Raw genomic sequence first — 288,358 nt, 5'->3', positions numbered from 1 at the left:
ACCTTTATATCTGCTATTTCCACCATAAGGTATCTAATATTCATTATTAATATCAACTTAGTAATTTAGGGGGAACATTTATTTGTATACAACTTTAAAAGATAAGAGATATCTCAAGTACAGATAAAAAATATCGTTCATATATTAGCGTAGACGGAGTGACTAGGAGGAAAAATCTAATTCTTATTATATGGAGAAAATAATATAAATTATGGTGGTAAGGTCAAGTGGTATGATAAATATATGATTTGTCGAGAGTTTTAAAACAAATGACAGTCTATCCTTCCTCTTTAATTCTTAAAGCGTAATGTTGTCTTTATGTATTTACTACTTATATATAATATAATAGGTTCAAGTTATAGAAGTCACTTTTAGTTAGTGGGGGGGGGGGATCTTCGTTAGTGTTATGCATTTTCATCAGTATTTCTTAGTTATCTTAGTTATATGTGGGTTGTTATCAACTTTAACAATCCCGTCACCAGTGCCAAGAAGCTATCGAGGGCCAGGTGGTGCAGTGCACCAGGGCCCCAGAGAACAGGGGGCCATCTAGTCACCGCTTTGAAAAAAAAAAGAAATAAAATTCTTATAAGCAGGCTCGAGACTCAAGGCTCGAAATATTCTATATTGTCATATGCGTCGTTGTTTATGTATTCCCTTTTTCTAGGGATGATTCAAATCACTGTTTCCTATTCTTATTCCTATCAATAACTTTGAAGGCCAATCTAAGTTCAAACTACACGGAAAGAGGGAAGGAGGGTCCGATTATCTCCCTAAATAATAAATATGAGACAACATAACATACATTACTCTGATCCCAATGTAAGTAGCTAAAGCACTTGTGTTATGGAAATCAGAAGTAACGACGGTACCACAAACACCGACCCAAGACCCAAGACAACATAGACGCCTAATGATAATCTACATCGACTCGGCCGCGAATCGAACCCGGGACCTCAGAGTGGTGTACCCATGAAAACCGGTGTACACACCACTCGACCACGGATCTCGTCAAGGGCACCAGGGCCCTTTGTACCCCTAACTACGCCACTGCTCGTCACACTATATAGTCACACTTCCATTACATCAGTGCAGTGTCTTGCGACAGTCTTGTCTTGTCTATCGTATGTTTAGTCCTAATTAATGGTTGTGTCTAGTCACTCTCGTGAGATAACGAAGCAGATAAAACCATGAGATCATGAACAGATTTATTAACAGATATCCATTTGCTTTCTGTTTGTTGTTATAACTTCATCACTGAACCAGTTTTTGGTGGGGATAAAAAATATACTAAAAAAATTGCCGACTTAAAGCGCAGAATTGATATATTTTTATATAATTAATATATCATTACGTATAGTATAAAATAAAGTCGCAATTACTGTCCCTATATTAAAAAAAAAAAAAAAAAAAAAAAAAACAAAATATACTTTATTCAAGTGGGCTTTTACAAGCACTTTTGAATGGTCATTTAACCTTCACAGCTTCACTTAATTCAACAATTAAGTGAGGCTACCACCGGTTCGGAAAGTAGATTCTACCGAGAAGAACCGGCAAGAAACTCAGAAGTTACGCTTTTTCAACATTTAAAAAAAAATACAGTCATGTTAGTCAATACAATTATTTAAGTTAATATATCCTGCCTGGAAGTCAACAGGTATTAATTCCACGCTTTTTTATCATCTACAAAATCTTGTATCGAAAAATACGCCTTTTTTACCATCCCTATGTATGCTTAAATCTCTAAAACTACGCAACGGATATTGATGCGGTATTTTTTAATAGATAGAGTGATTCGAGAGTAAGTTTTTTGTATATACATGAACAATATAATAAAGAAGCTGATCATTTTAGAAATTTTATAATGTGATGTCCTATATAAAAAAAATCTGTGGTATATTTAGTATCATTATTGGACCTGTTCGAAGCCGGGGTCCTATAAATAAATTATGTATTGTATTTAGTACGTGCGAAGCCAGGTCGGGTCGCTAGGTATATTACAAACATATTAATTTATGATCGTAAGCTGCTGCTTTGATGGTTTAATCTGAGTATATTTAAGGCTAAAAAACAACTTGTACAAGATAAGGCCGACTACAGATTAAAAAAATCGTTCTTATTTTTTTTTTTTGTAAGCTTGACTCGTAAATACTTGTTTTCATTTTGATATAACAATATAATGCCTATGATTTACTTTATAGTTTAACTGTTAGCAAAATAGACACGTTTTATTACGGTAAAATTTAATTTAAAATTTAAACCTTTTTTATTACCAAACCGTCGTCAATTATTTTAGTGACGTCACATTGATAAAAACAGGTCGTCTACGATATATACGAACGGCATGCAACAGTTATAAATATTAGGCGTTTTTGCGGAAATAATGAATTACAAACGCTATCGTTTGTGTAGTGTCTAATTTTACAAATTCTATCATTAAAACTCCAGACATTTTAAATTCAATAGAATAAATTAATAATGCGCTTTTATGACTTAAAATCAAAATATTTATTTTTTTTATAATTTATTTTGCACTACCGAAAATACTCTATTAAATCCTATTATTTTAATTTTATTTACAAACCATTCATTATATAGACTTTAATGTTTTGTAATAAATCTAGCTAAGATTAATATTTTATTATTATTTATATTTTAGTGCTATTGGAGAGGCACATGTCCAGAAGTGGACGAAAAAAGGCTGATGATGATTATGATGAAAATTAATATTGTGAGTTTATGTTTAAAAAGAAACAATCATTACCTAGGTTTTATACATAACTAGGAGTCGCCCGCGGCATCGCATGCATGTAGGGTGTTAGTTGTCATTTGTTCGCCAAAAAAGTAGCCTATGTCCTTTCTCATAGTTCAAACTTGCCTCATACAAAATTTCATCAAATTCGCTTCAGAGGTTTGGCTGTGATAGAGCGACAGACTCAGAGTTACTTTTACATTTATAATATTTATAAAGATTATTACTTATTAAATGTGTATAAACTTTACAGCGTACATTTAAAATCTCTGTTAAAATACCTTGCATATAAAAATAGTAGTAATCATTTTTATCATTCTCCTGCCCTTATCCCAATTTTATTTGGGGTCGGCACAGCATGTCTTCTCCTTCCATGCTTCTCTCTCAGACGTCATCTCACAAGTAACATTCTTTCTAGCCATATCGTCTTTCACACAATCCATCCATCGTTTCCTTGGTCGTCCTCTACCTCTATATCCATCCACATCCATGCTCAAGGCAAGGCAAAATGGCAAAAAATAGTATTAATGTACGGTTTATTTACGAGTGTTTAAACATTTTACATAAACCCTAATATATCGTAATTACTATGTTAAATTCAGAAATGTGTCTTTAGGTATGATTATTAACACGTGGACGACACAAGTGTTCGAAGTTGTTAAAATTTATTGATAAAAACATGTGAAATGATATAAACTTATAGTACTAATACTAGCTGTGTTTAATTAATATTGTATTTTCACATGGATCAGTTGCAAAATATAATGTGTACTTGTCATTCGAGATTAGAGACAGGGTTGTCAGCGGCATAAATAATATATTTAGGAGACTCCTTTAACTATACAACTGGCTGGAAGGAATAGAATTAAAAAAAAAAACTAAAGCGCGCGAAACTGTATCAAGCCGTCATTTTCTTTTTGGACGCAAACAGTAAGGTCAATATTATACTCTTTGGTCAATATTGGCGCGACTTGTAATTTGTTAAAAGTGTTATTTGTGAATATTTTTAAATTTGGAGCTCAACTGAGTAAGTAATTTAATAAAATATTTATAAATTGGTGCTTTATTAATGTTAAGATTAATTCGAAGGAAATGTTTTTAATAATTTATTATTTCGTCATTTTCTTTATTCCATTTCACTTCTGTACACTAAATATAATATATAATATTAGACGTTACACACATTGCTTTTTCTGTATATTGTTTTAAAAAGGAATATAGTACGTATCTGTGTATTAATATTAATATAGTTCTTCTTAAATTTCTTTTGGTTAAACAAATGGATTTTAATAATTTAGCCATCTTGAAATTTGTAAAACTCCCTTTATACAGTGTATGTGTTGTTAGAAGTTTAGAAACATGAATACATAAATTAATTCCAATCTTAAGTTTTATTGCAAAACAAATATTTTTTGGTTTTAATTTGTGATGATGTTATACAATTTGTATGACGCATCATATTTTTATTATTTATAAATAATACAATAACTGTAAATCTCCGACTACACAGTCAATAAACCGTGTCGCATTTATAATATAAAAAAAATCTGCAAATATCTTTGAAATGAATATCAAGATTAAAAATATATTTAATTTATTTTGACGACTTCCGTGGTCGATTAGTGTGTACACCGGTTTTCATGGTTACGCCACTCCGAGGTCCCGGGTTCGATTCCCGGCCGAGTCGATGTAGATTATCATTAGTTTTCTGTTATCTTGGGTCTAGGTGTTTGTGGTACCGTCGTTACTTGTGTTTTTCCATAACGCAAGTGCTTTATCTACTTACATTGGGATAAGAGTAATCTATATGATATTGTCTCAAATTAATTACAAAACATGTAACTGATGAAGGAAACAAAACACAAAGAAATGACTCTTTATTTTGTCTTACGACTGACACGCAAAAAAAGAAAAATTTACTCTCACGTCAAACTGTATTTTTTTGTATTCTCCAATGATATTAATAAATATAATTTAAAAATACATGCAAACTCAATTTAAATATATATAATAAAACACATAACATGGTCATTGGCAACCCTAAGACACTGTGTTTTTGCTTTCATTTAAATCAGCGGCGAAAAAACTTACGACTGATCCGCAAAAAACGTGCTCTCTTTTAAATTAAGCACGTGGTAACATTACTCTGCTATTACAAGTAAAAAAAGAAACAATATTATGATGTCATTTCCGAAAACGGATAGTGAGTGTGATCTAATATTACAAGTTTGTGAACTTTTTGCGCGTATCACGTAATACGACTTGTATGTAGTGGGTATTACACACTATGAACTTTAATTCTAAGCATTACTTTTTAATTGTGTCGAATAACAGTTTACATTTATATTATAAAGCTAACAATTTCAAATGTCCAGGTCGGGTGTATAACAGTTGTGTTTTTCTATTCTTCCCGATTTTGTCGGTTTGTCATTGAATTTGGAAATAAGGAAAAGAGAGTATAATATACGCCAGTTATTGCGCACACATTTGTCTATGAATATAAAATAATCAATCGTTGTATTATTACTGTTAAAGATTTATAATAGTAATAATGTTATTCTTCATTTTGTTTTAAGATGCAAGATACGTTCTATATTTAAAAAAACAGCCTGTAAATGTTCTAAAGTTGGGTCCTCCCCAATTAAGGATATGGTTAAGAGCTAATTACACTACCATGGTTTCATGCGGGTTGGTTATTATGTGACAATTTGTTTTTTTTTATTGTATAGGTTAGCGGACGAGCATATGGGCCACCTGATGGTAAGTGGTCACCATCACCCATAGACAATGACGCTGTAAGAAATATTAACTATTCCTTACATCGTCAATGTGCCACCAACCTTGGGAACTAAGATTTTATGTCCCTTGTACCTGTAGTTACACTGTCTCACTCACCCTTCAAACCGGAACACAACAATACTGCGTACTGTTATTTGGCGGTAGAATATCTGGTGAGTGGGTGGTACCTACCCAGACGGGCTTGCACAATGTGTTGAAATAAAACCTGTACGTTCTTGATAATGTTTTCCTTAACCGATAACCAGATGAACTATGAAAATACATTACTTTGCCTTGGTTGGAACTCAATATCATTGGCGTGATAACTATAGGACTGTATACACTTTTTGAAAATAACCAGTAAATGTATTTTATTATTGCATTGAGGTTAATATAAACAGTATGCAATCAAAATCATCCTTTGCACATCTTTCGTCACGGTTTAACTAGACATTGTGTGATGTGGGCAGTCTCTGAATACAAATGTAATTAATTAGCACACCTTCATGAAGGCTTGGTACTTAATTCTATCAGGTTTTTAGAGTAATCTTAGTTAAACCAATTTTGTTGTTGAATGTGTGCATCTTGACCGATGATTTCGGGTTCAAACCCAGGTAAGCACCACTATATATATGTGCTTAATTTGTGTTGATAATTTATCTCGTGCTCGGCGGTGAAGGCAAAACATCGTGAGGAAACCTGCATGTGTCTAATTTCATCGGGATTCTGCCACATGTGCATTCCACCAACCCGCATTGGAACAGCGTGATGGAACATGTTCCAAACCCTTTCCTTAATGGAAGAGGACGCCTTATCTCAGTATTGGGAAATGTACAGGCTGTTACTTTACTTTACTTTAATACATTTAAAATTTATTTTCCACGAACATTTTTATATACATACATTTCTTACAAAAAGCGAATTTAACGCCATTCTATATAATGCCTTGATAGAATAAATTTTTTCAACATATTTACTATTGCAATCAACTTTTAGTTAGAAGTTTCTTTCTTGCTCCCAGTGGATTTTTCTATATAATATTATTATATTTACTTAAATATTGTTTAATCAGAGTAAATTAATTAACATAAGAATTAACAAAATTATTCGTTTTTTGTCCAGAGGATCGGAATTGCGATTCAACGGGGAAATGCTGCTAGCATTCTTGCCACCATTCCACGCGGTCAAGATTTATACAGTAACTAGTTTTAGTTCATATTTGTATATATTTAAACATTTAATGTTGTTAATTCTTAACTTAAATATAGGTACATACAAAAATTGTTTTTCATTTTTATTTAAACACTATTTTCTATATTGACCATGTTATATGATTATTATTACTATTGATATTGTATTATTTCCATCAATCTGCTGGAGAATGTACGTATGGCAAAATACCATTTAACGCGAGCAGGTGTCCTTAGTCCTTACTATGTTTTCATGCTGTACCCGAAATTAATTAAAATAATAAATTCAGCAAAAGGCAACTTAGCACAACTCAAGCGTTACCGAATTTGTTCCCGCAATTTTTGGTTAAGATAAACATCTTGTATTAATAAACAATACGTACGATTATAAAGTAAAAAAAAGTAAAGTAACAGCCTGTAAATTTCCCACTGCTGGGCTAATGGCCTCCTCTCCCATTAAGGAGAGGGCTTGGGACATATTCCACCACGCTGTTCTAATGCGGGTTGATGGAATGCACATGTGGCAGAATTTCAATTAAATTAGACAGATGCAGGTTTCCTCACGATGTTTTCCTTCACCGCCGAGCACGAGAGGAATTATCAACACAAATTAAGTACATATATATATTGGTGCTTACCTGGGTTTGAACCCGTTGTCATCGGTTAAGATGCACGTTTTCTAACCACTGGGCTCTCGGCTCTATAAATCTATTATTTGGATGAAAAAATTATGTGGATTGTTATGAAGCGCGCGAAATAATAAGTACCTACATGATGAAGTTGCTTTCTAAACGAAGTATCAAGTTCGCACCTTAATTTATTTTACAATTTTATAACCAATTTAAATTGTGGATCCTTCAATTTGTGTGTGAGCGTTTTAATAGTATTAAAAAATATAACATTTATCATTTTGTTGTTATTAATTAGTAATTGTTTTTATTATGCGTGCAACGTGCGTGCGTTTTTAATTAGGCCGAAAAAGTTAAACTTCTCACGAGCGTACACACTCTTTTTTTTACTATACCTAAATAATTAATGGAATACATACTATATACATACATTAGGTCGAATTCTATAAAGTTTTGAATAATGATTTTTAGAATTATAATCTTTTGTCCTTTTTTTCATCTTTTTAGTAGAAAATTAATCAACTTGGAAAAGCAAGGCAATTCAATATTTCTTATGACACTAGGGATTTGTTCCAACAACTCATTGAATAAAGGAAAACGAACACTATATTCACGTATAATCTTTTTTTGGTTTAAAAAATATTTATTTTCTTTTATATTTGTATTGCAAATGAAGAAGTTAGAATCGAGATGATGATAAACATTCCAAGTGTTTTTTTAATATTTAAATTACTGGACATTTTGGCTAAAAAGTTTATTTTATCTGTTTTGTAATTAAGACAGCGTTCGCTAATATGGTACTTATAAACTTAAGCTATATTGTTTTAAAAATGTCAAAATTCCATAACAAATTCTTTTTAAGATTTATTATATTAGTTAGAATATGCTTCGATTAAAATATGATCTCGAAAATGCTTTTGAGCTTGTTCTAATAATATAATAAAAGATCGATACGTATCCATTACAAAAGTCCATTAACAATACAAACCTACAAGTAAGTTTGCTTTAAAAGGTAAATCATAAATTATTAATCTATAATTGCGCTATGCGATTAAAATTTATTGGATGTCATATCGACTCATGCATGTCACAATATTTTTATTAGTTTTCCAGCAATTAATTCTTCACGGTATCCTTTTAAATTGAAATATATTACAATAACAAATAGTATTATAGTAATATGTATTTTAGATATAATATATAGGATTACATTTGTTGATAGTTTGAAAATGCTAAAGCTTAATTTTTTTTTTAATAAGTACGACTGCAAAGGCCTTTTTATATTCCACCTGTCAAAGGTAACATGACATTGACACTATTTTTTTTATTGTGAATGATTCAACAACCATGGGAATTAATACTTTAATCTTCAATACAGAGTATTACTGATTGTGATAATGAGTTTATATCTACTGTAGCGGACGTGAGCAAAGTTCTTCCATTATGTAGAAGAGTTATGGTATAAAACTTTGAAAGTAATAAATCGCATTGTAAAATTCATCGTAATAAATACACCAGTAGAATGTAATGTTTATTGTTGGTTTTACTTTCATAAAATATCATTGCCCTGAAGTTAACAAATTGAATTTACAATAATTTTTAATTATCGTTCCATGCGCGACTCTCTTTTGTTTTTTAATAATCCGCTTACGCGGGAAAACATCTTGTATTATTTTATACAGCCATACCAATGCGTTCCAAAATCGATAACATTGTTATGAAAACGGATATACTAAGAAAATATTAGTGTATTAAATATATAATTATAAAATGAATGTATTAGCATAAAGAAGGATTTCTAACAATCGTAAACATTTAATTACACGGGAAAGTGACAATAACTAAATCGTTTTAAGGATACACACAGCAAAATAAAGTAACAGCGTTAATCGATTTTTATCGGTCGATAAAATTTGAATTTAATATGACATGACATTTCATTCAATTTACTATGACATTTCATAAATATATATTTAAGATATTAACATTTTCGAGTATCAAATGTATGTGTGTGACTGTGTTCCACACGCTTCACTTATTTCCCGAGAAATGCTGTGTATGTATGTCTGTCGCTCTTTAACAGCCAAATCAATGAACCGAATTTGACATAGTCTATTTTTCTTGCCTAACATGACAATCGACGCCTTAAAACGCGAGCAAAGTCGTCAAATAGTATATAATAAAATAAAATGGCAATTTTATTTTTTATTATTATATGACATTTATGCTTATGACAGTTACACGGCGATAGTTGCTACATTACATTAGGTGGCAATTTGCTTGTCCGCCTACAGATTATAATAAAAAAAAAACCATAATTAAAAAAAAAAAGCAACTAAGTATATTCATGTATTACATCACATCGTCGTCATCGGTGAATTCTTCAAAACGTAATTAAAATTTATTACTTACCTTTGTTTTGTGCCACACAGAATTAAATCAAAGACATCAGTCCGAATTAAAAAATTAATTATATGTTTTATAAATTCGCCTTAACAAGGTCTATTGTGGAGTATGACTTCATTGAGCAAAAAGTGCTCGAGTGCGGTGGTACCAACGTTGATTGACGTGTCGTGTGGATCAAAGCGATCTCGCCGTGATAACGTATTAATTACATAAGCTCCTCTGGAATTGAGATGCCGACTGTATTACAATGGCCTAGTGGCTAGACTGTACAGTTATAGATCGTAACGAACTGAGTTGGAACCCAAGTCAATAAAAGTCATTGTGTGAAGAAATACCCAGTCCCTTCCAGTCCCAATATAACAACAAACATGGTTAATTTGCTGGCATTTGTTAAAGTGTTCCGCTGTCTGTTCGAAACTCATCACTGTGTCTTTGCGATATTTCATTTGAGCCGTTTCGGAAGAAATACCTTTCAAACAAAAAACAAATAAGCAAAGTTTATACTGTACTTATTGTGATAAAAATAATAAACATCCAAATTGAGCACCTTCTATTTCAAAGTCGGTCAAAAGGAGATATGAGAAGGATTCCACAAATAAAGTAAAAAGTATTTCTAAAATAATTTAAGTTACGTTTAAACTCCTACTTTCATGATCTCCGCGTTGAACATATTGAATTAACTATCACGCAATCAGGGTACGAAATATCAGTATAGGTAGAAAATCTTTAAATAGGTTACAAAACAAATTATTCCACACAAAACTTACCTAGATTAGTAATATAAGAACTACAGCTCTAATGCATGATCTTATGAAGATATTTCGGTACGCGTTTTATAATATATAAAACCTCCTTTAATAAATATTAATATGACTTGTAGCTTGTGATTTTAGGGTTATAAGATGACACAAACCATAACCGTTCTAGATTTTTAAGAAGCTCAAGTATATTGGCTCTTATAAGTACTTGGAATAGTATTACATTAAAATGTTTTTTCTAATAAATAACACCGACTTCAAAGTGATTACTAAAAAAGTAATAAAATAATTTGAATTAAACACGTATTTTCTAAATGGCGAAGCAATCGGCGAACATACATAAAATAAAAAGAAAAATATATACGCGTCGAATTGAGAACACTCCTTTTTTTGAAGTCGCTTAAAATATAAATCAGTCAGAATCTAGATTCTAGATTCTACCGAACAACTCACCAGTTCATCTCTTCCACAAATTAATTTATACAGGTATAACAATTAAACACTGCCTTAAAATCAACAAATACTAAATAATATAAATATTTATTAATTATTTATTAATACTGGTAACACAATTAGTAACGCATATTATATTAATACTAAACGACTTTATAATTAATAAATTATATATTCTTATATTATAATATTGGAATAAGAAATCAATTGTGAACTTTACATATAGCACTTTATTTATTAAAACCTTTATTACAGTAAGACACAACTTACATGTAGCATTGGCAAATTCAATAAAACCGATTACTGCCGATTTATACAACCAATAGAAATAGCTCTCTATCGCGCCATTCGACGCTAATCGTCGCTATAGATTCTCTCGTCAGACGTGTCAAATTGACGAATAAATTAGGTCATATGTTATTACAAGTTATTACGTTCGTGTTAAGATCATATTCACACAAGAAATAAATATTGTTAATTTGTGATAGCGTACTTAATTCGGAGGTGATCGGTTTTACGAATTTCGCCGATGCTTCATCTAAGTTGTGTCGTGCTATACCACCCTATCAGCTGTCATCGCACTGATCCAATAATTACTTTATTAACATGTCAATTTGATTGCTTGAATACTCGCTTCTGTTTGAAATACACCCTAGGGCCTGATAAGAAAATTGCACTGGCTTTGACAACTGATGTATATATTAAATTTATTCTAGGTAAAGGTAAATTGAGTTTCTATTTTTTTTATTAATTCTTAATGTGAATTCAGCTTTAAATATTGAATTCTACTCTTAATATTACGATAAGATATAAAACCTATCCCCGCCGTAATAGTTGCCAAGATTACTCCTGAATTCTCTTAATTTAGAGGCTTATGAAATAAGATCCTGTGATCCCGAAGAGACGATATGTGTACCGCTGATTTATAGTAGGTACTCCCGTGCTATGTGTTTCCTTCTAGAAATTTAAGACGCGATAATATTGGTCTGTTTACAGATTTATTAGAACTATAGTTCGCACCCATGTCCATTGTCATTACGTAAATTTGCAAAGTCATCGTCAGTATTTCTGTAGCTTAGATCTTTGTCGAACTTGAACTAGAAAGGCGTGCTCGACAAGTTGCAGAAACAATTCCTCCAACGGACACAGTGGTAAATCCGTGAGTAGCGTTTCTGCTACCTAAGAATTCCTCTATAGCTCGTATGTTATCTCATCCATCTTTGCCTGAATATAATCGCACTGTTGCTGTTTCCCTAAGTCCGCAGCTATGCTAATATGCTTTTAACTGTTAGACGTAGAGTGAAGACGTATAAACTCGAGACTTATTTTGAATAACGTGACTTGTACTGATATCATATCACCGTCTACAGAGAATTGCACGAAAAAAGAAAGAGTCACAGGACACTGTTAGATCTATCTGCCACTCCATCTAAACCTCAATTGTACCCAAATTTACACAAAGCCCTATTACCGAGTAGGATGATTCATTTCTAATAAATTACAATAAAATTCCCTTTTGTATATATAGCTTTATAGTTCTGGACTAGTTTTCTTTAAAAGGCAGCACAATAGATTTCTAAATACTGATGTATTTAGGGAACTGGCCTACTTTAGTCAAATACAAGCACTTTATAAATGTCCGTCAATCAAAATAAGTTCGTACAAACCAAACGCGCAGTAATAACACGTTACACCTGCGCTCGTCGTAAATAGCGCGTTCCTAGCTATGCGATACATTATGTATTTATCCGTAATAACTCAATATAATGTTATGTATTACATAACGAAGGTCTGACTCCTGCTTCTTTATACTTTTACAACAAAATCTACGATAACGAACATCATTAGTGACCATATACAACAAAACAACAACAACAGTATTTGTCTATAAATTTCCCACTGCTGGGTTAAGGCCTCATCTCCCTTTGAGGAGAAGGTTCAGAACATATTCCACCACGCTGTTCCAATGCGGGTTGACGGAATACACACGTGGCAGATTCTTTTGAAATTAGACACATGCAAGTTTCCTCACGATGTATTCCTTTACCGCCGAGCGCGAGATTAATTATGAATACAAATTAAGCACACGAATATACAGTGCTGTCTGTCTGGGTTTGAATCCGCGATCATCGGTTAACATACACGCGTTCTAATCACTGGGCCATCTCGGCTCATGGTCATGTACCAGTCTTATTATCAAATATTTGTGCATTCAATTTCAAACAGTATATATTGAAACATTTAATTGTGTAAGTGCAGCCGCATCTATTGTTTGAATAGCATAAATATTGTATGACACACAGTGTAAATATTCATCGGTGTTGAATTTTAAAGCAATTTTATAATTGCAACTAATTGAAATCATTTATGTGAGCCATAACATAACCCTATTTATTGTTTAAATTGAAATGAATCAGCAACTCGACGATAAAACAGACTGATTGACTCCTGTTTACATACAAATGTTACGGTTTTTTGTCATATAAAGATTGAACTATTGCGTCATAAAATACATTATGATATACTTTTTTCGTTCACGTTCCAAATGAGGTATAATCGGATGCAATAAAAGATAAAAATGCAAATAGTCGAGATGGTTCAGTGGTTACAGTATTCAAATGCTAACCGACGAATGCGGATTCAATTCCTGGAAAGCTTCTCTGTTTTTTTTTAAATTCACCTGGTGCTTTGTAATGAAGAATATCATCGTTTGACGACCTCAGTGGTCGACTGGTGTGTACACCGTTTTTCATGGGCCGCCACTCCGACGTCCCGGGTTCCCGGCCGAGTCCATATAGATTATCAAATATATAGTTTTCTATGTTGTCATGGGTCTCGGTGTTTGTGGTATCATCGTTACTTCTGATTTTCCATAACACAAGTGCTTTAGCTACTTACATTGGGATCAGAGTAATGTATGTGATGTTGTCTCATATTTATATTATATTATTATATATCGTGAGATAATCATCATGATTCATGATTAGGAAATCTGTCTCATGGATTCTTCCTGTCTTGAAGATAATCAAATGGAAAGAGGGTTTAACCCAGCATTTTGACATTAGCAGACTTTAAGTGAAATCTTGAGATGAGATGTTACGGCCACCATATAGCTTGCAGAGGATAAGGAGTGAATACTATTGCTGCTGATCTGGTCTCCCGCGCACAGTCAAGACGTTAAGTGCTTGATTGGAAATGAGATGATCGCCTCCGGGCTGTTTCAAATAACAAAAATATGTTTATTATTATGTATTGTAAATTGATAATATATAAAAAGAAAAAAAATAGATCCTTTAGAGTTTCCTTCGCCGGTTCTTCTCAGGTCTGAGGTATTATATTCCGAAGCGGTGGTAGATTTTCGACTATCAATAAGAAAGTGTAAATTTCCATTTTGAATAAAGGTTTTTGACTTTGACTTTGATTGATATGAATGAAGAAAACTTCATATCGATCTCACGATATGTGATTAAGGATTGAGTTTAGATCGAACAGCGTTCATTCTTATTCTCATAAAATTCTTCTTCCAATACCTTTGAATTGCAGGGTCTTTACATATACTATGTATTTGCGTAAACACTAATAATATTAGAGGTTTTTGTAGAGGAAATCATTTATCACTTCACTTAAATTTATCACTTTTCATCTATTAAGTCTAGATCCGGTTTTTTTTTCCTTTGACTACCAATAAATGAAAGTTCATTTTTTTTATTACGGTATAGGTTGCCGGACGAGCATATGGGCCACCTGATGGTAAGTAGTTACCATCACCCAATGACGCTGTAAGAAATATTAACTATTCCTTACATCGTCCATGTGCCACCAACCTTGGGAACTAAGATGTTATGTCCCTTGTGCCTGTAGTTACACTGGCTCACTCACCCTTCAAACCGGAACACAACAATACTGAGTACTGTTATTTGGCGGTAGAATAACTGATGAGTGGGTGGTACCTACCCAGACGGGCTTGCACAAAGCCCTACTACCAATATATGAACATCTAAATCAAAATATACTTTATTCAAGTAGGCTTTTACACGCATTTTGAATCATCATATTACGAAATAGTAAACGTATTGCTATCACCAATGTAATGTAAATTATATCGAGAATACGAGCAAGAAATTCATTAGTTATTCTTTTTCAATATTTAAAATACAAGGATTATCATCCACTAGCGGCCCATCCCGGCATCGCACGGGTAGAAATTAGTTCTTTTTCTCTTATTTTTAACAGTCATTTATATTTGCCTTGTTGCTTATTTCCGACATGCTTAACAATTGTCTTTCTATTTCAACTTATTTACTCAAAAACCTAGATAAATTATGTACCAAAATGTCCCTTTCCAATTCCTGTGTCTATTAGTGTAAGCCGAATGTAAATCCGTTCATTACTTTTGGAGTTTATCGCAAACATGCAGATAGACAGACGGAAGACTTTGTTTTAATATTTTGTTATATAATCTTGTGTATGAATAAGACCTTATTTATTATAATAACAAATTATTTTAATTTACGAATCGGTATAGCTAAAACGCAAACAATTAAGATATTTTACAAACTAAGCGTGTTCGAAGTAAAAAGCAGTCACATTAATCATAATCGACTACTTAGTATGCGATAGAGACATCGGTATCCCTCCCACTCGGGCAATTAGCCACCCGCGGCGCATGCGCAACGCCCGCTACACTCGCCATTCCTTCTTTTACTTTTACCTAGATTTTCCAAGGATTCTGTAATTATAAATATAAAACATATAGACAGAATTTATGACGTTATTTTATACGTTTAAAAATGGAATATAATATGTGTCATTTTTACACGAATCGATTTTAATCGATATGAAATTGATAAGATCGATTATTATCAAATCGAAGAAATAAAAATCGATTCAAATACAAAAAAACATAATTATGTTAGTTTATATTATATTTGTCGTTAATAAATATATTCTCCAACTAAAATCGAATCGATAATTGCGTTCGACAATTATAATTTAATTAATACGTAATGTAAATTATTATGTTTTATATAACAAAGTAAATGCTCTATCAAACGTCTATGTAAATGTGATTCAGGTGTATGAAATAAAGTAGTTCATTTAATCGACAATCTTAATACACTATGCATTAAACTATTTTCGTACCGAATTCTCAATATTCCTGCCAGCCACGCTATCCATCAGACAACAATGAACTAAACTTGCATGATGGCCGATAATTGAATATAAACATTGAGTCACGATCCAATTACATATAATACAATGTATCCATGTGTGAAAAACCTAATTTAGGGAACATTAGGATCCATATAGTTTTGTATATTGAGATGATAAAGTAAAGTAACAGCCTGTAAATTTCCCACTGCTGGGATAAGGCCTCCTCTTCCATTAAGGAGAAGGTTTGGAACATATTCCACCACGGTGTTCCAATGCGGGTTGGTGGAATGCACATGTGGCAGAATTTCGATGAAATTAGACATATGCAGGTTTCCTCACGATGGTTTTCTCCACGAGCACGAGATGAATTAGAAACACAAATTAAGCACATTTGTATATAGGAGTGCTTGCCTGGGTTTGAACTCGCAATCATCGGTTGAGCCACTGGGCCATCTCAGCTCTCACGATCAGATGATAAAGTTTTTGTACAATTGTTATCAAATTAGACAGCACAATATGTGCTCCTAGTTTTGTGTTATTGTAAGTGTATCTGACAATATGCTTTTAGAGCAGAGATTCAATGAAAAATAATATATTTACCTATTAATTTCTTTTTTTTTTAGTATTAAAATTTAGGTAATGTCACAAATTTCCGTTGAAGATTATTGTAATAGTAAATAAAATAAAGTAAATACTGTGTAATTTGCACAGATTATAATAAACGGGACGGTAACTATATGGTCTGTCTAAATGATACCTCACATAAACCTTTATTACATACAATTTTTTCTCTAAGCTTATTTATATACCTTTTTAAAATTTAATAATAAAATATGAAACTTAAAAAAGAGATGAATAATTATAAGTATTAATTCAATTCCACTACGTTATACCAAGCGAAGTTATACCTAGTGAAAATCCTATCTAACACCAGAAGAAAAATAAAGTACAATTCTGTATTTAAAAGCAAAGGGTCCACCCAATATAACAATAAGTCTTTAAAGGACCTAACGCAAACCTATTGATTGAAGTCACAGTTTTGCAACTCCTCAGAAGAATTAATTTGCTCAGATATATTTAATTTACTGAGTCACTCTCCACAAACTATTTAAGTAAACTTTTTAACACCACGATACCTACAGTATTAGCTATCAATTATTACATTAACATTTACTTGACACGTAAAAGTGTTCTAGTAGGGGTTTTATTCGTGATAACACAATCAACTAACAGATATATATTTATATCTTACATATAGTCGGCAATCGATGTGTATACTATATGTACTATGACTCATCGTGATTTCTATTGATCTCGATGCGCTACAGTTTATACTGATCGTTGGTACTATGTCCATTGTATATGTGTATATGTTTTTATAAATTTAGACAATTTTTTTTTTAATTAAGATCTTTTTTGCCGATTGCAGTAAAGGGAACTCGTCATATTAGGGTTGCCCTCGCTTTATTTTAATATTTTAATTAAATTCTTACACGTTTCTGTTATTTAATACATTATATATGACGAAAGCTTCCTCCCCTTTTTTATTTCATTGTTTTCTGCATTCGAAATCATCATTACATAGTATTAATCAAAGTCGCTCAGTGCTGTCTGTCCCTGTGTATGTAGATCTTTAAAATTACGCAACGGATTTTAATGCGGTATTTTTACCGGATAGAATGATTGGAGAGGAAGGTTTTTTGTGTATAATAGAAGGATAATATAAAAAATAAATACTGATAATTTTATTTGTGTATTTCATTATTAATTATTTGATTATTTGTCAATAATATTTGATGGCTGATTTACTTGTCAGAGCGGGTCACCCAGATTTGAGTTGTAAGTGTCATGGCAACGCCAACGAGCCAGTTATTATTTGACAAGCGTCTGGAATGCGATGGTGTCTTGGAAACTTTTGTTCAAATAGATTTTCAAATCAACCACCAAACCCAGCCGAACAGTTCGGCATCCTGTTCCGACGTTAAAGACGTTTTCGGTCTGTAATTGGGCACGTGCCTCATCGGACGTCATCCAACACAGTGAAATTTGGCAGCCGAGCACTCTTATCTGCGCTCGCTCGATTTACTGCTACTAATCTACCTTTTTAGGTTTATTCCCCACTCGGTGCGACGAATCGACCCCATTACTTCGATCACGCCCAGTTCATACTCCTCTGGTAAGTACATATAAGTGATACATATAAACATAGATTTATGAGTATATACAGGTGATACGCGTTTTGTACGTGTTGTATGTGTGTGTTATTTACACACACACGTGTACGAATTATAAGATTAATAATAATTATTTATACAAAGCTATATACCAGCTGCTTTGAGTCTCATCGACTTTGGATATTTTGTATATTATGTAATAATAATTATAAAAACCCTTTTAAATTATATTATAAATAAAAAAATGTGTTACCTTTTATACTCATGGGCGAAGATCGAATGAAATTTGAATTTCTTCGTTAATTTTAATTTCAATTAATTAAAACATATTTGTATATATTTAAGTATTTAATGTTATTAATTCTTATGTTAATAAAGATTATGTATCTTTTGCAATATTGTTAAAATAATTATTAATAAGCAAACATAAGTCAATTAATTAGATATTTAATGACATTTCTAACTTTTCCAGGTAATAAAGGAACAATGCAATTCGCTTTGAATTCCGAAGGGCTATAGCAACAACATCTACAGTTCGATTGCATTAGTCTTTCCCGACGACAGGCGGAAATGGGCAGGAGTGTTACACAACATCAATGAAGGAGACCTGCCATAAAACATTGTTTACAAACAGTATTACAATAGCACTTGAGTGATCCTATATTGCTATTTATTTGAACTCGCATCTCTAGAGATTTTGTGTATCTGGCGGACTTCCAGACGAGCTAGCCTTGAACAGCAAGGTTCTGATTCGAACGCTATCTCTAATCATTAATGAAATTCTAGATATCTGCTTTAAAGTTGATCTCGTATGTTAGTGCAATCCTTGATTATTCTATTTTTAAGTACGTAAGTGGTGTACGCTTTTCGTAGCATTAAAGTCAAGCTCGTGCTAAAAACGTTTCAATTCTATAGCGGTTTTCCTGTCCTGTGTGTGGTGTTTTATATTATGATTTGATGTCCAAGTAAATTAAGATTTTGGCGTTGTAGATTAATTTACTAAGACACGGTATCAGGTCTTACTTAGAATGACTGATGGCCTTATATATAGAACTTGTGCTTTTTAAGCAATGACTGTAAGGAATGATCCACGAATATTAGTATTTCTGTATTCTTAATTTATGTTTACAATTATTCGTATGTTCGTTTGTGGACGACAACAGCAAAATTGAAGTTAAAATTCGAAATCGAAATATACTTTATTCGAGTAGGTTTTTACAAGCACTTTTGGATCGTCAATAACTATATTAAGTGATCTTACCACCGTTTCGGAAAGTGGATTCCACCGAGAAGAATCGGCACGAAACTCAGTAGTTACTCTTTTTCAACATTTCAAGCGCAAGGAACCGTACTTGTCGGGCAAAATTCTGCCATATGTGTACTCGAGTCATGGTAGGAATATGATTTTATCTTATAATGCTGTTGACGAATTTCTATTTTTCTTATCGTCATAGTATAAGGAGTCGGATTACTTTTTAAATTATATTTTATATAGTCAAATAAAATTATCGCACTAATATATTATCCATGTACATTATACAATCTAAAGAAAAAAAGTAATGACATTTTAAATAAAGACAAATTAATAAATTATGTATACATAAGGAATATTGAGACAAATTGATATAAATAAGACATTTGTATCTAGAGTCCTTAAGAGGAAAACAAGACGGCTAATACAATATAAGTCAGAAACTGTTTGTTAGTTTATCCTTTAAAACTTCGATATGTGATATAATGTCAGTCATATTTTACATGATATTCCGTCCTGACTACGACTTCGACTACGATTAAATTTGATATTTGAAATAAGAATTTTATAGAACGACACAACTTAGATGTAGCATCGGAAAATGCAATGAAACCGATTACCAACCAATAGAAACAGCTCCCTATCGCGTCATTCGACGCTATTCGACGCTATAAATTCTCGTGTCAGTTCAACCCTGTTGCCGAGTCAAATTGACAATATATTATATGATATGTGTAAAGATCATATTCACGTAAGAAATAAATTTTGATAATTTGAGATAGCGTACTCAATTCGGATTTGATCGGTTTTACGAATTTTGCCGATGCTACATCTAAGTTGTGGCGTACAATATTTATTTCTCGATAGCAGCTTCACCTACAGGATTCAATTTAAACTATCAAGGGGGCCACTCAACAACAACAACAACCTATAAGTTTCCCACTGCTGCCTCCTCTTCCTTTGAGAAGAAGGTTTGGTTTATTCTACCACGCTGTTCAAATGCGGGTTGTTGTGGCGGAATTTCTATAAAATTAGGTATATGCAGGTTTCCTAACGATGTTTTCCTTCACCATCACAATCTGTCCATACTTTTTTTGTTACATACATTCGTTCAGAAGATATGTATGTATAAACAATTAATGTACTTTAAGTAAAAGTGGTCAATTTACGCAGACGAGTTAACAGCTAAATAGCCTTGTAAGGAATTATTGTACGAGTCTTCTTTACACATCATTGTATTTTTTAGTATTAGATGGTCACCACAATGAGCCAAGTGATCGCCACCGGCCAGTGGCGCTGTAAGAGATGTTAGCCATTTCTTTCATTGCCAATCTTTGGAAAGTAAGATAGTAAGCTCCTTGTGTCTATTGTGTCTATAGTTACACTGGCTCGACATCCCTAATCAGAACTCAACAATACTAAATTATATACTTAGTGTAGTTTTTTGACGGTAGAATATATAATGAGTAGGTGGTACCTCCTCAGAGCAGCTTACACAAAGCCCTACCACCAAGTATCAAAAACAGGCTATCCTGTCGATATAAACAGGCACGAAACCGCCGGTAAACTCTAGTTGCAATACGATTAAACCAGTTCCTCGAATAATACCAGGTCTTGCGTTCTATGCAAATAAATATCAATACACCATTTAATCCAGCTCCTATGTCTAATGGTTTGATAGACGTAAACTATCATTAAAATATTATCATAATCTTTACTTGCATATATAATAACATGTTTTGTAGTGCATTTATTGCTACATTATAAAATCGTTTCATTTTTTTAATTTGTCAATTAAATAATACTAAATTTTAGGTATTTTTAATGGTTATCTGCTGGTATGTCTGGTGTTAGATGGCAACAATATATGGATCGAAATAGTGCCGTTCGAATCGCTAAGCGGTATATAAACTCCTGTTGGTTTTATATTACAACTGCGACCCGCCCCGGCTCCGCACGTGAACAATACTGATAAAAGATAAAAAATGGTGACTAGAGTTATACCTAAGAGATAGATATATAATAACGCGGACTTTTTATAAAGTTGTATTATACTGTAGAACATTATTTTGATCTATTTCGTAGGGTTAAAACTGCGTTTGCAAGTTAAGCGCAAAAATGTCTTTATGTACATTTGGGGTTATAAATGGTTCGTCACCTTAAGATCTATTTTCGTGTGCGATAATCTGCTTTACCGATCGAGAATGACATATTGCGTCGCAATGATTTGATGTTTAGATTCAAAAAGTACTAAGAGCTTAAGCCTCGATAAAGGAATGAATTTAAAAAGTGACGAAGATTTTCTTTATTTGACTGTATATATACAACCTTTCTCTTGCATTAATCTAAAATCCGTTGCATAATTTCAAAGACCTAAGCGTACATAGGGACAGAGAGCGGAAAGCGACTTTGTTTTATACTATATAATGATAATGATTTTTATAGGTGTTGATAACGCATATATATCAATTCATAGCATTGAATCTGTGTGCATATCAAAGGTGAGAACTGTGTCAGTGTTTCAATTGCTTCCCTTGACATTACGCTCGCTTCTCCCAGACCTAAGAGTTCAGTGCTCAGCTAAGCGAGAATTCTGAATATTATCGCTGAATCAAACAGAATTTACATGTGTGTGCAACTTATGTATGTCTAAAATTCATATTATTATTATGATAAATTAAAAGCTTTCATTTAAAATAAATTAGCAACGATTAAAATTAGGTCTAAAACACGCTATAAATTTTTATATATTGTAAAATATAATGTAAACAAATTTTAAGGTTTAATATAATCCTAATACGTTAATTTTTAAGCTGTTTGTATTTAAACATAAGGAAAAGTACATATCACTTTTTTAATAAAATGGGTGGGCGGATATAACATCTTAGTTCCCAAGGTTGATGGCGCACTGTCGATGCAAGGTATATAGTTATATTTTTACACCACTTGATAGTTATTATGACGTAATATTAACAATGTACCTACGTAATGACTAATGACGGGATGAATTTTCTCACAGGAAATCCTTTTTGAAACCTAGGTGAGCACTTAGAGATTATTATTTCATTCATCTCTTAATCCGGTCAAATTTTAATGAAAGTTTTTACGTAATTTCCTATCTTTTTGATGTTAGATATAGGTATTTAAGTTTAAGGAAGGGTGAAACTTAAGATGTAACTTTGTACTGAAGTTCGTTTATTGTTGGAATATGCCAATTGACACATGTCTATTTGAATTTAAAAAAAAAAACGTAGGCTCATCTCTCTTGTTACATTCGCTCAGTGTGAAACAATTCCATGCATTAAATTGAACGTCATACTGTCATTTGTTATGCTAAACCGGCATAAGTAGGACCCTTCGTACTGGTTTAATGATACACGGACGCTTAACCAACTAAATAACATGTATAGTTAAAACGAGAATTGTTTAAATGAATTAATGCATAGTTCAAGACTAATTATGCACACTATAACTTAGTTGTAATCATTGTCTCGGCTACAAGTATAGTAAATTGTTTACATGTACTTTTGTGTATTCAATGAAATTCAATGTGAATTGTTTTGAAAGAGAATTGATTTCCTTTTAAAATAGTAATGTAAGATGTTGATTTTATAACGTTAGATTTCGGAGACTCAAATCGAAATAAACTTTATTCAAGTAGGCCTTCACAAGCACTTTTGAATCATCATTTTAAAATTAAGTGAAGCTACCACTGGTTCGGAAAGTAGACTCTACCGAGAAGAACCGGCAAGAAACTCAGTAGTTACTTTTTTTTAACATTTAGAAAGTAGAAAGTCATGTTAGTTAAATACAATTATTTAAATTAATATTAATTATAACTACAAGTTCCTTACTGTTTTAATAAAATACATTATGTACCGTGAAACCACCAGAGACCCCTACAACCACTGCAATGACCGTATATACAATCATATTTTTACTAAGATACATAACATATTAGGTAACATTCTGTTTTTTGTGACCGCGAAAGCCGCAGATCTGCATCTACTCGCTAAGTTAGTAATATGAGAGCATTGTAGTTTATTATCTAAAGTTAATGCTTTCTCATTTAAAAATACATTACTTTTGTAATATCTTGTTTGATTTATTTTTTATTTATTCTTTATAATTAGATTACAGTACATTGACAGCCTATAAATTTCCCACTGTTGGACTAAGCCCGTCTGAGTACATACCACCTATTCATCACATCTGCCGCCAAACAGCAGTACTCCGTATTGTTGTGTTCCGGAAGGTAGAGCGAGTCAGATCGTGCGGCGCGTTGGTGGGGGCCCCAGAGGCATTCCCTGGCAGAGCCGGGCGGAGAACTCGGGCTTCGTCAACGCTATGCTCGATAGCAAATCGTGATGGTCGGAGATGCGCGCCTTAAAAACGTTAGTTCGCAGGAGGCAGCGGGTTGTGGTTGCTTCTATGGACTCGATCCGCCGAAGAAGACCGGGGAAAAGGATACGACACTACACACACTTTCTCCTCCCATCTCAATAGGCGTCGCAGGGCGTCACAGTAGCATGCAAAGGCAATCCTGTGGCGCCCACTGAAGAGAGAGAGGAGAGGGTACCGCTGGTTATTTAATGGATATTCCGGTGTGCCGGAGCGCACTCGGCGTCCTAGGCACCGGTAAGCCCCACATACCCACCCACTTCATGGGAGAAACGCGTTTGCGTTTTTACAACGATAAATAATAAGAGTGAGTGAGACTGTGTAAATACAGGCAAGGGACACAAGATCTTAGTTTCCAAGGTAGTGTATTGGCAATGTACGGAATGGGTAATATTCCTGACAGTGCTATTATTAATGCGCTATGGCCATTCTTACCATACAAGTGGTAGATCTGCTTCTTTACCAAACTGTATCAGAAAAAGAAAGATATAATGATTACATATATTAAAATAATTAACACTAAAACTTTTGTCATATATTTTATAAATAAATATTTGTCTAATTGAGAATGCAAGACTGGCACTTACATAATTTAAAATAAAAACTAGTACGGAATAAACACATCGGTGATATAATTTCTTTATACGCCAAGCTCACGATTTATGGACATTACGCGCAATGAATAAGTGTTGCCACGCACACAGACACAACCATATACACAGACGCATTGAATATATTAAATCAACGTATAGTACACAGCTTATATGTAGCATCGGCAAAATTCGTAAAACCTATCACATTCGAATTAAGTACGCTCTCCGAAATTATCAACATTTATTTCTCTTGCGAATATGATCTTTACACGAACGTAATAACTTATAATATCATGTCCTAATATATTCAACAATTTGACACGTCGATTTTAATGCACTTGCTTTCTCGGTTTGAACTGACGCGAGAATCTATAGCGACGAATAGCGTCGAATGGCGCGATAGGGAGTGTAATTTCAGTAGTTCGGGATGGCCAAAATAATATTATCGTTTTACAATGATGCTCCAATCTCTCTATCTTTTGTTAGAATGCCCCGCTATCGTCCAATTGTTTTCTATTGACAGCTCAATCATATTTAAAATAAGAAATAGTGTCACATGCCAGTATTAAATGTTATGCCATATAAAATAATATTAATTACAGTTTAACAAAATATTGATCAATTAATTACAATAATAATTGTACATAATAAAGTCAATTCTATAGCCTCTGCTATATTCATAATATGCAATAATAATGTGATATAAATTAATATATAGAATCAAATGTCATAGCACCGTATTGAAGGCTAAGGCTACTCTCGTAAGAGGAGCTATTTCTATTGGTTGTATAAATCGGCACTAATCGGTTTTATTTGAATTTGCCGATGCTACATCTGAGTTGTGTCGTACTATAAGCTTTAGTTCGTATTCTTCGTTCGCACATTGTTTAATCGATTGAGTTGAAACTGTGTTATTGTTGGCACGTGTGTGAATGTTTTTTACATAATTCCATCGACCATAGTGATTTTGTCCTCCTGACCAACTTCTCTATAACGGCCAATCTAATGAGATTAACCAACAGCAAAGCATTATTGAACGCAACTGTGTGAGTGTGCAACACATATGCATTCTCTATTATATTACTCTCATAACCATAACGACAACACGACAGCATCGGAGAGAGATCCACGGAACAAAACTTTACAGATTGTACTAGTTACACAGCCAACTTCCAACATTGGAAGCCACAGTCCAAACATTGGACTGCTTCTAAGAATTTCTTAACAGAAAAATCCAATATCCTGAACTGAAGTTTGAGTCCAAGATCTCGAGATCTACATTAAAGCAGGCGTGCAAATCAAATCGTTTATATATTAACTAGCGACCCGCCCGGGCTTCGCACGGGTGCAATGCTGATTACTAAATAAATATATTACATATTTTTTTTATTTACAACATCACATTAGAAACTTCTAAAATTATCAGCGTTTTTTTACTATTTTGTCCATGTATTATATATCAAAAACGTTCCTCTCGAGTCACTCTATCTGTTAAAAAACCGCATCAAAATCCGTTGCGTAATTTTAAAGATCTACGCATACAGACAGAGAGCGGTAAGCGACTTTGTTTTATACTATGTAATGATAATGATAATGAAGAGACATGCTAGTAAACAAGCGCAAACTTAAGATATATTTTGTTTTATTGAATCGGTTGGCGGACGAGCATATCTGCCACCTGATGTTAAGTGGTCACCATCACCCATAGACAATGACGCTGTAAGAAATATTAACTATTCCTTACATATTAATGCGCCACCAACCTTGTGAACTAAGATGCTTTGTCTATTGTGCCTGTAGTTACACTGGCTCATTCACCCTTCAAACCCGAACATTTTTCCGTTCTCAACTGAGGACAAGTCGATAAAAAACTTCAGTGATTTTTTCGACCGACCTGAGATAACAGCCTAAAAATTTCCAGCTCTTCCTTTGCTCGGCTCGACATAAGCAATGAGCGTTCATTTATAACATATACAAATATAGAAGTAATCTTCACGTATTCATTCGCAGCTTAATAGGTTAGCAACGTCATTTTGCATGATTGTGACAGTTCTAATTAGTTACGAAGCGAGCACGACTATTACTTCATCAGGCCGTTCAGGACACAATATACGATTAATACTCACGTCATCATTCTAAGTTTGGTACTATTACAGTATTACCGGGGGTTTGCGTCACTTGTAATCGTTATTACGATCCCATTAAGACCACAAAGTGTTTTATTGCGGAAGGAAGAGGGAGTTAATGCAATAAAAGTGACAGCTCATAGGTATCCCATTGGGTGGGACATTCCAGGAGTTGTTTTACATATGTAAGATAACGATGTTCTAAATTCAAAACGTAAATAAACCACAATTAGGTAGTGCATGTGACCGGAAGATAAATACGACATTCATTTTAAGCTATATTTTAAAGAGATCGTTGTTGTTTCATTATCAAATGAATTCGAATTTTGAAATCGATTCGAAATTTGAAATCAAGTTTATTAGCTGTAGTTATCAGTTTGATTTCTTTTGAAAAAACGAACTTTTTTTTTACGGTATATGTTGGCGGACGAGCATATGGGCCACCTGATGGTAAGTGGTCACCCATAGACAATGACGATGTAAGAAATATTAACTATTCCTTACATCGTTAATGCGCCACCAACCTTGGGAACAAAGATATTATGTCCCTTGTGCTTGTAGTTACACTGGTTCACTCACCCTTCAAACCGGAACACAACAATACTGAGTACTGTTATTTGGCGTTAGAATAACTGATGAGTGGGTGGTACCTACTAAAAAACGTAATCGGTTAAAAATTTGTCCATCCGTCCATTCAAAAATAAACTATTAGTGGAATATATTGAGATATACGGCTTCTACAACTTATGGGTATAAAATGTAACTGTATCACAATTTTCAAGGAAATAGGTAAAATAATGATGATAATTCCACCGCAATGATCACACAGGTCATTATCAAAATATAAAATATTAATGTTAAACGTTCTCGCTAATTAATATTTGCGGTTAATTCTTTGCTATTTAAACCGGTACTTTTAAAGATATTACGAGGTATTTGAATAAACGCTTGAAAAAAAAGTATAGGCCAGCGATAGCATCTGATAACCACAACACAACAAGTGGATACCGATACTTAAATAAATAAATAATAATAAATAAATATGAGACAACATCACATACATTACTCTGATCCCAATGTAAGTAGCTAAAGCACTTGTGTTATGGAGAATCAGATGTAACGACGGCACCACAAACACCCGGACCCGAGACAACATAGAAAACTAATGATAATCTACATTGACTCTGCCGGGAATCGAACCCGGGACCTCGGAGTGGCGTACCCATGAAAACTGGTGTACACACCACTCGACCATGGACGTCGTCAATACTTCTAATAATATTAAGTTATTTAAAAACGGATCACCTTACATTTATTCGACTAGTAGTGGCCCGTGGATTCGCTTGCGTTTTAGGGTATTGTCATGTGTCGAACAAATAAAGTATCCTATATCCCTTCTTGTAGTTCAAGTTTTTTGGGTACCATATTTCATCAAATTCAGTTCGGCGGTTTGGTCGTGAAAGAACGACAGACAGACAGGCAGAGCTACTTCCACATATAAATGTGTAAAATATTAATATCGATTGTGCCTATCCAGGGTACCTATAAAGATGTTTACATAGCTAAGCTTTATCTTCTGCTATCACTTACAACAACAACCACAACAGCCTGTAAATTTCCCACTGATGGGCTAAGGCCTCTTCTCTCTTTAAGGAGAAGCTTCGGAACATATTTCACCGCGCTGTTCCAACGGTTGGTGGAATACACAAACATATGGCAGAGTTTCCATGAAATTAGACACATGCAGGTTTCCTCTCATTGTTTTCCTTCACCGCCGAGTACGAGATGAAAACAAATTAAGCACATGAATATTCAGTGGTGCTTGCCTGGGATTGACCACGCAATCATCGGTTATGATGCACGTATTCTGACCACTGGGCCATAAAGGCTCTCATCGTTTACCGTATATATCATCTCAGTTATCACTTAAAGTGAAGTGTGGAGTAAACTGAGTTTAGATGACTTTTTGTCAAACATATATAAATTATCTTTTGCTAACAGTAAGTGAGTTCATTTAAAGTCTAATAGAAGCTTCTGGAAACTTCTGGAACCTTCTCTTTCGTCGATATGAAATTGTTCATTACGATTTCTTTGTTCCGATCGATAAATTCTATGGCGACGGGAACATTTCTCGTATTAACCTAACTTGACCCGTGCTTAATTGCTTATCGTTGATCAATTATTACCGTTAGTTGTTTTGATACATCCTGGAGTCTCCGGGGGAATTAATAAATGAGACTAATGCTATATTGGTTCGCTTTCAAGATGTATTAAATTATAACATTTATTTTTAGTAATTGTAGTAAACCGAATTTTCTCTAATCATAAACACATTCGATTCTCTCATATATATTTCATATTCCTATTTAAAAACTTAAAACCTTTTTGGTCAAACTAGAATATATTTTTAATCAAATGAATTAGTACATAAGTTTCCTCCAATAAAAATTCGATCAAACAGTATCAACTAAATCTTCGACATATGCATATATCAAAACTATTTTAAACATAAATTAAGCATAAACGTCAAACCCGTATATTAAATCTTTTAATCAAAATTAAACTAACAACTCTAGAACAAAACAATAAAGAATGCCCGGCGCGTCGTTTATTAATAATTGCCAAACTTTAAAAAACAATACATTAGATCAACGATATCAAAAATCATCCGGAACAAATAATAATGGAGATAAAGGTGTGAAACATGCAATAAAAATTAATGAAAAATTTGTTTAACGATAGCCGTATCAGCATTTGTCTAGACTAGATGACCTCTAGTCTGTATTCGTGCTATAAAAAGGCAAAAGACGCAATTCTGTTCAAGACTTTATTTTATTTTTAGAAGCGTGTGAACAATGCGTCAATTAAACGGATACTCTTATAGGCACCAATTAATAGGCACGAATTTATATGCCATTAATTCTGATTCACGATTTAAATACATATCGTAAAAATTCAGATGTATCCGCAATAATTTCACCTAAAAATCCTACTCGTGACGTTTCGTGATAATCTTTAACAATAGCATATATTGTTTACTAAAATATAAGAATGTATGAGGAGAGCCGAGATGGCCCAGTGGTTAGAACACGTGAATCATAACCGATGATTTCGGGTTCAAACCCAGGCAAGCACCATTATATAAATATGTGCTTAATTTGTGTTTATAATTCATCTCGTGCTCAGCGGTGAAGGAAAACATCGTGAGGAAACCTGCATGTGTCTAATTTCATTGAAATTCTGCCACATGGGCATTCCACCAACCCGCATTGGAACAGCGTGGTGGAATATATACCTAGCCCTCTCCTTAATGAGAGAGGAAGCCATTAGCCCAGATGTGGGAAATTGACAGGCTGTTACTTTAAGAATGTATGCAAAATTTTAAGTCAATCGCTTTGATAAAAGTTGCTTTCAACAATTCAATTCAATAACATTTAAAATTTATATGATAAAAATATGGGACGATAAAGGAGCCATGAGTCACGGAATGGGCAATAGATTCGTCACGAGAACCCCATCCTACGGCGATTGGGTAACAGCCACTACAGAAGTTTTCTCAGGTGACATACTACATGGCCAGATTTCAGGAACCTGTGTCCTGAATGATAATCTTAGCAACCCACTTAAGTTAAAAAAAATAAAAATGTTTATTTATAAATAAATCTTCTCTAAGTGTATATAACTGAACTCTTTCTCTTCCTAAACTAAAATTTCGATACAAAAATATTTTGGTGAGTTCTAGGATGAGAGTATGACTAAACAAAATATTTGCTTGACTAAATCTGCACTGGCAACTCTTATACATATATAATAATAAGTAAATATAAAATAACCTTCTTTATTTACATAAGAATTACGAACATTAAGTCCTTAAATATACAAAAATGAATTAAAAACATTTACTGAATAAATCAAAACCTCGTGGAATGGTGGTAAGAATGCCAGCAGCTATTGTCCTAGTTGAATCGAAATTCCGATCCCCTAGGTGAAAAATTAATCAGCACTCTTGAGACCAGTGCAGGCATTAAAACAAGGTGCTTGCTATTCTTTTAATGAAACGAAATGAACTACTGCAGTGTCAAAAATACACATTAATAAGCATACATTTCTTTGAGCTCACATTATTATAACATATTATCATTATGATAAACCAAAAATAATAACTATTTAAATCGTTCATTACCGACAGTCATTTAATTATTTAGGGAATATTTAAAATTGTTATTAACTTGTGAATTGTCTAATGGATCAGGCCTATCAAGGTATAATAACTTAATAAAATATACTATTATTAGTAATTAAAATGTTTGTACATGCCAATACATACAAATATGATAATTTACTTAAAAGTTAATCTATGTTTGTTTTAATGACTCTGCAGTTATTGTAACGTCTGTGCAAATAAACACATGTTCATAAACCAATACTTTTTATTTCAGTCAGAAATGCCGCTTCGTTTTTCAAATATTATTGTGCATTGATGTTTATCAAGTGTTAAACATAGTAGACAAATCAGTACCTGTATAAATTCGAAATGATTCGTTTAAGCTGACCAGTCGTGGGATATTCAATAGGAAATTATTACATAATTTGTTTACAAAAGCATAGGATCAATAAAACCCTGACCAAAAAGATTATAATTTGTCTCCGAAACTAATATTATGTATCGAATGAGAACAGTCTACCTTCATCGAAGACAGATCAGAATTTGAAGACAAGGTTAATAAGCGTATGTGTGCTATTCTACTTATGAGCTTTATAACTTATAACAGATTAGGATGAGTCTTGATTATCTGTAAAACCGCTTAGTTAAAACTGATATAGCTTTTTAATGATACAGGCAAACTGTAGGGTAAATGAGCCACCTAGTGATAAGTTGTTAGCAAAACTTGGGACCAACAAGACCCGCCTTGAACTAAGATGTTAGGTCAATTATGCGTGTAGTTACATCCTTTAAACCGGAACATTAAAGTACTAAGTAGTGCTGTTAGGCGGTAGGATATGTGTTGAGTTTCTGGTACTACCAAGACAAGCTACTACAAAGTGAACTATAGGAACATATTCAAATGTAGTACACACAAACAAAATGAATTATATTCATGTCGAAATGTATAAAAAACAAGATTAAAAGTCTCCAACCGCAAAACATTTCTGCATAACGTCCCATACGTGTGCCCTCTACCTCTTAAATGTCTACAAAAACTACAAATAAATTTATAAATTATGCCATTTCTTGGAAGTGTTTAAGCGGTTGCAGCGCGAATTTATTATAAAGCGAAAAAAAATATATATATGGTATTTTTTTTTTGTCAATCCCATCACGTTTCTTTAATTGTTCGTTTCTTAAAAAAACCAAAACTTCGGTTAATCCTATAATGAAATGTGAGGCGCGACGCGCTATTCGGTCCCGGCTATTGTATGCCGGCTCTTTTTTATTCGGAATCGTGTGAATAATAAAGGATTTTATGTCATAAGTTGTTAGGGACTACCATTTGATTTATACGTCTGCTCGCATTAAACGCCTGCTGTTACCTGGCATTTGACGCTACCTTTATCCATAACAATTTCCAAGGTTTCGTTGCTGGATAGAAAAACCTTTCCACAATCGATTTTTCTAACCAATGGCATTCGTTAGCGTCATGTAACTCATCAACAACAATATTCCTTGAACTTAAATCATTCCATTATCATTTTATAAGTAACTATCGACCAATCCCTGCTTCCCAAGAGTTCAATACCGATTCTAAATATACTACAGAATGTCTTATAACGTTCATTGTTTTTCAGTCGTTATCAATGTTTCTTTACTAAATTGTCCATGTATTATATACAAAAACCTTCCTGTCGAATCACTCTATTAGAAAAAAACCGCATTAAAATCCGTTGTGTAATTTTAAAGATCTATGCATATATAAGGACAGACAGCGGTTAGCGACTTTGTTTTATACTATGTAATGATAATTAGTATTATCACAAAAGTTGAAGATCAGTGCTTCGTGATTCAATTTACGTTAAAATATTCCTATACCAAATAGACTTCTGAATGATATACGGAATACATCTTTAATCATTTCGGCTCCAGTTTGACGGTTTGGTTTTTTTCGACGGAGGCATTATGCGGGCGCTCCAATGGCGCCGGCAGACGTGGTACTTCGCTGATCAAAGCGATTGGGGCGATTAAACTTATTCAATTCACCATGTATATGTACAATCAGAGTGAGAAAACCTTCGACAGTTTTCAAATTCATTCCTTTATCGAATCGTATACACTTAGTACCTTTTGAAATCACTAAATCTATTTAGTTTTTTAGTTTTAAAACTGCATAGTAAATTAAACTTACACGTGTCTTATAATGACACTACGACGGGATATGTCCAATTCTCAATTGATAAAGAAGATTATCGCTAATACTGAGCACACGGAAATAGATCTTAAGGTGACGAACCTTTTCTTACCCTGACTTTAGAAAAATATTTTAAGAGCAATATTATAATTAGTAAGTTATTTAAAATAAGTTTTGACTTGGTTTTCTAAGCCATTCATTATCTTCTATCAATATAAGAGTAACAATGACAACTACCTACGTAATTGTCTAAAATGTACAATAATTTTTTTATGGTATAGTTTGGCGGACGAGCATATGGGCCACCTGATAAGTGGTCACTATCACCCATAGACAATGACGCTGTAAGAAATATTAACTATTCCTCACATCGGCAATGTGCCACCAACCTTGGGATCTAAGATGTTATGTCCCTTGTGCCTGTAGTTACACTGGCTAATAATGTACAATAAGAACACCGCGTTTCTTTTAAAGGATATTCAGGGACTTTTTAATTAAACACACTTTTTCTCTCTTTTTGTCCTCATTGATTTGACATTCGAAAGAAGAAGACGCAACATGTTAAACTAATCACCTTGTACAACATTTCAAATAAATCGAATCTATATTATTATTATAAATCTGAGTAACTCTGTCTGTCTGATGCTCTTACGACCAAACCGCTGATCCGAATTTGATGAAATTTGTTATGAAGCAAACTTGAGATCCAAGAAAGGACATAGGCTAACTTTTTTTCCTAACACATGACAACCAACATCAAAACGCAAGCGAAGCCGCGGGCGATTACTAGTTAATGATATGTATGATATGTATTCTAATACAAAGACGCTCATATAAATCCTTATCTATACAATACAAGCGAAATATACTTTTTGTTCCAGAAACGTTTAGTTTTGATTCGTTGCACTTAAATTCGACCTTGAAATCTTACTCTCATTACACCGAAACAAGTTCCAGCATCGAATTTATTTAACTAACGACAAAAAATAAGCGAAATAGTCGAAATCAATCTATTTTTATATTCTTCAGTACGGTGACTACAATTCCCTTTAATATTTGGAAACTACATACATAACTACTATAAATTTATTTACGAAAAAAAATTGTAAAGTAACAGTCTGTAAATTTTCCACTGCTGGGCTAAGGCCTCCTTTCCCATTAAGGAGAGGGTTTGGAACATATTCCACCACGCTGTTCCAATTTGGGTTGGTGGAACATGTGGCAGAATTTCTATGAAATTAGACACGATTCTTCACGATGTTTTCCTTCACCGAGTACGAGGTGAATTACAAACACAAATTAAGCACATATATAAAGTGGTGCTTGCCTGGGTTTCAACCCGAACACATCGGTTAAGATGCACGCGTCCTCTGCTCAAAATTATATATTGAGGATCTATTGACGTCTACCTAACCGATGTCGGTCACGTCGGCGAGATATTATAATGCGAAAATGCATTGCGTTATAGAGATTCTACATGTGATTGTGCACGTACATACTCTATTACTCCTTATTGTTAATTCGCGTAATATATTAAAGGGTTATAAGAAACATACAGGAAAAGATTTGTGCTTGGGATAATTCGTTATCGAATTCGACTTCTGTTCTGAAAGATAGTCAAATAGACTATTTCTTGCAAGATAACTCTAGTAATTTCTTATTGGCCAAGGAATCTCTAACTCTTATAAGTCAACTAGCTATGCCCGTGACCTTGTTCGCATTTGAATTTAACAAAAAGGAAATATTATTGTAGCTTAAGTTACTCCCTATTATATCAGTTATCTGCCAGTGAAAGTCCCGTCAAAATCGGTCTAGCCGTTCCAGAAATTAGCCGCAAGAAACAGACAGACAGACAGTCTAACGAAGCAGAACCATTACTAATGTAGTACTAGTAGCAAAAACATAATACACTTTATTCAAGTAGGCTTTTACAAGCACTTTTGAAACGTCATTAACAACTATATTAATTGAAGCTATTGCCAGTTCGGAATGTAGAACCTACCTAGAAGATCCCGCACGCAACTCAGTAGTTACTCTTTTTCAACATTTAAAACATACAAAGTCATGTTAGCCGTAGGTACTAATAGTATTAGTTGATATATTGTGACCAGTGATGCTAAATATACTATAAAATTTATTTATTTACGACATCACATTATAAAGTTGTAAAATTATCAGCGTTTCTTTACTATAGTGTCCATGTATTATATACAAAAACTTTCCTCTCGCATGACTTTATCTATTAAAAAAAACGCATCAAAATCCGTAATTTTAAAAATCTAAACATACACAGGTACATACAGCGGTAAGCGACTTTGTATTATATACGTACTATGTAATAATGATGATAATGATAAACGTACTTATTTATTCGTAATGTATAAAAATATACTACTAGGCCCTATGACTAGGGTTGACCCATGTTAAATTCCAATTATACATGCTTATTTCAAACACATCGCCGACCAGTTCACCGCGCGGCCTCATCTCACCTGTCATTCTTTTCATTCCCGCTCCCCGAATTCATTCGTCGTGAAGCATGTAGGTTTTAAATAACAAAGCGAATTTTTCAACTCAGAGTCATCCTATTCCGTTTTCTGAGTTATAAACGATAAAAAAATAAAATTTACACCTATATAATATTGATATGGATGATTAACATCTAGACGTCAAATACATTGATAAAGTAGGTCACAGTTCAAATATGGCAAACTTTTTTAGAACGATATTATTCGTGCTCAAAACCCTTACTAAATAACTATGTATATGGTATAGAAACACCATGCTATCTATGTTTTTGATCTCATTGATATCGTCTTAACTGTTTTCAATAGTAACTCAAAATATCATTGCGACAGTACTGTCGAAAACGAATTATTAAGTAATCATTTATATCCTGTATATTAGAGACTCTAATGATAAGATAAGCTGAGCTGAGATGACCCAGTGGTAAGAACGCGTCTATCTTAACCAATGATTGCGGGTTCATTCCCAGGCGAGAACCGCTGATTCATGTGCTTAATTTGTCTTTATAATTCATCTCGTGCTCAGTGGTGAAGGAAAACATCGTGATGAAACCTGCACGTGACAAATTTCATAGAAATTCTGCCACATGTGTATTCCACCAACCCGCATTGGATCAGCGTGGTGGATTATTGTCCACCTCAAAGGGAGATGAGGCCTTTAGTCCAGCAGTGGGAATTTTACAGGCTGTTGTTGTTGTTGTTGTAATGCTACTCATACATCCATATCTATTTATCGAAATATTTAAGACCCCAACAAACATATTGGAACTCTGAAAACTTATGTTTTACGATACTCACACATCCAAACCTATGTATTAGAATATTAACGAATCTAACACACATACTTGAACAAGACAAAACATTCCATTTTAGGCAGTCGTATAAAAGGAGAGAATTGGAATTATTCAATAATCTTCATTACCAAGACCGTAATACTAACTTCGATGCATTAGTTTGTATTAATCGATACATAAGTTCGTTGCTATCAAATATAGAATCACTTATCCATACAGCGATGTGACCTTGAATAAAAAACGTTTAAGATTCACAAAAGTACCTTGCAATGGTATCTTCTACCACACCAAATTTTCCTAATAAATTATTATTATTATACAGATAAGACGAACAACTAGGTACATAGTTTAAATATTATGATATTGGATGTCAAAGATTTATCCCGCTGGGATATGACGTCATTAAAATTCACTGCTTGTTTATTCCAATAAAAATGTAACTATTTGTTTTAATTATTTTCATCGAACTATTTGTTTATTACGCACTTACTCTGGTGCAAATAAATATATGGCAGGTTGGTACCTTCATTTACTCCCAAGATATACGACGAAAAAAATTATCAACGTTATTTTTCAAAAATTTAATTGTTGTCGTTGTAGTATTATTTAAATCACTGTAATAAATAAACTATTTTAAATATAAGATTAACCCAATCATAAATATTCGTGTATAGATTGTGTTATATTTTGTATACATAAACGATAAAATACTTTCTAAATGTTACAAAGTCTATGGTCCGGCGTTTATCGCTTGGTAACCCTACTCTCGACAATATATCGCCGCTGCGCAGGCGCCTGCCAGTCGCGCTTCACATTCGAATTGACGAATGACAATGCGCCCACGCTGATTAAACGACTTGTAGAGCGTTCGAAATGCAAGTGTATGATTTATTGCACATCTTTTTAATCCGAAAATAGAAAAAAAAAGTACTATATTATGAGCATCGAAGTATCGTTTTGTTATTACTGAGATTAACATTCGAATACGATTCTCGGTACCGGGTACCTATACATTTATTCACTATAAATATATTGACAAATATTTATCGTCTTTTTGGGGATTCAACAGTTATTACCTCGACACAGTAAGTATGGCTTAACATTTTCAATTTCTTACATACAACAACAACAATAATAGCCTGTAAATTTCCAACTATTGGACTAAGAACTCCTTTTAAGTTGTTTCGCGGGTCATGCGGGTTGGAATTTTATACATGGTTTTTTTTATAGCATATAGACACGATACGTACTAATGGGCAACCTGATTGTAACTAATTACCACAGCCCATGGACAGCACTGTAAGAAATATAAAGCGTTTCTTACATCGACAATGAGCTTAGGCTTACCTAGTTAACCAGTGTGACACTGGCTCACTCATTCTTACAATCGAAACACAACAATGCTATGTATTACACCAAGTAATAACGTCTTATTATAATAATAGTGTAAGCTTACACCACTATTATTAATAGTGTAAATACTCGTATGATCAGATAGATACCGCAGATATCAAATATTTTTTCGAAATAATGTCTAATGTGGGTCCATTTCATTCGTTCGCGGTCCGACGTAACCTCGTATGTTCGTCACGCTAATTATGTCCTCTTGAACGATTGAATGAATGAACCAAAACGTCCTATCTCAAATACACAGATATATCTATTAAAATGTGAAGACTATCTGGTTTACAGAGAAATCAAACACAAATCGAAATTACATTACATTCCTTTCTATATGTATATTTGTATCTTTTTTAATTACAGCTTTGCTTAGAACTATTTCAAAATCAATTAACTTAGTCTGGCTTCTCGCGTATTCAATTATAGGCCCTTGGAACTTGTAGTTTTATAATCTAACTGCACCGGGGTAGCAAGTAACTTAGTTGTGGTGTTCCACGGCATTTGAGGAAAAGGTTCGTTTCTCACCGGGCTACTCGAATGGAATTTGATTGGGATTAGACACATGCAGTTGTTATTCAGCTCTGCTATTTTGTACAGCATATATCACTGACACGCCATACAAAATACCAGAGAATTACAAATATCATAATTTTAAAGTTACTACAAAAATTGTTGTTATCTTTTTAACTTTAAATGGACTATGATGGTGTAGATAGATGTGACAGCTTACTACAAATAAACAAATAAATAAAAATATTATAAATGTAATTAAAAAAGTAATTCATGTTACACAACGAGTATGTTGGCATATAGGCACATATAGGCCAAATAAATAGATGACTAGGTTTTAAAAATATCAAATGAATCAACAAACTTTGTGCACGGTCGTTCTAAGAACTGCCGGCCTCTGTGTACTTTCTGAAGATATTTTATTATACGTAGGTAGTGCAGGGCCAAGAAACAAACTATACAGGGTGATAATAAATAAAATATCGATATTATTAAAAGGTTATCTGTACACATATTTATATTTACATACATCTATGTACTCACGAAGGCGCGCCCCACTACATTTAATTAATATTGGTGTGCTTTAGTATGAGTGAGTGACGCTCGTGATTATATGATGCCTCTGTGTGCGTGACGTGACTAAGACTAAAATTAGCATATTAGATTTAAAAAAAAATGTATATTAATTTAGATTCATTAAGTTTTTTTAATAAAAAACGTATTAATTTTATGTCAAGGACGTACATTCGTGGATAAATAGTTTCAAATTGTTTTACGTAGTGTATTACTATTTAATCAAATTAGATTTAAAAATGGCGGACAATAAAATCGCCTTTTATATAACAAATAGGCTATTTGACAATGCGAAAAATAAATTGTGAATTATTTTAATCGGTGTATATTATGAGTTTAAAATGGTTATTTACTAACGAAACTTGACACCACCACTACACCACAGATTAAAATACAGGAAAGTGACGTCACCGACCCCATTGCAACGCCATATTGTCCAAGTAGCGTTTTTGCGCGCTATTTAAATATGGAGTTTTTAATATGATATTTTTTGGCAAATATGTACTAGAACAAAAAATACAACTTTTACTGGGTTCCTTAACTTCTACTAAATAATATAAAATGGATTTTAAAAACCAGTCAAATAGCCTATTATAGTGTACCGTTAAAACATTCATATAGCTTCTAAATATATCTAAAAACGAAATCGTGATTCGTGAACACCTATATATCAGCTAGTGAAGTAGACGGCACGTCTCTTGGTCCCTTTGACGTTTTTTTTTCGAACTAAAGGTGGACAAGACGCATGAATGGAGTCTGATGAATGAAATTCCGATGTCGCCTAAGCGCCTCGGGATAAAAAACTCTTATATATTTCTATGCACTTCCTCCCTATAGTTTGGTTCTCTGTGAATTGTATTGCGCTATTTAAACGACAAAGCTCGTTACTTTAATATATATTTCATTGTTGTGTGTTATTATCATTTGTGTCGCGTACGTTTGCCGCGGGAATATATTTTTTATTAATTTCAATTAGAGACATAAATAAAGCTGATTATTCAATTGAAATAATATCCTTTTATAAATTCTTACGTTTTGACGGATGGATATTTTTGCAGAGTATAAATTACTAGCGATCGGCCCCGGCTTCGCACGGGTGCAACACTGATACTAGTACAGAATTTGTTTATTTACGATATCACATTAGAAACTTCTAAAATTGTCAGTGTTTCTTTACTATATTGTCCATGTATTATACACAAAACCTTCCTCTAGAATCACTCTATCTAAAAATACCGCATAAAAATCCGTTGCGTAGTTGTAAAGATCTAAGCATGCAAAGGGACATAGGGACAGAGAAAGCGATATGTTTTATACAATGTAGTGATAATTTCAATTAGAAACATAAATAAAGCTGATTATTCAATGGAAATTATATCGTTTTATAATTCTTATGTAAAACAGAGAATTATTCACTGTTTTGACGGCTGGATGTTTTTAAAGAGTCTAAATTAAGATTAATTCTCAGAATTTGTGTATTTTTATAAATATAATACGACAAAAAGTAAATGATGCCGCTGCTTCTGTGATCAGTTGCTGATAATCGTTTTTTATATTTAATTGCGTCTTTTTATTCATCTAATGATTACAAACTATATTGTAGTTTCCGTAAAACAAATAAAAAGTAAAAATATTTATTGTGAGTTATTTTTAGTAATTTATTTCATCTTTAATTAATTGCTTAATTTTTAAGTGGTTTCGTTGGTGGTTAATATAGCATTTTTACAACCAATATACCTACCTATTTATTACTAGTATTACTGTAGTACAAATACTAGTAATTCCAAAAAAAAAATTGTTTTTGATGTGATCTTTTTGAATTTAGTTTAACTGCAAGCTAATTAAATTAAAATGTATTTCTTGCTTTAACTTTAAATTTCAGAGCTTATAATATTCACAAAAATGATCTTCAGTTCTAAAATATTTTTTGGTAAACTGATTTTAACAATGAAGTTATGCTTATTTTTTTATGAAATGTTTTGCAAAGACACTTATACTATGGATATTGTGTTGTGTGTGCAATAATAGTATTATAGCAATATTAATTATTGTCAGTTGTTTCCATAACGTAGTATTTATATTCATCAAAGTCCTATACACTAATTAAGTTGTACACTTAATGACAATACTGTTAATAATATAAATTACACCAGTTGCGGTTTTACCAATTGGCTATGTAGGCTGGAGCCTAGGGTGGTAGATTTAGGCAAATTTGTTATTATCTTACAGAAACAAAAAAAAACTTATACTTATATGTATATACATTACGTCCGTAATCCGTATACTCGTCACTACATAGCGGGTTGGAAAAATAATCTACTAACAGACAGAAATATCACCTAGTTTATAATCATACTAATAACGGGAAAACCGATGTAATGAGGACGATAGAACACAAATCATAAATCTTGCAAAAAATAATAGGGGCGGCAAAAATTAAATTAATTAAAATAGCCTACTAGCCTACTAGCAGCAGATTTGTAAATCCGCCACTGTATTACATTTAATAGTTCCCTACAAATTTAAGTTCAAATATAGAACAAACATTTCAATTCAACGCATTTATTTCTAGGTTGCATTTAATTAATAATAATCCAATACCATCACTGATTTTATAATTGAAACATTGCAATTATAAAAACCCACTAAACATATAAACAATAATTACATACGAATAACTTATAGAGAACCTACACGTATAGTACGACACAACTTAGATGTAGCATCGGCAAAATTCGTAAAACCGATCATATCCGAATTGAGTACGCTAGCCCAAATTATCAATATTTATTTCTCATGTGAATATGATCTTTACACAAACGCAATAACTTGTAATATCATATGACCTAATATATTCGTCAATTTGGCTCGTCGACTTGGTTGAAATGCCGCTACAATCTATAACGACGAATAGCGTCGAATGGCGCGATGGGAACAGTTTCTATTATTTGTGTAAATCGGCATTAATCGGTTTTATTGAATTGCCGATGCTACATCTAAGTTGTGTCGTACCATACATATTTATGAGTATGTCACTCAAACATTACATAGAGGCGGCGAGATGAAACATAAAGGTTCTGTTATAAGTAAGAACGCATAGTTCGACACAGCTTAGAAGTAGCATCGGCAATTCAATAAAACCGATTACTGTCGATTTATACAACCAATAGAAATAGCTCCCTATCGCGCCATTTGATGTCGCTTTAGATTCCCGCGTCAGTTCAATCCGAGAAAGCATGTGCATTTAAATCGACATGTCAAATTGACGAATATATTAGGTCATATGATATTACAAGTTATTACGTTCGTGTAAAGATAATATTCACATAAGAAATAAATATTGATAATTTGAGATAGCGTGCTTAATTCGGATGTGATCGGTTTCACGAATTTTGCCGACGCTACACCTAAGTTGTGTCGTACTACAACAATTTTGTCATAGCAGCCGTATCTCAAGCAATTTATCATGAATGGTTTAACGATGGTTTGTTAAAAACGCGACTGAGTGTATAGTGCACCCACACAGCGCCCACACTTCGCAGAAGGCTCCGGATGCGTGTATATAGTTTCTATGGGCATTGTGGGAAGCACAAATGGGCGGAAACGTGTTGATTCGAGATTTGGTGCAAGCCATCTGCGCTGGCGCCTTAACGAAACATTGCTTTTGCGCCGGCGCCCAGCGATAGGTGAGAAAATATCTCCGACTTCCCTGTCACAGATTAAGCGTGAAATGATTTATTTACATCGTGCCTATCAGTTTCAATCATCTGTGAGGCATTCGTTTTTAACGAATTAAAAAATTAAAAATAAGTAAAAAGAAACTCATAACCATCAATCATATCTGTATGATATTTGTATTATTTATTAATTATTTACTTAGATTAGGTACATTAAATTTTATTACAACCATTAATATTATATAAGTTTATTTATTCTATTGATATTAGTAAAGTAGTCAAAATATATATATATGAAAGTAACCCAGTGTTTTTATAGTAATCATAGTTTAATATTGCGTTTACCTGATCCATCGGTCTATCGAGTACCCTATGGAGTTGCAGTTTAAGGTCAACATTGTTACATCGTCTTATATTAAACTCCGAAATAACTCCCACACTCCTTTGTAATAATTGGTCAGTTTTAAGACTCGTCGATTTGGTCGAATTTCAGTCAGAGCATTTTTGTTTAGTAAAAATTTTTTTCAAAAAAAAAAAACAGAATTCCATTTTTAATTTACACATAATTTTTCGGAATACTCTTTGTAAAACAGTTCTTAGGTGTTAACTTACTACAAACTCGTTTTGTGTTTAATATTAAGTTCTCACAGAATATTTTATCAGCTGTTACGCAATCATTTTAATAAGATTGATTTTAAAATAATTTCCTTCTTTGTATAATTCAACAATAATTCCTACACACCATGAACGATATAATAAAAAACTTTACCCAATAAATTAAAAACGGCCAGTCACAAATTTAGTCAAATAAAATTCGGAATTCATTTTAAACAAGTCATGATACTGTTTTATTATTTTTTATTACATATGTTTTTCTGATGCTTGTTAATTTTCTTCTTCAAAATTAAAAAAAAATTCTCGTGTAGTTTTATACATAATGTCGAATAGATCAATATCGATCTCTTATCATACCCAAAATAGTTTTATTTCACGGATAATAATTTCATTACTTTAAAAATACCAATTCCCATTTCACCCTTTCTTTCAAATCAGCTATTATCTTCACGTTATCAGTTAAAACCATCAAATGCATTATACATTGTTTATAGCCAGTTGCCAGTGTCGTTTCAATTGGTAAAGACTTTATGATCGGATTAGAACACATTGTTTATGGGCAAATAACCCTGCAGTAATACGAAACACGTGTGCGAGTTGTCGGTTCTGTGATTCTCGCTGATAGTAACGGTTCTGTGGTGGAGGCACGGTGCGTGACTCATCTCGTTCATTGAGTAGTGGTCCATTGAGGGGCGCTCACGCTCATTACCGCTTCGCCGGCCGGCCCTGCGCACACGCATAGCGCGTTGCTCGCGAGTCGCGGACCATTAATACACCGACGCACTGCCTACGACATGTTGCCTCTCATCTCTCGTTACAACGTGAGTTAAACCTACGACTTCCTCTCAAACGAAGCCTACATATTTTATATCAGTACGCGCTCGTAATATTTGCGTTTACTTACAAGTGTTTTTATTACAGATGGAGAGCTTTTCGAAATCGTGCGTCTGGCTTGTTGCAGCGGCGCTCTTGGCCGCTAGCGGTGTGAGTGCTGGCGTCGGAAGCAAAAGGCCTTTTACGCCGACCGATTCCATATTGGATATTATCGACACTGAGCAAGTCGAAAGGATACTCGCGGCGCGGAGGCGAACGGAGGAGGCGACGGCTTCGTCGACGTCGTACGTTCAGAGGAATGAGCTCGGCGAAGGTAGTTCCGAGACAATGGTCGTGTCCGCACCGGAGCAGGAGGATGCGACCGAAATACCCAAGGGAGCGGCGTTTCGAAACATACTGAAGTCTTCGAAAAACGCGTTACTCGTCACCAAAAAAGAATATCTGAAAGAGGACTGGTGCAAAACCGAACAGTTGATACAAAAAATTCGGGAGCCCGGATGTTTACAGGCGACAGTGATTAACAATTTCTGTTACGGACAGTGCAACTCGTTTTATATTCCGAAAGGACCGCGGCGCCGCGAAGGCAACGATGAACGACCTCCACCCGCGTTCAAATCGTGCTCGTTTTGTAAGCCAAAAAAGTTCACCTGGATCACTGTCACGCTCCGCTGCCCTGGACAGAATCCCCCTTTTAGACGCAAGCGCCTACAAAAAGTGAAACAGTGCAAGTGTCTTCCGGTGGGTGTCAACTGATGTTGACTCGTGACGGACCCTCCTCACAGAGGCGGACGATACGTCCAGCTCGATCCGAGTCGCATCCGAGGCGTGTGCTGACCAAGCGAGAGGTTGGAATGGGAGAGAACAAATATATGTGACGTGAGCGGGCTCGTAGTGACATTGTTACCTGATGTTTTGATTAGTGATTATCACTCGCTCATCGGGGCAACTATGGAGCGGACTGTTAAACATATTCGGAACGCGTGCTCTCATACGTCAATAGATATGACGTCATGCGATGCAGATATAACGTCTAATAACTTTGTAATAGAGCGGCTTCGACTGCAAGCGAGAGCTTTAATTGTCTATAGTGTGTCTGATTAGTTGGTCGCTGTTTGATAACTGTCGACTGGTGACCTTGCTATCGTTTCAAAACTTAGTTCGAACGTAACCACGGAAGAATCTGTGAATAACGCTTTATTACTTGAAAATCTAGTGCTATTCTGTAATCAACATCGAACTAGACGTTTCTGAACGTTCGATACGGAATAAATGTGATATTAGTTGTAGGCAAGTCTCTAGTTGTTACGTATTAGACGAACGAAACGTTTTCATGTTATTTATTATAACTATTTAATATTATCATTATATCATAGTTGATACCAAAATACGCTTATAATGTATATAATGTAATGATAAGTATTATTTCATCGTGATACAATAATAACGAGATACGTATATGAACAATTGACAGAGCAAATGTAATTTGTCAGACTTAAAGTTAATTCAAATGTTATGATCTCTATTTGCTCTCCAGTCGTATTTTGTTTATAAATAACAATTTAAATAATATATTGTCTTGTGTTATGTTTGACAAGTGTAAAATATATCTCGCGAGAGATATCAGTAATCAAACAACGCCCGTGCATTCTCACCTCCGTTGCCCTCTTTTGTAACGCACGAGAATTCGAACTCGTGTTCGAAATTTAAAATTTATGTAATTTTTTTCTTTTCATATTACAGATTCATTCGGCTATATTTGTTTTTTTTTTTTGTATAAAATTTGAATGAGTTTTTATACTATCATAGGAAATCAGATTACTTTTTTCTATTACCAGTAGAAGTAAAACTATTCGTACTTAGATATAACAAATATCTCATTTCTTTTAGTCAGTGCGAAGACTCGCAAGAACGAACTGAAAAAAGATTATGAAAATCATTAAATATTGATAAAAGATAAATATAATCGGACTATGAACTTAACAAATAAAAAGTAATAATGACGTAATAAGCAAATTGTCTAAACTTAACCGTAGGCGTCGTAAGTATCTTAGGTAAGTCTTACAGTGTGTGTTTGCCTTTAGAAAATATTCAGATTACTGTTGTGTAGATTATAACAATATTATGAATGAAGGCTCTCGCTATAATACCAACCTACTTTGATTCAACCTTGTAGAAATACATATGTTTTCGTTCACGAAACTACATGTAATTGAGTACATATATATTCCAATATTTACATACAGAGTGTAAACGAGCCTCTAACTTCTGCTAATGATAAAATTAAATTACACATGTCAACATTTACTGTAAAAAAAAATATGAAGTCCATTGCATCAGAATTAAGTATAGAAATATAATTTTATGTTAAGTAACGTTTTAGTTTTGAAAGTAATTTTATCTGTACATATTTCGTCACAGATAAAAAAACGCCTTATATTTTTTTTTGTGATAAATGTAATCAAATTAAAAATTTAATTCGTTTTAATGGAATAAGTGCGATTTAAAAGTAAATAAAGTATTTTAAAAAAGTCGTTATGTAATAAAACAACGAAAATAATAATAAATTTCTTGCCGATTCGTCAACACTTGCATTTTGATTATGTATGACGTCATAACCTGTTTCTTATGGTCTTACGGTTTTAAGCACGTCTAAACTTTTTGCTACAATTAATGTTATGTAAAGTTGTTTTGTTGTTTTCGGAAATAAATCATTTGTTCGCTTATTCTTGATTATGTTACATTATTTCTTATATGTCAGGATGTTTCGATATTTCAAAAATGATTATAAAATATATAATTTAATGATTATCGTGTAATCGACAATGAATATGTATATAGACTATTTCATGGCTGTATTATTATTGTTTTAAATAAAATTTGTGAGTGAGAATGGTTTTCTTTTTATTAATAAAAATAATATATTATAAATGTAAATATTTATCCATATTTCCTTGACTATGACTGGAGAATGAATTTACCGATTATATTCTTATATTTTTGTTTGCTAATACTCCGTAGAAGGTTATGGTGGAACAAGATTGGGAAATACTTTCTCAAAGCAAGGATCTGAATATTTACTATTGTTTATTTTAGCTCGATTTTAGTATTCATAGCTAGGACGGAACAACCTTTTCGGCACATCAAATATAATAAATATATAATCTGTAATTTTATGGGTGATCTTTATATTTCTAAGAAAACGACATCGCGTGACCAACAGGTAAACTTTAGTAACTTCAGTAACAACTGAAAAGTCCACGTTATTACGTAAAACTATCAAAAGTCAAATAAGTAGTTCCATAAGCATTATTAAATTACAATATTGCAATATAGTCACTATATGGATGAAAGATCTTTTGATGATATACCAAAGAACTGTGGCAGGGGGACTACCTGTATCGAATATGCTGTCACAGACTTTGCAGTGGGTATTATGGTGATCTACTAAACTTATTTTCTTTAACATGTTAGCATTCGTTTATAGTGCCTGAACTTACAATTTTCATACCTACTACATTTAGGTAATAATTTGTAACTGAAAATATAAACTGGTGTTCTAATTGGAATGATTTCCACGGATAGTTACAGTCTGTTATTGTCCCACAGCTGGGCCCTCTCTCCTTTTCTGGAAGTGTTTTGCATCTTACTTCACCACAATAGCTCAATAGAACTTCATTCACAGATTGCCACGGAGTTATTAATGTCCATAAAAACATATGTATTCTCTATTCCCCAACCTCTGACATATACATTTAATAGTCATATACATTTAAAACTATGTATCATGTATGAGAATAATTAACTAAATACCCAAGCTTTTTAAATAACGCAAACTTGATGATGCAAGTTTACAACTACTTTACTTCAGATATGTATACATTGTTGGTCAAAGTAAGCAAATATATTTATGTATTTACTGATGTAAGAATATTCCACATCACATCACATCATGAGCCTGATTTTGTCCACTGCTGGACATCCAAGTGCACGACGCTGTGGTCTTTCTCCGGCTACTCTCATCCAGCTCCTGCCTGCTATCTTGCGTAAATCGTCACTCCACCTTGCCTGAAGACGTCCTACACTACATTTGCCGAGACGCGGTCTCTACTTTAGTCCAAAAATTTTAAAATGATTCGATTCAGTTCTGAACCCATACAAGCCAATAAATACAGAAAAACATAGAACATAATATATATGTATCTAATCTTTTATTTTATGGTATAGGTTAGCGGACGAGCATATGGGTCACCTGATGGTAAGTGGTCACCATCATCCATAGACAAGGACGCTGTAAGAAATATTAACTATACCTTATACATCATCAATGTGCCACCAACCTTGGGAACTAAGATGTTATGTCCCCTGTGCCCGTAGTTACACTGATGATGTATTGACAAAGTTGGATAACAGTCGTATAGGTATTTATGTGTTAATACGAATATACCAGAAAAGGGATACAGCTGATGATTGTCTACTGCTGAACATACTACTCTTCCGAGATGGTGAACCTTACCTTGTAGGTCTCTGCCTTCAGCATTCCGACGAGTCTTTATTATACAATTATATTATAATAAATAAAAATAATATAATATAATAAGTATAACAAGAAACATCGAAGTTGCCAAAATTAGTCTTACAGTGCTTTTCTTATGGTCGGTGGTGAAAGAATACCAACAGGTGGCCCAATTGCTTAAGCACCAAACTGTTATTTAAAAAGAAACTGTACCAATTTTGTCATACGTATAGCATATACGTATGACAAAATTGGTACAGTTTTGGTAAAATGAACTATAATGCCAATAACATAGAACACTAATTAAGCTGTTATGGATGATGAAGATGTCTCATATTCAGGAACCAGCCCATCAGATTGGATATAATCCTGATACTACTATTTTGTAAGCAACACAAATTAAGTGCTTGAAAACTAGTCATCATAATCATCTAGTGCTGTGCGCATAGGAAAACGTTTACTTTAAATTGTCAGATAAAAATCTGTCTAGTCATAATTACAGGAACAACATGCACGTGACGTAAGCTTAAATTCTGAAGTCCCCTACAAGAGAAGATTTGGATGTTAAGTCTCCCTGTGCCTATGGGTGAGATATTTAAGTCCTCTATTTGCTTAGTGTTTCATTTAGTGCCGTTACGTAAACTTAAATCCTGAAGTCCTGAAGAGAAGATTTGGAACTTTACTGTGCTCTGAGGTATTTATGACCTCTCCTTTTTTGACTGAAGCTATATGTATGATGCATAAATGTTTCTTGATATCTTTGAATATACTAGCTGTACCCGTGACCTAGTGCGAGTTTGTTTTACCAAAAAATATTGTTGTAGCCTAAGTTACTCCTCATTGCATCAGCTATGCACCACTGAAAATCCTGTCAAAATAAGTCCAGCTGGTCCAGAGGTTAGCCGGAACAAACAAACAGAGATAATTGTAAATAATGTTATTTTGTTTTAAGTACCATGAATACATAAATATTCGACAGCATCACATACATTACTCTGACCCCAATGTAAGTAGCTAAAGCACTTGTGTTATGGTAAATCAGAAGACGGTACTACAAACACCCAGACCCGAACAACATAGAAAACTAATGAACCCGAGACTTCGCAGTAGCGAACCCATGAAAACCGGAATACACACTACTCGACCACGGAGGTCGTCAAATATCGTATGCAATTAGTACAAAATGGTTATTTTAACATTACAAACAGACACTCCAATTTATTATACGTATAGATTAATAAAACGTAAAAAGGATAAATGTCTTAAAAATGCGTAACATACCTTGTATGTATGCCGTTTTCGTATTATGTTGTAATTATTGACATAACAGTTTAGAAGAGAGAATGACGTCATTAATTCTAATTGTATGCCGGTCAGATAATATTGAAACTAGAATTAATTTATATTTAAATCAGCTTAGATCTGTATCAGTGTAAATTTATCACGGAGGGTTTATAGGGTGAATGTATTTTTAGTATTGATGATGACGTAAAGATAAACATGGCTGTAACTTAAAGTATGACTAAGTTATATGCTGTAACTAGTAAGTATTTTTTAGGGTATAGGTTGGCGGACCAACATATGGGCTATCTGATGTTAAGTAGTCACCATCACCCATAAACAATGACGCTGTAAGAAATATTAACTACTCCTTACATCGTCAATGTGCCACCAAATTTGGGAACTGAGATGTTATGTTCCTTGTGCCTGTAGTTACACTGGCTCACTCACACTTCAAACTGGAACACAACAATACTAAGTACTTTTATTTGGCGGTAGAATAACTGAGCTTGCACAAAACCCTACCACCAAGTAATAAAAATAATTTGATTTTGACAATAAGTTTAGTATACCATTTTTTTTAGGAAAGGATTTAATCTATTCGAGACGTTGGATGATATGATCATTCGTATTTATCATTATATTTATATGATTTGTTTTGGAAATTCTAGAGATTTTGCGAAAACAATGTGACTGTGCAGTGCAATAGACAAAGAACCCATTCGTTTAGCTCTTACTCTATACGGTAATATTAATCATACTCTTCTAATTCCTTAAAAATAGACGAAGTAAGTATTCTCAGATAGATACATCTAAATATTGAATATTTCTATTTAATAAATAGAAAATATAGAAAGATTCTTTTTCTTCTGAAAAATATCACCACCGCCCATAGTCATTGGTGCTTAATCACAAAATCAAAAACAAAATAAACTTTATTCAAGTGGGCTTTTACAAGCAGTTTTGAATCGACATTTAACAATTAAGTGAAGCTACCACCGGTTCGGAAAGTAGATTAAACCTAGAAGAACCGGCAAGAAACTCAGTAGTTACTCTTTTTCAACATTTAAAAAAATACGGTCATGTTAGTTCATACAATTATTTAAATTAATATATCCTGCCTGTAAGTCAATAGGTACATGTTACAAACCTTGGCAATTAAGATTTTATGTCCCTTGTGCATGTACTGGCTCACTTCAGAACGGAACCCAACAATACTAGGCATTGATGTCATCATCATCATCATCATCATCATCAGCCTGTAAATTCCCACTGCTGGGCTAAAGGCCTCCTCTCCCTTTGAGGAGAAGGTTTGGAACATATTTCACTGCGGGTTGGTGGAATACACATGTGGCAGAATTTCTATGAAATTTGTCACATGCAGGTTTCCTCAAGATGTTTTCCTTCACCGCTGAGCACAAGATGAATTATAAAGACAAATTAAGCACTTGAATCAGCGGTGCCTGGGATTGAACCCGCAATCATCGGTTAAGATGCACGCGTTCTAACCACTGTGCCATCTCGACTCATGGGTTGATGTACCTACCCAGATGTCAAATAAAACTCAAAATTACACCGAATATAGGATTTATTTGAATAGAAATAGGGCCAAGTGATTACCATTGCAACCTCATAACCAACATATATATATCACACGATTTCAATCTCTGTACATTCTTTTATGTCATATCACTTAATGATTTTCATATTAGGACAAATTGAACGAACGTCTTTATAAAAAACACTGTGACTACGTCATGCTGTGATCTCGATATTATATTTGATGTTAATACACAATGATTACAAATTAAAAAAAAAAAAACTTTAAAAGTTAACAATATTTTGAAACTTACGCTAAGTCTTAAGTAAACAATTGGACAACTACGTTTTATAAATAATACATGATTTAAGAGAGTTTCATGACATTTCATTCACTACATGACTGTTTTGATTAATCATTTACTTGAGATGGTAAATAGATAAATACACTAGCTTTCAACTGCCACTTCTCTCACTTCTGAGAGAGCGGGCAGGTATTAGTCAATGTACAAGCTATCTCAATTTTCAATTTCATCCATCCTTCAATCCTTCAGCAACCTACATTACTATTTATATTTTATATTATGACGAAATATCTAAAGTTAAACCTAGTTTAGTGACTTCCCTACGTTTATCCCGCGTATTATACCAGTATTCTCATACAACTCTATAAATACCCCACAATGGTTCCGTACTTATGAAACTCTCTATTCATTATATATTTTGTTTCAGGTCTGTGCGTTCGTTAATCAATTAATCGTTAAATATATATCAAGACATATCATATATTACGTTACGTTGGAAATGATCAGATATATATTTTGGTACTAAGTGGTCACCATCGCCCGTAAACATTGGCGATGTAAGAAATATTGGTAACCATTCCTTACATGCAATGCACCACCGATCTTGGGAGCTAAGATCTTCAGTCCCTTGTGCCTGTAATTAAACTGGCTCACTCAACCTTCAAACCGGAACACAACAAGTATTGCTGTGTAGCGGTAGAATATTCGATGAGTGGGTGGTACCTACCCAGTCGGACTTGCACAAAGCCCTACCACCAAGTTTCATTTGACCAATTTTATTTCTCAGCGACATATAATATCGTAGTTGTCCAATTCGATCGTATTAGTTAAATATTCCAATTTTAATATTTGTACAATTGGAATTCATGCATGTGTCTAATATATGTAATCTATGTGGTATCCTCTGCCGCTTTGAGTTAAAAAACGTCGAAATTATATCGAAAATTGCTCTATGAACATTGAAATTATACTAAAAACATATCTATATATTATATTCTATGTTACTGTACACACTACACTTTTATTTGATAGTTGTTTGTAACGTTTTTTCGCAAATTTACAATTTTTTCTTAATCTATCATTAAACTATTCATGTTAAATTTATTGAACATATCAGAATAACAAATATTCCCGTCTTAATTTTCGATTCAATTTTTACTTTGAATATTAAAGATCAGATATATTTGTAAGTAAAATACGCTAAATAAATGTCTACTAAAATTTGTTGTGTTATCATGATATAACTGAAGCGTGTTCTACCATTTGCCGCCTCTTTTCATTATCGAATGCTACAAATTTAATGCATATTTCTCTGATATACGTCATTTTTTTGTTTATTAATCTGTATAGACCAACAACTAATATACCTCTCTGTAGTAAGTTAGTAACTAACATAACATATACAATGATTTAAAAGCAATATCACATAAAATATATTAAATCATATCGTTTATACAAATATGAAAGAAAGTAGTTTAAGTTAATCTTTTGAAGTTATTTTTAATATGACAGAAACAGTGGCGGATTTACAAATCTGCCACTAGTAGGCTATTCAATTTTTGCCAGCCCTACTTTTTTGCAACATTTATGATTTGTGTTCTATCGTCCTTATTACATCGGTTTTCTCCCGTTATTAGTATGATTATAAACTAGGTGATATTTCAGTCAGTTACTAGATTAGTTTTCCAACCCGCTATGTTGTGACGAGTATATGAATTACGGACGTAATATGTATAGATAGATATAGTTATAAGTATTTTTTTTATGTTTCTCTAAGATAATAACAAATTTGGGCTAAATTTGCCGCCCCTCTAAATCTGCCGCCCTAGGCTCCAGCCTACTTAGCTTATTAGTAAATCCGCCATTGGACAGAGTCCATATTAGTTGTGGGCATGTACATTGTAACAATACATATTTTACTTTAGCCCTTTGGGTTATGCGAACTGGTGAGTAATCGCTATTAAAACTAAAGTTTTAGTACATTGTTCCAACGTTGTCACTTAGCCTACTCATTTCGAGGTTCGGAAAAAAATTATGTACAATTCCGTTTTGGTGGTCCGGACACACTCGAATTAAAGATACTTAGAAAATAATTACATCTAATCCTTAAAAGACACGTTTTACAAAACAATATCACAATCAAGCGACTTGCTTGTAAACCCGTGTTTAAATAAGGTGCTTAGTAGATTTTTTTTTTTATTTTTTTGTTTTTTTTTTTTATTATTTCCTTATATTAATGCACAAAATATTTAACTTATATGTACAATTTTGCACAGCTTCATCATTATTAACTACAGTAATGAGAGAATATGCTACGCATCACTTTTTATAACCTTGTCATAAGTTTTAATTATATTTACACAAATCATTCAATAACGACGAGGGATGAAAGATGATTTCGACAAAAATACAACTCTTATTTGAATTTAAATTTCGAAACAAATATAACGATTGATAAAATACTAATATGTTACCTACAAACGCCTTGTAATTAAAAACGTTTCGTTTTCGTTATCATGCGAAACCTACGAGAAATTATTTGTAACGCTGCGTACAGATCTGACAGTATAGTTTGACAACAATACATCTTAAACGAAAAATTCTACACGAATACAATTTTCAACCAAAAATACGTTAACAACTTAATATCTAATTTTTATATTAAACTTATATTCATTTTGAGAATCCCGATGAAAAAATGATCGGTTTGATAATCCAATTTTGTCCTAAGCATTTACTTTTCAAATTAAATTAAATTTTATAATCAACCAAAGAGTTTCCTTCACGGAGGTTATATATTGAAACGAAATAATAATTATCCGGTTACATATATGCTTTATGTCATAAGATTTTGAAATTCTTAATTTGAATTAATAATAATAATATGTTCTCAAGAGCAAGTTGTGCGTGTTTACGATTGGCTGAAATGAATTTATCTTAATCAATTTTCGTAATGAAAATCGTCTGATTAATATAAGAGACATACTTTTGATCGTTCAACCCTCGTAACTAAAAGATCTTTGGTATTGTAGCTTTAGGGTTTATAGGACATGTTAATCTAATCTTATAAATATAAATATTTTTTTATTTTATATTTTTTTATATGCAAAAATACAATCTGTTATGGCTTATTGCTCTATTTACGGAGCTTTTCTAAATTCTAATTCCAGCTTAGATGAGCCATTTAATTTGTATATACAATTAATAGCTAATGTTTTATATATAATGCGCCCATAGTAAGTATAATCAGCTTTCCACCGAGCCGCCTTGGAGCAGCATGGTGAAATAAGCTTTAATACTATCTAGCTAATCTTATCGAAACTAACCTTCTCATTGAAAGGAGAAGTTACTGTTAAATATTCTCTACATAATATGGCTTTGCATGATCACTTCATAATCCTTAAAATCTATTTTACCTACATCTACTATGGTTATTCATGACCATTTCATTTTTCTTAAAAACTAGTGTTACTACATTTTATGTCGCTTTTTGAGATCAATTCATATTTAATTAAAAACTAATTTTCCTACATTTAATATGGCTTTCCAAGACCACTTCATTTTTCTTAAAATCTAATTCTCCTACATATAATATGGCTTTTCATGACCACTTCATTTCTCTTAAAATCTAATTTCCCTACATCTAATATGGTTTTTCATGATCACTTCATATTCTCTTAATATCTAATTTCCCTACATTTAATATGGCTTTTCATGACCACTTCATTTTTCTTAAAATCTAATTTACATACTTGTTATTTAGCTTTTCAAGATCAATTCATTTTCCTTAAAACATACTTTAGTACGAAAGAAATTTGCTGTCATTTTGCAACAAAGAAAAGAAAATGGAAAAACCAATAAAAAATTTAGTAAATTAACCTCGGTAATAGTTAATTAAATCTAATTTATTAACAAGTAAATCGAGAAAATATAATATTTAAAGTGTGGCAACAAAATGACAATTATTTATCTTCTGGCAACTGTTGTTGTTGTAATCGATCGAGGTACTATGGTTAATTATTAAATACATTCTAATATTATACCAAATAGGTCAGCTTCTTTGTTATGTCGTCCAGATTTTATTTACATGATATTATTACCTAAATTATTATTAATAATAAGTGATGGTATGTGTATAGAAATTATTAATGGTTACTATATCGATTTATACCACGTTAGGCTGCCACCACCATATAACCTGGTTGTTAACTATCCCACAAAAAACTCGAGCGTGACGAACTTTTAAAGTATGAGGTACACATTTTCAATGAAGAAAAAAATCTATGACGTAATTAAAGATATATAAATCAAAAGTGACATTACATATTGAGACAAATGTCCATCAAAATTTTTTTTAATAATCTGTGCCTTTTTGCCACAAATAAAAGCCACAAGAAAAAAAATTAATTCTCGATTTTCCAAATAGTTTGACAGATGACATTTCGCCGCTATCTCATGAACTTATATGTTCTTTCTTGATATTAATTTTAAGGTCTATATTTTTTTAAATAAATTTCAGGAGTAATAATGTGTTAGAAATACGTCTTTATGCTAATACATTTATATTATAATTATATATTTAATAAAATCATATTTTCTTAGTGTATCCGTTTTCGTAAAAGTGTAATCGATTTTAGAAGTCATTGGTATGGCTGTATAAAATAATACAAGATGTTTTCCCGCGCAAACGGATTATTAAAAAAACAAAAGAGAGTCGCGCATGGAACGACATTTAAAAATTATTGTAAAATTCGATTTGTTAACTTCAGACAGTAATAGTTTATAAAAATAAAACCAACAATAAATAAATACTATACATTCTACAGGCGTATTAATTAATTGAGAGATAGAAAACGAATTAACTATAAAGTCAACTATGTCCATACTTCAGAAGAGTTCGGCGCGCTCAGAGTCCGATTCATACCTTACAATCTTGATCCTAAATTCACGTATCTCTTCTGCGGATGAATTCGTTACTGTTATTTGAAAATGACGTATATACAAATTAAAATCCAATTTAAAAGACTTTTTTAAATAAAAAAATAATAAGCAAAAGCATAATGGCTATTGATAAGGCTAGTACTAATAAGCAGTAGTTACTAATTAGAAAAAAGTGGAAATAAGGACTGGAAAAAATTGTCCATAATATTAAAATAAAAAAAAAATACATAAAATTTTAAACGATTACGACTAAATTTCTTCTTCTTCATAAATTTTTTTTTGTAAAAAAGACGATTCCACATGCGCCCTTTTCCATAACAGAAGCGTATTCTGTGTCAGCCTAAATCGTGCACTTAATAAATATATATTGTATATGATGTTTTGATTGATTGTGTTCTAATATTTATTTTAAATTGATTCAGATTAGAAGTGAATTTATCTGGGCTTATATATATAATAAATTAAATAATGGAATGGTGTCGATTTGTAAGAGATGTACTTATAATTATTGTTCATTATAAAATGTCGATTATTATTAAAGGTATTTTAGTCAAATATATCAATCAGTTTCAATCTAGGAACTAGGTGACTCTGATTATTTTTAATCTATTTTTCTTCCTCGATGGTATTATTTATTTTACCCGTAAAATATCTTATGTAACTATTTATTTAAATGATTTCCATTCGACTGTGTGCGAAAGAGTTAGTATAATTTTGAAAATGAATACGACTTTTTTTTAAATTAAGAATACAATAATCAAGTCAGTATAATCTATGCTAAAACTTAATCAAGAAGAATTTTTATGATTTAAAAAAAAAAATAATTAAATTTGATTTACTGAAAAGCGATATTTTTTTTAACTTTTTTCATTTTTAATTTTTTTTTTATCTTTTTATCATTTAATTAAAAAAATGTTATCATTAAGTTAGTCTAGCACTAAGCAGTTATTGTTTTGTTACAGTTTCTTATAACCATCATTATTATATGAGAACCGTATTATTAATATACTATAGAAATGTACGTGTGTCGTATTTGAATAGTACAAAAATATATTTCTTGTATGTTAAGTAAAAAATACATTTTCTTAAAACTGTATGTACATACTACTCTCTTATGCATTTATTCTTCGAAATGGTTATGCGCCACATAATCGTATCTTTATGTACATCTTAATTGTCTAACCCTTAATCATAAACGTTTCATAGCTATGTAGCTACATAATACCTTCTCTTCTAGCGAATGTTAAATCACTGATAACAGAAAGAGATAAATCCATGTGTATCTATTTCGCCACAAAACGTTTATAAAGTAAGGTGTGAAAATGTACAATTATATCCTATGACAATTCCTAAATTTCCATTTAATATATAGGATTAAAATTAAAAAAAAAAACGATATCTATGTTTAATTTTAATTATACATAGATATCGCGTTCTTTTTTACTTTTGAAAATTTAAATAATACTTTATCAAATTAATGTTTTTTTTTTTTAATTTTGTTTACTGCTTTCATATAAATGTGTTAAGAAAACAGTTTAAATAATAAAATTATTGCCAAGATAAAAAAAATATTTTAATTTATTTTATTTTTTTAAATTGATAGGCTTGAGTTTTAACAGAAATTTAGCAATTTATTTTCCTGAATATTTAATTAATTACTTATGACGTAACTTCTGCAGTTAGACTTTACTACTGAGAGCTTTTTACAGCAATTAAGGCCTGGATATTCGTTTCTAGACGAGCAGATTCTAAATCAGCTAACGCAATACTGTCCCAATTGTTTTGGCCTAATAGTTTTTGAGATCATATTGGTAACAACACAGAATACAATTGGAGCGAAAGTGATTTTCTATATACTCAATGGAAATTCAAAAAAGGTTAAGTAAATTAGCATATTCTTAAATTCTATACGACTAAAATATTTACATACTACATTTTGACTAGAACATACTGTCCTTATTCTTTTCACCTTTCGGCTACATTAAGCATTTAATGCTATTATATAACCTATAATTTAAATAGTTATTATGGGACAAATATCACATATACGACTACTCAAGAATATTTGGTATCGATCGAGACCAGACTCGTATTCGTTCGTACATATTCGTTAAACTATATATTTTTTTTGGTATTATATCATTTTAAGAGGAATGTCTACGAAAACGGTCATTACCCTGGCACCTTTGCGTCCTTTTTATATATATGTACAGTAATTTAAATCATGATTTGGGTAAAATCCTTATACATTCTGTACCGTGAATTATATATATTGATATACGAATAAATACAAAACGAAATAAATAACCATGATTGAGTGTAGAACAAATTTAAAAATGGAAGCTTTTCTTTTTTTTTGCTGGTTATAAATAAGGTTAATGAAATATTTGAATAAGTATTTATATATCGATCTAAGCCTATAAATTATGTTAAAAAAACAGGCGAAAATAAGATTGAGAGAAGCAAATTAGGACTAAAAAAGTAAATGGTAATTATGTCGAATTAATAATGAGTCACTTGGCGTTATATATTTACATATATTACACTATAACTATTTACTTAGTGTATTTATATATTGTTTGGTAAATACTAAGGAAGACTTTTTGAAATGTCAATTATTATAAAAAAATGTTGTGTAATTTTTGTCGATGCTTTTAATCAATGTATATTTGTGTCATTTTAGAAAAGATTTATTCACGGCGTTATGAATAAGAAATTAAAAATTAATACCTTAACGTATATAATGTAAATAAATTAGTTTATACCTGTCTTTGTTAAACTATATAAGATTATGAAAACAAAGTAATGATTTTCTTTTTAATTTAAACTAAAAGTTCAACTGAGATGGGAATAGTGTGCGAATGAAATGGCATGAAATCGTCCGCCATTTATAAATCTTTCCTTAATTGGCAAGCGTGATCTTAATTACAAGTACGTATAATTAAAAAACATCTCTATGTTTCTATGACGCATGTCTTAGAAAGGTTTTATGGACAACGATTGGATTATATTTAAAGAAAAAATAAGAGAAGTTAAAATTTTAAACTGAGCATTATTTCAAACATTATACATTATTTTATTTTCTGTAATAAAAGTATTTAATGTTATTTTATGACGTAATAGAATTCTATACCAATTTTTACCAATAATTACTTGTTCGATGTCAATGTCTTTAATATTAAATTATTCATTTAATTTTTTTAAATAAAATAATTTGAAAAACTAATAGTCATTTAAGTGATTTTAAATAAAAAAAAATATATTGAAAAAAAAGAATTATGGTATTGCTCAAAGCCATCTGACTATTAATTAGCTGAAAATAATGCTCTAGAGTCATAGAAATGCTTTTTAATAAACGTTTGATACTCGTAGGTCCTCGAAATCTTACTAGGCTATGAGGTTTATACGTTTTTCTATTGCTTATTATTTATCTTTATTTTAATTATCATAAATATCACGATTTCCTATTAGCTAAGGTAATTGAACTCCTTAATGTCCCATTACAATTTTCCCATTGCAATAAGATCTTCTCATAGTTTTCTTTTGCATAGAGCACAAGATGAAAGTTTAGCTTTATTTTCTATGAAAATTAAAAAATCATATAAGGTCTAACCCACACTATGTAAAGAAAGATAGATTTTAGTATAGTGTTTCCGTATTTTTTTTTTATTTAATATATAATAAATCACGACAAAGGTGTAATATGTGATGCCACTAAATAGCCTGAGCGTTGTATGGTGTATATATAGACCAAGAAACGATAACATTCGTCACCATTTTTGACCATATGAGACCTGAATAATAAGACATTAAGGAGTTTAACTATATATTATTATTTTTACGAATATCTTATTATTATTCCATCACTCATCGTTGACATTTTAACTTGTATCTAGTCGCTTACCTAATCACTTACGATACGCTGCGGTACTTAAAATATATTAATGATGTTGTGAGTCTGTAAAATTCTGACAAATATAAAAAAAAAAAAAAAACAAACAAAGAATTCATAATTGATTACTTTCTCGATCATAAATAATATAAGGAACAAGAGTATAGAACGATTCTATTTTCAAATTAGAACAATACAGATTATATGATGTATTGACGGATTGGCGAGTAGACTGAGTTCTGCAGCATTCGCGGTCAAAAAAATTAGATTATGTACCGATGTTGATACGGCTCGCTTAGTATATTTCAGCTACTTTCATAGTATAATGTCATACGGTATTGTGCTGTGGGGCAATGCAGCCGCTATCCATACCATATTTGTGCTATAGAAGAGGGCTATTCGCGCAATCTACAACCTAGGAGCTAAAGAATCGTTAAGGAATAAATTTAAAGAAATCAAGATATTGACTGTTGCTTCTCAATATATATTCTCTAATGTTATGTATGTACGAAAAAATATTAATGATTTCATGAGAAAATGTGATACTCATAACATTGGTACAAGGAACAAACACAAACTTGTTACTCCTGTTACTCGACTGCGTAGAGTCAGTAACTCCTTTGTGGGGCAATGTATACGGTTTTACAACAGGATCCCAGAAAGCGTTCAAAATGCCTCTGTTGCCAAATTAAAAAAAAATATTAAGGAACGCTTGTGTGCAAAAGGTTATTATACAATTAATGAGTTTATGATCGATAGCACACCTTGGGAATGATACGATCGCCTCCTGGCTATTTCATCTCATATTAAATTGTTTATTTATATAATACATAAGACAAACAAAAAAAAAAAAAACCCGCTGAGTTTCTTTCGCCGGTTCTTCTCAGGTCAGGGTATTTTCTTTCCGAACCGGTGGTAGTGTTTCAATTGACCATCAATAAGAAAGTGTAATGCTTCTATATTGAATAAAGATATTTGAGTTTGAGTTGAGTTTTGAGTATAAAAAAAGAAGACTTACTTTGTGAGGTGCATACAGTGGTGATGAAATGCATCAAAGCCTCAAATTAAAAATAGTTTAAACAGAATCTCACAGACCCAACAACAACCAATAAAACTAATAGTAACTTAATTTTTTTTTTTTTTTATAGACTTTGTCTTACTTTCTAAATCTTGTATAGCTATTACTTCAAATGTGCTCAAGCAATATATATTTTTTTATAAACGTGGCGTATTTAACGCCGCCATTTTAACTTCAGTAAAAATTTTCAATTTTAAAAACAATCACGGTTTATGATATTAAGTTGGTGCGCGACTTACGCGCAAAAATACGAATATGTGGACCCACCCCATAGGTTCATCAGCTCTTTTAACAACTTTTGATTTACTTAAAATATCGCAATTACTAAAAGAAAACCAAAGAAGCTTGATATTCTTCATAGTAATAAAGATATTGTTATGTTTATCCTCCTTATAATTTTAAATCATTAAATAATACTTTTTGAAAGTATTAATAAAAACTGTGCCGTAATTATCAAAATATTAAAAAACCATACGCTTTTGCCAACATATTCTGAATGAGTATCTTGTATATATATTGGCTAACATACTTACAACTTCTAACCATCACGGCTACGGTGAACCTATGTTTTCATAATATACATTTATAAGAGCGTATTCCGTCATCTTTAAGTAATGTACAACTTAGAACTACTTTAGTATATAATATGTACATATCAGTTATGTCTTGCGTGTGAGTGCCTCCTATATACTACATAGATCTTTAAAAAGTTATCCAATATCCTTAAGTAATGCCTGCCATTACCTTAAAGTATATAGTATATACTACAAAAATAATAACAATATAGTTCGAATATTAAAATTAATTGAAGTTAAATTTAAAAATGAATTATAAAAACAAATATTATCACGTTGTTCGTTTGAATTTGTAAACGTGAAAGTCGTGAAGTGATGCCTTACCTAAGGTCTTAAAAACAGAATCGTATCCAAACACAAGGACCTTCTCGTTTCAATATGAGATTGCAATGGTTATCAGAAAATGTTTACACAAATATATATCCTATCATCTTAAAGACACTTAGTAAAATCTAACACTGTGATGTAGAACTACTGCAAGATAAAAATTAATAAATGTGAACGTCGAATCCTTTTTTGGCTGCTATAGGTAGGCGTGCACCCAGTAGGTACGGGTTTTCCACCTAGAATTGTAATCGATACGTTAAAAATTTGAATTCTAATTTATCGAAAGACATTTTTTTTAATAGTAAACCTTTTTTTAATATTTCGAATGTTGCCATACCATAAAATTCACATGTACATTGTTTTTAGATTTTTTTTTAACGAAATATAAATTCAATATAATACGTTCGAAAACAAAAGCTTTTTGCGAGAACAAAATGGCGTCATAATATTGGATACGTAAACAATTAATCGGAATGTAGTGATAGACAACACGATTCCCTAAACTTTTAACTTAACTTAGGATTTGTACTAGTTTGATGATGAATCAATACTAACATCATCCTTGTACTTCTTGGCGACGAGGTTCTTGTGGTGGTCGGGGAACCGCATCTCGTATTCGGAAGGAGGCTCTGGGGGGCAGCTGAACATGTGCTCGCCATCACACATACACCTCTGCGACAGCTGGTACTCGCGGCTGAAGGCGGCCGTGTTCTCGAAGTCCGTGATGCACCCTTGTTCTTCTGTGGTTACAAATATGTCTAAGAATTTGACTAAATTGCCTTAAGGATATTATTTATACTACAGAACTTGTGTCTTGATTCTTTTGTAAATGTTTGTCTTGTACATTTATGTTTATATATACGGAATCGATTTGAAATTGTATATATTTTTTTTTACTTTTCTCAATAAGCTAGCGGCCCGTCCCGGCTTTTCACGGGTGGAAATAAGTTGTTTTTGTATTGTCATTCTATTTCAATTTATTTACACAAAAACCTTAATAAGTTATATACCTAAACATTCCTTATAAATGCCTCTGTCCATTAGTGAAAACCGAATGAAAATCCGCTAAGTTGATTTGGAGTTTATCGCGAACACAAGACAGACAGATGTGGCAGGAGAACTTTACTTTATATGTAGTTCTTAAAATAAAGTCTAAATTATGAACCAGAATTTATTAAAATCTGACCTCTTTTACACACATAAATAATTTGCAAATACGCTAACATTTATTTTTAATTTGATATCATTATAAATGTAAGTAAGTACGCTGTCGTAAATATAAATTCAAAAAATTAATTAATACAAAATATTTTTTGCGCATGATAAATTATGGATAAAAAGTTACATATTTTTTTTTAATATTGTAAAAAAATTTTAGAAACTTAGAATATTTAATTATGGTCGATTTCTATCTTAAGTTGGATTTGTAACTTTTTTGTCAAATACTTTCCCATGCATTTCTGATTTTGTGCTTCCGGTTACTTTTACTGTGAGTGTGTAGGTCAAACCTAGCCATTGAATCAAACATGATACCTCAAACACTCATTGACAATACCATTGACAGTGTTACCGTATGCAAAAACATTTATTTCTCGCGGTGTGTGTATTAGATATATATTTATATTTTCTTCATATAAAAAAGAACTACCTACTTAAAAATAATCTGAATATTACTTTTAATACATACGGCTCTCAATGTTTCCAATGCCTTTAAAAATTATTCTAAATCTAGAGCATATTATAGGAACCAAATATATAAAGCCTTATCTTACTATCACACATCAAATAAAAAATGCAATACACTGAATAAATTAATCGATCATGTATCAAAAGAAGTTCTAATGTCATATATGTTACCGGTATATCCAACAGGACAAGGATTAGGAGGGTTGCAATATGCTGGCAGGACCGCGTCGGTCTTGATCATCTGTCGGTTCGGAACCAAACCGGATGGACGCAGGCGCTGCTCACCCTCTCCCGCACCACCGGTTACGTACTGATGGCCCCATAACGAACTGAAATATAATTTAGAATCAGTTTCTTACAAACATATTTAAAAACTAGTTGTCGTTGCCATCCCGCTTTTTGAGGGGTTATTTGCAATGCGTTAGCCAAAAAGGTACCCTATGTCCGTTCTTAGAGTTCAAATTTCATCAAATTTGGTTCATTAGTTTGGTCATGAAAGAGCGACAGACAGACAGAGATACTTTCTCATTGAAATATTACAACATACAAGTATGTGCGAACTATATAATGTAATTTTAAGTTGTTATAATTTGCTATACATCTTAATCCTATGAACGATGTCACGTAGCACGTAGATAAGTATAACAGTGTCAATTTCTCAAATTGAACTGTAAGAGTCGAGATGGCCCAGTGGTTAGAACACGTGCATCTTAACCGATGATTGCGGGTTCAAACCCAGGCAAGCACCGCTGATTCATGTGCTTAATTTGTCTTTATAATTCATCTCGTGCTCAGAGGTCAAGGAAAACATCGTAAGGAAACCTGCATGTGACAATTTTCATAGAAATTCTGCCACATGTGTATTCCACCAACCCGCACTGGAACAGCGTGGTGGAATATGTTTCAAATCTTCTCCTCAAAGGGAGAGGAGGCCTTTAGCCCAGCAGTGGGAATTTACAGGCTGTTGTTGTTGTTGTTGTAACTGTAACTGAGAATATATGTGTGAGAAAACCCTAGTCAATGGTTGTATTTCTCTAATTTCATTGTCATCTTCGTATTCTGGTACTCTCAACGTTGAGTTCTAAAAGATCATATGTAATTCTTTTTTTCAATTACCTGTGCTGCAAATACTCTTGGTCGCGCAGGCTGGGGTTGGGGTTGCCGTCGATCAGAGAGTCGTAGTCCAGCTGCTCGTTCTCCAGCTCTTTGTTGGCCCTGGACATCAACGCGAGGTGCCTCTCGTTCGACGGAAAGTCGAGGTAGGTTGACGCTGCATCGTTTAGATCCTTGCCCATACGCTCGACTACTTCACGAAGCAAAGCTTCTGTTAGCATATGCTCCTGGAAACACGTCCATTCTTTAACTGACAATTATTTAGTTTTGGAAGAACTTTCAAAATCTCTCTTATTTATAACCATACGCAGGCGCCAAATATTATACGTCATTTCGTATATTTGTTTCCTATAAATGGGCAATCTAAGGCATTTTGTTTCATGTGTCAAACGTGTTGGTTTTTTTTAAATTATGGTATAGGTTGGCGGACGAGCATATGGTCCACCTGATGGTAAGTGAAGACAAGTAAGACAATGAAGCTGTAAGAAATATTAACTATTCCTTACACCGTCAATGTGACACCAACCTTGGGAACTAAGATGTTATGTCCCTTGTGCCTGTAGTTACACTGGCTCACTTACCCTTCAAACCGGAACACAACAATACTGAGTACTGTTATTTGGCGGTAGGATATCTGCTGAGTGAGTGGTCCTACCCAGACGGGAATGCACAAAGTCCTACCACCATGTAATATAGATTAGCGAGTTTAAACAAGAAACAAACTCGTGAGTTTTATATAATATTATCGTTTTAAATTCACAAACCTTTTCCCCAATAGAACCATGGGGGATAAACGCCATCGCCCCGACGATGCTTATGGCCATAACCAGAACTCCTTGGGGGCCCATTGCGTATCTAAAAGATAAATACGTGCAATCATTTTCATGAAACTGAACATAGTTGCGTTCATAAACCACTATATATATAAATTGTATGATATATGTTAATGTCGGTGAAAAATTTGTCATAGCTATTAACTTCGAGAAAATATTGTAGGGCAAGTTAGGGCAAGATTGGCAATAGGGTAAGAGTCGTGTCGATCGAATTTAGGGCTGATCGATCCCTTTTTATATGTTGTTTTTCTTGTCAATGGAAAGTGTTTTATTTATCTGTATTGCCTAAAGAACATAATTAGTCAAAAGCTCAAATCAAATGGAACTTCGATCGGAATGACCTTACTCAATTCCCGTACACTACTTTCTGACATATGACACTAATTTTCTTGTATTTTTATGTATGAAAAAAAATGTAATAAATATACAACATGTAATTTATCATAATACAGTAATTATGAAATCAATGACTGTAAAAACGTGGAATATTTAAAATTACTCATTGTTGCTACAAAAAAAAAGTCGATTGTTTTTTTTTTTATACGCTTGTCATTTTATGAGCGAAGATGCAAATCAATCAAGCCATACAACTTAACATGACATAACAATATTACGAAATGTTTTTGTTTATAAAAAAAAATCACTTGAGTCTATTGTATTGCGATCGTAGGCGTTACGATAAAGATCTTATGTAACATTTGGCGTTCTTTGTCGGCTCCTTTGATATATTTGCATTAATATTACAATTCCGAAATTTATTTATATAATTATATATCGATAAATCTATTAGCATAAGTCTATTGATAAGCTTAGACATATTTATAGACATTTGGCTGTGAATTTAATGCAACAAACAACTAGTTTAATTATAAAATGTCCTAAAATTAATTGCACGAACAATTTTTAGATTTTAATTTATTTGGACCTAATACTAATATCAAATCTAGTTAGAAGTTTCGGTAAGTAAGTCGTCCAGTTACAAAGACTAGGCAAAGAATGGTTGTATTCCATTAAAATAAGACTATGGAATTGGAATATTGTCATTTTCTAGTTTCAATAAAAAAAAAAAGACAAATCCAGATCTAAATCAAAAGTCAAACATCCAAACAACTAATTAATCAAACAGCAAAACATACAAAATTTAAATATACAAAAATCACAAACAACCAGACAACCAAACAACCAAACAACCAAACAACCAAACAACCAAACAACCAAACAACCAAACAACCAAACAACCAAACAACCAAACAACCAGACAACCAAACAACCAAACAACTAGATAACCAAACAACCAAACAACCAAACAACCAAACAACCAGACATCCAAACATTCAAAATGAGAAACAGCCAAACGTTCAAACATCCAGACATCGAAACATCACAAACTCCCAAATATCCATTAATAAAACAAAGAACTACCCAGAAATCAAACAGACTAACGGAAATCTGAACCTATCTAAAAAAACATCAATTAACACATCAGTTACATATCAATTAAACTTACTGACAACGGCTTCGGAATATAGATCCTTCCGAAAAAAAAAACTATATTCTACTACTTGAAAATCAGAAATCCTTACTTGACGGCAAAAAATACTTCTTTGTTTATAATCTATATATACATATGTTATATTATTCTTTATCTATAAAATCTATTCGTATATATAACATCTTTTAATGAATAATAAATCTTATTTATAAATACCTTTTAACATAATATTTTAATTTATTAATTATATATTAATCATAGAAGATTAAAAAAGTCAACAGTCTGTCCATATTAATGTATGTAACTCTTTAGCATAGAACATTACAATATTTTCCTATAATACTATAATATTTTTTTTGTTTAATGTAAATTTTTAATTGTCATTAATTTTGATACAAGTTATAATCAAATAATACCTAAGAATTAATAATAAAATAGCGAAATGGTGTTATAAAATCGCAATCGCGTCCGTTCAAACTGAGTTTGAGTGCATTGTAAAATTGTTAAAATGAATTAATCGGAAAAAACATTTACTAAATTCTTGAGGTGTAAGCATTCTTCATGAATGAATTTTGTGATAGAGACAAAACACTTTTTTTTAAAACCATAAAATTTCCATGTATTATTTTTATTACTTTAGAAGTGATCTAAAAATATATTACCATGCTCAATATTCATTAGTGTTATTGAAGATTCATAAAACACTCGAGTTTTACTTTCTTAGTAACGCGACAAGAAAAAAAAAACTTATAATATACGCCAAAATTAAGCTAATCTAGAGGTCCACATGTCGTGCAAATGTTCGCAACAGGTTGTCAACAACGGACCTCGCCTAAATAAATATATACAAAACATGTAAGGAGAGCTGAGATGGCCCAGTGGTTAGAACGCGTGCACCTTAACCGATGATTTCAGGTTCAAACCCAGGCAAGAACCACTATATATATGTGCTTAATTTGTGTTTATAATTCATCTCGTGCTCGGCGGTGAAGGTAAACATCGTGAGGAAACCTTCATGTGTCTAATTTCATCGAAATTCTGCCACATGTGCATTCCACCAACCAGCATTGGAATAGCGTAGTGGAAAATGTTCCAAAATCTTCTCCTCAAAGGGAGAGGAGGCCTTTAGCCCAGCAGTGGGAATTTACAGGCTGTTGTTGTTGTAAGTCATCAGCTTAATGTCAATTAAACGTACTGACAACGGTTTCGGAATATAGATTCTACCGAAAAAAAAACCATATTCTAATAAACCTAGGAGCCCTTATCCCAGCTGTAGGAAATTTACAGGCTGTTACTTTTACTTTTTTACTTTACAAAACATGTATTATAACGTATTAAATTTCTATAATTTTCAAAATAACTAAATATTCTGTTTGTTATATTCGTACAAATTGTAAAATATCTATGCACTTTAGAGACTGGGCAATCTCAAATCTCTCTTAAAACGTAAAACAAGTATCGGTAATGTAATTCTCTTGAATGAGGCTCTAGTGCGATAAAAGACCGGTTTGTGCGGTTCGAGCTAAATGATCGCAAAGTATTTCCATTCACTAGCGTTCATTCAAACTTTCTATGACCATAGAGTAGATTATTTCATACAAATATCTATTAATTAATTTGCCGCTGTTTTTTTTTCAGATGACTAGTTTCATACTAGTTCTTATACCAATATCGTATATAATTAGATTTCTAATTTCATATTAAAAGTGTTTCCTTTAATACATAATATCGGACTTAAATTTACCATTTATACTTTTGAATGAAAATCGTAATAGTGAATAGGACCAAACTTATTATTAATAAGATGTTAACTTTCGCGAATGCAGGGTTTATATTAATTACTGTATATACTATTACTGCGGATTCATCAAGACAAAATATCCGAATAATATCTACAGTTTGTGACAAGATTGTAATAAAATAAGCACTATTGTATATATATATAAAATATAGTGATGTTCTTTTAGTTTAAAAGCTCTATGTTTTGAATTATTCTCTGACGGGGGTACGCGGGGCGGGCACCTGCGCGGGCGCCGGCTGTGGGCGGACAGCGGCGCGTCCTCCGCCCGCGCAGCGCCTTCGCTGTCAACGATACATACTAATAGATATTCCCATCAATTTTTTTTATAGCCCACCGTTTTGTTTATATCTATTAGACTGTTGTTATTATAATAACTTCTCGTTAATGAAGAGAGCCTTTAGTATACTAAAGCTTTCATTTAAAAATTTTTACTTAGTTGTTTGAGGTTTGTTTTTAAAGAATTTAATTAACAAAAACGAAAACTACAAACAGAGACTAAACAGTAGTTTAAAAAGATATTTTGTAAAAATCAAGACTATTTCAAATACAAATACAATTAAAGCGTCGATACCTCTTTTTTAAAAATGGCGTATTAATTAATTTTTTTTTCCTAAAAGACATTTAAATGTGTATTTATCAATTAGATACAATTAAACAAATTAATCGATACAGCTATATATTAGCAATGGCTGTCCATAAATCGATAATTTGTGCAATAATGCATTACGCGCAGCTGCGCCGGTCAGCCTACGAATTATCTAGAATGGGGGTAGCTCGCCCTACCCTCGCCCTGCCCTGGAATCATCTCGAATGGGAGGTGGAGGGGCAGTTCATAAATCAATACTCAACGCATCGAGTTGCATGTATTATCACGAGAAAATAATTAAAAAAAAAAAAAATTTACCTAATTATTTATTTATATATTATTAATTATTAAAGGCTATTAAAATAAATATTTATTTGATACTTGTCGTAGATTAGGCATACTTAATTTTCAATTTATTTTTTTGTTTATGCTCTGAGGTCAGCTATATACATTATGTAAATGATCATTCGCAAAACAAATTTAGGACGATCATAAACTATTAAGTCCTTTGTCTCCGGAAAGACCTAAGTAAAGGTCAAAGCTGAAAGTAACGACGTCAATACTTCAGGGATGCAACGCGCAGGTCTTGCACCCATGATTTATCACAACATCATCGAATGCAACTCGATTGAAACTCGAACGGAAACAAAAAAGAAGAAAAACAATTCTACCTTTAATTATTTGTTCTTAAACTATTTTATCAAGTGACACAAGTTTGAATAGGTATTTGATCAAATTGACGACAATGGTAAGGCTCTAATGCGCAGACTCAACTTGTTGCATCACCATTCTCAGATCAAAAATAACATTTTTTTCCATACAAAATATAAGAAGAGCAGAAGGCAGCAGCGAGCGGGTTATATGCACGCAAATGAATATATATCACCGACATAGTAAATCACATAGCTCATGACAAATACAGGTACATATGTATAATAAAGCAACATATAAATAAAAAGTCTTACACCATCGAAAAGGCAGCGTGAATGCGTCATAGCCGTGACGTGGATGGGGCGACGCGTGCCAAGTGTCACCTTTGCGGGTGATGACGAAACAAAAATAAATAGCTCGTAAATAAATAGTTAACGCAAAAAATAATGTATAAAGAAGATAGTAAACATTTAACACTTACTTACACAGAGCAGAAATTGTGGTGTAGGAATAGAAAAAAGCGTCCATTTCATAATAATCAAAATCCGACTTACTTGTAGCCTGACCAAACTTGCTATTATTATGATCAACGCCACGGCAAGGTACATGCACTTGGTTTTGTCTGACTATCTTTTGGCCGGGACACTATTTTTCCTAGATATGTACTCACCGGTTCGGTTTCACCAGCGAAATGGGCTCCTGTTAACGTTTCCGGGGGATCGATAGAGGCGACGCATGCGCCCTAATCGAATCTACGCAGGTGTATTCTGAATTTAAGTTAACTCTGACATTTAAAATCCATTACTACGAGAAAGTTCCTATTGAATTAATTATGTTTCACTTTATATAACACTACATTTAACTAGTTATTATTGTAAAATAATAATTAATAATAAATATATTAAGAATTAGTTTAATAATAAGGTTGTACGATCGTTCCATTAGCAAGTATTACTCATAGATATTATTAATACCTTTTTTAATTTCCATAAAATAACAATTAGTAAACAAGTAATCAATCAACTAGCTGATTTGTTTAAATAATTATTTTCCTTATATAAATACTTCGATTACACTAAAATATATTGTATTTTAGTTTAATGAGAATCGCAAATGTTATGTGAAATGTATAAAATCATACAAGGATTTGAAGTAACACATATCACTCTTATAAATAAAGAGTTTTATTTCTTGGCAAAGAACGTAAAAATAAAAGGTTTCACTACACGTGGCTACCGGTTGCTTCAGATAGCATCGATAGAGACAAACGGAGAGGTTTCTTGGCACGATACTGATTTTATTAATGTTCATATTAAAAAAAAAACTTAAGTGTCAAAATTAGGTAAAGAAAATTAAAAAAGTTTAATATTATAATTATAACTCATTAAGAATCATTATATATTTTTTGCTTATTGTAAATTTATATATATTTTTATTTTGTAGCATAGTTTAACATAATATATATAACAAGTTTCCATTATAATGTTAGAGAGCGTTCAAACATTGATCATTTTCCCCCTGCCCTTTATCGACATTGTGAACTCAAGGGTACAAGGTCAAGGTGAAAATATTTTCCATTATCAATGGCGTCCGTGAAGAAACCAATTAATCGATAACTTATTCATGACTTTTAAAAAAGGAATACCATATTATAATACAGATATTTGTATCAATTATTACTCGAGGAGACACAAACCTATGCCTAGTTTTTTTTTTTTTAATAATAAATAAATCACTTCGTATTTATTTTGAGGAACACTGCCAAATTGTTAGCTTCGAACTTAGATCTGTATGAGATTTTTCGTATTAAAAGACTTTAATGATATGAAAAAGTTTTGTGATAATTGCTGTTATTTTTACCTCCTAACCTAACCTAACTCCCGTAGAACTCATTTTTCAATCACGGAAAGTTTTCTAAGCTATTATATGTGTAACAGATTCATCAGCTTTGCTATTTCATCAGTCTGTTCATCTTCCTTACAATTCACGACGTACGTTCGTTTTACATATTAAAAAAAAAAAACAAATAAACATCATACACCTACGAGTGTAATCAATCGAATCAATTTTAAACAGGGATAATTAGTTTTCGAATGAGTTTCAATAGTACAACCTGTATTACGAAAGTTATTTACAGTTCCAAACGCATCTGTCACGTGATACAGTACCAATATCTCAACGATACAGCCTCGATGTCACTCTGGCATCTCGTAGCATTTTCCTTTGTTCGTACTACAGGAACGCTGTTGAATTCGTTCACTGATAACGATCCTACATCGCTTCTACATCGTAGCGATATTGTAGCGATGGAACTGCGAAATCGATTTGATTTCGATGCATTTAATATTGCTGTTACTTTCTCGTTAATTGAAATTACGAATACACCTGTCTTCCTCACACGATCCTATTCCATCTACAAAAGAGACAGCAGATATTTGAGGGACGATGCACACAATTGGATGTTGCATCGGGCCCTGGATTTTATTGATTTCTCTAGGTAACTATTTTTAGGATGGTCACGAGTTTAAACAACGATATTCATCCAGATTCATTTATTAGCACTATTTCCACACTCATTTTATCCACTAATTCGTTTTTTACAATACATCCCGTATTTTATATCTAAATTTCGCCTCTCAATCTCATTATTTCCAAATTAATAATATAAATATCACCAAACATTGCCGCCGCATTCGATTTCTTGACATTCTCTTTCTTACTTGCCAATCGGCCAGTATTAATCGTGAAAAATTAAAATATTACATTACAACATATTCTAAAAATAGTCAATCGACATATTATTAACTAAATTATTCTAATAAATTATAGTTATACAATGTGTAACAAAAAATAACTCTAACACTATTTATATGTACTTTATCTATCACCGGTACCTTTCCACCTTGTTTTGCTATTCTTAGTTTCATATATAACGTCAGATTTCATATTTTTCCACACCACTTTTAAAGTGTATGTAATGAATGTTACCTAAAGTCTTGGTTTTCAAAGGGCAATTAGAGCGCTCGAAAAAATTCATACAACCGAGAATTTGTATTCCAAATTAAGAGTCTGATATAAATGGATGAGAAGGGCTGCAGTAGTAGAAGTATTGCAGCGTGGAACCTGAAATATCACAATCGTCAAGTAAACAAAATCGAATGTAAGACTTACCATACAAGAGAATGCTCAATAATCAGAACATCAAAACTCTTAAGAACCAATAGCAACAACAAACAACAACAGCCTGTAAATTTCCCACAGCTGGGCTAAGGCCTTTGAGGAGCTTTTGGAACATATTCCATCACGCTGTTCCAATAGGGGTCGGTGGTTCCAATACACATGTGGCAGAATTTCATTTCATATTCAGTGATGCTTGCTTGGGTTTGAACCCGCAATTATCTGTTAATCGCTGCGCCATCTCGGTTCAGTGCAGCACTACCGTCAACGATAATAATTTGCTACCAAACCAATATAATGAAAAATATAAGGTCCTCGAAACTCTTAAGAACTAATAAAACAAACCAAAAAGTCTCAGTATCAGTTACAGCAGCCTGACCTTCTCCCGACCCTTATTACTCTTAGAGCATTTACAATGTCTTATTTTTGTCGAAAATCAACATTCAAACAGCAAGTAATATTCTCAAATTACCATCATTTCCTATTAGTGCCAGCCCGCGGGTTTCGGAGGCCAGAGGATATGAAGAGGCCAGTTGTCACCCCTTACAGCGCATACGCAATTTCATAGTGATCGGTTAAGTAATTAGGATGGGGTGCACGGTGACGGATTTACCAATAGGCTAAGTTAGGACCCTAGGGCGGCAGATTTAGAGGGGCGGCAAATTTAGCCCAAATTTGTTATTATCGTACAGAAATAAATAAAAAAACTTATAATTATGTATACACATAACGTCGGTAATCCGTATACTACTACTATCACTACATAGCGGGTTGGAAAAACAATTTAGTAACTGACTGAAATATCACCTAGTTTATAATCATACTAATAAAGGAAAAAAACCGATATAATGAGGACGATAGAACACAAATCATAAATGATGCAAAAAAAAGTACTGCCTACTAGCTTACTAGCGGCAGATTTATAAATCCGCCACTGGGGGTGAGTTATAGCAACAGTTATCAAAACAAAATATACTTTACTAGCTTTTGCCCGCGACTTCGTTCGCGTGGACTTCAGCTTCGTCCCGTCTAGTCTAGTAATCGCTTAAAATCGCTTCGTAAATAAGCCATTATTTCTCGTACAAAGTAAAGGATAAAAAATGGTTATTGTGGGTTATTCCTAAGAGATAAACATATACCATCACGGACTTTTTTGTAGACCTTTTTAAGTTGTACAATACTGTAGTACATTGTTTTGATCTATTTTGTAGGATTCAGTCAGCGTTTGCAATGTAAGCGCAAAAAATGTGTTTTTTTACGACCTCACATTAGAAACCTCAAAAATTGTAGCCTATGTGTTATTCTGATGTATAAGCTATATTGTGGTAAAGTTTCATTCAAATCCATTCAGTAGTTTTTACGTGAAAGAGTAACAAACATCCATACATCCATACATACAAACTTTCGCCTTTATAATAGTAGGATTCAAGCAGGCAGTAGAATAAGTAGTAATGTAAATTCTATGGCGACGAACCGGCGAGAAACTCAGTAGATTCTCTTTTCCAACATTTTAAATACAAAGTTACGTTAATTAAATACATATACGAGTATAATAGATCCTACTTGGATGTCAACACGTATTAGCTCCATGCTTTTTTATAGACGGTCTTGTATTGAAAAAATGTTTTTTTAACAAGTGTTTTTTACAAATTATTTGAATTTAGGAATAGGCAATGTTAAAGATTTTTTCGATTATTACAGAAACGGACACCCAAGCAACCCAAAGAGGATTTATTGACTTTGCGGTGTCGGAAACTTAGCGCTGTAAGCTTATCTTTAAATTAGTACATAGAATGAATGTCACTGATTCTATCAGCCTGAAAAAAGTTACTATGAATAGGTATACATATTTTATTTGCTTATAACGTTTAACTGGTCCCAGTTTACATTAAGCCGCAGTATTTATTCTTTCGGTATACATTCTCTTTTCAAAAACAGTTATTTACACCATTTGGAATTAAAACAAATCATCATTCAAAATAAATTTTAATCGACTAGGGTCAATTCAGTACCTTTGTACCGTCATTTACAGAGTAAAATTATAAATACAGATTTTCCGGCATTCTTCTCATATAAATAAATACAATCAAAAATTAATAATTCTGTTCTGAATAAAAACGTCTCTAAACTCCATACTATTATAGTAAAACCACAACTATTTTAACCATGTATGATATTACCTCATATATAGCTTCACCCTTAATTAATAATTATTTTGTAAATGAATTGTTACTTGATAATAATATCAGTTAAACGCCATCTATAATTTATTATAAAAACTATATACTATTTGGGCTCAACGAATGAATAATTCAAATCCGTGAGTAAGTAGTACGGAAATTCAGTGAGAGATGGCGCTAGTTTCTGAGTTTATATTTTTGTATAATGACTGACATTATATATCTATCATAAAAGTAAATCTTAGCTTATGGAGAATGTTACTAGATGTGCCAAATCACTTGAATTTTTTTCTCAGTAAAGCCTGTATGTATACAAATACACTAGTTAAATACATAGTAGTTTTGATTTTATAAGCATTCAAAGTTTCGAATAAAATATTGAGTCTTTTTTTTATTTGTATATTAAAAATTTCACAAAAACGAATACAACCAATTTTTTTTTTATATCAATCGCCAAGGACACATTTTCATAAATTTGATATGATTTTTTTACCGTCAGGTCTGCCTAGATCGACGGTGCAGCGGCAAAACGACCGGGCGCACGCTTTATGATCCTCACCTCCCATACAAATTGACGCTGTAAAATATATGCACCAATGCACCTAGTCACACTGGCTCACTTACCCTTCAAATCGGAAAAAAACCAATAAACATTATTGGCATTTGGCGTTAGAATATCTAATGATTCTTCCCAGTCTGCCTTGCACAGGGCCCTTTCACTAAATGATTTAAAAAGGACAAAAGAAGGGTTATACAAATAAAATCATCTATACTGTAAGTAGAAAGCAAATCATTTATTATTTATATATTTATTTTGAAAGGTACACCATCAACTTATCACTAAACAGTTAAAATTATTGTTTTATGTATCTAACATTTAACATTATAGTAAGCGAAAACAACATAGATTTGTAATGAAATGTTCAAGACTATGAACAATATTATATTTCAGTTTGTAAAATTTTGTGTACATTTTAGGTATATATATATTACAACAGGGTAAGAACTAGCGCGCACTGGTAACTTTTGTCACGGTGACTGTTTCGTCACTCTTGTCAAGTCCGTGAATATGTACAGATGCAGACACAAATGTCACCCAATTGTCATGTCGTTAAGTGCGCGCACCTCCATACATATTCATGGACTTGACAAGAGTGACGAAACAGTCACCGTGACAAAAGTTACCAGTGCGCGCTAGTTCTTATGATCAAAGTATATAATATATTTTAATTTATTTTCTCGCACAAAATCTGACGTATATCGGATGTGTGGTACGCAATACAATGTCAGTTTTGAAAACGAGATCTGATTTTTTGGTCACTGGCTCCACGCGGAACTTCCTGAGTATGGCACACATCACAGTCTTCAACTCCATCATGGCAAACTTCTGGCCTAGAAGCATAACATATATAAGTTAAAGCTATCAAATATAAAACCTCATTTGCTTTTTCATAACAACGAAACATCTGTACATATAATACAATTTGGAGTGTCTGTTTGCTATATTAAAATAAACGATTTTAACGAAATACATATTTGTGGAACATATACCAAAATGTATATTTTTGTCTGTCTGTCTGTATTTCTGTTTCTTATCTCTAGAACGGATGGACTGATTTTGACGGGACTTTCCCTGATAGATAGCTAATGTAATAAGGAGTAACTTAGGCTACAACACCAACTATTTTGTCAAATGCAAATCTCGAGCACAGCTGATATAAATTAACAACGGATTATATAAAATTACATTTAGTAGAAATCCATTGACTATTTGGTAACTAGGCAAAAAAGTAAAGTAACAGCCTGTAAATTTCCCACTGCTGGGCAAGGCCTCCTCTCCCATTAAATAGAGGGTTTGGAACAAATCCACCACACTGTTCCAATGCGGGTTAGTGGAATGCACACGTGGCAGAATTACGATGAAATTAGACACATACAGGTTTCCTCACTATGTTTTCCTTCACCGCCAAGCACGAGTTGAATTATAAACTCAAATCAAGCACATATATATAGTGGTGCTTGACTGGGTTTGAATACGAAATCATCGGTTAAGATGCACGCGTTCAAACCACTGGGCCATCTCAGCTCATCTCTACCTAGGCCACATGTAGTACAAGTTTACCTATACAATTCCGGGGTCCTGCACTGAACGGTATGTAGGCGAAAGGATGTCTCTTTGCACAGTTCTCTGGGAGGAATCTCTCAGGAATAAAACGCTCGGGTTCCGGATACAGATCAGCTCGGCGATGCAAATCGTATATGTAGATCAAACAAGTCGTATTCGCGGGTACTGTGTAACCACCTGAAATAAAATTATGTTATTAATCATCTATTATTACCTTTATTAGTCAATTTTATTGTACAGATTGCCAGACAGAACCTGTGTTGGGGCTTTGCCTTAGCTACCCGATTTGAATCGTCAGTGAATCACCAATATTATTATTGGCAAAAGTGTCATAACATACAGGAAACTATAGTTAGTGCCGTATTGGTGCAATATAAATCAAAATATATTTTATTCAAGTAGGCTTATAAAAGCACTTTTGAATCGTCATTTTTTTATATTAAGTGAAGTGACCACCGGTTAGAAAACTATAAGAACCGGCAAGAGACTCAGTAGTTACTCTTTTTCAACATTTAAAAATACAGTCATGTTAGTTAAATACAATTATATATGTATGTAATTTATCCTGCATGGAAGTCTACAAGTATTAATTTCACGCTTTTTTATCGTCTGAAACTTGAAAGGATAAACTTATATCCTTAATGCGTATGCACATATAATGATTATCACAGATTTTATCAAAGTAATCAATGTTACAATGATTATTATAAACTAATGTCTACCTATGGATATGCATAACATGAAAACCCTTAGTCATTCCAATCAAATATCACGTTATCACTGTTTGATAATTAATACGCTGATAATTAATACGCTGATATAATTTCTTTATCTATGTCACCATCTATTGCTTGTGCATCGTTAAGCCATTTTGTTTTATAGATAGGGGAAGCGGACATTGGACCTGTTGGTCAATAGTCGTCACCATATCTCACAGACATCATTGGTATATATTGTGTATATAAGTACATGGCCAATGTGCTGCCAACCTTGGTACCAAATACATCACATGTCCGTGTAACACTGGTCCGCTCATTCTTCAAAACAAAATTGCAAAGTATTGCTGTTTGGCGGTAGGATATGTCAATATATCCCTTCACACTATTTCCACCCCAAGTAAGAGACTACCAAGACTTTTCTATGTATTCTTATTATGTAGTAGGTTTTTTCTCGATACAACGATAATGTGTGTAACTCTTGATTTTAATGAAAATTTATCCAATAGTATAAATATTAAAATATTAACAGCGTATATTTTTGAGCTCTATCATCGAATTTCATTAGAAATTAGGTCTTTATATGAACTGACGCAAAAAGCATTACATTTGGGATTTAACTTTTCCGAATAATTTTTTTTCCGAAGAACGTAATATATAGAAATGTAAATCTACCAAACCGCATATGGAACCATGGAAAACTGTGGTCAAGTTTTTTTTTATGATATAGTTTGGCGGACGAGCGTAAAGACCACCTGATAGTAAGTGGTCACCATCACCCATAGACAATAACGCTGTAAGAAATATTACAATACCTTACATCGTCATTGTGCCACCAACCTTGGGAACTAAGATGTCATGTCCCTTGTACCTGTAGTTACACTGGCTCACTCACCCTTCAAACCGGAACACAACAATACTCAGTAGGTACTGTTATTTGGCGGTAGTATAACTGATGAGTATAGATAGCCAGACGGGCTTGCACGCCCTACCACCAAGTAAAAAAGTAGTGGAATTCGTTTCTAAACTTTTTATAAAATGAGTATAATGAAAATCCAACTATGGAACATTTACATGCAGTACTTTAATCATTTTTTTTGCTAGACGTCAATACTGATACCAACACGGATATAATCTGAAGTGTTGTATGTTTAAACGACAACATGTATTTTGTTGATATTATATTTTAAATATGAGACAACATCACATACATTACTCTGATTCCAATGTAAGTATCTGAAGCACTTGTGATATGGAAATCAGAAGTAACGACAAACACCCAGACCCAAGACAACATAGAAAACTAATGGTAATCTACATCGACTCAGTTGGGAATCGAATCCGGGACCTCAGAGTGGCGTACCCATGAAAACCGGTGTACACACCACTCGATTATGGAGGTCGACAAAGAGAGATAATACTTATCCTAGGTAATAATTTGATCATTACCTAATACTGTTTCTTTTTGTACGTATCTAGCAATGAGAGGTGCACTCGGATACAGCCTCAGTGATTCCTTGATACAGCATTCTAGATACTTCATTTGGTTCAAATCCTCTGTTGTCACTGCCCGATCTGAATCACCAAAAATTTCAGAAATCTCCTCATAAATCTTGTCCTGAAAAATGGTCACTTTCTATTTTAAACTTGTTAGTTATTCGCGGTTTTGCTAGCGTAGAAAATATAATATATTTATAAATTAACCTAAAATATTACATTGGTATAAGATGTCTTTGTTTACAACACTTTTTTAGTCTATGTCCTTTCTCAGTCTCTAGACTAATTGTGTACCAAATTTCGTTTAAATCAGTTCAGTAGCTTTGGCGTGAAAGCGAGACAGACTTAGTGACACAGCTACTTTCGCATTTATAATATTATAGTATAGTATATATGTTTTAATATTTAAATTTCGATTATTTTATTCCATTTGACATTCGCCGTATGTTTTGTTATCTTATTTTTTTTTTTATAGAATAGGTCGGCGGACGAGCATAAGACAATGACGCTGTAATAAATATTAACTATTCCTTACATCGTCAATTCGCCGCCAACCTTGGGAACTAAGATGCTATGTCCCTTGTGCCTGTAGTTACCATAGTAATAGTGAGCCAGAGCTCACTCACCCTTCAAGCCGGAACACAAGAATACTGCGTACTGTTGTTTAGCGGTAGTATATCTGATGAGTGGGTGGTACCTACCCAGGCGAGCTTTCACAAAGCCCTACCACCAAGAGACTTTATACTCTGTCAACATTACTAGCCGACATTTAGTATAATAGTATGGATTAATGATAATATAATATTACAATTTATTGAATGGTTTTACTTACTTGGATTTCGGGCTCATTTGCTAAGGCCATTAACATGAAAGTCATGGCTGTAGCGGTGGTGTCGTGGCCCTGTATAAAAAAAAAATTATGTAATCTTGTGATCATCATTAAGGGCCATTAATTTATGACATAAGACGATCTAGGCGGTGGTCGATCATGTCTTATGGTTTCTTACAAGGGCATGAGAAGGAGTTTCGATAGTTCTTACGTGAGATCAAAAAAATGCACAGAGTAAAAAACATTATTTGAAAAAACGCGGGAAACCGTTCGATTGCCGAAGTTCGCTCGAATGCGTACCTTTAGAACCTTTGAAATAACAAATAAACATTTCCAAAAATTGTTACATTGCAATAAAATAAACCAAACATTTATTCATTTTTTTCTTTCAAATTATTTCGTAATAAGTCTTATACGAGAGGAGGGGGTCGCCCTATTTATTACTTTTTCTTATAAAAGGGGTGGAGAGGATAAAGACTAAAAAATAGTTACGTAATCAATAAATAGCCCCTAGCATGAGTTTGAAACAAAGGCAAGTATCATAATCCTTCCAAATTAAGGTGAACATCAAAAAATATTGTAAACTGATATTTTTTATACAATTTATATCCTTTGTGTATTTCTGTATCTGATCTTTATTTTATAGGGAAATACTTTCGAGATTTTAGCGTACAAAATAAGGCTATTTAATTCGAACGAATTTTGTCTATGTCCTTATTCGTTCTTACAGAATATGTCTTCAAGTTTGATTGATACTGTATTACTTCATCAACAGCCTGTAAATTCCCACTGCTGGGCTCAAGGCCTCCTCTCCCTTTTGAGGAGAAGGTTTGGAACATATTCCACCACGCTGTTCCAATGCGGGTTGGCGGAGTACACGTGTGGCAGAATTTCTATGAAATTTGTCACATGCAGGTTTCCTCACGATGTTTTCCTTCACCGCTGAGCACGAGATGAATTATAAAGAGAAATTAAGCACATGAATCAGCGGTGCTTGCCTGGGTTTGAACCCGCAATCATCGGTTAAGATGCACGCGTTCCAACCACTGGGCCAACTCGACTCACAATTAACAACACTGTATTACTTACCGCAAACATAAACGTGTCTACTTCCTCTATGGTGCCTTCGTGATCGATGAGACCGGACTTTTCATTTTTGAGGAGCAGATCCAACATTGCTAATTTCTCTTTACTGTCGCACTCAGCGTCGTTGTCGAATTGATTGAAGTTTTTCTCAGCCAAAAAGTTCCTCCTACTTTTTACAACACTATTGGTTAGGGTGTGTAAATGTTTCACTGCATTATTTTCCCGTCTTGCCAAGCCAGTTAGCTGGTAAATGGGCTCCAAGTGCAACCATGGTGCTACTAATCTTTGCGTGAAACAATCGCCTACGTCGTCTAATGATGAAAAGTATTTGGTCATCAACGATTGCATATTTTCATGTGTAGATCCCATTGCTGTTTCTAAAAGTTTGTCATAATATTTTAGAAACATAGTACGTCATAAAAACAATATTTAATCCTAAAACAGCAACACCAACAGCCTGTAAATTTCCCACTGCTGGGCTAAAGCTCCCTTTGAGGAGAAAGTTTGGAACATATTCCAACACGCTGTTCCAATTCGGTAATACACATGTGTCAGAATTTCTATGAAATTAGATATGCAAGTTTACTCACGATGTTTTCCATCACCGCCGAGCACGATGTATTAATCCTAATTCATTATAATTCAAAACTATATTTAGTTTTATTGTAATTGCAATACTAGCATAAGCCTTCAAATCTGATCAATCAATATTCAAAGACATTTCTTTTCGAAATGGCATACAATAACAATAATTTTAATAGTTAAGGGCCATGAGAAGTAGAAACGGTGTCTTTTTTTTTAGTCTCATTTTAAGAGCTGAGTCACTTAGGTGACTATGTTGCTCTGGTAGATTTCACAAACGGTGTCTTAATATTATGAAAACCTAAAATAAAAAGATACAAATATAACTATACCACACATGATACGTAGAGTCGCAGAGCTCATTAAAGACAGTAAGTTCGTTCTTTGCTTCTGAACTTCCTCCAGCAAGACCTTCTGGAAATGTTCAGCCTCTTCCTTAAACGTCACGAAATACTTTTGGAGAATGTTAAAATGAAACGCTTTGGTTAACATTTTCCTCCTTTGAAACCATTTTGCACCTAAAAATTTTAAGTAATAAAGTTTATATCTGTAATGAATTTACTTAATCTCAGATGTTTTTAAGTAGGTAATTAATATAGCATACCATTACTGACCAGTAGCCCCTCTCGAAGCCAGTTCGTGAGGTAGGTGTATGGATGTTCTTTGTAATTGTTTTCAGTTCCTGATAGAAGTTTCTAGAAATTCAAATCATAATAATTAATAATATAAAGCAAATAAATAAGAGTCTGTAGCTTATCTACAGATACCAGGCTCCAATGTTGCAAGCAAATCATGTAATGATTCCCCACCAGTTCACCCAAAATCAACCTCTTTTTTTATTTATTTGTTGCGTAAAAACTCTTTAAAATTTTTAACCTATTGTGTCGTTCACATTTACTTTCGTGAAATTATGTAATATTAATTTAGTTTATGTTGGTTTGTATCGTACTAAAATCCTTTAAATGTCAGTGCTGAGCCATTTTCTCTTACGGTCGTTATACCCAAACTATTAATTATCTGCATTTAGGCTTCCTATATAACAGTTTTTAAAAATGGAGCAGTTTCGACAAGACATTTGTAGATAACGTTGAAATATCGACGTTATCTTTATAAATAAAAATAAATAACCTGGTAAATATCCTGTTTCAATAACTGTAATAATAAAAATGACCATGTTAATTTAAAATCTTAAATGTCATATATGACTTTCTAGCACGAATACGCGGTTACTACGCAATTAATTATGGGAGGTCTGTGTTTCTTTGTTCAAACAATACATATGTAGGCCTATTTAATTTACCTCAATAGCCTGCGGGTTGCTGATGTTCACCATTCGTATATTTAATGAAAAATGTATCTGATTAATGTCACCATAGTGTTCGTGCAAGTGTCGTTGGAAAACGAACAGCTTTTCTGCAAAAAAAAAATACATTTTATGTTCAAGGAAGTCTTAGCCTTTATGTTTTGCAGAAGTTCTTTCGCTGTGGACACTGACATTCCATTATCAATTTACTTCTAATACATTTATATTTACCAAAAATGTGTTGTATTTACATGCTAAGTAATTAAATCTTTAAAATTCACGTAGATTACTACGTCTGTAACCGCGGGACCGACATATATATATATATATATATATATATATATATATACGAGGTTTGTTCAAAAGAAAAGGTGAATTTTGAAATTTCGCGGGCTGTATGTATTCAATCGTCGATTTTTTCTTTTTGTTATGTTGGTACATATATGGTTCTCAAATGTTGATATTATCAGCCATTTTGAATTTGTAGTTTTTTTTTGACAACTGATAAAGAAAAGGCGTTTTTGTATGTTCTTCGATTTTTTATTTTTGAACAAAATGGATCAAAGAATCTGTATTAAATTTTGCGTTAAAAATGAAATAAAGTGTTTCAACGCCTTTAAAATGTTGACTGTGGCATTCGGCGCGTCTACTTTATCTCAAAAAAGTGTTTATAAGTGGTATAACCGCTTTACAAACGGCCGAGAAGATTTTGAAGACGATGAGCGTCCTGGAGTTGCAATCACGTCAACAAGCGAAGAAAACATCGAAGCAGCAAAGAAAATAGTTTTAAAAAATCGTCGAGTCACTATAAGGGAAGTTGCAGAGGATGTTGGCATATCAATTGGCTCATGCCATACAATTTTTTCCAATATTTTGGGCATGAAACGTGTAGCAGCGAAGTTTGTTCCGAAATTGCTAAATTTTGAGCAAAAGCAACGACGCATTAGTATCGCTCAGGAGTTGTTGAATGATGTTAAAAACGATCCAGATTTGCTCAAAAGGGTCATAACTGGTGACGAAACCTGGGTGTATGGCTATGACGTCGAAACCAAGGCTCAATTATCCGAATGGAAGCGACCAGATGAACCGAGACCGAAAAAAGCACGTCAAGCTCGATCAAATGTGAAGGTTTTGCTCACTGTTTTCTTCGATTACAATGACGTCGTACATCATGAGTTCTTGCCAACAGGTCGTACGGTCAATAAAGAATATTACAAGGAGGTAATGCAACGTTTACGTGAAGCAATACGGCTCAAACGATCGGAATTGTGGAAAAACAAATCATGGATTCTGCATCACGATAATGCACCAGCTCACACAACAATGCTTGTTCGTGAATTTTTGGCTAAAAACAACACCATAATCATGCCTCAGCCACCTTATTCACCAGATTTGGCTCCCTGCGACTTCTTTCTATTCCCTAATCTAAAGAAAACAATGAAAGGAAAGCGTTTTGCCACTATTAACGAGGTAAAGTCGAAATCGAAGTACGAGCTAATGGCCATACCGAAAATCGCATTTCAGAAGTGCTTCGAAGATTGGAAGAAGCGCTGGTATAAGTGCTGTATATCTGGGGGGGATTACTTTGAAGGGGACAAAATTAATATTGACGAATAAATGAATACTTTTAAAAAAAAATCGAAATTCACCTTTCCTTTTGAACAAACCTCGTATATATATATATATAATATAGTGTATATATATAGTATAGTATATATATAGTATATATATATATATATATATATATATATATATATATATATATATATATATATATATATATATATATATTCTATCACCAAGCATATAGAAGTATTATTGCGTTTTGATTTGAGGAGCCAGTAGACATAATAGACATAAGCGACAAAATCGCTGTTCCCAAGGTTATCATTAGCGATGCAGTTACGTCACAGGTTCACACTGAACTATCAAATTTTTTTTAACATAAGAATTAATATCATAAAATGCTTAAATATATACGGATATGAAATAAAACTAGTTACTGTATAAATATTGACCGCGGAGAATGTTGGCAAGAATGCTAAAAAACGAACCAGCCCTCCTGTCACCAGTGGAGGCAATGAGGCGAGGTGTTATACTTTTGATGAAGCTTTTTGCACCACTACTCCAAGTGCCAAGCGTTTCGATAGAAATGATTATTATTATTATCAAATGATTTTATTGGCAAAATTTAATCTATTCTAAAAATATTTTATGTCTCTTATTATAAAAGAGTTGCCTGCTACTAGCCACGAATACTAAAAATATATTTATACAAGGTTATTGGTAATTCAATGTATACCCGTTAGGAGGTGATAAGGGTGACACTATTTGCAATAATTTAAACCCACATATGCATAGTGCAAAAATTAATCATCTTTGAGTTATCACGTTTTTAAGATTTTTTCAAAATTTGTCAAAAATGCAACTTCAAAAATTTATTTAAAAAAATTATCAATTTACATTAATGTACATAATAATGGTCAGTGGTGAGCACCTACCACTAGATAGCCCATCCGCCTACCTATCTCATAAAAAAGCATTATTAACGGTAGGCTCTATTGATAGTGTAGTGTATCATGATGAATCCAACGCCTTGGCAACTAACCACTAAATCACATAAATGAATATTTATACTATCAAGTATCTAGTCATCTGCTTACTCTTATCAATACAAATTACACATTCACGTCAAATTGCTTTAATCGTTATCGTATACTAGTAATATTAGAGATAAAAAACTAATTACAGAGTAAATGAAAATAAAAAAAAACTGTAATGGACAGTTAAATACCGGAAAACAATAATGATAGCTCATTTGCCATTGGTTGAAATATGCTTAGGTGATTCTAGTTACTGAGTATGTTTTTTTACACATTCAATAATGTACTAGTGGCTCTTGGATACTTCGCGTTTCTTTCAAATTTTTTTTAGGTTTCGAAACTAATGAAACCAGTCATTGCGTCATGTTTTGATTTCATTGTATAATAGAGGACGAGATGGCCCAGTGGTTAGAACGCGTGCATCTTAACCAATGATTGCGGGTTCAATCCCAGGCAAGCACCGCTGATTCATGTGCTTAATTTGTCTTTATAATTCATCTCGTGCTCAGCGGTGACGGAAAACATCGTGAGGAAGCCTGCATGTGACAAATTTCATAGAAATTCTGCCACATGTGTATTCCACCAACCCGCATTGGAACACCGTAGTGGAATATGTTCCAAAAAACCTTCTCCGGAGAAAAGGCCTTTAGCCCAGCTGTGGGAATTTACAGACTGTTGTTGTTGTTGTTGTATAATGTAAGCCAAATGTGTTAGCAAAATGATGAAACATTATTTAAATGGATTTTTTTTTAAATCGATGTCAGTTTCAGGGAGAATTGGAGTTTGTCGACATCACTTTACTTCAATTTTGTTTAGGTACTTTTTTCTTATACAGATATGGGACCAGTCTCTACCAAGCCAGTAACATATTTACGCTTTTTAAAATTATTTTTTTGTTAAATTTTAACAATTTAATTAATCGCAATAAAAAATCCTCTTTATTTCTTGCATATCTACAGCTGAAGTTATGAAGTGAGACAATAACCTTTTTTTCCCACAATCACTTGGACAAAAACAGAAGTTATTAATATACAAGATATGTAAGAAAAAAAGTTTTTTGACATTATTAACATTGCATTGCATTATATACCAATCATATCTATGTAAAATAAATCTGACTTACTTTTAAGCTAAGCCGTTTTTCAAAGCAACGGCGGATGCCAATTTAGTAAGAAAATGTTCGGCCTTAAGATCTATTTTCGCGTGCTCAGAATGAGCGATAATCTGCTTTACCGATCGAGAAACATCGGTAAAGTGAACATATTGCGTCGCAATGATTTGATGTTTAGATCCAAAAGGTACTAAGAGTTTAAGACTTGATAAAGGAATTAATTTTATAACTGACGAAGGTATTTTTACTCTGGCTGTACATCAGACAGGCATGCACCTATACTTATCAATTGATTTATTTAAAAACAATAATTCATCAATTTAAGCAAAACAACTTTGATGACATACGTGCAATGACTGTCTATTTTTTAAATATATTATTTACAATTTCATGCTCATTTCTTTTTAAAGGCTTAAATTGGTTATCTTGGAACTTCCGAATTTATATATACTAATAACGTTATATATTGTTTTTATACCGTTAATTTAGTACCGGCCATGGTATGGCCATAAAATAATACCTTGTGCCTCTAATTACACAGACAGCCTTCGAACTGTAATCAGCGGCGTAACTATCGTATGGCCAGGTGTGTGTACCAAGGCCCCGAAGTTCAGGGGGCCCTCTTAACCTTAAGCTTCTGAAGCTAGAAAATCACGGCCCTGCGCACAAGGTTTCTTATTTGGTATCTATAATTTTAAAGGGTAATTATTAGTTTAAGAGGGATGGGAAAAAGGGGGTGAGGGCCCGATTCTTTTTCTATGCACCGGGGCCCTTCCTCACCTAGCTACGCCACTGTCTGTAATGTTACATTACAATTAGTGTATAGTGCAATTAGTTGTAGAACAATTCATGAGCAGATCCACAGCCAACAACAAAATAAAGAGAGTTCTTCCACATAGGACTCTATGTAATCATTTCATATATAACAATTCCGTATTATATATTTAGGTATTATTATCATATTCAATACATATTATTAAACAAAGTCCCCGACCACGTCTGTCTGTCTATATGTTCGCAATAAGCTCTAAGAACTAGCGCGCACTGGTAACTTTTGTCACGGTGACTGTTTCGTCACTCTTGTCGAGTCCATGAATATGTATGGAGGTGCGCGCACATTACCACGTGACATTTGTGTCTGCACCTGTACATATTCACGGACTCGACAAGAGTGACGAAACAATCACCGTGACAAAAGTTACCAGTGCGCGCTAGTTCTAAAACTTCTGAATGAATTTTCATACGGTTTTTCCTAATAGACAGAGGCCTTCATAAGGAACGTTATATATAATAATATCATTTATTAAGGTGTTTGTGTAAATATGTTGATATAGAAATACAATTGTTAATCATTTCGGAAAAAAAGCAATAAAAAATACAACAACAACAACAGCCTGTAAATTCCCACAGCTGGGCTAAAGGCCTCCTCTCCCTTTGAGGAGATGGTTTGTAACATATTCCACCACGCTGTTCCAATGCGGGTTGGTGGAATACACATGTGGCAGAATTTCTATGAAATTTGTCACATGCAGGTTTCCTCACGATGTTTTTTTTCACCGCTGAGCACGAGATGAATTATAAAGACAAATTAAGCACATGAATCAGCGGTGCTTGCCTGGGTTTGAACCCGCAATCATCGGTTAAGATGCACGCGTTCTAAACACTGGGCCATGTCGACTCAAAAAATATATATATATATATATATATATACATAAAAGGTAAATATTTTAAAAAACTTATGTCCACCTGTGCCAAGCCGGGACGGGCCGCTAGTTATAACTATAGATATATATAACAGGTAAACATATATAGTAGGTCACTTCTTATACCATTCCTAAAAAATTTAAAACCGGCTTATTGTGTTATGCTATGACGACGCATCTTTTAGACTTCATAAATGTACGAAAAACAAATCAGACAATCACTGACATTTCAAGGTCGTATCATACGATTAGTTATGATTATATTTTCAAAAATAGATTAATTAATAAAATCGATTCTTTCTGTGATATTGTATTCGAACGACGCGTTAAATATAAAAGGTAAGATTTCATCGATAATTATTTTAAATTCAAATAATTCACGAAAATGACATAGCCTATACCCCTAGTTATATTTTTTTTGTAATTAAAGTTTTTTATATAAACCTTATGTTGTTCTAATCTCAAAATAATTCTGTTATTACCATAGATTAGTCATTATTATTGTAATTTAAAGTTTCTGTAATTTTGTTGTTGTTATTTAAAAATCATAAATATTTCATCAGTTATCTTACGTAGATATACAATCAAATAGAATTGCACTATCTTTGTGAATGTAATTATTTTTAGTATCAATTTAAGATATAGGTACAATATGACAATTGTGTTTTAAATACACAATTTCAATGCTTTAAAATTGAAGGTCATGACGATCTTATAAACATTGACTGTTTTGTTTGATAAAACAATTCAAATCAAATAATCAAACAGTATTCATAAGTATAACTAACTTATTATGAATATTTAATAATATTTTATTATATATTTACAAGTAACTGCAAATAATATATTAAAAATTTAATTTTTTTAGAACGTATCCAGGTTATGTAGAAAGCTTTACAGTCACTGTGAAAGGGTTATGTCGAAACCTTTACGTAAAATTACCTTAAGATATTTCGATCAATTTAACAAGAAAGAAGCATAAACTTTTAATCAATGATGTTTTAGTAAACAGATATTAACGCTAAAAAAGTGAAGACTAGAAAACGTCCTAATTGGGACGTTTGCCTTTAGTCGTTTTACGTAGTAATACGTTATAATACATCATAATTACGTAGTAATATGTTTTGTGTAATTAAAACATCTAGTTATCCCTTTTACTTATTGTTTTTATCAAGCTATCCTTTTTATTTTTAACGAAATGTAAAAATAAACTAAAATAAACGGTCCCCGGCACGGCACACTTTTTTCTGTTGTTTAGTATGGATATAACATATCTGTTTATTAGAATATCATTGCTTTTAATGAACAACTATAAAATTTACATACCTGGCTTTTTAAAGTAACTCAGTACATTCCCAAGTAAAGGCTGTGGTTTCGGTCCCGGTATTTTCCTGATAAGCCTCCCAGCTCTTCCGAATCGATAGTAAAGCTCTATCGATACAAGAATTAGTATAACCGGTAGTATAATAAAAAGCCACATTGTGGTATGATCTCGCTGATCCTACGATCAGCAATGACGAAACCGGCGATTTTTTCTTGTTTTTATTGTAAGAACAGATAATCAAAACGAATAACAAGGAGAGCACGCGTGCTTCACTGACGATATACTATCTGTGGTTGATACGCGCCTTATTTATTTTAAGTTGTCATTATTGCTAATAATGATAGTGTGATTTATGTGTACGTTACCGTACATGTAAATAATAAATATACTAATTATAAATAGCAATAATAACTGTTGAAAACTGATTTTTTTTTCTTTATTTTATATATGGACTTTTATACTAATGTACATGCCAGCCCCATCGTAATCTAATTACATTAATTCTAATATATATCTAATCTATAAATAAACTAATAAAATGTGACTTATGAATTTGAACAATGTTATAGACTCTTTAGATGTTGGTCTGGCAAGAATATCAACAAACATTCCAATGTCAAATTTATTCAAATTCATAAGTCTCATAATTGCTTCTCTTCCAGAAATCGTACACATTCACTTAATGTGTTGTACATCTTCAACAGTTTTGCAAATATCACAGTTGGGGGAGATAGAAACTTTCATCATAAATTTAAATTTATTTAAAGGCATGTGTCCGGACCTCAATCTGTGAGCAGTGACAATTAGTCTTCTAGATATTTTACTGTTAATGAACCAGGGTATATGTGGAGGTTCACTTTGTATTGTCTTGTACCATATTCCTTTTTCTAATGGTAAACTATGAAATTTGTAACGTTTACTGGTTATTATTAATCTATATCAATATAAAAAACGTGAAAGTAACTCTGTCTGTCTGTCGCTATTCACGACTAAACCGCTAAACCGAATTTGATTAAATTTGGTATGAAGCAAACTTGAAAGGAGAAATTACATAGGCTACTTTATTTGCCTAACACTTGACAAACAACACCCTAAAACGAGCGAAGCCGCATGCGACTACTAGTAATTTAAAACAGGCTTTAATAAAACAGTTATGGAGCGTGAAGATCTGCTGGTCACGGAGCTTTATACGAATTCTGACACATGCCAAAATTTACAGAACTAAAGTATAAACCAAATGGCGAGATTCTGAATTCTTTCAACTTTATTCAGTTGGTCCTCAAACAGATTAGGATAGCTTTCATATGCATGTATGCTAATAAAGCGGTACCAACATCAGTTAATTGTCTAACTTTTCTAACCGCGCAAGCAGCGGTGCTGAGTCTCCTTGTCAGAGACAATAAATGTGGATTCCATTTAAGTTATCACTATTGTTGAAAGTTAACTTGAAATTAAATATCTTTTCTTATTAGGTAAGGCGAAAAGAACGCATTTTATTTGTTTAACATTTAGAATTAAAAGAACCTAAAATTGACCCTTGCGGAATGCCCGTTCTGAATACTTCCATAAGACTAAATTCAATTAATAGATACCTGTTTAACTCTTTGATTCAACTATGATCAAGATCTTGAATATTATCACCGTAATGTTTTAGCTGGTACAAAATGCTTTCGGGATTTACTCAATCAAATGCCTTGGAGAAATTAAAAAACACGAAGAAATTCAATAGCGTGATTTCTCTCATGCATCATAACAATGTCAAAGTCTAATTATACATATGACACTAGACATCGCAACAGCAACAGCGTTTCCGTTGGCGTAAACGAGGACCCAGACTAGTGACGTCACGGAGGCGACTGTGATGTTGATAAATTCAATCAGAAATGAATCACACCCCAACCCTCTCCAAAGCTGAGTCTATTACTCAGCAATAGGGCCAACAGTACTACAACAAAAACGATACAAACAAACCCAGCAGCAGTTATTAAGAGATCCTTAGTAAAACCGAATTGTTCATAATGAAAAAAAGCATTTATATCAAATTGAAACAGATGTCACAGTTATTTTTTTTTTTGGACAGAAGTAAAGAAATAGGAAATGAAAGGCAACACAATTACAACACACATCTTTTTAATTACATAAACTGTTATATGCCAGCCAGTAGTATTGGCAAATAATACATTGTATAAGATTTTTTAAATAACACGTTACAATAAGGTGTAATTTATTTAAAACACTGTTATATTTACTTACGTATACATTATAATTACAAATGACAGTGAATACATTTAGCAGTAAGTTAGTATTTTATTATTTGCAGTGTCTAGTTAATACAGAACCGGATTTAAAGATCTGGGACCCAGAAGAGAGCAAAGGAATGGATGCCCTTGACCAACAGAGGCGTGGCGACCCTAATAATCATAATATCAATAAATTGGATTATTTTAATTTCAATCAGTAATTAAATAATTTATTTACTTATACCAATAGCTTTTATAACTTTTTTTATAATTAGAAACGTATTATTTGTTAACTCAAAAACAACGTAAATATAAAATATTATAAGAGCAATAAATAATTAAAAATAGCTAGCTTTACATGACAAGGCATGATCATATAAAAGTGAAGTATAACTAAATAATAATAATATAATTTTAAACAACTCCTATGCTAATGAAATTAGATTATAGGTTTGCCTCAAACATTCCAGGAAAAATATAATTTGTAAAATGTTAAAATATTAGTGTGTAAATTTTAGAACCAGTATTTTTGATCCACAGTGGCTGCTTGCTTCTGTACGAGAGTATTTATGGATATAAGTAGTGGGAATTATATTTATAGGCTATATAGACTTACTAATGTTATAGCTCATGACAGAATATTACCAACTAACTATATGAAGCCATTATGATTTCGTGTAAACTAAAAAAAGGAATACATTACACAATCATTGTTTTTATTGGTTCATTTCACTACGAAATTGTCATAGATTTAAGTACAGAAGCATTTATATTTTAATATGCAGCTGCTTATGTCTGGAAATTAAAGATTTGAAGTAATTCACTGCATCAATGGTAGCAATAATTGCTGAGAATAACACCAACTCGGAATGTAACATTAAGGAATCAAATTTCTGAGTACCATAAATTCAACTCATTTCAGAAGTAGAAAGATATAGAGACAGGATATCCTATCTCTATATATATAGGTATATTATAAGCAGCACCAGAAATAAGTAGCAAGCTTTCTTCTTCTTCTCCAAAATTTAGGCCATAAGTTATAAAAAAAAATATTGGAGGTGCTACTAAAATATAATTATACCCAAATTAAGACTCAACGTGGGGAATATCGGAAAAAGTTTTGCAATTAGAAAGTGGAAGTCGTGAAAAGCAATTCATTGGTGGAAGACGGAGAAAATTTTGCGGAATTATTAAATAACGAATTAATATACTATCTTTAAAAAGCCAGCGATTAATAACAAAAATATACTAAGTTATTAGATTTAACTGGGACTCTGAATTTTATCATTTATCTCGGCACTTGAAGAAATCATCTTTCAAGCATCATCTTACAATCGCTTACAATTTTCACACCACACCAAGGTACTGCAAGAACACTCCTGGTTTTGGTGACAAGTTTTCCTGATGTGGCTACATCACAGGACCTCTGTACAATGCAGTTGTCTTGTTTACGTTGTTGGATCAAATATATAGTTTTTTAATGGCCATACTAGAAGAACTAGTTGTATAGATGTGCCCAATAACGTAAAGCCATTCACGAAAGATTCATCATATTAGTTATTACCCAATTATAATAATAAAAATACTTCTACGCTTATACAAAGTCTTTAAAATCAAGCTATAGGATATACCACTGACTATTATGAGTTTTAGAGAAGGTGAAAAAAAAGACGCAGGTATACGTATGGGAATGAGAAGATTGACAGCATTTCTCACCCAAACCTGAGCTAAATACACGCTCAGATATCACAATCTTCTTTCACACCACATTTTTTTCAAATCCTGTTATCTATTAAAACACGCATTACATTAAAAACAAAACATTTCAAATACTTGTGCTTCAGTTGATTAGAGACTTTAATTAATTCAATACAAACTGTAAACAAAATTAAAAACAAATACGTTGCTACGTCATAGTCTATTATGTTTCGTTCGACGATCTCACAGAGAAAACACCGTTGATTTATATTAAATACTTAAACTAACACTGAAATGTCAAGTATCCTAGTCTCCGGCGGCTAGTGTCAGCGCGTTCGCTTGTCGTGCGAGTGCGGTCGCAGGCGTCGGCGCGCGAGGCACAGCGCGGCGGCGAGCGCGGCCAGTAGCAGCGCCGCCGCCGCCGAGCCCACCGCCACGCCGCGCAGCCGCGTGTACTCCGGCACGTGCAGCGCCGCGCCGCCCTGAGCGTTCGCGCACTGCACGCGAGCCCAGTAACTCGCACCCTCCTCCACTTCACTCACTGCCCAATGCCCATACACAATCATAAAAAAATTTAACGATGTATTTTTATACTTCTTATTCTTTTATTTGTACTGTGTCCTAATAAACATTTCTTTCTTTCTTTCTTTTCTTTCTTTCTTAAATTTTCGCGATTATTACACATTTAAATAAAACTAATTATAACGGATTTGAATCGCGTATATTAATTATTTTTTTAACATCCGGACGTTTCGAGCACTTTGCAGTGTTCGTGGTCACGGGTAGACTAAGATGACATTTCAAATAGACAAAAATTTCAAATAGAGTTTAATTACGGTTTTGTTGGTATACTATAGTAACAGTAACAGCCTGTAAATTTCCCACTGCTATTTTAAGGCCTCCTTTCCTATTAGGGAGAGGGTTTGGAACATATTCCACCACGCTGTTCCAATGTGAAATGCACATGTGACAGAATTTCGATGACATTAGACACATGCTGGTTACCTTACGGTGTTTTCCTTCACCGCTGAGCACGAGATGAATTACAAACACAAATTAAGCACATGAATGTTCATGGTGCTTGCATGGGTTTGAACTCGGAATATTCTGTTAAGATGCTCGCTTTCTAACCACTGGACCTTGTCAGCTCATATATTTGTATGTTATAACAAGAGGAGAAATCTTTATAAATATTTAGATAACTGACCGAGAACATAATCCTGTAGCGTGCTGACAGTGGCGAGGAGACGATGCATGGGCTCGCCAGCGTCGTACCAGCGCAACGTGCAACGTGCGCTTTCACTAGGTTCGCGACTCCACCGCACGAGGGCGCCTTCCTCGATAAGACGCACATTCACGGCCAGCTCCCCTGGCCCGCCTTCGCCAGCCACAGCGCCACTGGTTCCGATAAATACGCCCGTACTGGTCGCGCTTTCTGTGACCGCCGCGACAAATATGGTTTCGCTTTCGTCCTCCCGTAGTTCTTGATCTAGAAGCAAAGATTATCGTTTTAATCATAACTTCACGATGATTCAACCAAAGCCTCAATACGTTAATGTTCTGTTATTTTGATTAATTATTTGCAAAGTGGATTGAAATTAAAACTTGGATCAAAATAGTCTTTTATTAAAAATGGTTTGTAATGGTTAAAAACTAATATTTGTAATAAAATAACATAAGGTGTGAAGTTTCCTACTCCGAAGGAGTTCATATTTAATTGGCGGTTATGTATAGAAACTTTATGATGTAGTTTTCATAACACGCTGTGAGCGCGCATCTTAAAGAATCCCTTTCATCATATGTTCTTAACGCGCTAAAAGAAAATAACTTAAAAAAAATAATTATTGTAATGGCCAGGAAAAAATTAAAACATATTTTACCTAGCGTTCGCACGAAAATCGGTTTGCTAAAAAGCCCGTCGCCGATGTAGTCTTGTGACAGAACACGTAGCTCGTATTCGGTTGCGGGGCGCAGCCCCACCAGAGTGGCATCGGTGACGCCACGGGAAAGGATCTTCATGGTTCGCCATTCGCTTTCAGACCGCTCGCGGTACCATACGTTGTACTCCACATCGACACCATTGTGACCTGCGAATAATAAATTGACGAACAATTTAGATAAACATAATATAACAAATAGGACCAATTCAATAATCACAGGACCACGGATACTTAAATTTGGGTCAAAACACATCATAACAAAAAGTCAGAGATATCATAACTAACTAGCTGTGCCCGAGAATACGCGTTTAAATTTAACAAAAATAAAATATTATTGTAGCCTAAGTTACTCCTTATTATATTAGTTCTCTGCCAGTGAATGTCCCGTCGAAATCAGGTCAGCCGGTCAAAAATTATCCGGAACAAACAAACAGATAGTGAACGTTGCTGTATTAAAAAATAAATAGGTATTAAACTTATAAATATATATAAAGACAATGGAAAAAATCTCTACACTACCAAGGGCTCAATAAAAAATTACAGAACCCCACGTTTCAAATATCTAACATGAAACATATATAATCTCATGCAGTTGTGGTGGGTCAAACGAAATCCTCAGTGGTTAAATTGATGAAGAGGACACATTCGGGGAATAGATATACTATTCCCCGAATGTGTCCTTATTTCGGGACCTAGTATTGCACAATTGACACCCCATTATGAGAAAGACTGACGGAGTACCAACCTAATCACCCTAAAAATTTATAATCCCTCAAGAAAGGAAGAACATTCATGCACATAAAACTACTAAAATCGATCAATATAATATTTCTATTGATCATATATCATATAAAGGTAAACGTCTGACGAGACTTCAACGTTTAAATTAAAAAATGATCTATGTTTATTGTAGAAAACACAGGCCTAACTTTAACTTTTTTACATTTAGAGGTGTGATTTTGAGACTAAAAACCTTTCCATAAAACAATTTCCATAAAACAATTTCGTCATTTTTTGCATTGATTAATTAAACCAAGATTTGGTCGCGTGCAAGAATTGTAATAACTAAATGAAATGATTAACATGATCTGCAATAAACATATAAATAATACAAACCTGGCACCCAAGAGAGATGTATAGATTCAAAGGAAGCCAGAGCTGTGAGGTTGTAAGGGGCTCGAGGGGGCACGTTCTCGATCAGGAGTTCAGTCTCCACAGCGAGCTCGTCTGCCTCGTTGCTCACCGTACATATGTATACACCACGATCTTCTTCTTGCACGTCATTGATAGTTAAATTCCCTTCCATTAATGAGTATCTTCCTTCAGGTAGCTCACTGCCATCTTTCTGAAAAAATATAAATAGTAACATCATAATAACAGGCGATAACTTCGCTTAAAACTAATCGAGTACAAACAATTAATATAAAATGTACGAGACCTTTGCCCAACGGATGGACGGCAACGCGTAATATGGCTCTGTGGATACCGTGCAAGGCAGATTCACTGTAGCCCCGAGCCTTACAAGATACAAGGGTTGAGGGCGCGCTGCTAGAGCTGGTGGCCTTTGCACGCGTACCCGAACACCAGCCGAAGGACCCTCAGACCCTAACGAGTTATACGGCGTACAAGAATATAGCCCTTCATGAGATTCGTCAACCTGTGCCACAAATAAAAATATATATCATAAACACTTCATCTCGGTTGACTAACAATACATATATCTTCAAAACTCACGCGATTAAAAAGTAGACTTCCATTTCGGCTATAAAAAACGCCGAGTACATTGTACGGGTCAAATAAAAATCCATCCTTTTCCCAGCGCAAATTCGTCAATGGGGGATTAGCGCTGAAGTGACAGTCAAGACTAGCTGATTTTCCATATGGTAAGAACCTTTCTTTCGGTGAATAAACAACTTTTGCTTTATCTGTAAGCATGATTATTAAATTAATATCTCATCATTATCATCATCATCCTCCTGCCCTTTTCCCGATTTTATTTGGGGTCGGCGCAGCATGTCTTCTACTTCCATACTACTCTGTCAGACGTCATCTCACAAGTAACATTCTTTCTAACCTTAAATTAAATTAATATCTATTACATGAAATTAGTTAGAGATAATTGAATTAACCAACTAACACTGTACATCCAGGAATCCGCTAGCGCTCTGCATTTGACCATCAGGAGCGCTGATACGACATTCGTACTCGCCCAGGTCTGTGCTGATTGTATGCCGAAGAATTAAGCTACCATTGATCGCTAATTCCGAACGCAGAGCTAGCTCAGGCAAAGCTTCAAGAGGCATTCCCTCGCGATACCACTGCACGACCCATTCGGGACTCTTGGGAAGACATTCAAGCTCAGCACGCTCTCCTTCGAGAACGGTCACGTTCATTGGCGGTGTAACAATTAAATTACCACCTGGAACATATCGATATTTGTATAAAATACATAGTTCGTGAATATGACGACGTGAGCCGAGATGGCCCAGTGGTTAGAACACATGCATCTTAACAGATGATTTCAGGTTCAAACCCAGGCAAGCACCACTATATATGTGCTTAGTTTGTATTTATAATTCATCTCGTGCTCGGCGGTGAAGGAAAACATCGTGAGGAAACCTGCATGTGTCTAATTTCATTGAAATTCTGCCACATGTGCATTCCACCAACTCGCATTGGAACAGCGTGGTGGAATATGTTCCAAGCCCTGTCCTTAATGGGAGAGGAGGCCATTAGCCCAGCAGTGGGAAATTTACAGGCTGTTACTATGACGACGTCCGTGGTCGAGTAGTGTGTACACCGGTTTTCATGGGTACGCCACTCCGAGGTCCTGAGTTTAATTTCCAGTCGAATGGATGTAGAAAAAGGTCATTAGTTTTCTACGTTGTCTCGGGTCTGGGTATTTGTTACCACATATACCCAAAACTGGAAAATCAGAAGTAACGATGGGGTATAACACAAGTGCTTCAGTTACTTACATTGGGATCAGAGTAATGTATGTGATGTTGTCCAATATTTATTAATACTATTTATGTATATTTATGTCCTGCCTTTGGAAGTGCGCTTACCGTCGACGTCTAAGTAATAGAACGTGCCGTTGTTGCGCGCAGGTGGAGTGCGATTAGGGAAGGTGACGCGGCATCGGTAAAGACCGGCGTCGGTCTCGCGCACCGCACTCACGTTGACGGAGCCCCCGCCGAGCCCGTGCCCGCCCACGCGCCGCACTCGTCCCCCCCATCGGTCTGCCACTTGCGGCTCTCCTTCGCCGCTGTACCAAGAGAAGATAGTTTCGCCCTAAGGGAAAAACAATTTAACATTTGTAAAGGTTTAATTATAATCACTATTCGATTGCCCAAAGTAGTCTGTTGAGAAATGCTCGAGTTATGGGTTCATTATGAGCAGTGATTTTAAAAAAAAATTCAAAATCATTTTTGAATTTTTGGATTTTGAAAATCTTTTTCCATTGATGGTAGGGCTTTGTGCAAGCCCGTCTAGGTAGCTCCTACCCACACATCAGAGTCAAAGCGTAAAGTTGTAAGAAGCTTGAAGGGCAAGCCAGTGTAGCTATAGGCACATGGGACATAAAATATTAGTTTGCAAGACACATTGGCAATGCAAGGAATGCCTAATATTTATTATAGAGCCAAATTTTATGGGCGGGGAGAATGTGGCCCAGTACTCAAACCCACCTACATCATAAAAATCGGGTTAATATACTAATAAAATGTCATCCTTCTAACATCCTTCTTTGCTATTTCTCCAGTGTTATATAAATAAGATTGGCGCGCGGCAGCATAATTTACATCATGAGTCATAACACCAGCAGTATTCATGAATCAAGACATTATGTAAGACAATTTGACATGCGTTTGTATTTTTTGAAAATCGAATATAAAACTTGTAGATTAAAACGTAGTTAATATAAAGTTAGAATAAGTAAATTAAATTTATTGTTACTTAACACCTCTTTAATAATGATGGAAAAAAAGTGTTGTATCTGTGCCTATATTAAATATTTGTTTTTGATCGTGGCAATGTGTGCGTTTTAAGGGTAGTCAACTGTTAGACCATCATTACGATAGCATTACAGTGTACCCAAAAGGGCTTATTATTGCAGTAGAGATTAACCCATAACAACCCCCATAGTCTTACAAAACTTAAAAATTATAATTATAACAAAGAGGCAAATTACAAATTTTTATTATCATTACATATAAAACAAAGTATGTAAAATCAAAACTATGTATGCTTAGATATTTTAAATTACGCAACGGATTCGGATGCGGATTTAATATATAGGTAGATCAATACGAGAGGAAGGTTTTTGTATACAATACATGGACAATATAGTAAAGAAAGCAGAAATAAAATGTAGTATACTTATACCCTAGTAAGGTGATGAACAATTAAAATAAGTAGTCGATGAAAAAAATGTTAAAAAATCGACATTGGGCATACCAGTACTTATACACTAGCTCTCTACTCAACTAAAAAAAAGTAACATACTGTTGTGCCGATGTAACCTTTTTAATAGGTGAGGGTTTGACTTGGACAGCTGGTAACTTTTATGCTTGTTTAATAAGATTTAATTTGGTAAGCGTCGCATTGCTCACTTTATACCTAGTAGGTCATTTAAATTACTTCGTTTCCTGTCACTTCCCGCTGCCTCAAGCTTATTCGCTCGCCTAACAAGACTCTAATCTTCACCTTAATATCAAATTATACACGGAAATAATTCGAAATTATAAACGCCTTACGCGTTAAATGCGTAAATACTTCTATACCCAATACATATGTAGTTGTACTTTTTTCAAATTGTGCAAAAATACACATTTTTATACAGCGCATCAATTCTTGCTGTTGCAAATTATGGAAAAATCAATATAACGTCGGCAAAAATAGTTTCAATCGTTCTCAAAACATAGTCAACATGTAGGAGACTTGTTAATGAAGTCAGAAATAAAGACAGTCGTGTGGGGCGCATAACTGCGCAAGAGATTGACGAGGGTCTCATCGAGTACCTATCTCAGCAGCTCGACCTGTGGTCAGCAGCGCTCAAGTAGATAATTGTGCCCGCCCGCACCTCTCCGACGGCCGCCCGCGTCTACCCGCGCCACTCGCCTGGGAGCCGCGAACTACGTAATCATCTAATGCGAAGCAATAAGCCGTATGCAGGCGGCATGTCCTCAGGCCCCGCGACAATCGACTCCTACACGTTCTCTTAAATATGTTTTTACACTTTAGATAATTTGGGCTAGTTCGTGTCAAATTTTTGATGTCAGGAATTGATACAAATTGCACGAAAATAAATTCAAATATTACGTGTTTTGTATATTAGACAATAATATGAGAACTTCTGACGCAATATTGTTGTAAAGACTTTTAGTTTGGAGTTATTTTACATCACAAATATTCTCGGAACTCCATACCATTTTTCTTCAAATTTCGAATACTCAAGCATTTTAACTTGCTGAACACGAATTCGTTGAAAAAATTGGAGCAACTTAAACTTTCAAGGTCAAATTTAGAAAAAAATATCATATTTTTTGTTATTAATATTAATTATCGAGGCAGCTTGTCCTACAAAAAACGCAATGAGAAAATGGCCATTTTCTCCACAATCCGAAACCTGATCCACAATCTTGTCTGTTCTAGGGTTCTTTTGTAAAGCCGAAGACATGTCAGATGTTTGCAATCAAATAAAATTCAGAGCATACATTTAAGGCGAATAAAACTATACTTGATTATAAGACGAAATAAACGTTTTTAATTAAAGATAGATTTATAAAATGTATAAGTAAAAATGACATACTTTTTTGAATTTTTCTCGTGTTATAATTGTAATTTAAAAATAAAATCATTTAGATGATTACTAGCAATGCTGTTAACCTTATCCTTCAGGAGATTAGCGAGGCAGGTGGGTAATATGAAATAAGATCTGTAAAATAGTGTTATCTATTAGAGATTTGCGAAGAACAAAGGAAAATGAGCTGTACTATGATGTACGAAGCTGTGTTAGTGTGTAGCTGTGCAGTTCGAGGTTACGTGCTGTACCAGGTACACAATACATCGGCTTCTAAAAACATCATCTCCTGGTAGTCTAGTAGCTCTAGTTACATAGCCTTGGAGACATCCCTCACACACAGTCCTTGCTCATATCACGTGCACTCATGTCCTGCTTTTTATAAGAACAAATACCTTACCTAGCTTTTCACCATCAATGTGCTCAGCGAGGCTAGGAAATTAGAGTAATCCGTGGATTTTTTAAATCGTACAGCGTATGTAGTGGTTACGCAGCCTTATTGTTTTACTACAATATATGTACATTTAAGTACAGCCGTATATATGCCTATATTTATTGTTTACTCATTTATACCTTAAGTACGACACAAATTAAATGTAGCGTCGGCAAAATTCGTAAAACCGATTACTGGCGATTTACACAACCAATAGAAATAGCTTCATATCACGCCATTCGACGCTATTCGTCGCTATAGTTTCACGCAACAGTTCACACGAATTTTGCCGATGATTCACAAACGACTTTCAAAGTCAAAGTCAAAAATATTTATTCAGAATAGAAGTGTATTACACTTGCTTATTGACAGTCAAAAATCTACCACCGGTTCGTATTTTACCACGGACCTGAGAAGAATCGATGAAATAAACTCAGCGGGATCCATTTATTTTTTATCGGAAATTGCTACTGTTATTCAATCAGTACATAATTATTTAAATCTGCACATGTATATATGCACGTCTATATACGTGATTAAATAAGATACTTCTTATCTAATATATGATAAAGTATATAATATATAGAAAGTATATAGTATATAATTACGCATCGGCCTTTGTAATAATCGCTCGCTAATTTATAGTATGCACTACAATGATATTCTAATAAACAGATATGTTATATCCATACCATATGTTATATATGTTATACCATACATAAAAAAGAGTGCCGCGCCGGGGACCGTTTGTTTTAGTTTATTTTTACATTTCGTTAATAGTAAAGAGGATAGCTTGATAAAAACAATAAGTAAAAGGGATAACTAGATGTTTTAATTTCGCAAAACGTATTACTACGTAATTATGATGTATTATAACGTATTACTACGTAAAACGACTAAAGGCAAACGTCCCAATTAGGACGTTTTCTAGTCTTCACTTTTTGCGCGTTAATAACATATCTGCTTACTACAACATCATTGATGCACTACGTATTACGTGACAATGGCAAGCGGAACCAGGTGTGGTCACCCAGCACGCTCCTGTTCATTGGTTTGCAAGGACTTTTATATATACATATAATATAATTGGAGTGTCTGTTTGTAATAAAATAGCCGTTTTATACGATACTTAAGATATTTAAATGTTGAAAAACAGCAGCTACTGAGTTTCTTGCCGGTTATTCTTTGTAGAATCTACTTTCCGAACCGGTGGTTGCTTCACTTTGTTGACAATTGTAAAATGACGATTCAAAAGTGTCTGTAAAAGCCTACTTGAATAAAGTTTATTTTGATTTTGATTTTGACTTACTCAAGCAGCAGTAACTGATATAATAAGGAGTAACTTAGGCTACAATAACATTCTTTTTGTTAAATTCAAACGCATATAAGGTCGCGGGCCCAGCTAGTATAATATATTATATAAATAAAAATTTTAACAAAAAGAAAAACCGACTTCAAACAAAACACTATTTTAAAACAAATGAATATGCACGAAAAAGTAATAAAAATAATTGCGTATTCAACATATTTTTTAGAGTCTTCCTAAGTTAAATGAAATGAAAAATATTAGACTACTTAAAAGTCGATTAACGATTATATCATGTAGTTATAGTTATTGGTATATTTGGAGCCGGTGTCAGCCACGGTGCCCTTGCCCCAACAATCAAAAGAAAGAAGCGATACGAGCCCCTTGATTGATCCAGTATATTATTGTGTAAAAGGTAATTTGTAAAAAACATATTTGTTAAAGTATTCTCGTATTGTTTTTTGATAGATATACTGTAGGGTTTTATTGGCTGACACCGACTCCAAATATAACAATAATTATAACTACATGATATAATCGTTAATCGACTTTTAAGTAGTCTAATATTTTTCATTTCATTTAACTTAGGAAGACTCTAAAAAATATGTTGAATACGCAATTATTTTTATTACTTTTTCGTGCATATTCATTTGTTTTAAAATAGTGTTTTGTTTGAAGTCGGTTTTTCTTTTTGTTAAAATTTTTATTTATTTTTTGATTTTAAGTGAAGCTGATGTTGACTAACTAATTTTTTTTAATATGGATAGATTAAGCGTTCCGTTTATATGAGTCAGAAACTACTTCGAGGACAATTTCAAAGGAAACTTGCGAATAAAGCAAAAATAGACTTTCGAAAATGCGGATTTAATACGTCACGCGGCGTAAACTACAAGGATCCCTCGAAAGAGCTGTAATCGAACTCAGCAAAAAAACTTTGAAAAAGACCAACTATATTTCGTACATCATATGACATCACATCACATACCCAAATTTTGATTAAAGATAGTAAGAAATTCTGCCCCATATCGCACCCTAACTGCGAGCCGTATAGGAGTTCCATCACTACATAGTATAAAACAAAGTCGCTTTCTCTGTCCCTATATCGTTAAATCTACGCAACGGATTTTGATGCAGTTTTTTTTAAAAGATAGTAGGGGAAGGTTTGTGTATATAATACATGAACAATATAGTAAAGAAACACTGATAATTTTAGAAGTTTGCGATGTGATGTCGTATATAAACAAATTCTGTAGTATATTTAGTATCAGTATTGCACCCGTGCGAAGCCGGGGTGGGTAGCTAGTTGATTATAATATTCGACTATGATAATTACATAAACATAACCACATTACGGAAGGTGACTCAAATATCCAAATAACCTATAAATAAAAGATTCGACCGAGTATCGCTAACGTGCTCCTCAGAATTGTTCCGTTCCCTTCCGTTCCGTTACTTTGTCATGGATCCTGTGCTCAGAACCTTACCAAACTTTCACCAAATTACCCTTGAAGTATATATTTTATAATAAAAAAAGAATTATCAAAATTGGTTAACGTGATTTTCAGTTATTCACCTATTTGTCGCGCATATACGTAATGCAAATTTAAGACTTATGTCGTTTTCACATGGATACCATCATCGGAAAAAAAAAATAAAAAAATGGGACCCCACGGGAAGCACTACCTTTCAAACAAAAAAAAAATTATCAAAATCGGTCCACTCAGTGAAAAGTTATGAGGTAACAAACATAAAAAAAAAAAAAAAAAAAAAAAAAAAAAAAAAAAAATACAGACGAATTGATAACCTCCTCCTTTTTGAAGTCGGTTGAAAATATACATTTACATCAGACCGCTAGCTAACAAGCTGTGCCTGCGACTTCGGGCGCGTTATAATTTAACAAAAAAAAAAGTTTTATTTGTAGCCTGAGTTACTCCATACTGCATCAGCTTTTTGGTTGTGAAAGTCTCGCCAAAATCGGTCCAGCCGTTCCAGAGATATATTGGAACAAACAATAAGACAAAACGGTAAAAACGCTATTTTGGTATATGTACCGTGTGAGTATAAATATGCATTTAGTAAAATAGTGGTCTTTTAATATCACAAACAGACGCTTAAATTTTATAATATGTAATAGATATAAAGAGTCTTATTTTCGTTCTATACAAATTACCGAGACTAAACGAATACGTGTATCTTTACCGAGGTACGATTCATATGTTTAATTTATGTTTATAAGTGATTATGCGTCGATAAAGAAAAACGTCGTGAGAAAAAGTGTACCTAAATACCGAAAAAAAATTACATTTGAGTTGAGGAGGTTAACATATAAAAGGTCTTTGATCAAGTATTTTAAAGTATTCTTAAACCTTTTAAATATATTCAGGTTTATATAAATTTGCGTTTCATCGGAAGACTGTCATAATTGCAAAGAAAACGTCAACAATACTAAGGTTCAATGCCTTATTTAATTTTTTAATTAATTGCCTTCCTTAATAAAAACGTTAATAAAAAATATTATAATCATTATTTTCGATGTAATTAATATAAAAACGTTAATTAATTATTTTCCTCTTAATATACTTTAGTTTTTTACTTAAAAAGTTAAAAAAATATGTCGCGAGACAATGTTTTAATAAAATAAAATAAGCACACATAGCTTACTTACACATTTCGATATTTTATTATTACCTACTAAAATAAATATATTACCAATAAACTTATAATAAACTACTATAAATTCCTTTAGGTAACTCTTCTTTAAATTTGTAAGATTTTATTAATCTACTACTACTGTACAAAATGGACTCATATTTCATACCTAATACTTATGTTAGTATACATTATTAAGAAAATAATCTATGCCTAAAATATTGTGACATGGTGCTAAATTCCGTTCAGATTTCAAACCTCCGGGAATTTTCAAAAACGTATGACTTACAGTACGACACAACTTAGATGTACCATCGGTAAAATTCGTAAAACCGATCACATCCGAATTGAGTACGCTATCCCAAATTATCAATATTTATTACTCATGCGAATATGTACTTTGCACAAACGTAATAGGTAACTTGTAATATCATATGACTATATATATTCGTTAATTGGACACGTCGATTTACATGCACTTGCTTTCTCTGACGCGAGAATCTATAGCGACGAATAGCGTCGAATGGCGCGATAGGGAGCTATTTCCATTGGTTGTGTAAATCGGCAGTAATCGATTTTATTTTCATTCCATTTCATTTTCCGATGCTACATCTAATTTGTGTCGTACTATACGCTAGTAGATAATTGATAGAATTACTCTATTTATTTCACTTCAAAAGTCTGATTCGTGATAGAAATGTTTCAAAGAATTGAAATTCCCCAGCAGATGAATTGATAGATCTTGATATTTTAGTCGATCTGCGTGGACGCGTTTGAAGGACCGCACTCGAAACTCACCGCAGATCAAGTGAGATCTGAATATAATATTAGATATTGTTTTTAATGTTTATTGGATGCATGTATCGAAATGGCCTATCAACGGAATTTGGTTGACACAAAATTAGTATTAATTTAGTTTTATGAACATATGTAGTAATATTTTTACAATGCTCTTATAAAAAGGTTTTAGTTGAAATGTCATATTTTAAGGTTTTCGTCGAGATATACTGATTTACTATCTATTCCAAACACAAAAGGACAAAAACCTAGTAAAAACAATTGACGCGATATAATTGGTCGAACGCTTGAATAAACTATGATATTCGTTATAGATATGAAAAATAATGCGTTTTGAATGTTGACGAAACTGCCATCGGAATTAAAACTGAATTGCATATAAATAGCTAGGTGAAATAATGTTGTATAAGCTATAAAGATATATTTATTAACTGTTTAATAAAGCAGAATATATTTATATATATACTAAGGTATTTTTTATCTGTATTCCATCTTCGATTGGAATAGACAATATATAAATTGTAACTCAAATAAGAATATTGGCAATATTATACATTTATAATTTCTTACGATTATTTAAAAAAATTCAATCGGAAGATGAGACCTCTAAGTAACCACATTGCGGTCGAGAAGATAGAGGCCTTCGTCTATTTATGCTGCCCCATTATGACTAGTGAATAACAATAACGATTGTCTGATGCGACCTGCGCTACATACCGACGCTATTACGATAGTGCGGACAGTTCTATGGCCATAACCTGTGGCCGTAACAATGCACAATTTATAAAACGTTGGTGCGTTAATATGATCAATAAATAAAAAAAAAACAATTTTCTGTAAATACAAATGATTCGATTTATGAATTGAAAGATTTTTATTCGGTATTCAAAATAACTTGTTTCGCGGATTCGCTCGCGTTTTAAGGTTATGAAAAAAAAATTACATATGTTCTTCCTTTAAGCTTGCTTTATACAAAATATCATGAAATTCAATTCAATGGTTTGGCGTTCTAAGAACAACAGACTAACCGATAGTGTTGTTTACGCATTTTTAATATTATTATAAATATGATATTTTTAAAACTTATAAATATTTTTTACGATTCTTATCATGGTCAGATTTATATCGGACGTGTCACTCAAGATTCTAATCACGGGATAATCTCCGGACTTGTAATACCTACTACGGATGATGATCTAAGGGTATCTTAACATGTAACACCTCCGTACAACATCATCATTAGTTTCGCTGTGATAATAATGGTCATATTTACTCATGACCATAATGCAAGCTGCATCATCACTTAAGTCACTTCCTACAAGTCTTAAAATGGAAAAAAGTCTATTTCAGTTGCGATTTAGATTATTTTTGCCAAACCGATGATTGTGAATTCAAAAATCGAGAAAAGATAATAATTAAATAAATTTTTTTGTTTGTTGAGTATTTGAATTAAGAACCTTCTTAAAAAAGGAACAATTTAAACTGCCAAAAATTGAAGAATATATATAACCTACTTATATTTGTAATTAATAAATATTTTAACATATTATATATAATTTATAAAAATTACAATGGATTATTTAGTCATCACCATTAAAATATATTCATTGTGAATTTGTTGCCAGATTTGACAAATGTACAGTTGAATTTAAATAAAAGATTATAAAAGGGTGCGTCCACATCAATATACACGTATCAGCTTGATTCACACACTAACTTATATTGAATTTCATAAGTATATGCAACATATAAATTACAAGGCGTTTGTTTATATGTTACAGTTGTTATGTAAATTGTTTATAGTGAGATACTTCTTTCTTATAGCTTATATATTATTTCTATGATACAGCTTTCTTTGTCTGAAGTAAAAATTGACTTTTTAGAGTATCTTCAAGGATAATGAATTTATAAAAATTGATAATATTAGAAGTTTTTTTTTTTAAATTGACGTCTTAATCTGGAACAGTAATTTAGTCATTAAGATATGTATTCTAAACGAAATGGAAGTAAAAGAGCTGGGCGTCCTATATGAATAGAATGTTCCACCAAGTTGACAGAGGCCATTTAACACAACTGATTGTATTATATGTATATTTCTAATGCAATCATACTTAAAATATTGGAAAAAGGTAAGTTTTGTTTTTTTTTTTGTTTTTCCCGCAAGTCCTTTAAAAATATTAATTCGATTTCAATGATTTTTTCAATAATGACAGTTTATAGTTTAAATGTCCAATTGTTTTAGGTATGGCTTTTTATGACCGCGACTTCGGGGCAAAAATAAACTCTATCAATAAATAGGTATATTAACATATTCGTTTTTTTATATATGGAAAAAACATGATGAATGCAATTCCCTACACGATAAGACACTTACATCCTTATCCCACTGGAGATGATATGGTATTTCGTTTCCAAATGGAAAATCGAGGTGACAATTCATCACAGCATAACCACCCACACTAGCGCGTAGGCGCTCCGTCTCGAGCGGCAGCAGCGATCCGTACACATGCACCAGCGTCGTCAGCGCCACGAACTGCAAGCTCCACGCTCGTAGCCCGAGCCCGCCCATGCTCGCCGCACTGTATGGAACTCCGCGCAGGACAATGCGTTCACGACTGAACAGGAGCGTCGCGCGCGCCCAATTGACCGAAGCTAGGAGCGGCCTATTAGACTTAACCTCAGCAGATTACTGCACGAGTAATCTAATGAGTTTTCCGCACCTCCGCGGCTGTCGCGTGGACAAAGCGAAGCGCAACCGACAGGGAAAACCGTGGACGTCCGCCTTCGAATCCAGTTAGCACTGACTCTGCTTTACTTATTGTTTTTCACTCCATAAAACCACAGATTTAATCTTAAGAATATGATAATTTTTTGATTTCACGACCATATAAGTGCCTATAATTATGGCACATACGAACTTTAAATATATTATCTGCGGTAGCGCTTTCGATGGACTTGTGCTATATTTAGTTCAGTAAATCAGTGGGTATAATTACTGACACCAGGCATGTAACATTATGGTGATGTTATAAGAAAAGTTCCATATTTCTAAGTTTCTTAGTAGAAAGTGGTCCTAAAATAAGCTTATCCGACTGAATCCACTGACTTATATGGTAGTAATAACGTTATCTTTATTTAAGTCGGAATGGAGGTAGTATCAAAAACTGCTTTTAAGCCCATTTTCCAATATGGCGGCGTAATAATACTTGACAAATGATCTTTAGCAAAATTATTCTATTCGATAAGAGCATACTTTGCTTTAAAATCCCGGGTACTTTCCCTCTCACTTATTAACGCCAAATGTATGTATTTAAAATATATATTTTTTTATAAGGCTGTCACATTTTATTATTACATAGTATAAAACAACGTAAACAACGAAAGAGTATACCTTTCCCTATGTATCCTTAGATCTTTAAAATTATGCAACAGATTTTGTTGCAGTTTTTTTTAATACATTGTGTGATTCGAGAGGAAGGTTTTTGTACATAACACATGCACAATAGGGAAGATGCGATATTTTTATTTTGGTGTTTATTTTAAAGAACTTCATATAGGATAGATCACAAATATATTAAAAATCTAAAACACTATAATTTACTGCAATAGATGCAGTTTCAAAATGTCAATTTCAATTTTCGCGCGAAAACGGATCTATATTTCATATGACGTCACTGCTGTCTATCACTGGTCCACTGATCGTAATTGTCCTCACTGGCTTTCACACTTATGCATTATATATCGACCTTTGAGATACTTTTTTTTGTAAAAATATATAAACGGACTATCGATACTTCGAAAAAAATCATTGTTGACGTATGTTTTGCGTCAATTTGTTCATCTACTTTAATGTTTTTTTTTTAAAAAAAAAACGTGTTCTGGTCCTTGTTTTATATATTTTTTAACATAATAGTAAATTTTTATAGTAAAGTATAGTAAAGAAACACTGATAATTAAGGCATTCTCTACTTTATGTATTTTTAGAATCAGAAGTAGGAAGTAGGCTAACCTCAACAATTATCTTTAATTTACGATACCAGTAAATTTTTGTGGTAGACAAAAGAAAACATTTAATCTACAACGCAAATAACCATCAATAATCACACTACACAATAATAATCATAATGGCCATCCAAAATGTGTCAGCCGCAAATCTCCCGCCTTTTTTTTTTTTTAAGGGAAGTTGTGAGACTTGACGCAGATGTTGCTTGTTTATTCCAAAAGTATTTATTACCAATATTGCATCCGTGCGAATCCGGGTAGGGTAGCTAGTTTTAAGTAATGATGAATTACATCGTTTGTAGATGAGAGTTAATTTTTGGGTATAAATAAAAAACATTTTATTACAAAGATTATTTTATTACAGTTATATTAAATCATGTCTTTGTACAATACCATACATAACTAAATTACTATATATCTCTTAAAATATGTTAAAATCTTGGAATTTGCACTTAAATATTAAAAAAAAAAGGAAATCAGAAGATAATCATAATTTCTAATACATTTATTATTAATTATATGTAAAATGCAAGAGCAAAAAATATGTTCACACTTAGTCAATTTACGATAAGATACAGAAAAAAGAAAATAAAATTGTTCGACCAATCAGAAAAAATATTAAGTACAATTTTTAATATATACATTTCTATACATACATATCTTTGAAAATGGAATTTGTTAATTGTTTTTTTAATTAACTTCCCGAAGAGTAAATTGGAATGACTTGAAACTTGAATATAGAAATGCAAAGAATAGCAATAAGAATGAATGAATGAATGAATGAAAAGAAAATAAATGCATTAAATCATTTAAAAAATGCGGTATATTAAAAATTGTGTGATTAATGTTATCACATAAACAAAATTTAATTTGGAATGCAAGACAGTGATACCTGATTGTTAACAATTATTCTGACTAAGTGCAAAACATTCCACAATGCTCGTTTCAAGTGAGAACGCTCAACCTTGCATAATAAGGTGCACAAAGTTCTCGTAGTTGATGTTCCCCTGGGAGTCCTCTTGCCCCTGCAGGAGTTGCTCCACCTACAATAACATTAATTTAAATCTATTGTTTATGTTAGTGACTCAAGTATTAATTCAAGAGCAATAAAAAAATGAACAAAAATATAGAATATTTTTTTATCTGTTCACATCTATGTACATATTTATTCATCCATCAAAAGATAAGTAAATATCTACATAGATATTTAGTGATAGCAAATTTATTGCTATCGATTTAAGCAAAGTTAAGACGAACAATTTTTTATGTATATTCGTGATATTAAAAGAAATTATTTACCTCATCATCACTCAATTTCTCCCCGAGAGTGGATAAGAGATGGCGCAGCTCGGCAGATGAAATGAAACCGTTACCATCCTTATCAAAGTGACGCAGACCCTCAATAAAGTCATTAGCGGTGTCACCACTCCTAGCCTTGGAAATAGCCTGCAAAACAAATATCATTTCAATATTATTTTCACTAATTTTATCACATAAATATGGATAAAATAATGACAAAAATATAGGACTACATTGTTTTTTTCTTCTCCTTCTTTCTTTTTGTAATAATGACAATTATGTAAGAAGCCTCAATAACTATAGGCTTAAGTCACTATGGATTTGAAAGGCGCCAGTTTGAACCTGACCCCTTAATCTCTTGACCTGAATTAATCATAACAACCTCTGACACAACTTTTAATGGAAGGAAACCAAAAATATTCCTTGAAAGTCAGCAGATAATATTATTTTATTTTACTTCAACTGTTGTAAAGAGATTCAAGAAGAAGAGTTCAACTACATTTTCTTTGTATGCAATACATATATTCTTCAACTAATTAATAATAAATATATTGGGAACAGTCATTGTCTGTAATATATCCTGTCTAAGCATGCTAGGTATGAAATTTCCAGTTAGAAACATAAGCCAGTATCATAACCAGGTATCCAAAAATTATTTTTGTGGAACTATTTACATTTCACTACTTGTAAGTATTGGCTGAGACTTGGCATTACTTAGTATGTAGGGAACTTAAGTAGGTCAAAATTTTCTTTTACACATCATGTTACAAATTTAACTTAGTTGTATTATCCACCCAGTCTTTAAATAATATTATTTAATTCAATTATATATTTTTTTAAAGTAAATAAACAGGTTTCAATGTATTACTAATTAACCATAAAACATTAAGGCCAACCAGTCTTATCAATAATAATGGTATGACGAAATTTGTTGATTCATTAGCACTTTACCAATAATTTAGACCAAATTTAAGTAATTGAATAATCAATTATAAATAATTAACTAAATTACAATTATAAGAAATGTTTTTTAATAGTTTCACATGAACTATTACTATAATAACTATTCTATCAAATATTATAATTTTATATGATACTAATCAAATATTGTAATCATATTTCAGTATGGAATAAAAAATACTAATGTTATCATTGTTATCTTTACAAAAAATGTCCTGCATACATATGACGTAAGTCTAGTTGCAGCAATGTCATTTATTTCTACTTATGATAATGGTTCTATTACTTTTCTATTTTGTAAGTAAATTTGAAACAAAGTTGAATATTATGTAAATTATGAACACATACTTGATAAATGGGCAAGAAGACTTCAAAAGATATTCTCTCATCAGGTTTCAGGTGCAAGGTGCACTTCTTGACATCAGACTCAGTCGGGTTTTGCCCCAGGGCACGGAGTGCATCTCCTATTTGAGCCACATGGATTTTACCATCACCACGGGAGTCAAACAGTTGGAATGCCTCCTGAAACTCTAAAACATAATGATACCTATTATTATAAAGACTTCGATTTTACAATAAGATCATGCACATTGCATACCTTCCACTGAGGTAAGATTAAGCTTAGTAGGAGGCTCGTACATGAACATGTTGCACGGGTAGAGTAAGTAAGCAAACTGTGTAAAACGCACCGAATAGCCTCGGTCGAACATAAATGTTTTAAAATACACACCATATAAGGAAACTAGGGCGCTTGCAAAAGCCGACGCTTTTAGTGAGAACGTTGATTGACGTGAGTCATACGACACTCTTTGACGCTGTTCTTATGGTGATAAAGCTTTTCTTAAACGTTTAAATGTATAAAATATCAGTTATGGTACTATTTGAAACACAAAAGTTTAGAATTGTTTGCATGACTCACCTGCTAGTTGATCTTCGGAATATCCAGCCTGTAAGCAAATAAAAAAAGATTAGTAACTTAGTTATTATTTTTAACAAATAATAACGAATCAATTTTATAGTTTACCATTTTTTGATAAAAAATGTAATTTAATTGAATTAATATGTAAAAGTGGTTTAATTCCGCCTAGGTCAACTGTCATACAGATACGTAAACACATAAAATGTAAATGACGTAAGTATTAGGTTTGAAAACTTCAAAATTTTCTAATGCATGTTGTGATTAAAATGAAATTAATATTTTTTTTGCATAAAACGATCAATTTTGGTATTTATTACAATGTAATTAAAGGCTCAAAGTTATAAACTGTATAAATTATAGATTAGTTTAATGAAAATGTTTATTACTTCAAATTAACCAATGTTGCCAGTCATTTAGTAAAAGATAAAAATATTTATGTATTAGTAATTGATAAAACTTTAAAAAACAGCTGCCAATTAAAAATAGAAAGTTTTTTTCAATATTTATTTTTCATTACATAATCAAGCGAATCAATATTATATAACCATAAAATAAACCACTTCGTTGTTATTTTAAGGCGATTGTTTTATCTTCAATAAATGCTTTTAAAATTATAAAATATGTTAAATGAAACAAATTATTTGCGTTACATTTTAATTAGTGATTAAAATAATACGTATCATATTAATTGTTATTAACATTGTTAAAAATATTTTATATTTCCGAACGCTAGTAGCCATTGATCTTTTCATTCGAAAAAAAGCCGATTGAGCTCGTACGAAACGATGGCGCGGTCGGGTTGGTTGGCGATTGGTGAACGAATTGTAGAGGGAAGGAAAAAGAAAAATGGCAAAATGGTGTAGAAGTCGTTGAAAAGGTTAGTTACTTAATATTTCTTTTCAAATTGTTCAAGAAATTCAGTACGTAGTTTTCATTGTCTTAAATAAATATATATTTTTATTTTTCTACGGTGTAAGCGATTACCGTTATCGGGCGAGGTAGTCGACGGGGCGACGGCTGTGTTCGGCATAGGCTTTGTTCGCTAAACTCCACGTGCCTTCCGCCATTTAGAATAATTTTGGGGATTAAATACGATTACAATCTACAACATTTAATTATTATACGACGAGTACATCACGCCTCAAACAATTTCGCATACTTGTTACGATTTTCGTCACTTGTTAGACAAAATTGAATAGACATCGGCGAAGGGCAGCGTGGTCGTGCCGAATGGCTTTTGGTGCGTCACCGCCGTGTTGGATGTCTCGTGTTGCTGATAGTGCGTGATGTTACAGGCTCGGCGGAGCCATGGCTGCCGGCGGTGAATTCGTTGAGGGTTGGCTGGTGGCGCAAGTCCTCGGCGAGGGTGCATATGGAGAGTAAGTTACTTTATTATTATTGAGTCTATCCACAACTCATTTTTTTTATTTAAAACTCAAGAATACCAATTATTTTAACCGAAAATTACGCCTAACCTTTGTGTAGAATATAAAACTATTATTTAGCAAAAATCCTTCCTAAATTTATGAAACTCAAAATATATGTTCTGGTGGTTTTGAAATGCAACAGATAATATTTAAAATAATGTTAATATTAACTTTTTAAAAATCTATATATGTGAATGCCTAATGTAATACACATCAAATAAACTTATTTATCACTGAGTTTATTTATTTGACAACAGAATTGAATATGATTGAAAAGTAACTTAAATATTACACTGATAAACAATAAAGAAAAAATATACATTGATCAATAATGAACAAAATATTTTTAGAAATTCTATTGAGAAATTACTTAAAAATTTATTATTAAGAATTCAATTAAGAAATAATAATTTGTATTTAGAATAAATACTGAAATACTAGTGATGTTGGTAACTATAATTAAATTATATATAATTTGTTTCCAACTTTATTTTCTATATAGTTTAGGGTGCAATAATAATGTGGATAATCTATTCGTCTGATGGTAAATAACTACTTCATACTATAGTTGATAAAAACCAAATGTACCTTGAATTTTAACCCTATATATTTGGGTAATCTCGGATCTTCATTATAAATTAATATCAATCAAATAATTTTATGATCAGTATGCTAAATGCAACATGATAATTTTCATTATGCAAATAAAATTTTAATATAAACTTCCTTGATAATTAATTGATTATTTAATCAAACTTTTTTTTGCTCTAAATACTGACACTGCAACGCTATTCTAAACTTTCAAAACTAGCAATGGGGAGAGCTTTAAAAAAAAAAGACAAGTTTTTTAATGTAATATTAAAAAGTATTGATACCATTACATAACATTATTTTTATATGATAACAGATTGAAAATCAAACCAAACATAAGAATGATAATTAAGATATTTGTGATTTGAAGTTAAATTTGAGCCCAGTGTTTGTATAATGGTTTGAAAGAGTATTGAGAGCGTGAGGTGGTCGCCGGCGGCAGTCGATTGCTTTGGTCTAAGGCGGAACTAGATTGAGAGTGCAATTCGGATGAAAAAAGCGATTGTATTAGCGGCGGCGAGCGCGGCGCATCCTTGAAAGTTTATCCACCCCGCGCGGTCAGTGCCGCCGTCGTCGTCGTCGCCACCTTGTTTTTCTACTACATCTCTGTATTTTCGGCTTATATCTTTGCATAATAGCGCATTATAATAACACGAAACCTTTAAGATGTTACAGTCTCTTATAGAACATGATCACTTATATAATAATTTGATTAATCGAATTTTATTATTGTTTTTTTTTTATTATATTTGCACAGACATCACTTCAAATTTAGGAGGGAATTTTCTTTGGTATAAGTTTGTAAATAATAGCAAGCAAGATACTCTTACGAAATTTATAATTAAAATATAAAACATTTTCAAACGAAAAAAAAAGTGGTGCAGAGTAACTAAAGATTTTTTTTGTTTGTCACTGAGGTTACTACGATCTAGATATATCACAATACACCAGACTCAGTGAACTTAATGATATAATAAATCTTTAGACTGCATTTTATGATTAAGGGCTTTGATTACTACTTTAAATTGTCTTATTTATTGCTGCATCAACTAGTTAACGTTGTTAAGAGTATTGCTGTCATAAAAATAAAACATTTCATTGTATTGTAAGAGTTCAACTCTTACAAAAATACTTTTGATATTTTATACTATTTTATGCATTTCTAAATCAATTGCGTACATATAGAAAAAAATATCAAAATAATCTTGGTTTTTACTCAAAGGAGATAGATCCTTTTTATATTCCACGAAGCATGGTTTGTTTTATATAACAAAGTCTTATAAATATAGTTTTTAATACTTTTTAGGTATTTTAATAACATTTTCTTAAATTTTGGCTGGTTTGATAGATATTATTCAAAAATGATATTACTCGCTCTAATTAAAGTCATTGATAATACAATAAAAAGTAGTGTTCGATAAGAATGTTTATCGTTTAGGGTTCGGTTGCTGGTGCATTCGCGTTCGGGCGCGTGCGTCGCGCTGAAGGCCGTGCGCGCCGGGGAAGGAGGCGCGCGCGAGGCGGCGCTGCACCGCGCGCTGCGTCACCCGCACGTGTTGCGCTGTCTGGGCGAGCGTCGCCATGACCATCTGCATTATCTGTTCCTGGAGTACGCGCAGGGCGGCGAGCTTTTCGATCGCATCGAGCCCGACGCCGGCATGCCGCCCCAGGACGCGCGACGGTACTGGCGCCAGCTCGCCGCAGGTCTCCATTACCTGCACTCTCGAGGCGTGGCCCATCGTGACATCAAGCCTGAGAATCTCCTGCTCGATAATGACGACAATCTAAAAATATCCGATTTCGGAATGGCGACTCTCTTCAGGTGAGGTACGTTATAGTCGTAGAATGATCTAAAATTTTCAGCTAGTCTACCGTTTCAGCCAGTCTGGTTTCAAATGCTAAATTCGTAATATAATTCTAGACATAAAGAACAAAGCATTTCTTCTGACACGTGGTGGTCGCCGCATTCCCATTATGTGGTCTATTGCCTTAAATTATATGTCAAAATTAAAAATGCAATTTCGCATTTTTAGTATACACTTTTTTATATATTTATACGTATTTTATTTCAGCCGAAAGAAAGTTTAGAATTATTTTGTGACACTGATAAATTGACATAAATTTTCCTTTGTAACAATGAGTGTCTCGGCAGGCACGGGTCTCGCGAGCGTCTGCTGGCGCGCGTGTGCGGCACGGTGCCGTACGCCGCGCCCGAGGTGCTGCGCGCCGAGTCGCGGCCCTACCGCGCGCCGCCCGCCGACCTGTGGGCCGCAGCGCTCGTGCTACTCGCCATGCTCGCCGGGGGTCAGTGCTTCGTGTGCTCTAAACCTCGCTGCACGTGCTCGTGTACAGCACCGCTGTATTCATTGCATGCCTACATGACTAGGGCTTCTGACTTTCAAAAATGGTAAACGGACGAACTTTATTATCAATATACAATATTAATAAAGAAACTGAAAATGTAGCTTTGAAAGTTACACTGGGGAGTAGTCTTTAAAAAGTCCCGAATGCGCCATTAAATGCGAAACAAGTTTTTAGCACAATTCAAAAATATTTATGTCAAATTAAGATTGGAAGATTAGTAGCCCTACACATGACTAATAATCCGTTTGATAAGCATAATTTTGAATTTTTTTTCTTTGTGTACTAATTATGCCCTTATTATAGTGGTATTGCCTGCTATTTGTGATTGTTTTTCTGACTGTGAAATATTTGCTATTTAAGAAATTTACGAGTCATTTTTAAGCCGGTTTTGATGATAAAACTATTCATTGGACATACTCTGACTCTGCTATAGAAATAGTTCGCAGTCTCTTCGTGTTTATTTCACAGCATGTGACCAGATAGAACACTAACACGCACGTCGCGTTTCCGCCGGCGCGGCTCGTCTCTTTGGTATCCTAGCTGTAGGAGTTTCGTCGTGCCCTAAAGTTATGGTACCGAAGTTACGAGTCGCGCCACCAGCTACGAGATGTCGGACGCCAGCGCGCGCTCCGACGTCATACAGCGTACGAACCGCACACGATACGCCCCGACCGTCGGTGACCCTCGAGCTTTCGTTCAAGAAGAGGATGCATACGACGCTACTCTTGTAGCAAAATCATCTCACCCGCTTTATTTTGTTACAGAGTTGCCGTGGGAGCGAGCTAGTATGGAAGACCCGCGTTACGCTTTGTGGAGTGCATGGGCGGAGGCGGAGCGAGCAGATGCGGCTGTGCCCGGCGGCGTGTGGCGTAAACTGAGCGCCGGAGCCCTGGCGCTGCTGCGGCGAGCGCTCCGACCCGACGCCGCCCGGCGGCCCGCGCTCGAGTCGCTACTGGAGCACCGCTGGCTCACGCAGAGTGACATCGACCTCGCCCAGCCTCGCGGTAAGACACCTTTTTAGTGCAATCGCTCGTGATCGTCGGACAGGAGGAACCTTAACCAGAAGAGAGAAAACTGTCCGCGCGGTCGTGTCAGGTACTAGGTGACTCTGAGTGGAGTGGGTCTCAGAGACGCCTCGTGCCTCAACACGGGCGCGCGGCTCGACGACTTTCCCTCAGACGCCCCTCGCGGTTCTTTGGCGATTTAGCTCAATGACGTGTCTGTGAGCTCATAAAGCTAGATTACCAAAGCACTGCGTCGAGGCAAATATCGACAGAAGAATGTTTCTACTCAACAACACATCTTTTTAAAAAATATATTATTTTCTTGTATGTTTATGTGTGTATATTTCTGTATACAAATTAATTAGCCTATGTACTGTTGTGCTCGCAAAATAAACCACTTTATAATGCATAATTGTATGTTATGGAAGTGGTTTTTTAGGAATATTATTTAAAAAAAAAACGAAAGCTTTATAAAGCAAACTTTCTAGTGTGTTCAAACAATTTAGCCGTGTGCCGTAATAAGCACCAAACCTCTTAACAGGATGGAAGGTATTTGCCCAGCAGAGAGACATTTACCAGCTGTTCCGCTATAGGTATTTGTAGTTGCAAAGTTATCACTGGCAAATTAATTGAATCACACCAAACTGCATTTCTGAAACATTGTCTGCACAGTCTAAAGTCACATTGCATATTATTTCAAATAGCTTATATAACCTAGTCAAACGGTAAGTACAATAAGGAATGTGCTTAGATTTTAGATACCTGACATAAATCACCCATATTATGCTTCTAGCTAGTTTAGTTCTGTGTATATCTTGATCTTGTTTTGAATTGTTTTTGATTACAATTACTATTTAATAAATATCTATCGTTTGTGCAAAATGTTGAAATTTTAATAATAAATATTGAATGCAGAAGGAACCAAACGAGTGTGGAGCTCGCAGCCTCTAATGGCCGCAGAGGCGGGCGCGGGGGACCAAGATACACTGGTGCTGAGCGCCGCGGACATGGACGCGCTACTGAGCTACTCGCAACCCGCGCACGCCGACGACCTGCTGCTGTCCACGCCGCCCGACGCCACGCAGGGCACGCAGCCCGGCCTGCTGCAGCGTCTCGTGCGCCGCATGACGCGCGTCTGGATGCGCTGCGACGACACGGCCGCGCTCAAGGCGCTCACCGACCTGCTCGATGAGAAGCGCTACGTCTGGCGACGCGTGCATCCACGCATCGTGAGTTGCAGTCGTCGACTTATCCTTCATACTTATTAGTAGAAAATAGGGTTGCTGAGGATTCCTCTTCCGCTTCCTCATAATGCGAAAGTTCCGCAATGTTTTGGGTTCCTCAACCGATACCGCATCCTCGTAAATAAAAATTAATAATCCTCTTCCGCTATCGCTTCCTCAAAATTTAAGAGCAATTTATGAGGAATCTGGAGTTGTAGTGGACACATCACATGCCCCACAGCCACCGCTTCCACGTTTAGCAATAGAAGGGACGTGCGTGGTACTAAAGCTATGATTCTTTATTGTGTGTTTTGATAATATTTTAATTCTCTGCCGCTTCCTCATCCGCATCCTCTTTTTCGAAAAATATCTTCATCCTCATCCTCTAAATTTGCGTTTGACAAATCCTCTTCCTCCTCCTCTTCCTCATAATCACTTCCTCCTCCTCTTCCTCATAATCACTTCCTCCTCCTCTTCCTCATAATCACTTCCTCAACAACCCTAGTAGAAAAGGCTAGACTAAATATAAATTGTGTTGTTTCCAGTTGGCGATTGATTGTGGGGATGAAGTACGTATGCGCGCGTGGGCTTTGCGAGTGAGCCAGGAGGATAGCGAAGCGCGTTCGGTGTTAGAGTTTCGTCGGTCTCGCGGATGCGGGCTGGCGTTCAAGCGGCGCTATCTGGAGCTGCGACGCTCGCTGCAGCCGCTGTCCACGCCTCCGCCCCCCCGTGCCGACATGCTCTCCGCGCCACTGTTCGCCCTGGAACCCCTGGACACCGCCATGGACCTCTCATGACAACTGGATGGATTTCTTCCTCTTCTGCCGAGTGAATCCTTTCGATACGCTAGTTAGGAGAAATATCGAATCCTCCGCCTTAAATGTGATATTGAATAGATTTGAAAGTGTTGTTTGTTAAATATTAGCTTTAATTTGTTACTTTTGAGTGTCATGAGAATATGGAGTTTTTGTATTTCATAAATTAGTTGTAAGATAAATTAGTTGAAAGAAACGTTAATAATTTCATGTATACTTTTAATATAAAATCATTTTTTTTATAATACTGGTCTTATTTTCACCTTCTCCTGTGGAGTAAAATTTCCATTTCTTAGATAAATTTGTTCATGGCGAGCGTAGAATTTAGTACCAGCCATCCTAAGCTCGGATGAGTACAAACCTAATCCTAACGACTGCTTTTTTTACTTTTAGAAAATGAAAATTTCTACTTATTTTATTTATCGCATCTACAAGTGCCATATAAATAAGCAGCCTAAAGAGCTGTCTTCAGAATGACTAAAATGTGCCAGATCAGCTTTTAAATATTGCTAGAAGCTTCTATGCATTGCATTTTAGAAGCAAAAAAAATAGTTAAACTACTAACTGCTCAACAATAATATATTTGTTATTGTTCAATAATAATTTTAAAATACAGAGCTCTTATACGATTATCAAATTCCATATAATATGTATAGTAGGAAGTATTAACTTTACTTCTATGCTTATATTAAAGTTAGTGTCAAATGTGATCATGATTATTGGAAAATTTCAAATCAGTTACAAGAAACATTTGCCTGTAGTTACACTGACTCACCTTTCTAAACGAAATAATATGAATGGATGGCACCTATCAGCGTTGCCTGACTATCGATAGTTGATCTCGTAAACTATTCAGGATATCGATAGTATCGTTTTGATCAAAAGTATTGATAGCTCTCCGTGAGCAGTACTATTGATAGCGGCAACACTATCGATAGTATCGCTAGCTCTCTGTAGACAATACTGTTGGTAATTGCAATACTAATGCTACTATCGATAATATCGATAGCCAGCGATTTCTTGATAGTATTGCTTTTTAAATATAAGCAATATAGTTGTTGTATTTTTAAGAAAAAGAAGTAGAAAATAGAGAAACAGAAACAGTTCGAAAATACGTGCACAGACTGTGCTATCATATTAACAAATTCTTTTGAAAATATTCCGAGAAATGAGTATTTTTCGCACCTATTACATAAAGAATTGTAATACATTCAACCATGTATGCGGACAGATACGTACCTTTAAATTTTTCATTATTCCTTATTCTGTATAAAATGTTTTAATGATAAAAACAAATATTAGGGTAAATTTATTGAAATAAACACTATACTTGACCTACTAAACAATTTATCTTGAGAAAGTAATACTATCGGAAATTATTGGCTAACGATAGCACAAAACTATCGATACCATCGAAGTTAAAAGTAATGTTTTTTGCAAAACTCTCGATAGTATCGTTTACACATTCACTATCGATAGTCTATCGATAGTGGACTATCGATATGCAACACTAGTACCTATCCAGATAGGCTTGCTCAAAGCTCTACAGTGATAATCATAATTTTGCTTAGATAAATAAAGACATTAAAACTCTGACATATTTGACAGCCGTAACGTCCATGCCTATTTCTGAATCTACAAACATCTGATAGCAAAATAAAAAGTTATATCTTTACCTCCTAAAGTCTCTAAAAATAATTTTCTAAAACCCATTTTATTAAACGATAGACTGCATAGCTCGAGGTTCTAGTTTTAATACCATATGGTATTTTATAATCATAAAAAGGGTAACCCCTTTTTCATGTTCATCCTTTTTGATGATGTCATTTATATATCAAGGTCTTGGTATCACTATTGAGATATTAGTCATCAAAGAGGTATCCGACATAATCACTACTTACACATAGTCTTTGGCGTGGTACAGAAAATAATATTACATTCGATGGAATTGCATAACAACAACAGCCTGTATCCTTTGCTGGGCAAAGGCCTCTTCTCCCTTTGAGGAGAAGGTTTGGAACATATTCCACCATGCTGTTCCAATGCGGGTTGTTGGATTACACATGTGGCAGAACTTAAATTTAGACACATGTAGGTTTCCCTTCAACACCGTGCATGAGATGGATTTTATAAATAAATATGAGACAACATCACATACGTTACTCTGACCCCAATGTAAGTAGCTAAAGCACTTGTGTTATGGAAAATCAGAAGTAACGACGGTACCACAGACACCCAGACCCAAGAGAACATAGAATACTAATTATAATCTACATCGACTCGGCCGAAAATCGAACCCGGGACCTCGAAGTGGCGGACCCATGAAAAACAGTGTACTCACCACTCGACCACGGAGGTCGTCAAGGTCGTCATTTTAAACACAAATTATGCACATCAATATTCAGTGGTGCTTGCCTGGGTTTGAATCCGCAATCACCGGTTAAGATGTACGATGTCTAATGTCAATGTGATCTAACCACTGGGCCATCTCGGCTCGGAATTGCATATTCCATACAATAGGCATTAAAACATTTTTGTTGTTACGCCAATAAGGCCATTATCTATCGTTTTTATAAACACGTATTTTCCCTTAAGTTTTCGCGTGTTTGTTACAATTTGGCAGCGTTTTATTATTTAATTAAGTAGACTAATAAAAGTACTTTTGAATTTTATAAATTGTCACTAAAATACAAATATATTTTTATATATCCTGCCTAGTAATTATAAATACTAAATTCATGCTTTTTATCTTTAATAATCTTATATTGAGTACTTAATATGTCGCGTTAATCAAGATATAATACATTATACAAGATGGGCTGGTAAGTTTTTTAGGTCAAGTTAAAAATAGCTGTAAAATCTTATTATAAAAATGAATATCTTGCTCCATAAAGGATTAACTATGAAGTCGGAAACTAGGTTATAAGTTTACCTTTCCTCAATGTACAATGGTTGTTAGCGTTCCTTTCAAAAATAACTACAGCATTGTAAATATGAGTAATATTTTTGGAAACATATTTTGAAGCAACTGTAACAATACCAATTCTTTTAAAAATGTCCCTATGGGAGTTTCGTTATCCAGATTATAATTAGGCCGGACATTTCTTTTTTGCATGAAAATATTCTCTCTGTCAGTCAGAGACAACGTGAGGAATGTCGAATAACTTTCGACACATTATGAAAATGCGATGTTTTCCTTTACTGCTGAACATAATAACCACATGAAAATTTACTTTGACGTGTCCGGTTGAACCCACGATCTTAGATAAGAACAAAGTATCCTATTCAGAACGGCATTATTATATTGGTAGATAGACTGCCAAGTAATCCACCTGATGTTAAGCAATCACCATCCCCATAGATTTTAAGACTGTAAGAAATATTAACCTTACATTGCCATTGAAACACCAACCTCAGTACCAAAATATTTTATGACCATTGTGTCTGCACTGGCTCACTCACCCTTTAAACCGGAACATACAAATAAATGAGTGATCACTTCTCTGACGGGCATTTTTTTATTTTATCCGGGTGGGTCGAAGTGGAGTCCTAACGCGAAGACGACTAGTACGGACGGCAAGAATGATTTGCACTAGTAACCCTCGCCATGCCGGCCCGCAAGATGCCTCTTCACGCTTTGTTTGAAGGCACCCAGGTTATAAGAGGGGAACACGTGTGCTGGTAAAGAGTTCCATTATTTGGCGGTGCGACAAAGAAAAGAGTTACCAAATTTCTTTGTACGCGTTGGGATAGATATTTCACAGTAAGGCGGTGATATGATCGATCTTGCTCAGAGCACTTAATTATAATATTTATGTTAACACAAAAGGTCGTCGTGTTGAAATAAAACCATTTTATTTAATAAATTGCTTTATTAAAAACGTCTATCATCACTTGACAGTAATATCTAGACTAGTTTCTAAGTCGCAAACAATACTAATCTTACGAGTATACATTAAGTTAAACGTTGCTTAGTTCCTTACTGCAATATTGTCTAATAATCGAGTAACGTAAAGGGCACAGACTCAACAGCGAACTGCCGAGAAAAAAATATTTAGGATTGTATTTTGTTATAAAGTTAAATTATACAAAATTGTTTTTTTGAATAAATCGATACTGGTTTCTTAGAATATTTATTGCTCGTATACCTATTAGGATCAATATTGTGAGCAAATATAATACGTAATTACATATACACTTATGATTTACGTTGCGTTTACTTTATAATCACTCATATTTTAATAAAATTAACATACACAAAATCATCACATCGACTTGGCAAAACAAAATCTGTATTACTATTAAAATAAATAGGTAAAATTTTATCGATAAGAATTTTCTGTAAGGACTAATACCTTGGGCAGAATCCCAATAGGTATATGTACTTAAATATTTCAGTACTAATAAAAAAATGTATATCAATTAGGCCGATTTCTGAACGAAACAGCAACAATATTTATTTTTATTATATATTTTTTTAATCTATGTAAAACAATCATTGATTGGTTTATTATCTACAAGTTTTAAAAATTGCACGATTAAGATAAAACATCGGACAGCGAGCTTCAGAGCTCTGAATGTTTTAATAAAACGATGATATGTTGATTGCATTTAAATTTGTCGTCTATCCATTTTGGGGTAAAAGCAAAACTGTTCAGAGTTACGATACACCGATGTCGACCTAATTAGTTATATCCTACGTATCTTATTGCTAATGCGACTAGCGGCTACCGCGGGGCGGCGCGTTCGCTGCGGTATGTACAAGGCTACGAGCACGTTCACGGCTCGTGCGCTCACAACACAACATTGCACTACACCGTCGTCTGCGACGCGTCTCCTCTTCGTCTTCTGAGATTTGGTTCCGCTTACACTTAAAGAGTTTTAGCCTTTTCTAACAGCTCGTTGATGAATTTCTGAAAACAATAAATATATTTTATATTTTTGTGTCGTGTTTTTTTTTTACTATTAAAACTATATCTAAGAGGCCATGTCAGACAGCTGCTGACGGGAAACCATTGTGACGTGAATTGAATTAGATTGAAGGGTAAAAATTCGATGCCCTATAAGAACTTGGATGTCTGTAAATTGGGCTTATTTGATTTCGCTTTAAAAGAACTTTCCTCGCTGGCCGTTGCAATAGAAAATTATGACAGCATTTGCTCAGCGTTTTAATGTCTTTTTCAGCATAAAAAAATTAAAAAAAAAGTATCCGTTTAGCGTCGTAACTATTTCCTTTTTATCATCTATCTGACACAAGTATTTTTATTGACAATGGTACCCGTATTCAAAATTGAATAATATAAACAAGAAATACTTGGGCTTGTTTTTTATTCCCTCAAATATATTTTGCTTCTTTAATAATCGGCCTCTTTGTCCCTTGACAAATTCGTGCGTGACGAGATGTAGCCTTTTTATTCGCCAACACAAAGCATATTCACCGAAACCGTTCAATCAAGCATGGTCAACGATGTATATCCTCCTTTTAAGATCGATATATCATATATGTAGGCTCATATCATTGTTCAATAATAATTATACAATTAATATGATTTTATCTTTTAACACATTAACAGTTACAACTATTACGGCTATCTATAACCATCGGATTCGTAATGTTTGCATTTTTTAAATATGAATCAGCCCGTTTTTCTAATTGATATAGTTAGTTTGCGATACGAAATACAAATATAGATAAGAATAAATATTGTATCAATTAACGATACGAATATTTTGATTGTCATTAAATGTCAAATTACTTACATGAACATCTTTTTGTGGTTTCTTCGCATCCGCTAATAACGTCTGAAAAGAGATTTAAATAATTTAAAAATAACAGTCAAATAGTGGCATAACGAGGATAAGACAGAGAAACAATATTTTTATATATTTTATATTATAGTTATGTGTATATATATACCGTATATATGTGTATATGTGTATATATATATAAACATATTTGTAACCATTTATGAGCTGAGATGGCCCAATGGTTAGAACGCGCGCATCTTAACCGATGATTTCGGGTTCAAACCCACGCAAGCACCACTATATATATGTGCTTAATTTGTGTTTATAATTCATCTCGTGCTCGGCGGTGAAGGAAAACATCGTGAGGAAACCTGCATGTATCTAATTTCATCGAAATTCTGCATGTGCATTCCACCAACCCACATTAGAACAGCGTGGTGGAATATGTTCCAAAACCTCTCCTTAATGGAAGAAGAGGTCTTATCCCAGCAGTGGGGAATTTACAGGCTGTTACTTTTTTTATTTACTTTACCATTTATAATAAATCTAGAAAATTGGACGTAAGGGTTTTCCGTATATATAATGTAGGCAAGTATGTCATAGTCATATTAGGAGGGTGTTAAAGTATTTATAAATCTGCTGTTATGAAGCCTATTTAGGTCAAAATATTAAAGAAACATTGTTTATGAAAAAAACATAGTTAAGCTCTTATGGGTCAATACCCAAAGATCTATTCTTTGTGTATTATATTATATTAAGGTTTGTTGTATTTTTAGAAATATAATTATTAAAAAGAATTATGAATTTCTAATATTTATGAGTTGTTTTAACCTAAGGCACTACGCTAATAATTTCGAAATTCAATGACTTTTAAGTACTTAATTTTTATTTCCACATTTAAAATTTGCATGATTTGTTTTAACGCTTGAATATTTTACAGCGCCTATTTGAAATCATAAGTGTATGCGTATACATGCCCTACGCGTATATACACACATAATCGTACGTAGTAATACCGTTACAGAAGTGCCAAAATAAAAAAACACAGGTTTTTCGCAATGCGGCTAGCCTCATTGTTTTAAATTCAATTGTTATTTGGTATGTGAACTGTGTTGATCCTATTTGTGGCAACTAATACAAGGTAAGCCAGTGTAACTACAGGCACAAGGGACGTAACATCTTAGTTCCCAAGGTTGGTGGCACATTGACGATGTAAGGAATAGTTAACATTTCGTACAGCGTCATTGTCTATGGGCGATGGTGACCACTTACCATCAGATGGCCCATATGCTCGTCCGCCAATCTATACCATAAAAAAAGGTGAACCCATCTTTTGTGTTATGATTTTGTAGATATTTATCAGACCTCGAAGAATGTGCCACGTCCAAAATTATGAGGTACTTGTGACATCACTGATATAGGCCTAATCTTGTACACAAAATGTAAATAACTGATAATCAAATAACAAAATAACTTTATGTGATAATTGTAATTGTTATGAGATAAAACAAATACTTTGAGGTTTTAAAGTAGGTTTTATTGATAAAATTAGTGACAATGAACACTATTTTATATTAGCTTCGCGTGTAACTTTATATAGTTACTATGTAAACAAATCTAGGAAGTCGTAGTAACATACTTGTAAGGGTAATGGTTTAAAACAAAGCAAGAACTTGCATATTATGAAACGCGTGCATACAGAGGGTCTTAATTTATTTATTATCTTTGAAATTAACTGTAAGGCAAATCTGTTTTGAATCTGCGAAAATGAGACCAAGAAATCCATAACAGAAGTATTATTTGGTTTGGGGCCCTATCTATTTTATTGAATGTATCATGTTTATATACATTTAAAGACAAATGGGCCATCTGATGGTGAGTTATCACTACCCATATATACATATATGGGCCGTCATTTTATTTAACCAATCCCAAAACGACCAATGCGCCACCAATCTTGGGAACTGAGATGTTATTTACCTTATGCTTGTACACTGTTAAACTGGCTTACATACCCTTCAAGCTGGAGCACAAATACATGTATTGCTGTTTACCAGTAGAATACATATATGATGAGTATGTGTATCAGACTGGGTAGATTCTACGATGCCCTACTATGTCGAATAAAATTAAACCTTCACTAAATATTTTAAAGAATATATAAATCGATATATAAAGATCTCGAGCTGACCGATTAATGGAATTAGGTGGATAGTGGAAGTTTTCAATATCCTTTTGTTTTAAATTGGTATAATTACTTACGTGCAATAGGTTCTTGCATGCTTTTAGCGAATTACTGAACATTCCGTTCTGTTATCAGTAAGTTTATAGGGAAACTTAGGGCCCTAACAGCTTAAGTTGTTTAATTATTTTTATAATAAAACTGTAGTTTTAATTGTTACATTGTTTTTAACTAGTTTAAAAAGTAGTAATTCTCTATGGGACTATTAATGTCTTTGATTATGATGTAATGTATGTATGATGTATATAACGTGATAGAACGTCAGAAGCTATATGAGTAGGATATATGTGTATCTATGTAATAATAAATACATATATAGAGTACTAGCAACCCGCTCCGGCTTCGATCGGTACATCTAATATAAAATATACTACAGAATTTGTTTATTTACGACATCACATTACAAACTTCTAAAATTATCATTAAAAATGATTGTATTGTCCATGTATTACATACCTTTCTCTCAAATTAATCTATCTATTAAAACAAAACCTCATCAAAATCCGTTGCGTACTTTTGACGATCTAAGCACACATAGGGACAGTGGTAAGCAACTTTGTTTTATACTATGTAATAATTATGTATGTCAGTTCTAGCGTTGTAAAATTATTCTTATCTAAGGTACCCTTAGGGACTTGAATAAAACGTAACGACTATTGGTAATGGTCTCACGTTATCGATTGTGACTTGCGTTAAGCGATACCAAATCGATATAGGAAGTTATATAATTACCGTGAGGTGCCGCCGGCGCAGATCGTCGCTGTCCATATCCAGCAGTTCGTCAATGTCCACCTCTACCTCCTGAGAGGCCCCAGCTGGCGTCGTCTCCTGAGAACAAATTACCATGTTCTGATTAACTGCAAATATAACACCTCTTATTGTATCCACTGGTGACAGTTTGGTTAGTTTTTTGCCCAATCGGAATTGAGATTCAACGGGGAAATGCTGCTAGTTACTAGTTTTAATTCATATTTGTATATATTTAAGCATTTAATTTTATTTTTATGTTAATAAACCATACTAAAAATTAATATATAACGCAACATAATTATTGGCGTATTTGGTATATTGTGTAAATTATTTGGGTATAGTGTGCAAGCTTGTATTTGATATAAATGTGATATTAGCCGTATTTTTTTTCTTTTTTTTTTTTTTTTTTTTTTTTTTGTGGGTAGACTTACAAGTGTGTACATCTTCTCTATAAAGCTCGTAAACATAATTAATAATTTTATTTATTTTAAAAACTTTTATCACATGAATTAAAATTATAATAAAAGGCAATCACCACTCCTTTAATTTTCACTTTTATTTTGCACAAGAAAAACCTTATTTACAACAAACATGGACCAATCACTTAAAATGTCCTCTAACTTTGATGAAATAGTGAAAATGTTTGATTCTCGAATGAAGAACTACGAAGAGAGGCTGAAAAAACTTTCCCCGCCATCTGCTGCTCCCTCTATGGATTTGAAGTCATTGGCCAGTGAGTTTCTCGACTTCAAAGTCTTTGTTTGGAAGACTCTCACACTTATGAAATCACAAGTTGAGATGTTGACCCTTGGTCTTGAACGACACGAAGCTCACTTACGTAGAAAAGTCATCCTTATCCATGGTGTCCCTGAAGAAAAAAATGAAAAGCTTGACAACACTGTTCACAATATATTAACCGACCGATTAGAGTTGTCCGAGGTCAGACCTAGTGATTTGCAAGTGTGCCATCGCCTGGGAGTTCATCAAGGTAAACCGAGGCCTATTTTAGTCAGGTTTAACAACTATAACATGCGCCAACTTGTATGGAATTCTAAGACTTCACTCAAAGGGTCCGGCATTACTATATCAGAATTCCTTACGAAATCCAAACATCACGTTTTCATGGAAGCGCGAAAACATTTCGGCGTTAATAGCTGCTGGACTTCTGATAGCAAAATTATTATACTGCTCCCTGACAAGACGCGAAGAAAAATTGAAGTTATGTCCGATCTCCAAGATATTATTTCAAAGTTCTCTTCCTCTTCGAAGCAAGACTTGCCCGATCGTCCGGTTATCAAGAGTGCCGACAAGGAAAAGGAAAAGCCGCTCGTGAAATCTCCTAGAAAAATTAGGCGCAAACTGTAACTTAGGTATTGTTTTCATACAGCCACTATATAAAATATTTTAAATACTTTAACGTAAACGTACCTCTTCACTTTGGTCGGGTTACATCGTTTGGTTTTTTTTTTATGTCTTTCGTTGTAGGGTAACTAAACTTTTTTTGTAATTCCTTTGTGTAATAAGTTATTTGTTATTATTAATTTACTTTTTAAATTGCTCCTTCGTAATTTGCACTAGTCATTGTCATTGTACGTGACATACGATATGGGGATGTCACTGTTACACATGACAGTGACAGCGCATTTATAAAGCTTATTACAAAAAATGTTTTCTATGCTTATTAAGTTATCTACTTATGAGTGCAAAATGCATTTCTTATTTATTTATTTTTTTTTAATCTTGAGTGGTGTTATTGATATGTAAATTTTGTTGCATTTTTTTTTTAAATATAATAAAATAACGTAGTTCGTAAAATAAATTAAGTAAAGTAGATATAGTAACTTAGTCATTTTAAATTTATTTATTTCTTATTTTTTTAATATTTTATATATTATTTTATTTTATTTTTTATATTATATTATATATATTTTTTAATTTTTAATATGGATTATGCCGATCTACTCAACATTAGTTCAAATTCTTACTCTTCTTCTTGTGATGAATTTTTTAGTGCCGAAAGCGATGGTTCCCCTGACATTTTGTTACATGACCAATTAAACGCTATTTTTTCTCCTTTTCCTCTTAACCTTAATATCGTCCACATTAACGCTCAGAGTATCCCTGCACATCTCTCTGATATTTCAATGTCCTTCAGTAACAGTCAAGTAGACGCTATCTTGATTTCGGAATCATTCTTAAAACCTTCACTTCCCTCCGTTCAATTCTCCTTACCCGGCTACAAGTTAATAAGAAACGATAGAACGGGAAAGGGTGGGGGTGGGGTTGCTATCTATCTAAGAACGGGAATCCCATACACGATTGTACTGTCCTCTCCTAACCAATACTCCGAATCCGCTGAATTCCTTTTCCTTGAAATTATCCTTGGCCACTCCAAAGTACTCCTAGGTGTCCTGTATAGTCCCTCAATTCACATTGATTATTTCTCCTCCCTAGACAATATCCTAAACAACCTTTGTCCTTTGTACCAACATCTTCTATTGTTAGGAGATTTTAATACATGTTTAATAAAAAATGATTCTCGTTCGAATAAGCTTCTATCTATTCTGTCGTCCTTAAACTTACATTCCCTCCCTCTGTCTACTACACATCACTTTCCTAATACTACACCTTCTCTTCTCGACCTGATTATTGTTTCTCTTCCTGATCATGTTGCCACCCACGGTCAATTACCCTCCTGCTTCTCCTATCACGACCTCATATTTGTCTCCTATAATGTCCGCCATTCCAAACGAAAACCTTTATATACCTTTCGTCGTAGCTTCAATCAAATCGTCAATGACGAGCTAAAGCGTGATGCTGGTAACATCGACTGGACACCTATCTTAGACGAAGATTGCATTGAGAAGAAGGTCAGCCTCTTTAACACCAAATTGATGGACCTGTATGATTGCCATGCTCCTATTAAGCGAGTTAAGTTGAAGCACCGACCAGCTCCCTGGATCACTTCCGAAATAAAGGAAATGATGTCAAAGCGTGATAAAGCTAAAGCTCGCCTTAGAAAATGGTCGTCTGATGATAACTTGGACCGGTACAGGTTACTGCGAAACCGATGCAACAAATTATGTCGTGAAGCGAAGCGTAGATACATCCACGACACTATTCATAATTCTGACAGTAAACAGGTCTGGAATTTCCTAAAAACTTTCGGTGTTGGTAAAGTTCCCGTTTCTGGTGACAATTTAGTGGATCTCAATGCTTTAAATTCACATTTTTCTACATCCCCTATTGTTTTGGACGATGTAATTAAATCAAATACTATTTCGGACTTGTCCAAACATGTATTACCGCAATGTTCTTCTTTCTCTCTTCAGCCAGTTACCGAAGATGATGTAAAGAAACATGTATCATCGATTAAATCAGCTGCAGTTGGTAGTGATTCGATTTGTTCCAGAATGATTCTCCCTATTCTCTCTGAGCTCCTTCCTGTCCTGACGCATCTGTATAATTACTCCATATATACCTGCACTTTTCCGTCAGTATGGAAAAATGCTCACATTATCCCTCTACCTAAAATACCTAACCCTAGTTCTCCTTCACACTATAGACCAATTTCAATCCTCCCTTTCCTTTCTAAAGTTTTGGAACATATCATTCACGAACAGTTGGCGTTTTACCTCGTGTCTAATCGTCTCCTGAGCCCTTGGCAGTCTGGTTTTCGAGCTGGTCACAGCACGGTTACAGCGCTTCTAAAGGTTACGGAGGACATTCGATACGCTATGGAGAATCGTCAACTTACTGTAGTTGTATTGCTTGATTTTAGCAATGCATTTAACTCGGTAGATCATGATGTTCTTTTATGCGTTTTACGATCTTTAAACGTGTCATCCTCTGCGTGTATCTGGTTTGAATCATATCTTCGAGGACGCTCGCAGTGCATTCAGTTGGGTGAATTAAGCTCAAATTGGAGCGCGCTTAATTCGGGCGTTCCTCAAGGCAGTGTGCTATCCCCTCTTTTATTTTCTGTCTTCATTGATACTATATCAGCGGTAATTTCTTCTAAGTTTCACCTTTATGCAGATGATCTACAATTGTATCGCCACTTTAGTGTTGTGGATGTTACTACGGCTATTACTGGTATAAACGAAGACCTCAAACGGATTCACAATTGGGCTAACAGTTTTGGCCTTGTCGTGAATCCCGCAAAATCGCAGGCATTAATTGTTGGAAGTCGGTATATGCATAAATGTCTCTCTTTAAATAGCATTCCTCCTTTAGCATATAACGGCATACCAATCAATTATACCGAGCATGCCAAAAATTTGGGTCTTCTTTTCAGTAGTGACCTGTCCTGGTCCAAGCATATCAATGAGGTAAGTAAAAAGATTAATTTCTCCTTTCACTCCCTTAAACCTCTTCAATATTTCCTTCCTACAAAAACAAAAACTCTTCTTGTTCAATCTCTTTTGCTTCCTCTGATAGATTATGCTGATTCCTGTTTTCTTGACGCTACTGAAGAACTGCTTGATAAACTTGAGAGGCTACAAAATTTATGCATCCGCTTCATTTTTGGTCTACGCAAATTTGATCATGTCTCTAGATTCCGAGCTGAACTCAAGTGGCTTCCTATACGTCTTCGCAGGGATACTCACGTTCTATGTCTCCTTTATAATATACTTTTTAATCCCTTATATCCCAATTACCTTCGAGAACGTTTCAAGTTCTTGCATCCTCCTGGTTCTCCTTGCCGTCCTAATGTCCAGCTCCTACTACAAATCCCTTCTCATAATTCTAATTTTTACACCTCCGCTTTCACAGTGCATGCAGCGCGTTTGTGGAACGCTCTGCCGTGCACGATTCGCACTTCTAATTCAATTCACATTTTTAAAAAGAAGTTAAAAGAGCATTTCTTATCAGTCTCCTAATTTTGGCATATGTATTTATATGTATGTATATTATAAGCATTTATATATGTAAACTTTAATGTATTATATATATATTTCTCATTTTTAGTTAAGTATTTGTTTTAGTTTTATTTTGTAATTGTAAACTCTTGCCTGTCTACCTTTCACTGTTCTGTCTATTTTCACTCTTCTGGGTATGCTGGAAGAAATCTCTTATAGGGATAAGCATACCTTTTAAATTTTGCTTTCCTGTGACTTATATATTTGTATCTGTACTGTATCTGGCAAATTTTAATAAACTGTTAAATAAATAAATAAATAAATATACTTAGTGCCAGCTTTCCTTGTAAACGATCTTAAAGTACAGGTCAATACCCATAAAAACAGCCTGTAAATTTCCCACTGCTGGGCTAAGGCTTCCTCTTCCACTAAGGAGAGGGTTTGGAACATATTCCACCACGTTGTTCCCATGTGGCAGAATTTCGATGAAATTAGAAACATGCAGGGTTCCTTACGATGTTTTCCTTCACCGCCGAGGACGAGATAGATGTATAGTAATGCCTGATGGATTAATTCTAGCCACTAAATGTTTAATAGAAGCGTTAATATGTCAAAACACTGACCGGGGTCTCGTAGAGCTTCTGCAGCTCATCATACAGCCACATCTCGACGGCGAGACGTTTGCGGATCAGCGCCATCTGGTGGCTGCCGTATTTGGCTGTTAGGAATTTTTCACGTCTCTCTTTTACCTGAAAAAAAAAAGAAATGTCAATACAGAATTCAAGCGATGACCGATATTTAAATTTATTATATTTGCAAACCAGTTATAATATAAGATATAAGTTTGTGACGTGATACTTCGATTCAGGTCCTAATATTTTTTAAAACATTAATTTTTAAAACATAAAACATTAAGATACCAAGCAAATGTGATAACATCTGGGTAGGTGCCACCCACTCATCAGCTATTCTACCGCTAAACAACAGTGCTCAGTATTGTTGTGTTCCAGTTTGAAGGGTGAGTGAACCAGTGTAACTTGTGCCTGACAAGGGACATAACAACTTAGTTCCCAAGGTTGATGGCGCATCAACGATGTAAGGAATAGTTAATATTGCTTACAGAGTCATTGTCTATGGGTGATGGTGGCCACTTACCATCAGGTGGCACATACACTCGTCCGACAACTTATACAAAAAAAAAATTGTTTTTTCGTGATAATCTCTTTATGTTTTTTTTTATGGAAAATTACTATTACGATCTTTATATTGTTACTATGACATTCAAACATTTATGATTGTATTTATGTATGTATACATTATCAGTTATTTACTGCGAAGGCTTTGTGAAATTCTGGGTAGGTATTACCCACTCATCACATTTTCTACAACTAAAGAGCAATACTTAGTATTTTAGTATTCCAGTTTGAAGGATGAGTGAATTAATGTAACTATGGGCAAAAGTGACGTAACCTCTCAGCTCCCGAAGTCTGTGGCACATTGGTGCGATGTAAGGAATGGTCTATTGGCGGAAGTGAACACTTATTAAGATTATATAAAAGATATATTAAATATGAACTCATATAAACACACAACCTAATAATTAAAAACAAAACAAAAGACAATCATTTCCTCATTTTTTAAGGAGTTGACTAACTTTAAAGTTATCAGAATATTTTATCAAAAGACAAAAGGATGTTATCGAAAAGAATTTCAATCAACATTCAATATTTTTAGTACGCGTCTGCGTTTCATTTTACAAAGGGACGATTGAAAATCTCGCATCGCCTCTGAATTAAATAAACAAATCAAAGAATTGTTACGGAAATAAAATTATGAAAACAATACGCTTTGTTTTCATAATTCAACGTGTTATGGAAATTTTATTTAAAACTTGTACAGTTTTAAATGATATATTAGTATGTGTAAAGCCCATTACACAATGTAACAATTAAGGTATAGGAGATAAGGAATAAGGGACAAGATATACGGAATAGCGCAGCCACCAAAACACAATAGGCGATAGGCTACAATATTCAACCAATCACAGCGGTTGAATACCTACAGCTGGTCTGTGCACGAAGCACGAGTGTCAAAAACATAACCTAATTGTTATGACATTTCGTTGAAAAAATGCCCTGTGATTGGCTGGCTATAAGAAATAAGAATTAGTAAGCTGAAGTGGCAGTGGGCTGGTCATATTTGTCGCAGAACCGACCACCGTTGGGGACAACGCGTTCTAGAGTGGAGACTACGTCTCGGCAAACGTATAGTGTAGGACGTCCTCAGGCACGGTGGAGTGACGATTTACGAAAGGCGGCAAGCAGGAGCTGGATGCGGAGAATGACCACAGTGGCGTGCACTTGGAGAGGCCTATGTCCAGCAGTGGAAATTTTATTCTTATTTATTATTTAAGGAATAATACATTTTTGAATTATGCATTGATTAACGGTGCTGCCATCGCTAGATTCAGCTATTCCTTATTCCTTATTTTTTTCATTGTGTAATGGGCTTAAGGTGTAAGGCTTTCAGTTTATAAACCTTTTGCTATACTTGTTTCAAATAACGTGTGCTCAATAAAGTATTTGCACACTTTATTGATTTTTATATTCCGAATAAACATATTATAAGTTATCAGATACAAATCTGATAATTATATACTTTTAATCTGTTTTCAATAATTTTTTTAAGAATATATTTTACTTTTAATGTAAATACAATTACTTTTGTAATTTATTTTTGATGAGATTATTACTTATACTGATAATTAATGACAATGAACAAGTGAGTTTTAAATAATAAAAAAAAAAAAACATTTAAATAAATTTACCTTCAAATAACAGTTTTAAATATGGAAGAGGAATTGATTTCTCTTTTTTTGTACAAAAAACGACTTAAAGCCCGCTAAGGAGCAAAAAGCAATTATCTACAGCGATTACAGCGAGGAAAACGCCTTAAAACACTCGTAAGAACACAAGTACCTACTTATTTCACTTCAATGGAAGCAGTAGAAGTGACTCTACACAGCAGACGTTTACTTTGTAAACACAGGCAAATATATGGCTAGCTCTGGTGCTGGAAATCTGCGCCAAGATACAGACATCCCGTGCACGCATAGCCAGAGTCGGATTTAAGGGTGTGGAGGCCCCGGGGCCACAAAGCAGTGAGGGCCCTAGACAAACAGAAGCGTGAACACCCAAATAATTATATTATTATGAATCAATTAGTTTTTGTTTTTTTATTTCAATCAATAAGCTATGAATTGTTTCGTATTTGTATCGGTAACTTTTAAAATATTAAATAGTAACATTATTATAATTTGACTATATCTCAGTATTTGTTAACTTGCTGAAAACTGTGGCCCCCTCTCATGTGGAGGCCCCTTCTCATGTGGAGACCCCAGGGCAGTTGCCCCGGTTGCCCTCCCCTAAATATGGCCCTGCGCATAGCCACTTTTGAAATATATTCGAACCTTGGGTAAATAGATCAACAATAACATGTCATGAGCGATGTCACATCAAGTTAAGTGATGCTCACGGCATTTCTAATACCTTTTCGTCCCAGCCTTATAGTTAATGCTGCCCCCTACTGCCTATAAATTAAAAAAGTTGAATAATGTGAATAGTTTAAAAAGGCATTTTTTCTAGATAAGGTTTGAACTTGGCATCACTATTAGAGCAACTACTAAGAAAAGAGGTCCCCAACCAAATTTTACAGCTCTAGGTCTGGGTATATTATCTAACTCTTGGCAGTTTTTTTTAATTTAGGATTACGTCCTCATTAATTGATCAAATAGATTTTATTTTTAAACAGTATTTCCCACGTATCTTTTTTTCTAAGAAGCTAAGCCCTCCCACGTATAAGTTTCAAGTTACCTATTTTATACCGGTCTTCTGCTTCTATAAATTCCATTGAATATAACTACATGGATAACACGAAGGCAGGCGTCCTTTTCTTTAATTGCGATGTGTCAAATTGTGATATTTTAGAATCGGTAGTTAGTTGAAGGAAAAGTTCATGAACATTTTTGCTATATTACACGATCTAAATTTTCATCCAGTTTTGATTAAACTCCCGTGTTTACGAGAAAAACGCAATAACGTTCCCTTTGTCCTTCCATCAGACTAATTAATGTACAAAGAGTAAATGTATGTCATGTACAGTTTTCATTTGAAATTTAATGACTTGATTTTTTATTATTTATGTTTTATCGAAAAGGAGCAATCATTTTAAAAAAGGTTGGATTTAAAACGCTTGTTGCATTTTACACATGCACTATTTCTGGTGTTTTATGATAAAAGTGTACCTATTCTAGGTAACATGTACCATAGCAGTGTTAAAAAACAAATTTATTAAAAGTACTGTATTGATAACATCACCTAAATAGAATCACTATGAAGGTACTACTGTCAAAGGCTTGGAATTTACGACCTTTTGAAATAAAAGCATTTAAGTACGTGACTCTGATAACTTTTAGTAATGGTTATAGGAAATGATAAATATAGAGTACCTCGCCCTTATCACTGAAGTTGACGTGTAGTCCGGCTTTAGCGGGCGAGCGCTCGGTGGGCGAGAGCGCGGGGTGCGCGGCGTGGGGCGGGTGTGGGGGGTGCGCCCGCGCAGGAAACGCGCCCGTCGCCGCCGCAACGCCGCACTCCATGCCGCTGCCGCCGCCGCTGTTGCGGCTCTGAAACATTACATACCTATTACTAACTTATAATCAGTATTAATACATATAATTATGTTACTATCTCATTAAGCAAGCTTTTTTGTTATGTTATAGGGGGCAAACGAGCTTGAGGCTCATCTGATGGAAAGTGATCTGATCGCTTGCAGGTAATATAACATAACTGCAGGTAATCGTAAAATAAACACCATTCTAAACTACTTTGATTAACAACATTAAACACTACCATCGTTTCGGAAAGCAACCTTTAGCGAGAAGAAACGGCAAGAAACTCGCATAGTTGCTCTTTTCTAATAAATTGTTTTACAATGCTGTTATTTATAAGAACCAGAGCCTAACTCCGCTTTTTTTATAAAAAGTACACTTTTAAGTAATAATAAAAATTAATTTGTTAGTTTAGTCTGAATAATTTTTTTAAATTTTGTAAACAGTAAATTGATTATATTTCCCGGTTTCTTGTTATATATACTAACATGGTAATTTATTTTTAAAATTGACTACTTGTTTTGTCTTCTTACAAGTAATAAGAATTTACTTTGTTATATGGGAAGTTATATCATTTATACAAATTAGGAAAAAGAAAGGCTCAATGTTTGATCCCTGTGGAAGCCTCATATCAGAAGCGTCATATGTCATGCAACGATATGTATGTAAATGTGTATATTCTTAGTCAACAGGCGGATAGCATAATATGCAGGATTGGGCCGGATGCCAGATATTTCAATTTGTAAATAAAACGAATTTTTATGGAAATCAGCTATACTTAAAAAGTCTTTAACTATATTAAATTGTTGTATTAACATAAGCTATAATAGTTTTCAGTATAATAGAGCAATTACTTTCAAATATTTTTATTACGCTTCACTTAAAATTAACTAATTTTTATGAATATATAAATACTAGCGTTTCGTTTGAATCACATAAAATCAAAATATACTTTATTCAAATAGACTTTTACAAACACTTTTGAATCGTTGTTTAACAAACTAAGTAAAGCTACCACCGTTTCGGAATGCTATCGAATTTAACCGAGAAACTTTTCAAGAAACTTAATTGTAACGGTGCTCCAAAAAAATATATTTGTTTACTATTTTATTCAACCGAATACAACAAAACAATATTTAGAATAAGTTATCAAAATGCCAGTCTAGATTAGTCACACATATGTAAATCCCTAGATGATATAATGAATGGGCTTTAGAACTGATGATTGTGGAGACTGATCTTTAATAAACATTTTTTATTTTTTTTATTATTATTATTTATGCCATTTTATTAACCAGTCTTAAACCTTACACAATTCACGTAATATTCAAAGGTACGTTACGTAAGTTAAGCGTTAAAATAATGGCTTACGGACGGCTACATTTAAAATCAAATCAATCAAATCAAATCAAATCAATTTTATTCAAGTAAACTTCACAATGAAGCGTTTTTGAATCGTCAATAATCAAATACTACCACCGTTTCAGAAAGCAGCTTCTAGCGAGAAGAAACGGCAAGAAACTCGCATAGTTGCTCTTTTCAAATAAACACATTTACAATGCTGTTACTGACAGTAATTAGCGTCCTATGATGGAAGCCGAGCCTAACTCCAGGCGTTTCTTTCTAAAAAGTACTCTTTTAATGAATAGTATGATTTATTTATTAATTTAGTCTTAATAATATTTTTAAATTTTGAAAATGGTAAATTGATTATATTTTCCGGTATCTTATTATATATGCGTATACCATTGCCCAAAAACGTTCTATTTACCGTATGCAAACGGAAAAAAAAATTAAAAATTCGTAGGACTCTAACCCCTTGGCTATCAATGTACTCCTAACACAAGTAATAAGCTTAAAAGGAGGGGTAAATATGAATATTATTAATTCCTTAATTAATTAGGGGTTTGCTATTACTATTAAAAAAAAAACGAATTTTTTTATTGTACTCAATCCTAGCTTTTTAAAGAGTTTTTAAAACCATATTTTTTTTTGGTAGGCAATATTTTTCAGTACCATTTTTTTAGCTTTTTGCAATAATAATAGAATAATAAAAAAAGAATAAGGAGACCAAGTAGCCAGCACATTATGGCTTATTACATGCTTGCTACTGAATCATATTAATCAAATACTAATATTTTATTTCGTTTAGTACAATAGGACTACGTTAAATCTACTATGTTTGATAAAGCATTTCAAAAATTTGATTTTCCAGATAAAAAGTAACACAAAAAAATTAAAAAAAAAAATTTCAGCAATATTAACATTTCCTTACCATAAAATAAATATCATAATCATATTCTTTTATTTCCACAAAAAAGCTGTTAAACATTTTGGTGACGTCAAATTGATAAAAACAATAGTTGTGTTGCATACACATACGACTAGCACTCATTCAAGGCAAGTAGTTATTTGGCGTTATTTGAAAATAATGAAATACAATCGTCAGAGTAAGAAAACCATCGTCAGTTTTCAAATTCATTCCTTTATCAAGTCTTACACTCTTAGTCCCTTTTGAAACTAAGCACTAAACAGACAACTGCATATAAAATGACACTTACATAGTATAATAACTTGGTTCAAAATAGTGTAACATCTTTGGACTACGTCTAGTCTTATATCAGCATGAAACCTTTTTAATGGTGTAATTAGTCATTACAAATTCAAATTAGATATGATATCTTCTACTGAATTGTCAAAATATGTCTGTCAGTGTCATATATGCTCGATCGGTAAAGCAGATTATCGCTCATACTGAGCACACGAAAATAAATCTTAAGGTGACGAACATTTTCTTGCCCCAACTGTACGAACACTAGCATTAAAACTCCAGATAAGTTGTTTGTGTTCAAACTGCCAGGTGAGAATAAAATGACAGTTTTTGCCTGTCTGACATCACATCAAGGCGGCTCATGTTGTAAGGCACATAATATACAGATTAAAAATTACGACGATTAATTTTAATATAATAAATTAATAACCCAAATCAAAATATTCAAGTATATTTCTACATATATTTTAAATTTTAAAATTTAATTTTCATTAACGAAAATACCGTATTCTGATGTACAGCATTAAAATTAAGGACAAATAAAAAAAAGGCGGAACATATGTTGCGTTTTAATGAATTCTTACGATGACCTCTACCTAAAAATAAATTTTAATACATAAAAAAACATAATTTGTGTACATATATTTAAAATATAAAATAATTACACTATTAATTATGAAAATGGAAGACTGTCTATATTTTATCTTCGACAATCGAACATCTGAGTTCTAAAAAAAAAAACTCGATGTAATCTATAGATAATCTATGGATATGAAAATATACGTAAGTTATTACTGTGACGGTAACACAGGCTACCACGCGGTCTCTTCGAGAGTATCTACCCGACTATAAGTTTGTATGTAGTGGTGAGTGGTGCAAACGCGGCGGATGCACCTCCACGTTACGTAGCCTACACTAACGACCACTTACTGAGCTCGTACCGGCTCTTCACAACATGAGTATCGTACAAGTGTTTTAAAAAATTATACCATCTTCATTTGCTATTACAAAAATTAACGTAAGATTTTTCTGTTTCAAAACGAGTCTACTCAATCGCCTTTGTACCCAAGTATTATAGAGAAGTATCTACTATAAAATTACGCATTTTAAATTCTCTCCAGCGCGAAAGGTTTACGACACTTATTATACCCGAAATAGGTTATTTGACTGGTTTTTAAAATCCATTTTATATTATTTAGTAGAAATTAAAGAACCCAGTAAAAGTTGTGTTTTTTATTTCTAGTACATATTTGCCGAAAAATATCATATTAAAAATTCCATATTTAAATAGCGCGCAAAAACGCTACTTGGACAATATGGCGCTGCAATGGGGTCGGTGACGTCACTTTCCTGTATTGTCTGTGGTACATATAGTAGAAAAGCAAAATTTACAAGAAAGTGACTTCATCATAAGCCCAGGCCAATCAGGAGCGTTTTGTGTCACGTGACAAACGTTTGAAAATTTGCATTTTAATTTATAGATTTTTGAAAAAAATAAGTATTATTTTCAAACTTTGTTAGTAAATAGCCATTTTTAAACTCATAATATATACTGATTACAATAATTCACAATTTATTTTTCACAATTTCAAATAGCCTATTAGCTACTATGATGACTAATTGTATAATTTATACTAATATTATAAAAGCGAATGCAGCTCTGTCTGTTCAAGTGTTCGATTTACCATAGATTATATTTCGTATGGAGATGTTTTGATTATCGTCGAAATACATACGACTACTTTTAATTCACCCCTGTTTACAACTGAGGGTAACGATTAGTGAACCATACGTAGTTTAATAAACTTCGCACGGGTAACGCCAGTTCAACTAGTTAGTGTCTTATATATTCCTCTCTGTAAAATATAAGATGATTATGAAAACGGAACTGCGATGGCCCAGTGGTTAGAACGCGTGCATCTTAACCGATGATTTTAGGTTCAAACCCAGGCAAGCACAACTATATGTGTATATGCATAGGAAACCTGCATGTGTCTAATTTAATCGAAATTCTGCCACTTGGTGGAATGCACAATTCCACCAACTCGCATTGGAACAGCGTGGTGGAATATGTTCCAAACCCTCTCCTTAATGGAAGGGGAAGCCTTAGCCCAGCAGTGGGAAATTTACAGGCTTTTACTTTACTTTTATTTTATTTTCTAAAATATCTGCAATGTCTGCCCATATATCAATCTATATTATAACGTGTACAGGCAACTTTTAACATACGCAATCGTTGCCCGTGCTCCGCTAAGCGAAGCGTAGTCCAGGTTGAAAGAGATTTATTTTATTTGAATCTGGGATAGCTGCCAAGCGCCACTCCTCCGTAAGTGTCCACGACCTAAATTTTGAGCCCTGTGTGAGGACCGAGGATCCAATTCTGCGTGTTGTGTCTTTCTGAGGATGTGCGCTGTACGAGGCAGCTGTGCAGAGTATACCCCAACATATCACGTGGTTGTAAATTGTTTTCTATTAGCATATGATGTGATCATGTGTGCCGATTCTTCTCGGTATAATCTACTTTCCGAACCGGTGGTAGATTCACTTAATTGTTAAATGACGATTCAAAAGTGCTTGTAAAAAAGCCGACTCGAATAAAGTTTATTTTGATTTTGATACACAGGTAAGGGTGATATGCCCAGGATCACTATTATATTATAATCTAAACTAATATTATAAATGTGAAAGTAACTCTGTCTGTCTTTCGGTCTTTCATGACCACGAAACGACGATGAAATTTGGTACGAAGCAAACTTGAAGAAAGGTCATAGGCTACTATTTTGCCTAACACTTGACAACCAACGCCGTAAAAAGTCGGCGAAGTCGCGGGCGACTACTAGTATTCATATAATCATTCAACCTGCGTAAGTCGGAAACTGCCTCGTCGTTTTCGCGTCATCCATTATATTACCCTGACCTGCACCAACTGTATACCCACTAGCTACGGACGTAATGTAATTACTTACGGACCGACATTGCATAATTTAAAAATAAATTGCAATTTTGAAAATTACTTCATACTAGCAACTCGCCCTGGCTCGCGGTTGCAATATTGATACTGAATATAATACAGAATTTGTTTATTCGCGATATCACATTAGAAACTTTTAAAGTTGTGACTGTTTCTTTACTATATTTTCCGTGTATTATTTATAAAATCACTCTATCTCTCAAAAAAAAAACACATCAAAATCCGTTGTGTAATTTTCAAGATACATACGTACATAAAGACACACAGCGGTGAGCGACTTTATTTTATACTATGTAATAATGATAATTTAATTTCTTTTTGGTAATAACCGGTAATGATGATTATTTATCGATAAAAGTAATTAAGGCAAGCAGTATCAAGTACTTCTCTCGATTCTTTACTTGCCTGTTATTACATCATTTATGTTAGGGTTCCGTACCCAAAGGCTAAAATATGAATAGGGTCTCGCCCTATTATTGGTGTCAGCCGTGCGTCCGTCTGTCACTAGCAGCAGTACCTCATTTACCGTATTAGTTAGACAGTTAAAATGTTCACAGATGATTTATTTCTGCCGCCGCTAACAAATATCAAAAAGGGAATTAAATAAATATTTAAGGGTCGTTTCATTAATAGTACGAACTTAATAATATAAGATAAATATAAAATGAGAGTCTTTCATTTTTTTTTCTCACTGTGCTCTCAATGATACTGAAGTGAAATGTGTGTGAAATAACCAAGTATACATATGTTGGTACATATTCCGCGTTGAAAAATATACGATTACACTATGCTAAGCGTAAAAAATAAAATATTATTGTATAGCCTAAGTTACTCCTCATAATATTAGTTATCTGCCAGTGAAAGTCCCGTACATATGACTTGAGTCAAAAGAGGCTATTAATATTACAAACAGACACTCTAATTTTATCATATGTATAGATTAAACATGTTCGAGATTTTAACGAATAAAAACTTATTCGTTAGCAGCCGAATACCGAACATAAAATCAATATTCAGCCCATCCCTATTAAATATATTAGGTTGTTGACCGATGATGTTATGAAACTCTCATTGCAAACTACCTCGATACGCGTGCACAGGCAGACCTAGATGACAATCGCATTCGTACATTTATATAACACTAGTCGTCCGCACTACACTATCAGATTTTATATATTACTTGGTCTACGTCTGGTCTACGTCTCGGTAGGTACTACCCACTCATCAGTTATTGTACCGCCAAATAACAGTACGCAGTATTGTTTTGTTCCGGTTTGAAGGGTGAGTGAGCCAGTGTAACTACACGCACAAGGGACATAACATCTTAGTTCCCAAGGTTGGCGGCGCATTGACGATGTAAAACAGCGGTCGGCAACCCGCGGCCCGCGAACATCTTCCTTGCGGCCCGTGAATGTTATGTAAAAAAGTTGACAAATATATTAAACATACAAGAAATAGCATCTCAAATGCAACCTCAGATATCACACTAATATTTGTGTAAAGTCAGTTTCTTACTTAGGCCGTTTGAAGCTTTCAAACATATAAACACAATGTAAGTATTATGTGTACGAATTAAAGTCTGCGTCTATTAACAAATTTCAATAGATTTTTTTTCTATGGAATATGACTAATTAACACTAATTGTGCGTAGGTATATTGGGCTTCTTAGGTTAATATCATGACTGCGTAAGTCATGATGAGCTCCAACGCTATGGAAGATCTTCCGATGTTCAGTAAATAAAAAAAAACAAGCCGCCACACCTAACTCAAACTAAAAAGTGAAATAAGGCTCGGGGAACTTAGATGCCCGGCAGTTATGGCAGGTAATAGGTAAGAACGTCTTACCTCATACACAACAAAACTCATAAACAATAACCTAACCTATATGACATATTCCACTTTTAAAAATTAAAATATGTTCTTATCTGATAGCTATATCACTGGCTGAATAGCGGAAGAACACATTGTTATCGTAATGAGAAACAAAGGCTTAGCAATCATTAACCCTCTCGGACGCTGCAAAGTGGATACGATAACTATCGAACACAGCCGAGCGTGCTTCCTACGAACCGTGACCCCGTACGTCCCGCCCCTCCCCCTTTACACTCTAAAATCAAACCACTTATTAACATTAGTCCCACTTACACCACTAGTAAATTTCCCACTGCTGGGCTAAGGCCTTCTCTTCCATTAAGAAGAGGTTTGGAACGCTGTTCCAATGCGGGTTGTGAAATGCACATGTGACAGAATTTCGATGAAATTAGACATACGCAGGTTTCCTCACGATGTTTTCCTTCACCGCCGAGCACGAGATGAATTATAAACACAAATTAAGCACATATATATTATATGCTTGGCAGGGTATGAACCCGAAATCATCGATTAAGATGCACGCGTTCTAACCACTGGGCCATCTCAGCTCAACCTCCAACCTCTACTAGAAGCGTCAGTATAGTCAAGCTTCAATCGCTAACTTGCATCTACAGCGTAGATAAAGCGCGTTTGTTTCGGACTGCATCTTATAAAATATTAATTTTAAACGGGTGAGGCATTGCAGCGTGTCGTCTACTACGGCCGAAGTAAAGCGAGGATACACGAGTACTACTTGAAGGCAAGGGCAAAGGGTACGCGTTGCTAAGGGCAGCTTTATACGCCGTCACATATATAATCCATAATAAAATGTACTGAAACGAGCGTAAATTGCCCATCATTATACTTAATGAGTTATTTTTAGAAGCAGTGAATGAATGGACGAATGAATTTATGAATGAAGATAATTTCAGACGACAACTTGTACCCATACTATTGTTAAATACCAATTAAATAATATATAAGTAACTGAATCAAATCAACACAAATTTACTATAAAAACATATAAAATAACGCACAAATCAAAACAATTGACTGTGATATTAGTATACGATAAAGATATATTACATTCAAATAGCAGAGGTTCAATAGGGCAGAGTTAAAATGGGACCACATGGGAAGCACTACCTTACAAACAAAAAAAATATCAAAATCGGTCCACCCATTGAAAAGTTATGAGGTAACAAACATAAAAAAAAAAGAAAAAAATACAGACGAATTGATAACCTCCTCCTTTTTGAAGTCGGTTGATAAGAAAACATTAAAAATCATATTAGCTAAGTATGTAGCGATCTCTTCCAGACAGCCTTGTAGATTAAACCTAATAATATATTGAAGCAGACTTTACAGATACTTAAAAATAAATCAATCGAGGTGTTTGCTGATCAAATAGGAATATTTAAAAATAAATTATTTAAACTCGCTTGACTTTTCAAGTATCGTAATATGTTTAAGTGGTTAGTTATGGTTTTTAATTTCACATATTTCATTTATTATGTATTAGTTAAATCTAATGTTTTTACTTATCTATACATATAATAAAATTGGAGTGTATGTTTGCAATATTAAAATAGCCCGTTTTTACTCAATGCATATGTAATTATACACGGTACATAGGTACAAATTAAATATTTTTTTTTTACATTTTCTGTCTGTCTGTTTGTTCCGGCTAATCTCTGGAACGGCTGGACCGATTTTGGCGGGACTTTCTCTGGCAGATAACTTATATATAAGGGAGTAACTTAGACTACAATAACATTTTTTTTTGCTAAATTCAAACGCGTACAAGGTCGCAGGCACAGCTAGTTTCGAATATAACGAAAAGTTTATTTTTTACCTTTTCATATATGTTTTAAAATAGATGCCTCTAGATACGTTTATACGATGTGTGTTCTCAGCACCTGAGCCCTTGGTGGTTTAAACAAAATTACAAATAATAGATAAACATAAAGCAAAGTAAAGTAACAGCCTGTAAATTTCCCACTGCTGGGATAAGGCCTCCTCTTCCATTCCAGGAGACGGTTGGGAACATATTCCACCACGCTGTTCCAATGCGGGTTGGTGCAACACATGCAGGTTTCCTCACGATGTTTTCCTTCACCGCCGAGCACGAGATGAATTATAAACACAAATTAAAAACATATATATAGTGGTGCTTGCCTGGGTTTGAACCCGCAATCATCGGTTATGATGCAAGCGTTCTAACCACTGGGCCATCTCAGCTCTCATAGATAAACATATTTAAAGCATATTATTTACAGTACGACAGTAACATAATTAGCTAATTATGAAACGACCGAAACTTGGTAATGAATATAATAAAACAAAAGTTAAGATAAGGTTTAACTACAATTAAAACAGCTTAAGCTTTACTTCAAATCGAGCACAATAATCCGTTGTATATCTTTTAGAGGCGACAAGTTGTGCCACAGAGTTTGTAAACTTGCTCTTTAGACATGACAATTGGGTAATAGCGAGAACCATAACGGCGCAACGAGATGAAAACGATGAAAGCAAAGTGTAGGGTGACGAGTGCCTTTATTCAGAACAAAGCACTCGTCCCTAGGGTGACTAAACTTCGATGCAATATTTGACTAGACAGTGTAAGAACCGAAGTCAGACGAAGGCTATTAACCTCTTCAGTAAATAATATTTATTACTTTACATACATTCATTCCGTTGGAAACTTGTGTATACGAAATTTAATGTATCTATACTATACTAACTAACTGACTAACTAACTACATAGTATATAAATAAAATTTTAACAAAAAGAAAAACCGACTTCGAACAAAACAGTATTTTAAAACAAATTGAAATGCACTAAAAAGTAATAAAAATAATTGCATATTTAACATATTTTTGAGAGTCCTCCTAGGTAAAATGAAATGAAAAATATTAGACTACTTAAAAGTCGATTTACGATTATATAACGTAGTTATAGTTATTGTTATATTTGGAGCCGGTGTCAGCCACAGGCACACGCTTCAACAATCAAAAGAAAGAAGCGATACGAGCCTCTTGATTGACCCAGTATAATATCGTATAAAAGGTAATTTGTAAGAAACATTTCTTAAAGTATTCTCGTATTGTTTTTTGATAGGTATAGTATAGGGTTGGCTGACACCGACTCCAAATATAGCAATAATTATAACTACGTTATATAATCGTAAATCGACTTTTAAGTAGTCTAATATTTTTCATTTCATTTTACCTAGGAGGACTCTCAAAAATATGTTAAATATGCAATTGTTTTTATTACTTTTTAGTGCATTTTAATTTGTTTTAAAATACTGTTTTGTTTGAAGTCGGTTTTTCTTTTTGTTAAAATTTTATTTATTTTTTGATTTTAAGTGAAGCTGATGTAGACTAACATTTTTTTCTTAATATAGATAGATTAAGCGTGCCGTTTATATGAATCAGAAACTACTTCAGGGACAATTTCAAAAGAAACTTTCGAATAAAGCAAAAATAGACTTTCGAAAATGCGGCTTTAATACGTCATGCAGCGTAAACTACAAGGTACCACCCTCGAAAGAGCTGTAATCGACCTCAGTAAAAAAACTTTGCAAAAGAGCTATTCGTATGCTATGTCGTACATCATATGACATCACATCATATACACAAAATTTGATTAAAGACAGAAAGAATTCTGCCCCAAATCGCACCCTAACTGTAAGCCGTTTAGGAGTTCCGTCAATACATAGTATAAAACAAAGTCGCTTTCTCTGTCCCTATATCTTTAAAACTACGCAACGGATTTTGATGCGGATTTTTAATAGATAGTGTAATTCAAGGGGAAGGTTTGTGTATATAATAAATGAATAATATAGTAAAGAAACACTGACAATTTTAGAAGTTTGCAATGTGATGTCGTAAATAAACAAATTCTTTAGTATATTTAGTATGAGTATTGCACCCGTGAGAAGTCGGGGCGGGTCGCTAGTTGATTATAATATTCGATTATGACAATTACATGAACATAACCACGTTCCGGAAGGTGATTCAAATATCCAAGTAACCCATAAATAGAAGATTCGACCGAGTATTGCTAACGTGCTCCTCAGAATTGTTCCGTTCCCTCCCGTTCCCTTAATTTGTCATGGATCCTGTGCTCAGAACCTTACCAAACTTTCACCAAACTACCCTTACAGTATATCCTTTATAATAAAAAAAGAATCATCAAAATTGGTTAACGTGATTTTAAGTTATTCACCTATTTGTCGCGCATATACATAATGCAAATTTAAGACTTATGTCGTTTTCATACGGATACCATCATAGAAAAAAATTTAAAAAAAAATGGGACCCCACGGGAAGCACTACCTTTCAAACAAAAAAAAAAATATCAAAATCGGTCCACCCAGTAAAAAGTTATGAGGTAACAAACATAAAAAAAAAAAAAATAATAAAAAAAAATAAATAAAATACAGACGAATTGATAACCTCCTCCTTTTTGAAGTCGGTTGAAAACAAAATCGTTCTCTATGCTTATATCTCTATGTAGGCTTAAATCTTTAAAATGACACAACGTAGGTATTTTAATGTTTTTTTAATAGATGGAGTGATTCAAGAGGAAGGTTTTTGTAAAAGGAAGGTTTTTAAGGAGTCGAGATGGCCCAGTGGTTACAACGCGTGCATCTTAACCGATGATCGCGGGTTCAAACCCAGGCAAGCACCGCTGATTCATGTGCTTAATTTGTCTTTATAATTCATCTCGTGCTCAGCGGTGAAGGAAAACATCGTGAGGAAACCTGCATGTGACAAATTTCATAGAAATTCTGCCACATGTGTATTCCACCAACCCGCATTGGAACAGCGTGGTGGAATATGTTCCAAACCTTCTCCTCAAAGGGAGAGGAGGCTTTTAGCCCAGCAGTGGGAATTTACAGGCTGTTGTTGTTGTTGTTTTTGTAAATAATACTTGGACAATATAGTAAAGAAACACTGATAACTTTAGAAGTTCGCAATGTGATGTCGTAAATAAACAAAATTTGTTGTATATTTGTTATCAATATTCCAAGCGTGCGAAGCTGGGACCGGTCGCTAGTTGGATAATATAAGATCACATTAAAATAAAATAACTTCTTCGTTTATCTTTTTTTTTTATTTTGTAATTGGATTGATTGATTGGAGTTCATTTGATTGATTGATGTTCGTATTGAACCTCCATCAATCAGACCAATTAAAAACCGCTTTCAGATCTTAGTCACTCGGCTGGAAATGATGTTTCTTAACTCTATACTCCATTTATTTTATTCTACGAAGCACTTTACTACATTATCAGAAGCCAATGATAATTTTGTACTCAATATACATAATGGATTTTGATAAATTCGGCGAAAAACATAACTTTTGAGCTCTAAAATCTGAACTCAATAAAAAAGAGATGGTACAAGTCATACATACTAAAACGTATAATAACATATGACGATTTCTAAGAAAGACACATTTATATTTCTTATAATATAAATCGAAGATAACATCATAGCTATGGAATACATGTAAAAAATAAATGCAAATATATGAGCTTAAGCTATGTAAAAATAATTCTAAGAAGATCTGTATCAAGCGATTGCTAATCACCGCATATACTGTATACACCATCTCACTATAGAGCAGCTTTGTGGAATAAGCTAAAAAACCGCGTCAATCGGGAAGGAGCCCTTAGCCCAGCACAGGAAAATTTACAGGCCCTTAGCTTTTGTACTACAGTATGTTTTTCTTTTAAATAAAACTAGTTATAACGGGTAGACTACCCGTGACCACCAACGCTGTAAAGTGCTCGAAACGTCGGGATGTCCAAAATAATTAATATACGCGATTACAATCCGTTATAACTAGTTTTATTTAAATGTGTAATAATCGCGAAAATTTAAGACAACATTATGTTTTTCTTTTACATATTAACAATCACTGCCCTGCAAACCGTGTCTGTCTGAACGCAATAAACTCAAAAACTATCAAACAGATTTTCACACAGTTTTCAATGACAAGAGTGAATCCTGAGGAAGTTTTAGGTTTATAATTCAATAAGGTTCTAAGTTGATTGGCTAAAATATGACTATGATTGTTGAAGATGACGGATAAATTGTGCCAACTGGGAGCTCTACTGTACTCCACGTAAAATGATTGAGTTATGTGTACTACTATATAAACGAATTAAGAAGACCTCTAGACAATTCTTGTTAAGCCGAGACGGGAAGCTACTAAATATTGAAGTATATTAATATTCTTATTGACTTTCAGCTACGATAACCTATGTCAAAGACTAGGTATAGTATGACACAACTTAGATATAGCAGAGTCAAATTTTAAACTCACGACATCTGAATTTAGTGACTTCAAAATCATCAATCTTTATATATATGTTAAGCGAAAATGATCTTTACGCAACGGTAATACTTGATAATATAATATCCAAATACATTCGCCAAAATCGATTGATTGATTTTTTCTTTCTAGTTGTTGTGCTACATTTAAATTGTGTTGTACTATATTTGTGCATGGGAGAGTTCAACATAGGTGTGCACCCTCATCTATATAGTCATAGCCCCATGGGACGGCACTCAGACACGACGGCAGAGAGACCAGGTGCCAGGAACTTGACGTTGTTTACAAGGCACGTGATTGAAATTCTAGAAACTTCCTAGCTTCGGTTTATAAATGTTATAACACGAAAGACAAATAGTGATGCAACATAAGTAAACACAGATTCAAAAAAATCTAATACAAAGTTACGCTCGTGTGTCGTACCTAATTCACAATATGTTAAAACGTCGATATAATTAGTAAAATTATACAGCACTTTTGACGTTTTAAAAAATTGACGTTCCGTTTCATTTTTTAATCTGAGATCGAAATTAACATTCGTTTCACTCTAGACACAATAACTTGGCATTTCGTTCTAAAATAAATATAATGTTCCAAATAGTATGACCTGTGTTGCCTGCTATTTAAATACATTAATAAGATTTTATTTTTATCTATAATTATTATTATAAAGAGGTTTAATTAGTTAAATTAGTAAGGAAACTTCGAAACAAATGATCAAAATAAAAAATCTGCGTTAAATAGAATAATCATTCAAAATTGCTATCATTATAATTATATAATATTATTGTATATTTTAATAAATTGCATTTTTATTAAACCAAAGCGAGTCTACTACCATTTTATATTGTAGGTCGTCAATGTAGTTTACAATAAATTTTGTAATTTACGAGTGACAGTAAATGTCAACAACAGTCAATGACAGTAAGATTCAAGGACATATTGGAAAGCATAGCTGCTACAGTAAGCTGGCAAAGGCCGACAAACGTCCTGCCAATGGTCATTGAGGTCGGATGCTAATAATGACTGTACAGGTAAAGTAATGAAGAGACGAGTTACAACAAAGTTGATGGAAAAACAATATATATCTGACAATTTTTAAGTCGGAGTCTATGAACCTCTTACTTTTTTTTTAAATCTATATACATATATATAAATACCACCGACTGATTCGTTACAAGATCTCCAAATCTATTGATCTGATTTACCTGAAATTTAGCATAGTTACTTCTTTTGTGCCGTAATTTAAAGAATTTGTCTGGCTAAGTTTGACGACCTCCATGGTCGAGCGGTGTGTACACTGGTTTTCATGGGTACGCTACTCTGAGGTCCCGGGTTCGATTCCTGGCCGAGTCGATGTAGATTACAATTAGTTTTCTATGTTGTCTTGGGTCTGGGTGTTTGTAGTACCGTCGTTACGTCTGATTTCCATAACACAAGTGCTTCAGCTACTTACATTGGGATCAGAGTAATGTATGTGATGTTGTCTCATCTTTATTTAAGTTTCAAATTTAATGGGGTAACATTGAATTAGTACTAAGTCGAGACATCCAGCATGTATCGAAGGTTTTTCTCTCTCAGATGTATAGCGTAGAACACGTTAATATTTTTTATACTCACGACCAGTAACGCTTTCACACGGAGGCACGATTGCCTCTTGTGCCTAAAAATAACTGTTTGGATATAGAACTCAACAACGCGATAGTCACGTCCGTGTACCACGTGTTACATTTTGCGTTTTCGTTACGATAGATAAACAAACTGAATGCGCTTATAAGAAATGTGTATACAATAATTATTTTCGTGTTAATCAATGATGTTCTAGTAAACAGATATGTCATTAATGCGCAAAAAGTGAAGACTAGAAAACGTCCTAATTGGGACGTTTGCCTTTAGTAGTTTTCATCATAACTATGCCAGTAATACGTTATAATACACTACAATTATGTAGTAATACGTTTTGCGTAATTAAAAAATCTAGTTATCCCTTTTCCTAATGTTTTTATCGAGTTATCCTTTTTACTTGTAACGAAATGTAAAATAAACGGTCCCCGGCGCGGCACACTTTTTTCTGTTGTTTAGTATGGGTATAACGTATCTGTTTATTAGAATATCATTGGTGTTAATATTCTACATTATTATTATTAAAATTATGGTGCTGAATTATGAAATAACAATTGATTGATAACGATTAAAAGATATATTACTGACTATTTTTGACATTGTTTTTTTTTTTATAATTTGTGTATTATCCGCCATAAAAAAATTTGCAAATACAAACTCCTTTTTATCATCAACATAAAAAGTAAAATTGTGTACATTAACTAGGTACCCGTCCCGGCCTCGGTCGTTAAAATGAGGGTATACATAAAACGTTTGCGTCGTAATACATATAACTCATTTTTTTACGCCACACGCCAGTACTGTTCCAAGTTGGTATAATTTATCCGACATCCTTTACAGTCGTCGTATTCCAACCAATTTAAATAAAGCTTTAAAAAAATACAAAATTCACTTAAACCGTGAATAATTTCGTCCATAGTTTGAAACTGTATTAAAATACTTTCGGTAGTCGAAAGAAGTTCAAAGAAGCGTGAAAGAGGGGCTTTGTTTTAAGCCATGTGATATTTTATAATAAGATTTCGTTTTATGAATAGTCTGCGAAATCTTGTAGAAAGGAACTCATTGTCCCTAGAAGGACGTGTTTAATTTGCGTGGGAAACTTGGTATTCTAAGTTTACTTTCACCTGTCTTGTTTATAAAATAAACGTCGTTGATTCTATCCAAATATATATAATAGTTATATAATATTATTATAAGCAGATTGTGACGAAACTGTATTATTATTATAGGTTGTAATACTGGAACATGATTGGAGAGTTCGAAAATGGGAAAAAGAATTCTTAATATTAAATTAGTAAAATATATATTAATTTCGTTATTATCATAATTAGTCTACGCTTGAAAGTACTAAGGAAGAAATCATTAGCTTATGAAATAGATTGTTTAACCTAAATAGTCGGCTAATTTATAGAGATGAGCATAATGTTAAAGAAACTAAATCACGCAGCGTGAGAATAAGACTATGTAAATGGCAAAACATTGCAAAATATTAACTGTATTCCATTTTAGGATAAAACTTAGATGTAGCATCGGCAAAATTAGTAAAACCGATCACATCCGAATTAAGTACGCTATCCCAAATTATCAATATTTATTTCTTATGTGAATATGATCTTTACACAGACGTAATAACTTGTAATATCATATGACCTAATAATATATTCGTCATTTTGACACATATATTTGCTTTCTTGGGTTGAATTGACGCGAGAATCTATAGCGATTGATATCGTCGAACGGCGCGATTGGGAGCTATTTTTATTGGTTGTATAAATCGGCAGCAATCGGTTTTATTGGATTTGCTGATGCTACATCTAAGTTGTGTCGTACTATACTTGTTTTTAGTTGTCAGACATTGTATGATACCATACACTACGAGACTGCAAGCCGAATGTTTTTAGTCAATTTTGTATGTTGATATCGAATGGTTCTGTACACAATACGCACCCCTACTATTATAAGACAAGATATTGCAAAAAAACGTGCAATATAATACCGTGTGAACTCAATCTTAGTTACATAATAAGTGACGAAATACAGTTTACATATACAAAGATAAGATAAATTAACATATCTGTAATATATTCCGTTCTAGTGTACTGTACACGCTTTAGTAATCATCGCTTACAATGGATATAACAATGCCAATAAAACAATATATGATAGCAGTGTTATGTTCCAATGATGAAGGCACGTCAGCTATTCGTTCTGAGTGATAACTCTCTGATAACGTGGAATTCTTGCCCTGTGGAAATATGGATGCGAGGGCACGTACGTTGCACCTGTGTCTGGACATACAATCGTGCACTTTACGCCCTGTAGTTTATCATGTTGGCCACACACGATCGGCCAACTTTCAAATATGGCTCCAATAACAGCATGTAAATTTCCCACTCCGCCGGCCGACCGGCCTCTTCTCCTTTTGAGGAAAAGGTTTGGAACATATTCCATCACGCTGTCCCACTGCGGATTGGTGAGATTACGAGATGAATTATAAACACAAATTAAGCACATGAGTGGTGCTTGCTTGGGTTTGAATTCATCGTTTAGGATGCACAAGTTCTAACCAAAGCTCAATCTCGGCTCACTATTATTCCGATATGATTCCAATTAGTCCCAACTCACAATCGATCAAAGCACACTCTTTACACATCCACTCTAACTATGGATGGCGTTAGGTGCTTCACTATATTTGAAACTGACATGTCATCACGATCCAACATAGTCAAACATTCACAAACTATTCACATTACACGTGAGGGTTGGACAAATAATTGGTCTATTGGACGATCGTATATACCCAACATTCGTCTACGTCTAGAATTGCTGCTGTGGCGAATATCAGTCAGGAGATCATTGTCATCAAATCTACACGTTCAAAATTAAAACAGTTATTTGTTCTTATTAGATTCGTCAGAGTAAGTCATTAGACTTATCGACTGTATTCCCGTGTAAAGGGCGATGAACTCTACTTGAGTTTTAAAAAAGCTATTCATTAGTAATAGGATATATTTAACGTTATAAATGGGTACGTGCATTTATAAAGTATGTTGTTTTAATATATACAAAATGCGTTACGCACTGCGAACCTGATCATTGAGGGATTATAAAGCATAATTACTTATCGTAGTGAAATAACTGTCAATCATAAAAACCGTATTATCAATACAAATTTAGCTGTTAATCTTGATAACAGTATCTTAATTTAGAATAATATAATTCAGAAGTTGAAACCGGATATATTATAAACGTTTTAATTACATTCAGATATAATTGTGATAAGGGATTTTGTTATTAAAACAGTTACGGTATGAACATAGTACGACACAACTCAGATATAGCATCGGCAAATTCAATAAATCGGATTACTGCCGATTAATACAACCAATAGAAATAGCTTCCTATCGCACCATTCGACGCTATTCGTCGCTATATATTCTCCCGTCAGTTCAACCCGAGAAAACAAGCGCATGTAAATCGAAATCAAATTGAAAAAAGAATTCATTCGTATGATATTACAAGTTATAACGTTTGTGTAAAGATCATATTCATATAAGAAATAAATGTTGATAATTCGGGAAAGCGTTCTTAATTCGGATGTGATCGGTTTTACGAATTTTGCGGATGTTACATCCAAGTTGTGTCGTACTATATGTATAACTAGCTGTCGAAATAAGAGATCACGATTCACGACCAGCCTCAGAGTAGCGGACAAGAGTCGGCGGCGCGACGGGTAACTATCGACCGCTCCTCCACGCCGCGAGTCTGCGGCGGCACCTTGTAATGTTATTCATTATAATGACAATTTGTACAGATTTATCACGATGATGAATATTATGGTAAATTTATATATTATGAGTCGAAATGGCCCAGTGGTTAGAACGTGTGCATCTTAATCGATGATTGAGGGTTAAAACCCAGGCAAACACCGCTGATTCATGTGCTTAATTTGTCTTTATAATTCATCTCGTGCTCAGCGATGAAGGAAAACATCGTGAGGAAACCTGCATGTGACAAATTTCATAGAAATTCTGCCACATGTGTTTTCCACCAACCCGCATTGGAACAGCGTGGTGGAATATGTTCCATACCTTCTCCTCAAAAAGGGAGAGGAGGCCTTTAGCCCAGCAGTGGGAATTTACAGGCTGTTGTTGTACAGATTCATCACGATGATGAATATTATACCTTTTTTCATGTTAAAATGATACTTCAGGGTTGTATTGTATGTTTATTAAAAACATCCAACATCTACCACGAAACGTAAAAGGATCGTTAGAAAAAACAATAGGCTATTTGACTATAGCATTTAGTAGAGGTTAAGGAACCCAGTAAAAGTTGATTTTTTTATTTCTAGTACATATTTGCCGAAAAATATTAAAAATTCCATATTTAAATAACGCGCGAAAACGCTACTTGGACAATATGGCGCTGCAATGGGGTTGGTGACGTCACTTTGCTGTATTTTAATCTGTGGTACATATAGTAGAAAAGCAAAGTTTACAAGAAAATGTCTTCACCATAAGCCCGGCCAATCAGGAGCTATTTGTCACGTGACAAACGTTTGAAAAAAATGCATTTTTATTTATGGATTTTTGAATAAATTAAATATTATTTTCACCACTTTTAAACTCATAATATACACTGATTACAATAATTCACAATTTATATTTCGCATTGTCAAATAGCCTATGGCAATATGAAAATTTTTAATAACGGCAAGCATCTAACGGCAGAATATTAGCTTCACATGTATCGACGAAAAATATACATTACGTTAAAGTAAAGTAACTACAAGGTTTTTAGATCGATGACTGAATATTGCTTTTTTTAGATTAGTTTACTTCATGTATAAACAGCTAATTGTTATTAATGTGTTAGGACTTTAGGAGCTCGTCATACATATTCGTAGAAAAGTTCAAGGATGGGTATTTTATAAGATAAAGACGACTCGACATAGACGACGTTGAGTAAGAAGTGAAGTAGTATTTTTTTTTTAAATGTAAAGCATTGTGCAATTGTAGCCGAGTGTACCGCAGCGTACAAAGCGCGGCGGAGCGCATCGCGCGAACCCAACACAAGTAACACAACACATGAGTGCTCGCGACTTGCACTGAACACCTTACATTACTCTCTAACACATGCACGTTGTACTGTATTTAAATTATAAAATTTTAACAAAAAGAAAAACCGACTTCAATCAAAACACTGTTTTAAAACAAATGAATATGCACTAAAAAGTAATAAAAAAAATTGCGTATTCAACATATTTTTAAGAGTCCTCCTAAGTAAAATGAAATGAAAAATATTAGACTACTTAAAAGTCGATTAACGATTATATAACGTAGTTATAGTTATTGTTATATTTGGAGCCGGTGTCAGCCACGGTGCCCTTGCCCCATTGATCCAGTATATTATTGTATAAAAGGTAATTTGTAAAAAACATATTTGTGTTTTTTGATAGATATACTGTAGGGTTTTCTTGGACGAATTGATAACCTCCTCCTTTTTGAAGTCGGTTGAAAACTCATTCCATAGTTTAATTACTACCAAATAATCACTACATAGTATAAAACAAAGTCGCTTTCTCAGTCCCTATGTAACTTTGTATGATTAAATCTTTAAAACTACGCAACGGATTTTGATGAGTTTTTTTTGATAAATCGAGTAATTCGTGAGGAAGGTTTTTGTATTTAAAACATGGACAATATAGTAAAGAAACACTGATAATTTTAGAAGATTATAATGTGATGTAAATAAACCAATTCTTCAGTATATTTAGTGTCGCTAGTATAAATATATATCGTCCAATACAATCAGACGTCGAAATAACGTTAGTTTTATTATGAACAAATTCCGGTTTCTCTTGATATGAAAAATAACGTCATCGACAAAAGCGTAGGTGTTTCTTTAAAAATTATACCGATTTATATATAAAATTAATACGATAAATTAGGTATGCGTAATTAAAGGAAAAACACCGTATGTTTGTAAGAGGAACGCCTGCCGATAAGACGCTTTTGTATTTTGTACGGTGGCACAAAATAATTTTCTTAAATCACTCCAATGACTATAGTCGTAAGCCATTCGGCTTAAATAAAACGAAATTTCACCATTGACAAATAAACTTATTTCTCATACATAGATTGACAAAATTAGTCCAAGCAACTACGATAAATAAATTATAAAAATAAGCTAGAACGAAGTTTTACTACCAACATTAACATAATTTTATAATTTAGATCGGTCGATTGTCAAACTTTCACTAAAAACGGTAATGAGTCAACGTGACTTTCCTGTGTGAGATTTGAGAAGAGGTCAATGAAGGTCATGAGGATGATTATGTCCTACGTCCACATCACTGGCGACGGAACCGACAGCATCGACTCCAAGCATACTCTAACTGCGTTTCTGTACACTAGTGATATGTGTATCGGCGCTAGAACGCGTTGGTTATAATATAATTAACGGATACGCGTCATATCCCGAAATAGAGACGCGACTACAGCATCACGCATCTATATCAAAATTCTAAATAGTAAGGCCGTTCCATCGACAAATTTCTTAGTATTTTAAAATATTGAAAAAAATATATATTAGCGTTTCCTCTTCTATAATGTTGAGGATATTATAGCAAATTTCATGACTCACTATTAAATGAGCATTAAAAATAGATAACTAGTTTTTTTGTTTCTTTAAAAAAATATAGTTTCGATAAAACAAACTCAACGATGGTCGAGTTAATCAAGTCACTGTGCTCTGGTTCGCTGGCTCATCGTTGCAAGTATTCCAGTAATTATTATTATGCAATATCATATGAGAGTACTCTGTGTATGTATTATACATATGTGGCGCGTGACTACGTCCGCGCTAGCCGAAGCCCTATGTGTTCTTATTATTCTACTTTGTTAAGATTATATTGTGGATATTATAATATTATCAATTAATAACATGAAAAACACATTTTGTAATTAATTAAGATCCATATATTAAGAGGACATTATTATAATTGAGTGAATATTATAACGTAATAAACAATGTTTATTATTATAAATTCTTATCATACCTACATGACAATAGACGCTGGCAATTGATCTGATATGCAGGATAATTATTGCTATGACCACTAAAATTATCTAAATTGTAATCGTTTGCTTGTAGATAAATAAAACGTAATGCCAACATTACCATGTGCACTACCATCGACAAACACTAAGTTTACTCGTTTGCCTAATTGTAACAAAGCTTAAATTATACGGTTTTCTAAAATGTTATTATTTTTAAATTTGACCGAATCACTGATCTGCAATATAATACCAAATAGTTTGCGATATGTATATTGCGATGCTTAGATTAATATCGAAGCACTTGATAAGATAACTTCACTCAATATTTTAATATAATTTACATTAGAGTTTTAGGATAAATAATTTACTAAATAATAATCACGTTTCAGTTCTCTGAACTAATTTTGTCTTCTTGGTAACTTTTTATTTTGTGACGACGTCTCGGGTCATTATAGATGGGTTTTGAATGTTTGTTTAACGAAATGCCGTTTTGTTTATAATAATATAGTAACTGTTTTGTTATCTGGTATGGTGATAACTAAGTGAAAAGCAAAATAAGAATAGGTCTAGGTCATTAGCGTCCGAATAATATTCATAATTGCATGTTCACAAGGGTTTATCTCCACATCAATCATTATTTAATTACTTAGTTTCTTTAAAGAAATCGCAAACACAAGCAGCCGGCTGTGTTGTATCAGTAATTAGGCTAGCCGTGTCAAATTACCGTTAATAAGATAAGCTGTACCTACGTCCCGTGATAAAAAAATATAAGTATAATCAATTGTTAAATAAATTAAGTATAAGTAATCCGCGATTCATTTTCTATTTTGTAAAAGAATTTTATTAAAAATGTGCTTTTGTTCCGAATTAAAGTTATAACAATTGTATTAATTATGTATTTGGTAACTAAAGCTCTCGCAGCGGTCGGTAGCGGAGACGGGACCGTTAAGTGAATCTACGTCATGCGAAGAATCAGAAAAGAAGAATAAGACACTGAACAATCAAATCATACCGAGATCGTGTCGGAAGTGAGCGTCCCTCGGGAACACTGTAGTCTCTTGACAGGACGGCTTCGCTCCTCTGGATACTAATTCAAAACGAGTAGAATTCCTCCGCACACAGTTAGCATACTTGATACAATATAATCACTTTGTATTACGTACGTAACGAGCAACGCGCGGATTAAGACTGGCGCACAACGAGTTTACCGCGGTTGCGGAGTGCGGGACGTAGGCGGCTATCCGCGCATCGTGAACGCGCAGTGTCGAGTCGGGGGCTGGCCCGGTGGACGGCAGCCGTGATCCGGCCCGGGCACCCCACGCTCGCAGGTGAGTGCCCGGGTGGTGGTTGACAAGAGGAATGGCGCTTCAGGCTTCATAAACTGTCTGCATGTCTGAATTCATATTCAGCTTAACTATACTGAGGTTATTGGACGAATAGACTGTATGGATGACAGTATTGATTAAAATTAGTGATTAAAATTAATACACGACGTTTTATGATATGCTATAAATATTAAGAACCTCTTCTTCGCAAACATAAATAGAAAATTGTAGTAAAATCGCTTATTAGGAAAAAGATACAATCTATAGAAAGAGATTATTTTATTTTAATCTAATTAATTCACCTAATAAATGTAATGGTCTGATTAATATTAACAAAAATTATTCATAATTTATTGTTAAGAAAAAATATATATTTTTAGCATTTTGTTTATTTTATTTATATCTAATTTTAAGAAGAAGTTCCTTTGTTTTTTAGTCTATCTAAAATCGTATATAATGTCGTAGCAATCAACAAGATCGAAGTTCGTAGTGTCGTCATATATGTATATAACGAGTACGTTATCTATATTATGCATTTAAAAGATAAACTGAGATTGTCCAAGGTTATCGGAAGCTTGTAAGCTATGGTTGTCATTAGCTGTTTATTTATTTTTAAAAACAACAATAAATACATCTAGTTCAACAATAAAAGCAGCAGTTCATTCGTCGCATGCAATGATATTCTAATAAACAGATATGTTATATCCATACTAAACAACAGAAAAAAGTGTGCCGCGCCGGGGACCGTTTATTTTACATTTCGTTACAAGTAAAACGGACAACTTGATAAAAACAATATATAAAAGGGATAACTATATTTTTTAATTACGCAAAACGTATTACTACATAATTGTGATGTGTTCCAACGTATTACTGGCATAGCTATGATGAAAACTACTAAAGGCAAACGTCCCAATTAGGACGTTTTCTTGTCTTCACTTTTTGCGCGTTAATAACATATGTTTACTACAACATCATTGCCTATATACCTATCAATTTAGTTAGTAGCGTTATTGCACTAAGTAACGGCCGCATAGGGCCATCGGCTGTCATAGGGCCCTCAAATAAGTAGTGTAAATATATTTAAAAGGAAACATATTATGCTGTTCTAAATTTACAGATAAATTATTTTTATTTATTATTAAATCACTACGTTAGCTGTAAATTATTTTGTTTCTGTTTAAATATCTCGGGTTCCAAATATATTGGTAATATGTACTAAAAATTTTAATAATATCGTATCAAAATTTAAACAGCGATAAGTATGGATGGATAATTTAAATATTGAAACGTCTCTGCTACACGCGTGAAAAGGCCAAAAGTGACCTGGACTACCGCATTATCGAATTTATCGATATGTCATTACATTTACGCGCTGCGTTTTACCAATATTTGTAACCTCTATGATCATATCTGAATCCTGAACGAAATGTGGCAAAAGAATTAATTAGAATGATCCTGAAACCTAAAAGATTGAAGGGGATTTCAAACACGTATAAAAACGGAAAATTAAGTTACGACCTATTGGTATATTTCACACAATACAAAAAAAAAATGCTTATTTATTTTATTTATTATCAAGAATAAAAGACCACCACTCAATAAAATTCACACCTGGAGGCACTCAAATGCCCTTTCTGCTATTGTTCCTTACACTTGAACTATTTTTATATTTTGAATTGAAAACTATTAGAAGGCGGAGTCGTTTTCGAGGTGCGCCCATAGATTAGCCTATCTAAAGAACGTTAGAAATACAAATTTATTATTACAATACGACACTATACTAAAACATGAAATAATTAGATATCTACTTTTATCTTTATCATAGTAATTGTAATAAATTTTGTTGTATTTAAATCATAACTACGCAATCAACAAGCGAGCGAAACCGAGTTTAAAATATAAACAAAATAAGTGAGGACTGTGCTTTGACAAGAGTTAAGGCGGACGAGAGACGCTAAGCTTTTGTTTGTGGTCCATTGAGGCGGCGGCTTGAGGCGTCGCCGCCGTCGCGTCGGTCTCGGACTTGCGCTCCATACAATGACCTCTCACTAACTCATTCAATTAAGTTATTATTATTCTATTCTTCTACATCGATATAACGCTATTGTAGGGTCAAGTTATTAAGTAAAAACTACTTTAGGTAACAGTTGAGTTGGAGTTTACAAATTTAATTATAAAAATAATATAAATAGACATCTGTTAATAATACTTGCATGTAATTAAGACACAAAAATAGCTTTTATTTAACTTCTCTGCTCTGTCGAAGTCCTTTTATTAATGATATAATTAATTATATACATACGGCCTTATTTAAATACGGCCGCATGTGAAGACAATTTGAAAATATTAAGAAATAAGGAAAGATAAGACGCTCGACTTAATCTAAATTATGACAAGACTGAATCATTAATTCGCAAATTTAGACATATATAATTTCGTCAAAGCATAAAAACGTTTATAGCAACATAGTTAGTAAAATAACTTAAAGAATAAAACCCGAAGGACACCGTAAGCAGATAAGAGAGTAAACATAATAGGGCGTGAGAGCAAGCGACGCGGCGGCTCCAAATGGAGCGGAGGGCTGTAGAGTGAGCTAGACGTGGGCTGTGGCGGTGTGGGTGCTGGGTGCTAGCAGTACGCGTGCAAGGTACTCACGCCGCTCCGGAATTTGAAGAACAGCGACATGGTGAGCGAGGAGCAGGGGATGCGCGTTGCGGCCGGCGTCGCGGCCACACTGCCGCCGCGGCGCGTCCGACACGCCGCGCCACGCGACCTGCGCGCTTCAACTGATACTTTTATCACTAAGTGCGTTACCAAATCATTTTACTTTTATCGTTACAAAAACTTTTTCCAATTTCAAAAATAAGAAAGGAATGTTTTTAGGTTTAGTTGTTTTCATTTAATCATAAGGACATTGACATATGTAATCAACAAATTACATTATAGCTACAAATACATAAACGTTCCTTCAACTTTATAACATTGGGAGCAATAATATTTTAATAACATTTGAGCTTTGAGTAAGTTATAGCGGATGCGTGTTATTGATGTTGTTGCCTATCCCCCTTTTGCTATACCCAACATGGAAACAGTAAAGTACGCTCTCCCGCCTGTTCTTATTTCGAGTGTCTTTCTACTGCGAGTTTAGCACAGCGCATGCGCGTTTATATCGATCGCACAAGCTCTGTCATATTCTAGGAAACCGTTTCAAATTGAGTTAATCAGATGCGTTAGCACGCTTGCGAACGCGAGCGCTGTGTGAAGTGAGCGAGATTTGTGACTGTCGGCGATGTATGCGAGGATGCTGTGGACGTTGCTGGCAGCAGCGATGATGGCGGTGGACGCGCATGAGCTGGACCCGGCGGCTTGTGCGGCACGATTCGATGTGCAGCGGGACAAGATCATCAGGACAGAGGAGTCGAGGGAGATGGGCGCGCGGTACCTCTCAGAGTTGGACGTCGGTGCGCGACGGGAATGCTTGCGGCTCTGCTGTGAAACCGACGCCTGTGACGTGTTCGTCTTCGAAGAGAAGGTTGTGGAGAAAAAACCATTCCAGTTTCAAAATCCAAAAATATAAATAATAGGTTGAGGTTGTCCCTTCCAAATTCTATCCTACTAAATAAATGCGAAAGTTTGTATGTATGTTTGTTGCTCTTTCACGAAAAAACAACTGAATGGATTTGGATGAAATTTTACAGTAACATAGGTTATACCTCCGGGTAACACATAGACTACAATTTATAATGATTTTAAGTTATTTTATCGTAATATAACGATACATATAAAGTAACCGTGCGAAGTCGGGGGCTAGGTCGCTAGTTTGTGATAAAGATTCTACGTCAAACCATTACTTGATACATTCCCTACTCATGATATACGCGTCAAGCATACAGGTATAAATACACCAAACATACGTCATAAAGCGATTGATTGATATGAAATCGGAGAGAAGATAATGTCAATGATAGTGCAATATAAGATATAATTGATAATCGTTAATAATCGTGGCTGGTTTATTTATTGTTTCACAGAGCCCAGGTAGTTGCTATCTATTCAACTGTGGGCCGCCAGAGGACTTCCGTTGCAAATTCACGGCTCACGGCAACTTCAGCAGCGGCGTGCTGGCGCTGAGTCGTCGCCTCGCCGAGCTGCAAGACCAGGAACGCCTTGAGCACCACGAACGAGAGCTCGCTAGCCTCAGGTTTTACGCTTCTAATTAACATATTATATTACCCATTTGTTTAATTAATAACATTAAATGCTTAGTTACTAGTTTTAGTTCATATTTGTATATATCTATATACAAATATGAAATAAAACTAGTTACTGTAGAAATCTTGACCGCGTGGAAAGGTGGCAAGAATGCTGGCAGCATTTCCCCGTTGAATCGCAATTCCGATTCTCTGGGCAAAAAGGAACCAGCCCTCCTGTCACCAGTGGAGCCAATGCGGCGAGGTGTTATACTTTTGATGAAATAAGAATAATAATAAAATATGTTGTATAATAAGAGTAGTTTTAGAGGCCACGGGTATAATCTATAATAATAGTATAAATGCGAAAGTAACTCTGTCTGTCTGTTTGTTGTTCTTTCATAATCCAAACTCTGAAGCGAATTTGATAAAATTTATTATGAAGCTAGTGTGAACTTTAAGAAATGACATATATTACTTTTTATAACTAACATCTGAAGATCAATTAAAAAAACGAGTGAATCCGCGGGTGATGAATCCGCTAGTGATGTATAATATTACAAACAACTTCATAGGTAATGGATTAAAATATTGATTTTTCTAACGATCTCGTTTTCTTCTCTATTTGATTATATCGTCATTGAAGTCAATGGCTTAATAATTTCATTGACAAAATATACTTTACTTTATACTTATTTGTACATCACGCAGAGAAAAAAAAATACAACATAGATCCAGCATAAATAAAACAGGCGTACAATTTTGGAGACCTTATCGCTACATAGCGATCTCTTACAGGCAATAAACGATGTGGATTAGGACAGCTCCATCTATCGAGCGTATTTAGTAGATTCTGATTTACTTACCTCTGTTTCAGACATCCAACGACTACGACAACGAGCACGACGCAGACCACCCGCAGTACGGAGCTACCACGCTTACCACCGGAACCACCACAGCCGCCCCAAGAGCCTCCTCCACCTCAACCTTTACCGAGTAAGTAGTTTTACGTGAAACATTTTATTTTATAATAATTATTTCAAGACATTTTTTAGAATACATTTTAGATATTACCCAAATCAACAAGATTAAAATATGTTTTTTCCTAGGAAGTAACTAGGTGTTTTAAGTACTTTTGGTTAATTTTACAGAATTATAATTAAAATTAAATGTAAAGCATCCAATGGTTCGGAACGTAGATTCTACCGAAAAGAAACGACAATAATAGTTACTCATTTTCATCACCTTATTAATGTCACCATTACATTTACTTCTCTTATTTAAGTAATTAGTGTATATACTAATTAATAAAACAGTTTTTCAGCTAAACCCTATTCCCACACATCCCTATGTCGTACTGTCAAATTTAAAATTTAAAATATACCAAAAATTAAAGATCCAAATGAATCAATATACATATGTATATGGCATGGTAGCTTCACTTAATTGTAATATGACAATTCAAAAGTGCTTGTAAAAGCCTACCTACTTGAATAAATTTTGATTTGATTTGATATGAGATTCAGGTATAAACAATTTAACTACATTTTACTAATTGATATACTCCTCAAGTCAGGTACCTCTTTCTAAATATTGCAATGCGTTTTAAAATTCGGAGGTTGTAGTCTAATTCAGAAGATCAGAAGTTATTCCAAAACATAATTCAAAATGCGATACATTACGTGTATTCCATAAATTTTCAGAAAGTTTTGGCGCTAATTATTATCAGTGCAAAAATATTTTTTGGAAACGACATTTGCGGTCAGATAACTAGACTGAAAGTCTTAAAGTAAAATCTCAAAACTAGAACTCAAGCGTGAAATGTCAGGAAACTACATATATAATAGTTATGAAAAGTATGGAATACCCTATCGAGCGTCGGGCTAGTCATAATGGTATATTACCTTTAGCCGGTTGTCGGCTTAGATACGAAGGGAATTCTTACATCGCACTGCTATAACAATATTAACCGTTGTTTAATCAATAATAGATGTTAATACCGTCAGAACGCCCACGCCCTGCCTTTAGAATAGATTATTTAAATTTGCGATTAAATTAATTGGATATAATGTGAGTACATACTGTAATATATCAAACAACGAGCTGTTCCTCACGGCTAGGTCTGCGTAATTTTTGCTTCCGTAGTTTGTGAACGGAAATTACCTTACAGATTAGCCAACACACTGGAAATATTGTGCTGACCATACGTGTGCTCTAAAAATATTTTTTATTTGTTTTGCTGCGTAGATCATCTAGACTCTAGATTATATTGGATGAAGCAATACCATCACTACAGAGTGAGTATTGCTTCATGCAATATTAAGTACGATGGACGGCAATCTGACATCAACGCAGACAAATTAGGCACAGACAAACTACTTTATTTTAAGTTGGCCTTAATATAGAATTGTAATTAATCCATCTTCTAACTCCAGGTTCCTACTAAATTATTTTAGAGATAAGCTACATCATTTTTTGTTTGCGGACTCTTTAGAATCCTGCTGAATTTTTACAGATTTGACTCAGCTGATTTGTCATATAAGCTTGAGGACAGTCCTAAAATCAGGTTAAATCATCGATATCAGGTTTTGAGGAAAATCAATCAAACCTATGGATATAGTCTGGATTCTGAGGAACTTTACTCTTACGGGAATGTAAATGCATAGTTTTCATGTCGTAAGTAATATTACAAGATAAGTAGATAAATTAAGTAATAACATAACATAAGTAAATTTACGAGAGAAAACCTGTTTTTCAGTTACAGAACTTGATATAGGACCGTATATTAGTATCATCTATACTAGCACTCTCAAGTCTTATTTTACTGTAGAGGAATTCGGCAAAGACCCAACTTGTACATAGCTTTCTGAGGAACTGTCAAATATTATAGAACTTATTAATGACATTAAAACTTTTTCAAAGACAATTAGAATAATTTTTAACGAGTCTGATATATTCCTAACAAAGGACATATACAGTAGTATATAGTGTACATATTTGTGTATAAGTAGTAATGGTCGTTGTAAGGCGACGTTAAAACAGTTACCGATGTAATAATTAACAACGAGTTTACAAGTCATCGGAGCCCGCGTGAACAGCGTACAATGAATGAGTTCACGGAGAGGTACCGGTGGAGATGAGTCAAGTGGAGCGCGATCCGCGGTGTCAGTGCACTCCGCTCTCGACCTCTGTTGACTCACTCTTGACAATAATTACGGTGAAGTTTCGATTATACACAACGTGTACTGCGTGCTTAAACAAACAATAATAAGCTATGCTCGAATCAAATCAGACTTCTGTCATCTATTTTTAAAGCAATAGGAGTGCCTTTATCTGTCAGTAATATATCTTGCCGTTCTTATAACTACAGAACTCATAAAGCAACTTTCAATTTCTCAGCCGTTATTTAAAGGGAAGATCTTTATTTATGACACATGGGTTAGGATTATAACCCTAAGGCTCTCGCATAAAAAGTCCCCGAAAAACCTGATTCTGTCATTTTTTTTGCTTCGAAAATAGGTCTGGCGTGGTCTGGCGACTGCTTTGTCTGAGTGATTTTAATTATGGACGAATGAAAGCATTTATGAAAACTGTTATTACTAGTATTTTTGTGTGAAGTATTGTTCGAATATGTCGTCGACTGTGGAAGTCTGAGAATTTGGTGCGACCGCGTCCAGACCTGCACGTAAACAGAAACAGAGAGTATCTATATCGAGGTTATACTTGTATCCGTGTATAGATCGATTTCCTTGCTCTTACGTTAGAAATCAATAGCTAGCACTGAGGAGTCGAGGACATGATTGAATGATTCTCATTAGGGCATGGTGATGTGTGAAGCAGGGCGATGCAGCCGATACCAGTTCGAATGCCGTCGCGGTGGCGAGTGTATCGCGGTTTACAACGCGTGCGACGGCGTCCCGCAGTGCGCGGATGGCAGCGACGAGGCGCCGGAGCTGGGCTGCCCAGCCTCCCCCGCACCCCCCGCACCACCCGAGCACCCGCCACCACGAGTCAGCCCCGCCACTCACCCGCCCGTGCCTTCTCTGCCACTTACGCAGGTAAATGAGCAAAATTATAGTCCTTTCATTTTATTTATTTTTCTTCTTGATATTTTTTTTCTCATTACAACCTTTGTGCTCCCGAATGTCGTTTCTGATGGAGGACTGATGGAGTCTAATGGAACCAGTTGGATTAAGCTGTTAAAGATACATAGATGAAGTGTTAATAGTGCTGATGAATTGCCAATAATTTTAATTAAAGTACGTAACTTGACGAACCAACACCTATACTTTTAGTTAAAATGCAAGTCATGAAAATAGAATAAGTAAATTGAATGGTAACTTAAATTTTCCTTACGAAAAATGATTTGAGTATTAAATGAAATTCCATTTCCATTTAATTTAATATCTCGTTAAGTGGAGAAGTTAATTTAGGGCTATTGTCATTGAAAAAGTATGCTTTATGCAGACGCGACTTAAGGAACATTCGTGTTGGAATACATGTAAGGAAAGCTGAGTGATTTCTTCCGATGTTGCCTTTTAAAAGGTCTTAATCTTTCGCCGTGATAATTACAGTGTCTGTATGTAGGTTCAAGTGCTAGATAGCGTTGAAGACAACGTTGGCAGAAGTGCCGCGGGTCCAGTAACCAATAACGATGCGATGGCCGAAGGCCCAGATATTTGGCCGCACCGACTCACACAAGCGCAACCTCAGCACAGGTATAATTCAGGTATGGTTAAAATGTTCATATATTCATATTATAAATGTGAAAGTAACTTTGTCTGTATTTCTGTCGCTCTTTGACGACCACAATTTTAATAAAATTAGGTTTCCCCACGATGTTTTATATAGTGGTGCTTCCTGGGTTTGAAACCGAAGTCATCGGTTAAGATGCACGCGTTCTAACCACTGGGCCATCTCAGCTCTACTAGTAGAATATAATAAAGTTAGTACTTAACAGTAATATAACAAGAATATATGTACTATGCAGGTAGCAATAAATCTTTCGTGCTACGAATGTTCATTTTTATATATCGCGTTCTTTAAATAAAATGTAAATAATCTGCAAATCGATTTGATTGTACCTATACCTAATTATTATATGTCACAAAATAGAATTAAAAATAAACAGTATATTACGTCTGGAATATTTTATGGTATAGTAGGAAGCGGCGGTAGTATGGGAGGCTCCCACATTTTCAGTCATAAAGGCGGGCTGCTACAAGAGAACGCGTTCGAGCCTCCTGCGCCCAACGCACCCTGGCCACGCCGTGCCTGGCAAGCGCCACAAACAGGTGAGCACATCATTACACCCCCTACTTTTTCCATTTTTAAATAGAACGAATATAGTTCTCCTTAATAAATATATCCGTCATTTTATTATATACGTATATTCAATTTAGCATGTACTGAACAGGTGCAGAGGGCATGGATGGCGACCGTGCCTGGGGAGGCTACGGGCGTCTCGACTGGCCTGACACAGAACCCCGCCGCGCCTGGCCAGTGCCACCACGACCAGAGCCGGTCAGCAACGTTTCTATCAAAAAAACAATAGTTAATTCCTTCATAATCCACCTTTATTCCAATTTTATTTGGAGTCGGCGCATCATGTCTTCTCCTTCCATATTTTTCTGACGGATGTAATCTCACAAATAACATTTTTCTAACCATATCTTCTTTCACACAATCCATCCATCGTTTCTTTGGTCGTCCTCTACCTCCATATCCATCCACATCCATGCTCAAGACCTTCCTCACAATATGTTCCTCATTGCTCAGCATTACATGCCCATACCATGATAGGCACCTTCCACATAACTTCTCGGCTATCGGTATCACTTTCAAACTTCCTCTTATGTACTCATTCCTAACTCTATCCATTCGCGTAACACCACACATTCCTCTCAGCATTCTCATCTCCGCAACATGCAATTGTCTTTCAATCATCCCTTTTGTAGCCCAACACTCTGATCCATATAGAACAGCAGGTCTGATTACGGTGTCATAGATCTTCCCCTTAAGTGTAATAAGGGTAAGTTAGTAACATGAATAAAATCAATTGAATTCTTCTGTTTCAGGAGATTCCAGTGTACTTGCCTCCAAAAACAATGCCCGAAATGCCGATGATATATGCAAGTCAGCGGCAGACACTCCGTGACAGCCCCAAAAAGGGTTTTGATTTAATAAATCAAAACCAACCTATAGATTTCCAAACAGAGCCGCCACCGCCACCTCGCCCCCCTGTCGTTCCGCTCGTCGACGACACTATCGACCGGAGAGAGGAACAAAAACCGCCCAGTGTCGAGAATACGACTAAGAAAAAGGTTTTGAAAGATATTGTAAGTTTCATTTATTTAAATATCGAATGTAAAGTGAATTCGAATGATAATGACATTGTTAATTATGAATGAAGTAACAAATTTCCTATGATTGTAGCCTCTAGAGTCGAGTAAAACGTCAGACACGGGCGCGCATACGGGCGCCGTGCCACACAACGCCGCAGTGGCAGCACTAGAGGCGCGCGAACGCTGGCCACTTGACGAGCACGACGGACTCAGCGAGCATCCGCCCGCTGCAGTACTACTGCTTGTACTCGGTAAGATTCCCAAGCTCAAACTCAAACCACTTTAATCAATGTGCATTACACTTTCTTATTGATGGTCAAATTAAACACTACCACCGGTTCGGAAAAAGAAACACCCTGACCTGACTGAGATGAACCGGCGAAAGAAACTCAGCGGTTCTTTTTTGTCAAATTAATTAATTAAATATTGTATATGAATAGAAATAGCCAGGTGGCGATCGTTTCCTTCCCAAAGTGTGCTATCAAACATAAACTAACCAATTGGATAGCAACCTTTCGCACACGAGCGTTCCTTAACAATTTTTCTAAATTTGGCAACAGAAGCATTTCGAACGCTGGGGTCCTATTGGTGGCTAGTTACAACTATTGGCCCATTTTTCCGTACCTATAACAACGGCCTTATGTGCGAATCCTATAACTGTCACAGGTACGCTGATGACGGCGGCGCTGGGCGGCATGCTGGCGTGCCGCGCGCGCGCCGCCCGCCGCCGACGCCGCGCACACCCGCGCCTGGCGCTCGACGCGGACTACCTCGTCAACGGCATGTACCTCTAACCAGCATCGCGGATGGGAGCCGTGCCGCACTGAAATATTTTATTTCATAATAGCGCGTGCGCTTTTGAAGATTCTAGTACCGCGAGGGAGAGCGGCGAGCCGACTCACGACGGCCAGCGGCGGAAACGAGAAGCGAGGGTTTTGCCGCGAGAATATCGTATTCAATAAACCAGCGCCAGTAGTCGGCGGTGCACTCGTAGATACTTCGATCGCATGTAAAAATAGACCTTTTTAAAATTTAAATTTATTCAGTATGAACTGTGCTGTAGGTTATACAGCCGATTGATATGATTTAAAAAAAAAAACACCGACGATGTGTAAAACCTTCGCTTTATTTATTGATTTTATTTTACTTGATTAATGTTTGTTTTAAACATGCTTAATTATTACTTTTTTCAAATAATTAGTAGACGTAATTAAAATGTAGGATATTGAATATGTAAGTATAATTGTTGCCGAAACTATGTATATTAATTTTATTGTAACGTAATATTGTTTGTACAGTCAGATATATTATTTAAAAAAAATAAAATATTACTATCAGTAAGGTATATCATTGTTTATAGATTAAGCTCCAGTTACTAAACTCTGCTCAAGGTCAACTAACTTAAATCTAATTAGTGATTGGTCGATGATAGTTCATGGCCCAATAGGAGACCAATGAGCGTTCAGTATTTAAGTCAACTTAACAGATCTGATTTTTGACATTTACCCGTCAGTCAGTAATTAAGTTCAAGTTTCACTTTGAACACATCAGCAACCTCTATACATACAAGATTAAAATAAAAGTCAATCAAATAAATCAATCAACATTTTATTACTTTGATGGATTTACATTATCCACACGCGTCAGATCCGAGACAAGTAGAAATCATAAGGTGATTTGTCGAAAAACATTAAATCACAAATTTATTAATTCTGACAGTTGATTCGACGAAAGACCGAAAAAAACGTACAAATCGTTCAAAAAACCGTTTACAAACCATTAGGAATGTTTCCAATTGGACAACGATTGTGAATGCGAGTATATTTTACAATAATTAGCCTAAAGAGCTGCTGATAACAGAATTATTAACATTAAATACCAAAATCTTTAGGTAAACGCACAACAACTCCAATAAAATACAATGTCCACAGATTAATAATCACATCGGAAGGGTGATGTCAACGAAATTTCATAAAGAGTTTTTATGTCCTCTTCTAACATATTTTTAATAGTTTAATAGAACATTATCTAGATACATAGCATTGTTATCAACTAAACGACGTTGAATGTCTTACTATTGTTGGGAGATATGGATAAAATCATCTCTACATATAAAAATATATATATAAATAATAGCAATAAAGACTATTAAATGTTCTATATAAGTATATAGAAGGTAATACAATCGAAACACTCATGAACAAATCATTTCATTTCAAATTAGTGACTTTAGTTTAGTAAACGATTTTTTTAAATTATATTTAAAAAAATATAAGAAAAAATCGTAAGAATTACAAGTTGCAGCTTAATTTTATGCTATAAAATGGAATGAGTGTAAATTAAACAATTTAAAATAACAATAAAATTTAAGGCATTCTAATTCCGAAGTATCATATAAATAACTAATGATGTAGGAGCATTAATAATATTCACATAGGCAAAACAGTATAATGCCTGATTGTCAAAAGGATTTTTATTGTTTTTTTTTTTTCGAAGCTATTGAGTAGCTTCCGTTTTCTCATAAATTATAATTATGATCAAAATTATATCAATATATATAAAATTAAACTATTAAACGAAATCATTTTTTTTTTAATCTATAAGAATGCAAACAATATGTGCATAACGATAATATAAATGCAACTTAAATTTATTTAGTATTTAATGTTGCCATATTACTGACAGAGCTATATTTTAAAAATGAGTTAATTACACTGATCTGAATTTCAAATTAAATAGACATTAACTTAAATATAATATAAAAGCTGGCGTTTGAGACATTATTATTGATCAGTTTGTCTTTGATATTTTTAATTATCATTTTATGGTTATTATGTTATATTTCCTCATCTAGCCTCATCTAAATTTGGCACAGAACTAAGAAAAAACATTAAAATCGTTGAATCTGTTTCTCTAATACTTAAACGCCATAAATTAAATATAATGAGGTGAGTTAATCGTAAGTCCATAGATTACAAACTTCTAAAAAATCTAAATGAACAAATTGTTTTACTCCTTCACTAAAGTAATTCAATGTGAGACGATTCTATCCATTTCTCATTAACATATAATAGATTTAAAAGCATACAACCAGTGTACGCTTCACAACATGTAATCACTTCAACTTAAAACTAAAACGTACCTATTTCATAGGTAGCAACTTAGGCCGAATTAATTTACAATTAAGAGTAAAAAATTGACAATTTAGCTACATTCATTTAATAACTAGCTACAGATCAATTCAAATAACATAAGGAACTTTCTCACGAGGGAAATGAAAAATCAAATCATACACTAAATAAATTTACCAATATTATCACTATTATTGAAGTTTTCTGACGTTTCGAAACTTAAAAAAAAAGTACATTTTAAATCACATTTGAACCTAGATAATAAATCGTTTGGAATTAACAATTCACTCTATTCAAATTTTCTTAAGATTACTAAATACAAACTCTAGACGAAATTAAAAGAAAAAAAAAAAAATCACAAGAAGTAGGGCTTCACTATAATTACAAACCGTCGACTAGTTACATATAGTTAAATACATATAAAATATGAGCGTGTGTTAACCTCGACCTACACGTAGGAGCAATGAACTGAATGTTCATTCGATTTATCACCAAGTCGCTACTGTAGTATTAAAGAATCGCCCGCGGAGTAATACGGCATTGGGAGCGCTAGTGATGCGCATTTTGGGGGCACATTTATCGATAATACATATCTCAAAGGTAATTTATTCTAATTAGCAGTTTCATTTATAATGGAATATGTTTTCGATATTTAAGACCGATAACAAAATAAAATGTTATTATTTTTTCAGAATAAATACTATTATTGAATGATTTTCTGGTTTTAATTTATTTTTTTAAATCACAATCTCAACCTTTTTTATCGTATATTATAGTTAACACACGTTAGATGTCGCATCGGCAAATTCAATAAAACCGATTACTGCCGATTTATACAACCAATAGTAATAAAATAGCTCCCTATCGCGCCATTCGACGCTATTCGTTGCTATAGATTCTCGCGTCAGTTTAACCCGAGAAAACAGCATGTAAATCGACGTGTCAAATTGACGAATATATTAGGTCATATGATATTACAAGTTATTACGTTTGGGTAAAGATCATTTTCACATAAGAAATAAACATTGATAATTTTGGATAGCGTACTTAATTCGGATGTGATCGGTTTTACGAATTTTGCCGAAGCGACATCTAAGCTTTGTTACGAACGTGGAGCATGAATGACGTATAAAGTGACAGAGTACGTCCTATCTTGCGTCCTTCTCTATCGTATTACCACCGAGAACGAATCTTTAATACCATAATAGTCTTACAATAACCTACCTACAAGTACTCACCGATATGTCAACGAAAGCTTAACATTTGAAGGCTAAGTGAAAGAAATTCGCTAGTTATAATCCTATTAACTGCGGAAATATACTATTACGCAGTATAACCTATAGAAAAACATATCATGTGAAACTACATAATATATACACAATTTAAAAATTAAAACATTTAGTTTTCGTGTAACATGAGTGAAGTAAATTTGATTTAAGTTTTTTTTTTCGTTTTATAAGTATGAAATAATTTCCAGGTACGATATCACAAATTAAATTATCAGTTCATTTAATATATATTTATATGTTAGACTGTAAAGTGATCACGAGACTCGTCCTCTCCAAAAAATAATATATAACGATGTATAACAGTTCTTTCTTGCAAACAACTTTATCTTATGTTATATTTTTAACAATATATTTAATTAATGTACAGAATTATGTGTTATATCAATAAAAGGCACTTATTAGGTTTATGGATCATATCCAAATATGTTGATAAAAATATTGTTCGACATATTGCAGGCTCTATTCGTTGAACTATAGAAATGGCATCTGTCCAAACGGAAGTATTATGAATGTACAAAATATATATTATTCAAAATTTCAAGTAACAAAAGTATAAACACAGCATTTTTAAGCATGCCACTTCTAGTATCTATTTCGTTCGAGGCATAGAGCTTCAATACACAGGAATCAACTTACCCAAATAAATCATTAAAATAACGAAATTATACAATCGTCAGAACATCCTGTGAGCCTTAAACTATTGAATATTCTGTTTTAGTGATTACAAATTGCAACTATTTACCTAACCGATGTTATTCACTAATAATTTTTAATTTTGGACCGAAAGTACATCTATCTACTTCTTCATCGAAACGTTACGACCTAATAACTACGTTAATAATACTCGATGAATGGAAATTTATTACATATCGTTTTACGACAACGCGTTCAACGTCGAAACGAGTTTTGTGAGAATGTGTGAAGGTGCACTACTATTGAAACAGACTGCAATCAGACTTGTATACGGCGCAGGTATACAACTATTGAACCCGCATTCAATTTAGACTGCCCTTTGACTACGTGGTACCTAGCAACCGAACCAATCGTAATGGGCCTCTGGGCCGCCTCGCCCAAAGCCTCACTTCGGTCCACCAGAAACGCGTTCAATAGAATACAGTTAATAATGTATTTATTATTGGTGTGTATACTGAACAATATATAAACGTACTAAAACATATTATTTACAATATATGTATTTGCTATCGCGGTACAATATAAATCGTAGGGTAATGTTTTTTACGCTCGGGGATACATGATTTCGTTGCCGATTCAAATATACAAAAATATGAAATAAAACGACTGAACGACGGCGAGGAGGCCGCTCGACGCCGCCAGGAACGAAAGTCCCGTCGGGCGGCGCCGTCAGGGCAGGCGCCAAATATACAAAAATATGAAGTAAACGAACGACTGAACGACGGCGAGGAGGCCGCTTGACGCCGCCAGGTATGAAAGCCCCGACGCGGGACGAGGGCGGCGCCGTCAGGGCAGGCGCGGCAGGTGCGCCAGGCGGCAGTTCTCGATGTACAGGTCCTTGACGAGCAGGTCGGCGGCCGCCAGACGCGCGTGCAGCCGCTGCGCCGCGCGCTCGGCGCGGGCCGCGCGCGCCCGCAGCGCGCCCGACTCGCGCGCGCCCGCCGCCGCGCCCGCCCGCCAGCGCGCGCACGTCTGCAACGCACACACACACACACAGTAATGAGAACCCTTCTTGATGTCATAGAAAAGGCCAAATTGCGCGAAGCGCGCGTACGTCTGCAACGCAACACACATAGCCAATGAGAACCCTTCTTGATGTCATAGAAAAGGTAAAATTGCGCGAAGCGCGCGCACGTCTGCAACGCACACACACATAGCCAATGAGAACCCTTCTTGATGTCATAGAAAAGGTCAAAATGCGCGAAGCGCGCGCACGTCTGCAACGCACACACACAGCCAATGAGAACCCTTCTTGATGTCATAGATAAAGTCCAATTGGACATTTGTCATTATCACGAAAACATCAACCTTGACTATACACAGTTTACAATTATTTATTTATTTATGTACCAACAGAGTATACAGAAAATTATATAAATAAAAAATGTGTACAAAGGGATAACTTATCTGTAACAAGAGATCTCTTCCAGAAAGCCTGAATCTAGTGGAGATTTGTAATACATACTTATGGTGTGGGTAAAATATCAATTAGTCATTATTTTAGTCTCAGCCGGGATTCGCGGACTGGTATGAGTGGAGAAACAGAACCTATAATTCTTTAGCTTAGTTTAAGATTTAGAGCATGATGTAGGTATAGGGGGAGAGGCAGGTAGCCTTACGTACCGCGACGTCGTGCGAGTCCGCGCAGTGCAGGACAAGCGGGCGCTCGGGCGGCGTCTCGCGGGTGCGTCTCTCGCCGCGACTGGCGCCGTCGGCCGGCGGTTGTCGTCGCTCCAGCTCCTCTACTTTTGCCTTCAATCGCTTTATTTCTTCCGCCTGGAAAAAATGAATCATAAATCAAATCAAAATAAACTTTATTCAAGTAGGCTTTTATAAGCACTTTTGAATCGTCATTTTACAATTAAATGAAGCGACCACCGGTTCGGAAAGTAGATTCTACCGAGAAGAACCGGCAAGAAACTCAGTAGTTACTCTTTTTTAACATTTAAAAAATACAACGTCATGTTAATTAAATACAATTATTTCAATTAATGTTTGGAATGTAATGCTTGGAAGTCAACAGGTATTAACTCCACGCTTTTTTATCATCTATAAAATCTTGTATCGAATAATATGCTTTTTCTACCAATGTATTTTTTACAAACGATTTGAATTTACTAAACGGCAAAATTAAAAATTTCTGCGGAATTTTATTATAGAAACGGATACCTTGCCCCAAGAAGGATTTATTGACTTCGGAGTCGGAAACTTGGCGTTATAAGCTTATCCTTACTCCTAGTGCACATACAATGATTATCACTGATTTTATCAAAATGATCAATGTTACTGTGAATATACATAATATTGTTGTAAATATATTGCGACGCAACAGTGAGTATTCCCACTTTGTTAAAAACATCCCGAAGAGAGTCAAATAATCATAGTCATAAAACCAATCAATCATCCCTGAGGAGGTGATGACTTCGCAAGGACTCGAGATAACTCTGAAAATATCCTGTACGTGTTAGTTTTTGACCGATGGTGATAATTGTCTTTAAAAGGCAAATTGGCGTTTTAAATTTGACCTCGGCAAAGTTGTACCTTGTTAGTGACTTCGTAATTTTAAAAGGCAAATTGGCGTTTTAAATTTGACCTCGACAAAATTGTACCTTGTTAGTGACTTCGGCCTCTTTCTCGCTCCTATACTTGGCGAACTCTTCCTCGAGGTCCGTGAACTGGAGCTCAAGACTGCACTTCTCGTCGATGGTGGGCAGGCCGTGGGGAGCGACGGGCGCGAACTGGCGCTCGTAGTCCGCGATCTTGCTGACGAGGTCGGCGAGGCGCTCGTCGCCGGCGCGCTGCTCCTCAGCGAACGCCTCTCGCTCGTCCTCCAGCTTGCAAGTCCAGTAATCCTCGCACTTGTCGTACTCTACTTTCATCTGTTCCAAGCTCGATTCCAATTCCCTGTAAATATACACATTCGTTATTGTTACAACAACAACAACAACAACAGCCTGTAAACTCCCACTGCTGGGCTAAAGGCCTCCTCTCCCTTTGAGGAGAAGGTTTGGAACATATTCCACCACGCTGTTCCAATGCGGGTTGGTGGAATACACATGTGGCAGAATTTCTATGAAATTTGTCACATGCAGGTTTCCTCACGATGTTTTCCTTCACCGCTGAGCACGAGATGAATTATAAAGACAAATTAAGCACATGAATCAGCGGTGCTTGCCTGGGTTTGAACCCGCAATCATCGGTTAAGATGCACGCGTTCTAACCACTGGGCCATCTCGACTCTTTTCAACGTTATTGTTATGGGCATCTGTATTAGGGTTGTTGAGGAAGTAATTATGAGGAGGAGGAGGAGGAAGAGGAATTTTCACTCGCAAATTTAGAGGATGCGGACGAGGAAGCGGTAGAAAAAGCGGATGAGGATTTTTTCCACCATAGAAGACTGTATTCGTGCATATTGATTAGTTTTTCTTTAATGTCGTTTTAATTTAATAGTAACTTTAGTATCACGCAACTATCTTCTATTGGTAAACCTTCATTCTCATCGTCACTATTTGGTTGAGAGGCTACCATTTCGGCTAACATTGAATCTACAATCTTACCCGTGGAAGCGGTGGTTGTGGGGCAGGATGTGTCTACTACAGCTCCAGATTCGTCATAAATTCCTCTTAAATTTTGAGGAGGCGATAGCGGAAGAGGATTTTTAATTTTTTTTTTATGAGGATACGGTATCGGTTGACGAACCCAAAATATTGCGGAACTGTCGCATTATGAGGAAGCGGAAGAGGAATCCTCAGCAACCCTAATCTGTATATAAATCAACCGATAGATTAAAAATAATTTATAATATAAGATGGGATTATTACTTTATCACAGTGGATGAGTTCTGCTTTTCGGCCTCATATTTTTGTTTGATGTCTAGCAGATCTTTTTTTAGTAATTCTATCTCTTCGGCATTATTTACATTGGACTCGGTCTGTAAGGCAACATCGGTTTTGACGCAGACGTTCGCTCTTGTCATGTCTTCACTCTGTTCCTGCATAAGTCTTTGCATAGTTGAGATTGTTTCACTCACAGCTCTACACATGCGACAACTGCCTCGAACGCTCGTCGGGAAGTTCTCAATACTTTTAAATAGTACTTTAAGTTTCGCAAATATCTCTCTGGAGTCTGATTTCCTTTCATTCGGAATCAACGACAGATCACATTCCTGCAAAGATGACCATCGGTGATCAAAACATAATTTTATACAAAAGCAATTAATATGACGCTATCAATGATGTTCTAGTAAACAGATATGTCATTAACGCGCAAAAAGTGAAGACTAGAAAACGTCCTAATTGGGACGTTTGCCTTTAATCATTTTCATCATAATTATGCCAGTAATACGTTATAATACATCACAATTATGTAGTAATACGTTTTGCGTAATTAAAACATCTAGTTATCCCTTTTACTTATTGTTTTTATCAAGCTATCCTTTTTACTTGTAACGGTAAAAATAAACAGTCCCCGTTTCGGCACACTTTTCACTGTTGTTTAGTATGGGTATAACATATATGTTTATTAGAATATCATTGGACGCTATTTTTAAAATATGTCGAATAAAAACCTCGTGTTTAGCCGGTAAGTTCATGGCAACCTCGTCGCGCCATGAGGGCGCTGTGTGCGCGTCGACGGCCGCGCTCCTAGAGCTGACTTCGAGCGCGGAACAAAGCTCGTCGTTGCGATCCCGCAGCCGTTGGTTTTCGCAGCGGAGTTCGTGTAGCCGCGCGTTCAACTCACGGGCGGCTTCACGCTCTCTCTCTGCCAGTCTTTCCCCTCGTTCTTCAGCTTCGCGTGCCATTTCTTGTGCCTTGACCTGTTCGCGTTCAGCTTGCATTGCTCGGACCTCAGCTGCCCTTAGACGCTCCTGAACGATAAGATGTAGAATTTCTAAACTATTCAAGTATAGTATCGTTCAATAATAAAAAAAAAAATCTTATCTAAATATTTCAAATAAAAACCGAAAAACCTTATATAAACATTGGGTAGCTTACTCTACAGGAGCTGATTTAAAATATTCGATAATATATTTATAAAAATACTTATTTATATGTATGTTTATAAATATAGTATTCATCAGTAAATCTAACATCTTCTCTAAAATACTAAAGTTTCCAACTAATATAATCACTGATATTTTTTTATATATGTATTTTGCTTCTTACCTGGACTTCATCAATACGTTCGCGAAGACATGATATTTCAGTTCGCATCTTTGCTTCTGTCTCTGCACGACGATTTGCCTCTTCCTCGAGGGCTGCATGAGCTGCTGCAGCCCGTTCTCTCTCAGCGGCGGTCTCAGCAGCCGCAACACGAACTGCCTCAGCGTGTCGTGCTTCAACCTGCCGTAGACTTGATTTCAGTTCAGCTTCTATCCGTGCGTGATTCTCATCAACATCTTGAGCCAACATTCTTGCTCGTCCATTAGCTTCAGCAAGATCGTCACGAAGTTTATCACGTTCAGCACGGGCAACGTCCAAGAGTCTCCAAGCTGAATCCAAACGCATACGCGTAAGTGCATGTGCAGCAAGGAGCAGCAAAGAACGAGCATCAGTTGCTGCGTCAGCAGGTACGGCTAATGCGCGTAGTTCCTCGTCTAGAACTCGTTCCAGTTCGATAGGGCGAAGCGCAGCGGTTGCAAAACCTAATTCGATAAGCAAACGTTTCGGTCTCTCAACTCCAGCACGTTCCCAGGCCTCAACGACTGTGTCACTTGAAACTACATCAGTTTTAAAAGTTGAACTCTCGTTCGCTGTCAATCCGTCGAGCGAAGCTGCGATTGAGGTAGTAAGAGAAGAATTAAGTTGATCGAAAAATTCTCCCACAGTAAGCTCCTCAGCTGCTGATGCTTCAAATATACGGTCAACAAGACAACGATCAACACCATGCATGTGCAGCCCGCGACAAAGCGCAAGTGCCCGATCACGATTTACTCGTCGGTCGTGGTCTAAATCTGCACTATCATCATCAACAGCGGAGTCATCACGACTCTCCATCGCAGAGGCGCTGCGTTTGCACCTCATACGCTGTCGTGATCTTGCACAATCAAGCCTCGACTCCGATGCAACACGATGGCGCGGAGATTCCTCTGAAGCTGTACGTTGAGGACGTGACCGACGTCCGTACTTTTTAGAACCAAACACAAATTTGGGTGCTACTTCTCTGCCAGAAGAATCGTCGTCGCTATGCGGCGATAGAGAGGCATTGGGCTGTACGACGCTGTTACACTCTTTACTCTTGGAATGTTCAGGATGCGATACAGTTTCACTGCCAAGCACGGAGAGAAGTCCGTTGCGGAATTGTGCAAACGTGACGCGGTCGCTCTGCCTTTCGAAAAGCGTATCGACGAGGGCTGCACCGCGGTCTTCTAGCTGCAACGTGTCACAAAGCTGAAGCACTGATGATCTGTCTAAGGCTTCCTCGTTATCTACGTCGAAGGTTTTAAACACAGTGTACAGCTGTTCTTCGTAGGGATTCATGGACATGCTAGCCATATCTCGAAATACTTTTCTTAAGATATAAACCATTTAAAGCTCATTATACCGAATATTTACGTACAAGCGATCACATGTTGCAATTTAATAAAAAAAATCTACAAACGACATGATTTAGTATGAAACCGTAATTGTCAAATAAAAAATATTTAAGTCAAAGTGACAGTTCTTGGATAATGTATGCATTTAAAGAGATCGTTCAGTACTAAATAAAACTAATTATTACAAAATTAAATTAAATAATAATCAATCAAAAATATGTATCTAAAAATTATTTAAATATTTACGCCTTCATTTTTTTATAACGCTAAATAATAATTATAAAAATTATATCATTAAATTAATGTATCCAATCATTAAAAGTGTAATTATGGTATGTATGTAATATTTAATAAATATTTTTATACCTATAATTATTTAACAAAAAACTCATAAAAATATACAAATAATGAAAGTCAATATGATAAAGATTATATTGGCTTAACTTTCACAGAAAAGATATTATTTTATTAAAAGTTATAATAATTTGTTGTAATATTTGTAACAACATCTTTGTGAATATTGTATAAAATTACATACATACTAAGTAACAGCAGACATTTTATTGTTTTTATTAATGACTATGTATCAAATAATAAATTGAAATAATGATATATTTTGAAATAATATGTTTTAGATTATTTAAAAACGATTGAGGCAATGTGCCAAATTAACTGAGACCAAAAATTTATTAAATCTGATATTTCTTATAGACTCTTGGTCTTGACTGGAACGGAATATAAAATGACTGTATAATTGTGACCTTGTACTTGTTTACTTTAATTATTCGCTTTTGACGTTGATGTTAGATCTATTGTTTAGATTTTCTTAGCGTATAAACAAGTGATTTGTGTAAATATTTACATAGCACATACTATTTAATACAATCTGTTAGTAAACAACCATTATTTTTATGAAGGAAAGTTAATATACTGTGTTTGTTTTTGTGTTATCTAAAACCGTGTAAGGATATATGAAGAGTTAAACGGAACTAACTAACTGCGTTATGGTTTTTAAAAAGGTCAAGACGGGAAAATATGTTGTTCCCATACAGACAGACGTTCCTGCGAACACGATCGGGCGGACAGCTAAAAGTGAGAAATGCAACAAGATTGCTCTGTGGCTGATTTCGATATTGGGATTATTTTTTTCCATATTACTGGTTAGTGTTTTAAGTGCCCAGACATTATTAGTCAAACATGTACTGTTTTGGAGGATCGAAAACAGAAGTAGCTCAATTTACGAAAATGATGGTAATGTAGTCTCATGCTACTATAACACACCAAACCCAAGAAATGATAGCCAGCTAACACCATCCAATATTCATCCTCATCTGTGCACACATATAAATATAGCGTTTGCACAGATAAGAAACAACCAAATTTATCTTGAAGACTCCCAACTAGATGTTATACCGGATATTGTCAAATTGAAAACTTACAATCCTAACTTAAAAGTACTTCTGTCAGTGGGTGGTGCTGGTAATAATGATGGTTTCTCTAAAATGGTTGTCAACCATGCTTCTCGGAAAGTTTTTATAAAATCCATCAAATATATGTTGAGAAATTATTCACTAGATGGCATTGATTTAGATTGGGAATTTCCAGCAGTGAAGGTATATCAAAACAGTTTAAGAAAAAGGGAACGACAACACTTTTCACAGCTACTAAGGGAAATCAGGACAGAGTACATCAGAGAGAAAAGAAACTATTTGCTTACAGTCGCTGTGGCAGCTCCTCAGATCATTGTGGACGCAGCTTATGATGTAGATCAAATAAACATGTATGTAGACTATGCAAACATAATGACATATGACTTTCACACATACACAAAGTTTACTCCTTTCACGGGTCTCAACTCCCCACTTTATGCTAGACCAGAGGAGCAGCTGTATTTTGCAACACTCAATATTAACTACACCGTACAAATGTACAAAGACAAGGGATTGGATCCAAGAAAAATCGTTGTCGGAATACCTACTTATGGCCACACATTTGCATTAGTAAATGCAAATAATGCTAAGGTTGGCAGCCCTGCTTCAGGCTTTGGTACACTTGGAAATTTAGGATTTGTGAACTACCCTGACATATGTATGTTTTTAAGTAAATTTAATGATACTATTATAAAACAAGATCTTGATGCTAAGGTACCGTTTTTATATAAAGAATCAGAATGGGTATCTTATGAGAACGCTGATAGCGTTGTGGCCAAAGCAAAATATATCACCGAAAACAAACTGAGAGGTGCCATGATATACTCATTAAATGCTGATGATTATGATGGAACATGTGATAAGTTATCGGGGAGTGTAAAGTTTCCCCTCTCCACTACTGTTAGAAATACTCTTAATCAAAACCCAACGTCGGAGATGAATTGATGATGATTTGTAATAGTGAATTAATCATGATATTTACCTTTTTCTTTCGAGCCACATAAGTAATTTTATACATTGTGCAAGATTTCATGATAGCAAAAATCACCGAGACAGTTCGAAGTGTAGGGCACTCTTGATGACGGTCATCGCGTCGCGGGCGTCGACAGCGCCCACGCGCTTCGGGCTCTCGCGGCCGCGGCGACGCGAGTCGGAGCTCTGCGCTCTAAGGCTCACCCGCACCGAACCGCATACGGCACGCATTCCGTACTTTTACAACTAGAAAAAAATATATGAAACCGCTTCAATGCCCGCAAGTGGGGATTTCCACTCGACCGAACGCATATCCAAGTGGTAATGTCTGCCAAGTCGAGTACGTTGGTTTAATTAGCTAATTATAAAATACACTATTGACAGTTATTCCACTTGAAACGGTAATAAAACGTTAACAAAGATCATCACTCACAAACCATATGTTTATTATATATTTTTATCACTCGTCGAGTTAAATAATGCATTGTTTTAGAAAATTTCATAAAAACAAGTAACTTGCGAATACATTCACTGAAAAAACCTTACTAAAATATATTTACGAAGTTTATAAATTATATATAGTTCTGCCAATTCAGAGCGGAAAGGAAATAATTTGCGAATTCAAAATCGTATAGTCGTATAGTCCCCGTATAGCTGAGCCTTCTAAACAAGAGTTTAATTTTAACTAATGTTATTGTTATTAAAAGTAGATTAAAAAAATACAGACGAATTGATAACCTCCTCCTTTTTGAAGTCGGTTTATTAAACTGGGTACCACCAGAATTTTTGGGATTGAGTGTTTTCGTTTAGATTTAATATTCATTTTATGTTTTAATTGTTTTAGATTTTATTCAATAAACATTTACAAATATATGTATGTAAAAATTGTATTTAGTAGGTATGTTGAAAGTGGATAGAACAAACGGTTCTTAACCGAAAAATGTGAAGTTAAAATCGGAAACTCTAGTTTTCATGCCTAATTTATGTTTTTAATAATTGATCTCGTATTTGGCAATGAAGGAACCACCGTAACACTGAAATACATATATACGTTTTCCCGCATTGGAGCGGCGTGATGGAATGAGCTCTAAAACTTGAAACAAGAAAAATAAGACGTTCAACGTAGTGGGACGTCTACGGGCTGTTACTGTACTTTGTTTTTACTTGGGTGCATTGTATTATATAAGACAAAATTTCGTAACAGTTTATATTGAATTTGTTTTAAGAGCCGTTTCATTGTGACTGGCTGTGAATTTATTTTTAATTTAAGCAAGAGTTACTGTATAGATATTTTTATTTGAATAAATTATTGTTTATTACTATAATTACTTTCTTTTTTTGATATATCTGTACCAAAAAGTTTCTTTTAAATAAATAATTTGTGATACTACGTAAAAAGTTCTTTTAACAGGTCCTAGACAGCTGGCGTTTTTTTTTTATTTGATATAACAAGCAGGACGTTGATAGATAGGTTTTATTAACACAGCAATAAGTGTATACATATATGTGTGTCAACAGATTAAGCAAATAATTATGCAAATAAAACGTTATGACTACATTTCGAATGTGGGCAGTTGACATTGAATATTTAACATTGACCACAGCATAGTCTGTGGGAAGAATAGACGAATTATTTATTCAAAAAATCTACAGCAGCATTTGATTGAGTAGATTTACCTATAGCGGCTATAACGTATAATAATTCGATTAATGCATATTATTGAAGCGTCGTCTCAAAAAAGATAAGAACTAGATATGATTGGACGAAGATTTATATAAGTAATTTAAATGACCAACCCATTATTGTAATACTTTTCTTAAATAGGTAATTTGCTTTTTATTTCTTACATAACAAAATATTGTGTGTAAGGTCGATACAAAAACTACATATTGGTGAACATAGAATAGCTTCAAATGTCTCCGTAATACCTTCAGCATCATAATCCTTTTATATCGAATTTAATTACTTAAATAATATTATTAACTTGGTTAAACGATACAATCTAAGTAAAGGTATGGCGCTTTCATCACTTAAAATAAAAATTTACTTATAATGTATCTACTAGAGATATATGAGTTCGATAACAGAATTGCACAACTTTTTTTTATTTCATAATACATATGGCCCAGTGGTTATAAGGTGAGCGAGCTTTTTAACATATGACTACGGGATTGAAACCCACGCAAGCATCGCTCATTTTCATGTGCTTAATTTGTGTTTATATTTCAGATCTCGATCGACGATTAAGATGTCATCATGGTGAGCAGCAAGCAGTGGTGTAGCTAGGTGAGGGAGGACCACTCACCCTCTCTCTCTCTTTTACATCCTTCTTTAATTAATAATTACTCTTTAAAATTAAAGATACCAAATAAGAAATCTTGCGCGCCTGGTCGTGATTTTCTAGCTTTAGAACCTTAACCCTTTATCGGGCAGAAAGAAAAAATCCGTTTCTCATGGCTTAAGTATATGTTCTTGGGATCTGACGTTGACATTCGATATGTGAAACCTGTATATGTACATATATACCAGTAAAATTATTCTGTATTTATCTAAGGTTATTTTAAGTAGCCATTTTAAAATATGGGGTATTTAGCTAGATTAGGCGAGTGGGAAAATAGTTCCCTGTGCCCGATTAAGGGTTAAGGTTTAATTTAGAGGGCCCCCTGAACTCCGGGGCCCTGGTGCACTGCTTCACCAGGCCCTAAGATAACTACGCCACTGGGAATAAGCACTAAACTTTTTCCGAAAAAGAGAGGCCTCAGCCAATCTTTGAGACATATACTTCTTTTTTAGCTTTTTCTATCTTGGGTAAAATACAATAAAACATTATTTAAAAATAGGAAGCTCTTTAATATGGCACTACCTTACAGTACCTACCTACGTAATATCTAAATAAGTATGCGAAATACAATGATATTCATTGAAGGCATCGCTGGCTATGAGCAGATCTAAACGAAATTATTTAAAATTGATCAATTAATTATAAAAAATATAATTTTGAAAGACAAAATTTTATTCAGGCTACTAATAAAAATAACAAACTAAAATCCATAATACGGACAAACATAAAATTAATTGTTCGAAAAAAGAATTGTATTATTTGATTCAAAATGAAGAAGTAGAACCTTTTCTTTCTCTTTCTAATATTACCAGTTAGAGGCTACTATTCATTTATCAATATTATAAAAAAAAATTATACATTTTACAAAATAACTTACATAGTATTGATCAAATCAAAACAATGTTAGATATAAACATACATATACATACATTAAATGTTAGTATACATCTTTTGTTGCAGGAAACAATACAACAATTATGTATTACAACAGAATTTGAAATATGTACCACAAACTGAAAAAATCATTCTGACATCTTTGTATGTGTTGTCTATAGTTGCTCCTGAAAAATAGTATACTTTTCTAATGGTTTCAATAAAGCACCAGAAATGTCTGAACAATCTGAGAATCCTATATTACAACTAATAGCGCCAACTACATTGTTATTCAGTACTTATGTCTTAAAACTAATTCTAATCTAACTCATATGGCAGATGTATACCTAAAAACAGGCACTCAATCTATTGTTACATTTTTGTCTGAAGGCAAAATATGATTGAAGAAAATAAAAACCTGGAATTAATTACATAAGTTATGATAAGAAATGTTTCAAAGGATACCTTCAATAAAGGTTTTAATGATGTGTTTGAATATGGAATAAGTAACTATTGGTAAAAAACTATAATTTATATATAATATTCAACATCATAAGGTACTATTATAATGAATGTCCATCCCAATAAATTCTCACACAAGACATCAATATCAGTCATAATCCAGTGCATTTCATACACATTTGTATAATTACAATGTTGATTGCTTTTAGAGTATTTTTAATAAATGCCAATAAAATTAAAATCTATAATGATTAGTTTAAAATTAAACATTTCAAGCCTTGTATTTTCAATATCACCAATATGAGAGAGCAAAATATTTGAGTATTATAAAACTAAATGCAACAGAATATAACTCCTCAAACTAGTCACATATTGTATCGACTATTTTTAATAACTTGGTATATATACTAACGGTACAAGTAATTGCTAGAAACTAATTTTGAATATGATATATATACTGGACTGTTCAAAAACAAGGAATGTTTTAATTTAATCAGGCAGTGAGAGGAGTCAGGCATGCAGCACATCAATGATGCAAGCAGTCGGGAGTTGAGTTGCCTTCTTTTAATCTTCTTAACACTAAATCTTAACACAGCTAATATTGTAGATTTCGCACAAAATGTAAATTCATTGTATCACAAACTATAGGTATATATAATCTATGCTTCTCTATATGCATATATAATATGTAATATAATTGAGTATCTAAACATTAGGATATGGCAACTTAACAACAACTTATTGTCTAGTGGAATATTATCAACTAGTGTCGAGTGAAGAGCTTAATTTCTAGAACATAGTAAGCTCAAAATATGGAGCTTTGTGACAAGAGCTCATTATATAAGCAATATTTTCATTTTTTATTTTGCACTGGGTGCTAAAAGTTCAGTAAATGATAAAATTTGTAACAAATAAGTTTTCTGGTGACTCGGCAAGATACATATTATATACTATTTAACACAACAATGGTATACAATATATCCAATTTACTATGAACTACAAAATACAATATTATTCAGTGGTGATGGTATAAGTAGCCGTTCATTTCTTTCTGATCAGGTTTAGCTGACCTAAATAATTGTTTTATATAAAAAGAATTTTATGCTAACAGCATTCAATACTTTACAAGAAATCACAAAAGCCTGTAACATTAAACAATTAAATTACATAAAATATTCTTTAAACTACTGGCGGACGGTTTCCTTAACTGATGTGTTACATTATTGTACAGAAGCAGCAACCCTCGATATGTGTAGACTATGTTCTCATTATCATTGTAATCTAATAAGACTTTTTCTAATATATATAAATATGGAACTGCCAGAACTTTCATGGTATCCAATAAGAATGATATGGGCCAAAGTTAATTTGTTACGGCTGATATGATCAGTGCCAACAGTGGTGCTACGTTTGTAACCAGTGGAACATAAGACTGTGCACTGTGGGGTAGTCTAGCTCCATGTTAGGAGAACTAAGGAACTCTTTTAAATTAAGGGATATATTTCCTGAGAGTGCTGCCTCTTTTAATTCGGCTGCACTGTGCGCCGAATTATCATCAGATGCGCAGTCGGATGAGACGGGTTCCCGCCATTTGTCATCGTAGGTGAAATTACACAGCGTTGGAGGTTCGTCACCGTCGCTGAATTCCTCGTCAATGGATACACCTCGGGACTTACTGCGCGCAGGCTCGTTGTCCGCGTTGTCGCGGACACCTTCGTGTTGTCGCCTAGCGTTCTTGAGAGCACGATATCTTCGTGATCTTTCACGTTGTAACCTACGTTTTCGTTCATCTGCTCGTTCCAGCTCCTCGGGCGTTTTCTTTGTTGCATTTTTGCCAAAAAAATACCTCATAAAAGACTCATCACAGTTTCGTTTTGACAGATAACTGGCCATTAACTTATAATAGTATTGATTATCCATTTCACTCTCTTTAATAAAACCGAATCTAAATAAAAATACGAAAAATATATAAGGATATTCTGGAAATTGCGAAATAAAAATAATGAGAACGAGACTGTCGCCTGTGTGACGTCATTGACATTTCAAGTTTTAACGTGCTGTCAAAGTGTCAATGATTCGATGTTTAGTCGATCGAGTCTCGAGAAATAAATTACTCTTGTCTATGAATTGAGAGACAAATTTTATTTTTAATTATATTTTCTTCAGAAAAATATATTATTATTTTGCAATATTTCTTTTCAAATCTTATGAATTCCTCACTCTTTTACACAAGATGAACATAAGAACATATCACACAAAAGTAAGTATCGTTACTTCAGACTTCTTTCTTTGTCTTTCTTAGGCTCAAACTAAGTCCCGTGAAAATTGCCATACAATGAAACACATACAGTGAATAAATCTATATACACAAATTTAGCTCTATTATAAATGTGAAAGTATCTCTGTGTGTGACCCTTTATGACTATCACTTTTACTTGGTGGTAGGGCTTTTTGCAAGGCCGCCTACCATCCAGTAATCAGATATTGTACCGCCAAACAACAGTACTTGGTATATTTGTGTTCCGGTTTGATGGGTGAGTGAGCCCGTGTGTGTGTAACTACAGGCACAAGAGACTTAACATATTAGTTCCCAAGGTTGGTAGCTCATTGGCGATGAAAAGAATGGTTAATGTTTCTTATAGCACCATTGTCTACAGGCGGTGGTAATCACTTACCATCAGGTGGCCCATATGCCCGTCTGCCAACTATTAGCATAAAAAAATCACTGAACCTAAATTGAATTTTAGGGAAATGATATTTTTTCACTACAATGTTGCATACATGTATGCAACGATATTTTATATTAAATTACATGTATAAGTATATGTATTAAGTATTACGTATAATTTATTAATTAAGACTAAGAGTAACTAAAAATGTTTTTATTAAAAGCTATAATTTAGTTGCGTTTAAAATAGTTACGGTTAAGAAAATGAAACAGATTTTCTGTAAAAAAAAAATCGATTTATTACTATGTACTTGATTTGTTAGAAAACTGGTATATCAGTTCTTTTGACTGCAGAGAGTCCATCATCCCAAGTGAGTAGAGCGCTGAAGGAAAGATAAAGCGCCACAGCTGACAGCATGTGCCACAAATCGTGGGAATCGTAGAATTGCATCACCTGAATCAGAAAAAGAAAGATAGAAATCGCTACTTAGCGATAAGACCGCCTTTTTGTACATTTTAATTAATATTTTTGTTCCATGTAAAGTTTATTGTTTGTGGTGTACAATAAAGTATATTCTATCTATCACCTGAACAAAAGTCATAGTACATAAAAATATTTAATTTGATAATATCAAAGATGAGGCTGAAAATGAGAACACGACGTATTTTTATATACATTTGATACGTTAATAATGTCTATCATAAAATTATACTCCGATTTTAAGTAGTATTGTTTTGCTAATGGGTTCAATATAGAAACAAGCCTTATTTGATACGTCAAAATTCTTTGGGTATGATTTTCATATAAAGGGAGCTATTGATGCAAATTAATTAGGTAGTAAATTCATTATGTTTTTTTTTATGAAATTTAGTCCAAAACTTACTATTTAAATTATGATACTCTAAAATAATAGTATATATTACACTATATACTATTATTTTAGAGTCTTAACTTAATGTAACGCTCTATAATAATGCCAACATGAAAAAAATAGTAGTATAGCATAACTCATGTGTTTTTTAAAAGCATGCGATATTAGTCTTTTGTAAATTTGTATACATAATCTCATTTCTATTTAATTTATATACATCTGAGTTATTAGTGCTACTGACCATGCACTCGTGGTTGCGATGGCGGGAAAGTGCGGGGGCGGAGGACCAGTCGCTGGAGCCCGACAGGAAGAAGTAAAGTGCGGGCGCCCACGTCGCCGCCGCCGCCGCCAGAAGCGCCCACGCGTACCAGCGCAGCCGCTCGCCGTGCACTAATTTCATGGCCAGGTAGAACACCATGTACATGAGCGCGTTGCCCAGCAGTACTTGCAACATGTGGCCGGCGAAGTCGCTGCCCTGCTTCATGAGTCTGCGATTATGGGAATTGATAGCGTTACGATAAAGCCAAAGACTCGAATGTTAAAAAAAAAAAATTTAGCCGAAAGTCACGAGTTCGAACGTGAACGACTTATCTCGAGATTGAAGTAAAACCATACATCCCGACGTTTCGAGCACTTTACAGCATTCGTGGTCACGGGTAGACTGTCTACTGTCAAAAATAATTAATCTACGCGATTCAAATCCGTTATAACTAGTTTTATGGGTAATAATCGCGAAAATTTAAGACGACATTATCTCGAGATTTCTCTCTTTCTTTTTCTCCTTCTCTCTTTCTATGAGATGTACCTACTCGTTCAACATAGAGAGCTGTGTATCGGACTAAATTCGTAATTGTTATTAACACAGGGAGTTAAACGTGTTGTGCCTGAAAGACACGTATCTTAGTATTTTAACAGAATCTGCCACTGACCCAAAAATGGCGAGCATCCAATTGAGCGCATTGGCCACCAACAGGAGCACCAAACGCGCGCGGTACAACGGCCGAGAGCCCTTACGTAGTTCACTTGCAGCTTGAGCGAGGCTTTCCTTTTCTGTAAGAGACCGAGATTAACAAATTTCACATTGAATTAAATAATAATTATTAACATAAGAATTAACAACATTAAATGATTTAATAAAAAAACTTATAAAAAGAATAACACCTCGCCTCATTGCCTCCACTGGTGACAGGAGGGCTGGTTCGTTTTTTGCCCAGAGGATCGGAATTGCGATTCAACGGGGAAATGCTGCTAGCATTCTTGCCACTATTCCACGCGGTCAAGATTTATACAGTAACTAGTTTTAGTTCATATTTGTATATATAATTAAATAATGGGTTAAGATGAATCTCATTTTGAACTTGTAGCGAGTATCATATTTAACTGTGCATTTGTAAATGCATAGTTCGATGATTGAAAATAATTAAATTCATTAATTATTTATTTCGTCCTATGTATTAGGACCTTTTCAAGGGTATTGTTATCGAATGGAAATGTGTATAGAAAGTACAGTAGCAATAACAATATAGCGCATTCATATTATTTCTTAATGATGATTAAGGTGTAAGTAAATATTATATTACATTGTTATGTTGTGTAGGATTAGTTGAATTAAATAATGTGTCGTGATATCGTAACCAAGGAAACGATAGATCGATTGTGTGAAAGACGATATGGTTAGAAAGAATGTTACTTGTGAGACGTCTGATAGAGAAGTATGGAAGAAGACATGCTGCGCCGACCCCAAATAAAATTGGGATAAGGGCAGGATAATGAATGATGATCGTTATATCGTGTTGCCTGCTATACTGAACAAATAAATAATAAATAAATAAATATGAGACAACATCACTCATACATACATACATTACTCTGATACCAATGTAAGTAGCTGAAGCACTTGTGTTATGGAAATCAGAAGTAACGACGGTACCACAAACACCCAGACCCAAGACAACATAGAAAACAAATGATAATCTACATTGACTCGGCTGGGAATCGAACCCAGGACCTCAGAGTGGCGCACCCATGAAAACCGGTGTACACACCACTCGACCATGGAGGTCGTCAATAGTTTTCGAAGTATTTCTGTCACATTCGTATTATTAAAAGAAGTACCGAGGCGAAACTGTCCGACGTAGTATATGCGTAGCGAGAGCAGCAGGAAGGTGAACACGTGGACCACTGTGAACACTCCCCAAAACAGCGGCCCGCCGTCCAGCACGCCCCACACAACTGTGGACACACCCTCACACTTAGATCATGATAATAGGCTATTTGACTGGTTTTTAAAATCCATTTTTTATTATTTAGCAGAGGTTAAGGAACCGAGTAAAAGTTGTTTTTTTTTTATTTCTAGTACATACTTGCCGAAAAATATCATATTAAAAATTCCATATTTAAATAACGCGCGAAAACGCTACTTGGATAATATGGCGCTGCAATGGGGTTGGTGACGTCACTTTGCTGTATTTTAATCCGTGGTACATATAGTAAAAAAGCAAGGTTTACAACAAAATGACTTTATCATCGGCCCGGCCAATCAGTCAGTCAGCGTTTTGTGTCACGTGACAAAAAAATTTGACGTTTGAAAAATGCATTTTTATTTATTGATTTTTGAATAAATTAAGTATTATTTTCAAGTTTCGTTACTAAATAACCATTTTTAAACTTATTCGCATTGTCAAATAGCCTATTATATCTAAAACTAAATCAAGATATCAAAAAATAGCAAATATCTGACGATAGATTTATTTTTATTTTTATATGTCATCAAAAATTAGAAATTGGAATTCGATCAGTTAACGGCATTTTGGTTATACCACGGCAGTAGAATGGTTAGTTACCCAGAGCGATGAGCACGGCGAGCACGCCGAAGGTCGCGTGCGCGCGCGCGTTGACGTCGGGATGTCGCGACTGGTAGATCTTCACCATTATCAGCACCGCCAGTACGTACATGAATGCCGTGTCTGCGAATGCCGTCAAAACTTTCTTATATATCGTAACCGTGTGTATTTCACAATATCAATAATATTTTCGAACTTCTTCATCAATTTAATCAAAAATCTAAGTATACTTTATTCAAGTCGGCTTTTCCAAGCATTTTTGAATCATCATTTAACCATAAAGAGAAGCTACCACAGGTTTCGAAAATAGATTCTACCGAGAAGAACTGGCAAGAAATTCATGTTAGTTAAATAAAATTATATACGTCATTGCTTGCTGTAACAATGTAACTAACCGAATTGGAAGTTGAGCCTGTTGGGGCAGACGTGGTAGCTGGCTGAGAGCACGGCCACCACCATCATGCCTGCGCCCAGTGCCGACAGGAGCCCATAGTGCGCGGGTATGCCGTAATCCTGGAGGCGTGCAACATTTTATACACTTGTACGTATATTCATATCGGGGACTTTACTTAAGACTTCGACACTAGTATGTACAGTAGTCAAACAAAATCGGTATTTCGAATGGACAGAGACTTCCTAGCCATCGGTGATCGAACTCACCTGGTGTCGCGGTTGCCGCTTACGGCGCAGTCGTCGTCGGCGCACTTGCAGCATGAACAGCGCGCCCAGCAGCAAGTAGCCCAGGTTGGACAGCACATGGTTGAAGTCGCTCAGCGCGCCCGCTCGGTGCGCACACAGGAAGTTGTAGTAGCAGATGTCCAGTGAGCCCGAAACGTTCAGGATCTAATAGTGACGTGGTTTGATAAAAAATATGAACATATTTTGAATGAAAAAGTAATGTATAAGTACGTCGTATCCGTAAATTGATTCGGATGAGACCCAAAACATACCACATCGAATTTTGTGCAACAACAGCTTGTAAATTTCCACTGCTGGGCTAGTCCTCCTCTCCGTTTGAGGAGAATGTTTGGAACATATTCCACCACGCTGTTCCAATGCGGGTTGGTGGGATACACATGTGGCAGAATTTCTATGAAATTTGTCACATGCAGGTTTCCTCACGATGTTTTCCTTCACCGCTGAGTACAAGATGAATTATAAACACAAATTAAGCACATATATAGTGGTGCTTGCCTGGGTTTGAACCCGCAATCATCGGTTAAGATGCACGCGTTCTAACAACTGGGTCATCTCGACTCCGAATTTTGTGATTCAGTGTGAAATAGATCTTTTTATATACTATTGGTTGTCGGACGAGCATATGGGCCATCTGATGGTAAGTGGTTACCATCTCCCATAGATAATGGCGCTGTAAGAAACATTAACCATATCTTTCATCGGCAATGCGCCACCAACCTTGGGAACTAAGATGTTATTTCCCTTGTGTTTGTACATTATTTAGTATGATTAGTACGCGAGTTCACACTAACGATCTGGAAAGCGATGACGAACTGCACGACGGGCAGCGCGTAGAAGACAGCGACGGTGTAGAGCATGTAGAGGTAGCGGTCGGAGCGCGCGCGCAGCGTGCGGCCGCCGCGCCGCGCCAGCGCTGCCAGCCGCAGCCGCGTCGGCAGCCCGAACGGGCCCTGCGCAGGACTCTCTTCAATATGGCGCCGGGTTTATTATCACGTATTACATGACGTCACTTTTGTGGACAATTCATTTGTAATTTAACGCTCAACTTAAAATTTTGTGTAGAATGGTATTACATGATGTCAACTTTTGGGGACAATTCATTAGTAATTTAACGCTCAACTAAATATTTTGTATGGAATGGTATTACATAACGTCAACTTTTGGGGACAATTCATTAGTAATTTAACGCTCAACTAAAAATTTTGTATTGAATGGTACTACATGACGTCAACTTTTGGGGACTATAAGTAATTTAACGCTATACTACGAATTTTATATGGCACGGGTTACTTATCGATCGATAAAATATATTTTAGAACGTAACTCAATGTTCCACAAATAATTGGAGGACTACCTATAAGAAGATTATTATCTTAATAATGAATCGAGTTTGACTTTTGTTTCCTTACTAGATTTTTTTTCAGTTAGTTATACAGGGTTATTGGTAACTCGACGTATATCCGTTAGGAGGTGATAGGGGTGACTATTTCCAATAATTTTAACCCGTATATGCATAATCCAAAAGTGACCCATTTCTGAGTTACCATGTTTTTTAGCTTTTTTCAAAATTTGTCAAAAATGCAACTTCAAAAATGTATTTAAAAAAGTATCAATTAAATATAAAAACGATTAACCCTGGCTATTTGTCAATATTTAAAAAAAAATATTGGCCCAAATTTGAAAATGTCAGACGGAAAATGAATTTTTTTCAATTATTTTTAGATTTTTTTACCTCAAAAATGCCTCAAAAACTAAAAACATCATAATGCAATGCATTAATAAGCGAATCCGAGAAACTCTCTATAACAGAGCACATGTTCTACAATGAATAATGCAGGATTCTATCCTTACTATTATCCTCACGAAGAAGTCTCTGAAAGGAAAGTTATTTTTTGGAAATTAATTTCATAATGATTTTTTTAGTTTTTAAGGCATTTTTGGGGAAAAAAAATCTAAAAATAATTAGAATTACCAATAACCCTGTATAGATACCTATATCAAGATAGTTGCAAATAATGATTCAGAACAATCTTGATCTTTTATATATAACTGTCCGCGTCGGCGTATACGTGATTTTTAATTAAGAATTGCTGTTTAAATTAAAATTGGTTGTAAAATGTCTATCACATCGGGTCTTTAAAATATCAACGTAATAAAAAGTTGTAAAATTGTCAGATAAGAACGAAATTGATTAGATAAGATTTTATAGTACGCTAAATGACTCTGGGGTAATAATCGGTAAATAGTGCAAATAGTATCACAAAAAGACATAATAACTTTAATAATTGTACACTGTTCTATTTAAGTTGCTTTGAAGAAATAAATCACCGCTCCTTTACTTGCATTTTATATTATCGAACTAAGTACTAAAGGTCATAGTCCATACTTGTATTTCAGTTTCGCCGACTTGCGTATTGGTTGTCCCGTCAGCTTGAACGCCGTCTGTAGTGGTTCGGCGCGCATCTGACGGCGGGGATCCTATGGAGTTGCCGTTATTGGTAGCCTGGCTTGCCCTGGCAGGTGTAGGTGTGTTATGGTTTTCGTTAGCGGAATGCTGGTTAGCGCCGGCAGGTGTCGTGGCGGGCGTGCTGGATGCTGGGATTGGAGGCCGAGCGCTCGTGTCTGAGTCATCGGAGTCGCTGTTGTCACTGCTATCGAACGTTGCATCTGTAACATAGGCATGTCATGGATTACATGATATTGGCGTCATAGCAGATTTGATATGTATATCATCGTAGAACTAACCCGATCCGCGGCGGCGGAGGCGAGCAGGAGTCGTCGCTTCAGATCTGATTTCGGATTGACCGTCGAGGGCTCGCTCAGCCGCTAAAATTAAAAGAAATCGTCAATTATTCAATCTCATTAACACATGATATAGAAACTTAATTCATCTTTGATAATAGTATCATAAAGATCGGCTATATATGGCTATTTTATATATGGGACGGGTAGTACCGCTAGCGTCGACGGCATCCGCCGGCGGAGCAAGTACGGCTTTAGGAAGCACGTACTTAGCGAAGGGCGGCCAGCGCTGCGCCAACACGAGTGCGCCGAATATCACGTAGAACGACAGGAACAGGAACAACGTCACCACTGCCGCCACCGCGTACTGTTCTCGCGTTAATGCCGGCTGTCGAAAAATCGTGGCACAAGTGGTTTATTATGTGTTACTGCCAATTCAGCTAAATAATCATCGATAATAAATTTAACTATTTATTATTCGCTCAGCTTGCTATGGAACGAGTTATGCTTGGCATTTCTCCGAGAGATCGCAAAAATGAGGCGACCCGTCAAAGAACCAAATTAACCGATATAGTCCACCGGATTAGTAAGCTGAAGTGGCAGTGGGCTGGCCATAATTGTAGGAGAACCGATAATTGTTGGGGAAAACATGTTTTAGAGTGGAGACCGCGTCTCGGCAAACGTAAGACGTCTTTAGGCCTGGTGGAGTGACGATTTACGCAAAACGGCTGGCAGGAGCTGGATGCGAGTAGCCGAAGAACGATCATAGTGGCGTGCATTTTGAGAGACCTATGTCTAGCAGTGGACAAATATGGGCTGCTGATGACGATGATGATTACAAATACAAGTAGCTGAAGTCCGACCTGTACGGAGATGGTGAAGGCCTTGTGTCGGGACAGCGAGCGGACGCGCGCGGCGTCGGCGCCGAGCAGCGCGGCCGCCCACAGCCAGTCCATATCCTCGGCCGCCGCCCCGCCGCACGCCTGCTCCGACGGCAGGACCAGCGCCACCACGTAGAACCCGTACGGATACTCGCTTTTCTGCAACCGAGCACCCAAATCTTTATTCATTTTTTGAGGATCTCCAATCGTTGAACTCAAACGCTTTCACTAATCTAAATGAATATTATAAATGTGAATGTAACTTTGTATGTCACTCTGTAGCTCTTTCACGATCAAACCGCTGAACCGAATCTGAGAAAATTTGGTAGGAAGCAAGCTCGAACACCTAGAAAGAACATACGCTTTTTCTGCCTAACACATGACAACCAATACCCTAAAACGCGAACGAAGCCGGAGGCGACTACTAGTAGTAAGTATGTGTGTTCTATATGTCGCTTTTAGCATATATTACACATTGTTGTGTTGAGTTATTTTCTACTCAAATAACGAGCTTCATCTAAACCTTATTAATGAATGTTTTTAAATACTTTTACTTGGTGGTAGGGTTTTGTGCTAGCCCGTCTGGGCAGGTGCCAGCCACTCATCAGATATTCTTCCGCCAAATAACAATACTCAGTATTGTTGTGTTCCGAATGAGTGAGCCAGTGTAACTACAAGCACAAGGGACATAACACCTTCCATTCCCAAGGTTGGTGGTACATTGACGATGTAAGGAATAGTTAATATTTCTTACAGCGTCAATGTCTATGGGCGATGGTGACCACTTACCATCAGGTGGCCTATACGCTCGTCCGTCAACCTATACCATAAAAAAAATGACTTACGGAGAGTTGCACGGCGCCCGAGCGCATCATTGTTAGCCGCAGCCCGGTGGTCGACACGTCCGTCACCGTCTGAGCGATGGGGCACTGGAATATACAAGTATGAATTTAATATTAAACCCTAGAATATTATTGCATTGTAATTAAACTTTGAAGGAATACTTACGGTGTAGTTCTGCACGGAGAGGGTGGCGCATACCTCGCTCTCAGAAGATACTATGAGCCGCACGCTGGTCTGCCCCTCAATGAATTGGTAATGTGTCACGCGTGGAGAAGTCTAGGAACCCAAAAATTTGTATCGTTTATTCCTTTAATTATTTAATTTCTTATTTAACGTCCTTACAGTTTTATCCAAGTTGCTCAAAGAAGTGCCAATGACGCGTTACGTATTCTCAATGTGATAGCGGACAGGGTGGATTTGTTGCAGCCTTACTGAACTTATTATAATTGCTACTTAAAATGTACCCTAAACAACATGCTGTAATACCGAATTGGGACAATGTCCTGAAATGATACGTATACATTTTTGCATTATAAATAAATGAATAAAAAAAAGTTACCTGACTGGCACTGACTGTGACTGCTCGCGCGAAGGGCAGGTCCCAGACGTACGGCTGCGACACGCGCACGCGCACGGAGGTCGGAGCCGCGCATGCCGATGACACGTGCAGCGAAAACGCGCTGCGAGACTGGCCCTCTAAATCATAGGATTTGCGTCAAGACAGACTTTTATTTGTCATGCGAGTAGATGATAATTGAGGAAGATGAACCACAAATTTCGAAAAGATTATAGATATAATTATTATACATGGCAATACATATTTTGTATGTTTCTTTTTTTTTGTCTTTCATGATCCGTTAGCCTGTAAGAGCTATGTACAGTCAGGGTAAGAAAAGGTACGTCACCTTAAGATCTATTTTCGTGTGTTCAGAATGAGCGATGATCTGCTTTACCGATCGAGAATATATGACACTAACAGACATATTTTGAAAATTAAGTAGAAGATATAATATGTAATTTAAATTTGTAATGACTAATTACTACATTAAAAAGATTTCATATTGATATAAAACTAGATGTAGTCCAAAGATGTTACACTGTTTTGCACTAAGTTATCATACTATGTAAGTTTAATTTTATATGTATTACTCAAGTTGGTGCTTTCAAGTTTCAAAAGGTACTAATTGTTAAACTGACGAAGGTTTTCTAACCCTGGCTGTACATGGTAATATTTTATAAGACTGGATGTATATTGTAGAATTAGACAGTTTGTATATCACAATGGCTTACCAAATGAATAAGTATAAATAGAGCACTGTGAACTCACCACAATCTGCGCCGGTAGCTTCTGCGGTGTCGTCGGGACATAGCGTGCGCTCCAGCTCGTATAGTGTGTGCTCGTCCGATTCGTACGGAAGCTGCCATGTCACAGCACCTGAAAGACTCATTCTAGAAATATAACGAAATAACAATTCAATTTTAAATATAATTCTAATATAATACCATATTAATTAAAAAAAAACAAATTGTTGTTAATGGTACGTTCTGATAGTAAGTTCTGAGAAGTAATTGCGGACTAATGAAAGTATTTTTCAATACTTAACTACTTATTCCTACAGAATTATTTGGAGGTGGAGGTAGGAGGTAGGGATTTGTTCAAGCCTATCTGGATTGGTATAATCCACTTATCATAGATTCTAACACCAATCTTAAGAAGTGAAATGTTATTCAGTGCCTGTTGTTACACTGGCTCACTCACCCTTTTAAACCGAAACACAACAATACGTAGTATAATTTAACTTGCTATATATGATGTGTGGGTAGAAGCTATCAGGACGGGTTCGCCCAAATCCTACCACCACCATGTATATATAACTACACTGCCCCACTCAATTCTTCAATTCGGAACTGATGTATTTAACATCGATTATAAAGCCCATTTATTATGTAACTTTAACTTAAAGATTAAAAAGATGACGCATAGTGTACCAGCTCTTTGGCGTGCGGTTACGAGCACGGGATGCGCAGTGTCGGCGCCCACGCTCTGCACCCACACCAGGCTGGGGACTGTTAGCGGCAGCGGCTGCGGCTGCAAAATATTTGTCATATATTATATGTAATATTCTTTGAAATGTCATAAGTATTGCCTCGTCGTCATAATGGTTACTTGGTGCATCTGCCGAGGAGGAGGTATCATGAGCCTAGATGGCGCATTGGTTAGAACGCGTGCATCTTAACCGATGATTACAGGTTCAAACCCAGGCAAGCACCACCGCATATTTTCTTAATTTGTGTTTAATATTTAATATTGTGTTTAATTTTATAATTCATCTCGTGCTCGGCCGTGAAGGAAAATATCGTAAGGAAACCTGCATGTGTTTAATTTCATAGAAATTCTGCCACATTTATTTTTTTACCAACCCGTAATAGAATAGCGTAGTGGAATATTATTCCACTACGCTATTCTATATTCTATTCTAAACATATTATGTTTAGAATCTTCTCCTCAAAGGGAGAGGGTCTCTCTCTCTCTCGACGGTCTCATCGTTCTGTGGCAGAGAACCTGTGTTTTGCGCACATATTTCTGTATTATAATACTTTCTTTTCGTGCCGTTGTAGAAGTAACTGAGATCGGTCAAAATCAAAATAATCGTCATGTTGAATTAAATGTAAAGCTAAAACTGCTTCGGAAAATAGATCCTATCGTTAAGAACCGGCAATAAATAGTGGTTTTCACTCACGCTCGATCTACTCCATAGGTCAGAGGATATAATATCAAAAGTACTTCAAAGTAAACTCACAAAATAAACATAAACAGAGAGTCATTACGATAAATTATAATTTGTTTACAAAAAATCACTAAATACTAATATTTTCGACTACATTAATCCTACTATAATATTATAAATGAGAAAGTTTGTGAAGATTGTATGTATGTCTGTTACTCTTTCACGAAAATACTACTGGCGGGCGGGTCGCTAATTATTATTATATAGATTAGTTTCACCAAAATTTGTCAGTGACATACTGACTTCCCTTATCATTTAATCGAACCAAACCCTTGTATTTATCCCATTCAGATGTAAGCAGATATAATATATCGGTTTTAAAAAGTCCAAATAAAAAGTAAATCTCCTTTGTCTATTCTTAGAAAAAGGTTTTATCAACCGACTTCCAAAAGGAGGAGGTTATCAATTCGTCTGTATTTTTTTTTTTTTTTATGTTTGTTACCTCATAACTTTTCACTGGGTGGACCGATTTTGATAATTTTTTTTTTGTTTGAAAGGTAGTGCTTCCCGTGGGCTCCCATTTTTTTTATTTTTTTTTCCGATGATGGTATCCATGTGAAAACGACATAAGTCTTAAATTTGCATTATGTATATGCGCGACAAATAGGTGAATAACTGAAAATCACGTTAACCAATTTTGATAATTCTTTTTTTATTATAAAATATATACTTCAAGGGTAATTTGGTGAAAGTTTGGTAAGGTTCTGAGCACAGGATCCATGACAAAGTAACGGAACGGAAGGGAACGGAACAATTCTGAGGAGCACGTTAGCGATACTCGGTCGAATCTTTTATTTATAGGTTATTTGGATATTTGAGTCACCTTCCGTAATGTGGTTATGTTTATGTAATTATCATAGTCGAATATTATAATCAACTAGCTACCCACCCCGGCTTCTCACGGGTGCAATACTGATACTAAATATACTACAGAATTTGTTTATATACGACATCACATCGCAAACTTCTAAAATTATCAGTGTTTCTTTACTATATTGTTCATGTATTATATACACAAACCTTTCCCTTGAATCACACTATCTTTTAAAAAAAACCGCATCAAAATCTGTTGCGTAGATTTAAAGATATAGGGACAGAGAAAGCGATTTTGTTTTATACTATGTAGTGATGGAACTCCTATACGGCTCGCAGTTAGGGTGCGATATGGGGCAGAATTTCTTACTATCTTTAATCAAATTTTATGTATGTGATGTGATGTCATATGATGTACGAAATATAGTTGGTCTTTTTCAAAGTTTTTTTGCTGAGTTCGATTACAGCTCTTTCGAGGGATCCTTGTAGTTTACGCCGCGTGACGTATTAAATCCGCATTTTCGAAAGTCTATTTTTGCTTTATTCGCAAGTTTCCTTTGAAATTGTCCTCGAAGTAGTTTCTGACTCATATAAACGGAACGCTTAATCTATCCATATTAAAAAAAATAGTTAGTCAACATCAGCTTCACTTAAAATCAAAAAATAAATAAAATTTTAACAAAACGAAAAACCGACTTCAAACAAAACACTATTTTAAAACAAATGAATATGCACGAAAAAGTAATAAAAATAATTGCGTATTCAACATATTTTTAGAGTCTTCCTAAGTTAAATGAAATGAAAAATATTAGACTACTTAAAAGTCGATTAACGATTATATCATGTAGTTATAATTATTGTTATATTTGGAGTCGGTGTCAGCCAATAAAACCCTACAGTATATCTATCAAAAAACAATACGAGAATACTTTAACAAATATGTTTTTTACAAATTACCTTTTACACAATAATATACTGGATCAATCAAGGGGCTCGTATCGCTTCTTTCTTTTGATTGTTGGGGCAAGGGCACCGTGGCTGACACCGGCTCCAAATATACCAATAACTCTAACTACATGATATAATCGTTAATCGACTTTTAAGTAGTTGAAGTCGGTTTTTCTTTTTGTTAAAATTTTATTTATGTAAGTTACATTTTTAACTTTGCCGTGTCGTAAATTCAAATCGTTTATAAAAAATACATTGGTAAAAAAGGGGTTTTATTCGATACAAGATTTTGTAAATGATAAAAAGGCTTGGAATTAATACCTGTTGACTTCCAGGCAGGATATATTAATTTAAATAATTGTATTCGCTAATATGACTGTACTTTTTTAGATGTTAAAAAGAGTAACTACTGAGTTTCTAGCCGGTTCTTCTCGGTAGAATCTACTTTCCGAACCGGTGGTAGCTTCACTTAATTGTTAAATGACGATTCAAAAGTGCTTGTAAAAGCCTACTTGAATAAAGTTTATTTTGATTTTGTTACCTTATTAAAAAAAAAAAACTAATAAAATGACTTACCGGCGTAAATTCCAGTATGTATTCAATAGAGTTATTGATAGGCAGCGTGTGTATTTCATTGTAGGTTAATCTGTAGTGACATAGAAGCACTGTTTATAAATCGGTACACAAAGTTAACGATGACGAATGATAATAATCTTTGTATTACACTATTAATCGTTAGCACATGGCAATACCATGATCGCGTGTATACATTTTAGATTTGAATGTAATTACATACATTAAAATGAGAAAATCACGACACATTCTGATGAATTTTGTTTGTAAATGACTTTAAGCAACAAATCGAATTATATTAAACAACAGACATTATAAAAGCTCTTAATAGTAATGTTATCTCTACAACGAGATTTATTCATTTATCTATAAACAATTAAATTGAATTATTTTAATGTGATTAATTTTACAAGCGTACGCAAATTCGGCGAATCCTTGACCCGCGAAACAGATAGTAAATCACTGGAATGACCGCGAACTAACATTATCAATCAAACGTTTGAACAATTAACATGACCATATGAGGGGAGGGCGTATTTTGTTCATAAACCATTTGAAAATATAAATGAAAGTGCATATAAAACGCTACACGAAAATGAAATGCTTTCGTGATATATGTTACTCAAAATGTATCAGGTAAGTTGTGTGAATGCAAAACTCACTGCAATTGCAAGACCGTCACTGTCGTCTGGTCTGCGCACACGCAGCCGACCAGTAACAACACTAAACACGCACTGTATACGAACATCACTATCCTTTAAAACAGCTATTTAATGTTTATGCACGTGGTCTGTGTATATTAACTTCACATAATGAGTTTAATACTGTTATCGGTAAAATTATTAGGAAATAGTTACGCAATTATCGGTTTTGTTTAAATTTTAGTTAATGAAGACTATAGGAGCGACATATTTCGTAAATGAACACAATTGTCGAGCGTTAAAGCGCGCTGCGATACTGCGAATTACTTTTAGTTAAAACGAACTTATATTTATGTATAAATAACTAAAAATCTAAATCTTTATAAAACATATTCCGTGTGAACGAAACAGGCGTGCCCCTGCTATTGTTGTTACAGCGCGTTTCATTTTCTCGTAAGGCTTATCTACAGATATCGGCTATCTGCCCCAAATCACTATTATCGATCCACAAACATTAATCATCATTTTATATATACATATGACACATTCGTACAGACACGGCATACATAGTATTTTAGACGTTTGATGCTGAGGACGTTGTTTTATTACGAGTACTATGTAATCGTTTCATGTCAGCGTCCGAACTCGGCGATACGGCAGTGGGTCAGTTGAAACTCCGACAACGCCCGCTCGCTGATAACCTTTCATAAGCATGATCTGACAAACATTTTTCTGTTCAATTTGTATACGTATGTTTTCTGACTAATTTTATAATTGTTTATGCTTGACAGAAAAATCAATATTTAGTAAATAAAAGAGAAAAAAGCTTGAAAAAATAATTTATTGAGTATAACATATATACTAGGAAATAACAACGGAGGCGGGCGGCGCGGCCCTGACAGGTGCCCCCGGTTTGCGCTCGCCCGCCGGCGGGGGGGCGCAGGCTGACACCCGGGGGGCGCAGGCTGACACCCGGGGCCATCGCGCAGCTCAGTAGCGCGAGGCGCCAGCAGCGGGGCGCTAGCGGTGAGCTGCACGGCGCTAGTGACGGGCAGCGGGGTGCTAGTGACGGGCAGCGGGGCGCTAGCGGCGCGAGTAGCGCAGGCCGACTTCGTCCACGATGTCCTCCAGGGCCGCCAGGCACTCGTCCAGCTGCTCGCGAGTGTGCGCCGCCGACAGGCAGAACCTGATTTTTCAAAGAGCATTAGACGATTGAGATCTTTTGGTTCTATTTTAGTAAGGCGAATAGACGTCCCATTGAGGGGTTAGTTGAATCCGTCGGTTACGTGATATACATTTCCGTATCAAAAAAAAGATCTTTAAGCGGTCGTTCCGACCCTCAACCCTTTTTGGACGTGTCGGATTGCCGGCTCATCGGATTATGTGAGTGAGGGAGTAGAGTGTGGATTTGATTTACATATGAACATCTCGTCAGTCGTTCATGAGAATCGGAGCCGTTATCGTTTAGAGGAACTTAACGCAAAGGCTCACCGTATGCGTGCCTTGTTCAGCGGCGTGGCGGGGAAGCCGACGCCGACGGTGGCCACCCCGCGCGCCGTGAGCCGCTCCACGGTGGCCGCCATCTTGCTGAACGTGTACACGAGCATGGGCACGACGGGCGAGTCCTCGTGGCCGAACGTGAGCACGCCCATGTCGCGCAGGCGCCGCCGGAAGTAGTGCGTGTTGTCGCGCAGGCTGCGCACGCGCACCACGCCCGCCGGCGACGCGATGGCGCGCATGGCCGTCAGTACTTGCGCCGCCACGCACGGCGCCATGGAGTGCGCGTACGCGTGCGCGTGGCCCTGCGCGCGGACGCAGTTCACGAGCTCGGCCGAACCTGCCAACAGAAATACAACAACATTAATACTCAACTACTGTTCATGTTTATATTTATCAACTTATTTTATTAGTTGTCATTAATAGATGGCATTAGTAGGATATTAAATCGCGCTATAGATGTTTTCTTTTTGTTACAATATGTAAAGCAATGTTCCAAATAAAATTCGAGTTTCCTGGATCAATAGTACTTTCATTCGTCATCTAACAACTACGGAACTGCTTGTGTGATTTATATAAACTTTTGAAACACATGTTCAAGTTATTGTAGTCAGACTGACCGGCGATGTATCCGCCGGCGGCACCGAAGCTCTTGGTGAAGGTGCCCATCAGCACGTCCACGTCCCGCGGGTCGACTCCACAGTGGTCTGTGACTCCGCGACCGCGCGGGCCCATGGCGCCCACGGAGTGCGCCTCGTCCAGGTACAGCTGAAGCCCAAGCTGTTTCTTGAGCGCGACCAGAGCTGCCAGCGGCACTATCGAGCCCTCCATACTGTACACGCCCTCCACCACCTGAAAAGACGGACTGGATTTATATGTGCTCAAAAAATTGTGTAGAATGTTTAACCTTTTCTCATTCAACTGTCAGTATTTGTAATTAAAAAAAGATGTATTTATTACAAGGCCTTTGACTTCTGTTAGTTTCGTTAGTCGTCGTTAGGACATCACATGTGTATGTGTCTTTGACACTTGACGATTCGTATTACACACAATTCGTATGACCCAGTTACGATCATTATGTTATTACATTTTATAATTATGTACTTTCAGTGTAATAAAGACGCTCCGTAGTATCGGTTGGCTTGATAAACATATTGTTTTCTTTGCTTGACGACAACCCCGATTGCTCTCCGATCTACCTGACATCTGACATCTGACGAATTAAGTGAACGTGTGCTAACTAGCCCGTTCATTTTGGTCCTTCGAGCCGGATGTAGGTATGTCTCTTCATGACACGGCTAGAGCGTCATCACATAGTACGGAGTGCGACTCACGATGACGATCTTCTTCCAGCGCGCCTCGGCGACGGCGGCGCGCGCGAGGCGCTCGAGGTGTCGCACGTCGTTGTGTCGGAACACGCGCACCGTGACGTGCGCGAGCCGCAGGCCGAGTATCAGCGACGCGTGGTTGTTCTCGTCGCTCAGCACCAGCGCGCCGGCGCCCAGCAGCCCGGGCAGACCCAGCGCGTTTGTGGCAAACCCCATTCCGAACACCACCGCCGACTGCACCACAAATGTTTATGACTTAGAAAAAAAATATGACATGATCTTCAGACAGGGTGTCAGCAGAAGTCACGGTAGCATGCGTAAGCGATCCCGTGGCGCCCGCCGAAAGACGGAGAGGGTACCGCTGGTTTTTTAGTGGGTAAACCCGGGTGTCCTGGGTGCACTCGGCGTCCAGGAAACCGGGGAGTCCCACACACCCCCCCACTTCCATCACGCGGGGGAAGCGCGTAAAGAGTTTTTCCAGCGAAAAAAAAAAAAAAGGGTGTCAGCAGAAGCATAAACGGCTCGGTACCTCGACGCCGAGGAAGTCGGCCGTGGTCCGCTCGAGGTCGCGATGCAGGCGTGAGCTGCCGAGCTCGGCGCGCGGCGAGCAGTGCGCGAGTCCATAGCGCCGCACAGCCGCCTCCGCCGCGTCCGCGCACGCGCCCCGCGGCGCCGCGAAGCCCAGGTAATTGTACGAGCCCAGATTGATGCAGCGCCGCTCCGTGCCCGTGAACCTGTTACCAGAGGCGGCGAGAGTAATCCACGCGTCTCGGCCGAGTCTCAACGTGTGGAGCTCTATGGTCGGGAGTCGTGAGGCAGTCGTACCCGAATGACCAATTGTAGTCGTCCGTGTAGCGCTCCTTCAGCGTGACCTCGGCGCCGGGCGTGGAGCAGATGGGTCGGTTGAAGATGTGTCGGACGCGCCGGTACACGTAGCGCGAGTAGAACTGCTCGAAGGGGTTGTACAGCGGCGCGTAGCCCTGCGGACGACGTCAACTAACTTCAGTAACGACCTACACTATAGCAAATACACCATTACAATTTTGTTAATAGTGTTTAAAGAAAGTAAACTAGATTGTGAGGCAGTTACATAAAAATATAGCGACAAGTCTAAACAATATTTGTAATCAGTAATTACACTTGTCACTTCACTTGAGAAGAAATGTGACACGGTGACAAACGATAACGATTTCTAGGAAGCATTTGATAAAATGCAGCTCGGAAGTCATTCAGTACAAGTATTTATTAACGCATTTTATTTTAAATAAACCTAACAGTAAATTCTAATACAAAGTACTATATAAAAACTAACCACCTTTTATAATTCTAGGTATATATTAAAATAGATTCGATCATTATCAGCACCAATCTTACATAGTATCAACATACAAACAGGTTATTAGTGTGGTAGTTTATCATTAACCCACCATCCATCATGTTATATATTAATAATATGAGGGCAAAACTATTATATATAATTGCGTATATATAAATATAAACGACAAATTTTAATATAAGAAAATTACATATAATTAATTACGATGTGTACAAAGTTTATCGTTACGAGGTAAAAAACAATGATAAAATACTTTCTCATTATAAATAGTAGTATTTTTTTTATATACAATAAGAAACCGCGCCGGCTTCGACAATTTCTTTTTCGAAAAAATGCTTGCAATAACAACGGAAGCCTGTAAATTCCCATTGCTGGGCTAAAGGCCTCTTCTCCCTTTATGAAAAGGTTTGGAACATATTCCACGACGCTGTTCCAATGCGGGTTGGTGGAATACAAATGTGACAGAATTTCTATGAAATCCGACACATACAGGTTTCCTCACGATGTTTTCCTTCACCGCTGAGCACGAGATAAATTTTAAACACAAATTAAGCACATGAAACAGCGGTGCTTGCCTGGGTTTGAACCCGCATTCATCGGTTAAGATGTACGCGTTCTAACCACTGGGCCATTTCGATTCCGGGTGCAATACTGATACTAAATATACTACAGAATTTGTTCATTTACGACATCACTTTAGAAAACTCTCAATTTATCAGTATTTCTCTACGATAATGTACACGTATTACACATATGAAACCTCCTCTTGAGTCAATCTATCTATTTAAAAAAACCGCATCAAAATCCATTGCGTTATTTTAAAGATCTAAGCTTACATATGGATAGACAGCGATAAGCGACTTTGTTTTATACTATGTAATGATAATGATAATGGCTATCAAGATGCGAGTATAATTAATTATATGTGCTATGTCTGTGTGCATATGTTGAATCTATACACAGACAGAGTCGATATCTGGCAATGTGTTGAAGGGCAGGTGAGTATTATTTATTTCTGTTTGATTAAATCAATTCAATAACTCATAAAACATCATGTGCTATATATGCATTTAATATAGTTCTTATAGAATACACCACAGAGTCAAAACATGTTCTTTTTTTAAATAAAATATATACTTTGGATACAATTGAATCTATGTAATCTATACATATAATAAAATTGGAGTGTCTGTTTGTAATACAAAAAAGCTCTTTATTACTTAATGCATATGTATGTATACACGGTACATATACCAAAACAACATTTTTTACAATTTTGTCTGTCTGTCTGTTTGCCGGCTAATCTCTGGAACGGCTGGACCGATTTTGATAGGACTCTCACCGGCAGATGATTAATATACTAAGGAGTAACTTAGGCTACAAGTTTTTTTGTTTAATTCAAACGCGTACAAGGTCGCGGACACAACTAATATATAATATACTGCGCACGCCTCGAGGGCCTAACGTAAAATACGTTCCTGCCAAATACAAGAACATAAACTTACTTCAATGCAATTATTCGGTATGATACAATTTTTAATTTCATTTAAAAATTAGTTAATAATAATGCTGTTCTAATTAAAAATATCTGTGTAGTTATTATATAGCGATAACAAGTTTTCATTTAGGATTTGATTAAAATTATAATTTAATAGATGAAGAGTATCAACAGAACCGAATTTAACCATCTCGGCGCTTCGGGAATATCATATATACATTTGGCGCCCTTTGATACTTGATTAATATTAAAAAAAACTTGTATTTTATATTTGATCGACAGACATAATATTGAAATGTAATGGTTAAAAATTAAGGCCGTATGTCCTGCAAACCTGGGCGTGAACCGAAATCATCGGTTTAGATGCAAGCGTTCTAACCACTGGGCCATCTGTGCTCATAATTTTCAATGGATGGAAAAAATACTTATGCATTTAAACTTTAACGAACTAATACTAAAACGACAGGTTGACTTTTGGTCAATAGAATTAATCTGTATACTTCCGAGGCACAAAATTCTAATAGTCTAGATTAGGCTTATCTGATACACCATACATACATGACTAATGTTCTGTTATCGCAATATCTTATCAGTACTCGGGCAGAATTGTTACTTATACAAGTAACGAGCCCATAGAATATTCAATAGCTCGCTGTCGCGTCACCGACGTCGAAATAGTCCGAGAGAAACTCTGCTAAATCGCGTGTGAAATGATATAATACTATTCGAAATATTTGTAATTACGCTCGTAATCTCGTCTGATGTGTAGTTTGTAGCGTCATGTTAAATCTATGACACTTCTGTTAGGCAAAAATAGTTTTTCAAATAGAATGTGTTGATCCAGAGATAAGCGCGTTAAAGCAAACAAAACTCCTCAGTTTTAAATAGAATTAATTTTGATCGCGATTATACCTTTCTTGTTATTTTATTTGTTTCTTGCTCGTTACTCGGAAACGACAGTACATTAATAATGAAAACTCTACCATCATTGTTATTTGTATGGTATTTCTATTATTGAACTAAACTATATAGATTTCGTCTGCGTGTTATGGGGGGTGCAAGGCTGTTTGCAGTACTTGGAATTCAGTCTTGCCTCATGCAAAATACAGACGAATTGATAATCTTCTTTTTGAAGTCGGTTAAAAATGTCACCAGATTCGGTTTACTGGTTTAACTGTGGAAGCATAACAGGCTCAAAGAGTAACATTCACTCTTATAAAATTGGTATAAATAAATTATCACAATGAATACACATAATTATAATGGATACAATCAAAAATCTGTCTTTCTTTACAATTATTCACTTTTATCTAAATAGATATGAAGCTCAAATCTCTGATGAGCGATACGTCGATTACGTATAGAAGGAAAAGTAATCAGCTTAATAAGGAGGGAATGACGTCATTGAGCTAAGGATCGGGTTACAAATCGTATGTCTGCCAAGTAATCGCTTTTTATTAACTTCGCACGATAAAATAAGAATTCAACTCTATGACCTCTTCGTAAAATATAGATTTATTAATGAATATTACAATATAATCAGTATAAAGCCGAACGAACTATTTGCCTAGATGACTATTTAACTAAAGCGAGCTAATTTAAGTTACCATTTTACTATTAAAACATGTGTATACGCTAAACATCCATTCTATATTACAAACTCTGGGTCGCTACTGAAAAATTTTCTATAGAAAAACCCCAATAATTTTTCGTCGTATGCGGTCTTACCAACCACTAGACCAATAAAATAGGTAGTCATGCATACAGCATTTAAATACATTTTTTTATGGTATAAGATGTTGGACGAGCATATGGGCCACCTGATGGTAAGTGGTCACCATCACCCATAGACAATGACGCTGTAAGAAATATTAACTATTCCTTACATCGTCAATGTGCCACCAACCTTGGGAACTAAGATGTTATGACCCTTGTGCCTGTAGTTACACTGGCTCACTCACCCTTCAAACTGGAACACAACAATACCGAGTACTGTTGTTTGGAGCTAGAATAACTGAAGTAGGTGGTAACTACCCAGACGGGCTTGCACATAGCCCTACCACCTACAACTTTCGGTACTCTTGGAAATCAACCGGAATGGAAGTCGGAGAATAGGCTTTTCTAGATCATGTAAATATATGTAACAGTCTCCGCCTCCTTAAACTATCATTTCTAATAATATAAAACAATTTATCTTAGCACTAGCGCGCACTAGTAACTTTTGTCACGATGACTGTTTCGTCACTCTTGTCAAATCCGTGAATATGTACAGATGCAGGCACAAACGTCACCCAATTGTCACGTCGTAAAGTGGGCGCACCTCCATACATATTCATGGACACGACAAGAGTGACGAAACAGTCACCGTGACAAAAGTTACCAGTGCGCGCTAGTTCTTAAAAAGTCTTGACAAAAAAAACGTTATGATTATCATCCGTCATTATCATCTTCGGCTCATTACATAAACATCTGATTTTAACAGACTAAGTTATTAGCTGGACTTTGTTTTATAAACTTGTGTGTCGACTTATCAAGGTCGGACGTTTTTAGTAGAGATCTAATATTACGTAAAACTATTCCAATTTTAATCACGTTAAAAAATTATTTACTAAGTTTTTCTAAATTTTGTAAGTAATTCTCAATTTAGGACGACCTCCGTGGTCGAGTGGTGTGTACACCGGTTTTCATGGGTACGCAACTCCGAGGTCCCGGGTTCAATTCCGATGTAGATTATTATTAGTTTTCTATGTTCTCTTGGATCTGGGTGTTTGTGGTAACGTCGTTACTTCTGATTTTCCATAACACAAGTGCTTCAGCTACTTACATTGAGACCAGAGTAATGTATGTGATGTTATCTCATGTTTATATTTAATTTCGAATTCTACTTATAATAATAGTAATAAATTTAATATTAAAATTAATTATCTATATGACAATATCATAATAATATGACTCGTAAGTCTATATATCTTCCTGCTTGAAAACACATTGATGAAATAATATACTTTAACCTAGAGTTATGTAGTCTAAAGAAGAATTCAAAATCAGTTCATATTATTCGAACAGGAAATGAATCTTAGAATATTCTGAATAAGATATACTATCGAATAACAATATCGCATCGACTATCGAACACGTCATAATTCATCGATTTAAAAAATATCGATATAACGCTACTGGTTTACTAAATTGAGGACATAGATATCAGTGCGTAAAGCGAACGCATACTACTGTAGTTGAATCAACTCACACTCAACTGTAGTCAAGAATGTTTGAAAGGTAGTAAAGTACAGGTAGGTAGTGTTCATTTCCCACTGCTGAGATAAGGCCTCCTATTCCATTAAGTAGAGTGTTTGGAACATATTCCACCACGCCGTTCCAATGCGGGTTGGTGGAATGCACATGTGGCAGAATTTCGATGAAATTACACACATGCAGGTTTCCTCACGATGTTTTCCTTCACCGCCTAGCACGAGACGAATTATAAACACAAATTAAGCACATATACATAGTGGTGCTTGCCTGGGTTTGAACCCGCAATCATCGGTTAAGATGCACGCGTTCAAAGCACTAGGCCATCTCAGCCCCATTTGAAAGGAAACAAGAGAACATTTTATAGAAATTACATTTAATATGCACATAAGAAACTACTTATGACGTAAAGGGTATAAATAAGATTATAACAAAAAGGAACAGCAAAAGTTTTATTCTATAGTTATATTATAAATGCGAAAGTAACTCAGAGTTACGCTTTCACGACCAAAGCACTGAACCGTTTGATAAGTTTGTATGAGGCAAGATCGAACCCCAAGGAAGGATACGCTTTTTATAGCTAACACCTGACGACGAAACCCCTCAAACGCCAACGAAGAGTATGCCGTATATGCACATGGGTATTAAAGTAAACAGTTAGTTTAGTTACATATTCTATGACTAAAATATTTCACATCTGTGTATCTCATATTCTTTGGAATATATCATGTATAAAAGTCGAAGCATTGCATATGTAAAACAGAGTGTCTATCAAGTGCGACACAGTCCTTATAATTGAACCGTCTCCTTAATAAATCGTGAACTAGTTAGTGACTTTCATTATCCTCGAAATCAGCCCAGCAACAAGACTGACCAACCAATCATTATCATTACACAGTATAAAACAAAGTCGCTTCCCGCTGTATGTCCGTATCAATGCTTAGATCTTCAAAATTGCGCAACCAATTTTAATGCGAGTGAGTCGAGATGGCCCAGTGATTAGAACGCGTGCATCTTAACCTATGATTGCGGGTTCAAACCCAGATAAGCACCGCTGATTCATGTGCTTAATTTGTCTTTATAATTTATCACGTGCTCGGCGGTGAAGGAAAACATCGTGAGGAAACCTGCATGTGACTAATTTCATAGAAATTCTACCACATGTGTATTCCACCAACCCGCATTGGAACAGCGTGGTGGAATATGTTCCAAACCTTCTCCTCAAAGGGAGAGGAGGCCTTTAGCCCAGCAGTGGGAATTTACAGACTGTTGTTGTTTGTTGTTGATTCGAGAGTATATGGGCAACATATAAAGAAACAAGAAAAACTCAGTATTTCATTTCGTATCAGCATTGAACCCGTGTGATGCCGGAGAGGGACGCTAGTGTTACGAGAGTAACTTTAGTCTTCAATACGGTGTTATGACATTTGATTCTATATCATTATTTATATCACATTATTATTGCATATTATTAATATAGCAGGACCTATTGAATTTACTGTATTATATACAATTATTATTGTAATTAATTGATCAATAATTTGTATAACTGTAATTAATATTATTTTATATGGCATAGCATTTAATAGTGGCATGTAACACTATTTCTTATTTAAAGTATGAGAGATCTGTCATTATAAAACAATTGGACGATAGCGGGGCATTCTAACAAAAGATAGAGAGATTGGAGCATCATTGTAAAACGATAATATTATTTTGGCCATCCCGAACTACTGAAATTACACTATATAATTGTTTTAAAAGAAAAACAATTCAATAAAGAAATATCCACGATGTGTGACGTGTGTACGAGTATATTCATGAATAGTTCCATTACTACAGAATGAAATAAACGATCCCGAGATTGGAAGTACAATTATCTTTTACATTGAGGTTGCGTAACACATCCCATTAAATTAAGCCTGCATATTTTTAACCCAAACCGGCGAGACTCATTTTTAATGCGTTTAAATTCTAGCAGACATATTTAATGTAAAACGTACCCTGGAAAATCCATTTCTATAATTTCGAATGATACATCACACTACAAAGCAATATCATGATTAAAACGACGTGGAAAAAATAGTCATTGTTAAAAAAAAAGTTAAAATAAATATGGCCGGCGATGTGTAGCATTCGATGCTATGTATCGCTAGGTAGGTATTAAAAGAATCATTAATCTATTCTTAATTATATTTAATGTATGTTTATTATTATTGACATAATATAAATAGCGACGAAGTATACAGTAGCTGTCCTTGCGGCTTTACCAGCTCAAATTTATATCACACAAACCGGGCCTCCCATTTCATATCCTTAACAGATGAATTGAAAAAATAGTTCCGAAGCGGTTGGTCTCATATATTACGTATGTGACAATTATTAGACAGTTATACAAATAATGTATTTACAACGCTACTAATATAGTTTATATATTTTTATATGTTATAACAAAATTGAAACGTTGAGATACGAGTTGTGCCTTTCGAACTCTTAAAAATTCTTAGACATTGATTAAGTATCCTAGGATTCTACCTTGTGGAACACCGTAAAGTACTAAGTTTTGTTACAATATATATAAATATATAGATGGTGTCAGTAGCGTTCGAAATACATTATTTAGATAAGTATATTATTTAGATAGACTAGCGTATATAAGGAAAAAATAGGCTTTATGCGTGGTTACAATTCACTTACAAAGATTTAGAATTAATGGTGGAGTATTTATGATTATGTTTATAACAGACTCCGTCGCAATAGAAAATTATTATATGTCTTTCTCTATACACATACCTTGCTTTAAGTAAAATAAGAATTTTAATTTTGCCTTTCGGTAATTCAACGGGAAAATTTCACCAATCTACGCAAACAAGATTTATACAGTAACTATTAAACTATTTAAATCATATTTGTTTAATATTTAAGAAGTTAATTTTAATAATTCTTTTGTAAATTAATAATCCAAATATTAATTGGGTATCAATTTTTTGTAAAGACATTTTGAAAATTTTGTTTATTGTACTTATAATAAGAAACACATCTTTAAATATTCACCAATACATAAAAAAAATTCATACTTAAAATATTATGTTTTACCCAAGTATTCGATGACTTACATAGAATAATGCGGAAAACCCAACCTAAAGGAAAATCGTTTTACATTATCTTAACATATTTTACCAACATCGACTTCATAATAACAAGCAATTTAAAAACAAAAGATATTGTTAAAAGATAATAAGAACTCAATATGATAATTTTTGAAATAAATGCAAACTACCGTCACGACTTGACGACCTCCGTGGTCGAGTGGTGTGTACAGTGCAGTGTGGGTTCGATTCCCGGCCGAGTCGATGTAGATTATCATTAGGTTTCTATGTTATCTTGGGTCTGGATGTTTGTGGTACAGTCGTTACTTCTGATTTTCCATAACACAAGTGCTTTAGCTACTTACATTGGTCAGAGTAATGTATGTGATGTTGTCTCATATTTATCTTAAAATATATATACAAATGAAAATGAAATATCGTCCGTCCTTAAGCACATCTCTTTAGAAAGGCTAAACTGATTTCTTATTTTTTTAGTATCGTAATATGTCAAAAGAGTTTTATTAATGCCTAATTAGAAACTACTAAATCCAATATACATTATTTTACACCAGAGATTGGTTTGGAGGTTTTAATACCGATATTTGTATATATACGACCGTTTTCACTAGCTTTAATTTCGGAAATACTGATGTGACAAGTATAAATTTTATATTTTTGTATTAACATAAAATATAACTTTGTATGTAACAAATATATTTATTACGACACTTACTTCTCTGTTCCTTTCTGTGGCGACTTTTGGTTTAAACAGCAGCTGGTTAACAAAGCCGAGGAACATGAGGATGTAGAGACCGATATGAGTCAGGGCCGCCGTCATCAGCGAGCACTTCTCGAACGAGCCCGGGAAGATGTCGTGCTGCGACCAATCCATCCAGGGCGCTTTCTCCCTTTCAATCGCCATTTTCTGAGGATAAAGAACAATACTAATTCATATCAAATGCCTTCAACGTGGATACATGTCGGATTATAATTTTAAAACAAAAAAATAATAATAAGAAAAATCATAACCTTCTCTAGGTCTCACCAAGTAAACAGACTTCTCTAGACTCGTCTGTGTTGTTATTCCTATGGTACTCGAATGAAGCTGCACACAAACCGCCAGCGCTAATCACTGTTGGTGGGGATGGTGTCTTTATATAAGTTGAGGATAAAAATAAGGAAGACCGATGGAACATACGTGGGAAAAACAAATATAATTACCTAACACAATGAGGAAATTTATATCGCTTATTACATAAATATCAAAATACTACGTAAATACAAAATTACTATTTTAATATATTTATATCTTCTATTATAACAAAATAGGATCGTCTTTCACTAAATGCATATGTATACACGGTACATATAACAAAATAACTTTATTTTCAATTATCGATAATATCTGGAACGGCTTGACCAGTTTTGACGGGACTTTCGCTGAGAGATAGCTGATGTAATAAAGAGTAACTTAGGCCACAATATTAACTTTTTCGTTGATTAACTTCAAAGCGCACGTAGTCGTAGACACGGCTAGTTTATAAATATAATTAAAAGAAACGCATGAAAGGCTGTAATTATAATCGAGAGTTTATATACCGGATGGAAAATAATTATTTACAGTTTCGACAATGTTACAGTTCGTGTAATACGCGATCTGGCAAAACATTAAAACATAATTATGATGGTGATGTCATTCAGACCAATAGACAACGATCAGTATCAAGCAATATTAGGCAACGGACGTATTATATTCCTCAGATCAATCTCTGACACCGCGGTCACTCTCACTAACTGATATATTAGTGTCAAGTGTCTACACAATCACGAGTGTACTCTACAAATGCGATGAGGGAAAACCGAAAGAATTTAAGCGCAGGACCAAATGCTGAAATTGCTTTTCGAGGCGCAGAATAGAGGAGTGAGTTAAAACATTACTGCTGAAATATATGTAGATAAACATATACAAGGCGTAAAAGAGCCATTTTCGATTTTGAATAAAAACTTTTTTAACCAAACTTTTTTAGCCAAGACGAAGGAATAATTTTAAATATACGACGTAATGTAACGGAGGTTTTTATATTTGGAACCATTGCTGTAGCCGTTAATTCACATAATTAACTGAAATGAATGGACAATAAGAGGAACATATGCAGTGAATAATTACAATATATAAATAACTACAATTATGATAAAAATAAAAAAGTTAACAATGTAATTATTAAAAATTATATTATGAGAAATATTGTGAGGACTTGTAACAAATACGAATATTTACTACATATAGTATTCATGTGATATCAAGACTTAATATGGGGTATAAATAAAAACAATGGAATTTTACATATAAAAAAATGTTTGTAACAATTGATACTAACAAACCGTTGTACACTTGTAGGTTTTCTCATGATGAGTTTCTTCAGCACTATGTATGAAATGAGTTAAAAAAAAGTAATCAAATATACGACAAGGGCTTACTGCTTCACCCCCATGGGCATAGCATATTGTGATATAATCTTAACCTTTCTTAATTAATCAGCTATATAATATTAAGAGTCATTTTTAAATCTTGTGTTTAAACATTTTTTTGTACATTTGCCCGTCATATCTTTATAACTTTATAGGCATAATGTAACTTATGCTAATAATACCTTAATGTTGAAACAACTAAAAATCCTTGGGTATATACATTAACTAAGGAGTAACTAAGAATAATTTAATGTAAATCCGATCTATAGTTGTATATTGATACTAAAATTAGATTTACTATACACATCAATTTGTCATCATCATCTATAAATTATTAATCACACTCGTCTCTAAGTCTTGACAATTTCTGCTAAAATAAAACACAGTACAAGTCATAGCAATGTAATATAAACGTCGTAATCAACATACTCGAGGAAGTCTACTGTAGGAGTGAACTAGTGAGCAGACTATTAATAGGAATAAAATACAGAGATAAATAAAAGAAAGCATTCTTCATCATTCATCTATTTCAGATGTTTAATTTACTTAAAACTCTTTGAAAATTTTAATTTTTAGTTTTACTGTTTGATATTTGAATTGAATTTTGCTGTATATTATGCAAGGTTTAATTAAATAAGATTAAATATGTTACTCTTTTATATTGTAATTATATAAGTTTTAATAAGTTCAATTATTGAATATACTTTCAACTGTTAATATTTACTACATATTAATTAATTTTGTATGGCATCCAACAGAAAAACTTTTTCTGGAGATAACTAACTGTAATTTTTATCTTAATTTAGACATGTTAAACTTTAATTTACTGTTATTTTTTTTTTAACTTGTTTCAGACAAATAGTTACAATTAATTTAATAAGACCTACGGGTATTTAAATCAAAATAATTTGTTTTACTTTTTAATATATTTACACGAATTTTGAATGGATTAAATGGATTGAGACTAGACTATCATTATACTTATAAAAAGTTTTAATTAGTACTACACTAATTACCTTTTTTCTTCTAATTTAACATGAGAGTAGAGAATTTTAATTGAAAAATTATAATGATACTGGTTGCCGATAGCAACAATCAGTTATTAAAGTAGCCTTGGTAATCAATTTTCTAAATGTGACGAAGTATCAGTGGGTCGCACCACATTAGGTCACTGTTCTATTGGGGCGTGTCAGCCCTGTCATCAGAAAAGAGAAATTACAGGCACCGGCAATTTACGATGTTAACCTTATTTATTAATAAAACATTCTACTTACATTAAAGCCATTTGTAGTAGGCTTAAGCTTAGATTTTTCGTAACCATTTAAACCATGGTGAACTTTTCCGTTTCCAATGTTTTTGTCACTATTATCACATTTTATGTTTTCACTTGCTGAACTTCTTTCATTTAATGAAACACAACCATTCACTTTAGCAGCCGCCATCCTTGTGGTGGCGGAATCTAATCTGCAATCACTCAATCAGTGATATTTATTTAAAGTATTCAGTAAAATTACAAAAGCGTTAAGCGATAACTATGCTTTTAATTGATTTCAATTTTGAACGTACTCTCCTTACAAAGAATACACTTATGAAATTGCTGCATTAAAGCGCCGCAGCGCGTTATTATTTTAAATAGTGATACTGTTTTATCGACAGTTTTGGCATACGTTTATTTTGACATTGGTAACATGCGTTTAAAAACTGGGAAACTGGAAAGGCAGATAGAACAATATTTTCCATTATTTATTACCTATTTTATTTAGAAATAAATAATGTTATTTTATCCATAACGTAACTATTATTAATACTTTTTTATGATTTTATGCAATATCTTCTCCATTTTTTTAAATACGTTGGTATATTTTATAAATACGTATTTATAATAATGACAACTATTTTTTTTATTGCATAATCTAAGCCGAGCATCTAGCAGACAATTTAACGTGTTTTAATTTTTTATTTTTTCCGAACTTGGGCATATTGACTCAATTCAATAGGTTCACTGAGTCCGACGAATGGTCTTCAAGGAGCTGTCGGTAAAACAGTTTTACGGCTAAAACTTGTCAATAATTTCAACATTTTCTTACTTTCATACTATGTTTTTCCAAGATCAGCCACGGTTACACACATAATAGGAGTTCCATCTTACCAGTATTTTACTTTACATAGTATCTCAACTTTTGCAATTATTTATATATTTTTAGTGTTTTTGATAATATTATTTTATTATAATTTACCGGCAAATAGCCGCCCCCGTTTCATTGGACGGGCTGGGTCGAATGCGATGAGTAATACCGTTTGTCGTGCTGAGTGACGTCGTGCAGCGGCAGCCGGCAAGCGGCGCGCAGAGTGCAGACCTCAGTTCGACACGGCGAGGAGGCACGGCAAGACCCCCTCTTCAGCTATTCCTACCCTAGTTTGTGCTACCGCACCCACTATCGATCACTTTCCTCTAGTCTTATTTTATTAATTGTAATTTAAATATGGATAGTTCCGACAAAGTATTAGGAGGGCTTGCGAGCGGGGATAGCGCGACCACGGACGCCCTCACGTCCGAAGCGACCATGAAGCGCGACCAGGACTCCATGGACGACTTCGAACACTTGGATCGCGAGGGAAAACGGGACGACCCTGAGGAATCACCCATTCACAGCGCGCATGGCGCTGCTCGACATGTAACGCAGAGCTTCCTTGACATGGAACGAGATGAGTTTGTAGACACACCACGTGCGCCTTCCGTCACTGAAAAAGCCGAGCATCTAGCAGACAAGTTTACTGACAGCGAATCTGACGCTGACACGGCCGGAGAGTCACCCTTACACCGACCCGAGCCCCCGAAGCAGAGCGCACAGACCCCCGAGCCACCAGTTCCCGCACCCCATGATCCTACTCCGACCCTCGCGCCTACTCCAGCCCCGGCACCGGTCCAACCACCAGCGCCTACCGAGACTAAATCCGAACAAGTTAAAGAAGTGGCACCAACGAAGCCTGTAGAACCTGAGCTCGTGGAGCCCAAACCTCAGCCTCCACCCCAACAGCCCAAGCCAGAACCTGAACCGCCGAAACAGGATCCTCCCAGTCCGAAACCAGCCCCCGAGCCTAAGCCTGAACCAAAGCAGGAGTCAAAACCGGAGCCGCAACGAAAGCCGACTGCACACGTGATCGAAGCCGAGGTCATCTTCTGCCAGATGGGACTCGGTAAGCATTTATTCTTTTCTCTTACGCAGTATACGTATAACAATTTTACGTTTTTCAAGAGCGAAGCGCGTTCGTGTTACGTCACGAGTAAGAGTCTAGATTTTTCCGCTTATATTTTGGACAAGTGGATTCGACATCGATCAAATAGTTCTCGGTAAAATTTATACGAGTCCTTCTTTATTTGTGCATGTGTTATCTAGATATGATTGTGAGCGGGCACGTTTTTTATATTCGCCGATCAATAAAAACTGTCTGAATGTAACAGATGGTGAAAATTTTATAACAATGATTATTTAAACGACAAGCATGTATCTAATTATCGAGACGAGTTGTTATTTGAAAACATGAATTGGAATAGTATAATAATTTGTCGCAAAAATCGGAAGTGCGAGGGGTAAGTGGGTGGAGGCGGCAAGGGAGAACGGCTGCAGAGGTAGCGTAGCTGACGGAGCGGCAAGAGCGTTGACCGCTGCAGCGGCCGCCGGCTAACGGCACCCGCTGAAAACCCACGCCTCTCATTCGCTGCACTCGAAAAGAAAGGATGCCCGATTAATCATCGCATCTAAACCGAAACAGTAACAAAGACTTTTCAGACAAACTCAGCGTGACTTATAACTTAAATCTAAATAGCTAAACGTATTTTGAAAAGACTACTAGGTTTGACTAATATGGTGCAATTATAAATAAGTAGAGTTGTATGCGCTCAACTTAGAGTAATGAGCCTACTAATTCTATGGCGCCCGACGTAAGCGACCCAGTTTATAAATGCTTGCTCATATCCAACGTGCAAGGTGAAAACATTACGTGCAATTGAGTCACCGATAGCAAAAAACGTATAAAATTATTTTGTGATTATTCAATATTTCGCAAGGACCTGCGAAATGAAGCAAAATTGTTTAGACTTTATATCATTTCCAAGAGAAAGATAACACGGATCTTATCTTATCGATAATTCACTTTAACAATCTATATACATATACGATATACTTTTTAGATGACTAAAATCTAAGCAATTCGATTTAACATAATGCAACGAAAACTTTATAACTCTAGGACATAAAATAAAACCTTTTAGAGTCATGCTGACGATATACAGAGCTTAGCTTAGGAAAACTCATGTTTTAAGGAAATATGACGTGTTGTTGATGATATGTATAACTATGATAGTACCATTGCTAAATTTAGCAGCGGTTCCGTAGCGCTAAGCGCTCGACGCTCATAAGTAAAAAATCCTCTGTAGCGAGCTCACGTCGACCATTCTGCATTCACCAGTCCGACTGTAATCGTGATCTCTTATGTGACAAAACTGTGAACGTGTTCAGAAAGTTTGATTTTCAGTGATATAAGTACAGTGAGTTTGAGAAGTATGGGATCCGACGGTGACGTTACACGTAAGTTGTATACTTTGTTACGAATTCATTCAAACTCTAAATAATAGGTGGGTGGTATGTAGTTTTCCAACGATACATATTTCTGTAAATTATATTTAAATATTTCTAGTGAAAATGATGTAACTTTTCACTTATACGCTACACGTTCGAATTCTATGAATTAACATCTATTACGTCAGTTTATCTTGTAGAAGTAGGTGCATATTACTAATTCGAAACTGCTTGATTTTGTCATCTTCCCCAGTCGGTTCATATTTAAAATTAAATATACTTTTTATATATTAATAGCTTCCGTTATTTACGTCAAACCGTTTAAAAAAAACTGTGATACGAATCTATTCTCAATGTATTTGTATATAAAATAAATTCCATCTTATTTTTATTCACGCACGTATCGGTCGACCGATACGACCTCAACGACGATGCTGTTTTTATATGGATGCGTATTTTCTTTTGAACAAAATTTTAATTAAAATAATATTTAATTGTATTCAAAAGAAAATTTGTCTTCCTATATCTTCTTTCAATGCTGACAATGATAATACATTGACTATAAATTTATTTTATTTACACAAATACTGTTAGGCATTTGAACATATTGAAGATAGCTAAATAGGTACAGACGATATGGTATTCTATCTCTATATCTAGTATGGATATCGATGGCTTAAAATTTGTTAAAATTGGTCTTTGTAAAACAACCCTTTTTAAATTTTTGTCGCGTTTTCTTTTTCTTATACTCGAGTTCTAAATTGATTCATCTATTGTTTCATGGTTTTCTTGTTCAAAATGTAAACTATAGATAATGAAATAGAGCCATCATGAGATACTTAGTCTGTTTCTCGTGTAGTGTCACTTACGCGCTGCTTGAATACCATTGACCCAGTTTATACATTTTTTTTTACAAAACGTGACACTGCGCCCTTTGTGCTTCTTGTTCGCTGAACGACGTATTTTACGTCCTACTCTATTTACTCATGTTCAACTTTAATGTAACAAAGGGAAAATTTAAGGGTTTAATGTATCACAATGTCCATTGTTAAACTTTCATGAAAATGTAGATGTTGAGGTTGCTTTTTGAATCATTTTAATGAACATGATAAGTAAGATTAATATGGATAATTTATGACGCAAACTTAAACTAGTACTATAATGATTTGGTTAGACATTCATACTCAATCTCCAAATGTAATATTTGACGTCATTCATTTAATTTAAGGTTGGGAGTTTCTTAAAGTTACAATACTTGAGTTGTCGACTAAAAAACTGAGTAATTTGTGTAACTCCTGATGAAACAAAAAGAAAATAACAAATATTTCAACGGGAACAACTCATTATGTATAATTCTTCGTTATAATCTCGAGTATTTTTCTGATTCGCTACCGGAAAATAAGGAGTTTCCGTTTGAATAAAATATATCCGAGAGGAATACTTCTAGTGAAGTTCTTGTATGCCGTAAAAGCCAGACATATTAGCAATAAAGTTGGCGATGTCGGCCGAGGGCGGGGACTGGATCGATAATCCACGCGCGCTGCTCTACACAGACATACCGTCTGCTAGACGAACCCTTGACATCCACTTGTCATACCAGTATCGCTTCCTTATCTACAAATAGACCCAACATGACTACAAATATTAACAAGATACTTCAAACAATCCATCATTACAAAAATGTCTAACGATGGAACAAACTGTCGGTTTAATATTACATCACTGTTAAATATGAATGTAAAAATGATAAGATAGGGTTTATTTTTAAAGTTTTTATATCGTCTGTTACAGCGGTCGTGCTATAGAAGCCTTAAATAAAGGGTTGAAAAGATAATGTTATCGAACGAACAATGAATGAGTCATAGGGAAATTTTATTGGCACCCTCATAGTTTAAAGGGGTCCGTTTGATATAGCGATATACTGGTATCTACGAATAGTCATTAATTACTTTAGGTTCTAAATTGAAAGACTTGAAGATTGAGTATGTGTATTATACGTTGAACTACTTTGCTTAGTTTCTTCAGAAGTTGATTTGTCTTGGTCGTGAATTGGCTATGAATATACTTATAAGCAAATTTTTATGAAATGCAAATGAAAATAGAACAAAAAAAGGATGTATATGTATGTGTATTTACGATAAATTCCAAAATCCGACTATAATAACAAGGAAGTTTAATTTTAGCATAAAAGCGCTGCTGTGAATTCGTTCTTTTAGTAAGGACCGTTCCAGAAAATTTTGATCTTGGCGAACTAACAAATTGGGTCAACTTCAAAAATTCTGTTTTATCTCAATATGGGGTATATTTCTTAAATACGAATAGATGATTTTTATACAAAATAATTTACTTAAATCATTAACGTGTAATAATTTTACATCGCCGAGATGTATTAATATATTTTGTTTATAAACATATCGGCGCTCTCGTTGCTAATAGTGATGTTGCCTAATTAATTATCTTATTAATTGCTAGCTACACCGTGGTTTTATACGCTTTTAATTATATAGTACATGAAATAAATATTTATGTAAACGTCAAATTGTTTTAACTTTTCATAGGTTCATTGTTTCATTTCTGCTTAGATGAAGCATCGAAATTATTTGTATTTTTTTAATCTCTCTAAATTTTCTCTTGGATAAATAAACACCAAAAATAATCCTAAAGTTATTTTAAATCACAGTCATACTCTAAAATTCTAATTATTCCTATAGATACATTCTGATTTTTTTAATTAAAAATTATAAGATTAATATTTAAGTCGATTTAAAAGGAGATTAATCTTCTCTACGAGAAAATTTCCAGGTTATAAATACTTATGACAGCACAATAGGATTTGTGTACTTTGTCTTTCAACATTATGCAAGATCGGTACATAATCGGCGTCTAACGTGTCGCCGTGACTCATTCGATACTGCCGACTGACCTTATCCCCCGCAGTTTGTTAGCACTGCAACTTATGGACCAAATAAACATAATAATATTATTGCTTACCATACTAAATATGATTTGAATCGAACCTTTGAAGTTTAATGCCTTCTAGAGGAGTTTTGAGAATTTTGAACATTCAGAATAAGCAAGCAAATCATATACCGATATAATTAGACATGTACCGAAATATGAACGTTTAGATTCACCTTCGTAATTAGTTTAACGTTGCTCGAATGTATCGGCCATCAATTAAACGATATGATACGAGATTGAGGTTACCAAGGTTAGTTGTCGGGTATGGCGATCGATCATGAAGTAATGTTCCATTAAGAGTGCTTTACAGTCCACTTGGGCTACGGTAATGATGCGTGCAGCGTGTGCCGTCTAGCATGTGGTGTGTGCGGTGCAGGTGCGGTGACGTCACTGTCCGGGGCCGGTGCCGGAGCGCGGCGGCTCGCGACCGGGGTATTTTTAAACTGCCCTGTCTCCATCAAGCCCGTCACTGTTGCTGCACACAACGCTACATCGCTATTCGTTCGACAATGCATTGTTTGATTAGTTGTTTTTATTCTATTTCGGGATTTTTTTTCCATTGAAAAACTTTCTTCACGTAATAGGGGAAATTATAATAATCTTGATTTAATTGATAATTGTATAAGTCATATGCATAGTATAGGAAATATCCGAAGATATATCAAAATACGACGCAATTAGACTATAAAGTAGGTATGCGCATTTATGAAGGGGACAGTGAGTCACCTGGTGACGACGCCTATAGCCTACACAGACTGTAACTACTTACTTATGCCACCAACTACTTAACTATCGTTATACCAAAACAAATGGCCATTAATTTTAATGCATAATAAACTACACAATATGAATCGGACTTTTTAAATTCGAACCAAAACGTCTACGATTCTTCTTAAACATTTGAAACCTTATTTAAAAAAAACCTTCTTGGTGACAAATTTAAAGTTTTAAATTTATTACACGCCCAAAAAAATTGGTGTAAGCCTTTTTTTGGCTTTTTATAAATTGATTGTTACGTGTTCATAGATATTTATAATTTATACGTAGATATGGGAACAATAGCTTCGACATACGAACCAACTTTAGCGGTTTCCCTCGAGGGTTTCTCTTTTAAGTATTAAACATTTACAGTTGGAGTCACAAAGAAGTTATTTAATATGTATATTCATTAATAAAGAACATTTTTGTTACCTACATGCTTTTGTAAAATGTCACAATTCTGTAAATTCAAGCAATATATAAAAATCTTTATTTATTTCGCGACTGTGTTCTAAATTCAAGTATTGTTGGCCTTATTATGAAGATTACCTGTTTGAAAATTACTTATATTCATTACTTCAATGGAGCTCTAATTGGACAAATTATTTGCCCAAGGATTTGGTGTATTGCTCTAATTGGGCAAATTATTGGACCAAGGATTTGGTGTATGGTTTATGTTCGAATTTGGAACTGCTTGCAGCAAACGTTTTCAAGGAGTCGATACAACGCTGCGGTATCCTTGAACTTGCCGAGTTTGTCGTCGTCATGTACTCGTGATAAATTTATCTCAAGGTCGCTCCACAATTTTGTAGAACTTAGTTATTCGATGATTCACGCCAATCATTGTCTTTTTTTTATATTGTATTCTGATGTGATTCGTTGGTTTTAGTTTTGTTTCTTTTCTTTTTCGTCTACAAAATTCGATCGTGAATAATTATTATTAATAATGATTCTCAAGACTATGACAAGATTGCGTAAAAATGCGGCTACGCACTGCAGCGTCTGAGATCACCGTCTAGAGATAAGATGACTTTTTTCGTATGTCTGTGTACTATATTAATATCACTGAACTATCTGTAATAAATAAGCAGGAAGTGCCTCGTCTGTGCAACCTGTAATCTATGTTCCCGATAATACTGACTTATATGTTTTTTAACTGCATGATTTATGTAAGTGTTATCTTCTGTATTTCTAAAATATAACATTAATATTAAATAGTTTTGAGGTGATGGGATCAATTTTGCTTGGTTTTGCTACAAATGGAGAAATGGTAAAATAATGTGTAAAGTACAATAAAATCTACGAAATATTACCACTGCATGTTTGCGTGAAGTATGGTGGTGGTGAGGTGATGCTGCATGCAAGGAGTGGAAGGTGCGCAGTGACGGTACTGATAGCGCGCATGCGCTGCCGGCGGGAGACAGTGTGGAGGGAGGGGGCGTTGCGCCGCGGCTGCCAGTATCGACGCGAGTGTCGGGCGCGGCGCGCGCTCAGTCCGCCGCTTCCAGCTTAATTCCAATATTACGTAAAGTATCACGATGGCGGACTCCGGGCCCTCCCTCTGCAGCGTTCTCGACCCACGTAAGTGTCGGTGCAGGCTTCGCTTCGCCCGCTTGTCTCTCTCTCTATCGCGACTAACCCGCTAACGCGCAGCCCTCTCTTACAGATGCTTGGTTCGACCCTCAAAGGCTACACCCTGAAGGTGAGTGAAGGCGGGCGGCTAGCTGATATAACTCAAAGTGCGAACGGACGGGGATGCATCTCGTCCCCAGTTACAGCGATACTGTGGCACCGACGATGCTTCGCGAATTTCAACGGGGGACTGTGTGACCGCTGTGTAGCACAGTGTTGTGAGCTCAGTGTTAACTTCGCTGTGACGATGACGGTATTAGCAATCGATAGTATCGGTGAGTCCTGGCGGGCGAGCCGTCGCTCACCACGCCGCGCTCCACCTGACACCACTACTCACAATTTCACAATCGACCTCAGACAATAATAATACCTGTCAGACACGACGTGACTGTTCTAATTGTATCACTAACTTCACTGTCATTTGTTGCTCGTCACCGTGATCACTGATTAATTAATCGTCGCTGCATCTGACATAGACAAAGCACGTTAGATTTATACTGTTCTGCATTTTCATGTTACTTACACGCTCTAATCATTCAATAACAATGTGTATTTGACTTTTATCTTACATATTTTCTTTGTAAATACTAACGTAGAAAGAACACCTTAGATTTATCGCTTGGGAAAGGTACTTACAGGGAAGAAGTGTATTAATGGTCCGTCATAAATTGTTATCGTCGAATCGATCAAAATTTATTTAGCATGTTGCTAAGGAAATTGGAATGTTAGTCGTGTCGGTAGGCCCTTGATTTTTTCTTGTATGTTTGAGGTGGATATGTCGCGAGACATAAACTCGCAGCCGGCTGCCCGTCAGCTAAGCGCATGCCATCTGCCAAGATGAAATTAGCAACATTCTTAACGACATTGTACTTTATGGTTCTAATCGCAGTGCCCCTGTGATTATTGCTCGATAATGACCTCTTATCTCTCTTATTCGTAATTCGTTTACGTATTTGATTAACTATTTGTACAGAAGATACGTTTATTTTTTGATAAATGTATATTTTAGCATCAAATATATTTCGTTGCGATAGATATTCCTAGTTCAGTAAAGTGTAGGTACGTTACGAAATGAGATCAGATTAGATGGTGTTATCATACTTGTCAGCTACACTTCTTCTATATCATTCGATGCTTCGTTGCTTCACTCGTATGTAAAGTGACCGTTTCGTTTTTCGGCTTCCTCTATCACGGAAACGTGATATCGTTTCTCGGTGAATGCGTTTCGTACAATATCTGTCATTGAAGAAACAAAGTAAGGCTCATTATCCTTTGTCGTATTTTTTTGTAACGAAACAGTGGCATTATTGTATTTCTCACACCGTAATGCGATCCATATTATGTTCGATGCGGTATATTCGATTGTCAGCATGAAAAGGCAAATGTAGCAATTTGAAACAATACTAATTTAATGTTAGTGTTAGTATTATCTTAAGCCATAGACGTTATAAACTAAACAAGGACATTTGTTCGATCGCATCGGTTTTATTATGTATACAAGGGTCAAGACTAGTTTTCTTTATGTTATTTATCTATATCGAAATGTTAATCAATCAATAGACTATTTATTTAAACTTCGAATGTGATAAAATAGGCTTTAATCGTCAACTTGTAGACTAAACATATGTTATATGCTATGAATCATATATATGAGAGACGAATTCAGCATGATTATTAAAAAAAACCGTAATTGTACATTAAAAGTGTCGTAATAAAAGTAATAAAATACTAAGTTAATTATAATGATGGCAATAATGAATTAATTTATTAATCTTATTTAATCTGATAGATGATAAGGTTGATTATTTAATACTTAAAATAAACTATTAAATAAAATAACGTCCATACGAATTTAATCACGTAGCATGACTTTTTAAAATACGTATGTAATTGCAAAATAATTTATTTTCGAAATTACGCATTCGTTTGTGAAATGTACTATTAATGAACAAAGGTTGAAAAAAATGAATCACAATTTTATACACAGAATAACATCAAAGAGGTTTATTAAAAACATCGAACCTCTTTATTAAATTACAATTTAATATTGATGATCTGTAGAACATTTTTGATGAAGACAGGGGTAAGAATATTAATTAAAAACCATACATATTCTTACATATTGTAACAACATGTGGTCTACATACTTTAAACTAATGATGTAAGTTTTTCAAATTAATTCATGGTAGTTCTAGTCCTTTTAACGGAGTGTGGGGTATAAAGATCAAATCATCGCGTAGTGCAATCATTATCGTTGCATCTGATTGCACCGCAAGGCTATTTGCATTATTTTATACCGTTCTTATATGTCTTTTCCATGGTACTTTAAAGCTAATTTTTAATCGGTAAAGAGTTGTTACGAATGTCTGGCTCTAGACGAACATAAATGGTTTAATAAAAGTGGTTCAATTTGTGGGTCAAGGTTGGTTTAGGGCCGTGGTATACGAAATTCGCTTAGCCCTAATGAATGCCAAACTCCGATATAAGATGGGACAAAAAACGCTGCCTCTTTCAATTGACCTAAATAGCTGGTACTAAGATTTTTTTAGTTGAAAAAGAAAGAAAAAACCAATACCTTGTAAATGTAAAATCGTAGTGAACATTGTGTCTATCCATTATTATAAATGTCTAATAAAAAGCCGTAACTCCATTTTTTTTTAAATATTTTTTAGCGCCAGTCTTTAAAAAGAGTTCCAAATAACGTAAATCGTATTCATACTTTTTGGAACGAAATTGAAATAACTGTAATGTTTTATCTCTCCAGTTTTGCCAAAACGAATCTAATATTATATGAACCTTCATATATTTTAAGATCGATAATCGCATGAAGTTCTCAAATTGATAACGTTCAGCGGAGCAAAGTGTGTTGCAGATGGGCCACATCCCGCTTGTCGCCCGCGTTCGTATCATTATTGAAACGTAAACATACATTCAGATAGCATCCAAGATAATCAATAAGGATAATAATCTGTCTAGTGCTTCTAGACATGCTATAAATAGACGAATTATTCCCTATAACAACAGCCTGTAAATTTCCCTTTGCTGTGCTAAGGCCTCCTCTCCCTTTGAGAAGAAGGTTTGGAACATATTCATCCACGCATTCAATTATTCCGTAGTAATATCGTATTAAATATGTATTTGACATGTCATGTTAACAAATATATACGAAAGATAGAAACAGTTTCGATTCGGATCGAATTATTCCAAGCTCGTAAGTCCGGTTGTAGTGAGATATATCACCGTGTCAGTCGTTATAGAATATTCCATGATTACCACATGGTAATTTTATTTTGTAGGTTGGTACTATTGAGTTACATGAGGGTTCTTTTTGGTAGAATCTATTTTCATGGTGTACCATGATTTAAAATTCCTTGATGATTCAAAAGTACTACAAATAATCACACATTTTATTCTTGATGTGCATTATGTAAAATAAGTTCAATGTGTCACAATTCTTTTTTTTCTGAACTTTGGCGCAGGTAGGTAGATGATATAGACTTAAACCTTGTTTAATCCAGTATTATAGTAACAAAAATATTGGCATTAAGAGATTAACAACAAACAGAAAAACATAATCCAACCAGTTTACAAAGTCGTCTAGATCGTTATTAATAAAATTAAATTGTATTCGAATAAATTTAAACGGACTCTGCGGACACTAGAATAATAAAAAGCTAAAAATAAATGAATATTCGTCTCCTGAGGCAGACCAAATCGTCCTCCGACCGATTTTTTGTTTGTTTATCTTGGCTTGGAAAAGGACACTATCTCTAAACGGGTTAATGGAACGAAAACATATTATATGGATTTATTTATATCTTAATTAGTGACGATAATTATTATTACAATGAAGTCTCAACATTTTATTTATCTAAAGAGTTGTCTAGAGACTAATTGATCTAAAATCTTATGTACATATTTATATTTGTAAACAGTTTTAATCAGAGAAGTTCATAATTATAAATGAAGACAATTTGTCTTCGTCTTAATTACAATGCAAACAAATAATTTCATGTCATTTATTTTAATAACTATAAATGCACTATGTGTATGTTAATGTGTAAATACGAAAAATTCATACGATTGGATATCATGATCTCAATAGCTTATGTTTTTATTTTGATAGAAAAGAATATATAAGATATCGTCGTATCGAAGTAGATGTTAACAAAAATGCAAAATAAACTTTATTCAAGTGGGCTTTTACAAGCACTTTTGAATCGTCATTTAACAATTAAGTGAAGCTACCACAGGTTCGGAAAGTAGATTCTACCGAGAAGAACCGGCAGAAAGTAGTTACTCTTCTTCAACATTTAAAAACTACAGTCATAGTTACATACAATTATATATGTATGTAATGTATCCTGCCTGGAAGTCAACATGTATTAATTCTAAGCTTTATTATCATATACAAAATCTTGTATCGAATAATATGCCTTTTTTTACCAATGTATTTTTTATAAACGATTTGAATTTAAGAAACGGCAAAGTTAAAAATGTGGGATTATTGAACGGCGAATCTCAAGTACGAATAACCTCTAGCCGAATTTGTCGCGTTTTCCATGAATTCTGAAAATATTTGGAAGCCATGGGGTTATTCCTGGTGCCACGACTAAACGTTTTGTCACGGTTTGATTTGTATCACTTAAAACCTGATTAGTAATTTTCTTAAATTTGTTACGATTGAATAATTTAAACCAGTCCCATTGACATTAAGATTATATTTAGTCTGAGAATTAAGCTCATCAAAAATATAGTTTATAAAGAGTTCCGTACAACAGAAGATGGAACTAATTCTCCAATGGACTTCACCACTTCCTGGAAGGACGAGTACCTTACAGGAAGTGGCCGCAGTTGTATGAATTATTTCCTAGTAGTATAAAGAAAAACTATAGTTAATATTATTATCACCACCTCAACAATTGTTTGAATTATTTGGCTTTTTGTCCTGGTTGGATTTCAACCATCAATAGTAATTTGCTACATATATTACTTTTGCAGGGAAAAAGGATTTCGACATTTGTTTTTAGAGATGTTATATATATCCTAAGAAGAATAAAAAATGTCACCGTTAAATCAATAATTGTTATAGTATATCGGTATGTCAATATACGGTACTTGATAACGTTAGTAATTAGGTACATACATATATGTTACATTTAATATCTTATTGACTGGCTCGGACACACTTATCATTAACTACCGATACACATAACCTATACATTATTATGTATTGATCATTATATAATATCACTTAGTTGTATATAAGATATATTTTATGTAAGATAGTGTATAAATATATTTATTTTATGAAAGGAAAGATACTGATAGTATGGTCAGTCTGTTGTTTCAGTATAATTTTGTGGAACGGGCTTAGTAACAAATTGAAGTGTCCTATGACCCTTTGACACCAAATTTGTTTGATTAACTACAATTAAAGCTTATAAAATAATTTGCCGAATTACTGCCCGAAAATAAATTGGTTTTTGTATATAGATTGCATTAATAATTGTATAATATTATTTTGGATTTATTATTGTTGATTTATTGAGGTATTCATTAGAAAGTTTTACTTATTAAACAATTTATATTTCAGTGAACTTATAAATATGACAAGGTCGTAATTGTAATGGCTTCGTTAATTATTACAGACCTATTGTCACTTATGAAGGCTTGTCCTATACATTTAATAACTACGTAATGCATTAGGATTGTGAGTTAGTGAGTGATTCATGCCCGTAAATGTCTTAATGTGCGTAAGATGAGTAGCAGAAAAAAAAATACAAATTACATATACATATTATATTTGTTAAATTTATTTTATGAAAATGCCGATAATTTAGCTTGGAGGGAGGCGTCTTTGTGGGTGAATAGATCTTTAACAGATTATTTTGACCATGTATTTTTCCATCAGACTCTCTTAGTGTGATAGTTTTAGCGAAGCTAGCTCTCGGCGAGTCCCGGCGGAGCAGAGTAGGCATTCAGAAACTGAGCGATATTTATACCGCAGGCCGACGCTCGCTCGCCTCCCATTGTATTTCTGTTCCTACAGCTTACATTTTGACCGTTCGCGTCGCAACGCCATCGGTTACTACTAAAGACTCTGCTTAATTCGACTACTGCTATTTCGGTCTTCTGAAACCGTCTTGACAACTTTCTCTTTTGTGTTTTTTTTTTGCGAAAATTACACGAATCGTTTATTCGTTACATTTGTCTTTTTATTGTTTGTTTTTTTTTTTTTTTGTCTTTTATAGGTTTTAATTTAGAACGTGAAGTCTTGATTACTTGTTGTTTTATAAATTACTTTTTTTTTAAATGGAATTTTCTGTTCCAAATCCAAGTGGGAAAATTGCACGTTCGTAAATTAGTTTTAATTACGTTTTGTGCAGTGATGGAGTAATATCTGGGGTTAAACTCCATAGGTCTGATTTTGCATATCTATCAAAATACACAGATATATGGTATGTGCTTGTATTAGTCGCAAACTTTTTCTTATAGGCTTTTCGAGATTCAAAAATTAAATGGCATTTACATATTAATGTAATGTTCTATTGTCGAAAAATAAAGTCAAGAATAATTTTCTTCAGTAGTAATATTAGATGCGCTGCAGTTAATAAATTAAGCGCAGTAAAGCGGTTTTGTGCTGTAGACTGCACCGCCAGCTGTATCGATCGGTTTAATTCCGCTGTTGACACCGCGCTTACTGAACGCGGCCTTTTGAGTCGGCTTTCAGTTAGTTTCCTATTCCGGCTCGCGTTCATTTTAACAATAATGTCATTTATGTTTAAAATTTCTAAAGCCGTGACGTCATAGCTTTACGAAATTCATTTTAGACGCTGAATGAATAAGTCTGTATTTACAACTGGTATAGAGTTGATAATTAATATATTAGTGGTTAAACATATTTTGATAAAGGACTAATGTATTTCATAAAGAATTAGTTACTACTACTTACTAGTTCATTTGTTATAAAAAAATGTTAAATAATCTGATTGTATACAACGGACCGGCAACATCAAGTGTTTCAAATTTATAATAGTCTTGATTATATTTATAGAAAAGTATTTAATTTGAAATATTAACTTCCGTAATAAAATAAGCAACTTAGTTTTGGAAATAATTAAACTGCCGAGTAATTATTCCTTACTTATAATCCTTTTATGATTTATTATTAATTTAGAAATGTCTTACGCTTTTTTGAAGAATATTTTTGACATACTGACCTAATTTCATGCTATTTGATTGTATTTGATGTCAGTACAAGATTTAATTATTCATACTACACGTATTTTGTAGTAGATGGTAGAATGTTAATAGGTACATGCTGTGATCCTCACGATGTTTTTTTTTTTGCTATATCAAGCAAGGTATGAATTATACGGCACGTAGAACAGCAAAAAAACATATGATAAACTCAGTTCTTCTTGCCTGGTTTTGAACCAAAGGTCTTTAGGAAAAATCCACCACTTTAGCGCAAGTTCAAACACTAGGTCGTTCAGTGTGGTCGGAGTTTTTTAGCTCCACGGTACGATAATTAAAAAAGTAAAGATTACAAACTAATTAGATATTAATAAACATCATTAATTTTCAAACGATTTTAGGTCATTAGAATACTAATTATTTTCAATTAAATTCCTTATTATGTTGTAATAAATTACTTACTTGTCACGCGTTAATTCTGATAAGTATTTTACAGCGTTAATTTCGATTTATTTCGTGGATATCTCTAGAAGCCACATTTATTTATTAACATTTAGTTAGCTCGAAGTAAAAAGTAATTTTTTTTTGGAATTGGTGACATCTATTTGAAAATATTAGAAATGTATAACGATTTTAAAAAAAATATATATATACTGACTTTTTTTATACTTGCGTCTCCATTTTTATTGCCAAATGTTGCCACTTATCTGTATTGGTGATTTAAAAATGAATTTGTTAAGTTAATATAAAACCTTTTTATTGCAATATTATTTGCAGCTAATTGCAAACATTTTCTTCAATGTAATTTGAAGGAGCGTGTACAAGCATTATCGAGGTCACTAAATACAGTGAAATAAAATTCAGATAAAGCTCATATCACACGGAATGATTTGATTATCAATTCCGTGTAAATTATCTGTTATCACATTGATTTGCACACAATGTCTAATTCAATTACTTATTACTCTGTACGTAACCCTGTTTATAAAATACACAGCCATTGACGGTTTCATTCGAAGAGGACTGGCGTTTGAAGACTGTAGTCGATGTTACATACGCCTAGCTATTTATTTTGGCAACGATGTTCACACATGTTGACTTCGTTCGGTTGTTGATTGCGACAACCGAACGAAGTCGTGTATAGTACGACACAAGTTAGATAAAACGTAAAACGTAAAACCGATCTCATCCGAATTAAGGACGCTATCCCAAATTATCTATACTTATTTCTTATGTGAATATGATCTTTACACAAACGTAATAACTTGTAATATCATATGACCTAATTTATTCGACAATTTGACACGTCGATTTACATGCACTTGTTTTCTCAGGTTGAACTGACACGGGAATCTATAGCGACGAATAGCGTCGTATGGCGCGATAGGGAACTATTTCCGTTGGATGTATTAATCGGCAGTAACCGGTTTTATTTAATTTGCCGATGCTACATCTAAATTGTGTCGTACTATACTCGCTAAATGTATTTTATCGTTTTTCATTTCGATTGTATATTCTCGTGAAACTATAATGATGATTAAAAACTACACGTAAACGAGATATATGTGTACGTATATCTCAATACAAATTAAACGAATAAAACGTTTGCGAAAAATTACCAAAATGTTAACACAATACAATACAATACAGCAAAAAGCTTTATGTGTTGCAAATAATAAAAAAACACTACATTTAGCTTTTGTGTTAACTTTTAATTTTATTTAGTTAGTCTGTGATTGATGTAAGGAATTCGTAACTTATTTTATCGAATGTACATTTCACATTATTTTCGTCGAGTTGGCAGAATGCCACTTGACCTACGCCACTCTTACTCCTACGTAAAAAACAATGCAATTTCTCGTGTGTGCTGTAGTAGGTGTTTTAAAATACCTCCAGGATTACTTTCGATTTCCGTACGTAACGATCAAGTTCACAGCAGAACTGGTTTGTGTTCATGAAACTTTCGACGGTCAACGCGCAACTTGCATTAACAAGCTCCAAACCGAATAGTAGTGCTTCATTCATAATACTTGGATTATTAATTTCAGCAAAGAACAAACGAAAGTAATGAGACTTGAAATAATGTTATCGTTAAGTAAATGGATACTTTAGGAAGGACTAATCTTGGTAATTGTTTTTAATTATACACAGCAATATATTGCCTATAGGCAGGCATTAGTATCTTTATGGTCACTATGGAGGAATTATTCGTACGTAAAATGCACGATAATATTTTCTATAACATTATCCATTTTATAATTATTTAATTGGAGTATGAACTGTTTTTGTTGTTCCGCTCTGAAAAGAGACATAATTAAAAAAGGAAACGAGAAGGAAAAGTAGTATGTTTGAAAGAGATATAAGATGAACCACAGTCTTCTTTCCAAATTTCAAGCAAACTCAACAACTCTTTGAGACTAGAGTTATAAAGACAAAGCCTATTCCAATGGAAGTAGGAAAAAAGTTAAACAAACTTTTATGCGATTTTTTTCTAATGACTAGGCTAAAAATAACTCACATTGTGCGTTACCAACAGTTCTTGACTAATATGACTTAATTTTTAATTAACTATTGCAATTAACAACTTATTTTCACTTTAATTTAACGTACAAAATTATGATTATTTGCAAACCGTCTCGCAAATTATATTGCAACAATTTGTCTGTCAAATGTTGTTAGTTTATTCCTGTTATGATTGGAATAGAGTGTATGTCTTTTCGTATAATGGAAAGAGTGATAAAAGCTTATATGTCGTAAAAAGTAAATTATTCTCCTCGACCTTTATAAAGTTTTCCAGTACAATAACGTAGTGTACAGATAGCAGCAACATTTCATATGTTTGTAGCTATGCAATACTATAAGATATAAAGGAGCTTATGTTATAATGATATATTTATTACTATGTTAATCGACGTACGATACGTTTATTGATAATAAATAGGTTATCCATTAATACCTGTCTACTGAACTTCAGTACTTATCCAGATACTATGAGAGTTATCATATTATCTCTCATAAAAAATCTTTATCAAAAACGTACTATTACGTTTATTGAATATTTTTTTTTATCTTTAATCTTATATTTAGCAATCTTCACTTGCGTGATGATCTTTTTTTTGCGTAAACAATGGTTTTACTATTTCAGCGGACAACTTCAATGTTCTATTATTTTATAGTTGGACGTTATCTCATTTCGTTTTGTCGGGTAGAAGTCGTTGACCTTGTGGCTGTTATGGACATCAGACATCATGGAGCTCTGACTCATAGAGATTTTCGATCCAAGTCATTGAAATATTTATAGCCATCACTTAATTCGAAATTGTCGGTGTTTCGTTTCGATTAAATCGCTCCGGAGAAATACATTTTTTTATCGATATTATCGTTATTTTCTTCGTTGACCTGAGATAGTGCGTAAAAAACGATAAAGTAGCGACGATGTACGTTGCTTATTTGTCATTTATTTTCTCGTTTTAAAAATTTAATGAAGTATTCGGTAAGCGTTTTGTTTTTACGATGTTTTGATTCGATAGTATAGGCTCTCTTTCTTTCTCGTGGGACAAAGATAGGGATAGAGGTTCTGTCCGCGTAGAGCACGACGGCATGGCCCGCTCAGCGAGTAGGTGACGTGTGTAGAAAGGTAGCGGCGTGGCACGGCGGCGGGCGCCATGTGCGCCGCGGAACCTCAGCGCTCGTCCACTCTGTCGCAATGGCGCGTCCTAGGCAGTCGCCCCGTCACGCCGCGCAGTACGCTGACCTCCCGCCCCGTGGACCAGGTACAACCTTACCGTTCTAATAATAAGGCTTCGAATTATAAATGAGACCAGTGTCGGAATCCTGTAGGATAGCGCTAGGTGCATTCGTGTGTGATCGAACGGGTTGTGAGCGTGGAACTCTCGAAGCCTCTGCCTGTTAACGTGGACGGCACAACATATTGTTTCAATGTAATGGGACTTTTAAAGGATTTACTTACCGTTTGTAGTGCAGGTTGTTTTAGGTAATTCCTGTTGTTATTTATCGTAATGTTGAGATACTTTCATTCATTCAATTTTATATGTTTTAAACGCATTCCTCGAATGATTTTAAACTTCATTACGTTGTTCAACGGTTGAGTGACAAATTAATAATATATGTAAACAATATATCTTTCTCCGAAACAGGTTCGGACGGTGAATGTGAAAATATATTTTTTTTATATGGTGATGTCAAGGTAATTTTCCATTCTTTGATCCTATATCAGTGAAACTAAGGTAATATCAGACTAGTAACATCGCTTCGTTAATTTATGGTGCACTGTATATTATTTTATAGTTTTATTAAATATTTTCCTGAGTTGTCATGATGTTGCATATAATTTTTTCGAATCATTAATAATTTTGTTATACCTTATACATTTTTTCTTCATCTGTTATTGTTTAGTTTAAAAAAAAAAACATTGATTTAGATTGTACACATTCCATTTTTGAAATGTATTCGAATTTTGAATTTGTTATATTTTAAACATCGCTTTATTGTCATTATAACTAATTCTCTTGTCACGGTAAGGTATGCGTGGGGGTAGCAGAGTTCGAAAGACAGCATACGTTCCGCTCTAATAGTTGTCTCCAAAGAACATTCTATTGTCGCCCGGTATGAAAGTAATAGGCGATTTAAATAGAAACACTCGTATTTGCTTTCATTCATAATTCATTTTAAAATACCCTGTAATATGCACTAGATCTGCAACACGCATGGAATTTGATTTTTCAATTTTATTTGAATATCGAACTAGAATATATTTTAATCGTTATTTCATGACCGTCAACAATTAGTTACAATCTAGAGAGGACAGTCAACAAAAACTGACAAATACTACTCAGACTTGTATGTGATTCCAATCTATTGCGATCACATAACTAGACTTTCTATAATAATAAGACTAGTGCTGTTTGTGTGAGATTTTAAAGTATATAACTAAGAGGTGGTTACGTGTCGCGTTTCCAGTGGAGTCTCTGATCTACTGGCGGTCGGCGGGACGGTCGGGCGCGGCGCTGGGCGCAGGCCTGGCGCTCCTCGTAGCCCTCGCTTGCTGCTCAGTCGTGTCCGTGCTGGCCTACAGCTCGCTGCTGGCACTCTCCGCCGCTGTCGCCTTCCGCATCTACAAGAACGTCTTGCAAGCCGTGCAGAAGACTAACGAAGGACATCCCTTCAAGTGAGTATATACGATATCGTCTCCGTTGTTATGCTCATAATTATATTGTCGTTAACAATATTCTCACAGTACACAGTGTTCTGCAGAAACCGGTTCGTACTGGAATCTGGAATGTAGCTTCTCGTGTAATATTTTATAATAATATTCCTAAAAATAGTTTTTGATTAAAACCGTTATATATTTAGCTATTATATACGTAGTACATATAAATAGATTAACATAGTTACTCCTATCGCGATGTTCGTTGAAATTGGAGGGTATTTATGTATGATATTTTCCCATGTGAAGTCTTAGAGCAAATAGTATGCAGCATGTAGTGGGGTTATGTTTATCTGTAATATGTAACGCCGATGTAAGTAGATTAGCGATAAATCCAACAGTAATGTCGATCATGCCTTGTTACATAATATACATATACCTTGGAGTCGACGATCGTGTGTGCAAAGTCAAGAAGAAAACACCTGTGTTTGTTTAATTAGTCGTTAAATACTCGGTGCCACACACAATTTATTTTATTCGGCGGAATTTTAATGTACGATTTTAAAACTATGTTTCGAATGAATAAGATTAGATCGATAACATCAAATTAGTTTTATCGATAAACTATCGGTTGTTTTATGTGATAACATCACTATTTTTTTATAAATATGTAAACTTTACATTTATCATGATGGTATTAATTTTACTGTAACTCATAAATAAGATCGTTATTGTGTATTCAGTTCCAAATGCCTTTCTCTTTCTCTCGTGTATTGCTCTATACAAGAAGTTAATCCTACAAATTTATTTCTACTTTTAGTTTAATTTTTTTCTCATTATTTTTAGTGTCGGGGAAATTAGCAAAATAACCGGTTTCGTGCCTTTATTTTTGTAATTCATGTTCATATATATATTTGTGGGTGGCCTTCTCTGTCATCAGATATTTTGGAGTTTGAGAACAATGGTATACGTTACCGGAAGAGGACCGTTTCACTAACAAAATATAACATACAAAAACGATACGTAATACATACGTTTATTAAATATTGTGTATTAAAACTAAGTGTTCGTTAAAAATGTGGCAGCTTCTTTTTCTTTTCGTTCTTGCCTTTTCATCGCAAGAGGTTGCTTTCAGAAACTATGGTAGTATTTAATCATCGACAATTCAAAAACGCTTCAGTGTGAATTTTACTTGAATAAAATTGATTTTATTTTCAATACAAAATCTATATAATGACGGCCTCCTAAACATGCAGTCGAATAGACAGTACAGTCGGGGTAAGAAAAGGTTCGTCGCCTTAAGGTCTATTGTCGTGTGCTCAGTATGAGCGATAATCTGCTTTACCGATCGAGAATGACATATTGCGTAGCGATGATTTGATGTTTAGATTCAAAAGGTACTAAGAGCTTAAGCCTCGATAAAGGAATGAAGGGTACATGGGGTACATGTTCTCAAGAACGAACTGCGTGTTTCCAGATGGCTGCTCGAGAAAGACATCAGCGTGCCGGCGGAGCGCGCTCAGTCGCTGGCCGCCGGCGCCACCGCGCACCTCAACGCCGCGCTCGCGGAGCTGCGCAGGTACGCACACACACACACACACACACACACACACACACAAATGGATATATTATGTACCCACCAGGGCCGTCTGTAATATATTGGAGGCCCTGGACATATTAGAATAATGGCTCCTATGACTTTGACAGAACACTATTTTGTTAGAATAGACAAAGAAACTTTCAATCTTCAATAAATATTGCTTGTATTAGGTAAAATAATGCTAGGTATTAAACTAGTTATCTATTACAATCTGAAAAGACGGTCTTTTTTTTAATTTGACCTGAAGCCTCTATCGATTGCGGGCACCTGGGCTTTTGCCCAAAGTCACCACAGGGAAAGAGGGATCTAGTACCCACCTGTATATTGTAGCTAATTTTTAAGTGTGCCAAAGAACAACATTCAGTATCGTTGTATTTCGATTTAAAAAATCAGTGAGTCAGTGTAACTACAGAAACGAGGATGAAATGCGATTAAATATTTCTAATAGTGTCAGTTAAATGTTAGGGTAATTACAGATCAGTGGCGATGATTTTAAATAGGCATAAATATATTCTTAATTAGGAATTAAGCTTGGTTCAAACGAGGTATCGTCGCATTCCAGGTTGTTCCTCGTTGAGGACTTGGTTGACTCGCTCAAGTTCGGCGTGTTGCTGTGGTGCCTCACGTATGTCGGCGCCTGCTTCAACGGCATCACGCTCATCATACTCGGTGAGATGACAATCTAATACGAACTTTGACTTTTACGAGATTAGAGATTTATTGGTAAAGTAAAGTAGTAAAGTAACAGCCTGTAAATTTCCCACTGCTGAGATAAGACCTCCTCGTCCATTAAGGAGAGGGTTTGGAACATATTCCACCACGCTGGTCCAATGTGGAATACACATGTGTCAGAATTTCGATGAAATTAGACACATGCAGGTTTCCTCACGATGTTTTCCTTCACCGCCGACCACGAGATGAATTATATATACAAATTAAGCACATACATACAGTGGTGCTTGCTTGGGTTTGAACCCGCAATCATCGGTTAAGATGCACGCGTTCTAACCACTGGGCCATCTCAGCTCAGCATGTGTTATTGATAACACGAATTTGAGTTTCGAATTAAGAAGTAAATCAATTTTAATATAGTTAGTTACTTATTTATTATAATGAAGTATGTACAGATACATTTATTAAAGCATTTTTTTAATGTTATATGTCTTTCAAATCTGTCGGTATTATTAACTGATGACGTCATCACTGTAGCTTGACATTATGATTTAAATGTATACATTTTACAATTGCAAATTCATTTATACGAACAATTTGTTCGCTCACAAAGACGCTAATTGTTTAGCAGATGTCTTAGAGTGCGCGAGACGAGTAACATAAAAGTACAGACAGCAAAAAAATGCAAATTATTATATGATTTCTTTTGTTTTTATGTTCGAACATTTAGTTTTGGAATGACACATTTAAACTCGATTTTGCTAAAATTATTTGTTCTTTGACCATTATATACCACTGCACAATGTTATACGACAGCCGGACAGACCGGATATTTAAATATTTAACCGAGAACTTCCGCCTAAAGCCGTATATATGCAGTTACGTCCGGACACCTGGTATGGTCACGAGGCACGGGCTTCGGTATCAAAATTGTCGATAGCGTTAGCTACGTATCGTTATGATCGATAAAAATCTACATTTTTTTATTACCCATATAAATGTAATGTCATACCGTCAGCATAACAACAGGTACAGTCACCGTATAAATATCGTATGTGGTTTTAAATTTGTATTATAAAACATACTAAACAACAAACAACCACAGCCTGTAAATTCCCACTGCTGGGCTAAAGGCCTCCTCTCCCTTTGAGGAGAAGGTTTGGAACATATTCCACCACGCTGTTCCAATGCGGTTTGGTGGAATACACATGTGGCAGAATTTTTTTGAAATTTGTCACATGCAGGTTTCCTCACGATGCTTTCCTTCACCGCTGAGCACGAGATGAATTATAAAGACAAATTAAGCACATGAATCAGCGGTGCTTGCCTGGGTTTTAACCCGCAATCATCGGTTAAGATGCACGCGTTCTAACCACTGGACCATCTCGGCTTAGTTTTAATAACATTCAAGTTAATATATAAATATTTTTTTTAATTTAATCATAATTTTACTATGCTCAGATCTGTTAACCTATTGCCGACTTAGACGCCAATGTATGACGTCCAAGTATGTATATGTTTGTTTAACCGTCCGTATGTCCGTGCAGGTTGGATAGCGCTGTTCACGTTGCCGAAGGCGTACGAGATGAACAAGCCGCAAGTGGACGCCAATCTCGAGCTGGCGCGCGCCAAGATCAACGAGATCTCCGCCAAGTACGTATGCCAGACCGAACGCCTGTCGTGCCAGCCAGCCAGTGACATTACAGGCACAAGTGACATAACATGCTGGGAATGTATGTTTTGACGACCTCCACGGTCGAGTGGTGTGTACACCGGTTTTCATGGGTACGCCACTCTGAGGTCCCGGGTTCGATTCCCGGCCGAGTCGATGTAGATTACCATTAGTTTTCTATGTTGTCTTGGGTCTGGGTGTTTGTGGTACCGTCGTTACTTCTGATTTCCATAACACAAGTGCTTCAGCTACTTACATTGGGATCAGAGTAATGTATGTGATGTTGTCTCATATTTATTTATTTATTATTATTTATTATGTACGAGATAATGTGCAACTGACCTTTTTTGAAGTGACCTTTTTGCTGGTCTGTATAACTAATTAATGAAATATAAACTTAGTTGTACGAACTTCTTTCTATAATTGTATTTTTGAATGTTTCAAAGTGTCATTGTTTCACTTCCTTATGTTTCTTTTTCTCCTTTCATCCCTCTCTTCAAAGATATCAATTGAGAGAAAATAAATAGGTGAATATCTGATGATAAATTTAGTACTAGATATTTATTTATATGTTAATATTAATCAATATTAATTTAAATAATTGTATTAACTAACATGACTGTATTTTTTTTAAAGAGTAGCTACTGAGTTTCTTGCCGGTTCTTCTCGGTAGAATCTACTTTCGGAACCGGTGGTAGCTTCACTTAATTGTTAAATGACGATTCAAAAGTGCTTGTAAAAGCCTACTTGAATAAAGTATACTTTGATTTTGATTTATATTATTTTCCCGTATTAATTGACGTGTGTCACGTGGCAGGGTGCGAGCGGCCGTGCCTCTGGGCAGGAAGGCGGAGAGCGAGAAGGACAAGTAGAGTGTGCGAGCGAGAGGGCACACCTACAGCCAACACGCAGTTCTTTTAGCGCCGGAGTTTCACTCACTGTTTGTTATATTTATTATTACTGTATTTAATAAAGATACACCTACTTTACGTGTAAAGCTTTATGAGACGAGTCATGCGGAGATTATTGTATTTGCTTTTTGAAATTTTAAATTAAAATAACTGTCGAACCAATTCGAGCTGTTTTATTCTGTCCCTAAAACGTCTTATAGATCAGAGAAACGAAATCCTCGTTTGAGCCTTTGCTTTGTTGGGTTTTGATGTCTTAAAAAATGTGACGTCACATATTTTCGTTTAATTGGTTGAAATTATGAATGAAGCTACCTAATTCATATAGTTTTTTTCTGTTAAAGGCTCCTCATAAATGTGAACATCATAGTATGTTTATTATTGACGATATTTCGTGATGAATAATTATTTATGATATAGAAAATCAAAGTAGGTTTTTATATACATTAAAACATCTAGATATTTATCTATATCTACATATACATAATAGCAGCAAATCTTTTAGTTCGATCAGGCATTTTAAGAGTTATTTATATATCATTCTCCATAATATAATATGTATAATAATAGGTATATAGTACTTGGTGGTAGAGCTTTGTGTAAGCCCGGGCAGGTACCATCAACTTTAAATATACTACTTATTACTGTCGTATACTGGTTTGAGTAAGGGAATTTACTCACACAAAAGACAACTTAGTTCTCGAGGTCAGCAGCACTTTGGTAGTTTAAGGAATGGTTAATGTAACATACAGCGTCTATTTTTATGGGAAATGGTGACCACTTACCACCCTGTGACTCATTTGTGTCTGGTTATTAGGGGTCGGTGGTTATTTGTGGTAGGTATTATTAAAAAACAAGTCTTATGGCTTCTTTGAAGTTCAAATTTCCTGATTAAGAGGTTTGGCTGTGAAAAAGAAACAGACAAACAGATTTACTTCAGCCTTTATAATATTAGTATTGTTTTCTAGACATTTCAACGTTTTTATATTAAAATTGGAATGATGAGTGGAACATAAAGTAACCACGCACGGTTTATTCTTTTCAAAATAAATTATGTATCAACTTTATTCATCTTTCGTAAATAAAAAATACGTTGACAGTTTAGGGTTTATATATTTTGGTTTAACATCAAATAACTGTTACGACATTTTGCGTTGAAGACTCCCTTCGCGATGGTTTTAATAGAGTGGTAACTTACAGTTGCTTCACAATGTATTAACAACAATACTATGGTTTTTCACAGTATTATAGAACTTTTCAAAAGTAAACAAGTAACGCTTTTAAACTAGTAACACTTGGTTTCAGATTTAGTTGTGTTAGGTATTAGTTTCCGTAACAAGATTTCACACCTATTTTTAAATTGGACTATTAAAAATATGAAAGTATAGAAATGTTTTGATAAATATAGCGTATTACTCTCCACGAGATTAAGTTAAAGATAAAAAATTGGACTTATATTTTAGGTAGACTTCTGGAAATATAAAAATATGTAGTTGATTATACTAATATTCGGCAGGGGCTCCTCTCTGTTCTTGCGTCTTATTTATCCGAGGGATCATGAGATATTTTTTTTTGTTGTTATACTAATATTTGGCAGAGAGTAGACTATTCTTACTTTTTATTTATTATGAGGGATCTTGAGAAAAGGAAAAATGGGAGTTGAGAAATCGTAAAGTTGTTTCTTATAGCAAATTTTATCGTTTTTTAGAGTCTGTGTCAACTTGCCACTGTCACTTTCCCATGTCAACGTCACATGTCAAATGCTCAGCTGTCTTTGCCATACTGTCAGTTGGTCTTGAGTAATGAGTAAAAATGATGTAAAATAAATTCTTTTCCAATTCTTGATCCCTTGACCCTGTTACTTAATGTAAAACTGAGATTCTGTTATGTTGATAAATATCCAAAATCACCTCAATAGTGATTAATTAAGTTTAAAATTAAGGTTTACAAAATGCCTACGATTGCAGTGTAATATAAACATAAGTGAGAAGCTTATAAACTAAGTTTCCAAAAGATATATCAGTCTTATAATCATGTGCAGCTTAACAAGGTGAGTTTGAATGTATCGTTTTATAAATTTCACGCTTGTATATCGTGCCCGATGATTATTTTCGTCATTGCACAATTTATTCTTAAAAGTCATAAGCTATCGTTTTTCTGCACACCAAGCAGAATATTACTTTAGCTATTCTTACAACTTACAGATGCTAAAGTATCTCTAGTCTATGTCGACACTAAAACTCATCACAGCACTGCACTGCCGGTAGATATATGTTTTTATTTTTAGTTAATGCTAACCAAACCAAACCAACTATGTTGCATGACTTGCTTATATGATGTGGAGGATATCCTAATTGTTAACATATAATTATTTGCATTCATTAAATTACTAACTCTTTATTACTAAACAAATATATATCACAAACAAATTTCTGGCCGATACAAATTTTGTAAACATTCTTATCTGAATTTAATGATAACATTTGTAATTACTATGCTAAAATATATAGCAACAATATCACTATTGAAAGTTTTAATTACTTGATATAACAATACATTGGAAGCATGCTTGAAATGCTATTATTTTAATAGTTATCTCAAAATTAATAATACTTCAAATTGTTGCCATATAAGAAATAAAAAACAATAAAAAAATAATTAAGCCTGCTGTTATATACTAGTTCTAATCAACAATGCAAGATAGTAAAAATATTTAATATGTTTATTTATTCAATGACTTGTAAGGCCTCATCTAGTTGAATTAACAGAGTGCTCCATTTAAGTTGTTGACTGAGCTTTAAAACACAGTTATCTAGAGCTACTAAGAGAAAAATGTCCAAATATTGACCATGAACAAATAATGATAAGGGCTTGTTATCAATTTTTCTTTTTCTACATTTTAGATGGACTCTGATTGCATAGTTGTAGTGCAGATGTGGAAATCTGTTAGTATCATTTCCTTTGTTACTTCCTTAATAGTGAGATGTGCACTCGCTCACAGATATAACATCAATTTTAATAAAAAATCTTTTGCAAAGATTTATTTACCTTGTCTATTGATTGTACATTGTTAAAAATCAAGGCTATCTGTGATTTGATTTAAATCATAACAGATATAAAATTTTTATAATAAATTTAGTTTAATTTAAGCTTTACTAACTTATGTGGTTTAACGTACGCGCGAACAACGTCTTGTTAATCGAATCATATTAAAATGTTTCCTTTTGCTTTGCTATGTATATAAAGTGAGCGAGTTTCGTGTGTTTGTGCGTGGTAGTGTAGCTAGTAATTTTAGAGATGTCGGCGGGGAAGCGAGGTGGAGACGGCAGCGACGGGGGCGCCGGTGTGCTCGTCGCGTTGCACCGCACCATGTCGCTCGTGGTCGACAGGTATGCATCCCAGCACTATCGCTTGCCACCCTGACTGCTGCCACTGCCATTTACACTGCGACCAGCAGACAGCACGCACGCGTTCGCTCTCATTTTTGTGATATTCTCGTGCACTCAACAATGTAAAGTATTCCCCGTCAATTAGATATCATTTAACTTACTTTTAATTAAACTAACTATAATACGATTAATCTAGAAGTCTTAATTTAAATCAATTCCTCTCGCGACCTTCAAATCTCTTGAGGCAATTGTAGTATATTGTATCGTATGTTTCTATACTAATACTAAGTGCTGTGTGAGTTAATTCCTTTTTATTTTCAAATCCCCATATTTTGAGTGTGGAAAAATCGTATATAACATTAATTATATTAAGGATAAAGGAACGCAATACGTGGAACTAACATGTCATTTTCTTGTTCTAAAGGTATGAGGTTTGCATTTTTTCTTTTTTTTGCTTAAACTAACATTATGTTATTTTTTTTTTAATTAACGAATATTTATAACCTGCCAATATATTTCTTTCATATTTAATATACAAACTTGTTATGATCGCTAACTTGAAATAATCCTATATTTTTTAAATGGTTTCGATTACATTTTGAATTTCATTCATCATTCGTCAATATGAAGTTTATTTCTTCGCGTATTTATCCAATATTTGTACACAGTGCTCGTTTTACAGTCGATCGCAACCGAGTTTTATGATTCTTTCGCTGATTGATTGATTACTCATATCTATACATCGTGTAGTCTGCGTATAAGTTTTACTACATACAAGAGTATAAATTTCTTATGTTTAGAAACGTATTTGAGTATTTTAATTATTAAATATTATGAATGATCGTTTCTTCGTTTGGTTGTGTGTTATATTCAATTGTGCGAAAACGTACAAGTTATCTATTAGACCAATTGAAAGCCAGCTCGCAATAGGTTTGGTATATATGTCACCGCAAAATTACAAAATTCGTTAGATTACAATCCGTGTTGTTAGATTGTAAACTATCGAAATATTGTGAACTGTGAAATATGGTTTGCAACTTGACGAATTATTTTTCGCTAGTAATCTAACCAAGTTTGTAATCTTACGGTGTCATATTTATAGCAATTGATGTACCTATATCACTTACAATGTTATTATATCGTTACAAATACCGTTATAGGTAACGTTTTAAGTACATAACACACATACCTAACACCTGTATAGCATAAAGCGTGGGCGAAGTCGTAGGTCGAGCTTAGTAATTAATATTTTGTTCATTGTTAAGTCAGTTTAAAAAAGGAAGTAGATGAAGCAGATTTTACGTTGACCTACATTAAACGGCTCGAAATAAAAACCTGCGTTTAAACCCAATTTTAAATGTTACAGTTAAGAAAGTCAAAATGAATAAAATTATCCGAAAACGGCTATTTACAGTACGATTATATTATTTTGACCTTTATCGTTTATCAATTAATGTAATAAAAAATCTATAAATATATTAAGGTTATTGAAGCTTTTTATTTAATTATATTTAAATTTATTTGGGTCATGTTTGTTTAATTTGGTTGGTCAATATTGTAACTACGGAATATCTTTTGTTTTTTTTTAATTTCTTCCACCGACTCTGTAAGAAGTTTTATCATTGGCGAAATAATCTTTGCCCTTTTTTGGCACAAATAAAAGCCAAAAAAAATAATTTTACACGCTTAATCATTCTATAAATAAAAACAAATGAACTAAGTACATTTCGTGCTGTAGTTTCGTTTTGTAAATATAATAAGCTGAAGTACATTCTTTATTGTGTTCAGAAAGTTATAAGTTTAGACTACCTGTTCCACTAGTTATTCACTTATAGACACATGTTAGTGCTAATATGATATTCTGTTTAACGATTCAATTATAGGTAACTAGCAACACTGATAGTATATTTAATGCTGCAGAATTTGTTTATTTACGGCTTCATATTAGAAACTTCTAAAATTATCAGTGCTTCTTTACTATATTGGCCATGTATTATAGACCAAAATCTTCCTCTCGAATAATTTTATCTATTAAAAAAAACCGCACTGAAATCCGTTGCAGAATTTTAAAGATTTAAGCATACGTAGGGACAAACAGCGGTAAGCGACTTTGTTTTATACTATGATAATGATATCAATTATAGATTTTGACCGTTGAATATAAAAATCTTGTTTGAATAGTCTTCTTTATTAATATTAAATGAAAATATATATAAATTTATTTTTACAGATTTTTGTAGCAAATAATATCATACAAATAAATATTTACACATTATTCTTATCAATTATGTGGTAAAACAAAACATAAAAATATAATTATTATTAAAACACCAAAGAAGTTTAAAGAGCATAACAATATGTGTCTATTACTTAGACACTGGGAGTCCGAACTCAATTAAACAAAAAATTACTTTAAAAATAAGTTTATATTAATAATTGTTGCAATTTAATTATACATTGTTTCGTTGTCATTAGTAGTTAATAAGTGAATAAGAAAAAATCATAAGAAGATCACAGAACATTCGATTTTTTCAATTACTTTTTCTTTTACAATATTGTTAAAAAAGGTTTTATATATGATTAAATAATGTTAATTAAAATTAAATAAATTTATATGTTTATATAATATAGATATAAAAGAAATAAAAATCGCAGGCGCGAACAATATGAAAGTCTTAAAATATCGAAATATAATATGAATATATTGTTGGTTGTGTCCTACCTGCCTTGTTAATTTTAATAAATTTAAGGAAATACTCTTCGTCAGACGAAAGTTCCATGTCGGAAAACAAAGAAAATGCTAATATTTATTGGGTTTAGATGTATAAAATCCACAATTAAAACATTGTCTTCTTTACAAATGATATATTTATTATTGTTTAATTCATAAATTTTATGAATGTTTGAGCAGATACATTTTTTTTTAATTGATAATAAACAATTGTTTAAGATTTATTCATTTGCAGCAAATAATAACATTGGATTACGTCACTGTATAGAATGTAACATTATATGACGCATAGCAATTATCGTCTTTAAAAAACATATAAACGTATGTAAGGAGTTTAAGAATGATTAGGCAGTTTGCATATTTTTTTATAACACGGTTTTTGTTTAATAAAAAATATTTGGTTCCGTCTAGGAAGGTTTTTGAATGATAATTTGCATGTACTATAAACATAGAATATACATCCTTTGAGTTACCCTTCTTATGAATGAAAACCGAATTAAAATCTGTCGCAATGTTTTAAAAGATTTAATTAATCAAGATTTCAACCAATGATATCACGCCATTTTAATTGCGTTAACTCCTTGCTCGAAATAGGCTATATATCTCTTATGTAGATGTCATTCAAAAAATTAATTAACTGTTACCTTCGGTTATTTAAAGAAAAAAAAAGTATTGTCGTATGCGTGCATTATAAGACTAAAAATTGTCGAAAACCTCGGAAGCCACATTTTTCAATTTTTCAAGTGGTTGATTGTGGGTTAAACGCAGATTTATTATTCGTTTTTGTATTTTACTAATTTGTTTTACTTTCTTTTTTTCTGTGTCTTTCTATATTTTTGTTTGTGGTGTACAATAAAGTATTTTTCATTTATTATCTGAATGATTTATTATAAAGATGTTTAAGTATATTAGGATCGCGCGAGATTTGTAAACGTGCGATTATCGCCGGTGTATGTAGATATAATTAGTATAATTGTGGTCATTGTTGCGCAGATCTAGAGGCTCAAACTACATAAAATATGTACAATGCAAGCAATACTTCTTGAAAATAATTACGAAGTGTCTCTATATACTTCAAGTAAGCAGCACTATACGCGCGATAGTACAATTTATTACATGAGGATGGAATGGGATAACTATTTTAGTATATTTCCGATAACATCTGTTCATGAAATTAAAAAAAAAAGTCATGTCAATGTAAAATCAACTTACAATCTTTACGAATATAACATTAACTAAAAAAGACGATTTAGGTTGACGTTTTCTGTAAAGCAGAATGCTGTAATTGATAATTTTATTTATCGGCTTACAATGCGAAGCTTGTTCTTAGTTCCCTAATTAAAAAATTAAAAGTCGTATAAATTCACAAATGAGTCGTTTACGTAGTACATATATAAAATGAAACATTGAGGAGCACTCTTCAATTTTATCAATGCATAATGTTATCGTAGTTTTTAATTATGCACGTTTATAATAATGTAGAGTACATGTAACTGTCACTTGACGCAATGTTGCCAGGTTTTGATTATTTATATGTTTTATACCCAACTAAGTCTTATTATTAAAAAATAAATCTGTGGCACATAATGATTCATTGATATAGCCTATAATAATCAAAGAAACAGCAGATAGAACCTTTGGTTGACATATTCCATATCATTTGTTTTGATTTTGTCTGCAAACAGTTCTCGATTTTTTTAATGAATTGTATTATTCATTATATAACTTTATAAATAACACAATTATCTGAATTTCAAATTAAATACTTTGTCTGTTTTTCCGCTTTATCAGTCTTTGCTCGATTTCTATTATACAGTTTTATAGTGTATTGTCAGGTGTATATTACACTTTACACCATATATATATCAGCGCGCGACATGCATCCGTTCTACCCCAATTTACAATTTGACCGCCTCCATCGATAGATTACAATATAGCGAAATATAATACACTATATTGCAATAATATTTACAATATGTCTCTATATATATTATACACGTCGAAATATATACAGAGTTATTGGTAATTCGACGTACATCTGCTAGGAGGTGATAGCGGTGACTATTTGTAATAATTTTAACCGCAATAAGCGTATCCAAAAGTAAACCATTTTTGAGTTATCACGTTTTTTAGCTTTTTCCAAAATTTGTCAAAAATGCAAATTCAAAAATTTATGTAGAAACTTTTTTTTTTAAATCTATTTTTTCTTCTGATTTATAAAAACGAATAAACACTGGATATTTGTGAATATTAAAACAGTCATAAACAGCACAAATTTAAAAATGGGAGTCGGAAAACGATATCACCAACAACCTGTATAATACAATCTGACGAGACAGGTTGTAATCTAACGAATTCTGTAATCTTACAGTGACATATATATAGTTTATATACGGTAAACATTTATCTAATTAATAAACTTCTTTATTTAATATTTTTTGATGCAAAGAGGTATTATTATATTTACATATGTTATTGCCCGTTGCCAATTGATAGTCGTTATTATACGTATTAACAATAACATTCATTGCTTTGCTATAATTAGTTATTAATAATCAAATAATGGATGCATATATTTATAAAATAATCATATAATAAAAAATCAAAAACTAATCTTCATACAAAATTTGATCCAATTCGTATTGAATCGTTTCGCAGTTTATGTAATACATTTAGTTTAGAATATAATACAAATACATTATTTAATATTATAAGGTTTTTATTGGTTTTGACTTAAAGGGGTTTCGTCCAATGCCCAATATCCAATATTTGGTTAATAAAAAGAAAAGGTCATTGGAGTTATAACGGGATACGCGCCTGAGCCGCGCTCATTGAACTTACCATAAGACACTTTACTTAAATAATTGTCACTTAGGATAATGTAAATGTAACATTAAAAAAAAATAACATTAAAAATTCAGACCTGGAACACATAGGTAAGAGGTCAATTATATAGTACTGTTTTAATAAAACATTAAACAACGAAAAGAAAACAGACGCTGCAACATTTTATAAGTTAATGAGTTTAGATAATCATAATATTTACGAAATATGTAATTCTTTAGATCTCATTCAAACGAAGCCTGACAATGCTTTGATTTTGATACAAGAGTTTTATGTTCCAAACATGTATAGTACGACACAACTTAGAAGTAGCATCGGCGACATTCGTAAAACCGATCACATCCGAATTAAGTACGCTCTCCCAAATTATCAATATTTATTTCTTATGTGAATATGATCTTTACCCAAACGTAATAACTTGTAATATCATATGAACTAATATATTCGTCAATTTGACACGTCGATTTGCTTTCTCGGGTTGAACTGACGCGAGAATCTATAGCGACGAATAGCGTCGAATGACGCGATAGGGAGCTACTTCTATATTGGTTGTATAAATCGGCGGTAATTGGTTTTATTGAATTTGCCGATGCTACATCTAAGTTGTGTCGTATTATAAGACAGAGGGCGTTAATTAACTCAAACGGTACTTATGGACACTATTTTTTGTCATCGTTATACCGAAATATAAAGAACTTTTAAACTTTTCGCGTCCGGTTTTTGTGTTCGATTGTGAGGTATTACACGAAATCTATATTAATATTATAAACGTGAAAGTAACTGTCTGTCTGACGCTCTTTCACGGCCAAGCTTCTGAACCGAATTTGATGAAATTTGGTATGAAGTAAACTTGAACTCCAAGAAGGACATAGGCTATTTTTTGCCTGACGCATGACAACCAACATCCTACAACGCGACTGTCGACGCGGGCGACTTCAAGTATATATATAAATAAGTTATTATATCATTGTGAAGTTTCATTGAAATTAATTCGGTAGTTGTCACACGAAAGAGTAACAAACAGTAAGTATATAAACTTTCGTCTTAATAAAATCAGCAAGAATATATTAAAAAATCTAAAATTTTTATACAATAATCGTCGTTTTATTTTTATTTCATATCAAATTACGTAATGCAGAATTGTTAGTTGAACTAAATGCAAAATAAAATGCGAATTAAAAACAAATTGCTAATTACTGCACACTACCGAGAAGTTACATTCGCTTTTCGATTTTGTAATTTGCTTTTGTCGTTTCACTGTTACGAGCGCTCCATCTACCATTTGCTTTTTAATCTGTTAATCCTCAATTTTTATCACTAAATTACTGCCATAATATAAATATTTATAATCATTGATAATACTTAATACTTTGCGCATGCATGCTTTCTTTTAATGACTAATGTAACAAAACAATAAGGTACAATAAACAATATAATTGAAATAATATGAAATAGTTGAATCGAATGTATTTTTATATAAGAGAGAACGCTTACCGTAACAAGATCCCTTTGTCACTTATATTATTAACATATAAAATCGAAAAGTATTCTTTTGTTGAACTGCGTACGGCTTCGCCCACACTCGAACTGATAGCAATCTCATATAATGGAATATTAATCTTATACATTAGTGTTGTGTTACAAATCAATTAATAATGACGTCTGTGTACGTGAGTCGCGGTCTCATTAGGAACAATACGTCCGCTGCCCAACAGTTTATACGCTATCAGTATTGATGGATTAAGGAAAGATAAGGTGGATTGTAGCATACATAAGCGACATTTGAAATACGGCGCCAGCGCATTTGCCATTACGCTGCACAAATTGTATCTTTGTAATTAAATACTCTTGTTTAATATAATTACGTAAATTGTATACTAAAAGTTATTGAAAGTGGACTGCCGCCTAAAAGTATTTTTATACTTATAGGTTAAACGAGGAGAAAGAGAGGTCCCCCTGTCTTGGAGATAGACCAAACGGCAACATAACGATGTGGGGAGCACAACGACGCATCCTCCTGGATGTGCTGATGGCCTGCTGGGGCCTCGGCACCTGGCTCGGCGTCAATGGTCTTTACGTGCAACTGCCTCTGCTCGTCGAGCGGCTGCCCGAAGGATGGGCTCTCCCGTCGTCGATGACGGTCGCCATCCAACTTGCGAACGTTGGTCTGATCGCTTACGCTGTCTTAAGAAGACTTTTCCCGCGAGCGCCCGACGCTCCTTACATATATATATTGCTAGTGATCGGTACAGTGGCGCTATACCTGAACTCTTTCTTATACACAGAGACTGCAATGATTGGTGGGACCGAACGTTCGTTTTCGTTTTTAGCGTTAACGTTCTTTGCTGCGCTAGTGGGCTGCACAAGTTCAGTGTTGTTCTATCCGTACTTAAGACATTTCCGTGACGTGTACCTCGCTACGTACTTAGTGGGTGAAGGACTAAGTGGTTTCATACCGAGTATACTCGCGTTGATTCAAGGCATCGGTGGTGCACCGGAATGTGTTTACTCGCCGGATAACTCGACGGTCACGGCCATTTACCCGCCGGCGCGGTTCAACTCGACAGTGTTCCTGATATTGCTCGGTTGCTTGTCAGCTCTGAGCTTAGTTAGCTTCGCCTTTGTCGACAACTGCTCCGCGTTCCTGTCGGAGCGAGTGAAGGAATCAGAAGCGGCTAAGGAAGAGGAAGCGACGACGGAGCTCGAATCGATCTTTCAGCTGAAGTGGGTCTCCGTGTTAGTGCTGATGGCGTTCTTGAATGCGCTTATGAACGGCGCGCTCCCATCAGTGCAAACGTACTCGTGCATGCCGTACGGGACAAACATTTACCACTTGGCGGTGACACTGGGCTCCATGGCCAACCCGGCGGCATGTCTGGCGGGAGTATGGCTCCGGCCAGTATCGTCGCGTGTGTTGGCCGCTATGCTGACCTTTGTGCTACTGCCGCTCGGTTACATATTTGCTACGGCAGCTCTCAGTCCGACGCCGCCTTTATATTCAGATACTACTGGTCGTGTCCTAGTGGTAAGATTTATTATTTTTGTTATTAAACTTTTATTTTTGGTAAAACATTTGCAAGCTGGTTGGGGTGTATTCCATTCATTACATATTGTACCGCCAAATATCAACACTTAGGATTACAGTGTTCCGTTTTCCGGTAACTACAAGTCTCTTAGCGATTAGCTATATAAGAAATAGTTAATATTTCCTACAAGTACAATACTTGACCGTCCTCCTACTTTAACTTTTACAATTTTATTTATAGAAAATAGATTTCAATCCTGTATAAATAGTTTTTTACATTGGGTTAAAACCTTCTTAGAGCTCAAGAAGAATATTTGTGTCTTTCCAATAAGGTATGTATTGTCTGAAGGAGTTGTAACAGAGTATCATCCGATACATGCGAATCTCGTCACAATGTTTTCATTCACCGCTTACTTCGAAGTGAATTATGACAACAAGTGATGTATCTATTGTGTTCAGAATTCCAATAAGTAATAGTGAATAACTTGAATGTCGGCTGTGGCCCATGGTGGCCTGCTTACAACATCAACAACAACAGCCTGTAAATTTCCCACTGCTGGGCTAAGACCTCCCTTTGAGGAGGTTTGGAACATAGTCCAACACGCTGTTATATATATATATACAGTGTAAACTCTATATAACGACACTGAAGGGACTGTGCATTTTATGGCGTTATAAAGAGTGGTCGTTAAATGAAGAGAAGAAAAATCAGAATTCGAAAAAAAAGTTTATTTTAGTCTATTGTTAGTAGTTATGTACAAAATATATATATATATCTTATTTGAACGCTATTGCGTATACTCTGTTATTTTTGTCTGACGCCTTTTGCTGCACGACCAATTTTGTTGTATATTTTTAATTTTTTTATTTATATCTTATATAAAGGAAGTAATTTTCCAATAATTTAGTTGCTTTCAGAACTTCTTTAACGCTTGGCGGAGGCTCAAGCTCATCCGTCTCATCTTCTTCATCTCTTTATTCTTGAACCTCAGTTTTTTCTCACTGAATCCAAAATTTCTATGTCTGTGAGTGAAGCCGTTGTAAACAGGCAGTTGTCTACTTCGATGTAGATTTGAAAATTTACCGTATTTCCTGCCATGTTGACCTGCTGAATCCACTCAGTTAATGGAAGGTCGTCGTCGCTATCAAACTCAAGTTCTGTTTCCACCTCATCAATCGTAGAATACATATGATAACGTTGTAATCCATGACACATACTTATTAGGCATGGTCACAGTCTACACGTGCAAGCAATCCCAATTTGTAAACAAATTAACGAATTTCTTAGAAAGTTCCTAATGCGTGGTGCCGACATTCGAGTTTATTGAGGGCTAGAATAATAAAGCGACAAAAGAACGTACACAGATGCGCAGTTTTTTCTAATTTTAGCAACTTACAAGGAAAAAAACTTAATATTTATTTCTCAATTTTTGTCGTTATTGAGAGTGGGTGTGATGTTATGTAGAGTGTATCATTGTATAGAATACAAGCTAAACCAACTAAAACCAATTGATTTCGACGCTTTAGAGAGTTTGCCGTTAAATCGAGTGACGTTACATGGAGTTTACACTGTATTTATTTCTCAATTTTTGTCGTTATTGAGAGTGGGTTGATGTTATGTAGAGTGTATCATTGTATAGAATACAAGCTAAACCAACTAAAACCAATTGATTTCGACGCTTTAGAGAGTTTGCCGTTAAATCGAGTGACGTTACATGGAGTTTACACTGTATATATATAATACACATGTGGAAGAATTTCTATGAAATTAGACACAAGTAGACCTCACGATGTTTTCCTTCACCGAAACAGAAATTAAGCACATGAATATTCAGTGGTGCCTGGGTTTGAACCCGCAATCATCGGTTGATTCACGCGTTGTAATCATTGACCCATCCCGGGGACCAGCAACACCAATGCAACACCAAGAAAATAATCTGTCCAGGCCCTTTGTGTTTCGTAAATAGTTCCTATTAACTTTACTATCAAAATGAAATAAAACTAGCTATAACGGATTTGAATCGCGTATATTAATTATTTTTAACATCCCGACGTTTCGAGCACTTTACAGCGTTCGTGGTCACGGGTAGACTACCCGTTCAAATCCGTTATAGCTAGTTTTATTTCAATGTGTAATCGCGAAAATTTAAGATAACATTAACTTTACTATCACTCATAATCCAAACATACTATGAATACTCAACATTTTCACTTTGTCCTCAGGTGTTGTCATGGGTGGCAGTGTCGGGGCTGGTGTCGTACGCGCGCATGTGGGTGTACGGGTGGGCGCGGCGCGGGGGCGCGGGCGGCATGCGCGCGTGTGGCGCCGCCACGCAAGTCGGCTCCGCTCTTGGCTCTCTCGCCTTCTTCTTCATCGTCAACTACGGCAACGTTTTCACTCAGCCGGACGCCTGCCCAACGCTCTCCTCGTGAATCTTGCTTAGTGTTTACAGGGACGCGGTTGATCTGCTAAGCTTTGGAGACTTAAAGAAATCTTAATTTCGTTTTTGTATTACTTCAAAGGAAACCTGCCTATATTTTTTTTGTTAATCGCCCTGTATAAGATTATTCACTGCATATGCTCGATTGAAAAAAATAATGTAGGCTCGTTTAAGATAGATTCTCACAGTATAGTCGAGTTTTATAAGAACTACTTTTTTTAACACGGCTATTAATTCGATACGTAAGTTTAGCAAATTTCACGCCATGAATTTAGATTAAAGGAGCGGATAATAATTAACTTTATAATAAGAAATTATTTTTATTTATTTGTTTTATTTCGATAAAGTATAATGAGATGTTTTATGACGAAAGCGTTTAATCTCGTACAAAATGTTACCGAGCATTCTTAAGTGTTACGTAATGTCTCGACTGTATTCCAGATAAGAATCCTGAGGGAGATGAACTAGATTTACTATTTACATTGTTACCAAATGTACTTATTTCTACACCGTTTTTTTTTTCAGTCAACATTTTGTTGTTAATTTACATGTACTGTATTTTATTTTTCTCCTCAATAAATATCTGTAGTCCAATTCAATTCATGTGCCAAGTGTCATAAACAAATGTCAAAATAATCTCAATTTTCGATTTTGTTTAATTAGTATAGTTTAAATGTGATACTCTGGCATAGAACAGTGATGGTTGATTTTGCAAGCGATCGTATGTTGTGTTCCCAACTTCTGTTAAAATGTACGTAGAATGTTATTTAGGTTATATAGAAGAATTTTATACGAGCCGTCAATGGCTTTACAGATGTGATATATTCCATTGTGGCTGTAAGAGTATATCGTTGTTGAATGTTTTACAGACAAAATAAAAATATGAATTGCACCGTTCAGTTTTATTGGCCCAAATTTTTCCTAGTTTTTTCTCAATGACATGTGTAGTTTAGGGACACAGGTCAATAACATATCCATACATTTATACTTTATAAACATATATTTTTTTATTATGACTTTTATTTGTAATATCACGTGCGATGAAGATATTATCTGTGTAGTTATACATCTGTCATCAAAAAAATCAAAATCAAAATAAACTTTATTCAAGTAGGCTTTTATAAGCACTTTTGAATCGTCATTTTACAATTAAGTGAAGTTACCACCAGTTCGGAAAGTAGATTCTACCGAGAAGAACCGGCAAGAAACTCAGTAGTTACTCTTTTTTAACATTTAAAATATACAACGTCATGTTAATTAAATACAATTATTTCAATTAATGTATCCTGCTTGGAAGTTAACAGGTATTCAACATCGCGAGTGACACGTCGCAAAAGCGCGGCAAAATAAAAAAAAAATAAAAAAGTTCCCGCGCGGTGAAGGCGTATGCACAGCGAGGTGATGTTTTAAATATAATTTCAATTTAATTTAATTAGTACATCGAACTTATATATGAAAATTACAATTTTATCTTAACAATCCGTATCAGGTGAGAAACTCAACGTAATATTAATTGTCTTTGTTTATCATTTATAATCGCACTTAAATACAACACTCGATAATATAGTTAACAGATAAATTTAATCAGAACACTTTCTCCTCTAGGTATATTATAAAACAACTAGCGACACGCCCCGGCTTCGCACGTTTGCAATACTGATTCTAAATATGGTCGTTGCTCTTGCAAATTTCGCTATGCGTTTTTTTCATATTTTTCAAAATGCTTTGCAGTTTTAACCGTTATTTCAATTTATGGGAATTTCAATGTTCGCATAGTTAAATTGTAAACTTTATAAGAAGTAATGAAAAATCTGTTTTTACAATTCGTGCTTATTTGAATAATGATTAAATCGGTGTAACAATCGAAAATTATTTATGTTAAAAAAAACCGCATCAAAATCCGTTGCGTAGTTTTTTTAAGATTTAAGCATACATAGAGGCAGGGACAGAGAAAGCTTTGTTTTATACCATGTAGTCATTCCGACGAAAAAATACATTCAATGACATATATCTAGAAACCATCATAAGTGGTCACAGGTCCTGTGGGCGTCATCGTGATTGAACTCGAGCTCAAAACAATGTATAAACTGTTTCGTACAATTAAAGTTTTACAACGTCTAATCACTTCACAGTAACTAATATAAAAGATCAATAAAACAGTTACAATCCAGTAGCTGGTTCGCGTCTGATCTAATCTCACTCAACGACACAATTATTTAATATTGACAATGATCCGGCTTTCCGCCATATTGTTTCTTACGTACGTATTTCCCGCCAAGTCGTTAAGATGGCGCCTTGATCCCTATCAAAGACTAACCAACATTATGATAGTTACTTTGAAATACAATTTAATTATTTATATAAAAAGCATACAATAAACTATTTCGGCACTTTCTCCGATCTATATATTTTATTGCATGTATATATTTGTTTTTGTATACTATTATAAGATTATAAGAATAAACGAATAATATCCAAGATTCATATGGTAATTACCGTCACTTCTTAATCCGACTCATTCTTAATCACTGCTAAAAGTGTAGTGTACTTACTGCACTTTTAGGAGTGCACTACACTTTTTCTGACAAAAAACAGTAATTCTAGAGTTAAATATACCTATTTTACAAACAAAAATGACTTTGTAATAATATTTGCAATAGTTACTTTCCGGGAAGGAAATTTCAAAGTAGGAACTTCAAACAAAACAAATAAATATTCTGTTATTTACCTATAGAATATGTAGAAACACAAGTGATTTGAATATAAGCAATATTAACAATTTCTGCTAATATTTGATAATAGAAAAACCCCGTCTACATGTGTTACATCGCCATAAATAAAATTCAATCTACAAAAATTAAATTATTTGGAAATGATATGGGTTTTGACAATCAATCATCGTTAATATATAAATATAATAATGAATTTATGCATGTCTTGTCTTTGCAGAAATAAAAATAAGAAATATTTTTTCAAACCTATTTAAAACTGCACATAATAGTAACATAATATTGTCTATAAATAACCGGATTATAGGTACTCCTAAAACACAATATTTAAAAGAACAGACGTTTAATGCAGCAGTATCGTAGAAGTACTAATACTTAAATCGTAAAGTCGAGGATGGCAGTTTTCAAGAGACTTAGTGGGTATCATAAAAAATAACTTAGTACTTCAAAGAAAATGAAATAAATTCTTAGTACTTAACAAATATTTAAAACGATATAAATAAACTTTTAAGCACGTAAAACCCATCACAGAACTCGTCAAGAGATTCAGATTATGAAAAGGAATTTAATAGTCACAAGGAACAATAGGTTTCTTACAAATAAGATTCACTTACAATTATTAAAATTAGTTTTGATCAACTAATATTAATAAAGCTAGATTCCGGTACCCTTCTTTTTATGATAAGTTTCAACAAGAAATATAAACAAGTATATCTAGTAGAACAATATACCCACAGAATTACACTCAGATATATTTCAATTCGTAGCATCGTATCGTACAATCTACTTTCAATTATTAAAAGTAATATGATGTTCGTAGTGTAATTATTAGTATCCTTCAGACAATTTTCATAAGTAGAGTGGTAAATATGTTTGATTTGCAATCATCAGAACCGTATAATGCGGTACGTAATAGCTGTACAAACAATTGGCTCTAATCAAAACCGGTAATAGTTAAGGCATAAAAACATGTCTGATTTAAAAACTCGAAATCTTTGAGAGATTTTTTTTGAAAAATTCGGTACCTATTTTTTAATTTTCTTAATTTATCACTACTTAAGTTCAAATGAGACGATATATATAATAATATAAAAGTTTTTATCATCTCAATGGTACTAATCAATATATGCCAACTTCTTTTAGTCGGATGGGTTTATGAGGCTCCTCATGGGTCGACATTGGTGGTGATAGAAGAAAAAACCTTTTGTTCAATGTTAATATTCAACTAACTACGGGAACAAAGTTATCTGCTCTATGCCGGCGGTTAGACTGCTTTACTCATCTTTCAAACTCTACAAAATTGGTGGTAGAATATCTAATGAATGGGTACCTACCCAAATGGGCTTGCACAAAGTCCTACCACCAAGTACACTTATAAACATTGTGGCCCAATAATCTTTTCAATATATGCCAAATGTTAGGACATATGATTAATCATTAAAAAGCATTAAAAATGTCTAAATGACAAAAAATCTGTTCAATAACTTCACCTTAAATTTTCTTAATAAATACTGTGATACGTCGTCAAAGTCTTTAATGCTAATTGAAGTCTCGCTAAAATGGACTTCCTTAGATTCATAATTTCCTACTTCGCTTCAAAGAATCTTACGTTATTGACTGCCTTCCTGTGCTGGAAGCCAGGTAAAGTTTTTTTTTTCTGTAATAATACTTTTGTTTGTGATATTTGGGTACCAGTAGAAACTAGTTATTTGGAGGTTTTGTGCAAGCCCGTCTATGTAGTTACCACCCACTCATCAGTTATTCTACCACCAAACAACACTTCTCAGTATTGTTGTGTTCCACTTTGAAGGGCAAGTGAACCAGTGTAACTACAATCATAAGAAACATAACAACTTAGTTCCCAAGATTGAGGACGCATTGACGATATAAGGAATAATTAATATTTCTTACAGCGTCATTATCTATGGTGATGGTAACCACTTACCATTAGGTGGCCCATAAACTCGTCCGCCGACCAACCTATACCATAAAAAAACCAGATGGATGGATGCTACTTAAATTTATCATAGATAGTACTGTGTGAGTTTCTTGTATAATTAAACGCAGATAATATTAAGTTTTATAAATTCCTTAAGAGCTAGTATATAGAAAAAAATAATTAAAGTTATATTAAGACAAAAGTAGGCCTCATGGTTTGGAATTCATTCGAGACTCATTCTTTAGGGTTTAGGACATAGAGACAAGAGAGACAGAGTAGAGTGCAAATTATGGTACGATATCCAAAATTTCCTGTTTCTTTCCTGACAAATACACGACATATAAATATAAGTTCCTATAAAATACATTACATCCGAGAAATTGTTTACTGTAATAGCAAAATATTCTTTTTAAAAATCTTACTATGTATTTATTTCATTACAAAATTGATTCAGTTTAGTCGGGTGTCTCGAAACCGTGTTTAGAACCGTGTTTAATCAAATCTTCCAAAGGACAATGCACTTTGCTGTGTATAATTTACTTGAAGTCAACACATCGTATTCAAAACGCAAACAAGAGACTGTAGGCGCCCCGAGCTGTGATACAAACTAAAACAATAGTAGGCTTAAGCGCTCAGATAATATCATACAATATATAACTAAGCTAAATAAAAAATGGGTTCATATTTGACATTGAAATTCAGTTCTGTTTACTTTGTTCCCTTGCTAGACTCGTTTTTTTTAAATACTTTTGAGTGAAAAACTAAAGCAAACATTTATATTCATTGGGTAATCAGTAAAATAATGTTATAAAATTTGCCAATATACATATGTAGTATTCTACTCTCACAGTATTTGTCCTACATACCGAAATTTTATATGGCTGACAAAATTTCAGTCATTACAGTTTTTCTTTTCAAGATCTCATAATATTTATGAGATCTTTTTTATAAAAAACTGTTGTCGTCACTAAACGCCGAAAAAAACTTTGAAGTTTTTGCAATTATCACAATTTTTTTTAATATGTTTAGGCCGACGGTGTTCCTTTCTGTTATGTCTCTTGTGCCTTAACTGGCTCACTCTTCCTTCAAGTTGGAACACAAAAATTCTTAGTATTGCTGTTTAGTATAATGTCTTATGAGTGGGTGCTACCTGTCTGTAGCCTGAAAGTTTAACTTATGCTGGTTCTTTTAATGAGGCGCCGACTGAAATTAACCAGATGCGAATTACTGCAGCAGTGGAACAGCTAACAGTTCATACCGGGATCTGCGCACGTTGAGATTCACACCGTGAATTTGCTGAGAAATTTTGGCAAATTTAAAATACCGTTGTCGTTTTAATTACAGAGAATGTCAATAAACTGGCGATGTTTGGGCGTGAGGCAGGTGTGAGGTTACGCATCTATCAGGACTTCCAACAGCTGCCGGAGATGCCTCCTTATCGCACCTTCAGAGAGGGCATGCTACTCGACACCCTTTGCGATAATGCAACAATTGTTTTAGATAAAGTAAGACAAGATAAACATTATTAGCGATAATATTAAGTATAGGGAATTTACATGAAATGATATATTCAGTTAATATCTATTTATTATCACTATTAGATTACATTCACTGTTCTCTAATGTCTTTCTATTTCTCTCTTTCACTCTAGATAATTATTCCACTATTTTAATTTAATAGCACCCCAGCACGTTTATCTGTCTATAAAGCAATTTTTTGTTAGGAAAATGTGTGTCTATATGTTCATTTATTTTCATAGATAGACAGATTGAGTTACGAGGGTGATTTAGGAATGTCAATTATGTACATGTTGTGCATATAGCTAACGCAAGTCTGTTAATTAATCTATCACGAGGAAAACGTATCGACTAATTTATATAGTTACAATAAAAAGGCCTTTGATTCAACAAAATTTCGCGTGAGATCTTGTTGAAATTTAAATCAGCTTAATTCAAAAATTATAAGTAGTTGTAAATAATAATCCATATGTAGATCTGCTTCTTACCAAAGATGACGATGTACTACTACTACTAATCCTGTTTATATGTCATATGAAACTGATGCAAGTTTTATGAATAAATAACGTAGGATGCTACAGAAAAAGCTGTACACTAACAATTACTTCCTAAACGAATTTTGGCCACGACTGCGAATCTCAAATACTAATCAACAACGCAGAAAAATAGCACTACATGTATTTGCAAAAACAGTGCGTGCTGGTCTCATTTCATTCCACTTATAGCCTATTTTTTGTATTATAATTTAAGTATTTTTCTAGGCGTCTGAAAACCGTGCTTTCAATTTGCGTCATTCCTGGCTCCTGATCGATGATTCACCGTACAATGTCAGTAATGTGGAGCAAGTTTTGGAGAATACCGTAATCCTCCCTGATGCAGACTTAACATGGGCATCGGCAGACGCGTTGCTAGATGTGTACCGGGTGAAACTTGGAGAACCGCTTGTGATATCTAATCTTGGAGTTCCAAACAGTCAACAAGAGCTTCGACAACTGTGGCTTCAATTACCAACTGCTGTTACAAGAAGAAAAGATTTAAGAAATGTTTATTTGAATTCAGCTACTATAGTAAATACATTATGTTACTCGTTGTTTTAGAGTCGAGATGGTCCAGTGGTTAGAGAGTCGAGATGGTCCAGTGGTTAGAACGCGTACATCTTAACCGATGATTACGGGTTCAAACCCAGGCAAGCACCGCTGATTCATGTGCTTAATTTGTCTTTATAATTCATCTCGAGCTCAACGGTGAAGGAAAACATCGTGAGGAAACCTGCATGTGAGAAATTTCATAGAAATTCTGCCACATGTGTATTCCACCAACCCGCATTGGAACAGCGTGGTGGAATATGTTCCAAGCCTTCTCCTCAAAGGGAGAGGAGGCCTTTAGCCCAGCAGTGGGAATTTACAGGCTGTTGTTGTTGTTGTTTTTTAAAGTTTAAAAATCTCTCAATTAAGCGTATTTTTTTGGTACCAGATCAGCCAGCCTCAATATTTTAAAGGATGGACGGATTTAACAAATCGACAGATCGATACCTTCCCGAAGTTGACGTACCCGTTACTGATGCTGTGCGGCGAAGATTTACATTTCAGGTTCGCATTAGTTGGTCATCAAATTTTACTTAACATAGCGATTGATCATTGATAATTTATATACACATTTTTATCCCTTCTGATTTGTCTGGTTATCCAAAAATCTTATAAATACCTAAACAGTTACTGAACTCATAAACACAGAGCTCTGATAAATCATCACGGCTAGCTCTCATATGTGGTGGTTATATGATGGGGTAGAACCAGATGGATATCCTCTAAGTCCTGAGCGAAGCCTGGGTAATAAGGTCGGAAATTATCTGACTATTCACTAACATGTATTTTAGCAGATCGTGATATTATGTCAGCAATGAGAATATTCAATAAGTATACGTAATTATTATTAAAGATTTAACTTAAAACAAGTGGACTTGTACGGCGAAGAGCGTAACGGCACTTTCAATGGTCTGGTGGGGCGGATGCAGCGAGGGGAACTCGAAGTCGGCGTCACCTCCATGTTCATGCGAGCAGATCGTTGGCGAGTCCTGCACTACTGCGCTGAGACCGTGGAGTTAAAGCAAGTTCAATCTATGGATTTGTCTCTTCTACTAATATTAGACGTTACGACGTTAATTTTTTCTACCAACTTCTAAGACTTTTACTAGTAGCTTAGAATTAAAACTCGTATTAATATTTATACAGGCAGTCCCCGACTTGCGTCGTTTCAAGTTACGTGAAACAATGTTTTGACATTGTTCCTCAAGCATAAGTCAATTGTTTCGATTTCTGGAGGATAGAGCTTCACTTGTCGCAAGGTCAAGGCAAGAAGAACAAGAACAAGGCTTTATATTTATAAAGCAATCTAGTATGTCTCGACTTACGTCGTTTTGATTTGCGTCGTGTTTCGAGAACCTAACATGCCATAATTACGAGGACTGCCGTATCACCAAAATGTCTAAACAAATTAAAACATTTTGGGTACAATATAACATTATCAAAGTAAAAATTTCCAGGGGTGCCTTTTTGTTTCGTCAGCCGTCTCGCTCGGCGGTATCGAATGTGTTCGCACTACCCTTTAGCCGCGGGGTGTGGGCAGCATCAGCGGCAGTATTCGCGGGGGCGGGCGCACTGCTAGCACTGTTCGGGAGCGTGGCGCGGTGGTCTCGCGCACCCGATCGCGCCGCGCTCCGGCTTACAGTCACAGAGAGTTTTACGTACGCGATCGGCACTATATGCCAGCAAGGTCTGACCGCGCTTTAGGCTAAATTATACCACGATGGTGTATAATGCTAACCAAAAATGTTACATTATTGTAGGTTCTGATTTATCTCCTCAACTGTGGTCCGTCCGTCTGCTTATGTTTTGCACACTCCTAGCTTCGCTGTTCGCGTTTACGTCGTACTCAGCAAAGATTGTAGCGATCCTGCAGGCGCCGAGCAACGCGTTGCGCACAATAGATGACCTCACACATTCGCCCATGGATCTTGGTGTACAAGAGACCACATACAAAAGAGTTTATTTTGCTGTTAGTCAATATTTAATATTTAAAATATTCAATATATGACAGCGATTGTATTGCATGTTTATTTTTGTATGTTCAACAGGAGAGTAAGGACCCGGCTACACAAATGTTGTATAGACGGAAGTTGCTACCACTGGGCGAGCGCGCCTACTTAAGTGTGGTAGACGGCATCGCACGTGTGCGCTCGGGACTGTTTGCATTTCAGGTATAAATAAACTTCCACTTTAAATAATAAATCATATACACTAGATCACTAGTTGGTAATAACGTGTTATTGTAAATGAAAAACATTTGTTTTTGAGCGCAGGTGGAACAGAGTTCGGGCTACGACATTATTAGCAAGACGTATACGGAGCGTGAAAAGTGCGGTTTAAAGGAGATCAAGGCGTTCACACTGCCCATGGTGGCTGTGCCTGTGCGTAAGCACTCAGGGTATCGGGATCTGCTCGGAGCTAGGTATTACTATAACAACAACAGCCTGTAAATTTTCCCACAGCTGGGCTAAGGCTTCCTCTCCCTTTGAGGAGAAGGTTTTCGACATATTCCATCACGCTGTTGCAATGCAGGTTGGTAGAATACACACGTGGCAGAATTTATATGAAATTAGACACATGCAGGTTTCCTCAAGAAGTTTTTCTTCACAGCCGAGCAAGAGATGGATTACAAACACAAATTAAGCACATTAATATTCAGTGGTGCTTGCCTACTAACGATTACTACATTCATATGAATACATTTGCATTCTTAAAAACTCAATTCGGAAAATGGCAAATTGACTGGTCGCAATTTCAGACTGCGTTGGCAGCGGGAGGTTGGCCTGATGGATCGCTTCCGGCGCGTGTGGATGTGCGCGCGCCCGAAGTGCGACGCGGGGCGCGGCGGCTTCGTGAGCGTTGGACTCGTGGATGTCCTTCCCGCTGCGCACGCGCTGCTCGCCGGAGCGCTGCTCGCCGCTGCGCTGCTGCCGCTCGAGAAGTTGCTGCGCCGACGAGGCGCCGTCGACCGCTCAAAAGCGTTGACTCGTCTTACTTAGTAGTGATGTATCAGCTCTCATTATGTGCTCAAATGCACTTGAGTTTGATAGCTTGTTAGTGATTTATCTTAGAGGTACAATTTGAGACAGATTTTCATTAAAACATGATATAGAAATATCGTTTTTTTATTAGATTCAATGTAACGAATAAAATTTACATATAATTTCATGAAATTGTCATGGGTCATTGGATTAGGTATTATTTCTCTTACATATTTTTGTCTGGCACATGAGGAATGATAAAAAAATTATAAATCCTTTCTTTATAAATAGTTTCTCATGTGTCCTATGCTTAAAAACAGGTAATTAAAATATTTTCATTATTAATTATTTGAAAATTTAAATCTTAAGCTTATTCATAAAATACTTGTTTCTTAAAAATAATTGACTACGGAATATTGCTGGGACCAACAACTCTTATGTCGTTACTTGTACTTTTCATATCTATCTGTACGAAACGCGCAACACTTATAAAATTAGTTATATATGATGGGCTACGTCCATCTCAAGCGGCTGGAAGTTGTCAGAACGTAAAGCATGCGACGACGAATAGAGTCAGTAGTATGGCGCCGAGCAGTACACGGTCCAGCAGCTGAGCCGCCGCCGCCCACGCGCTCCACTCCGCATTGCTGCCCTGGAAGATATCGTTAAAATTGTCTTTTATATGTCACCGTCAAATTGTAAATACTGTTAGATTATAATCTATCTCGCGAGATTGTGAACTATCGAAAGATTGTGAACCGTAAAAAAGCGTTTACAATTTAACGCATTACTTTACGGTAGATTGTAATCTATCCAATCTATCGATGTAAATTTCAGTTCAATTATAAAAACTTTAACCAAACCTAACCGAAATATTATGAGCTATTTAAATTAAATGTGTTTTATTGTAAGTTGTATAAACGTTCACAATATCTCGACAGTTTACAATCTCACGAGATTGTAAACTACCGATGTTTGTAATATGTTCCAAACCTTCTCCTCAAGCGAAGAGGAGGCCTTTAGCCCAGCAGTGGGAATTTACAGGCTGTTGTTGTTGTTGTTGATGTTTGTAATCTTACGGTGACATATATATTTATCTTTAAAAAAACGAATGTTGGACGGTGTAGCAGTAAACCTTACCTCTGGTGGTCCGAGCTTGCAAAAGGTGGAGGTAGATGTAACAAGGGCGCGCAAGGCGTGCGGCGGTGGCGCGGAGCAGCGCGCCACGCGGAGCACCAGCGCCGCGCCCGCCGCCGCCGCCGCGCCGCACGCGCACGCCGCGCACATCAGCGACATGGCGCGCGGCGCTGACGACGACCCCGGCAGACGCGCCAGCGCCGCGATCAACCTGTATCGTCAAATATAAATATTAAATTTAAATGAATATCGAAAACTTCATTTCTTGTCTACTTTATTTTCGTAGCTCATTTAGCCAAAAATGTTTAAATATTACGTCTTTCGAAATATTTATTTGCTTTACGACGATTATTGACGACCTCCGTGGTCGAGTGGTGTGTACACCGGTTTTTATGGGTACGCCACTTCGAGGTCCCGGGTTCGATTCCCGGCCGAGTCAATGTAATCTACATTCATCATTCATCATACATCAATCATTAGTTTTCTATGTTGTCTTGGGTCTGGGTGTTTGTGACTTCTGATTTCCATAACACAAGTCCTTTAGCTACTTACACTGGGATCAAAGTAATGTATGTGATGTTGTCTCATATTTATTTATTATTATTATTTATTTATATATTTACATGTATCTAAATATCTGCTTCTTCAAAATCTGCAGACGAAAAAATTGAGGTCCTAATTGAGGTATCTAGAAGATGGAACCGTTTCTACAATTGACTTACCACAAGGCAGCGGTGAGGGCTGCAGTCGCACAGAGCGCAGGTCTCGAAGCAGGCGGCAGTAACATGGCAGCTACCAGCAGCACTATACACGTGTACAACACTGCCAGTGTCGCGAGTGCGTGCGCGGGCGCTCGCCTGCGCAGCATCAGTTTCCACACCAGCACTTGCTGCTCTACGTCCAATCGCTTCCACGTCATATCCGTACTCTTCACCGATAATAGTTCCCAAGTTCCTGATTCGAATACCATAGCGTGCTAAACAATAATAACAATATCATTTACTTATAATGTTATTAAATATAGTGTAAGATCATTAACAAATTTTCATGCCTAACCTCCATATCACTCGACGTTAAATTAAGTTCGTCGGTGGTATGCGACCGGGAGCCAAATTTGTAGATAACCTCATGCACATCCCTGGGCCAGGCGTCAAGAGCGAGGGACAGAGGAGAAACGAGATCGAGACGCACGACCCAGGAGACGCGTCCGTCGCTGGTTAGTCTCGCCCGCAGGCCCACGTCACCACCGACGCCGCCAGCGGTAGCCGCGCTGAGCACGCCCACATCAGGTAGCCATAACCGTTCTGCTGACACTAAAGCTTTATCACATCCCCAGCTGCTCGCATTCCAAGAAAGACGTTTGTCTTCCCAGCTCTGCAAAAAGAAAAGTAGGCATATTACAAATATTAAGGGTAGTAAATACATCTATACGTATTAATATGTTTCTATGAATATATCATATCACTTTAACAAATATTCGTATAATACAAAATAATCAATAAAATACCAATTACTTACACAAATATAAGAAACAATATTAATGTATGGATTCGATTAAACTAACTAATATAAATATCTTTGTCCAAACTGACAAATAGGCTACCTGTAGGAAAATGGTCCACTTACTTTCAGGTGTTTCTGACTTAACAATAAAAATTGGCGCTTTAAGAATAATAATATATGTAACTGAAAGTATAAATAAACATAACTGGGAATAAGTAGATATTGGTTGTACACGGATTTGGACATTACGCATCGGAATACACAAACAGTGCTTTTTAGAGATAGAATATGTGATAATTGACGGGCTTATCGTGAGCATCGTCGTCGGGTGTCCCCAATTATCACAGAATAGCATTAATCATCATCTTCTTATCATCTTATCAAAATCCGTATCGAAATCTTTTTGAATAAGTACTTTGAAAAAACATTCATTTATCATACACAATATTCATTTTTACCCAATTAGAAATACTTATCTCTATGAAATATAGTGAATCATATTATGTAACGTTAGTGATAAACGCCGTGCACGTAGCATGTACTGTAATCATTAATCAGTGACAGGGCATAAATGGCAAAGGCCTCTTGTTTTGTCGACGTATATTTTCCATGTTTTGCATTGGTGGTGACAAGTGCTTGGCTTTGTGGGAGCCAGTCTGGATAAATATTGCTTACTAGTATTCTACTAAACTTCTTTCAAAGTGAACCAGTGAGTCTACAGGAGCACGGGACATAATACTGTAGTTACCAAGCGCCAATATCTATCATCTAATAGGCGATAGTGACTATTAATTGTGTGGCTCATTAGCCCGTCCGCCTACTCATGTTAAAACAAAAAAACACTCGTCGATGTTTCAATTCATATCATTTTTTGCTCAGAGGATCGGAATTGCGATTCAACGGGATCATGCTGCTAGCATTCTTGCCACCATTCCACATAGTAACTGGTTTTAGTTCATATTTGTTTATAATTAAGCATTTAATGTTATTAATTCTTATGTCTTAACTATATATTTATAGACGTAAAAAAGTTAAGTAAACTAACAGCCCGTAAATTTTCCACTGCTGGGCTAAGTCTTCCTCTTCCAAAGCGCGTTGGTGGAATGCTCAAATGACAGGTTTTCTGACTATGTTTTCCTTCACGAGGACGAGATGAGTTATAAACACAAATTAAGCACATATATATAGTGTTGCTTGCCTGGGTTTGAAGTCGAAATCATCGGTTAGGATGCACGCGTTCTACCTACTGGGCCATCTAAGCTCATATATAATTATATTAGTAAGCATATTAATCACGTACCAAATACAGTGCGGCTAACAATCTGACAGTAGAAGCCTTCTCGTCGATGGTCGCATGCTGTACGTCAAGTGCTCCTTTGACGTGTACCGGCGAGACGAGAAACGCGCCGCGGTCGTACTCCGCAAGCAGCAGATCCACTTGACTCGATACTGACGTCACATTGTCACACAAACACGTCACTCTCCTTTCTCCTACTGAATCAGAGTACAAATAGTATTTTTGGAATTTGAGTAAAAACAGTTGATCAAAATTTGATAATTGTCTTTAACTAAGACTTATGATTATGTCTACATACAAAATTCAATCTTAAAATTTTAGTAATTACGAGTGTTCTATATGATGGGGATAATGTTAGTCCAATTTCAATCCTTTAAGGCTATAAGTCATAAAGCTACGACCTGAACCAACGGAGCAATAAACCTCAATTAATATGAAACACTAACCGGCTACCGGCGTCGCAAAGGCCTTATTCGCTGCTATTGAAAATTGTCATTTGTCAAAAAACTATTTTAAAACGGTGAAAAGAATAAATAGTAAGTTTCTTGCAGGTTCTCAGTAGAATCTACTTTCTGATATGGCGGTAGCTTTATATTCAAATAGGTAATGCAACATAACGATTCACAAGTTTTATGATAAAATATCATTTTTAGATAATTCTGATAAATAATATTAGCTATTAATAATATTTTTGTCACATCGATGACGTCACCGCAACGGGGCTACCGTATTATTATTATTTAAAGAATACTTGATGAATTTGTACTAGCAAAGACTGAAATGTTCCAATATAATCTCACAAAGTGATTTAAAAGTCCAGTAGTAATAACTCACTAATATTCCAACACCCACAAACAATTTCAGTTATAGGCATTTACAATGTAGATGGTTACCAACCAATAAAAGTCTAATAGCTTTAGTTTGAAAAGGGAACAACCTGAACCGTTAGCAAAACACAACCTGAGCACAACCTTTTCAATAGTACGAAATAGGGTATATTATTTTTTACCGATATTTAGGATGAGAAGTGTTATCAGCAACGCTGCCGACCCGGACGCCATTTTAAACTGACTACCAATTGGAATAAGGGTTTTGCGTGGATGCGTCCAATCAGTTCTCATCAACATTTTGTGTTGAATCAGACTAATTAAATAAATAAATAAATGTGAGACAACATTAGTCTGATCCCAATGGGAGGAGCTAAAACACTTGTGTTATGGAAAATCAGAAGTAACGATACCACAAACACCCAGACCCAAGACAACATAGAAAAGTAATGGTAATCTACATCGACTCGGCCGGAAATCGAACCCGGGACCTCGGAGTAACCGAAATACTACTCGACCACGGAGGTCGTCAAAAGTAATCATTATTTAAATACAAGGAAAACATTTCGCGAGTGATAAAAAGAATTAATAAAATGCTAATCTCTACAAAAAGAAATTAAAAATAAAGGCATATTCTTATCTGAAATGTTAATAGAATGTTTATAGTGTAGTGTCACAAACTACTTCAATATAGTGTTGCAAATAGATAAATTTACCATTAAGTCCTGATAATATACAATCGGTGACTAATATCGGCATGATAAAGTGATAACATCTACACGAACTTATCAATAAGATCTACACGAATCAAATTGACTTTAATATTCTTGAGAAAATGCACAGATGTGGAAAAATGCGTACACTGAAGGACCTTGTGCAAGCCCGTCTGGGTAGGTACCACCCACTCATCAGTTATTCTACCGCCAAATAACAGTACTCAGTATTGTTGTGGTCCGGTTGGAAGGGTGAGTGAGACAGTGTAACGACAGGCACAAGAGACATAGACATGGACAAGTTCCCAAGGTTGGTTGCACATTGACGATGAAAGGAATAGTTAATATTTCTTACAGCTTCATTGCCTATGGGTGATGGTGACCACTTACCATTAGGTGGCCCATAAGCTCGTCCGCAAACCTATAAAATAAAATAAAAAACAAAAGTAATAGATTTTTTTTTTTTTCATTAAACATGACTATAATAATTAATGCCATAAGAAGAGATGCATTGGCATTGCTGGCTCTTAATAAAAAAAGTGAGGAGACAATCGTTAGCAAAAGTATCGCTCTTTTATATATTATTTCATGTATATTAGTATATATTAAATATTTAATTTCACTCGTTGCAGAAGCCTAATATAACATATATATGTCGCAGTATCAGATAATACCTTGATTAAAACCACTTATTTTAGTCATTTGATTCTGGATGGCCAGTGAGATTCATGTTAGAAAAACATGAAATGTAAGCTGTCAAGAAGGATATGACAGAGGGTGTCGCGGTTTATAAAATATTGTTAAAATCAATATACGAATTCAGCTATAAAAGTAACATCCCGTAAATACCTCACTGCTGGGCTAAGGCCGCCTCTTCCATTAACAGGAAGGCACCTTTTCCCTTAACAAGGAACATATTCTATTCAATGCGGGTTGGTGGAATGCACATTAAGCAGAATTTCGATGCAATTAGACACATGCAGGATTCCTCAAGACGATTTCCTTCACCGCCGAACACGAGATGAATTATAAAAATAAATTGAGCACATATATACATAGTGGTGCTTGCCTGGCTTTGAACCCGAAATCATCGGTTAAGAAGCACGCTTTCTAACCACTTGGAATTCAGGTATAGATTTTTTGTATTATTTTGTAAATATGTATGTCGAAGATGATCCGACAGTGGCGGATTTACCAATAGGCTAAGTAGGCTGGAGCTTAGGGCGGCAGATTTAGAGGGGCGGCAAATTTAGCCCAAATTTGTTATTATATTATAAATACATTACATATTTCATCTTACAGAAATTAAAAAAAAAAGAACTTATACTTACATGAGGTACATGTATACACATTACGTCCGTAATCCGTATACTCGTCACTACATGGAAAAATAATCGAGTAATGGACAGAAATATCACCTAGTCTGTAATCATAATAATAGCGGGAAAAACCGATGTAATGAGGACGATAGAACACAAATCATAAATGTTGCAAAAAAGTAGGGGCGGCAAAAATTTAATAGCTTACTAGCCTACTAGCGGCAGATTTGTAAATCCGCCACTGTGACCCGAACCACAACCCCGAACAAGCTTGCTGGCTCCCAGTCATATATATGGCAGGTATCATAATATATATATTATATAGGTAAAAAAACTGACTATGACGATGTGAACGGTGCATTGTCACAGATACACGATTGGTTTAAAGTAAATAATTTGCTTTTGAATGCTCAAAAAACAAAATGTGTAGTTTTTACCCTACCATTGTATAATCATTGTATATGCACTAGAAATAAGGATAAGCATATAACGCCAAATTTCCGACTCCGCAAAGTCAATAAATCCTTCTTGGGGCAAGGTGTCCGTTTCTGTAATAAAATTCAAAACGTTTATAAAAAATACATTGGTAAAAAAGGTTATTCGATACAACATTTTGTAGATGATAAATAGGCGTGGAATTAATACCTGTTGACTTATAGGCAGGATATATTAATTTAAATAATTGTATTAACTAACATGACTGTATTTTTTTAAATGTTGAAAAAGAGTAACTACTGAGTTTCTTGTCGTTTCTTGCCGGTTCTTCTCGGTAGAATTTACTTTCCGAACCGGTGGTAGCTTCACTTAATTGTTAAATGACGATTCAAAAGTGCTTGTAAAAGCCCACTTGAATAAAGTTTATTTTGATTTTGATTTTGATATCTCATGGCAGTTTTATGAATAGTGTAATTTAATGGAGTACACCACAGTTACTGCACTTCTGTAAGCGCCGATGCGTAGGCGCACTATCACGGTTGCGTCCGGCGCGGCGCCACAAGGACAAGCTAATATTCTCAGGGTATTTTTACATTGTATCGCTATAATTGTTACTGGTTCGTTGACAGATTATGTAAAATAATTTCGGTAATCTATTGCAATTGAAAAATTTATTATAAACCCGATTTCTGATTAGTTCGTGATCGCAACGACTTTTTTTTAACAGAGTCATCTAATCAATCCTTTAGCAAAGGTCAACGTGATATAACACATATGACGACTACACTTATAACCCTAAGACATAAAATATAAATAATATTTTCTATCTTTTTTCAGTTTTTTTTGAGCGTCGATTAAAGTAGGTTTGATATGATAAAATCTATAAAATTCTTTTGAAGGTTTTGAAAGGGCTATCAATACTTATTGACTTATTATTATTAACAAAACTTAAAAAAATCTTTTAAAAGGCGTAGGAATATTGGGAGATGTTTTAATAACCAGTAAGGCAGAATGGTGATGATAGATTACTAGGCAGATCTGTCATTACTAATTGCGCTGCTACCGGTCAATGAGCTTGTGTAATTACAGACACAAATTATATTTAGATTTGATCCCTTTATGTTGACAGTGCCTCTGAGTGAAGGGTAACTAAAATTTATTACATTTTGTCGATATTTTTCGAGTTTATATACAAAACAACAGCCTGTAAATTCCCACTGCTGGGCTAAAGGCCTCCTCTCCCTTTGAGGAGAAGGTTTGGAACACATTCCACCACGCTGTTTCAATGCGGGTTGATGGAATACACATGTGGCAGAATTTCTATGAAATTTGTCACATACAGATTTCCTCACGATGTTTTCCTTCACCGCCGAGCACGAGATGAATTATAAAGACAAATTAAGCACATGAATCAGCGGTGCTTGCCTGTGTTTGAACCCGCAATCATCGGTTAAGATGCACGCGTTCTAACCACTGGGCTATTTCGACTCTTCTACGAGTTTATATCACAACGAAAATGGATACGTTTTGCTTATTAATAAACGCAAGAGACTCCGAAGAATACAAATATTAAAAACAAATAGTGATTCCAAATCAAAACCAAAACAATGCAGTAATTTTCAATAGATCAAAAAACTAAGTAGATGTAGATTAAAAAAAAACACACATTACTAAGAGGAACTTTATTAACTTGCTTACATCATTGTAATAACATTTTTAATAATAAGTAATAATAGAATGGAATCTAATAAAATAAAACTTTGCAACACAGATTTAGAAACAGGTACAATACAGGCAAAAATAAAACATGAAAAATAAACTACAAATATAAAAAAAATATTCCATCGTGTGATTAATAAATGCACTTAATACATTTGTAGACTGTATTATTATTAATAATACAACAATATTATTTATTGTTTTCTATCTTACATTAACTTAGAAACTATTTCACACATTACATATAAAAAACCCGATTTTGTGCATAAAAATAACTAAAAAAATAGTTAATAGCGTATTATTGTGCGACAAACTTAGATGTAGCATCGGCAAATTCAATAAAACTGATTACTGCCGATTAATACAACCAATGGAAATTGCTCCCTTTCGCGCCATTCGATGGTATTCGTCGCTATAGATTCTCTCGTCAGTTCAACCTGAGAAAGCAAGTGCATGTAAATCGACGTGTCAAATTAACGAATATATTAGGTCATATGATATTATAAGTTATTACGTGTGTAAAGATCAATTACTCACATAAGATATAAATATTGTGTAATTTCAGTAGTTCGGGATGGTCAAAATAATATTATCGTTCAAATTGACACTCCAATTTCTCATTATTTTATTACAATGCCACGCTACGTCCAATTGTTTTCTAATGACAGCTCAATCATATTTTAAATAAGAAATAGTGTTACATGTCAGTATTAAATGCTATGCCATATAAAATAATATTAATTACGGTTTAAAAAATTATTGATCAATTAACCCTTTCACCGCCAGACTTTTTATGAATTGGCGTGCCCCCAGCGCCCGGCAAATTTAACAATAAATAATACCTATAACAAATAGGGTTGTAGGTAAATTTTTCGATGTCGATATCGATATTTCGCTATAATAATGATATTGTATTTACGAGCTTGGTCAACCAACAAATACATTCATACTTACCTTCTACAGTATACTCTACTACTACTGAATGAAAATTTTAAAAATGATACAATACAATTATTATTATATTTTTTATACACCTAAGTCGACAAACAAGCGTAGGGCTCACCTGATGGTGAGTGACAACCGTAGCTTATAACACTAAAAACTAAAAGCACCTCAAGCGCATTGCCGAACACAGGAGCTCTGGTCACCTTACTTACAGTCGGGCTACTCCATATTTCGAGGAGGATATTTCCTGCTTTAACCCTACCTCAGTTGAAATAAGACTAAAAAAATAACTAAAAAAAATGAATAAAAATTATAATTACTGTTCATCAATATTAAAATCTTCGTCTGACACAAATTCGTAATTAAAACAGGAACATAAAACTATTACAAAAATACGCGCAACACTAATTGAAAGTTCCATACGGTTCAACTCGGTTGTGACGTCATGAACGGTCGTGTTTATCCGACACAGGCGCTGGCTATATTAGCAAAAGTCTAGGGATGGGAATATGCATTTATAGTATACATACAGAAATAACTAAATCGCTAATTACTTAGAAAAAATATATTTACACAGAGTAAAAACAACACGTTATTAAATAACAATAACTTAATGTGCTTTTTTTATTAAATAACTTGGTATTTAATACAATATTTTTGTTAATAAATATTCCATATCTCATAAATTCTAACATTATGTCTCATCACTACGGTCGGATAAATACGACACAGGCGTTGGAAGTCAATGCATTTTCTCCTAAATAATATTAGTAAATTTACCGTAATTAAATATTATTTTATTTTGTTTCTTGATATAGTAAATGTGAATTATAAGACAAAATAAAAGGTTGAATAGATTAACTTTCGAAAAAAATATGTATTTTAGGCTAAAACATCATAATACCTTTAGAAATTGAACATATAATAGACAGGGTTTTGTGTCGGATAAATCCGACTCAGGCGGAATGAGCCCGAAATGTTTTGTCGGATAAATCCGACTCTGGCGGTGAAAGGGTTAATTACAATAATAATTGTATATAATAAAGTAAATTCAATAGCCCCTGCTATATTCAATATGCAATAATAATTTGATGTATATATGTGATTATGATATAGAATCAAATGTCATAACACCGTATTGATGGTGTACTCTGTAACCATTGATAATTTGGGATAGCGTACTCAATTCGGATGTGATCGGTTTTACGAATTTTGCCGATGCTACATCTAAGTTGTGCCGTACTATACACTGGTGATAGCGAGCTTGTTTTCAACGGAGAGATTAGTGCTCTCAGCACGGATAACAACCTCGCGTTTTTCGTATCCTGTCATAAAATTTATTTCAATCGCAGGAGTAAATATAAAAACAGAACTTAAGAAATTTAATTGACAAAATATCATTGGTAATCTCGAATAATCCGAATACTATATTAATATGGATTCATGAAAGAATGACGTCAGAAATATTGGTAAAATTGTTATTGAAACATTGGAAGTAAAATATAAAATACTTATTAATAGTTAAGGGGATTAATGCTGAATTATAAATGAAGATATATTAATTGTTTGGAGTGCATTGTATCATAGCTTTTAGCAAATAGCTCGAAATGTAAAGCAAAAAAGCCATATAACAGTATATCCTTATCGGAATCCATAGAAATCTAAATTTATATTATAAATGTGAAAGTAACTCTGTCTTTCTGTCTGTCGCTCTTTCACGACCATAGCGCTGAACAGAATTTGATGAAATTTCTCATATTTATTAGTATAAAGCAAACTTGAACTCCAAGAAAAGAGATGGGCTACTTTTTTGCCTTACACATGACAACCAACACACGCGGGCAACTATTAGTTTTTAATAAGATTAAGATTACGTGGTATGACCAGAGGGGTCTTTCAAGTGACAGGCTCGTGAGTTTACATAGCGCGTAATACGTTCAATAATAGCTAGTATAATAACCGCTAGTATTAACGCTCTAAAAATGATGATCTATGGAGGTCATTATCTTTCCCGTATGACTGACAATAACAACAAAAATGGCTCAATAAGTGTTTAACTTATATGTTTTTTCGTCGTGCTCGAGTACTCCAGTACTAGGTATAGTACGACACAAATTAGATAAAGCATCGGAAAATGCATTAGAATGATAATAAAACCGATTACTGCCGATTTAAACAACCAATAGAAATAACTCCCTATCGCGCCATTCGACGCTATAATATAGCGACATATTCATGCGTTAGAGAAAGCAAGTGCATGTAAATCGACGCGTCAAAGTGACGAATATATTAGGTCGTATGATATTACAAGTTATTACGTTTG

General features: G+C 34.6%; 17 protein-coding genes across 37 annotated transcripts; 7 read left to right on the top strand and 10 right to left on the bottom strand.

Moving 5' to 3' along the window:
• Window positions 1-43,762: 43,762 nt before the first annotated feature.
• Window positions 43,763-46,820, top strand: LOC124532062 (gremlin-1-like). The gene is made up of 2 exons (XM_047106699.1): window positions 43,763-43,923; window positions 44,024-46,820. Exons 1-2 carry the CDS (start codon window positions 43,897-43,899, stop codon window positions 44,687-44,689), a joined length of 693 nt encoding a protein of 230 aa, XP_046962655.1. The 5' UTR covers window positions 43,763-43,896; the 3' UTR covers window positions 44,690-46,820.
• A 15,510-nt stretch (window positions 46,821-62,330) lies between these two features.
• Window positions 62,331-71,260, bottom strand: LOC124531946 (neuroendocrine protein 7B2). 5 transcript variants are annotated; one of them, XM_047106528.1, is made up of 7 exons: window positions 71,031-71,235; window positions 70,864-70,932; window positions 65,951-66,041; window positions 65,190-65,413; window positions 64,245-64,402; window positions 62,943-63,127; window positions 62,331-62,623 (listed from the first exon to the last, which is right to left on the bottom strand). In XM_047106528.1, the coding sequence occupies exons 2-7, from the start codon at window positions 70,866-70,868 to the stop codon at window positions 62,549-62,551; spliced, it is 738 nt and encodes a 245-aa protein (XP_046962484.1). In that variant the 5' UTR covers window positions 70,869-70,932; window positions 71,031-71,235; the 3' UTR covers window positions 62,331-62,548. The 5 variants fall into 5 exon arrangements, with proteins under 5 accessions (XP_046962484.1, XP_046962488.1, XP_046962483.1 ...); XM_047106532.1 differs by lacking the exon at window positions 70,864-70,932 and having other exon boundaries at window positions 71,220-71,260; XM_047106527.1 differs by lacking the exon at window positions 70,864-70,932.
• Window positions 71,261-77,070: 5,810 nt separating this feature from the next.
• LOC124531921 (cytochrome P450 4C1-like) lies at window positions 77,071-91,048 on the bottom strand. The gene is made up of 9 exons (XM_047106490.1): window positions 90,788-91,048; window positions 84,042-84,154; window positions 83,346-83,436; window positions 83,074-83,259; window positions 82,163-82,536; window positions 81,077-81,145; window positions 80,197-80,365; window positions 78,029-78,208; window positions 77,071-77,298 (listed from the first exon to the last, which is right to left on the bottom strand). The coding sequence occupies exons 1-9, from the start codon at window positions 90,939-90,941 to the stop codon at window positions 77,138-77,140; spliced, it is 1,497 nt and encodes a 498-aa protein (XP_046962446.1). The 5' UTR covers window positions 90,942-91,048; the 3' UTR covers window positions 77,071-77,137.
• Window positions 91,049-92,898: 1,850 nt separating this feature from the next.
• LOC124532088 (protein borderless) lies at window positions 92,899-110,343 on the bottom strand. Its single transcript, XM_047106726.1, has 9 exons — window positions 110,027-110,343; window positions 99,732-99,957; window positions 98,801-99,082; window positions 98,398-98,588; window positions 98,102-98,320; window positions 97,780-98,008; window positions 96,604-96,810; window positions 95,931-96,212; window positions 92,899-95,264 (listed from the first exon to the last, which is right to left on the bottom strand). Exons 1-9 carry the CDS (start codon window positions 110,219-110,221, stop codon window positions 95,050-95,052), a joined length of 2,046 nt encoding a protein of 681 aa, XP_046962682.1. The 5' UTR covers window positions 110,222-110,343; the 3' UTR covers window positions 92,899-95,049.
• Window positions 110,344-112,459: 2,116 nt separating this feature from the next.
• On the bottom strand, window positions 112,460-115,209 carry LOC124531662 (myosin-2 essential light chain). 2 transcript variants are annotated; one of them, XM_047106143.1, is made up of 5 exons: window positions 114,938-115,209; window positions 114,833-114,860; window positions 114,262-114,443; window positions 112,954-113,100; window positions 112,460-112,697 (listed from the first exon to the last, which is right to left on the bottom strand). In XM_047106143.1, the coding sequence occupies exons 1-5, from the start codon at window positions 114,938-114,940 to the stop codon at window positions 112,614-112,616; spliced, it is 444 nt and encodes a 147-aa protein (XP_046962099.1). In that variant the 5' UTR covers window positions 114,941-115,209; the 3' UTR covers window positions 112,460-112,613. The 2 variants fall into 2 exon arrangements, with proteins under 2 accessions (XP_046962099.1, XP_046962097.1); XM_047106141.1 differs by lacking the exons at window positions 114,833-114,860; window positions 114,938-115,209 and adding an exon at window positions 114,512-114,673.
• LOC124531661 (serine/threonine-protein kinase grp) lies at window positions 114,911-122,496 on the top strand. Its single transcript, XM_047106140.1, has 8 exons — window positions 114,911-115,045; window positions 115,566-115,709; window positions 116,128-116,211; window positions 118,289-118,672; window positions 119,003-119,154; window positions 119,979-120,218; window positions 121,134-121,447; window positions 121,987-122,496. Exons 3-8 carry the CDS (start codon window positions 116,141-116,143, stop codon window positions 122,236-122,238), a joined length of 1,413 nt encoding a protein of 470 aa, XP_046962096.1. The 5' UTR covers window positions 114,911-115,045; window positions 115,566-115,709; window positions 116,128-116,140; the 3' UTR covers window positions 122,239-122,496.
• Window positions 122,497-126,113: 3,617 nt separating this feature from the next.
• LOC124531676 (protein phosphatase 1 regulatory subunit 14B) lies at window positions 126,114-167,088 on the bottom strand. Of its 2 annotated transcripts, none has more exons than XM_047106170.1 (6): window positions 166,922-167,088; window positions 140,366-140,542; window positions 136,482-136,607; window positions 130,979-131,074; window positions 128,017-128,058; window positions 126,114-127,169 (listed from the first exon to the last, which is right to left on the bottom strand). In XM_047106170.1, exons 1-6 carry the CDS (start codon window positions 166,949-166,951, stop codon window positions 127,128-127,130), a joined length of 513 nt encoding a protein of 170 aa, XP_046962126.1. In that variant the 5' UTR covers window positions 166,952-167,088; the 3' UTR covers window positions 126,114-127,127. The 2 variants fall into 2 exon arrangements, with proteins under 2 accessions (XP_046962126.1, XP_046962125.1); XM_047106169.1 differs by lacking the exon at window positions 166,922-167,088 and adding an exon at window positions 163,951-164,169.
• Window positions 167,089-167,349: 261 nt separating this feature from the next.
• LOC124531742 (ras-associated and pleckstrin homology domains-containing protein 1) lies at window positions 167,350-176,989 on the top strand. The gene is made up of 10 exons (XM_047106255.1): window positions 167,350-167,798; window positions 168,298-168,467; window positions 169,334-169,452; window positions 172,294-172,514; window positions 173,044-173,185; window positions 173,622-173,750; window positions 173,873-173,979; window positions 174,534-174,794; window positions 174,892-175,051; window positions 175,467-176,989. Exons 1-10 carry the CDS (start codon window positions 167,556-167,558, stop codon window positions 175,592-175,594), a joined length of 1,680 nt encoding a protein of 559 aa, XP_046962211.1. The 5' UTR covers window positions 167,350-167,555; the 3' UTR covers window positions 175,595-176,989.
• A 4,299-nt stretch (window positions 176,990-181,288) lies between these two features.
• On the bottom strand, window positions 181,289-189,481 carry LOC124531674 (blastoderm-specific protein 25D). Of its 2 annotated transcripts, XM_047106166.1 has the most exons (6): window positions 188,861-189,481; window positions 185,079-186,284; window positions 184,481-184,780; window positions 183,735-184,078; window positions 182,523-182,817; window positions 181,289-181,689 (listed from the first exon to the last, which is right to left on the bottom strand). In XM_047106166.1, exons 1-6 carry the CDS (start codon window positions 188,909-188,911, stop codon window positions 181,489-181,491), a joined length of 2,397 nt encoding a protein of 798 aa, XP_046962122.1. In that variant the 5' UTR covers window positions 188,912-189,481; the 3' UTR covers window positions 181,289-181,488. The 2 variants fall into 2 exon arrangements, with proteins under 2 accessions (XP_046962122.1, XP_046962121.1); XM_047106165.1 differs by lacking the exon at window positions 188,861-189,481 and having other exon boundaries at window positions 181,290-181,689; window positions 185,079-186,568.
• On the top strand, window positions 187,159-190,175 carry LOC124531675 (chitinase-3-like protein 1). Its single transcript, XM_047106168.1, has one exon. It carries the CDS (start codon window positions 187,453-187,455, stop codon window positions 188,821-188,823), a length of 1,371 nt encoding a protein of 456 aa, XP_046962124.1. The 5' UTR covers window positions 187,159-187,452; the 3' UTR covers window positions 188,824-190,175.
• Window positions 190,176-193,390: 3,215 nt separating this feature from the next.
• LOC124531917 lies at window positions 193,391-194,587 on the bottom strand. The gene has a single exon (XM_047106487.1). The coding sequence runs from the start codon at window positions 194,445-194,447 to the stop codon at window positions 193,932-193,934; it is 516 nt and encodes a 171-aa protein (XP_046962443.1). The 5' UTR covers window positions 194,448-194,587; the 3' UTR covers window positions 193,391-193,931.
• Window positions 194,588-195,469: 882 nt separating this feature from the next.
• Window positions 195,470-210,458, bottom strand: LOC124531790 (SID1 transmembrane family member 1-like). The gene is made up of 19 exons (XM_047106317.1): window positions 209,861-210,458; window positions 209,202-209,271; window positions 206,065-206,164; window positions 205,403-205,510; window positions 204,635-204,771; window positions 204,241-204,351; window positions 204,078-204,161; window positions 203,215-203,391; window positions 202,565-202,739; window positions 202,355-202,435; window positions 201,996-202,276; window positions 200,401-200,559; window positions 199,571-199,753; window positions 199,306-199,423; window positions 198,911-199,033; window positions 198,183-198,299; window positions 196,997-197,117; window positions 196,309-196,555; window positions 195,470-195,649 (listed from the first exon to the last, which is right to left on the bottom strand). The coding sequence occupies exons 1-19, from the start codon at window positions 209,944-209,946 to the stop codon at window positions 195,515-195,517; spliced, it is 2,613 nt and encodes an 870-aa protein (XP_046962273.1). The 5' UTR covers window positions 209,947-210,458; the 3' UTR covers window positions 195,470-195,514.
• Window positions 210,459-210,662: 204 nt separating this feature from the next.
• On the bottom strand, window positions 210,663-225,926 carry LOC124531789 (serine palmitoyltransferase 2). The gene is made up of 8 exons (XM_047106316.1): window positions 225,583-225,926; window positions 222,573-222,764; window positions 213,490-213,644; window positions 213,194-213,398; window positions 212,671-212,898; window positions 211,957-212,188; window positions 211,331-211,676; window positions 210,663-211,025 (listed from the first exon to the last, which is right to left on the bottom strand). Exons 1-8 carry the CDS (start codon window positions 225,748-225,750, stop codon window positions 210,923-210,925), a joined length of 1,629 nt encoding a protein of 542 aa, XP_046962272.1. The 5' UTR covers window positions 225,751-225,926; the 3' UTR covers window positions 210,663-210,922.
• A 507-nt stretch (window positions 225,927-226,433) lies between these two features.
• On the top strand, window positions 226,434-251,624 carry LOC124532162 (reticulon-3-B). Of its 7 annotated transcripts, none has more exons than XM_047106886.1 (7): window positions 226,434-227,506; window positions 234,275-234,310; window positions 246,421-246,628; window positions 248,085-248,186; window positions 248,770-248,876; window positions 250,427-250,532; window positions 251,369-251,624. In XM_047106886.1, the coding sequence occupies exons 1-7, from the start codon at window positions 226,792-226,794 to the stop codon at window positions 251,421-251,423; spliced, it is 1,329 nt and encodes a 442-aa protein (XP_046962842.1). In that variant the 5' UTR covers window positions 226,434-226,791; the 3' UTR covers window positions 251,424-251,624. The 7 variants fall into 7 exon arrangements, with proteins under 7 accessions (XP_046962842.1, XP_046962843.1, XP_046962847.1 ...); XM_047106891.1 differs by lacking the exon at window positions 226,434-227,506 and adding an exon at window positions 228,858-228,897; XM_047106889.1 differs by lacking the exon at window positions 226,434-227,506 and adding an exon at window positions 233,987-234,189.
• Window positions 251,625-253,224: 1,600 nt separating this feature from the next.
• Window positions 253,225-266,781, top strand: LOC124531714 (solute carrier family 52, riboflavin transporter, member 3-B). 8 transcript variants are annotated; one of them, XM_047106218.1, is made up of 6 exons: window positions 253,225-253,509; window positions 253,664-253,722; window positions 254,363-254,404; window positions 254,755-254,848; window positions 262,353-263,448; window positions 265,672-266,781. In XM_047106218.1, the coding sequence occupies exons 4-6, from the start codon at window positions 254,757-254,759 to the stop codon at window positions 265,879-265,881; spliced, it is 1,398 nt and encodes a 465-aa protein (XP_046962174.1). In that variant the 5' UTR covers window positions 253,225-253,509; window positions 253,664-253,722; window positions 254,363-254,404; window positions 254,755-254,756; the 3' UTR covers window positions 265,882-266,781. The 8 variants fall into 8 exon arrangements, with proteins under 8 accessions (XP_046962174.1, XP_046962173.1, XP_046962179.1 ...); XM_047106217.1 differs by lacking the exon at window positions 254,363-254,404; XM_047106223.1 differs by lacking the exon at window positions 254,755-254,848.
• A 3,396-nt stretch (window positions 266,782-270,177) lies between these two features.
• LOC124531741 (glutamate receptor ionotropic, kainate glr-3-like) lies at window positions 270,178-276,182 on the top strand. Its single transcript, XM_047106253.1, has 10 exons — window positions 270,178-270,259; window positions 271,902-272,062; window positions 272,836-273,141; window positions 273,548-273,663; window positions 274,013-274,180; window positions 274,617-274,846; window positions 274,920-275,128; window positions 275,208-275,330; window positions 275,433-275,581; window positions 275,918-276,182. Exons 1-10 carry the CDS (start codon window positions 270,178-270,180, stop codon window positions 276,156-276,158), a joined length of 1,785 nt encoding a protein of 594 aa, XP_046962209.1. The 3' UTR covers window positions 276,159-276,182.
• Window positions 276,183-276,338: 156 nt separating this feature from the next.
• Window positions 276,339-281,160, bottom strand: LOC124532136 (5-hydroxytryptamine receptor 3C-like). The gene is made up of 6 exons (XM_047106847.1): window positions 281,087-281,160; window positions 280,081-280,274; window positions 278,334-278,651; window positions 278,000-278,253; window positions 277,281-277,488; window positions 276,339-276,792 (listed from the first exon to the last, which is right to left on the bottom strand). The coding sequence occupies exons 1-6, from the start codon at window positions 281,136-281,138 to the stop codon at window positions 276,682-276,684; spliced, it is 1,137 nt and encodes a 378-aa protein (XP_046962803.1). The 5' UTR covers window positions 281,139-281,160; the 3' UTR covers window positions 276,339-276,681.
• Window positions 281,161-288,358: the final 7,198 nt, after the last annotated feature.

This window comes from Vanessa cardui, chromosome 8 (genome assembly GCF_905220365.1).
Source record: "Vanessa cardui chromosome 8, ilVanCard2.1, whole genome shotgun sequence".
NCBI lineage: Eukaryota > Metazoa > Arthropoda > Insecta > Lepidoptera > Nymphalidae > Vanessa > Vanessa cardui.
The sequence above is the reverse complement of the archived record's forward strand: the minus strand, read 5'-3'. Positions and strand labels throughout refer to the sequence as shown.

Excerpts from the sequence above, each read along its gene's own strand:
- LOC124532062 (XM_047106699.1), top strand. The coding sequence starts at position 43,897 with ATGTTGCCTCTCATCTCTCGTTACAAC. Across the intron at positions 43,924-44,023 it reads CTCTCATCTCTCGTTACAAC|ATGGAGAGCTTTTCGAAATC; the intron begins GTGAGTTAAACC and ends TTTTTATTACAG.
- LOC124531946 (XM_047106527.1), bottom strand. The coding sequence starts at position 71,077 with ATGGACGCTTTTTTCTATTCCTACACCACAATTTCTGCTCTGTGTAA. Across the intron at positions 64,403-65,189 it reads CAAGAGTATTTGCAGCACAG|TTCGTTATGGGGCCATCAGT; the intron begins GTAATTGAAAAA and ends ATTATATTTCAG. Across the intron at positions 62,624-62,942 it reads CCAAGAAGTACAAGGATGAT|GTGGAAAACCCGTACCTACT; the intron begins GTTAGTATTGAT and ends TTACAATTCTAG.
- LOC124531921 (XM_047106490.1), bottom strand. The coding sequence starts at position 90,941 with ATGTGGCTTTTTATTATACTACCGGTTATACTAATTCTTGTATCGATA. Across the intron at positions 83,260-83,345 it reads GGGGCTACTGGTCAGTAATG|GTGCAAAATGGTTTCAAAGG; the intron begins GTATGCTATATT and ends TAAAATTTTTAG. Across the intron at positions 77,299-78,028 it reads AGGACCCCGGAATTGTATAG|GCCAGAAGTTTGCCATGATG; the intron begins GTAAACTTGTAC and ends TTATGCTTCTAG.
- LOC124532088 (XM_047106726.1), bottom strand. The coding sequence starts at position 110,221 with ATGGGCGGGCTCGGGCTACGAGCGTGGAGCTTGCAGTTCGTGGCGCTG. Across the intron at positions 99,083-99,731 it reads CTATTACTTAGACGTCGACG|GTGGTAATTTAATTGTTACA; the intron begins GTAAGCGCACTT and ends GATATGTTCCAG. Across the intron at positions 98,589-98,800 it reads CGGATTCCTGGATGTACAGT|ATAAAGCAAAAGTTGTTTAT; the intron begins GTTAGTTGGTTA and ends TCATGCTTACAG.
- LOC124531662 (XM_047106141.1), bottom strand. The coding sequence starts at position 114,623 with ATGTTCGACCGAGGCTATTCGGTGCGTTTTACACAGTTTGCTTACTTA. Across the intron at positions 113,101-114,261 it reads TCTTCTTGCCCATTTATCAA|GCTATTTCCAAGGCTAGGAG; the intron begins GTATGTGTTCAT and ends TTTGTTTTGCAG. Across the intron at positions 112,698-112,953 it reads AGAAATTGAGTGATGATGAG|GTGGAGCAACTCCTGCAGGG; the intron begins GTAAATAATTTC and ends ATGTTATTGTAG.
- LOC124531661 (XM_047106140.1), top strand. The coding sequence starts at position 116,141 with ATGGCTGCCGGCGGTGAATTCGTTGAGGGTTGGCTGGTGGCGCAAGTC. Across the intron at positions 119,155-119,978 it reads ACTCGCCATGCTCGCCGGGG|AGTTGCCGTGGGAGCGAGCT; the intron begins GTCAGTGCTTCG and ends ATTTTGTTACAG. Across the intron at positions 120,219-121,133 it reads CGACCTCGCCCAGCCTCGCG|AAGGAACCAAACGAGTGTGG; the intron begins GTAAGACACCTT and ends TATTGAATGCAG.
- LOC124531676 (XM_047106170.1), bottom strand. The coding sequence starts at position 166,951 with ATGTCGCTGTTCTTCAAATTCCGGAGCGGC. Across the intron at positions 136,608-140,365 it reads ACTTCAGTGATAAGGGCGAG|GTAAAAGAGAGACGTGAAAA; the intron begins GTACTCTATATT and ends TTTTTTTTTCAG. Across the intron at positions 131,075-136,481 it reads AGAAGCTCTACGAGACCCCG|GAGACGACGCCAGCTGGGGC; the intron begins GTCAGTGTTTTG and ends ATTTGTTCTCAG.
- LOC124531742 (XM_047106255.1), top strand. The coding sequence starts at position 167,556 with ATGTATGCGAGGATGCTGTGGACGTTGCTGGCAGCAGCGATGATGGCG. Across the intron at positions 167,799-168,297 it reads TGTTCGTCTTCGAAGAGAAG|AGCCCAGGTAGTTGCTATCT; the intron begins GTTGTGGAGAAA and ends ATTGTTTCACAG. Across the intron at positions 173,980-174,533 it reads TGCCACCACGACCAGAGCCG|GAGATTCCAGTGTACTTGCC; the intron begins GTCAGCAACGTT and ends CTTCTGTTTCAG.
- LOC124531674 (XM_047106165.1), bottom strand. The coding sequence starts at position 186,440 with ATGGTTTATATCTTAAGAAAAGTATTTCGAGATATGGCTAGCATGTCC. Across the intron at positions 184,079-184,480 it reads ACTTACCGGCTAAACACGAG|GAATGTGATCTGTCGTTGAT; the intron begins GTTTTTATTCGA and ends TCATCTTTGCAG. Across the intron at positions 182,818-183,734 it reads AACTCATCCACTGTGATAAA|GGAATTGGAATCGAGCTTGG; the intron begins GTAATAATCCCA and ends GTATATTTACAG.
- LOC124531675 (XM_047106168.1), top strand. The coding sequence starts at position 187,453 with ATGGTTTTTAAAAAGGTCAAGACGGGAAAATATGTTGTTCCCATACAG.
- LOC124531917 (XM_047106487.1), bottom strand. The coding sequence starts at position 194,447 with ATGGATAATCAATACTATTATAAGTTAATGGCCAGTTATCTGTCAAAA.
- LOC124531790 (XM_047106317.1), bottom strand. The coding sequence starts at position 209,946 with ATGTTCGTATACAGTGCGTGTTTAGTGTTGTTACTGGTCGGCTGCGTG. Across the intron at positions 204,162-204,240 it reads TCTCCGTGCAGAACTACACC|TGCCCCATCGCTCAGACGGT; the intron begins GTAAGTATTCCT and ends TGTATATTCCAG. Across the intron at positions 195,650-196,308 it reads ATCGCAACCACGAGTGCATG|GTGATGCAATTCTACGATTC; the intron begins GTCAGTAGCACT and ends TTTCTGATTCAG.
- LOC124531789 (XM_047106316.1), bottom strand. The coding sequence starts at position 225,750 with ATGGCGGCTGCTAAAGTGAATGGTTGTGTTTCATTAAATGAAAGAAGT. Across the intron at positions 222,765-225,582 it reads CTACTACAAATGGCTTTAAT|AAAATGGCGATTGAAAGGGA; the intron begins GTAAGTAGAATG and ends CTTTATCCTCAG. Across the intron at positions 213,399-213,489 it reads GACTACAATTGGTCATTCGG|GTTCACGGGCACGGAGCGGC; the intron begins GTACGACTGCCT and ends CTCTGGTAACAG.
- LOC124532162 (XM_047106886.1), top strand. The coding sequence starts at position 226,792 with ATGGATAGTTCCGACAAAGTATTAGGAGGGCTTGCGAGCGGGGATAGC. Across the intron at positions 246,629-248,084 it reads AACGAAGGACATCCCTTCAA|ATGGCTGCTCGAGAAAGACA; the intron begins GTGAGTATATAC and ends GCGTGTTTCCAG. Across the intron at positions 248,187-248,769 it reads GCGCTCGCGGAGCTGCGCAG|GTTGTTCCTCGTTGAGGACT; the intron begins GTACGCACACAC and ends GTCGCATTCCAG.
- LOC124531714 (XM_047106219.1), top strand. The coding sequence starts at position 254,757 with ATGTCGGCGGGGAAGCGAGGTGGAGACGGCAGCGACGGGGGCGCCGGT. Across the intron at positions 254,849-262,352 it reads ATGTCGCTCGTGGTCGACAG|GTTAAACGAGGAGAAAGAGA; the intron begins GTATGCATCCCA and ends TTATACTTATAG. Across the intron at positions 263,449-265,671 it reads CTACTGGTCGTGTCCTAGTG|GTGTTGTCATGGGTGGCAGT; the intron begins GTAAGATTTATT and ends CTTTGTCCTCAG.
- LOC124531741 (XM_047106253.1), top strand. The coding sequence starts at position 270,178 with ATGGACTTCCTTAGATTCATAATTTCCTACTTCGCTTCAAAGAATCTT. Across the intron at positions 273,142-273,547 it reads ATTTGAATTCAGCTACTATA|ATCAGCCAGCCTCAATATTT; the intron begins GTAAATACATTA and ends TTTTGGTACCAG. Across the intron at positions 275,331-275,432 it reads CGGGACTGTTTGCATTTCAG|GTGGAACAGAGTTCGGGCTA; the intron begins GTATAAATAAAC and ends TTTTGAGCGCAG.
- LOC124532136 (XM_047106847.1), bottom strand. The coding sequence starts at position 281,138 with ATGGCGTCCGGGTCGGCAGCGTTGCTGATAACACTTCTCATCCTAAAT. Across the intron at positions 278,254-278,333 it reads TAACGTCGAGTGATATGGAG|CACGCTATGGTATTCGAATC; the intron begins GTTAGGCATGAA and ends ATTATTGTTTAG. Across the intron at positions 276,793-277,280 it reads GCAAGCTCGGACCACCAGAG|GGCAGCAATGCGGAGTGGAG; the intron begins GTAAGGTTTACT and ends GATATCTTCCAG.